Here is a 288358-nt window from a genome sequence, read left to right on the forward strand (position 1 = left end):
CGAAGTCAAGTGGGCCTTAGGAAGCATCATTTCGAACAAAGCTAGTGAAGGTGATGGAATTCCAGCTGAGCTATTTCAAATGCTAGGAGATGATGCTGTGAAAGTGCTGCACTCAATATGTCAGCAAATTTGGAAAACTCAGCAGTGGCCACAGGACTGGAAAAGGTCAGTTTTCATTCCAATCCAAAAGAAGGGCAATGCCAAAGAATATTCAAACTACTGAACAATTGCACTCATTTCACATGCTAGAAAAGGTCATTCTCAAAAAAAAAATTAATTAATTTAAAAAATAAAAAATAAATAAAAAAAGAAAAGGTCATTCTCAAAATTACCCAAGCTAGGCTTTAACAGTACATGACTGAGAGCTTCCAGATGTTCAAGCAGGATTTAGAAAAGGCAGAGGAATGAGAGCAAATTGCCAACATCCATTGGATCATACAAAAAGCTAGAGAATTCCACAAAAACATCTACTTCTGCTTCATTGACTACACTAAAGCCTTTGACTGTGTGTATCACAACAAACTGTGGAAAATTCTTACTTAAAGAGATGAAAATACCAGACCACCTTACCTGCCTCCTGAGAAACCTGTATGCAAGTCAAGAAGCAACAGTTAGAACCAGACATGGAACAACGGACTGGAGAATGTCAAGGCTGTATATTGTCACCCTGCTTATTTAACTTATATGAAGAATACATCATGCAAAATGCCAGGCTGGATGAAGCACAACCTGGAATCAAGATTGCCAGGAGAAGTATCAATAACCTCAAATATAGAAATGACACCACCCTTATGAAGAAGTGAAGAGGAACTAAAGATCCTCTTGATGAAGGTGAAAGAGAAGAGTGAAAAAGCTGGCTTAAAACTCAACACTCAAAAAACTAAGATCATGGCATCTGGTCCCATCACTTCATGGCAGGTAGATGGGGAAACAATGGAAACAGAGACAGACTTTATTTTCTTTTTTTTTTTTTTTTAATCTTAAATTTTTATATATTTCAAACTTACAGAAAAGTTGCAAAAGCAGAACAAAAATATTCCTATACACCTTTACTCAAATTGACTACTTATTAACATTTTGCCCCTTGCTTCACTATCAATGTAATTTTATAAACAGGATGATGAGAACAAAATGATTTCATAGCAATTATAATTAATCAGTGTTTTTTAAAATGGTTCAATCTCAAGTTAAAGGCAATACCACTTTGCTGCCAGGCTCATCACATGCAAATCAAACCATAGCCTTGAACTGGAAAGTTCACTGGACTTAACCAAATCTGAAGCCCATACTTAATACAGGTGACCACTTATGTCAGGGCACCCAAAAGTTTCCAACATGATCAAGGTGATGTCCATTCCAATGTGAGTTTTTTTTTTCCCAAAGAAGAATCACTAATTGCCTTTGAAAAAATAAATTATTATTGTTACAACAAATATTTTATTTAAAAAAAACCCTCACAAATGAAAAAAGACTCCTACTCAAAAAGTAATCGAATGGCAATAATCAATCCCACCAAACTTTCCAGCATCAACAACCAATATGGCTACCACCCAGACATCTCTTTCTGTTGCAACATCTGAATCTCTATTTCCTCTGGAAATAATGACAAAGCAGTTTCATTTCAATCGTTTGGTATTTCTCAAAGCTATCCTGAGGGGCCTACATGCCCTCACAATCTTCCACATTTGATTCCACAGATACCACAATGGTCATTACTGTGATTCCCTTAAGGGCTACCTGGGAGTGTGCCTGTAATTCTCTTAAAGGGCTACTTGGTCATGTTCCTGTGATTCCCTTAAAGGACTGCGTGTGGACAGGACCTCCTTTGGGGGTAGGAGAGACAGTTGGGTTAGAACTGATTCACGTGGTGCAAAAGGTGCAAAAGGAAGAGCTAAAGACACAGCCCTGGTGCAGACGGAACAGCACCCAGGCACCGCTTTGTTGAGAACATCACCTGAATATACACAGCCTTCCCTGGGAGAACCAAGTGGCTAACCAGACACCTGACAGCAAGCAGATGCATTTCCTGGCTTCTTCAACTTGTTTCTAGTTGCCTTCAGCTCTCGAAAATACAACCTGATTCCCTCAGTAAGTATCAGCCAATGAAGTCACATGAAAAGATTGCTCCAATTCACTCTTGCTGGTGGGTTTCCAAGGGTAAAAGAATACAGTCCGTGTCTTCTCAGTCATGAGGAAACCATTGTCACTGAATCTCCCTGGGATGCTTCCTACATCCAACCAAACAAAGGGAGCGACAGCTGAGGTTTTCAGATCAAAAACAAATGTGTCCCCTTGCTGCGAGATGGTGGCAGTGATATTTGCCTTGTGGAGCCCCTTGGCATTCTTCAGTGAGGACAGGAAGTGATAGTTGATTGGGCTCAAGAGTTCCCCGTCAGTTGACAGGTAAAAGGAAACCACACAGCTTTGTCGTGTACATCCGGGACATCCTTTTAACAACTCAGGCACTGGCTTAGTATAGAGGAGAACAGACTCCCCAGCTTTTATCACGAAAGGGTTAGTCGACTCAGAGCATACGAGCTCCAGGGAACTCCAAGTGTGGACTCTCACAGTGAGCATCATCTGCTGGTCTGAGTGAAGGTCTGACGCACCATAGATGAAAAGCATATCTTTATCCTCAAAACCCACCAGTAACAGGGGGGCGAAGAAATGCCGAGCAAAGTAATGAAGCATTTTCCACTTTCCTCCATACTCAGGCTCCTCTGTCCGTGGGATTTTCCAAGCAAGAGCACTGGAGTGGAGTGCCATTGCCCTCTCCGATCTACCCCGATTCAGACTTTATTTTCTTGAACTCCAAAATCACTGTAGATAGTGACTGCAGCCATGAAATTAAAAGATGCTTGCTCCTTGGAAGAAAAGCTATTACAAACCTAGACAGCATACTGAAAAGCAGAGATATCACTTTACCTACAAAGGTCCACAGAGTCAAAGCTATAGTTTTTCCAGTAGTCATATACAGATTTGAGAACTGGACAATAATATATGCTGAGCACTGAAGAAATGATGCCTTTGAACTGTGGTATTGGAGAAGACTCTTGAGAGTCCTTGGACTGCAAGGAGATCAAACCAGTTAATCCTAAAGGAAATCAATCCTGAATATTCATTAGAAGGACTGATGCTGAAGCAGAAGCTCCAATACTTTGACTACCTGATATAAAGAACTAACTCACTGGAAAAGACCCTGATGCTGAGAAAGATTGAAAGCAGGAGGAGAAGGGGATGACAGAGGATGAGATGGTTGGATGGTATCACTGACTCAATGGACATGAGTTTAAGATGGTGAAGGACAGGGAAGCCTAGCATGCTACAGTCCATGGGGTCACAAAGAATCAGACACTACTGAGCAACTGACCAACAACAGCAACTGTGTTTGATTCCACATACTGCAGAGCAACTAAGCCCATGCACCACAACTACTGAAGCCCAGCATCCTAAAGCCCATGCTCTGCAACAAAAGAAGCCACCGCAATGAGAAGTCCAAATGCCACAACTAGAGTAGTCCCCTTGCACTGCAACTAGAAAAAGCTCTCTTGCAGCAAGAAAGATCCAGTACAGCCAAAAATAAGTATTTTTTAATTAAAAAAACAACAACTAGGTGGAGCAAAGTGTTTCATGAAAGAATAATTGGTCAATTCTGAAACATCAGGATAGAATTTCAAAAGTGCTTATATATTTGGGACGAAGAGATTGTTATTGACTCTGGAGAAAAATGATTCAGTAATAGAGATGGACACCAGATCAAAGTGGGGTTAGAAGCAAGTGTGGGAGGAAGGAGGTGGAGATAAGCACTTTTCAAGAAATTCTGATGCAAAGGAGAGAGAACACAACATTTCAGAATGGGTTTTTCCTTCCTTTCTTTCTTTTTAAGATAAGAGAGACTTACCTTGGTATATTAGTTTCCTATTGCTGCTGTAACAAGTTACTACAAACTTCATGCCTTAAAAGTACACAAATTGCAGACTGCAGTGAGGCAGGGTGTGGCGGGGGGAGTACCCAAATTTAGTATCTTAACTTCTGGAGATCAGCAGTCTTAAAATGTTTGGCAAGACTGTTTTACTTTTGAAGGTTCTAGGAAAAAATCTATTCCTTTGCCTTTTCTAACTTCTAGAGGTTGCCTGTATTCTTTGGTTTGTGGCCCCTTCCTCCATATTCAAAGCCAGCAAAGTAGCGTCTTCCAATCTCTGTCTCTGTCTCTTTCTCCCCCCGGCCTCTGCTTCTCTCTCTGCCTCTCTTGTCACATTGCCCTTCTGTCTGACTCCTAAAAGGATACTGCTGACTACATCTGGCCTGCTCAGATAATTCAGGATAATTTCTCCATTTCAAAATCTTTAACTTAATCATATCTTCAAAAACCCCCTTTTACCATGTATGAGAACATATCAACATGTTCCTGAGGATTAGGATGGAATATCTTTGAAGAGACATTTCACAGCTCATCACTTCTGGCACACAGTAGTTGCTCAAAATATTATTACAGATAATAATATTTAAATGTATACGTTGAAGAGATAGAGCTATCAGAAAGACATTACAAACATAGGAGAAAGAGAGAGACTCAGAGAGAGAGAGAGAGGGAAAGCAAGAACCCCTAGTCCTAAAGGGTTGTATCCAGAACACAGATAGAGGAAGGAACGTTGTGGGTCCTGGACATTAAGTGAGATAATGACAAAAAATTTTAATATATCACTCAATTCATATTTGTGTTTCTCCTTTATTCCTTTAAGTGTGCCTACACCAGTGAAGGACCATTGTTTTGTCACCGCTTCAGCCTGACAAGCCCCCCGACATGCAGTCATGTAAGCTCCCCAAAATTTCACTTCTGACTGATCATTGTTTCTCCCAGAGCTTCTGGCTTAGCCTCTTTTGCAAAACAGATGCTCAATAAATATTGGGGAATGAGAAAATAAATGAACTGATGAAAAAAGAAATTAACAAACTTAAAGGACCGGGAGAATATTGATTTAAGGTGATCAAGATGGTTGGTAAGGCTTCGCAACTCCCAACAATGAAGACTTCTGCACAAAGGCCTGAAAGGAGTGAGCTTAAAGAACAGAAGGGGGGCGGGGATCCACACACCACAACTAAGACCCAGGGCAGCCAAATAAACCAAAATAAACATTAAAAAAAAAAAAAAAAAAAAAAAGAACAGAATAGGAGGTGTTGCAGGTGGAAAGAAGGATTCTTCACAGGTAGAAAAGAATATGGGAGTGCAAGGTGGCATGTTGGGATCAAGTTTCCCTCCTTAAATACTGGCTGAGCTGATTGAGCAGGTAATCAGCAGAGGATATTACAAGTCCCAAGTTAGCACCCATACAAGATAAAGTAAGAATTTCCCTAGGATTCTAAAAGATGTAATAACAGCACTACAATAGAAAGAGACTTGGAATTTTAAAAAAAGAAACACTATGTTGGGGTTTTGTTTTGTTTTGTTTTGTTTAAATGCCTGGTTCTGGAATTAATTTCTGCATGACCTTGAGCAAATTACACAATCTCTTTGTGCTTCAGTTGCCTGAGAGGATGAAGCCAGCTCATACAGGTAAAGCACTTAGCCCAGAAGCTATGTAAAGAAATAATACAATAAATTATTGCTATTACTGTCTCTCAGAGTTATTGTTTTAAATAAAATAACACATCAAAGCACCAAGGATAGTGTCTTAACAGAGGCTCAGTGAACTTTAATTTCCTGTCCTTCATATTAGAAATTTAAGCTAAATGCTCTGCATAAAAAATTTAAACTAAATGCTCTCTGTAAACAGGGCAGGAGAGGCTCTGGAAGCTGGGAAGCTCTTGAGATTCTGTTACCATCATCTAGGTGAAAAGATTCATATAGTAGTCAGGGGTGTCCAGAGAAACAGAACCAGCAGGAGTGTGTGTGTCTGTGTGTGTGTGAGTGCATGTGCTATAGGAATTGGTTCACTGGATGACAGAAGCCAAGAAGTCTGTTGATCTGCCATCTGCAAGCTGGATGGGTTTAATCCAGGGAAGCTGGCAGTTTCATGCAGCCCAAGTCCAAAAACCTGAGAACTAGAAGCACTGATGACCACAGACAGGTGAAGATTGATGCCCCAACTTAAACTGAGTAAATTCTCTCTCCCTTCACCTTTTTGTTCTTTCCAGACCGTCAGTGGCTTGGATGCGTCCACCTGCATTGGTGACAGCAATCTTCTTTATTTAGTCTACCCATTCAAATCTTAATCTTTTCTGGAAACACCCTCACAGACTTCCTCAGAAAAATTGTTTACTTTTATCTAGGCATCCTAAGAGGCTTCCCTGATAGCTCAGTTGGTAAAGAATCTGCCTGCAATGCAGGAGACCCCAGTTCGATTCCTGAGTCGGGAAGATTCCCTGGAGAAGGGATAGGCTACCCACTTCAGTGTTCATGGGCTTCCAGGATGGCTCAGCTGATAAAAAATCTGCCCACAATGCAAGAGACCTGGGTTTGATCCCTGAGTTGGGAAGATCCCCTGGAGAAGGGAAAGGCTACCCACTCCAGTATTCTAGCCTGGAAAATTCCAGTCCATGGGGTCACAAAGAGTCGGACACAACTGAATGACTTCCAGTTTTAGGCATCCTAAAGATTCCTCCAGCCGACTGCAAGTGCCACAGGGGACACGGTTTCATCCCTGGGTTGGGAAGATCCCTTGGAATAGAAAATGGCGACTTGTTCCAGTATTCTTGTCTGAAAAATTCCATGGACAGAGGCCTGGTGGGCTACAGTCCATGGGGCCTCCAAGAGTTAAACATGACTGAGCCACTGAGATGCACACACACATACAGGCATCCCTTAGCCTAGTCAAGCTGACACAGAAAATTCACCATCACAGCTCAGGACCTCCAGAATTCATGGAAGACACATGTGTTAGGATCTAAGTGGTCAGTGCATAACACCTCCCTTTTCCCCACCTGTATACATAAAAGGGTCTCTCTTCTCCACCCAAGTTCTGGACCAGTGAGACAGAAAAATGAGGCAGATGGCAACGCTCACCTTTAAAACAGATAAAGACCATACTGGAAGATATGGCTTAGGTGTGCAGCCACCGTGGGCTTCCTAACATGAAGCTGTTTTTTTTTTTTTACTTGTGCTGCATGGCTTTTCAGATCTCAGTTCCCTGACGGGAGACTGAACCTGGGCAACAGCATTGAAAACACGGAGTTCTAACCAGCAGGCCTCCAGGAAACTCCTTTATTAGTAAAATTAGATGACTCACCACCCCATCATAATTATCCATGGAAAACTGTAGATTTCTGACTTGTGGGGGTGTGCCTCTCTGAAATGTATGGAAAGGAGCAGATCCAGGTGGCTGCTCCCTGCACCTGGAGAAACGGAGTGAAAGCTGAGTAGAGAGATGCCAGGAGTGTCAGTAAAAGGCTTCTGTCCTAGGAGAGAAAACATCAGGAATGTGGAGAAAGTGTTTCCCCAATACCACACTCTGCTTCTTTTTTCCCCTTAGGCTTCCACACGTCACCATTCAGGTCATCAGATGGTGGCCCGGCCAGTCTTCCTCAACACTGTAGTGGGTGACACAGTGGAATTTCCCCTGGAAATCCTGGAAGGAGCTCAAACTGTCTGGCTTTTGTGACTCATTTCTGGGCCCTACCTCTCCAAAAATACATGAAGGACAATTCAACCTGCTTATCTTTGGCTGTCGGTTCAGAGAATGATGAATTGATCGGTCATTTCCTACAAGTCAGCAACATAACCGGGGAACATAAAAGAAACTGCCAGGTCCAGAGCTTCGACAAAGACTCCTCAGCACCTCATCTGAAGTGAGTTAGTGTCAGCAATCAAACCACAACCCCAAAAAAGCATCAGCCTAGAGAAGGAGAAAAGAGTATAAAAGATAAGAGACGGAGAAATCTAGTCTGATTGGGGAGATAAGACCAATATACCTGAATCAAGGAAGGATAACAGACATGGGCAAGAATGCTAATGGATACAGAATTTCTTTCAGGAGGGATGAAAATATTCTCAAATCAAATTGTGATGATGTTTGAACAATCCCATGAATCTACAAAAAAAAAAAAATTGAACCGTATGTTTATTTTTTTTGGCTGTGCCACACGACTTGTGGTATCTCAGTTCCCCAACCAGGGGTTGAACCCAGGCCAGAGCAGTGAAATCCCAGAATCCTAACCACTAGGCCACCAGGGAACACCCATGAACTATATACTTTAAATGGGTAAATTGTATGGTATGTGAATTATACCTCAATAAAGAAGATTAACTTCTTTTAAAAAAGACACAAGCCACTAGCTGTGGTGGACTAGGAGAAGAGAAACCAGAATTCCAGTCCTTATTGTGCCAATAACTGTGTGACCTTGTTTATAGTTGCTCAGTCGCTCAGTCCCGTCCGACTCTCTGCAGCCCCATGGACTATTTCCTCTGGAGTTACTGAAAGGAGCTCAAACTGGCCTCCAGGCTCCTCTGTCTATGGAATTTTCCAGGCAAGAATACGAGTGGGGTGTTATTTTCTACTCCAGGATATCTTTCTGACCCAGGGATCCAACCCACTGTCTTGCATCTCCTACATCCGCAGGCAGATTCTGTGTGACTTTGGTCACTTTCCTTTATCATGCCTCATTTTCCTCACCTATTAGATGAAGGCATTGGAGTAGATGACCTGTAAAGTTCCTGTCTTAATTTCCTGGAGTTGTTGTAACAAATTACCACAAACTTAAAACAACAGAAAGTTATTCTCTCACAGTTCTGGAGGCTATAAGGCTGAAATCAAGGTATTGTCAATACCGTGCTCCCTCCAGAGGCCCTAGATGAGAACGCATCCCTTGTCTTTTCTCGGTTTGTTCCTAGGCTTGTGTCTGCATCTTTCTCTGCTCTGTCTTTCCACTTGGATAATCCAGTATAAATTCTTCTCAGTATCCTTAATTAAATCACATCTTTTGCCATATACAGTAGCATTCACATGTTCCAAGTGATCAACATAGATATCTTGGGGGAAGGGGGATAATTCATATATAGATCTTTGCAAGTTTATACGAGTTGAGAGAATGAACTTGAGAAAATTTTAACTGCCTTACATTCTCTAAACACCTCCTTCCTCACTTCCCTTCCTTCCTAGTTCATATTTAAAATAACTTCCATCTGTATGGAATTTTATGGTTTGAAAAGTTATTATGCATTTGTCAGCTCATTGCAATCCCATAAAAACCTGTAAATTTGTTATTATCACTATAATTTCATTTCCAGTGAGAAAATGGAGGGTGAGAAAGAGTAAGTGCTCTAACCAAGGTCACCCATGCTGGAAGGTGCCAGGGTTGGACTCCAGCCTTTGTCTTTGCCCTCCACATCCTTTGGTACCCATTCTACCATCACCTGCCTGAATCTTGGTATAGCATCAAGAGGTTCTAGACCAGGATAGGGTAGATGCACTAGGAGTAAATTCAGTTCTCCCTATTCTTCCTGCTAAGCACAGCTGGAAATCCTGGACACTTTACATAAAACCAACGTAGGAAGATCTGAAAGGTGGGAAGAAGGTGGCAGACTGGAGAGGGCTCTTGGAACCCAAAGATTGACATAACAAGAGTTCCTGGGTTTTCTTGCCTCGTATATATCCTGGACTGGATGCTAGAAAACAACCTGGAAATGTCAACAGGCACTGTAAAAATGAAGTCCCAAGCAAAGCCTGCTTGCCAAAGGACAAGGAAAGACGCAATTCAGCAAGACAGAAAACCTTTGGACACTCACTGCCTTACTCCAGCCAAACACCATGGAAAAAAATCATGGTCCCATCTCCAACCCTACAGGGAGGTGGAGACCCTAGGCTCCGGCCATAATGAGGTACCCTTCCCCACACCCCATCCCTCCTCAGAGCAGTATCAGAGGAGAATGGGGAGCCTGGGCTTTCATTCCTGCCCAGAGGTAGTGAGCTCCCCCTTAGGAAGTAATAAGACACCCCTCCCCCTCTCTGCCAGGGTGTCAGAGGAGGCCGCCTGGCCAGTGTGAAATCCCACATCCACCCTGCAATAAGGAGTGACCTCTCCCCTCTCCTCTGGGTGAACAAACGGGTCTGAGTGGAGAACCTGGACATTCATTCCTGCCCGGTGTTCGTGAGGTGATGCCCCTTACCCACAACTAGCATGATGTCAGAGGAACCCTGCTAAAACAGAAGATTTAAACACAATCCGGAGTCTCATTACACCAAAAATGTCCAGCAGGCAACCAAGATCATAAATCATACCAAGAACCAAGAAAATCTCATCTTAAATTTTAAAAGACAATTGGCAGAGGCCCAAACCAACATGATGCAGATATTGAAATAATCTGACAAGGATTTTGAAGAATCACAAAAATATCTCAACAAACAATTTTAAAATAGAAAATCTCAGTGAAATAACTAAAGATATAAAGAAGAACCAAATGGAGATTTTAGAACTAGAAAATATAATCGCCAAAATTAAAAACTCAATGGATAAGCTTAACAGCAGAATGGAAGGGAAGGAGGAAAAGAATCAATGAACAAATGAACTTGAAGACCAAACAATATAAATTACCCAAGTTGAGTCAATTATCCAAAAGGAGTAATTTGGGTTAAAATAATAGTTTCCTTTTCCTCTTGTGTTTTCTAAATTACATTTGAAAATTAAAGTGAAAAGTATAACACTATCTAAATGTTAATTTCAAAGAATGTAGAAGAAATATTTAATAAAATTATATTGTAAATGGAGGTGGTAAAGGGACTTAAAGGGAGGTGAGTTTTCTACACTTATCTCCAACTGACAATGTGAACACCAATGGATCTCCATGATGATGGAATCATTCTGTATCTTGATTTCAGGGTTGAATCTACTTGCATGGTAAAATGCCTATACATATATTATATGCACACATATACTATAGGCACACATTGGTTTCTAAGTCCATTTACTGGTTTTGATTTTGTACAATAGTTATGAAAGATTAGCCACTGGGGGACCCTGGGGAACACTGGGTGAAAGACACATGGAACCTCTCTGTATTATCTTCGTAAATCCCTATGTATCTAAAATAATTTCAAAATGAAAACTTTTTAGATAAAAGAGGATTGAAGGGGCAACTTCACAGGCACTTAGGGAGCTCCCATTTCACTCTGGAGGTCAGACATGAAGGGAGGTGGTGCCCAGAGAACAAAGCATTCTGGACAGGAACCTTCAGTCAGACCCTCACCTTATCCTCAAGTGACATCACAAAGCCTCAGAAGCCCCGCCTACCACTCAGAAGTCTTGCCAGCTGAACTACATGTCAGTTCTGTGCTTGCTTTGAAAGCAGTTGTTCAACCTTGCTGAGCAAACTGATCTGCCTGTTCAGTTACATCGGAAGGAAAATGGCCCCATGTGAGCAACAAGTTCAACCGTTTGACACTCGTTCCTAAGCTCTTACAAAGGGCAAGACCAATTCTCCTCATGTTTTCTTGGTCGTGTGGGCAGTCTGTTTCTACCACATATCTCAGCTGTCTTTGAGAAACCTATGTCTTCCCCACAGCTTCCAGCATTCTTATGGGACAAGCATACACTAACCACAACCTTATCTGATCCTGCTTACCTGGTCAAAGTCCTCTTCTTCTTTGCACTCCTGATGACTCTGGTGACATTACTTATCCTAGTCTGGAAGGTAACCAGAGACAAAGGCAACAAAAACAGAGAACCAGACCAAAGAAAGGAGGCGACACTGCTGGCTTGAAGACCTATGGTTCTTGGTGGAGACTCCATTGAGGTGAAGACCTGGAGGCCAAGAGGCGGACCACTTAGAAGCTGTCTTAAAGGTAGAGCATGGAAAAGAAGAACTGCTTCGGGCACTGCATCCCCCCTGCCAGATGCTCCCCTTGGCCGCCTCCTCTATGACCCACTTCTGCTATAATTCACATTCATTCTGCTGCTCTTTGTCTTCTCCAACTCCTGAGTTTAAATGTCTTCTCTCCGTGGATCTTTCCAGACTGAAATTATAAATGGCTTTTGATTTTTGCATTAACAGATGAAAAGGAAAAATGGAGGATTAACAATCACTTACAAAGCCCAAATTTTTAAAATTGGATATGTGTTGACTCTTGGATATTGAAATTATTGGAAACTCATAGCATCTCAAACTCTACAATAAAGCCATAGTGGAAGCTCAGTTCCAGAAGATCCTTGAAAGGCTCACCTACCCTGAATTCTAGGTAAAATTCTCCCTCCTCCTCACCTAATTGTTGGAATAAAGAGTATTTCCTCTCAAAAAAAAACAGTTTGAAGCACCAAGTGCTTTATCTCTTTTCTTCCCCATCCTCCAACTTTGTGGGTTGGCAAATTTTTAAAATAGCATATTCTAAAGCCATACTTTTGTTTGATTTTTAAGAATCTTTTCTGAATTTGGAACACATTAACTTCCTTTGCAAATGAAATATAAATTAAAGCACAATGTTTTAAAAATCCATACCCTCAGAAAATTAGGCTTGAGTACACAACCCCCGCTTTCTGGGTTGTGTACTTTGGATCTCAAACCATGGGTCATTCATTCCCTTTCACTTTAACCCATAGAAATGAAGGAGCTTGCTCACTCGTTGCTGAGGAGAGGTCACTATGCTATCAGACCCAAGGGGAGCCCACATGCGCCTCCCTCACACCTGCTTCCTCCAGTGCCTGGCAGTGGTGGTGTGTGTTTTGGGGGTTGACCAGCTTCAGCAGAGACTGATTACAGGTGGCCCACAAGAGGACCTAAGGCCTCATGGCCAAGGAAGCCGTATCCCTCTCCCCTCTGGTAAAGCGGACCCTATATGGAGGCGGCGAACCTTCCCTTCAAGACGACTGTCAAACTTTTTCTTAGTCCACCTTGCCTGCTTGGGAAGTAGGTGGGGGGTGAGGTAGGATGGAGTGGAGTGGGAAATGAGGTGCGTGGGGTTCTTACGCACCTCTTTTTGGGGCAGGGACGGTCCGCGAAAGGTCAGTCATGCCTCAGAGTTGGCAGAAAGATCCTCACCACTCCTCACTGCCTCCAGATCTTTCTCTCCTATCCCGCAATGCCTTTATTCATCCAGCAGAGGGTTACTAAGCTCTTGACGTGTATCAGGCTCCAGACCTGGGAGCTCGGGATAGGAGAGCCTACACAGCAGTGCCGGATGGATGTTAACCAACTACTCACAGGGATGAATGCTTCATTATCAACTGAGAACAGTGCTCCGAAGAGAAATGGCTTTGTGAGAGTGTGTATCAAAGGAAACTGACGTGGCCTGGGGAAGGTTTACCCGAGGAAGTCACTCCCAGCTGAGCTAAGAACTGAGGAGCTAGCGAAAGTTAGACGCTGACGGATGTGGGCGGAGGGGCACAGCCTTCTAGACAGAGGTCAGCGCATGCAAAGGCCTGTATCAGCAGGCCTGTTGTAAGAATGGGCTAGAAAGACGGTGATTCTGGAGCACGACCACGGAACCGTATGGAGCTGGAGAAGTTTGTGGGACGGGATCTCACCACACATCTGTGGGCAATACTAGTCAGGATGATGGTGAGGGGGATGGCTCAGTCCTCTAAAGTTCCTTGAATTAACAGCGCTGTGCCTGATTACGAGACTCCTGGGCCAGGTCACTCCATGCTCCCCAGAGACTCGAAGTCACCTTTCTCCCATTTTCTTCTGCCCTCCAGGATCTCCTCTCCAAACTTCTCACGCACCCAAATCTCTTCCGCTTTATCCGAATTTGGATACATGCAGACAAATCAATCGGACTGCATTGTGAGCTTATGGCCACCTGATGGCAGCAGAGAGTCAGCAAACCTGGCCCCTGTGGCAACCCCTAGGCTGGGCGAGCCTCGCTCCTTTACCCTATAAGAGTTGGAAAGTTAGTGCCTAAGAGACGATAATCAGGTTATTTATGACAATGGGAATCTCTTATCCAGATCTTCTGGGCTAGAGATTTCATAATTTTTTTGGCATCAATTATGTGCTGGCTCTTAGCAGTTTCTCTCTTCTGCTTAACTACACTATGAAAAGGACGTTATGGCCACAGGTGGGAAGTTGAGTAAGGCTCAACTCCTAAACAGGCTAATTCTCTATCCAGTGTCTCACAGCAGGGCCAGATTATCTTTCCTCTCCCTGCTGCCTTCTGCATTCATTGAGGAATAAGACATCTCCTGCTCGGAGGCATCTCTTCTTTCCCTATCAGAAGTCTCTTTGCTCCAAATTGCCACTGGCATGAGTTGATATTGTGCCCTGCATCTTCCTCTGTTGTCACCTCCTCTGGCTTCTCCCCAGCACCTTCAGAGAGGTCTGTCTGCAACTCCAGATCCTGCACGTGTAGGGATGAAGTCAACAAATACCAACCACCATAGTGCATAGTGTAGGAGGTCGTGGTGTTCTGTAGCTCAGTCATGTCCAACTCTTTGCGACCCCATGGACTGCAGCACGCCAGGGTTCCCTGTCATTCACTGTCTCCCAGAATTTGCTCAAACTCATGTCTATTGTCGATGATGCCATCCAACTATCTCATTCTCTGTCACCCCCTTATTCTCCTGCCATCAATCTTTCCTTGTGGGTAATAGGAACCAGAGGGGAAAGGTAGTGGAAAAAGATAAGACACTGCTCCCTTCTGCAGGGAGTTTCTGAGCCAGTTGTGACTGAGGGCTTCCTCAATCACAGTGCCAGGCGGGTTCTGAGAAAGGCCAGGGATAGGGTACTAATGGAATGCTTTAAGCATTCTGAAGTCTGGGGAACCCCTGTGGGCTAAATCAATCGGGGGCGAGGGGCTCCCTGAAGCAAGAGAATTGTTAGGAAAATATATGGCTTGGATTTAGGAGTGGGAAGGAGCATGTGATAGACATAAGGAACAGTGAGTCAACCAAACAATGCATGTAGGGAAGCAACGGGAAATCAGGTCTAGAATAGAGTACCAGTCAGTGGGAAAGGGCCTTGAATGCCAGATGAGAGTGCTGGATTTCAACTAAAGGGGACCCAGTGAAGATGTTTGACAAGGGGAGTGACAAGTGAAATAAGCATTAAACAAGATTACTCTGACATAGTCAATGCATCAGGCAAATGGGAGGAGAGACTGAGTGGGAAGACCAGTAAAAATGCCAGCTGAGGGACAAAACTCTATGAAATTTCTGGTACTTTCCTGTTTTTGTGACTTTGCTCATTCTATTCCTTCCACCTGAAATGCCCTTTTGTAAACCTTTCTCTGCTCAATAGTTTTTAAGGGAGAGTGGAATCCAGAGAGGTACATCCTAGGACTTGGTCTAAAAGCAGGCCATAGAGGTGAGGACCTCTGCCTCTCCCCATTCTCCTGGCCCTGAGAGCTGAGTGACTGTGTCAGGGCCTGACACAGATGATGCTACAAGCTGGGGGTGGGGTGAGACGTCTGTTTCCTTGGAAAAGTTTAAACTCTCGGAGCTGTCTTTTCAGGAGGATGTGTGGGTGGGAGTAGGCCTCCCCTCCCCTCCCACTGCTCTTTCTCCAGTCCATTAGGTGCTCTAACTGTTCCAGCTGACTGAAGCTCAAACACTGGGGATTCCTAAACCAGCTGCAGCCTGGGAATCAGAGTTGCCACCGTCTGGACTGAACCATCAAGCGTCAGCGTCAGAAGGGCCTTAGGCCATCCAGAACCCCACTGTCATTTTACAGAAGAGGCCCCTGATGCCCAGAGGGGAAATGAGGGAAAGAGTGAGTGTGGAAGAGAAGCCAGAGCAGGTAAGATCAGACAAGTGTAGGGTGAAATCTTAGTTTCACCACTTCACACTAGCTATGCATCCACAGGCAAATTATTTAAGCCAGTGGCTCTCAAAGTATGATCCTGGGATCCCTGGGGCTCCCCCAAGACCTTTTCAGGAAATTGAAAGATTGAAACTATTTTCATAGAAACAGTAAATTCTTATTTTTTTTCATTCTCATTCCCTCATGAGTTTTTGAAAGGGTACATGACATGTCTTCTAGTAAGTCAAGAGTTAGAGAGATTTGCAAAACTGTGAAACAGTACTCTTCTTCCTCCTTTCTAGAATTTATCTGTGTTAACATAAGTTTGTTGTTATTTTATATGAATCAATAAGTTCTTGTTAAAGTTCAGTGTTAATTTCTAATATTGCAAACATGGATAAATATAACCTACATAAAGAAAAGTTCCTTGGGGTTCTCCATACTTCTTAAAAGTGTAAGAGGATAATGAAACTAAAAAGTTTGAGAAGTAGGAATTTAAACTCTCTAGGTCTTCATTTCCTTATCTGCAAAATGGGCATATTATCTCACAGCATAGTTTGAAACTTAAAAAAGTTATTCCAGATAAAATGCAAAACAACTGCTCAAGGTCTCCTGGTATTGTGTTTCTTGAACAATGGCCTCTCCAACCTCCCCTCAGATCTGTTCTTGGCTTTCCCTGGGAAGGTAAAGAAGCTGCCTGCGATGTGGGAGACCCACATTCGATCCCTGGGTCAGGAAGATCCCCTGAAGAAGAAAATAGCTACCCACTCCAATATTCTTGCTAGGAGAATTCCATGGACAGTGGAGCCTGGTGGGCTCCAGGGGCTCGCAAAGAGTCGGACATGACTAACACTTCCACAGTTTCACTTCAGAGACCCTAGAGTCTGGGGGATGAAGCATAGTGGAGTATGAAGATGCTATGCTACTGGAAGCCAGTGTCTGCAGGCACAAAGTCCCTTTGCATGCCTGAGGCAGATCCCCATACCAAGGTCAGCAAACAGTGACAAGTCTACCAGATTGCCTTGTGCCACAGCGAGGGCCCAGAAACCTCTGTGCATCTGCAGTTCACCGCTGTCACCACCTGAGGGCAGCATGCCCCCACAAGTAGAACAGCAGAGCCCACTCAGGAAGAAAAATAAGCTTGGTGCTTTCAGAGCAGAAAAAGTTACTTCAGAGAATGCCTCCCTTCAGAGAGTATCTCCCTGAAACCTCTGTGACATTCCTCCAACAACTAGTAAGGGGAGCTGACCTGCCAGAAAAGTCATAGTTGCTCAGTCATGCCCAACCCTGGGACCCCATGGACTATACAGTCCATGCATGGAATTCTCCAAGTTAGAATACTGGAGTGGGTAGCCTTTCCCTTCTCCAGGGGATCTTCCCAACCCAGAGGTCAAACCCAGGTCTCTCGCATTGCATGCAGATTCTTTATCTGCTGAGCCACAAGGGAAGCCCCTGAAACATCTGTGACATTCTCCAACAACCAGTAATGGCAGCTGACTTGGCAACAGGGATGATAAACCCTGTGGATGATATTTGAAACAACCCTGAAGAGTCCCAGTGATCTGTTTTCAAGTAAAGGTTTCAAAAGTCGTATTACCTCCCCAGTCCCCATCCTCTTTTTTTTTTTTTTTTAGCGTTTTATTTATTTATCTAACATGCAAAACATGTTGTTGGGGTATACCCGATTAACAATGTTGAGACAGTTTCAGGTGAACAGCGAAGGGACTGAGCCACACATATTCATGTATCCATTCTCCCCCAAGTTCCCCTCCCATCCAGGCTGGTACCTAACATTAAGCAGAGTTCCATGTTCTATACAGTAGCTCTTTGTTGGTTATAGATTATAAATATAGCAATGTGTACATGACCTTCCCAAAGTCCCCAACTTGTCACTGCTGGCTCCATAAGCCTGTCTTAATGTCAATGAAAACAAATGCTAGGAGTCATAAAATGGATTGCTAGACTCACCTGGCCACTAATTCCCTGTATAAGTGAGCCCGTTTCCTCATCAGTAAAGAAGAAAAAAGCATAACCATCTCATAGGATTATGAGGCTCGAAGGAGAATGATGTAAAGAATCTTTGTGAAGTCTGAGGTGCTATAAACTCTTTAATAATTTTATATCTTAGGAAAAGCCAAATAGGTAAATCCAGGTGACGCTAGTGGTAAATAACCCGCCTGCCAATGCAGGTGACATAAGAGGCACGGGTTCCATCCCTGGTTTGCGAATATCCCCTGGAGAAGGGCATGGCAACCCACTCCAGTATTCTTTCCTGGAGAATCCCATGGACAGAGAAGCCTGACAGGCTATATAGTCCATGGGGTTGTAAAGAGTCAAACACAACTGAAGTGACTTAACACACATGCATGATATATATAGATAGATAGATCTATGTATATATAGAGAGAGAGATATATATACATATGTATATATATAGATATATATAGATCTATGTATATAGATATGTAAGTCTTTTTGACTGTGTGCCAAATATATATATGCTTGACTTGGATCAGAAAGGGCCGGTGACTGAGCAAGATCAAGTTCCTTAGAGTTTTCTGGGTCTCCTGATTTAATTAAAGCTCAGTCCAAATAAGATGGATCTAGAAGACAACCATACAAATGTGACCTGAGGAGAACCGCACTTTCCTGTTAATAAGAATTAACACCTAAGTAACACCCACTACAGTGTTCTTGCCCGGAGAATCCCAGGGACGGGGAGCCTGATGGGCTGCTGTCTATGGGGTCACACGGAGTCGGACACGACTGAAGCAACTTAGCAGCAGCAGCAGCAACACTTTATAGCTTACAAAGTGGTTTTGGTCACATTCCCCCAACTCCTCCTGAGAAGAGAGGAAGACATTCTCATTCATCTTCTTTCATAGTTAGAAAACAGGCCCAAAGAAGTGAAGTCACTTGCTCAAGATTTCAAAGTAAGGCAGGGGTACAGCCGGACCCTCTGAGTCCAAGGTTTGCATTCTCTCCACTGTGAAGCCTCAGAAGACTGGGGTGGTGAAGGAATCACCACCTCCATCTCACATCTCAGACATGGCATGTGGGCAGCTCCATCACCAACCTCTTTGCAAGGCCAACTTTATCCAGCCTGAGGGCTCCTGGCTCCCACTTCCTCAACCTCCAGTAAATACAGGTGGCTTTTTCTTAAAATGTAAAATGGCCTTACTCTTCAGTTTTAAGGACCTGCCACCACTGTTCTGAGCCCGACTCCCTCCTAGCACCCAGCCCAAACTCTCCAGGGCAGTTTCCTCACAGCCCACGGCTGTGCAGCACTGAGCCATGTGGAGCCACACAAGCCATGTGGCAGCTGAGGGCACAGGGCAGTGTGGAGGCGAGGTGGCAGCAGAGCCCAACAGAAGGCAGATGGGAAAGGGGCCACAGTGAGGTGGAGACCACCTAGGACCAGAATCTGGGACACTGAAGACTTTAAGCTAACTTCTATTTATTCCTCAGGGCACTCAAGCAGATCCCTGAACCACCCTACTCCTTGGTTGCTTCATTCATAGATACACCTTGTATATTCCCAAGTATACCTTTATTCCGTGTATAAACATAAGGCAAAGGAAGGCCCAAGTGCTGCCAGACCTCTCTGTCTGAAGGAAGGCTTCATTTGATCTCCCCCATTGTAAAGTGAAAGTTGTTCAGTCGTGCCCAACTCTTTGAGACCTCAAGGACTGTAACCTGCCAAGTTCCTCTGTCCATGGAATTGTCCAGGCCAGAATACTGGAGTGGGTAGCCATTCCCTTCTCCAGGGGATCTTCCCAACCCAAGGATTGAAGCCAGGTCTCCCACATTGCAGGCAGATTCTTTACCATCTGAGCCACCAGGGAAGGCCTGTCTCCCCAATTGTCTACCCTTAAATTGTACTTTGTAATTCACACTAACATGTATTTCAGCCAGTCACTTCTACTCTTAACCTGGATCCATGGATAGATTTTAGGGGGCGATGGGTTCTGGGAACAAACTGGAGAGGGTGATACATCTCACTAACCTCTAAGTGAATTTAGTATTTCTCCACTACGAGCCCCAGTAGGATTAGCAGTGCCTGTGCTTCTGTCATAACTGAAATCAAGATGCCTTCACATTCTCTCAGTTGCTGCAGGTCTCTTGAAATATTATTTGCACTCATCACAACTTGGAAATTATGGTAGTTATTAGATCTGCTGCTAGATCTGGTTATTGAATGCCTTGTTAAAGAAAGTGGTAGATTACTCTGTCAGAAATTTGGTGTGGTTTTTTTTTTTTTTTAACTCTTTCGATAACAGTATTTCAGTACAATTGGCTTCCTTCATAATCTTAGGTGTTTCAGTGTATGCATTTGGGAACATCGGCTTCACCAGACTGCCAGTGGAGTCCTGCACACAGAAAGGATCAGGCCCCCTGACCCCAAATGCTCCTCTGAGTCCTCAAGGATGTCTGTGTCCAACCAGGCTCATAGCACCAAGCTCCCTGCATAGAGAAAGACAGTGGAGAGAGGGCAGAAGAGTGTGGTATCTCCTTTCTCCTACACTGACTTGCTATCTTGTTTAACCGTTACAAGAATTCAGAGAAGATGACCGTATTGTGCATATTTTAAAGAGGAAGAAACAGAAGCTCACACAAGAAATGCACAACAGCCCATCTCCTGCCCTCTGCCTTCAAGGGCTAAAGCTCCGCGGAGCCCCACCCCATAATAGTGAAGAGCTTGGCCTCAAGTCAGGCACAACCAGCTGTGTGACTGAGGGCTGGTCACTCAACTTCTCTGAGTCTCCGAGTCCTCATCTCCGCAGGGGGAACAAAAAACACCCATCCCACAGGGTTTCCTGGTGGTGCTCCATGAAACAACGTGTGTAAAGAGCTCAGCATGGGCCCCAGATCCACTGACTGTACACTGGCCACCATCACTGGTCACAGAGAAGAGACTCAGTCATTGCATCGCGGTTGCCTTACAGTCTATTCTAGAAATTATAGGCAACTTTCAGGCCATTCTCTCATCTCCAACTCCTCTTATCAGAAACGGCTAAGAATTTGTTTTCCTTCTCTCTCAGCATCCATGACTTCTTAGCAGCCAAATGGCTCTTCCCCTTCTCTCCAGGCGAAGCACTCGGGCTGAAAAAGATGAAAGCAGACGTGTCAGGGCTGGGAGGACGGAGGATGGGTGTCCGGCCGCAGTGCAGGTATCAGCAGTCCTGGGCTCGCCTGAGCAGCGCGTTGCTCCCAGAGATGAGCCCGCTGCGGGGTGCAGGGCAGCATGTGCCATCCGTGTCTCCAAGTGCATGCGTGTAATTTATTTTCTTGCAGGGTTGGGGGGAGGTGGCCGAGGCTTCACAAGCTGTACCTGACAGATAATTACACAGAGACAAATTGTGCTCGGCCTTACCCTTCTCCGAGTATGGCAACCTCCAGACGCTGCGTGTGGTGGAGGGAAGGAGGAGACGGGGCGGGGACAGGGGGCGTGGAAGAGCGGGAGGGGGCGATGCTGAGCGCGGCTGACCCATTACTCATCCACAGCTGGGCGGACAGTGGAGCCGGGAGGGACTGGGGCGAGCCCTGGCTGAAGCGCAAAGGCTTCTCTGGACTGTGTCGTGGCTCTCTTAGGCGATGACAGACGCAGAGACAGTGCGCTCCCCGCGCCTCGTCCAAAGCTAGTTGCTCTATGAGAGGCCACATGCCAGACCCCCAGGGGCCGTGCGGACCCGACACAAGGTGCTCTGCTGCGCCCTCTAGAGGAGAAGCCGCCCAGAGCCTGGAGGGGTCCCAACTGGCGCCCCTGGTTCTGCTCTGGGAGCTGGTGGGAATTGCAGTTTCTCACCGATAGGGGGAGGGTCTCCCCGTCTCCCAGACTCCTGCCTGCATTCTCCCCACACCCACTATCCTCCCCCTTTTCCTTCCCCTATCTTCCCCTTTTTCCTTCCTCTTTCGATTAAAACTTTTTCTGTTGCATGACAGGATTTTATTTTTTAATGTTCCCAGGAGAAAACGTGGAAGATAATGTATATAGCCTATGAACTTTCTAAACTTTAAATAAATAAATAAAATGGTGGTGATTTCACTGTATTCTTATAATTATTTTACGTTGACCAGCATGAAAGCTAATAAAAATAAATCAAACCTATGAACATACTTTTTTTTTCTTTTTTAAGAAAGAGAAAAACGGACTGTTTAAGCCCAGGGAATCTACAAAGAATTTAGTTTTCAGTTCTTCCAAAGCTGAGGGACAGCTTTGACTCCCTCATCAATGAAACTAAAAACAAAATATTGTCCCTTGTTCGGTCATTTATTCGTGAGGCATCTATTGAGCATCAATGGAATGTCTGGCACCGAGTGTGACATAGACTGGTCTGTATCACCAAAGAGCAGAGCAGAATATGTGCGGCATATTGGGCAGCCCACCAAGACAGAGTGATTGATGTCCTTCATCGAGGGGCAGGGAGAGCTCCAATGAAGAGGCTTCTGTGATCGATAGTTCTCTCTTAGACCACGTTCTTCAGCACAGAGCCTGCCACACTCTTCCTTTTGCTGTATCTATATATTGTATCTCAGTGTGTTGCTCGTTCTTCCCTAGAGCCTCCTCTGAAATCCCAGGTGAGGTTAGCAGCTTCCCCCACCCCATGTCATAGTGGAATTACCTGTGGTTGCATCTTCCATCACCTGAAAGGCTGGAACCGCCTTTTCCCTGCCCAGCCTCACAGTGCCCAGGGCAGGTACACGAGTATTACTGAGCTGAATGGGCCTCGCCTTCTCGGATCAGTCTCCAACAAGCTTTGTCATTCTCCCCCCCCCCCCACCGTCCTCCTCCTCCATTTGGCTCCTCTCTGTCTCTGTGCTGTGCCCCCTCCCTGTTCCTTTGTTCTCTTTCATAAGATCGGTAACTGAGGAAAGGTTCCTCCTCCTTGTCAGGCCCATTCATTCTCCTTCCGCCATGCAGCCTGGGCCTGCTCCATTTATATCACTCCTCTCGGGTTCTCAACCTTCCCTTGGCCCCTCCCTCTTTTCCTAGAGCTGTGGCTGGGCTCTGGCAGGTGCTCTTAAGCCCCACACAGCCCCAGCAGCATGCCCATTCCTGTGGGCGCGTGTGGACACACACACACATCTACGCCCTAATCCAGGCACACCCCAGTCCATACGTGCATCCCCATTCCCTACACAGACCTTGCGGTACATATACCTGCCCCACACAAACACACACACCCAGGGTCTTCCTGCCTTTCCACAAGAAACCATTTATCTTTTCCTGAGAAGGAGGAGGAGACCCCTTGGGCATAAACCCACAAGTTCTTTGGAATAAGAAAGTCCAGTAAACCTCAGGGGACAGGGTCTTCAGATGACAGCGGGCTTGGAAGGTATTCAGCAGGAAGGTTCAGATCCCCCACAACACAGCTCCTCCTCACTCTCCAAGTCACATGTCCTTGAAGCTCATAAACCACTGTCCCTGCTCAACCCCTGGTCCGGGCCCTCTCTTGTTCTCTTCCTCCAGGCCTGCTGGGGCCCTTCTGGCTCCTCCTGCCACTCCCTCCTCACTCCCTGAGAGCCTTTTAACTTCCTCCACACTGAAGACATCACCTGATGTGTCCTCAAGCTCCGGGCTTCAACCCCCACCCCTTCACTTTCCAACCTTCCCAGTCCCCACACTCTCTTCCTGAGGCTACACTTGCATCCCAGCCCAGCTCCTCATTCCCTGCTTCCTTCAGACACATCTGCCCCAAATGACTCCTGCTCCTTCTTCCCTGCCCCTGCCTACCCTGACACTCCCTTCCATTCACAGGCTCCCCTTGTACAGAGAACCTTCCTGAATCTATGACCGTAGAAGACAGTCTCCTGCCTGGGATATTAGGGACAGTCTCTACCTCTAACACAGAGTCATGGATTAGCACAGTTTGTGGATTTCCGAGCCCATCCAATGCAACCTTTTTACTTTTACAGATGAGAGAACTGAGGTTCAGAGAGGAGGAAAGGATCAGGAGCACACAGCTCATCCACCTGAATTAAACAGCAAGCACTCGATGCTCACTCAGCGCTCATATCCTGCTATGCAGATGCCTCCGTGGACACAAGTTCCATTGCCTGAACTGGTGGTATTGACGGCGCAGTAAAGAGGTTGGGGGTGATGAAATCTCGGGGAATAATTCTTAAAGAGACACACAACTTCCACCTTCTTTCTGAGACTTGTGAATGAAACTTACAGTTGAGAAGATGGTCAAGTGGCTGATTTAGTCAACCCTCACTGGGAGAAGATAATCCCAAGAGATACCAGCCTGGCAGTCTCTAAATTTCAATCTCTCCTTACTCTCTGTCTCTCTCTCTCTGTCCTAGAAGGCTTTTGGCTTCAGGAAGGAAACACTTCAGGTGAATGAGAAGGAAATGCTCATTCTTGGAATCAGTCCTTTTTTTTTTTTTGGCTGCATGGGGTCTTAGTTTGGGGCACTCCAGATCTTTGCTCTGGCATTCGGAATCTTTAGTTGCAGCACACAAATTTAGTTGCACTATGTGGGATCTAGTTCTCTGACCAAGGATTGAACCTGGGACTCCTGCATTGGGAGCCCCAGTCTTAGTCACTGGAACACCAGGGGAGTTCCTTGGGATCAATCTTGATTTTTCACCCCCTGGAAATGATAGGCAAGGTACTGAGGGTGTCTTCCTGTGGGCATAGGGACAGAGAATAGAATTGGCTAAGAAACTGAAAAGGAATATGCCAAAGGGGAAAAGAGAGGCAGAGGTGGCCGAGACCAGGAAAGGAGTGAGCCAAATTTCCCTGCGAGCCTGAATTCCACGCGGGGAGAGATGACTGTTTTAATTATCCCTGTATTCCTCTTACCCCTCTCGTCTCTGGTGATAGGGAGGAATCGACGGAGAGGGAAGGAAACACTAAGTGAGGCTCAAAGAATATGAAGCCGAAAGACAGAGGGAAATGGAAGAAACAAAGGAAACCGCTTAAGAGGCAAAAAAGGCAGCAGAAAGAAGGGTAGAGAAAACGAGTTGGCTTCCTCCGCTCTGGCTTCGGGCTCCGAGTGGCCGCTGGGAGGCGCCCTGCGCACCGCGCTCTCCTCTCCCCGTTCCCTGCTCCCTACTCCCGGCTCCCCGCCCGCCCGAACTCCCTGCTCCCGCCTCGCGCCTCGGCCCCGCCACACTCCAGCAGAAGCCATTACAGAGAACAAACTACCTTCTTGTCTCCGAGATGGGTCCCCGGGGCGGAAGGCAAATTGCCTGCCTCGTGCATAATAAACCAGGCGTGGAGAGGCGCACGGAGGAGGCCCCGGCTGCCGGCGAGCAGAGGCAGCCCCGCGGTGCCCGCCGGGTCCGCAGCGCCGCCCGCCCCCACCGCTCCGGGAGCCTAGAGTCCCTATCCCGGCGTGGGTGGCTGCACCGGGTGTCCGAGAGGTCAAGGGCGCGTGGGGATAGGTCTGGGAGAATCTCCAAACACCGGTTTGCACCCGTATGCCCATCTGCATCCAGTCCACAGACAAGTTTTGACTGTTGGCTGATCCCAGGAAAAACGATACCAAGAGCTTCTATCTTTGTCGGGTCACTTGCTTCTGCCTGGAATGCCTTTCTGCTTTTGAAAAAGCAGCCTTTCTCATACTTCCAGTCCCTGTCAGAGGGCAGCAGTTCTCACTCTGAACTCCCAACAGCTACAAGCAATGGCTGTCTTCTTTCTGCTAAGGTGGCACTGTGTTCAGATTCCTGGTATCTAGCAGTTACGTCACAAATTACATTTGCATGCATACAGGTCTCTGCTATTTGACTGCACATTTCTGAAGGGCAGAAAGCTTTACTTACTTACCTTTACCTTACTTACCCAGAGACTTAGCACTGAGGCACTGAATGAAACAATGAATGGGTGTAAAAAATGAAACTAGAGATCCAAATCAATTCATCACAGGTTCTTTTCTGCCACTTACTATTGGCTTCCTGCAATTCTTGTTCTGCCTTGAGATTCTATATAGGGCAGAGGAACTATACATAGATGTTACATATTGGCTGAATTTGAGACAGGAGGGAAGGGGGCAGGGCACAATTTTTGGGAGAATGACATAGTCACAAAACAATGACAAAAACAGGTTGGAACCAACTAGGTCCAAGATGGTAGAAGATTTGACTTCCAATGGACCTAGAGCCTCATTACATGCTCATTGTAATACATTAGCATGCTAAGTGATACACCCACAAGCACCGTGACAATCACCAGGAGGACCATCAAAGATCAAAACATGAGCAGTGGCCCAATTCCTGGAAATCTCTGCCCCTTCCTTGAAATAGTTGGAATAATCCTCCTACCTATTATTAGCCTATGAAATTGTGTGTGTGCTAAGTCATTTCAGTCATGTCTGACTCTTTGCGACCCTATGGACTGTTGCCCACCAGGCTTTTCCGTCCATGGGATTCTCCAGGCAAGAACATTGGAGTGAGTTGCCATGCCCTCCTCCAGGGGATCTTTCCAACACAGGGATCAAATCCGTAGCTCTTATGTCTCCTGCATTTAGGGGCCTCTCACCTTTTGAAATGACTCTCTCTACACAGATTGACTTCTTACCTATCACTTGTCTCTCAATGAACTCTTTCTGGGATGAGACATCAAGAACCTGAGTTTCAACAGGTCCTGAGATGAGGTGTGTGATCTCAGTTAAAAGACTATGGATTCAAGTCCCAGTGTGAGTTACATGATTTCAAAACCTCCTCAGAGGAGATTAGCCATCCTCAGAAACTGTGTAGGAAGAAGACGTTGAGTGGGGAAAGGGGTGCATATGGAGCCTAGTCCTTGCCTGCAAGGAGCTCCCGGTCTCATGAGGAAGCCACTCAAATAAACAGTGACAAGCCAATGTGCCAAGTGCATAGAAAGAAAAAAGCAGGGGAGCCAGAGTTTTTCCTGAGATAGGCCAACAATCACAAACCTGTCTGTGGCTCTGGGTCCAGAGATAGGGGCAGGAAAAGAGCACTCATGAGGAACCCACATCAAGACAGTGCAGGAGGTGAGAAAATCTCCAGGCAGGAGGCAAAGCCCAGGGCTTAGCTTAGAAAAGGCGAAGGGGGATGAACAAGAGAGTTCTCTCTCTCTCTTTCAAGGAGAGAACCCATTTAAAGGAGGCAGGAAATGACATGGCCCACATGATGGGGAACTCTAAGTAGACTCACAAGTGTTCTTCTAAAACCCTAGAAATGGACTGAACCAGACATGAGGCTCAACAGAGAGGGCCAGTTCATGGAGCCCTCGACTGACTTGTTAATGGGCTTAATTTTGTTCTGACCTTAACAGGGAGCTGTGCATGGGATGACTTCAGGGACAAGAGTATCACATCAGATTTGCATTTTAGACGATTCTTTAGCAACCAAGTCAAATATGGATTAGATGGAATCAGGCTGGAGACAGAAAGATCAGATGGAAGTCTCCCATATTAATTCAGACAAGTGAAGAAAGCCTGAACCAAGGCAAGCATAATGGGAATGGGGAGCAAGACTCAGAATCAGCAAGGAAGCAGGATCTGCAGGTCTTGGTGACTGATTGGATATGAGGCAGAAGGAAGGGGGAAAAATAAGCTTGCTTCCCAAGGTTTTAGATTAAGTAAGTGGATAAAAATGGCAACCCACTCCAGTACTCTTGCCTAGAAAATTCCATGGATGGAGGAGCCTGGTGGACTACAGTCCATGGGGTCACAAAGAGTCGGACACGACTGAGTGACTTCACGACTTCACGACACGAAGCGGATAAAAGGTGACTTTATCCAAGGAAGAAAAGGTGGATTTATAGGTAAAGCATGTTGTATTTGAGGTTCTGGGAAACTATTTTTACAATGTAGGGCCTGCAACTCTGAAGGAAGCTATGCTGGAGATAGAAAGTTGAGAGTCATCAGTGTAACTCTAGTGACTTAAAGACAAAAGAATAGATGAGATTAACTTCAAAAGCCTGAGTAGAGGGAGAAGAGTGTCCAAGACAATACACTGGATACTACCTGCATTTAAGGGACAGATAGAGGAAGAGCCTACTTCTGCTGAGAAAGAGTAGTCAGGTGTAGGAGAATTTGAGGTAACACCGCAGAGCAAAAGGGAGAGTTTTAGGCATGGTCGTTAGTAGACAGGCCAAGGAGGTACTGGGAAAGGCTTTAAAAGGGAGAAAAAAAGACAGATGGATGTCCTGCCTAACTTCCCTATCAAGGTTATCTCTGTTCTTCACTGTCTATTTGCTGTTTTATACCCTCTAAGTTGTGGAAAGCTAATAATTCAAATGATTCTTGTCCATCGAAATGCAAACAAGTTGTGTATGGTAGAGTGCAACTGATTAGTGCCTCGTGGACAAAAATTCATTTCAGAAGTCCTGGTTGACCTATCTAAGTGTGATATTTTGAATTTTCCTTTAAAGCAGTTGAAACATCTAACTGTATCTCTCATTAATGATTAAATACAGTTTTGGACACATTTAATTTTGTATTTGTATGAAAATCATGATTAATTTTTGTTTAAAAAAAATGATTCTAGTGGGATTTCCCTGGTAGTCCAGTAGTTAAGGATCCACCTTGCTATGCAGGAGTGGATTCAATCCCTGGTTGGGGAACTAAGATCCCACATGCCTTGAAGCAACTGAGCCCAAGTGCTGCGACCACTGAGTCTGTAAGCCACAACTGGAGAGTGGCATGAAAAAATCCCACATGACACAAGGAAGAACTCAGGAGCTGCAACTAAGATCCAAGGCAGCCACGTAGAAAAAAATGATCCTAGGGACTGCCCTGATGGCCCAGTTGCTAAGACTGTGCATTCTCAATGCAATGCGCTGGGGTTTGATCCCTGGTCAGGGCACTAGATCCCAAATGCTGCAGATAAGACCCAGGGTAGCCAAATAAACAAAACTTTTAAAGTGACACTATAACAGAAGAAAATAACTGAAAAGTGACCATTGGATCTGATGACTAGAGCAAGATCCATTTGGCAGGATCAGAAGATAGACTGTAGTGTGTTCAGAGGGTCAAGTGATAAAAGCAGGAAAGTACCAGCCTTGGATTTCCAGAAACTTAGCTGAGAATGGAAGGAAAGAGTTTGGCTATTAGCTGGAGGGCACCATATTATGGAAAGTAAGAAGTTTTTTTTTTTTTTTTTTAATGGCTGGCACCACAATTCCTTTTTCAAGTGTTGATACTTTGGTAAGCTGTGCTGGGTGTAATAAAAATGGCAGAGGCACAAATGGAGGGGAGTGTATTAGGGGGGTGCTTCGGGATGACAAGCAAGGATCACTTATTTGTCATAGGAGTGGAGGTCTTCCCAGAAGAGATAACTCCTGATTTGAGTCTTTAAATAGGAGTGAGTTGACTTTTTGCTTTTTCTTTTTCTTCCCTGTGATTATGGAGGCCCAGGCGTCAGAGATGTTGCACTAAGTCCATGCCAAGTATGAAGGAAACAAGTTCTGGTGGGAAAGACTTAGGGTCAAAAAACTTCCATTCTTCCTCTTGCTACCGGTTTGCCATAAATATTACACAGAAGCCAAGTGTTCTGAATGGAAAATTGGTGAGGAGCATTTGGAAATGTACTGTCCTAAAAATCCAGGTTGCTTCATTGCCACTAGGTTGGTATCCCTAGAAGACATCAGAATCATGGAATCCTAGTTGTTCGTGCTTAGAAGCAAACTCACAATTCAGTGGTCCAAATTCCCCCTGATTTTTGACAGATAAAAAGTGTAAAGATGTTTCCCTATCCTCAGGGAGTTCACCATCATTGACAGATCCCAGTTCCCTGATTCAGAGCACAACCAGCCCACATGGTTGAACTCAAATATTAGACTTTTTGTCCTCAACCTACCAGAATTCCCAAAGTATCTACATTTGCCCTAAGGTTTTTCTACCTCCATGGAATTTTCTTTTTTCTTTCTCTCTCCCTCTCTCTTTTTTTTTTTTTTTTTTGGCCCCATGGCTTGTGAGATTTTAGTTTCCTGACCAGGGATTGAACCCTGGGCCCTTGGCAGTGACAATGAAGAGTCCTAACCACTGGACCACCAGGGAATTCTCCTCCTCCACATAGAGTTTCTAATCCAAACCTGTGCCCAGTACTGGGGGACTATGCCCTCCCATAAGAAAGGGACAATTCTTGGGAATTCCCTGGTGGTCCAGTGGCCAAGACTGCGGTCCCAATGCAGGAGGCGCAGGTCAGGGAATAATACCCCACACATCGCAACTAGGAGTTCAATTGCTTCAACTAAAAATTCAGCAAGCAACAGTGAAGATCAAAGATCCCTCATGCTGCAGCTAAGACCTGGTACAGCCAAATAAATAAATATTTTTTTAAAAGAGAAAGAAAGGGGTGGTTTTGAACAATGAGGTCTGTCTCTCTTTTCCTACCCTAGGGAGGAGCTGCCCTTTTAAAGGATGATCTGGCATTCCAGCTTCATTCTGTGACATGTGGTCAGACCAAAGGGACAGGCATCCAAAAAAAAAAAAAATATTGCTTTAATAAATGAAGAGATTGTTAATAGCCCTTTAGGTTATTAGAAGGAGAGAGCTGGAGGCCTGGGGGCTCTGAGGCTGGAAGTTTCTTGGGTTTATTTGCTGAGCTTTTCTGAGTTGGCCCCATGGAACCTGGGATGGAGAATGGGGAATTCCCTTTAAGGCTTGGCTTCCAAGGCCCATTCTTCTGAACGTTGCACGTAATCACATTTGTGAAAGTGCTTGGCACATTTACTTAATATATGTTAGCTTCTTCCCTACCCTGGTGGCTGAGACAATGAAGAATCTGCCTACAATGCAGGAGACTAGGGTTCGATCCCTTGGTCAGGAAGATCCCTTGGAGAAAGGAATGACTACACACTCCAGTATTCTTGCCTGGAGAAAGCCATGGAATCCCTGGTGAGCTACAGTCCATGCGGTCACAAAAAGTCGTACACAATTGAGCAACACTTCCTTTCCTTATACTAAAAGCACCCCAGGTAGTTTCTGGTCCCCCAGAAGTACCCCACCGCAGTTCAGGTAGTTTCACTGAAGAAAGGGATCCAGGGATCAAGAGAGCAAGGCTGGTGGAACTAGAGTGCTCAGCGACCAGTTGAGGATGGAGGTCGGCAGGAGCCAGGTAAGGTAGGGCCTGTTGGAGGTGAGAGTGGATTCTATTCTAGGTGGAATGAGAAGTGAGAGGCCCAGAGCAAAGCAGTGAAGTGATATGATTTACATTTTAAAATGATTACTCAGGTTGCATAATTGTAGTTAAAGTCTAATTTTTTAGTACTGATGGTGAAACTAAGAAGAGATTCTTTTTCTCCCCAAGTAGGGTAACAATGGCTTCCCTGGTAGTAAAGAATCCACCTGCAATGCAGGAGACCTGGGTTTGATCCCTGGGCCAGGAAGATATCCTAGAGAAGGAAATGGCAACCCACTTCAGTATTCTTCCCTGGGAAATCCTATGGACAGAGGAGCCTGGCAAGCTACACTCCATGGGGTTGCAAAGAGTAGGACATGACTGACCACACATACATGCACCCAGGGTAACAATCCCCTAGGGAATCACTATCAATGCCCTGCTGTGGAGAACAGAATCTAGGGACACAAAGAATGGAAACAGAGAAAACATCTAGGCACTGCAGAGGTCTGGGCAGAGCTGAAGGACCGATTAGGGGATAGTAGTGAAGGCCAGGCCTCATGGTGGGTTTGGGGAAACATGCTCACTTAATATCCCATTGTGCTAGCTCTTCCCTCAGCTGATGACATAGGATCATTATTCCCATTTTATGGATAAGAAAACTGAGACTCAGAAAGCTTCCATAACTAGACTTGAACCCATATCTCCTGATTCTCAAACTGAACACAGAAAGGAAGGGGACAGAGCACAACCTTTAAAAAAAAAAGACATAGCCCAAGGACATGACATAAACTGACTAGCACCAGCTAGGTCTAAGATGGCAGATGAGTCAATTTCCACTAGACCTTAAGCCTCAGTGCATACTCATTTTAACACATCAGCAAGCTGATGCACCGCAGGTGCCAGGACAGTTCCAAGACTGACCATAAAGGTCAAAAAGTGGGTGGTAGCCCAATTCCTGGAAATCCCCACCCCTTCCCCCAAATAGCTCAAACACTCCTCCCACTCATTAGCCTATGAAATTACCCACCCCTATGAAAACACAACCCCATGCCCTGGCGCTGCTCTCGCCTTCTGGTCTGGCCCACACGCTGTCTGCAGAGTGTTTCTAAATAAACCCACTTCTTACCTATCACTTTGCCTCTGAATTCTTTCTGTAAGGAGACATCAAGAATCTGTGCTTCATTAATTCCTGAGACCAGGTGTGTGATCTCAGTTAAGAGGCCATGGGTTCAAGTCCCAATCTGAGTTGCACGGTTTCGAAACCAGACAGCTAACAGATCTTAAATCCTAGAAGCCAAGTCTGAAACATTGTGATGCTAGCCCTTAAAAAATTCCAAGTAGGCCATTCCACACAGAGCATTCCAAGTCTTGGGGGACCCTGAAGAATCTAGGTTGAGGTGCCAGGCCTGGGAACCCCTCTTATTCCATCTTCTAGGGATTATTGTCTGAGAATCTGGTATTCTCACTGCAGTGGAGGGGGTAGTATTCAGGGTCACTGAAGATTAAGGGACCTCCACTCTCTTTTGGGGAAGAGTCAGAAGATACTGTCTGTACTTACTGACTGTAAGAAGGTGAAGGAACATAGAGAACCTTACTGGGTTGAGGTTGGGAATGATCCTTCAGACTAGTGGGATGAAGTGGGTGAGGTTGTTTTCTAGCAGTTGTTCAAAACTCACTCAAAAGGGCAGATGTGGAAGAGTCAGGAAACCATATCATAAGAGAAAATGAAGAATCAGAAATATTATTTAACTTGGAAAAGAGGTATCTGGGAAGAAGCATGACATCTTGACAACTGTATTTCAATATCAAAAGAGTTGTTTGGGAAAAGGGGGTGGTGACTACAGACAGCAGTGCCCTGAAGGCAGAATTACAGCGCTGGGGAAAACTGCACGGAGGCAGATTCGTGCTCAGTGGAAGGAAGAAATGTCTTTTAATTAATCCTGCTGAAATAATAGAAAAACTTGGTTTCTTAAAAAAGTAGTAATAATAAATTAACAATACTGCATAAGGAGCCTGGCGGGCTACAGTTCACGGGGTTGAAAAGAGTTGGACGTGGCTTAGCGACTAAACAGCAACAGCAATGTTTTACATCTATTAGGTTGAACCATATAAAATCGCTGATGTTCGATCATTTTTGATCTATGAAAACAGCAATCATATATGGCTTGATTTAATTCATTTTCCCATCTCAGAATAATTTCCAAAGTCCTTTCAATGGCCTACAAGTTCTCATGGATCTGTTTGACTCCATCTTTCTCTCTAATAGGATCTCCTACCACCTCTTTCTACTCTTTCTGGACAGATTCCTTATTTCTTGCCTCAGGATCTTCACAGCTGCTGTTCCCTCTGCCTGGAATATTCTTTTTCCAAGTTTACCTGTCCTCTTACAGAGGCTTTCTCTGACCACCCAACACAGTCCATCCCTCATGATCCCCTGTACTCAGCTCTGTGTCTCTCCCGAGTACTAACCATCATCTGACACACACTTATCTGTTTATTGTCCCTCTCACATCATTATAACATAAGTGCCACAAGAGCAGGGACTTTGCAATGTTCCATGCTGTAGCCCCCAGGGCTTGAAATAATGCCAGACATATGGGGAATGTTCGATAAATATTTTTTGCATGAATGAAGGAATAATTTTTATCAGCGAGAAAACCGAGGCCCAAAGAGGTCAAATGAGTTTCCCAAAGGCATCAAGCTGGTGCCTGGGAAAGCTGGAGGGAAGCCCAAACATTCAGATTCCAAAGCCCAGACTCCATAAAAAGCCACCCTGTTTTCCAGTCCCCTGACGGCCCTGACGCAAAGCCTTGTCTCTGAGGCAGAATAGCGGCTCCTCCTTTGGGTCCGTAGTTGGCTCCAGAGATGCCTTCAATTTTTGAGATTCTCTTCTCCACAGGTAAGCATCTATTTTTGTGAGGGCTCTGAGAAGAGCAAGGTTTTGGTCATCCCTCAGGCTACAATATCACTGAGCAGCCAGACTAGGAGGATTGACATGAGACTATTTGCAAAGAAGTCCCAACCTGTGTCTCTTCTGGGGACATGGAACATTTATCTGAGTCTCAAAATATGAAATATTCCCCAGTTTGCAAATGAATGCAGGATGTGTTTGCATAGCGACCACCAAGAGAGCAGTATTATGTGGAGAGGAACAAAAAGACAAAGCTCTTGGTTCAGTTCTGGGAGCTGATGGCTCTGCTCTCCCCAGGAGGTCGCCTCTGTGTAGTTAATTACAATGAGTAAAGGAAATGGGAAAGTGAGTGCCATGAAGTGATCTCTCTCCTCCCCCAGGTTTCTGCTTTGCAGAGTGGGTCTTTTGGTTTTAGAACCTTGGGGACCATAAAGACATTCTCTGTCATCCCAGCTGGATGGGAACATTCTATCAATACCAGGCCACTGTTAGAGCTGCCAGTATCTTGTGTGCAAGGGTAGGAGTGGGGGTATGGTTGTAGGAGCAAGGTGTGTGGCATGCATGCTGCAAAGAGTGGCGATGTGTGGGAGTGGGATGCTAGAGTGTTAATAGACCCAAGTAATCAACTCACATTTGAATACCTTTTAGCAATTTACAAAGGGTTTTTGTGTACCTCATCTCATTGAGTGTTCACAACATTGTACAGATAAAGAAAAGGCAGTTCAGAAAGATGTGCTGACCTGCCCTGAATCAGAGTTTCAGGAGGCACTGCTGGGATGTTAACCTAAATCTTCTCATTCCAGAGGCCATGGTCTTTTCATAACCTTTGGCAATTGTTGACATCTTTTGTGATGTCTCTAAGGAAAAGGGGCAGAGGGGAAAGAGGTATATGCTCACTGCTCCCCTTTCTCCAGGCTAATACAAGCTAACATTTACTGAATACTCACTTGCTGGGAACTCTGCTAAGTACTTTATATGGGAAAAGGAACTACTAGTCCATTTCACAGGGAGGAGAGTGAGATGCAGAGAGATAAAGTAACTTAATGTAGGGGAACAGAATTTGTCACCCTAAAATATGTTTTTGGCATATTGTTTTAATCTGGGTATTTTCTGTGAAACAGGAGACTTGGGACGGGCTCTAAAGGAAGTAGGAATTGCCCTATTGTAAGAAACAGTCCATGGGGTCGCAAAGAGTCAGACAGGATTGGGCAACTGAACAAGAAACATTTACACCTCTAAGGGAAACCTCCATTTATCAGAGAGTCTCCCTCCCTGTACTGGGAAGAGTAGGATGACCAAATCTCTAGAAGTTCTTACCAAGGAAGAAGACAAAAACTTAAACGTGTATCATAATCACCCTTGTTTACTGGGTGACTATAACTTCCCATAACTGACTCTCCCCACCCTCAACCTCCTCTTTTGTCTTTAGCTGAGGATGGTATTTAAGGAAAGGGCTTTGATCAAGTAAGCTACTCAGTTTTCCTGGATCTTTACCCTGTATACATGCTACTAATTTCTGGGTGATTTGCTCTTATTAATCTGCCTCATGTCAATTTAATTCTTAAACAAGTTTGAAGAACCTAGAAGGGTAGAAGAAAACTTCTTCATCCCCAACATTATTCAAGATGAAGCAGGAGCAAACAATGAAGTTGTGTATCAATCAGGATAGGGCACAGCAATGTCGCAGTAACAAACAGCTCCAAAACGTCAGTATCTTAACAAAACAAAGATTCACTTCTCCTTCAAACTGCATGTTCATCGTGGGTTGGCAAAAGGGTTCTGCTTCACATTACCACTCAGGGACCCAGGCCGAGAGGGACTTCCACTGAAGTTATACCATCTGGAATAAATGAGCTCCCGTTGCTATGGCAGGCAAAGAAAGAGCTGGAGAGTCTCACTAGCAATTAAATGCTTTGGTCTGGAAGTGACATGTCACTTCTGTTTACAGAACACTGGCCAAAACTAGTCAGGCTGGCCTTGCCCAATAGCCAGGGGACTCAAATAGAGGACTCAATATTAGTGAGTACTGGTAATGTCTGTCAGCCTGGCAGACTGACTTGAGAGCCCATGTTTTAATCACCATGCTGTCCCACTTCATCAGGGATGGACTCCTCCAGGGTAAATCTCCTTTATGCATTATGTTGGTGTGCTTGATTCCCTTCTCTCCATCCCTGTATTCCTTTAGCACATATTGAGCAGCTATGTGCCAGGGAGTCTGTTGGGTGATGAGCATACTAAACAAACAAAAAGATACAGGATCCCTGCCTTCAAATGCCCTTATTTTAAGAGGAAAATACTGATGTGTTATACACAAAATCCTGTGATCAAAGCATCAGTCACAAATGAAATCAGTGAGATGTAGCCACCTGTCCTAAGACTTCACAGGAGGGAGAGAAGAGCTCACAACAAGAGCTCCTGTTGTGAGTTCGTGATAAATCAGGCAGGGCTTCCTGGGAGAGATGGCCTTTGAGCTGACCCATAAGTATGGGTAAAATTTGCAATAAGAAAGTCAAAGGACATGGGCATTCCAGGCAAAAAAAAGGAGCCTGGATAAAAGCATAGAGGCAGCAAAGTGCAGGGGTTACTCAAAACAAGGCATGATTCCGTTAGACTGTGTTGAAATGTTGGGCGAGTGAAAGGGAGGGCTGAGTGATCTAAGGTGATCTTGGAGGACTTTGAAGTTCACACTTTCGGTGTGAAAGTACAGACAGGAGCAGGTTTGTACCAAGGGCAAGAGCTCCTGTTGTGAGGCAGGAGCACTCTCAAGGAGAGAGTAGCTTGTTAAACTCTGCAGACAGTGGTGGTAAAGCGGCTGTTGGTGTCATTACTACTTGCCCTCAGGCTGGAAGTGACTTGAAGAAGGGCCTGGGCCCCTGCACAGGAATAGGTCTAATACAGGAGACAGGCTCCTGTGGCCTAGATATGAATGGATTCCCCCTAAAACCGAGTCCCCGTGCCAAGCTTATGATTAATCTCACCATCTAAAACCTTATTCCATTTCTTGTCCCACCCACCCCTGTTCCCTTAAGGATTGAAGAATATCAAAGAAAAGGGGGACTTGAAACTGAAGAGGACCCTGCAGGACCCTCCTAGGGCCCTGTGTCCCCCATTTCTTATTTGTCCTAGGCCTTCTCTGAGTTCCGAAGGGCAGACTCTAGCAGTTACTAATGAGGAAGTGAGGGGATCTACAAACACAGGGAAAGCAGTCAAGAAACAACAGTTCAGTGATGAAACAGAGTCCTAGTTCCTCTTGAGGGACACAGCTAATAATCGGACACACTTCTTTGAGTTGTTCTGTGGGAACTAAGACTCCCCACCCAGGTGGAGGATGATGACTACACGTTGACCACAAATCCATAGACCCCAGACTGGTTGGAACCAGGAGGCTGATGATTAAGATTCCTGAAACACCACACTGTCATCTACCACCAACCAAAAAGGAGGTCATGCCCCCTACCACCCTCATTCCCCCCAAATCTTACACCTCAGCTGGCTTGGAAGATGAACCTGAGACAAACCTACGTCTCCCATCTTCTTGGTTGGTCTTCTTTCTCTGCTCCAAACTCCAGTGTTTCAGTTTGGACCTAGGGCACACGAACTTTGGAGTGACAAGCAGCATGTGGCACCCTATACAGCTCACAGACTTGCCCCCAGGTGCCTGCTGACCCTGGGGTTGGGCTCTGGGGATGCAGAGACAAAGTGCATCCCAAGCACACGCACAGCACAGGAGATACCCTGCCTAATGCTACTTGGCCTAACAGAATGCACTTGGGCCTCCATGATTGCATAAACTTGCTTCTTCTCTTGTTTTTTTTTTTTTTTTCAATTCTTCTGTTCACTTCTGGATCTCAACTATCATGCCATACTTTACCTGTGCCAGTTCAACTTACCTGGCTGAAGACTTTAGAGTCACACTGCATGGGCCTCTCATCCTCGTCCAGGTGGTCATCACTGAACGCCTCATGGACTACCTACAGGCTCATGGTCCAGAACGCACTTAAACTGCAGTCCCCACTGCATCCTGCCCCTCCCTCCGTAGAAGCTCTTGGTCGTGCTCTAGTCTTCTTGAAAATGGGCTGCATTATCTCTCAAATATTTTTTTCAGCTCCTACGTCCTATCTGTCTATGACTGTGTCTCATGTCCCTTGAGTACAAATAGGCTGCTGTGGACCAGCTTTGGTTTGCCGGATTCTTAACCGGATGAGGGAAATGTGTATGTTAGCTGCTCAGTCATATCCAACTCTTTGCGACCCTATGGACTGCAACCTGCCAGACTCCTCTGTCCATGGGATTCTCTAGGCAAGAAGATTGGAGTGGGTTGCCATGTCCTCCTCCTGGGGATCTTCCCGACCCAGGGATTGAACCCAGGTCTCCCGCATTGGAGGCAGAGTCTGTACCGTCTAGGCCACTAGGGAAGCCTGGCTGAAGGAAATAAACCCTTGTATTTCTTTTGTGATTTATAGTTTTCAAAAACATTATCTGAAAGCAGCTTCTTTTTTTTTTTTCCTTTTTTTGCCAGTTATCCTCTAACACTGCTGTGAAAAGAGCAAAGCAAAATCTCTGCAAATTCTACTAAACTTGGGGATCCAGACTTTCTCAGCAGGATGGCCCGTGTGTGTGTGTACTGCTGACCATCTGTTTTTTCATTCTGTTTCACTTCAAGTTCAAAGGGCTGGTGACCCGGCAATTTTGAATTTTTACCCAAACCACTGCATTTTAAAATAAATGAAATCAGTCCTGTTCACCCTCACACTCCCAAATCCTTTGGGATTTGGATCCCAGATTCAGTCTCCCCTTCCTATCCCCATAATCAAATTTGGCACTGAACATTTGGATGCTGTGTTCCAAAAGCAGGGAGCCTCTGGCTGTTTGTCCCTGAACTGCCACGATTGGCCTCAGGCTTTTGCGACACAAACTGGTGAATAAAACGTGTTTGCCCCACGGCCTGGAGGTGACACAAATAGATAGTCTCTGCCATCTCAATCCCAAAATCAATCTTCTCCTCCAATTCAGGTCATTTCACCCCAAATCAGCCAAGCTTTTAAGTAACTAGAGCTGCTTGTACATTAAACACCACAAAACATGGTACTTTTTAAAACATTTATATTTATATATATAAAAAAATTAAATATATATAATATATAGTGTGTTTGAGACTAAAAATATAGTACATAATATTTAAAAAAAAGGAAAATGAAAAAAGGCAGAATAGGAAAAGTGTGAGGGACACAGATACACATTGCTAAAAATCTACGATGGTCTGTTCTAACAAAAATAATATTTTTTTCCTCTTAATTATCTTCATGGACCCATTTATTATTGGGGCTTGAGTGGAGAAAATTTAACTGGAGCCAGAAATGGTGGTTGTAATCCCAAGAAGAGTGGGGTTAGAAAACGTGACCACAGGGAGCCCTGGACCTCATTCTGGTGTGACTGGAGGCAGCCAAATCTCCTGGGTCACTATTGCTAGCAAGATTGTGTCAGAGTTTGATTGTATTGGCAACCTGGCTGCTCTCTTCCCAGAGTCAGGGGTACTCCCAGGAGACAGCATCTAAAAATCTCCAGATGAAGAAGACCCCTACTGGCCCACCAACACTTGCAAAGGCCAGTTGTTGGGGACAGCAAAAAGCCAGGATTAGGGGACAGGAGATGGTAGGAATGAGTGACAGACAGCTCTATGCAAACAGAGTTATTATCATTACTGTTATTATTTTTAAGGGCAAGCTTGTACCAGAATCGCCCAGTATGGCCTGTGACTTCTGCGCAGCAATTATTCTTCCAGGGACAGGGCCTGGAACTCACTCACAGTGATGCAAGAAAATGTGATCCTCCCACCCCCCACCCCCCCCAAACCCATCTTCCGAATTCTGAAACATCCCAAGCCACACATCCTTCCATCCTCTCCAGAAGCCCAGAGGTGGAGTGTCAGGACCCAGCTGATAAGTGAGGCCAATGCCTTTCAGAAAGAGGCTGGTCTCCAGAAAGGGAGCAACAGTGGTAAGGGGAAGGCCAGGAGAAGGGGATGGGATATTTAAATGCTAATTTTATAGCCTCGTCACAAAAATAAATGCCTTTCCAATTACATCCCTTGGTCTGCGCACTTCAGTGGTCTGTTACCACATCCTCACTGGTCCCGCCAGAGTCAGAAGCTTCACTGATGCCTTTCAAGTGATTCCCCGCCATGCAGAAGGGCCTGGAGAGGCACAGAGCGGGTGACCTGGCTCATGGCACGCAGCACCAAACTGGCAGAGAAGCCAGGGTTTCTGCAGCCTGGGTGCTTTGCATACAGCAGTGGGGACAGAATCACCCTCTCAGCAAAGACTGAGGAAGTGATGTCACTGAGCCAGTTCAGTACAGCTGGGGTAGGCCTCGGCTTTAACACGGCTTTCTCCAAACCCGAGTGACCCATGTACAATGGCAGCGCACATGAGCCAAATACACTGAGACGCCATCTGATTCCATCTGAGAAAGCCCGGGACGTGTGGCTCCTGACAGACAGCCACCCATTTAATGAGAGGGTACCAGGGCAAAAGAGACTCCAGGGCAGTGTGCTCCATCTTGTCAAGCAGAAAAGACTGCCCTCAAAATTACCAGAAAGGCAGCACCTGGACTAGGGTGTGCAGTGCTTGGAGACAAGAAAGGTTGGGGTGAGATCAAACTAATCTCTTTCATCCCAAGAAGGCAAGGTATCTGTGAGAGCATAGACCTCCCTTCCTTTCTAACTTACGTTGGACTTTGCTTCATGCAAATATTGTGGCTAGACTTTGGTGGGGGATCCCAATTTAGGATGCAAGCTGGACCCTCCACAAGGAGACTGTGGGTCATCCAGAATCACAAGAACCTCCTGAAGACGCAGAACTGAAGTCAATAACTGCTGGACTCCCTCCTCACTACCACCTGCCCTTCTGAACTGCTCCTGAACAGACAGGTCAGCTGTTCTCACACCTTGCCCTCTAGCTCAAGACGCCTTAGTCTGCAGGCTTCCCCTTGCTCAGTGAGACCAGCTTTCTGGGCCATGGGAGTGCTCCAGAGGACGTGGGCGGAGTGTGGCTGCTTCCATTTTTCCCCACAGAGGTTACCTGCAACCTGGGGGCACAGTGAAGGAAACACCATGCCCTGCTTTGGCCAGAGACACCTTTGCAAACCTGTCAGCCTTCTGAGTGGGGAGCAGCACAATGTCCAAAGGATAATCCCACATCAATTTCACTAAGGTTTAGGATATTCTTTCTGCTGCTGTTTGAGATCAAGGGGTTTTTAGTGGAAACTCATTCACAACACTTCTGACAAGAGGATGAAGTCCACAGTGAAAGCTTCTTTCAAGAGAAGAACCTTTCAACTTCCCCCCACCCATCCACCCGCTGTTACCAAATCCTTGCCAGGAATGGCAGGCCCTTCCACCTCACCAAATGAAAATACGCAAAAGTCGGACAATCTGAGGTTTGTACAATTCTCCCTCCTCATCTTAAAGACTAGAAAATAGTGGGCAATGAACCTAGAGGTTAGGCCAAGGTCACTCAGTAAATGGCAGCTTCAGAACTGGGTCCCACGTCTCCGGATGCCTTGCTCTTCTCACCAGCACTAGAACGTCGAAGGCAGAATCACCAAAGTGACCACATCAAGGGCCGAGGCCCCGTGCTGGGGGATTCCAGCCTTAGGTAACAACCGCCCAAACTCAAGGGCAACTGCCACGCCCCAGAAAGGCAATTCCATTGGCTTAACAGGTCGGTCCCCACTCAGACTCTGATCAGCCTAGAGTAAACACTGCAGAGGGTAGAGGCAGTCCTGAATGCTGACACCTCCCTGTGCCTTGCACGGTGTTCACAGGGAAGTAAGTCTATCTGGCTTCCAATAGACTTCTCATGCTCCCTGCAGTGTCAGCTGAGTTACCGTGACCTCAGGGCCTCCTCCTCTCCACCAACAGAATGGACCCAGTACTAAAACCAAAAAGGAGGAACAAGAGAACGCGGCCAAACAGAAGTCATTTGGAATGTTCCTGTTTAAAAAGCCACCATCTTTAGATTTTAACTGTTTAGATTACCCCGTGGCTTCTGTGAAAATCATCAAAAATGCCTGAATTTGCACAGGGACCTGCATCCTTATTGGACCACGTCACCAAACTCACAGAAAAGGCTTGAGCAGGAAGGAGTCAGCTTCCAGGGGTAAGGCTGGAATAACGCTGTGAACCTGTATGAGGCCTCTGAAAGGGCCGGTCCATGGGACTTGCCCGTGCTGAAGTGGAGGAGGATGCAGACGCAGCCTGAAGAGGCCAGAACTGGAGCTACAGGGTATGCGCTGTCCTTACTGCCAGGGGATGGCAAGGAATGTCACCCCACAGACCCATTTGCAAAGGTGGCGATGGCCCGTGGCTGATGAGCATGTAACTCATTAAAGCGAACATGACTAATGAATGGCGACCACGAGAAAGGGCAAAACGCATTCTGGGAATTGTAACAGAGGACCCTCCCGTTAGGGCTGAGCTAAGGGAAGAGCAGACCACGCTTCTTGGCAAGGGAAGGTCGGGGCAGAGGAGTGAGTTCTCTTTGGAGCGCCCGTTCTCTTTGGTCAGGAGGTGGCGGCTGAGAATGTGGAATGCGTATGTGGGCGTGAGTGCAGGAGTGTGTATGGAGGTGAGGCTGGGCGTGGGAGACTTCGTGGGCCGCGGCTGCCTGCAGTGCCTTTCCGCGTGACCTTACTGGGTCAGCCCTTTCTCTTACTAGGTCCCCTCGCCCGTCTATCCCCTAAACTCTGCAACACTTGGCAGTGAGTTTGCGCTGACCGTACCGGATTCCTGTGCAGCCACCCACACAGGGCCGGTCAACCAAAGCAGGACACTCAAGGCACTGAAAGTGGAAGAAAGAATCTGATTGGTCCAGGGGGGAAAAAAAAAAAAAAGATACGTAACAAACGAAAACCCGTCTAAAGAGAACATCTCCCACAGATGTCCCCCAGAAAGTGGCCTCTCTAACCAGCTGGTCAGCTCTGGGGTAGGACAGCAGAGCCTGACAGCCAGGCCCTCTTCTGGTCCTATAGAGCCCATCGGGTGACAGGTCTCACCACCTGAATGTTTAAAAATGGATTCAAAGTGCTTCGAGATTGAAAGAGTAATGGAAGGTACTGGAAATCTGATAGAGAACAGGTTCCCCCTTTCCCAGTACACTGGGACTTGTACTTGGGTGGGGAGCTCCCTACAGCTTCTTTTTATATTTTTACCCCGTGAGGTTTTTTTTTTTGTTTGTTTTTAAATTGTGTTTTGTTGTCTTTGAAAAAGCCTATATAGCATGCCCACTTTCACCACCACTCCGCAGGCAGGCTCATTAAACCAGAAGTGGGGCCTCCTGGGGAGAGGGGGCTTGGATGGGCTCCCTCTAGCGTGGGTTCTGGAAACTGCTATGTAGCACGCTGATGTCTTGCTGGTGACTCAGGACGTGGTTGGTTCCTGACCTATCCTTCTCCATCACGACCCCCCTGACCTATCCGGCTGGCCCAGCACAGAGGAGGAGGAGGAGGAAAGGGCAGCGTTAGGAGAGATACCTGGATCCCTCTGCAGGCAGAGCGACAGGGGTCCACAGTGGGCAGCCAAGATGACTTGGCATTTTAATCCCAGCTGAACGAGGGCTGGATCTGAACTCGGTGCCAGGGCTAAAAAAATAAATCCAAGGTCCCTTCTGCAGTCCCGAGGCGGGAGAGATGCACCCAAGGTGTGTTGCGGAGAACAGACGGGACGGGCCAGGCAATCTATCTGTACCAGAGCCACCCACCCCGACACTCGGTGTACCCTGGGCCAACGCTTGCTCCTCCCCACAGGACGCCCCCATCACGCTCATGTGAGACCAGAGGGACGGCATAGAAAGGGAATGCTAAAAAGTGGCCCCTCTGCTCTCCGCAACCTTCACTTTCCCAGTCCCCAGACTAGGGCCAGGCAAGAGTGCAGGTCAGAAGAGACACATCCTCCCGAAGAAGAGGGAAGGGCAGGCCCAGGAGGCTGGGGCATGCGCAGAGCACCATCCTCGGGACGGGGTGTTTCCGGGAGACCTGCTCCCTGCCTGCCGCGGTGGGAGGAGGAAGGCCGGTCCAGGACGGGAGCAACAACGGGCAATGTCCCTGAATATCAGGGAACAGCTGTGAGAGCCTTCTCCTCTGCCCCGCAGAGATGCCCCGGCCAGGCGCCGGCCCTACACATGCGTCTGCATGCGCTGCTGGAATCTCTGGCCGTAGTCCGAGTGCTGGGAGGTGTAGGAGAATCGCGTGGCGGTGGCGTACTTGCCGATGGGGTCGTATGCCTCGTATGGGGTCCGCTCCAGGCCGGACGGTGGGGCCTGGGGGTAGCCCAGTCGGTAGGTGGGGTACCCTGCTGCCCCGGGGAAGGGATGGGAATTGAACTTCTCATAGTTCTCGTAGGATAGCTGGCTGGCAGTATCGTTGCCAGCGGGGGCAGCAGGACCAGGGGGCGTGGGCTCAGGGCCGTAGTCGGGGGCCGGGGCTCGGCTGTAGGTGTTGAGCTGGGCGTAGCCGCTGGAGTGGGAGAGGCGGGAGGAGGGGCGGCCGTCGAAGCGGGCAGGGCCGGGGGCACGGTAGTCAGCATAGAGCACTGCCCTGGAAGACGGGCGGTCTTCGTGGGCACGGACGTTGTAGTAGCCATTGGTGGGGTCCTGGGTGGCAATGAGAGAAGAGAATGAGGTGGGTTCCTCTTGGGGAGGGGTGTGGAGTCTCATCATGGCCCTCTGGGCCTCCTCTGGCTCTGCCCGGGTTCTCTTCATCTCTTCTGTTCCCTCAGTAATCTCCTGACCCTTCCTCCGCACACCTGCCCTCACCTCCGCTCTGCCCACCCCTGGGGCCCGCGATCCATGTCCCGTGCCCCTCCAGGGGGCCCTTCCCCAGTCCGCACCTTCATCTCATACTCCTCCCGGGTATCGATGGTGTCACAGCGCAGATCCTGCTTTAGGTCCACGTCATCCTTGAAGGACTGCAGAGGAGCAAGAGCTGGGCATCAGGAGATGGACGCCTGCTCTCGCCCGCCTTGCCCACCCATCCCCACACCCAGAGGCTGCCTGTTAAGAGGAAGGGTCTGGGGCAGGGGCAGAGGTCCCGTCCTCTCCCCGCAGAGACTCTGGAGTGTAGTGGGAAGAGGCCAGAGATATGGGTTCTAGCACCAATTCTGTGATAATGTGCAGTGCTTGAGTATGTCCTTGCCCCTCTCTGGGGCTGTTCTTCATCTGAGCACTGAGGCAGTTGGGCCAGAGAACTTACAATTGGGTCAAAAAAACTCTTGACACGCTGTTGCGGGGAGAATGGGGTGAAGGAAGCCTGTGTAGGTCCCACCTGCCTGTCCTCTGCTGGAAGAAAATTAGCCTGGGGAGCGTGTGCATTTTCTGTGTCTGTATGTATGAGAGTGTGTGGCGGGGAGGGGATGGGACCAAAGTAGGTCAACTGAGGGAGCAGACAGTGGCAGTTTCAGTGACCTGGGGTGGGGCTGGTCCCAAGACTGTGAAGAAGAGGGTAGGCCAGGGAGGAGCGGACTCTCACCGAGTAGATGGCCTTCATGACACGGGTCGCCGTGGAGACGCTGGCAGTATCATCCTCCCGGTCAGAATGCATCGTGAGTGGCTCCCGGTTCACGGTCTCCACTTTGATGTCCAGCTTCCTCAGGGTCACGTCTTTGCGACCTGGGGACAAGGGCCGCAGCCTGGACCTACCTGGCCTGGAGAGCGCAGCTGCCAATCCCTCCTTGCCCCTCCCAAGCCCTGCCTGTCAGAGACCCTCAGGAGGGCTGTGGCCCCAGCAGGGCCCATACTCACTGCCTTTGCGGCGCCGGTAGAGAAAGAACACCAAGGCGATGAAGAAGAAGATGAGCAGGATGCCTGCACCAATGGTGGCCCCGGCGATGATGCCCACGGGTAACACCTCTTCAGATGTGGGAAGGAAGGGAGGAGGGTGAGGATGAGGTCACACAGGGGATCTGAACTCAGTGATGGCTGAAGTTCACAACCGCCGAGCTCCAGGTCCCCTGGGCTTCGCACAGGGTTATGTTTCAGTTGAGTTCAGTTAAAGTCAAGGTGGGATTTGAGAGGAAGTCTGCATTGTGTTTGGATTTAGACCTTCACTTTAACTTCATCAGAGTTGGGATCGACTTGACCCTGGCCGTGGTGGTCTGTCTGTCCCTCTCTTGCAGCCCACCTGCCTGGGAGACTTTTCTTGTCTGAGGTTGGCTGTCCCCAGACTTTCCCACTGGCACCTGTGTTTCCACCTATTTCACTGCCTTCCTCATCCACACCATTGTGACTGTTCCATCTGCACCTATCCTCCCAGGGCTCAGGCAGTTCTGGTTGGATCCCCCTGCTCCTTGGAGATGAGAAGGACCCAGGAATCCTGCCTCCAGTCTTCTCTCCCTTCCTGTCTGTCCTGGATAGATCAGATCCACGTAGGGCTCTTCCCTTTCAGAAGTGTTTCCTGCAGAGTCCTCCTTATTCATCTGCTCTCTTCTTTCCCACCAACTCCTTGCTCTTGCTGGTGCCCTTAGCTAAGACAGACCCCCCTCCCCCACCCCCCACGGTTACTTCTCCCCATCTCCCACATCAAATAGCTAGTTCTTACAAAAAAAAAAATTTTTTTCCTCATCAGAGTTGGGAGCTTCCAAGAAACTCAAAAGTATTATGTCTCTTTTATCAGGCTAGAAATGCCTTAAGGGAGAGAATATGTGTCTCCTATCACACTAAGGATTTATGAAAAGGTGTGTGTGTGTGTGCGCGTGTGGGTGCACTCAGTCATGTCCAACTTTTGCAACCCCATGGCTACAGCCTTCCAGGTTCTTCTGTCCGTGGAGTTTTCCAGGCAAGAATACTGGAGTGGGTTGCCATTTCCTTCTCCAGGGGATCTGCCCAACGCAAGGATCAAACCTGTGTCTCCTGCATTGGCGGGCAGATTCTTTACCACTAGGGAAGAGGCGGGGGAACCAAAGCTTCCTCTTCTATGCCAAGTACTCCATGAATATCGTCTCATTTAATCCTCATACCAACCTAGTGAAGTATGGAGTGTTACTGCCTTTACAGATCATTTCATTTTTCTGCATTTGAAGTCATTTCCTGCCACTCTCTAGGTCCTCCACTAAACTGAAAGTTCCCAGATGGCAAGGACTGTGTTCATGTACATCTGTCCCTGCGGCTTCTAGTGCGGGGCCTGGCACACAGCAGATGCTCAATGAATGTTTAAAAAAGTGAGTGGGTTTCCCAGCTGAGCACAAGACCAGGCTGTGGTGGGCCCAGGAGAGAGCAGTGTCTCTGAGCCATGCCCCTGGAGAGAAGAGGGAGCGGAGTCCCCAGGCTGCCCTGTGCCCTGGCGACACAGCCAGTGCCGCGGTTACCTCGCTCTTCCAGCTGGATGATGGCTGTGCCTGGGCCGAAGCTGTTCCAGGCGGTGCAGTTGTAGTGGGTCTGAAAGTCGGCCTCCATGACGTTGTTGATGGTGAGCGTGGACAGGACCCCACTGCCTGAGTTGGTCCTCTCCACCGTGTAGCGTTCCAGGGTCCCCACCTCTAGGAAGTTCTCCTTCCATGCCCAGGCCTGGGGTGGGGAGGGCAGGATGGGATGAGGAAGAGGCAGGTGGTGGAAACACCTGACCCACCACAAGGCACAGTCATAGCCTCACCCCGTGTGCCCTTCAGCCCAGATCCATGCTCACCCTACAACAAGCCCAAGCCACACCTGCTGCCTCCAACCCTGGCATCAAACCTCCCGTCTAAGAGGAGCAGCGGCTCCCAGACTTGCTCGAGACACATGCTGTGACCATTCAGATAAGCGTAGGGACACTCTTTAACATGAGGATTCCTGGGGCTTAGCTCCTAAATATGACTCTCTAGGGCACAAGCCCAGGAATCTCTATTTGGTAGTGGTGGTTTTTGAGGCAAGGGAGAGCAATTTTATTCGGGAAGCCAGTAGACCTGGAAGATGGTAGACCAGTGTCCCAAAGACACATCATTCCCAAGTTAGAATTCAGGCTTCTCTTATTGGGAATCTCTATTTTCGTAACAACCCCAGCTGATCCAATGAACCAACATATGGGAACAAGTCCTGGACGGACAGCCAAGAACCCTGGGCTCTCGGCCTGATCCTCCTTTGAGCCCTGGGTGGCCGCCCCCTCCCATCTCTGGGCCTCAGTTTCCTTCACCTGTAAAAGGAGAGGACCAAGCTAGATAGATAGTGCTCCAGCTTCCCTCCAGCTCTGATAGTCTGAGGCTCTTAACTAAACATAACTTTGGCCTTGCCTTTAACCACCCCACAGCCAGCCCCACAGGAACCCACCCACCGGCTCTGGAGACCCATCCACAGACCCTTATAAATGATGGGAACTGTCACCAGGAGGAGTCTCTCCCGGGCTCCTCCATCCCCCGTACCCCAGGCTGGGGCATGCCCCCTCCATTGTGTCCCCTCCCTCAGAGTGGAGCCCCAGGGAGAGGGAGCCGCCAAGAACTGGCTCTTTTCCAGGGATCAGTCCTCCTAGCTCTAAAAGCGAGGCCCCCCGGGAGCCGAGCCGCCTGCTGCCCAGGCGGCCGTGGTAATGAAGTGTCCCTGGGCAGCCCTGGAGTTAGCCAAATGGTCATTAAATGTGATGAGGGGTTTGACGGTTAATGGTCACGGAAGGAATTAATGGCTCGTGGTGTGAGGGAGAGGGAGGGGGTGGAGAACAGCGGGCGGGGTGCTGGTAGGAGGAGGAAGGCAGGAGAAGGGAGGGGAGTGGGCGGCTGGGTGGGGTGGAACTGATGGGGCAGGGTTGGGGCGGAGGGCACAGCAGTGGGCAAGGAAGAGATGGGGAGGCTGAGGAAGGAGGAGGAGGTGAGGGACAGGTGCGAGCAGGAGTGAAAGCCCAGGGGAGCGGGCAGCGCATCCAAGGAGACTTCACCAGGCCTCTCACACTAAGGCAACAGCAACCCTGTTCAGTAGGGATCACTGCCCCCGTTTTATGGATGAGGAAACTGAGGTTCCAAAGACCAAGTAACTGGCTCAGGGTCACACAACAAGGAAGAGACGAGGTGGCGTGTGAGCAGGGAGAGGGACAGAGTCGGGATGAGAGGCGCAGGGTATAGGAAGGGCCTGGGGAAAGCCGGAGGGGAGGCTGAGGTGGGTAGGGAAATAAGCGGCTGGCCCGAGGCCTGGCCCACTCACAATGCGGTCTGGCGGTGGCGTACTCCCGATGAAACACTCCACCTTGCCGCCATCGCCCCTGACGGCGTACTGCACGGCCTCGCTGGAGATGATGGGGGGCCCTGCAAGCAAGAGGACAGGGTCAGGGCCAGCTGGAACCTCCAGCAGCCCGCCCCCAGGCCCCCCCACCCGCCTTCCTCAGGCCCCTCACCGTTCACGTAAAGTGGCACCTCGCGCTCGGCCACTCCGATCCGAGGCACAATGGCCCGGCAGGTGTAGGTGCCGGCATCGGCCTGGGTCACCGACTTCAGCAGCAGTTGGTTGCTGTTACTCAGGACCTGGGCAGAGAGAGCAGCCTCGGGTGGGGAGCCAGGAGGCCTGGGCCCCTAGATCCATGTGGGCCCCCACATTGGAGGCGTTGGAAAGAAAGCAGGAAGGGCCACAAGTGAATTCCCAGAAGGGAAGCAGAGTCCCGAATCTTATCTGGTCCATCCCTTGACTCTAAAGAGGTTAGCATTTAGACACAGCATCTCTGTGAGAGTGGGCAGACCTGGGTGGAGGTGCATGAGGGCAGGTGAAGCTGCCCTGATTTTTAAAGAGGATGCAGCCACTGCTGGTGGTCTCTCCTAGTGCTTCTCTTGCCAAATGAGGAAGTTTTGCTCTAAAATCCCTTTCTGCAACTTTGGCCCAAACTGTCCCATATAGATCTCTGCTGCTGCTGCTGCTGCTGCGTTAACCGTGTCTGACTCTTTGCAACCTCATGGACTATAGCCTATCAGGCTCCTCTGTCCATGGGATTTTCCAGGCAAGAGTACTAGAGTGGGGTGCCAGTGCCTTCTCCGATAGGTCTCTGCAGAGCTGTAGAATTCAGCCTTCTCTAGTGCATCACCCCAGCCACTCCACCCTCCTGTGCAGCATTCACTGACCAGGTATCTTGCCACAGCAGCGGCTCCACTCCGGCCCCCTTTCCCCCTCCCACCCACAGGTCACTGTCCCTCTCACTGCCACTGAAGCAGCCAGCTGTCTGCCAAGGAGGGGTGGGGTTGACTGCAAGCACCATCCTTCCAAATCCAGAGAACTTGGGAATATCTCAGGTTCAACTTGAAAAAGAATGCTGTGCCCCCTGCGCCCCCCTCTTCCCAACCAGTGGCCAGGCTCCTACCGCCCAGTGTCCAGGAGAGGCGGAGAGCTTCTTACCATGTTTGAGTCCTTTTTAGTCCAGGTGAGGGTGAGGGGGGGATTCCCAACCCAGACACAGGTGAGGGTCACATCAGAGCCAATGTCTGTGGTCGTGGGTTTAGGGTCAACTACAATCCGAGGGGCAACTGAGGTAGAAAGGGAGAAACAGATCATCAGGGTCCTGATCTCATCGGGGCGGGGAGGGGAGGGGCAATTCCAATCTTCCTCCTGCCTTGTCTCCTCAGCCCCACAGCCTTCCCCATCCCACCCCAGGTCCCTTAAAGCCCTTGCCCCTGCAGCTACTCACAGTGGACATTGACTAAAGTGCTGACATTGGTGCTCCCCACTTTGTTGTGAACCTCACAGGACACGGGCTCCGTGAAGAAGGAATAATCGACATTGGTTTCATAGCGACTCTCATGGGCATCTTCAATCAGGAAGCCCCCCTTGGCCCACCTGGAGGAGGCAACACAGAGCAGGGTCAGGCCTTGGAGCTCTCTCCCCCACATCCAGAGGCCTGTCTTCCCCAGTCCCCCACTCCGGATCTCAAGGGCCTCCCAGTATCCCTCCCCAGGGTGTGCCCCCGCCCCGCCCCTCCCCTCCTACCTGTAGCCCAAGATCTCCGGGTTGGCCGTGGCCTGACACGTAAAGATGACGCGCTCACCCTCCTGCACCGTCTGGGGCTCAATAGACAGGGTCACTGTAGGAGGGTCTGCAAAGCAGAGGACGGCACGTCAGGGTCTTTTCTGTCCCTCAAATTTCTTTTTCTCTGTCTAGCACATACACTGAGACCTCACCCATGTGGTGATCTGGGAATTTGAGTTTGCAGTGTACCAGCTCCAGTAAATAAGCTTTCCTCACCTTTATTCCAGGAGCCTCTAGGGGCCGGCTAGGGTGAGGACCAAGGATGATACCAAAGGGACAAATTAATCAGACGGTGTAGTGACCAACTGTGACCACTAGGCGTCAGTGTGGGTTCGCTAGGCTCACTAGCCAGGATGGGGGTGGGGCGTTTCTCCAGTTGCTGCCCACACTTCCACTCTTCTGGGCAGTGGGAATTTATTGAGCACTTACCCAGTAGCATACTCCATGTGAGATGCTCTTACACTATATCTCACTTAACGCTCACAACCCTGAGAAGCAGGTATAGGTCATCACAATCCCTTATCTGAAACCCCTGGAATGAGATGTGTTTCAGAATTTGGAATTTTTCAAATGTTAGAAAGGTTATGGTGACCACAGACCATTTATTGTGTAAGACCCCCAGAAGAATCTGGGCAACATCCCATAGAAACACATTAATATATCTGCTGTGAAATATATGGCTATTCCAACTGAGTTATTAAATAAAAGACTACAAAAAGCTTCCGTTCAGGTTTTGCCACCCAATCACTTTTGGTTTGGAATTTCCGATAAGGAGCTGTAGGCCTGCATTTTATTTTCTGCACATATTCAGAATTAGAAACTACGGCTCAGAGAGATTACGTCATTGCCCAAAGTCACACGGTTTAAACCCGGGAACTGCCTGGCTCACAGCTGATGCCTCTTGTGCCAGCTCTCAAAGCCTACGGTTCAAAGCAGGGAATCGAAGAGGACAAAGAAATGGAGCATCTGTCCCAGGGCCCCTGGGGGATTCTTCTGTGCTTTCCAAAGGGTGCCGCCCCCCAGGGTGCACGTTGCCCCCCCACGCCCCCCACCGCCCTCCCCGGGACCCTGCTCACGGTGCACGTCGAGCTCAATGGACGTCTCCTTGCCACTCGGGATGGCCTCGTTCACGCTACGGCAGGTGAAGACACGCCCAATGTCCAGGTCTGTAGGGTTGATGAGCAGCTGGCTAATGGTGGTCTCCCTCTTCCCATCCTTCAGCAGTTCCTGGGGTGGGAGGATGAGGTGGGGAATAACGGTGGGAGACACGGTCAAGCTAAAAGCCCCTTCCTCTGCTCTTGGGGTGACCCACACAGAGCTAGGTTTGCTGGAGGGGCATTCAACCTGAAGCTCTGCCCTTCCTCCAGCCCCTACCTCCTCCTCAGGTTTAGGTTTTTTTTTTTTTTTTTAAACTAATAAACTTTATTTTTTAAGAGAAGTTTTAATTTTACAGAAAAATTGAATAGAAAATACAGAGTTCCCATATATCCTCCTCCCCAACCCCAGTTTCCTCTATTATTAACATGATGCGCTAGTGTGATACATGTTACACCTGATACATAAAACAAGTAATGAACCAACATTGATACCCTATTACTAACCCCATGGTTTTAAGTCTCGTTCCTGGAATTCCCTGAGTCCAACCCAAGCCTGTCCTTTTCTGGAAAGTCTTCCTTTGCTAATCCCAGCTCTCAGGACTCTCTCCAAGACTGAACGTGTGGCCCTCACAGGCAATCTGTCCTCCACACTGCTCTGGTCACATCCGCCTTGCCTCTTAGGCACTGTGCTGTGCATGGGTCTCTCCAGCTAGAACATAAACTCCTTGAGGTCAGGCAAGGGACACACAGGCTCAAAGTCTCATAATGGTTCCATGATACCCAACATGAGACATGATCATAGGACCCTTGGGCTGTTTTCCAAGGCTGTTTGCACACTGCCTAGGGGAAACCATAATATTAGGCAAAGTGGCGGCCCACAGTTTGACAGCAGTACAAGCGTCTTACTAGGCCTGACGCGGTACTGGAGCGGTACCGGCCCAGTGCAGTAACACTGGCTTCCTCCTGCTGCTTCAAAGCTCCATCTTCAATAAATATAAAAAAAAAAGAAGGGGCAGTAGATGACAAACAGCCATTGACCAATCGGCTTGTATGGTTGCCAAAATATTTCAAAACATGTAACCATAGAGGGGAAAAATGACAGGGTTCTTGGTGGTGAGAAAGTTAAGCACCACCGAAGCCAAACTGTTTGTCAAATGGTGAACTGAAGGCCAGAGAGATGTGAACTGTCCGAGGCAGAGCAGGCAGTCCCTGGGGCCGCACAGGTGGAAGGTCTCTCCCCTCAATGAGAAGTGCCTCCTGCAGCATCTAGCAAGTGGCTGGGTACACCTGTGCCTGTCCCCAGCTGGCAAGAGGAGCTCCAAATAGGAGATCTGGATTCTAACTCCAGCTCCACCGCAACTTTGCCACGTGATCCTGGGCAAGTCATTTGATGTCCTTCTCACAACAGGTTACTTATCTATAAAACGTCCATATAATCGCTGCTTCCCCAAGCTCTTAGTTGTGCCTACTGGGAACATGCACCAACTAGAAGCTGGGAGAAGAAAGTTGAGAGGATCGTTAGCAAGAGACTACAGTCTGATCCAGGTATAAACCCCAGCTCTGCTGCGTGTCAGCTGTGTGTTACCCTGGGCAAGTCACCCAACCTCTCTAAACATCAGTTCACTCTTTTTGAATTGGAAGTTAACAGCTAACTTATGAAACCCCTGTGAGGATTAAGAGAGACTGTCCATAGACCTTAGCATGCACAGTGCCTGCTACACTATAGGTGCTTAATTAATGTAGCTATTCTCAATGTTATTCTTAGTCTCTGCTAACTACTGAATGGGCCTGAGAATTCTCTTGTCTGGACCTCAATTTGCCCAGCTATTTAATGAGAGGATCGGACCACATGACTTCTAAGGCCGCTTTCCACATCTGTGTTCTCCACTAGTCTGTGGTCAGATTCATGTGGGAAAGGGAAGGTGACCTAGAGGGCGGCCTTGGAGGAGCTGGGGGAGCAGGCAGGGTCTCACCGTGCTGGCTACAGCACCCTCCTGCTGTGTCCCGTCCCGGAACCAGAGGATGGTGGCAGCAGGCTTGGCGTTGAAGGCGCGACATGTGAGGTTGTGGGGGATGCCTGCCTGCAGCAGGATCACAGGACCGCCATCAATCCTGGTGTCCTCTGGGGGGACTGTGGGGAAGAGCAGAGCAGAGTCAGTCCAGGATGTGGCCAACAGTGCCCTGAGGACAGAAAGCCCTGCCCCTGGAGGCATCTCTCCTACCGAACATCCACCCCTTGGTGGGACAGTGCCATCCTTACCCCCTAACTCACGATCACTGAATCTGCTGCTCCTGTGGTCTGGGAGACCTGGCACAGAAAGGTGGCTGCTTCCAACGTAGCTTCTTACATCCATTCCCTCCTGTCTGCTCCTCCGCCCTGGTGCAGCTGGATGAGTGGGTCTATCATAGCAACCTCCCAAACGGACTCCCTGCCTCCAGCCCCTGCTGGCCTCAACCCATCCATCATGGCTGGCAGGTTATTTTCTCTACAGATCAGCCAAGTCTGTACTACTTCCCTGTTCAACCACTTCCCATGTCTACCAGCTGCCACGGGCATGAGTTGCAAGCCTTTTGACCTGCGACCAATGTTCCCCAGGTCAAGTCCTGCACTTTCCCACCTCCTCTTCTTGTTTCTGCTCCCTTCCCTCACAGGTTCTCTTGAACTGCTGTCCATACTGTTCACATCCCAGCTGCTGCACAGGGCCTTCCCCGCCACATCCCCCTCCTCAACCACCGCCTCTGTGCTTCCCAGGCAGTCACTCGAAGCTCCGAGCACCATCTATCAATAGCTTGTCTTTGGGTTACTTATGAGGGTTATCCATGTCCCCTCTCCAACAAAACCATTATCCCTGGAAAAGCAGGAACTCCATCACATTAATATTTATACAGTCTCCGGTGCCTAGAACATGACCAAAGCAGGCTCTGGCTAAATGCTTAAGGAATCGAATCAGTCAGATGTTTGAATTAACAGGAAATAGTTCCCTGTCCTATACCCACAGGCTTTGGAACACTCAGGTGAACCAGGCTGCAAGTTCCCTGGGAGCAGGGGCTACTTTTTTCTCTTAAAGCCCTAAGATCTAGTGCAGAGGCTGGTTGATAACGCATCCTTGGGGCTATTAGCGGAATAAGTAGTTGATGGGATAAAGATGGAAGGATTTTTATTATAATTTTGGTATTTGGTATACCTCGTGTTCACCAGCCAGCAATGTGAAAGGGTATCGTTTGCTTTTTTGCCAGGAAGACCAGAGAAACGCAGAAGGCTCTTTCCAAGGGAGCCCTTGAGAGGAGACCCTGGGGTACCCATGAGGCCAGTCCTGGGCAGGGCTGTTCTGGAATTTATGAGATGACGGTCTCCATTTTTGGGGTTTCCGGGGAGAGGAACCTCTTGTAGCCCATCCCAGCACTTTGCTCAACTGGTGCACGCAGAGTGGGAGGGTGGGGCCAGCCCAGGATCTAGAAGCAGGCTGCCCTGGTTTCAAGTCCTGGAGCCTTTATTCATCCGTCAAGCGACCGCGGGTGACGCTGCCAGGTCAGTTTCTTTGACAGGGACATACGATGCCCATCCCCAGGATTCTCACGCAGGCCAGACGAGGGCGGAAGAGAGGCCGTCACGTGTGACGTGCGCGATGTGTTCACTTAGTGCCTCACGCAGGCCAGACGAGGGCGGAAGAAGGGCCGTCACGTGTGACGTGCGCGATGTGTTCACGTTAGTGCCTCACGCAGGCCAGACGAGGGCGGAAGAAGGGCCGTCACGTGTGACGTGCGCGATGTGTTCACGTTAGTGCCTCACGCAGGCCAGACGAGGGCGAAAAGAAGGGCCGTCACGTGTGACGTGCGCGATGTGTTCACGTTAGTGCCTCACGCAGGCCAGACGAGGGCGAAAGAAGGACCGTCACGTGTGACGTGCGCAATGTGTTCACTTAGTGCCTCACGCAGGCCAGACGAGGGCGGAAGAGGGGCCGTCACGTGTGACATGCGCAACGTGTTCACGTTAGTGCCTCACGCAGGCCAGACGAGGGCGAAAGAAGGGCCGTCACGTGTGACGTGCGCGATGTGTTCACGTTAGTGCCTCACGCAGGCCAGACGAGGGCGGAAGAAGGACCGTCACGTGTGACGTGCGCAATGTGTTCACTTAGTGCCTCACGCAGGCCAGACGAGGGCGGAAGAGGGGCCGTCACGTGTGACATGCGCAACGTGTTCACGTTAGTGCTCGGACAAGAGCCAGCAGTGCCTCCAGCTCCTGGCTGGCCAGTGATCTGCTTGCTGTATCCCGGGCTCTTCCTCTTTGCTCGCTAGTGTACATGGGTCCAATGGCAGATGGATGCAGATTGGCAAACGGGGTGGGAAGGAGAGAAAGGCAGAGAGAAATGGAGCTGCCACTCAGGCTCTCTTGGTCTGTGGGGGGCCCCTCTGAGGTCACACAGCGCTATCATACCCCAGGAGGACAGTCCTAGTTGGGCAGAAGAGGGGAAAGCTTCTTCTCCCATCAGCTTTCCCTTCCCTTGGAACATTGGTCCTCACCCTTTATTTAGGGAAAGACCGCCCACCTTTGTCACTAGCGCACCTTAGTATCTGAGGAGAAGAAAATATGGCCGTTGAGGTGTCTACTAAGCTTAGTTAGACAGCATGTGTCCAGGTGGTTATTTATTTATTTTTTTTATTTGGCTGTTGTTTTTCAGTCTCTATGTCATGTCCAACTCTTTTCGATCCCATGGACTGCAGCACACCAGGCTCCCCCGTCCTTCACTATCTCCCGGAGTTTGCTCCGATTCATGTCCACTGACTTGGTGATGCCATTCAGCTATCTGATCTCTGCCACCCCCTTCTCCTTTTGCCTTCCATCTTTTCCAGTGAGTGAGGCCTTAGTTGTGGCATGCAGGATCTAGTTCCCTGACCAGGGCTGGGACCCTGGCCCCCTGCATTGGGAGTTTGGAGTCTTAACCACTGATCCACCAGGGAAGTTCCCATGAGTGTGTTTATGAGCACATTTTTAGGATTTGAAACTTAAATTTGTATATCAATATTTACGTGTCTGAGGCCTCAGTTTCCTTGTCTGTAAAATTTCAAAAAGCACATTGACATCTGTTCCCCACAGTTCCTATTGGGAGAATGAAAGGAGATCAAGGGTGTGAAACCGACTGTAAATTGTAACATGATCGACAACATCTCCACCACTCACTGACCGCTCACCAGGTGTCAGCTCAAGCACTTCGTGCATAGGATTTCTTTGCGTCTTCACCACAGAATATATTTCATTAATCCTTTCATGGTAAATACCATTGACTGCCCCCCCAACCCCCATTTATAGACAAGGCACTGAGGTTCAGACAGGTCAGGCCAGTGTGCTCAGAGCTCAGCGGCAGGGCTGGGACGAGTTCTAGGCCTGCCGACCCAGAGCTGTGCTCATCACCACTGCACTCGAGGTTATTGCTGTGAATAATGAGGGAGCCGTGGGTCTGTAGATCTGTATTATGTCTGTGTCTGTCTGCCAGGGAGTGGAAGGCAGCTGCTCAGAGTTCTGCAAGGCCATTCTGTGGCCTGGGCTGGTCTGGGGTGGGGGGCTGACCACCGAGGGTTATAGCTGCAGGAGAGGGGAGGTGACGAGGCTGGCCATGTGCAGGGAGGCCGATTCCACACACCGAACACAGCACGCTCTCCACTCGGTCCTGCCCAGTCTCTGAGCCCCGAATGAACAAAAGCTGTGTCTAGGCAGGTGAGCAGAGGAAGCTGCACAAACTGTCCTGCCTTCTCATTGCCTCCATGTGGCTGCAGGAGGCAGGGGGTGTGAGAGTTCCAGAGAGACGAGGAAGGGACAGAGTGAGGGGAAAGGAGTAGACGGATGCATCTTCCATCTCTTTTACTCTTGGGGCCTCATCCACCTGAAACACCCAGATAGGCTACAGAGATCCACATTCTCAACACCCTCCAGATAAGCCAGCCAGCTCCCTGCTCGTGTAGACCTCCCTCACTGACTCGAAAGCTTTTAGACAAGATACTTCTCCACCAACGGTTCCCATTGATATTCTCCTCTGCCAGGAAGCCTTCCTTGATTGAACCAAGTTGCAGGATGTCATTACTAAGTTCCTGTTATATATCTAGGGTCTTGGCTGGCCTTTACCCATCTTTCGATATTTCTCCCTCTCTATGCTGGGGCAGGAGGGGGAAGGAACAGTATCAGGACCCCTTCATTCAAATGGCAGTCTCCAGTCTGGAAGTAGCACCTTCCAGGACTTAAGCCGAGGCAGTTAGGAAGTAGCATCTTCCAGGACTTAAGCCGAGGCAGTTAGGGAGGAGAAAAGAAGAGATAAGGTTTCGTAAGTATCTCGTGTTCCCTTGGAATGCCTGGCCCAGCATGGGGGCTCATACCCTCTCCGGTGAGGAGGGGAAGTTGTGCCTTAGCACTCCACACCTACCCTTGGTGGTCAGCTAACTCCTGCCCCCTAACCTCCATCCTGCTCGATGCTAATTCTCCCCGTGTGTCTTCACCAGAGAGGAAAAGTGAGTCATCTACCCGCCTGGAGTCCTAGTCCTTCAGGGCCTTTACATCCAGAGAAACAGACTGCTGGGTCCCTCTGGTGCTCACTTATTCTGACACCTCACATCTGCCCAGACCTTCACAGTTTACGACTCCCCACTCAGGGAGCAGCAAAGCGGCAGTTGCTAAGAAAAGGCCGGCATCATCATGCCATGTTACTGATGAGAAAACAGATGACCGGAGGTCACGACCTCTTCAGGGTCATGGTGCCAGAATGGCCTGGGTCTCCTGCCTCCCATCCTACCTCTTCCCGCCATGCTCGGATGACTTGTCTCGTCCTCACCCTTCTCCCCCAGCTAAGAATCTTCCTTGTGTCCAGACTCACTTAGCTCAGCTCCCCGCTCCTTCCTCCCATCCCTTCTGGGGGGATTCCCCCACTTCAACGATTTCGGGGATAGGGAGAGAAAAGAGAGGGGGCAGGACAGATCAGATGGGAGCAGCAAAGAGAAAGGGATGGAGCAGATGACAAAAGGGAAGGAAGAGGGTCACAGGCAGACGGAGCCAAGCCGGAGACAAGTGGAGCAGAGTCAGAGGCCCAGGCAGAGCACCAGAGCTTGAGGGAGACAGAAAGATGGATGGAGCTAGAGGTGCCGCCAGGGAGGTGGGGGGCGGGGGGGTGAGGGCGTGTCAGAGCTGGCCTCATTCCGGTACTGGGTCCTGCCTGCCTGGTGCGTGCAGGAGAGGATCCCCTCATTATGCAAATAGCCCCTGGTGTTACCATAGAGGGACATCTGCTCTGTGCCCTGTGGGCGGCAGCCAGCAGGCTTCTTCAGAGACAAGCCCCCCTCCAGTGACTCCTGCAGACTCAGCCAGGACCCCTGCCCCACCCCCTCCCCGTTTCTCAGCCCTCAAGGCCCGATCCTTCCAGTTCTGCTCCCCAGTTCCCTGAGGAGGCCTGGAGGTGAAGTGGAGAAGGTAGGGTGAGTGCTGAGGACGGGAACAGAGGCCGAGAAGGGAAGAGGGGCTGAATGGAGGGAAAGGAGTGAAGGGAGCAGTTTCTGGGGCAGCTGCAAGGGAGAGAAATGGAGAAGCTTCCAACAAGCCCATCTGCCAGGAGAGGCCTGGTCTCCATTGCCCCGCCATGCCCCCAGTCTGGCAGGGGCAATTTATGTCCTGAAGGCGGAGCCCAGTCCCCGCAAGGCCTGGGCACAGGCAGGGCAGAGAGGATGCCAGAGCTCACACAGCCCACGTGTCCAGAATGGGTGCCCACGTGCCCATTTTTTTTTCTCTTCTATCTGAACTTGGCTTTGGAAGGAGTTTAAAGGATTGGGGGAGGGAAAGCAAGGGAGATAGTCAGGACAGTACATGAGGCCAGGATCAGAGACAGAGAACTGGGAAATGCAAGAGGACATTGGGGAAGCGGGGGACAGCCAGGACACCAAGAGAAAGAGACAGTAGGAGGTGACGGGGCGGTGAGGGTGGAGGGGGGGTGCATGCGGGATGTTGGGGGTTATTACTGAGCACGGTGAGTTTCGCTCGCCGGGAGCGCAGGGCAGCCTCCGTGGCCTGGCACTCGTAAGAGGCATCATCAGAGAGCTCGGCGTCTGTGATCTCCAGGTTGTACTGCCCGGCCTCTGCAGAGCCCACGACGCGGTACCGTGGCCAGGCTGCAGGAAGAGAAAGGGCTAGCCCAGGTGAGCCGAGCCCAAGCCTGGGGCTCGCCTGGACCGCCCTGCCCCCAAGGGTGCATCCTCTCCCCACATCAGGGCCCAGGGGTCTCACTGGGAGCCAGCACCCCTCCCTCCACCCTCTCCTGGGGCCCAGGGGGCCCTCGACAGGGATGAGGTCCCTGTGCAGACACTGCGATGTCACAGCCTCCTCCGCTGAGGCGGGGAGCCACAAAGCAGGACGAGATGAGGGAGAGCAGAAGGGGGAGCTGAGCAGGAGCAGATGAAATCTCCGAAGCTGTTTGCAGACAAATGTCTCTCATAATAATAGGAAAGAAAAGGCAAAAAAAAAAAAAAAAAAAAGGCAGACAGCAGGGAGAAAAGGAGAGGAAGAGGGGAGGGTGTGTGGGCACTAGGAAATATAGGCCATTGCAGCTCAGACATGAGCTCACTGGGGCCAGAGGGAAGCCCAAGGCGGGCGAAGGTCTCACCCTCACTCATCAAGGGAGGGATGCGAGAAGCAGGGTCCTGCCCGCACCCCAAGGAGCCCCTCACCTGCAGGAGCCTCGCCCGGCTGTGGGCAGGCATACCTCTGTGCTTCTCCAGTCCAGCCTTCTTCTCCCTCCTGCCTCCAGGCTCTTGTCCACCCCTCACATTCTGTCAGCTCTCATGGTCCCGGCCCTCAACTCCCTCCCACTGCCTCCCTCTGTTCAGAGGTTATCGATTCTTCTCACTCCATATCTATTGATCTCTCTCTCTCTCCCAGTTTCTTTCTCTTTCCATCATCAATAGATCCGCCAGCCCCTCTCCTTCCTTCATAGAGATTGCTCCATACAGACAAATTTCTCCTACCTGCTCTAATGCACGGAACCCGCAGCAAATAGTCTCAAGCCCTGGATAACAATAAGAATAAAAATGCATAATCCCTCCCATGCTTTTACTGTTACACTGCTTGACAGCGAGCAGTGTGTTTTCACATATTTTCTCATTTGGTTCCAAACTCACAAACACTTTTATAAAGCTGGCAGACTGCAACTACTATGCCTATTTTACACAGTGGTAAACTAAGGCCCAGAGAGGTGAAGTGGCTTTCCTGAGGTCACCTAGCTGGAAGGCAGCAGAGGCGGGTTCTGACTCCCCCATTCACTCTGCCAGGCGGCCTTTCCATAAGTATCTTTACTTGCTTTGGAATAAAGGAGGCTTCCCCCTGTCCCCACCTTGGCACATTATGTTTGTTTCCGAAGTGGCTCCATAGTGCTTGTTAAATGAATAAATAAGCGCTTAGGCTGAAATTACAATGAATTTGTGGCCACAGAACAGACACTGCCTGGGCAGGGGGCAAGAGAGAGGCTGGAGCAAAGCCAAGCTGGCAGGAAACACTTGCAGGACCTAGAAGCTGCTATGTGCTCCCTTGGCTCTTGCAGGGGGCTCTGGAGCCTCCCAGCCCCTCCTGCTTGGCCTGGCTGCCTGCGGCTCCTCTCGTGGTGTCTGTCTGTCTAAAGCTGTCCTACGTAAAGGTCTATTGGTTTCCCTTGATTCCTTGGGCTTCCCGTTGGCCCTTTGTGAGCCAGTCTGCAACCCAGGAGGACAGGCAGAGCTGTGGAGCTTGGACATCAACAGAGAGAGAGCTTGGGACAGGCAGAGAGACCGACTCACACAGAAATGGGAGAGGGGAGGCTACAGCCCAGAGAAGGAATGTGGTGGGGAACGAAAGGATGTTGAGTCCAGTACTCTTTGTTGGTGGGAGGATGGAGGCCAAGATGGGTAGGCTAGGTGCTGGGCTGCCCCACTCACCTTTGAGGCCCTGCCCCATGCCCAGTGCCAGCCCATCCTTGGTCCACTGCACGATCCCCGAGTAGTTGAGCAACACGCAGGGGAGCACGGCCCGCTGTCCGGCCACCACGGTCTGGTCGGCTGGCTCCTGGCTGAAGCGGGTCTGGGTCCCTGTCAAAGCCAAAGTTGGCACGGGGTCAGGAGATGAGTGAGGAGAGGGCTGCACAAGAGGCCGTGCCTCCCAGGCTTCCGCTCCCACCCCGCGGTGGCCCGAGAGAGAGACGCAGGCCAGGAAGCTGGACCCTCTGGCCCCTACCCCACGTCAGCCCCAAACCCTTCCCTCCAAGAAGCCATGTGCTGGCCCTTGATTCTTCCTTCCTTCCATGGCCCATGGGACTGGGTTTCAGAAGCTGAGGTGCTCAGTAAGCATAGAAAGTGGTGCAGTGTTATGTAAAGGCCTCAGAGACCAAGCTAGTCCAAGCCTCTCCTTGTTCAGACGAGGACACTGAGGAGAGAGAGTCACTTTCCCAAGGGCACCCAGCGAGTTAAGGACAGAGCAGGACGCAAACCTGAGCCTAAGCACTTCAGGTCCTGGGCTCCTCCTCAGCTACCGCGACCAGGGCTCACCCGTCCCCACACCCACATCACTGGGTGACAAATCCAGAACACAGGCTGCTGCTGATAGCACGGTTGCCCGAAACCCCTGAGAGGTGACTATCCTCCCATATCCCCGCTTGGACCTGTGTACACGAGCCAAAGTAAGGTGACACACGAGTGCAACTACGCCAACTGCAATCCCCCCTGGGACGCACCCAGTGAGGACATAACGACATATTCTGTGGGACAGTCACATTCACCTGTATGTGTATAAATAAGCTTCCTGGGTGGCTGGTGGCAGATCCCAAACAAAGTAGCTCTGAACCCACTTCCTGTACGCTTGTCCGGTCCCGTGTTCACCCCTTGCCCCTGAGCTCTGGAGGCATGAGTGCATGCACATGATGGACACACCAGCACACGCCCAGCCTCCCACCCCGTGGGAGCTGACAGGGCCACGTGACTTCGTTCCACTCTCCCTCTGGCTGCCGGAGCTACACATGGCTGCCCGGCTGGCAGCTCGGCCGGGAGCATTTGATTAGAGAACTGCAGAGTAATTGCCTTTAATTGCAGAGCCTAAATGGAGCAGGGAATTGGATTTCAGGTTTCTTCTCCCCCTTGCCCGCCCCCCCACTCCAGCCACCGCTGGTCGGCCTGGCGGTGGGCAGTCCTGGGCACTGCACTGTGACTGTCAGCTTCCCGCGCTGGGCCCCAGGAGATGGAAGGGCTGCGGGACAGCACAGGGAGAGGTCTGGGGCTTCCCACGCACGTCCCCAATCTGTCACACTCGGTAACCCAAATCAGTTTTCTCCCGGAACTCTGGGGACTCCTCCCTCTCTTTCCCTCCCCAGTTTCCAAGTTTTTAGAGACCACAGTCCTCAGATCCAACTCTTTCCTAACCCAGCTTTCCAAAATCTCTCTGATCCTCCATCACTCCTACGAGTATGCAAATGAATGGTCCCCTGCCCATTCCAAGACCTCCCTCTTATTCACCAGGAACAGGACTCTTCTCATCCCTCCCTTCTTCTTTTTCCTCCTCCAGCTCCATTTCTCACCTTCCCGAAACTGCCTCACCTTCCTGCTTCTTCCAGGAAGTCCTCCTAGATTGATCTTTTAGTTCCCTAGGCAAACACAGCTTGTCCCACCTTTCAGCCCTGCTGTCACAGCTCTATCCATGGAATTTCCTCTCCCAAGCTATCAGAGGCTACTTCCATGCTTTTGTTTGTGGGTAGAGGGCGGCTGTGGGTGGCAGTCTTTGCCCCCCTCACCTGTTCCATTAGAATGGGAACCTCTCCGCAAGGCCAAGGCCCACACTGTCTCTTCTCTCTGAATCTCCCTGGACATTTGGCATCCACATTGGTCGTTGCATATCAAGGAGACCAAGTGAGAAAGGGGCAGAGCTAGGAGTGGACTGATGGCCAGCATATGATTTACTACGACAAGGCAGCCTCTCTTGGTTAAGTGTGTAAATCCAGTTTTTTGGGTCTCCAGGGTGTCAGGAAGTTAAAAACAGCAGCTCCCCAACTCTCCTGATCTGACAGCCCATCTATGTCTTCTAAGGGGAAAGGAAAAGGCTCACCCATATTTCCTGGGATTAGGGTGGCAGGTGCTGATATCCTGGGGGAGAGGTGGGTCAGGTGAGCAGCCGGTATTATTAATTCAGTCATTGCCCTCATTATTATTCAAATTTATTCATATCATTGCGCATTTCTCTAGTGCAGCTACAGGCTGCAAATTCTCCACACGCACGTTTCTCCTTCCCACGGCCCCCGGAGCCCAAGTCAAGGGCTCCCGGGTAGAGTGGCCTGTGCACCCTGGCTCAGAGATGGAATTTATATTCACAGCTTTCCTGCATGGGGCCTGGACACCCTGGTCTCCTGTTGAAGTCTCCTGAGGACAGTGAGAAGCTGGTTCCTTGTCCACTGGTAGGTCAAGGAAGCAGCAGGATGGAGGCGGGAGGCCCTGGGAGTTCGAGTCAGAGATGGGTGGGCGTCTCACCAGAGGGAGTGGTGTGACCTTGGCCTTGTCACTGCCCCTTCTCGGTCTCCTCCGTGTGCTCACCTATACAGTGACAAGTCTGGGCCAAGGACTGCAAAGTCCCTTTGAAGAGTAGAGGTTTAGGAAACACTTTGGTTTGCGTAGTGCCTCTGCCACGCACTTCCTACCAGTGTGACTGTGGCCAAGTTATTCTGAGCCTCATACTCTTTACTGGTGAACTGGGGGACAATGACATCTACCTTGGACTGCTGGAGAGTTAAATGGGAAGAGGTGGATGATTTGCCTGGTACCTTCCCTGGAGTGTGCTCTCTGAATGGTAGCTATGAGCTTATTTATCCTGGGCAGTTAGATAATCAGAGGGACGGATGGAAACCTGAGCAGTGACATGACAGACGACATTTGTCATTCTGGGGTTTTTGAAATACAGTTCCCTCTTGGCGTAGGCTTGGTTGAAGCAATTTAGTCTGGAGACAGGGGGATGGAAGCAATGACTCCCAAGAGAGTCCAGAGAGGAGTAGAAACAAAGGGTCTGAGGAGTTTAACTCAATGGAAAGGACCTGTGGATCCTGAGCCTGCAAAAGTGACAGGCAGTGTTTGCTGACCCCCAAACAGCCTCTGCAGCCAAGAAGTATCTGAGCCACAGTCCAGATGCCCGTGGGTTGTCCTGACCTGGATCACGATTAGGAGAAAGCCCTAAGCCTACTGTGCCACGGCCAAGGCCTACTCACTCTTCTTTGCACACCCTAGGCTTCTGTCCTTGTCTCCAGGTCCTTATACAGGCCTTTCCTGAGCAGAACACTGCTCCCTCCCCTTCCCTTGGAATTCAAACAATCACCTCCCCTGTGAAGTCCTCCCTGCTTGTCAGAGCCCTCTGTACCCACTTCCCACTTCTGCTAGTGGGCGAGACCTTGCTGCACTACCCACCCCTGTCCTGCCCAGGGAGAACTCCTTGCGTCTGGACTGTGTCACTCAGAGCGTCTGCCCCATCACCCAGCACAGGGCCTGACTGCCAGGCACACAAAGGAGTTGTGAATAAGTCTGTTGATTGATGGAGTGAGAATGAGCAAATGCCTGAATAAACAGTCCTGCCCGTGCAACCCCATCAGGGAAGGAGGCAGATACCCCGTTCTCCTGGTCAGGCTCATGGACTGCGGCAAAGGCAGGCAGGGCAGGAGAGTGAGAGGGCAGGACAGGGTTCTCCCTGCAGGCAGAGGAGTAAGAATGCCGGGGGCAGGCCTGGGGGGCTCCCTGAAGCAGGGAATGTGGGGCAGAGCTGGGATAGGGAGGGGAACAGAACTCTGGAAGGTTCTGGTGCAATGATGAGGGTGAGTGAAAAGGGGATATGGGGACTGCTGAGAAAAAAAGCCTAGAAAGTGAGCAGAGAGATATAGGCATCAACAGGCACAACAGGAAGGGCAGAGGTCGCTTTACAACTGAAAAGGAGGTACTGGGTGTCAAGAAGGCACCAGAAACTGGTACCAGCGGCCTCACAAGCACACACACAAATCAGAGAACACACACATGCCTCGGAAGTCCTGGTGGCCTGGGTCTTCCACTGGCTGTGACATATGTGACACAGAACGGAGTCTGCATGGCATGGGGGTGAAATGTCAGCCCCATTGCCACATCTACACGCTACTTCCAGGAAATACTAAAAATGCAGGGGAATGGTCTTATGTGGGATGGGGAGCCAGGTGGGAGGGGAATCAAGAAGGGCCTGAGCACAAACAGAATGCTGACAACAGACCAGCCTCGGAAGCAAAAGCAGGGCCCTCGAATAAGCAGCCTCTCCTGTCTGGCAGCTCCAGTCTGGGGCAAGTGCAAAGCCCCATGTGTGTGTCTAAGTGAATTCCCTTCTGCTTTCAGCCTGCTGCTTCCCTGTCTTCAGACACTGGCAGATGTTGGTGAGCGCTCAAGCAGCCATTGTGAAGGCAGGCAGAGAGGAAGTGTGCTGCACACGGGTGCACGGGAGCTTGCACACTCACAGACCAACAGGGAGCCTGGCAGGGGCGCTGGTGACGCTGGGAAGCAGAGGGAGAGAGGAGAGAGAATGGAGGAGAAGCAGGAAGGGAAGAGGAAGAGAAGATCTTGGTTGGAAAGAGCCCAGGAAAAAAGAAGACATGTGCCCAGGGCAGAGACACAGAGAGACAAGCACCAGCAAAGATCTAGTGATACAAAAACCCAGCGAGCCACAGAAACCCAGGCCAAGGCAGGCTGAGGATGGCAGGCAGATGGGGACGCAGAGAAAGACAAGGACAGCAGGGCAGGGAGGTGATGGTGAGTGTGGTCACAGGGCGCCAGGGCCTCATCTCCAGATTGTTTCCATCCTTTAGACATGTTGCCAGGAGGCTGGGGCATCTCAGACACCAGGTGCCCCCGCCCCAGTATTGTCACTAGGACAGGAGATTCCAAGGAGGCTCAGGCAGGGATTGCAGGCAGGTGAAGAGCTGAACAGGGTGGGGAGGGCAAGGGGAGCACAGAGGGACCTTGGGGAGAAATGAGAAGAGCAAACCAGGGGTGCCATAGGGCAGAGGCCTCTGGGCTCCTCCCTGATGCCCCCCCAGCCCTCCTTCCTTCTGAGTTAACCCTGGGCCTCACCACCCTACCCCACAGCTCAAAGCACCTCTGGCCCTCATCTTGGGATGCTTCCTCCCTATTCTTCCTCCCCATTGTTTGAGCTTCTCGTCTTAGCACTTATCACAGCCTGCTTTGGATTAAAAGTTACTCATGTGTGTGCGTTTCTGCCTCTCCCTGTCTCCTGGGAGCCCCTGGAGAACAGAAATGCTTGAATTTTCCTTTCCTTCAGAGCTAGCCATGTTCCTTAGTAATGCTAACTCCCGATTAGAAGACGCTGACTATGTACTGGGCGCTGCTGCCCATGCCTCAGAGACACTGTTCCCGGCACAGTGGTGGTTATGGTCTCCATGTTAGAGTAAAGGGAAATAAGGAAGCGGCAGAGATGGGGATGAACTCAGGACTTTTAGGCAGTATACTCCCTGGGGCTTCCCTGGTGGTTCAGACGGTAAAGAATCTGCCTGCAATGCGGCAGACCCTGGTTTGAGCCCAGGGTCAGGAAGATCCCCTGGAGAAGAGAATGGCAACCTACTCCAGTACTCTTGACCTGGAGAATTCCATGGACAGAGGAGCCTGGTGGGCTACAGTCCATGGGATTGCAAAGAGTCGGACAAGACTGAATGACTAACACACACACACCCTGCTCTTGGTACCATGCTGTGCCGTAACAATATCCAAGAAGCATTTCCTGAATGTATGGGACTCATGCCACTCCCCCGCCTCCGCTCCCACCCACCACAACCACCCCAGAGAAATTCTGGTGCCCCCGACCCCTGCACTCATGTACTATTCTGATCTCCACTCTACACTCAGACCTGCATCTTAACTGTGTTTACCTCCCAGAAGGGCAATGTCCCCTTCTCAGATCTGGCCTGTACTCTGTAACCGCTCAGGCTTTGCTTCACATGCAGCCACCATCCATCAGAGAAGGCTTGGGTAAATGTTCCTACATGAACGGAGAGCGGGTCCAAAGCCTGGCAGGTCCGTTACCAGCACCTAGAGGTTTCAGTCAATCACAGAACGCCATCTATTAAGCCACCAACACCCTAGTAGGAGTCGTGGGGCTCGTACAGCCCCTGCTTATGGCGTGCCAGTCACTGTACCGGGCACCGCACTGAGACTAGTTTACTCAGTGCACCCGACAACTTGATATGGTAGGTACCATTATTAGCCCTGACAAGGGCACAAGATTCAAAGAGATAAGCAGCTTCCTTCCAGGCACACAGCTGGGAAGAGTCTGGGCCAGCAAGCACAGTGAGGGGCCAGGACACCCGGCTCCCCTGGAATGCCATCTCTCCATCCTGGTCTCTCACCATACCCCGGGCCTCTCAGCTCAGACTCTGGCCACTGTGCAGACTGGGGCCTCTCTGTCTCCCCTTGGCAGGGTCCCCTTTCTAGGACACTCTCTCCTGTCTCTCAGCACCACGTCACCCCTCCTTCCCCACCCTGAGTGTCCTGGGGCGACACTGCTATCCAGCCCAGCTAGCTCTCCACCTTCCTCCTCCTCCGCACAGCACAGAAGAGGCCACCTGTCCCTACCTCTGCGTGTGAACACATGTGCTCCCAGGGGTGTGTTCCCGGGACTGGGGACCAGGCTTCCACAAAAGCCTGGTGAAGACAGTGAGATTTCCATCCCTTAAAAAAAAAATTTTCTTTTTGGCCAACCCATGTGGCCTGTGAGATCTCGGTTGCCTGACCAAGGATCTAACTCTGTGCCCCCTGCTTTGGGAGCGAGGAGTCTGAACCACTGGGAGAAGTCCTTGAATCCCATTTTTCAAAAAAAATATTTACCTGTCTGCACTGGTGAGATCTAGTTCCCTGACCAGGGGTTGAGCCCAGGCCCCCTGCCCTGGGAGCTCGGAGTCTTAGCCACTGGATCACAGGGAAGTCCCTGAATCCCATTTTGGACTGAAAACTAGGAAGTGACCTCTACATCTACCGTACAGAGGCTGGAAATGCTGACAGATCCTCAGACACAGTTGTGTACTTCTTGTGCACACATGTACATATAAGCACATATGTTCACTGGTGCCCACACACACACAAACACACACACCCTCTTGCACCTCTGCATTCAAATACACTGCACAGGCGCCTTTCGGCACTCGTGTCTTGGCACATGGACCTTGGTGGTCATGTTCCCGGAGCCTTGCCCGCCAGGCCAGCTGGGAACCAGAGAGGGAGTGGGGCCAAGCACAGGAGCCTCCAAGGAAGCCGGGCTGCAGGAGATGGGGGTGGCGGAGGCCAAGCCCTGTCTCCCCGGATTTATCAAACGAGCAGTAATGAACCCCCTGGGCCGGAGCAGTCCCCATGCTCACCACTCCAGATCGCTGCTGGTTCAAAGGGAAGCCTTTGATTCGCACCGACAGCTTTCAGATGGAACTAAATCTCTGCACACTCTACTCTTCCTCCTGCCACCCTCCCTCTCTCTCTCTCTCTGCCCTCACATCTTTGCTCTCCCACCCTCCCTCAGGCTCTCTCCCCCTCCCCAGCCATCCCCTCTCCCTCTCTATGAAAAATACAACAGCCAGAGAGGGCCCCTCCCCTGGGTTGGATTCTCTCATGGAGAAAAGAGGATTGAGATTCTCTGGGCTAGGCCAGCAAAAGGGAGAGGAGAGAAGAAAGAGAGATTTGCACTTTTGATAGAGGCGAGAAGGCAGGGGGGAGAAGGGAGGAAGGGGGGTTGCAGAGAGAGAAAATGAAAGCAAGAGCAAGCGCTGGTGGGGCAAAGACATGGAACCTAGGAGGAAAGACAGAGATCCTGGCTGCCCCACAGTGGAGACATGGAGGCAGAGAGAGAAGCAGGTTCAGGACCCTTGGGAGAGAAGCTGCCAGGAGGAAAGTACCACTCCATCTAGCTGACTGGCATGAGGGCTGTGGTTCTGTAGACTCTGCTTTATACAGGGCCCAGCCTAGAATCCAAGTGTCCAAATGTGATGTGACCCAGTGACTATAAGGCCTCTTCTTGGACGAGTCAGGGGTCAGGAGTCAGAAAGCTGCACTGACTTGCTTCTAGCAGGTAATCTCGGGTTTGGCTGTGAGTAGAGGTCTGGTGATATAGATATCAGATGGATGCCCCCATGACAAGTTAGTAAGCATTCAAAGACTATTATTTCCCCGACCCTGCTACCCACCAGCATTTACCATACCAAAGTACTTCGCCTGCACATCACAGTTTGAAGTGGAAAAGACCCAGTGGGCAGCACGGGCCTGAGGAACAGACGCCTCAACTCCAACTTCACCCTCTTCCCATGTTTGGTCCTTTCTCACCCAACAAGGTCAAAGCCAGAGGCAGAAGAACCAGTTTCCCGTCCCTCCCTTCAACCAGCTTGGCCAAGCCACCCTGATGTCTATCTCCAAGGCTGGGGTTTGGTAGGGACAGCTGAAGGGGAATCTTTCCAGGGACCAGATGGGCTTTTATAAGTGGCCACAATCTGGCCTGGTTTCCTTGCATTGAACAGACCAGAGCGACTGGCCGCAGGGCTGGTATTCATGGTGACAGGACACAGGAGTTTAGGGTCTGGGCCAGCGTGTTAGTCACTGCAAGAGGCCAGAACAGAACCTTGAAAGAGGCCAGGGGAACTGGCCCATCACTGCCTGCCGGGAGGGACAGAGTGCAATGGGCCAGAAGTCAGGAGGCAGGGGCTTTCCGGTCTTGATTCCACCCCACCCAGCAGCAGGACTTTGCGGGGTGGGGAGGAGGGGTCACTTCACTTCTCTGGGTCTCAGCTCTTTGTAACGAGCAGTGGGTAAAGTGCTAGGCTCTGAAGGACCTCTCTGGCTCTGAGGTTCTAAGATTCTACTGCATCTGCTGCTCTTCCGGGGCCTCAGGTGGACCTTGCTGACATTTCTAAGGACTCAGCCCAGTGCTCCAGACTGTGAGAGAGTTGGCACACCCGGGGCCATCCTGGCCTTTCCTTCCAGCAGGCATGTGGAAGGAAGGCTGCAAGTTTATGACATTAAGACAGTAGCTGAGAAAGGCCAGTCTTTGGTTCCCTTCCAGTAGGTTCATGGTGGAAAAAAAAAGAGAGGATAAGAGGGCAGGCAATCCTGGGTCTCCAAAGTGACCTGCCAGCCCAGACCAACTCACAAGGATGTCCGAGCTCCTGAATTAAAAAAGATGGGCAGGTGCAGCTGGGAACACTCCCCCCACCCTGCTGTATTTGGCTGTCTAGCCCCCTCTGCCCTGCCAGCCTGAGGCACCTGGGCCAGACCTGATTTGACAACTTTATGCAAATGCGCCCTGGCAGGGGACCCTGAGAATGTTCTATGGGAAGGACAACAGCGTTGCAAGCCCAAGTGGGGTTGGCTGGAGCAGGTATGACAGGTGGGAGGAGAAAGTGGGGAGGGTGGCAGGGGTGGTGGATGGTCTACTGAAAAAATTGAATTTCAACCTGGCTTCAGTGGGCGAGGGAAGGGCAGTGCAGGAGAGAGGAGGCAGGTGGCCGGCAAGGACTTCGCTCAGAGAGAAGACAGAGGGTAAGACGGAGAAAGACAGCAAAAGGCAGGGAGAGAGAGGGAAGCAGAAGAGACAGCCGAGGAGGACAGTCGCAAAGTCAGAGAAGGGACAGAGGACAAGACAAAGAGACAGAACAGAGAAAGAGAATGTTAACTTAGAGAGAGAATCTAAAGGCTGGTGCTGGAAAGGACCTTAATCACCAGTTCAGAACCTTTATTTTGAAGAACCCTGGGGTCGGTAAAAGGGAAAAGGTATTTGGGGGAAGCATGCCCCCCCCCCACAATTCTGGTGGCAGCCTCCAAGTTACAGAAGGCTTCTCTCCCCCAGGGTCAGGGTGCAGCCCCAGATCTCCTCATCCTGCGATGATGATGGGGGCAAGATGGGGGGGGTGGTCAGGAGTCTTTACCTGGGCACCCTGCCTTCCCTAAAAGAAGTTGGGGAAGCAGCAAGGGAGAAGCTGGGAAGACGTCATTTGTAAATGGGGAGTGAGAGTCAGGAAAGGTGTAACGGACCATCTGGGAGAGGGAACCGGACCATCTGGGATAGGGAACCGAGGAGGAGAAGGGGTGGGGCCAGCAGAGGCCCTTGGGGGCTGTGCAGGCAGATGGGCGGGGAGATCTGGGGCGGATTACCACCCTCTGGCCTCAACTGAAGGTCTTGAGCATTTAGGTCAAAGTAAAGGAGTGAAATCCTTGAGAAATGGAAGGGATTTTGGAAAGGATTAGCCAAGGTGGGGGAGGAGGAGAGGATGAGGTGGGCTGGATCTGAGGTAATTCCTAAGGCAGCCCATGGAAGGCCCTGGTGTCTACCCACAAATGAAAGGGGGCCCGAGTCATTGCTCCCCCTCCCATAGGAGCCCACAGCGGGCTAGTGCATTCTTGTCCTGGGCAGCAGTGTGCCCACCAGGAGGGAAGCCAGCGTGTCACCTGTCAGCCACCTACCAACCCCGAGGAAACAAGAAGTCCATCCTCGGGTCTGACCCCATTCCCTCTTCCCACCGTGAACCACTTCCCTCTGGCTCCCCCTTCAGGCAGGGAGGCACAGGGGCCCCTACAAGTTCCACTCTGAAAGCTCCCTCGCTTGCTTTAACATTCTTAGTTACCATGTTATGAATACGGCTTCAGAATACAATCTGAAAGTAGCGAGCACTGTACCCCTGAAGCCCCCTGGCAGGCTCGAAGCCCAGGAAGAAATGCAGGCTGGTCCCCAGACCGTCTCCATAGACGTCTTCTGGCACTTTTCAGTGAAAGTGCTAGTCACTCAGTTGTGTCCGACTCTTTGCGACCACCATGGACTGTGACCACCATGGACTGTAGTGTCCCAGGTTCCTCTGTCCATGGGATTCTTCAGACGAGAATACTAGAATGAGCTGCCATGCCATTCTTTAGGGGATCTTCCTGACCCAGGGATCAAACCCAGGTCTCCCTGCATTGCAGGCAGATTCTTTACCATCTGAGCCAACAAGTTGCCAGAATAAATAGCCTTAACTCTGAGAAATCCAGAAACATGAGGGCTGGGGCAGCAGAAAGGAGGGCATTCTCCTCTTTAACCGGAAACCAAAAGATCCAGAAGGAAATATGGGTCTTCTGAGCCCCGGTTCAATTCCTGGGTTGGGAAGATCTCCTGGAGAAGGGATAGGCTACCCACTCCAGTATTCATGGGTTCCCTTGTGGCTTGGATGGTAAAGAATCTGCCTGCAATGTGGGAGACCTGGGTTTGATCCCTGGGTAGGGAAGATCCCCTGGAGGAAGGCATGGCAACCCACTCCAGCATTCTTGCCTGGAGAATCCCTATGGACAGAGGAGCCTGGCGGGCTACCGGGGGTCGCCAAGAATCGGACATGACTGAGTGACTAAGCACAGCACAGAGACCAGACAGGACCTCTTGCGGACACTTCTCCATTGCTAAGTTTAATAAGCTTTGTTATATTTTTGCATCAACTCATACTCCACCCACCTCAAAGTTAAAGAATAAGAAAGAAAGAAAGAAATAGCAGCAGGTCAGATCCAGGTGTTAGACCTTAATCGCCTCCTAGAGTCAGGAACCCTTCAGCACAGGGGACTCTGCAGATTCTCCAGCACTTCCAGACGGACTACCTGACTCTGAGAGCCAGGCGAGCAACTAACCTGGGAGGGCATGGGGCTCTGACGAGTGGCCTTGACCTTGGCTCTGGCTCCGCACTAGTGCCTCTGAGAAAGGCTGCCTTGGCAGACATGCATCACGCCCATAACAAAGGCGAATCCCCAGGCTCCATCGCTGAGCCTTCCTTACAAACCCCTAGAATGGACATTAATGACTGTGGCTCCCAGGGGAGCAGATTTTTTTAGTTCACATAAGAACTTTCTAGTAGCACTTGGCAGTGAGCTCCTTGTCACTAGAAGTATTCAAGATAAGGGTGGATGACCACCAGACAGCAATGTTCCAGAGGGCTCTGGATAATATTTAAGATCCCTTTCAATTCTGGCTCTTTATGATTCTATTCACACACCTCATATCTTACTTTGGACACACACCTATCAAATAATCAATTTGTAACAGTTCGATCAAGGTGGACTGAAATGATTTGCAGAACTGAAGTTTAAAAGAAGGAATTCTGAACAGAGCCATCTGCAGAGGGGAAAAAAAAACAGTTCAAAAAACCATCTAGGCTGGCAGTCAAGGCTTAAGTAAGACTTTGGTCCCATGGCAAATAACCATGAAACTTCAATGTTTCGTGTAGTTTGAGACCTGCAGTTTATTCTGTAACTAACTATATTGTATTTTATTCTCGCTCCTTATTCACATGAAGAGACTGCAAACTCCTTGAGGTGACAGATATGATGTTGGTTGTGTTTGTCCCAGAATGTGCTTTGCACACAATAGGTGCTCAATAAATGTTTATCACACGATGATCTGAATGAATGGATAAAGCACCCGCACCCAGAGGACGTCAACTCAATTCGACATTCATTCATTCATGTAACAAGCATTTTAGGAGTGTCTACTACCAACCGGCCCTGGGCTCCGGGATGCAAAGTGAATAAGACGACAGACCTGTTCCTGCCACCACCTAGCTTCTACTCGAATATCTGGGCAAGATGGCACGATGAGGGTCCCGATGGAGTGATGTCAAGGAAAGAGCGTTACATCGATGAATTTTTCCCAAGTCTGACTTCCACCCCGGTCTGCCCTTGGGCTGAGACCCCTGTCTTGTTGCCCTTTATTTGTCGTCAGTCCTTTCTACATCGTACTGGTTAAACATTGTAGACCTTGCTTGGCGCACAGTAGGTATCCAGTAAACACTCATTTACTGATTAGAACTGCCTTGAGTCTTGAGGACAGGATGGATTTCAACAGCCAGAGTGCTGGGGGAAGGGCATTCCAGACAAAAGGAACAGCGTGAGCCAAGTCATGGAGACATAAAAGACCAGCAAGCAGTTGGAAGTGGCGGGAATTTAAGCAGATAAAGAAATTAGAACCAAGGTCATATCTCTTTAAAAATTAAACAGTTTCTCCTGGGCATTCCTGTCTCTGCCCTCCAGAAACTTCTAGGCTGTTGAGAAAGACTGGGGGCATGACATAGAAAGAGGTCCAGATTCAGGAAGACAGAAGTAGAAGTTGGGGCTGATCCAGGCTGCAGACTCACCCTGTGTCCACCTGGTAAGATCTGGGGATGGGCTTAGAAGGATCAAAAGGACCAAGGTGGCTATTTGAAGGTGGATGGTGTGTGTGAGACTGGGTGCTCGGTGTGTGCTTGTTCACGTGCCTAGTGAGCTTGTGTGTGTTAGTGCACATCTACGTACCAGCGTTGGTACGTAGCCACCCAAACAGAGAATGGGGCACTTTCTGCCTATAACTAGGACATTCGGGGCTTTTCCAATTAATCTCCATTAAAAAGATTTCCCACAAAGGCGCTTCTAGAGGCCCCAAGTTGGGGTCATCTGGATCAATCCAGCATAAAGTAAAAGCAGCTCCGACCGGCGGCTCAATCGATCCATCTAACTTGGTTCATCCTACATGTGCAAGGGGCACGGAATGTTAATTTGCTGCGGGGAGCTGAGGGAGCCCAGCAGTGGAGGCTCTGTAATTAACAGCTGGAGGAGCAGGGTCTCAATATGGTGGTATTCAATTGCAGCAGCCAGCACAGGGGAGGGAGCACCCACAGGTAGGTCTTCAGTGTTGATGAACACTGGTCTCTCTGTCTGCTCCTGATCTTTCTTGTTCTGCCTGACTCAGTTTGCCTGCCAAATGAAACACAAATGCCCCAAGAACAGAGAAACCCAGGAAAACCAAATCATTCATCTAACTACTGTTGGAAGTTTACAGAATATCGATGGGAAGACCTGGTGCTGATGACCAAGGCAAGAGTCCATGGAGAGATCTTCTCTTCTAGGCCATGAACACCGGGGACTGTTCCCCAAAGTATGTGAAAGCCAAAGCAGCTCTTTGGTCTTATTTCCAACAAGGAGGCAGGAATTTAGCAGAAAGGGGAGAGCACTCTACAGGTACAGCCACCCCAACATCTAGCAGGTCAACATCTGCTCCCATTCAGTGTCTGCTATGAATCTTTAAGATTCCTATTCTCCAGGTAGTCTTCCCAGAGGGGTTATGAAGAAAGTATTGATCTTCCTCTCTCATCCCTTCCAAACCAGCCCCTCTGGCCTGGACCCTCATCAGCTTCTCCCATGTGCTCGTGCCCTTTTCAACTTTTCTGCTACAAAATTTTTGTAAGAATTTCACTGACCTGGAGACACCTAGCCCTGCTCACTTGTCTCTCTGTCCTGTGTTCTGTGTCAGCCTCAGGACAGCCCAGATGCCAGAGGAGAAGCCAGGAACATGCCTGATGGATGCACAGACATCCATTCAGATACAGGAGAAACCCTGGAGAAAGCAGCCTGCCTCTCCCTTCATGCTTTCTCTCTGCATCTCTGATTCTTTCTTTCCCTTTTTGATCTCCCTGTGTTGCCCCCCAGGGAAATGGAGAGTTGGAAGTGGGGGGAGTCCTCTCCTTCCTCCACCTCTGTTGTCCCCGGTCTCTGCAATAACCTAATGATTTCTCATTTAGCTGCCTAGCCCTCGATGGGGAGAGGCGCCCTTTGATTGCTTGTGACACCAATCTCACAACAAATTTAGCACCTCGTTTCCTGGACGAGCCAATATTCCTCCTCGATTATCTCCCTGTGAGGGGAACAGGGTGCCGTGCATTCCAACGAGTAGCTTATGCCTTGCCTGGGTATCAGAGTCAATCAAGCTCACAGCTCTGGGAAGGAAGGATGGAAGGGTGGGGTGGGAGAAGGTTCTCATGGGAGCACAGGAGAGCTCCAAGAGCAAGAAAAAGACAAGGAGGATGATGGGGAATAAATAGAAGCCTCTGGAAACCTGGCTCTCAGCAGCTTATGTGCAGCTTTTCTGAGATGGGATGGGAGTGGTGTGACCTTGACTCAGATAATTCTGGAACTTCCTTCCTAAGCCACACCTGAGACCCTGGCATTTCATCCAGCTACCCTCTAGATCTTGGTGTGGGGCTAACGGAGGGAGGAAAAGGATGCCCTGGAGTCACTCTATTTCACCTTGGAATAAAACAAGGGAGGAAGAGTCACTTCCGGACCCCAGGCCCCCCACTCCAGCATTCCTCAACCCCTTGTGTCCCATGGAAATGACTTTCCTGAACAAAAACCATTTGCTCCCGGTTGGGATCCGCCCCACATGACTGATGAGGGGAGATGAAAAGAAATTTCTCCAGCCCAAGAGGCAGTGAGTTGGAAGGATGGGGTGGGAGATTCTCTGAAAGGAATCTACAGAGAAGGAAGGGCAGGCTGAGATCAGAGCTGCAGGGGTCTTCTGACAGGACCCTAGAAAATAGATCAAAAGGGAAGCAGGGAGGGGAGTCATGAGGAAATATTGCTTCAGGGTAAGAGGGGAAACAAGGGGAGGCCAGAGAACCAGAAGAACCCCACTGGAGAGAGAGGGTCCCAAACTTGTGCCCACAGAAGTGAGAGAGAGAGCCTGAGCTAGGTGGGCAGTGTGCAGGGGAAAGGAGTGGAGTGGGCGCATATGGCGGGGAGATGGAGAAGGAGGGGCAAAGGACGAAGATGCCCAGGACATGAGCCGCGAGGGGACAGGAGTATCAGGCCCACCGCCCCCAGAAAGGCAGCATGCAGGACACCTGCCAGGAGAGGCGGAAGGAGGTGGCGAAGAGGAAGGAGGAAGGGGCTGATCGCCAGGAGGGAGAGCAGATGGTTGCTGTCATTAAACGGATTCCAGTAAGTCTAGGATGCCTTAGACAGCAGAGACAGGCTCGGGTAAGCAGTGGGAGGGGGGAATCAAGGAGCAGAGCCTTGGAGGAAGCCCCACACCGACCTGTACGATTACACATCTACCCACATCAACCCTCCTGATTCCTCCTTCCACACTAACCTCAAGCAAGAACCCCTAACCCAGCATCAACCCAAACATTCATACCAATCTGAACCTGTCCTAACAATCATTCTAACACCAAATCTGAACTAGAACATGAGCTTTTAGAAGCCAACGCGTCTCAGATTCCCTCAGGGTCTGGTCAGCAGAAGTGATCAACAGATGTTTCTTGAATATAGGAACACAGAAACCAAATCTTTACCCCCGCCCTTAACAGTCACCCCTGTTCCAAGCCTGACCCCTCCTGCCTACCCCAGTGCCCTGCTGTGCACTGGTCAACTCTAGGCCCCAGCTCTCACTCTCTTCCTACCACAATCCTAAAGGCCATGTTCTTAACTACAGTTTCACTTCATTAACTATAATCTGCTTTCTTTTTTTTTTTCTCCCTCCACACCTCTGGGTAGGTGGTTCAAATTCATCTGGGCAATCAAGGGTAGAGACAAATAAAAGACAACAACTCCACCTGGAGGCCAAAGCAAGGTGGGAAGCTAGCCCTGAATTCTCAGGCTAACCGTGCATGTTTTCTTCTCTGCCTGGAACTTTCTGCCCCAGGGTCCTACAAAGTGGGATGGAACACAACTGTGAGGTTCAGGGCAAAGGAGCCTAATGCTTGAGACCCCAGGAGGAGTGAGTCAGATCTGAAGAGGCAGCGTGAGCAGAGAGAAATATGACAGAGAATAAGTGAATGGGCTCCAGGTCAGGAAGCAGAGACCCAACATCTATCTCCTGCTCACAGCTCCAACCCTGGGGTCACCTGCCTGGACACAGGGCACAGGAAGCCTTCATGGGGTGCCCATCGGAAGCCCTGCAGCAGGGAAGGTGCTGGGAGGGCACCAGGACACTCCAGAGATTTTGCCAATTGGCCCCCTGACTCTGGAACAGGGAACAATTCTCTCTGGGCTATCCTTCCTCCAAGGAGCAAGGCTTTCTCCATCTCTCAGGACCCGTGGCCGCAGTGCCTGGGAGAGGAGCTGAGTACTCTGCTCCTGTTGCAGCCAAATCTGATTATCGGGACGTGTGACGGATGAGCTGGGTTTGGACCCCCCAGCTCAGGGGGAGGATGGAGTTAGCCTGTCACTCTCCCCAAGGGATGAAGCATCAGTCCCTGACATCGTCTGGGATGCGCACACCTCTGAGATGTCTCCCTAACCAAGATTCCTGGAAGATCCGTCTCCAACTACTTCTTGACAGAAAGACCTCTGAAATACCTGCACCAGCTCCCTGGGCTCTGCCGAAAGCCGGGTCGGGAACGCCGGTGCGAGAATCCCCGGCCCTGGGTGAGACCCAGTGCCTCCGGCCAGCTGCCGCCTCTGCGGGGGCCACTTTGAGGGAGGGAGTGGAAAAGCCTGCCTCTGTGCGGCTGGGGCCTCCAGGCATTTCTCAGTGACAGCCATGGGCCTTGGAAGCCTGGGGCAGGGCAGGCAGGGAGGAGGGAGAGCGATGGTACAGAATAATAATGAAGGATTTTTAATAACTCGTCAGCTATGGTGTCAGCTCAACAGCAGCGGCAGCAGAACCCGTTGGGAAAACTTTGTGAAGAATTGTCTTCCTGGGAAGTGAGAGGAGTCACAAGGGCTGAGGGCGAGGAGAAGCGTCCTCCTCATCCCTGGCTGCACAGAGCTTTGAGTTAGCATCCAGCCAGTGGTGCCGGGTGAAGTGCAAACAGAGTCACAGAGCCCCAGGCCTGGCCCTCTGGGAGCTTCCACTCCAGGCCAGAACCATGGGTCACGGCCAGGGCTGAGGACAGGAGCAGTCTATGAAGTCACTGCAGAGCACAGGCAAGCCACCTTCCAGGAAAACACAGCCCCCTGCTTAATTTCTGAAGTCAATCAGCTGGAAGGCAATTATACACTTATCAAAGGGCTCCTTCTCTTTACCTAATAATTCACTAAGGAATTGTTTGAAGTAGGACTGTCATCAAAGACACTGTTAGAGAAAGCCCTGGTGACCATCTTCCCCTCATTTTTCAGATGAGGACACTGAGGTCCAAAGAGGTTGCAAAGACAGTTGGTGGCTGGGCAGGACTCCTTGAAATGAGAGATCCGGGTCTCCAAAAAATAAATATGATTTTATAAAAATAGAATTTCCATATATTTTTCCAGGGCCAACTGCTACAGAGAGGGTAGTACCCTAGGACTCCAGTGTGCCAAGGCAGCTACCTTTTAGGCGGGAGCCATGGGGGAACTTGGGGTAACCCATCATAATGATTATATGCCTTCTCTTTTGCTCAGATCATTCTAGGAAGTCTTCCTGGAATCAGTGGCTATGGATGTGGGCTGGGAAATGGAGAGATTTCTCAAGCCCTTGCAGTGATAGGTACAAAAGGGTTTAGTGACATAGATAGAGGGGAATATTCGAGGTCTATAAAATGCCTTGGAAAGGAATGAAAAGATGAGCATACTTAAACACGTGTGAAAGGCACAGGGGCTGATGTGTGAGAGCTCAGAACGGTTCCAGTCCTTAGGAGTTCAAGGACCCTAAAGTTTATTGGCTCTGAGCAGACCACCAAAGACAAGGCAGGGTTTCCCCTCCAAGTCCACAGTGGTGAGCTAGCTGGGCTCCCTTGGGAGCTGGAAGCCCTGGCAGTCTGCAGAGAGCACCCCACACTTCCCTCAACCCTAAAATCCAGCAGAAGGGTGGGTGGGTGTCAAACCCTCAGTTGCCTTCACTTTAGGCCACAGTGCTGGGGGTGGGGGACTCACATGTCTATCCCATCCAATCCCAAGAGCCCTGGGGACTATAACATCTCTTCATCCCCAGACCAGGCACACGACACTCATTTAACCAGGGTTTGATGAATGAAGAAAGAAGTGCTGGGGGCTTTTGATGAGATGATAAATAAAGGTCTGGAAGCAGGGGGTAGGATGTGGCAAAGGGAGGGCACTTCTACACCCTTGAAGAAGGCCAAGACTCTTTTAGAAAGAGAAACTAAGGCACCCAAGGAGTAGACATGCATTCCAGATGAGAAGTCCTGAAATGAAAGCCGGCAGCCAGCCCCACAGCCCCAAGCCCAGGCTGCCAGCCCCCCTGCCCAGCCAGCCGTTCTGCAAGATGTAAAGTGCTATCTAAACGTGATGCATTATTAACACTTTAGAAATCATATTTCACAGTCGCCTGGCTGAAGCTGGGAAATGAATTCTTCCTCCTGGTCTCTGGCAGGGGAATGATCGTTGGAGCCAAATGTGACAGCAGTGACATGTGACTAGGGGCCAAGAGAGGGCAGTGGGGGGTCGAGGCCATGGGCGCCCATGCCCGACAAGTCCTGGGGGCTCTTCTTCCACCTGGAGCCTCGAACCAAACACTCTACCCATGCCCAGGCAAGGCAATCAAGCTGACCCCTCCCTCTCCCACTTGATCAACCTTTCAGATCAACCACTCTGACGGGAGTCCCTAGCAGAAGGCAGAGCCTGTGACCCAGCCCCTCACCCCAGGACATGCTGAGCACCTCGTCAGGTGCAGGAGAGGTTACAGAGGGTGGAGGATGCTCCAGTCCAATGGATGAGGCAAGTACTCAGGATGGACACACAGGGGCAGATCTAGAAGGACGACAGGCCCTAAGTCATCACTACAGGGGCTTCATGGAACAAGAGGGCCCAGGGCAGGTGGGGGAAGGAGTGCAATGAGGAGTTTGAGACGAGTGTCCTGGGTAGGGTGAGAGGCCTCCCAGCAGTCCCAGAGGTGAAAAAGAGAGCCATGATGACAAACAGGGAGGTGTTTCGCCCAATTGGGCTGGGAAGAAAGGAGTGGGCAGGATGGGGGGTGGGAGGAGCGTGTCCCGGGCAGAAGGGAGGAAGCAGGCAGTGAGCTGCATCCTGTCCTTATTGGAGATTCACGGGCCATGAAATGAGGGGGGGGGAGGAGGGGGATGAGAGGAATCCTGCCTGCAAAGACCAGCACCTACTCATCAGTAAGAAACCAGAGGACCTCCCAAAGTGAGTGTGGGAGGGGAGAAGATGTCAAAGTGACTGCCATTCCCCCATCCCAGGACCCACCCTGGTCTTCCATGAGGGTGCTGGGCTCCTGCCGGTGTGCTCTATTAGCCATGCACGCGGCTTGTCATTAGGCACGGGGAACAGACAAACCGATTTTCAATTAAAACCTTATCTACAGGGTGCAAAGATATAAAGGTGGGTGGGTTTGATTCTTTTCTAAGGCAGCCTTCAATATTTGCAGTGCCTGGAAGGAGATGAAGGGAGGGTGCCCAGGCAGCCCTGGCAACATATAAATTCTGCTCATAATTACATGACTTTCAACACCATGAGATGCTAATAAAGTATTTGCAAGGCACACAAATTAATGGCATGTTGGCATTCCCAAGACGGTGCTTGGATGGCCAGGGCACCAGGAGGGGCTGCCGCTCCTGCCTAGGAGGTTGGAGGAGCCGAGGTTGCTGACACAGACCCCCTCCTCGGTCCTTCATCAAAGCTGCCCACTCTTCAGGTCCCCCAGACTGACCAGTTTCTCTCTCTTGGGACTCCCCCCAGCTCTGTTAGGGCTGCAAACGTAAAGAATTTAAGTTGTGTTTCTTCCAGAAGGAAGTGGACAAGCGCCTGGTGGGGTGAGGCGAGAGGAGCTGCAGTGCTGTGAACAGCTGCTGGGGATGACAGCAAATGTCAGGTTCTCACAGTTCAGGAACGGTTCCCTCCTCTCCCTGAGTGTGGTCTGTTCCTCAGCTCCCTGCTTCTTCAGGTGGGGCAGCAATAGACTCCCAGCCCCTCCCCGCTCCCTCCTTCTCATTCATCAGAGGGAAAGGCAGATGGCACAGTGGCAAGTCCTTGCGGCTTTGGTTGCACTGAGTGCCAGCTAAGAGCCCCTGTTTCATCAGCGGTCAAACAGGGATAGTGGATGGACCAGGAAAGGGGCAGCAGGAAGCTCCCCCTGTATATCCGCCTCCTTTGCACCCCACCTCCACCCACCATTTAGGCAGTAAACTTGTCAGCACGAGGAACTTCATCTTCCCCATCTCTCCCTCTCTCTCTCTCGTTTCAATATTCCCTGGCACGACCTGCTCTGCAGGAGTGGAAATTCAATAAAATAAATATTTGTTGAATTGAACAGAATGGAGGAAGATAGATGAACGAGGAACTCTCACAGCAGTTTGGTGGGAGCAGGTTTTAGTAGAGGGAGTAGCAAAGAGTGCATCAGCTGGAAATCAGAAGAACTGGCTTGAACTCCAGCTCTGCCATTTACAACCAGGGAGATGGTGGTGGAGCCAGCACTCCTGTCCAGGCCCCCGAATCCTCATCTACAAAGAGCAGGTGTTGGACAGAAGATCTGTAAGAACACCTCCAACCCCAAGATGGTAGGAGGATGGGGAGTGGGCTCGAGAACCACCGTAAGGAAATGTCATGAGGAGTTCCTGGCATGGGCCTGGGTTGGCCATTGGCACATTGCTCAGCACTCAGCATGCAGTTTGGAATAATCAAAAATTAAATAATAGCGATAAGGATGCTTCCATAGGCATCCACAGGCAACTTGTTGGTGAGAAATCCTGTTGATAACTTCTTGGAAGAATTTCTGGCAAGTTGAAGCTGTCTACCCTCATTCACCCTCAGCTCCAACCCATTCCCAACACTTTGACAGTCCATGGGGTCACAAAGAGTTGGACATGACTGGATGAGGAGGGGTAGGGGTTGGTTATCAGGAGTACTATCAGAGATGATATCACTTAGATATCACTTAGATTTGAAAAATGGGAGGTGTTTACAAGCAGATCCTGAAGATCCGCTGGAGAAGGGATAGGCTACCCACTCCAGTATTCATGGGTTCCCTTGTGGCTCAGCTGGTAAAGAATCCACCTGCAATGTGAGAGACCTGGGTTCGATCCCTGGGTTGGGAAGATCCCTTGTAGAAGGGAAAGGCTACTCATTCCAGTATTCTGGGCCTGGAGATTTCCATGGACTGTATAGTGCACGGGGTCACAAAGAGTCAGACACAACTGAGTGACATTCACTTAAAAGCAGATAAGAGGGGCACTAGGGTGAGGGTGGAGGAATTCCTCCAGGCAGAATGTAGAGGTTAGCAGGGGCTCAGAGACAAGGATTTTTGGTGAACTCTGATCTGCAAGTGGTCCTTTTTTTTCTTTTTGACCACACTGCGTGACTGAGGGATCTTAGTTCCCTGATGAGGGATCGAACCCATGCCCCCCTGCAGTGGACATAGAGTCTTAACCACTGGACCACCAGGGAAGTCCCTCTGCAAGTGGTTCTGATGAGGAAGGGAAACAAAGAGAGAAAGAGAAATGGGGCAAGGGAGGCAGGCTGGGGCCAGATCATAAAGAGATTTACCTGCGAGACCAAGACTTTGGATTTTAACACAGTGGTTGAGAGGAGTAAATGAAGAGTTAGATAAAATACTCCGCCAGTCATTGGGGAGGGTAGCACAGCAGGGAGCTGCAGCCCTGTTCCTGGAGAGAAATTATAAGGATGTAAAACCAAGACAGTGGATAAAGAGAAATGGAATAGATTGGAAATACATTTGAAATACATGAAATACATGAAGGAGGTAGCATCAACAGGACTTAATGGTTGGAAAATGTGGTAACTAAGGAAGGGGAAGGGAAACCATGTTCAGCTTGGGGAACCAGACAGCAGGTGAAGGCAATTATGGGAATCCTGGTGGAGGCGGGGGGTGGTGAGGATGGCCTGGCAGCCCTCCAAGGTCATTCTAAGGAGAATGAACCTGACACTGTTGATGATGGGGAGCCACTGAAGGGTAGATTTTAGGGAAATGACTCTTGCATCCACTCCATGGGAGGAGTAAGCAAGAGAGGAGAATGAGTTAGGAGAAGGGAGGGAGAAGACAGTCGGCCTCCACTCTGTATGTCCCTCCAAAGAGGAGATGAGCAGAAGTCAAGTGGGGTGACAGGCACCCTAGTTGTTGGCATTATTGTGGCTATGATTTGTTTATTGGTAGTATCAATAATTGGAGAAGGCAATGGCACCCCACTCCAGTACTTTTGCCTAGAAAACCCCATGGACAGAGGAGCCTGGTAGGCTGCAGTCCATGGGGTCGCTAAGAGTCGGACACGACTGAGCGACTTCACTTTCACTTTTCACTTTCATGCATTGGAGAAGGAAATGGCAACCCACTCCAGTGTTCTTGCCTGGAGAATCCCTGGGACGGGGAAGCCTGGTGGGCTGCCGTCTCTGAGGTCGCACAGAGTCGGACACAACTGAAGCGACTTAGCAGCAGCAGTGTCAATAATTGTGAGGATTATATGAGGTATGCGTGCATGCTCAGTCGCTTCAGTCATGTCTGACTCTTTATGACCCTTTGGACTGAAGCCCTCCAGGCTTTTCTGTCCTTGGGATTCTCTAGGCAAGAATACTGGAGTGGGTTGCGATACCCTCCTCCAGGGGACCTTCCTGACCCAGATCAAACCTGCATCTTCTGCACTGCAGGCAGATTCTTTACTGCTGATCCACCAGGGAAGCCCCTGTATGAAATATACACACAGTAAATCCTTTAAAATATTAGTCATTGTTATTATTTCGTTAACATCAACTCTGTCATCCATGGATATTTGTTGAGTGGCCATGAACGAAAAACAGTAGAAGCTCATCACCTGTGATTGTAGACGACCAGAGCTGAAAAGAGGAGCTGAGAGCCAGGTTCTCACACCTCCCCTGGCTTCAGGAAAGGCCGCGGGAAGGGGAGAAAACAGAATAAGCACAGGCACAGGGTGGAAGGATCGAGAAGGCACTTAGTGTGTGAGTGAATTTTACAGCTGCCAGGGGCTGCCCACATGCTCCTTGCTCTCCACTCGCCAGGGCCTTCCATCAGCAGAATAGATGAGGACACTCTTCAGCCAACACTGAAGGCTGAGAGGAGGGAGCCTTGGTTCTGAGCAACAGTGAGAAGATGTTCATTCTCCCCAACAAGCTTTGTGCTGAAGCAGAAGAAACGGAGGGCAGATGTGAAGGACTTCCTGCTCTTGAGTTTTCAAGAGTCAAGAAAAGGCAAGATTTCAGAAAAAGTGTAGATAGTGAGACCAGGGAAGGATCAAATGGGCAGCAGTTATCTGACTGCATTCTTCAGAATCACAGAATTTTAGAGCTGGGAAAAAACCATATGAGCTGATCTAATCCAATCCTCTTATTTCACAGATGAAAAACCTAAGACCCGAAGAGGTGAAGTGAATCCTCCAAAGTCAACAGCAAAGCCAGGACATAAACTCCGGTCTCTCTAGACTCCTAATCAGGTGCCATCTCCACCTCTCCCCTCCCCAGTTCCCTGTCACCATAAAGATTCCTTGAGCACTGAACACTCTGTACTGCAGTGCTGAGTGGCCTCTCAAGATTAAGTGATTCCTTGCTTTCATAAGCAATATTCTCCTGTATTTCTGTGGGCCTCCAAGTCCTCTATCTGATATTCCTGACCTCTGGCAGAAGCCTGGGATGGAAGGAGCTGGGACTGACCCTCTGTTCTCACTAGGAGGCTGCCAGTGCCTTGGAGGGCAGTGCTACTGCCTGAGATGCAGAAGTCCTTAAAACTCAGGAATCACTGGTCAAATGTTCTAGAAACGCTCTCCAACCATTCACACACACAGACAATCCCCCCACCCAATATCCACCTCCAGAAACTGATTTGTGGCTTTAAACCTGAAAACCGCCAAGCCCTTGGTCTTCATCCAGGGATTTCTAGGAATTATTCACCAGCACTTGACACCAGTTCAGTCCACATAAGCCGTGGACTCTGACCCTGGGTCACAAGCGAGCCTTGACTCTGTGATCTCGGCATCATCAATCTCATTTCCTCAGGCCTTCTGGTCACCAACCTGCAATTTCCCCATCCTCATCTAAACCAGGCACTCATCCCAGGCATTTTCTTGTCTCTTAGCTCATAACAGGTACCGCGAACACTCCTCCTACATAGGTCTCAATCCTATCCCTCCCTCTCCATGCCGACTCCCTTGGTTGAAGTCTTTGTCTTTGCTCCCCAGGACTATTGCAATAACTTCCTAATTGGCTCCTCTGCTTCCAGCTTGCTCCCCTTAAATCCGTTCTCCACACAGTTGCTAGAATGATCTTTCCAGAAGACAAATCTGGTATCATCATCCCGTGTAAAACCCTTCAGTGACTCCCCAGTGAGTTCAGATGAAGTTTAAATTAGGTTAGGTCCTGCCTGACCTAGCTGCTATTTACTTTAGCCTCACCTTCTGCTCTCTCCAATGTGCACTTTACCATCTAGAAATCTCAGGTGTCAGAGGTTTCTGCACACTGAGCTGCTTCCAGCTCTCCACCTTTGCACACTCCCCTTCTACCACTTGCCTCACTCTTCAGCAACCTTCAGGAGGCGGTTCAGGGTTCATGCCCCCAGGAACTTACCCTAACTCCTCAACCGGGCCTAGACCCCACCCCGAGCTCCCATATTGCTTGTGCACCATATGACTCCATGAAGCACTGAACTATAAGCTCCTTGAGGATACTATATTTTTATTTATTTTAATGAACTTTTATTCTTCAGTTATTAGGTGTACTGTTTCATAACTGTCAGTTTCTTGGGTGGTTGATGTTATCTTTCAGATCTTCTCTGCTCTATTTATTTATTTATTTTTGACTGTGCTGAGTCTTCGTTGCTGTGTGTGGGCTTTTTCTACTTGCGGAGAGTGGGGGCTCCTTTCTAATTGTGGTGCATGGGCTTCTCATTGGGATGGCTTCTCTTCTTGCGGAGCAGAGCCCTAGCACCTGTGGGCTTGCTCCGCAGCATGTGAGATCTTCCCGGACCAGGGATCGAACCCATATCCCTGCATCGGCAAGTGGATTCTTAACCACTTAACCACCAGGGAAGTCCAAGGATGCTTTGTTTTTAGTTCATCCTAATTACGATCATGGAAGTCTGGCTCTTAGATGCTCAACTAACAGCTGTTGAATTCAAAAGGCAAGTTTCTCCTCCCTTTCCACTTCCCACACCACCTTGTCCTACAAATATTTTATTCATTCTTCCCCATCCCTTGCTAATCCAAGTGTTTCTTCCTCTCAAATGCAACCCAAAGGTCCCCTCCTCTAGGAAGCCTTTCTGGAGGAGTCCCACCTGACTGCTTCTCTTGGTATCTCGGGGCTCAGCTTGGGCCACATCCTTTAGCATCTTTCCCTTACCTTCTACTTCTCCCTTACAAGTAAGCTCTACCCCTTCCAAACTGGACCGCTTGTTCTTTCTCACAGTTTAACACTTTACATGCTCTTGGCCAACATCATACTATTTCTTACCCTTGCAACTCCCCTCCAGCTGAGGGTGACAAGGACATTGAGCCCTGCCTGTGGCAGCACCCAGCCACAAATTTCCTACAACAGGTGCTTGGCTGCAGTTGTCAAGGGCCTGTGTTGAACTGCCAACTTGTATGCTTTATGTTATTTTTGTATGTGGGCAAAGGTGCATGCTCCCTGTTCCTTCGGAGTGTTTTGCTTCACCTCCCCGTGTCCCAGTTTGGACAGCATCTCTGAGATCCTCCGCACTCTGATGCTCTGTGAGGCTGGAGCTGTGAGTTGACTGAGGGACGGAACTAGATCTATTTCTTCCCCCGTAGCTTCAGCACCACCACGAAGCCTCAAAAAAATCCTGCTGAATGAAAGCGTCCTTGAGTCTTTATTTCTCTCCTCCTTTTTCCTGTTAAGGGAGGCAGTAGGGCACATCTGCTCAACTAGTTGACTCAGTAACGGACTCTGCTGCTCAACCTGGGGCAGCGGGCTTGCCTTCTCTGTGCCTCAGTTTCCCCACTTGCAAAACGGAGATAATATTAATATTAGTATTTCCTCATAGGTAGTAAGCCCGAGGTAAGCTGTTGTTATTATCATCATCACCACCATTATTACTATTATCCTTACCCTAACTTTCTTCCTTCCATCCTAACATTTTTTGGATATCTCACCCTCTTTAATTGTTTGGATGCTATTGTTACTGTTGTTCATTTGCTAAGTCATGTCCAGCTCTTTGTGACCCTATGGACTGCAGCACAACAGTCCCTCATTATCTCCTTGAATTTACCCAAGTTCAAGTCCATTGAGTTGGATGCTATAGTTCTCCTCAACACCAGAGAACCCAAGGACACTGATCCAGGAAGTCAAAAGAATCTGGCTTTAAGCCAAACTCTTGCATTCCAGAGATCTCCTGGAAGTAAGAGAATGATGATGCAAGAACAAGAAAAGGGGACGGGTCAGTGCCAGGGGGGAGCCACAGGAGACAAAGTCCTGGGCAGAGGCCAGGAAACTGGTGTAATCAGAGCAGATTATTTTCTGTGGGAAGCAGACTGCCGAAAGCTCCAAGAAATCACGGGAGGGGGCACGGGTTATGAGACATTTCACAAGAGACCCAAACTCTGGCACCAAAGCCCTTCCCTGCGTGGGTCAGAGCAGGTTATAATCAGCATGGCTGAGCCTTTGGCAGCCCCGGGAAGGCTGTGCACATTGGACTGGGGACTTGTGAACTTGGTTCTGGCCCCAACTTCATCCTTAGAATAATTATGCAACCTGAGGCAAAGCTCACATCTCTGAGCCTCAGTTAGCCTGACGATAAAACAGGGATAACAGAACGATGTTGGCAGAGCTGTTTTGAGGATTAAATGTGCTCTGTAAATGATAAAGCACCACCCACCTATCAGCCATCATTTTTATTAAGGCTGTATCTACATGGCCTAGTCATCCAGAAAATGTACCTGATAACTGAGGCTCAAGTACCTTTTTAAGCCTCATTTATTTAGGCCAAATAGGTTCTCAGTTATCAGGAGACAGAAGATCCTCCGCGATCATTTATGACTCCCCTGCCCAGCCTGACCTTTCCCTGAACCCCCATTCCCTACCCCGGACCCCTCCCCAGTCAGATACAGGGGCCCTTGTCAGCACTTTCCACACATATTATTACAACTGTCAGCCTGTGTTGTTCTCATCCACTGGCCAAAGGAGTCTTCCTCATACCCTCCCTGGTGCCTATGCCAGTGCCTGTCACAAAGCAGGCATTCAACACTGATTTTTTTTTTTCATATTTTTTAATTTTTAAAATTTGTATTGGAGTATAGTTGCTTTACAGTGTTGCAAAGTAAAATGTTTACTTTGCTCTACAGCAAAGTAAATCAGCTATAGCTATATCAGATATATGTATATCCTCTCTTTTTTGAATTTCCTTCCCTTATAGGCTCAACATTGATTTCTTGAATGAGTAAATAAATGGGGACACAGAATTCTTATTGAGGCTATGGTACAATCCTCTTTGCAGCTTCTAACCCTCAGCTCTTCTCTCTGGAGTCACATAAAATGAATCTAATTCTCTTCCATATGACAGTCCTTTAAGCACGTGAAGAGTTATGACATGCCCCCAGAGTCTCCTCTTCTCATGACCAAACATCCCCAGTTTCTTAAACTGCTATTTTCTCTCCATGGGCATCAGGATAAAAATGGGCTACATTTTCTCCCCTTTTAAAACTCTCTGGATCCCATACCCAGTTCCCTTTTTCTGCTCTCCTTTAGAGCACCTGTAATGCATACTTTTCCCACTCTGTCATGAACTCACACCAGAACTTTTCTGGTCAAGGTCACCAGCAACCTCCAAGTTGCTACATCCAACATTTATCTTCCTCTTAGCCCTCATCTTGCTTGATTGATCAGCAGCAATTATTACAGTCAGTAATCCCTCCCTTAGCTTGCAGGACCCCACACTCTCTTGGTTCCCTTCCTGTTCCCCGGTCCCATCCATAGCCTCCTTGGCTAGTAACTCCTCATCTTTCACTGGGAGTCACCAAAAGTCCCACAGGCCTGTCCTTGGCTGTCTTCCCGCTCCATTCACCCCTGTCAGTGAATTCATCCAGTTATATAATTTAAAATACCATCTCTACACTGGTATTCTAGCAGTTCTGCCCAGCTCTGATCTCTCCTTCACACTCCAGCCACACCTGTCAAATCTGCTTATTTAACATCTCCAACTGGATGTGTAATTGGCATCTCAGACTTAACATGTCCAAGACTGAGCTCCTGATCTTCCACTCCCAAACCCGATCCTCTCAGTAAATGACAACTTCATTCCTCTGGGTTCTCAAGACAAACTTCAGAGTCACCCTGCACTCTGTTCTCTCTCTCTCCCCCTGCACCCAATCCAGCCACGAATCCTGCTAATTCCAGAGAAGGACCACTCCACGAGGCCTCCATTGGTACCATTGTTGCCCAAGCCATCATCTTGTGTCTGGATTACTGCAATAGCCTCCTGAAGAGTCTCCTGTCTCCACCCTTTCCTCACATAGTTTACTCTTAACATAGCAGTCAGAGTGACCCTGTTGAAACAGAAATTATATCATGTCACTTCAGCCCGAAACCTGCCAATGACTTTCCATCTTATTCAAAGTAAAAACCCAAGTCCTTGGGATTCTTTCAAGGTTCTTGTCCTGTAATAATCTGTCTGGCCTTTGTCTTGGGTTCCTGGGACAGGGATTCTAACTTCTTGGGATTTCCCCAAATAATAGGAGAGTCTTTGTTATTCATAGTGGGCATTTGGACCCTACCTTGCCAACAAAGGTCTGTCTAGTCAAGGCTATGGTTTTTCCTGTGGTCATGTATGGATGTGAGAGTTGGACTGTGAAGAAGGCTGACCGCCGAAGAATTGATGCTTTTGAAATGTGGTGTAGGAGAAGACTCTTGAGAGTCCCTTGGACTACAAGGAGATCCAACCAGTCCATTCTGAAGGAGATCAGCCCTGGGATTTCTTTGGAAGGAATGATGCTAAAGCTGAAACTCCGGTACTTTGGCCACCTCATGCAAAGAGTTGACTCATTGGAAAAGACTCTGATGCTGGGAGGGATTGGGGGCAGGAGGAGAAGGGGATGACAGAGGGTGAGATGGCTGGATGGCATCACTGACTCAGTGGACGTGAGTCTGAGTGAACTCCGGGAGTTGGTGATGAACAGGGAGGCCTGGTGTGCTGCGATTCATGGGCTCGCAAAGAGTCGGACATGACTGAGTGACTGTACTGAACTGAACTGGCTTTATGCTGATGAAGTGACTGATTCTGGATGGGGCTGGTTTTGCTGGAAGGACCAACCATGTGGGGCTTTGGGCCACTGATATCAGCCAGACCTGACCTGCTCACCTCCAAGGAGAGGATGAGGCTGAAGACTGGAGCAATAGTAAACAAACAAACAAACAAAAACTCTGGGCACTGGGGAGCTTCCTGGTTGGGGAATACCTTGATGGGAGGGTGTCCTATCCTCTGCCAGGAGGGTGAGGGCCTCATTCCACAAGTGGAAGACACAAGTCTGCACCTGGGACCCTCTCAGGCCTTGCCCCATGTGTCTCTTCATTTGGTTGGCCCTGATTTGTATACTTTAAAAACTGGGCACTTCCCTGATGGTCCAGTAGTTAAGACTCCACACTTCCACTGCAGGGGGTGCAGGTTTGATCCCTTGTCTGGGAACTAAGAGCCTTCCTGCTGTGGCCAATAAGTAAATAAAACCCCAAACTCTAAGTAAGTATGGCACTTTCTTGAATTCTGTGAGCTCTATCAAATTATTGAAACTGAAGGAGCTGTGGGAACCCCTGAATTTGTAGGCAGTTGGTCAAAAGTATGGGCGTTCTACTGCTTCTTTTAGATCTTTCTCAATTATCACCTTCTGAGTAAGTTCTTCCCTTAAAATTCTACTTAAAATTGCACCACTACCCCGGCACATTCTGGATTCCCTTTCTCTTGCTTTATTATCCCCATGGCACATATCAATATCTAACTTGCAATGTATTTTACCTACTAACTTATTTATTGTCTCTCTTCCTGTATGAACCTTATAAAGGCCATGAGGACAGGAATTTTTGCCTCTGTTTTGTTCATTGCTGTATCCTCACCCTTTAGAAAAAGTGCTTGGTACTTTAAAAATACTGAATGGATAAATGAATCTGTTATGACTTCTAGAAGCTTTACCACTGTCCCTTAGGGAAGCCCAGTATGTCCACTTCCTACTAAGTGGGTGTCCAGAAAGGATGGAAGCTCTTCTGGCATGGACTTCCCAGTGCGTGCAGAGGACTGTCCCCTCCTCCATGGAAGATGTGACAGTAAGCCCTGAAGCAGTAGGCTGGGGTATTACCTCCCTGCCTTTCAAGGCAGGCAGAAGTGGGTTTACCTCCTGTTCTGCCACTTTTTTTTATACCTGCCTTTTACATCATGCTTCCTATATATGGCACTTATCAGGCCTTGCAGACTTTACTTGTTTCCAAAAAGGCAGGGTCCATGGCCACTTTGCTCAGTTTTGTAAATCGAGCATGTAGCACATCCCTGGCATCAAACTGGCACCCAGTTCACATCTGCTAAATGAATGAATGAATATTCAAGACATCAAGCTTGTCATTTTGTGTGGATTGTCTCACTGAATCCTCAACAGCTACCATTACGAAACATATCATTAACCCCATTTTACAGAAAGAAATGTGGAGTCTAAGAGAAATTAAGTAACTTGTCTAATTCCTAACTTGTCTAGGAATCTGCAGTGCTAGAATGGAAAAATAAAATTAAACACTGGCTCTCTTTGGCATCAAAGAGCAAGGAGCCCAACCTCAGTGCTCTACTGCCTCAATGGCAGTGTAACTGGAGACGAATGAAGCCACCCTCTGAATCTCAGTTTCTTTTATTTGCAAAATACGACTGCAAAGATTAGAGGAACTGAAAGCATAGAAAGTGCTTAACCATACAACTGCTATGTAGATGGTAGCTATTAGGAACAGTTATGACTCTACAGTGACATGAAGTTGCCTTAGCCCTTTTGTCATCCACACCGTGGCTTTCCATTCACCTTAAGCTAGTTAGTCATGGGCACCTTCCCTTATCTGGGAGTGAATACAAGGGGTCCTCACAGGAAGCCCCCACTGGCCAACAAGCATGGGCTGCCAGAAGCCCCAGACCCCTAGGTGCCCCCAGAGCTGGTACTGGCAGAAGTAAGGGGGTGGTGCAGGGGAAGACGCCTCCCCTCCGTACTGTGGCTCCCAGCCCCAGCTCCTCAGTGCTCTCCAGAAGGCACATTTTCTGCTCTGTTTCCTCCTCTCCCCCCTCCCTAAGCAGGGACCCAGGAAAGCAGAAGCCTCCTCCACAGCTTTGGGAACAGCACTGCCATGGGGTATCCAGGCCAGGGGAAGAGCATGAGGAGAAGGGGCAGTGGGTGGAGAGGGGAGGTGTGTATTTGGGGAGCCCCGTCTGACTTCCCAAAGCTGCCCCTCGAGCTCCCCTGAACTATCGGTGTTCCCAGATCCCAGACACAGAGGCCTTTATGCCCTGAAAGGGAGCAGCCAGGCAGAAAGACAAAGGCCATATCTGATCCCGGCTGGGGTGGAGGCCACAGGTTGGGGGAAGGGAGGAGTGCAGCAGGGGCCAAGCAAAGGGTGGAGGTAAACAGGAGCATGGAGTCGGGGAGTGCTGGCCTGGAGATAGTATTCCTCTTCCTCCTGCTATGAGAGGGTAGATGAGATGCCAGTTGGTTACCAGGATACCTTGCAATTGTGTTCCCATGTTTATTTTATTTATTTATTTAGAAATCCTTTTGGAGTATAGTATGATTGATTTACAATGCTGTTAGTTTCAGGTGTACAGCAAAATGAGTCAGTTATACATATATCTGCTCTTTTTTAAGATTCTTTTCTCATATAGTCCATTACAGAGTACTGAGTACAGTTCCCTGTGCTATTCAGTAGGTCCTTATTAGTTATCAGTTTTATATAGAGGGTATATGTCAATCCTAATCTCCCAATTTATCCCTCCCTTCTCACTATTTTTATTTTTTCATGTTCACACACACACACACTTGTCCCTTGGGGAAGGGCCACACCATCACACATCCGCTAGCAGCCCTGGGCTTGCCTCTGGTCTCGGGTTTCTGAAGAGCTTTCTTCCTCTTCCTGGTCCTCACCCCACACCTTCCTGCTGGCAGCCGGAGCTCTGGGAGTGCTGGGTAGTATGGCAAATTCTCTGAGCTTCTGTGAAGGCCCTTGAACTTTGTTCTCACCTTCCTTCCCCCGAAAGAAGCTCTGAAACTGACTGACTGCCTAAACCATCCCATCTCCAGCTCTCCAAACCCATTCCCTCCAACCATCCATTCAGTCTACTACCCACAAGGATGACGGCCAAAATCCTAACAGCAGCCTAGGGCTTCATAGGAGGTTGACTTGTTTGCTGTCCTGCACATGGTTAGGTGATCTGGTTCTTCTGGGACAGGATTAACATGAGGAATCTGAAGAGGAAGGAGAGGGAGGTAGAGAGAAATCAGCCCACATTCCCCGGGGTTAGGTTCCAAGATGAAGAGAAGACACGTCAGCCCCCACATTGCAGTTGCTGCCCAAGGGGAGTCTTTTCTAGCCACTCCCACCAGGGGCTCTACCACCCTTCCTGCCCCTTAGATTGGAGCCTCGGGATCTTCCTGAGGGACTGGTCCCTAGAGAGGCTGGGTTCCTCCCTCTCCCTCAATCCTTACCTCAATTTGATGGTCAATTCCAACTCCAGAATACTGTTTTGGAAGTAAACGCCTCCTTTCCTGAGCTGTTATTCCCTTGGTTCTAACTCTTATTCTCGCTCTCGTGGACAAGCTCAATACCAGGACCACCTGGTGTGGTTGTCTGTGTACATGATGGCCCTGGGCACTGTGCCACATGCACATCCGTGCAGGTGAATGAGGGGCCTTGTCCACAGCCTTTAGGATTAGCTGCCCCTCCTTCAGGCCTCCACAGGGCCAGGGCTGCTCTCCAGCAAAACCCTCACCACAACTTACAACACCACACAACACAAGGTGTGTTACCATCTACCTGTCACCTTCAGGAATCTCTCCATCTTTGTATCCCAGTGCACACAGAGTGCCTGGCACGTAATAGCTGCTCAGTAAATGTTTATTGAATGACTATTAATATATTCTCTCCCAGGCCCACACTCACCCCACTTCCATACTGCCCCCTAAAGTTTATTACCCTAGACATGAATGCAATTCATACCACGTATTGCTTAAATGCCTCCATCATGTCCCTGCTCTTTGCAATATCATCCAAAATCTTTTGCTGGACACCCAGGGCCATCCAAATCCAGATCCCTCCTCTCCTCCCCATCTTATCTCTGCTATGATCCCACAGCACACTCTGGCCCTCCTTCTTTGAAGACGCCAGGCCTTTATTTGTTTTGGGGGCAGGGGAAGAAGGGGGGAATGCCACACAGCTTGCGGGATCTTAGTTCTCAGACCAGGGCCTGAACGTGGGCCCTTGGCAGTAAAAGTGCAGAATCCTAACCACTGGATGGCCAGGGAATTCCCCAGGCCTTTTCCTTACTAGGGTCGAGTTAAGGAAATGGCAGTTCCCACTTTCTGGAATGTTCTTCCCCTCCATCTCCACCTGGGCAACTGCTCTCTGTGCTGTAAGATGAAGCTCAATAACCACCTCCTCTGTGAAGCTCTCCTAACTTCCCAGGCAAAGTGAGACACTCCTTTTATATTCTCCCCAGACATGGAAAAGAGGGATCCATAATGACAGGGTTCTGACTACATATTTGTTTGTTGTTTAGTCACTCAGCCATGCCCAGCTCTTGTGCCACCCCATGGATTGTAGTCCACCGGGCTCATCCTGGATGAGATTCTCCAGGCAGGAATACTGGAGTGGGTTGCTGAGGCTCGATCCCGCCTTTACGTATGCCGAGCCTCCTTCCTTCCTCATGACCTTTGTCATGAGTGGAGTGCCTCTCACCGGCTCCTGGCAGGTTGCCGTTCCCTTCTCTAGGAGAGCTTCCCTTCCTTCTCCAGAAGATCGAACCCATGTCTCCTGCATTGGCAGGCAGATTCTTTATTCAGCTTAATTCTCCCTCACAACAATCTTAGAAAGTAGACGTTATCACTTCACTGAACATGGGCTCAAGAAGGTCACAAAACCAGTAAAAGCTGGAGCCAAGATCTGAGTCCCAGTCTCTGGTCTTCTCCATCTCACCACCTCTTACTTCTGCTGTGGGGGTCTCCGTCCTATGCTTTATAGCATACACTGTCTACAATTCTGTTTCTCCCTTTAGACGCGCAGTTAGAGGTTGGATCTTATATTTACATTCACTCTCTGCAAGCCCCGGAGTGGTTTCCTAGAAGGTCTCCATTACCATGGCTAACTGAAGAAGTAAATAAGTGAATGAATGAATGAACTGAGGATTACATCACTCCCCCAGGCAGAAGCAGCAATGGAGGAACTGTCCAGGGTACAAGAAACACGAGGGACACCCAGTCTCATGCTCTGATCAGGAGAACCCCTTGTGCATCACCTGCCTCCTCTCTTCGGAGTTCTGCTCTATGAGCGAGTCATCAGCTCTCAAGGAGATGGCATGGTTGCCAAAAAACAAAGCACCAAACACATCAAAACAAACCAAAAAACATAACAACAACACCCAGAGGTGACAAGCACGGCTCCCTATAAAGGATAAAGACAGACACATCCATTGCCTTCTGGGACCTCCCTCTGAGACAGACACATCAACACAGGTAGCAACATCTAGGCCATTTGGAAAGGAGGCCTAGAAATAGAAAATCAATACAGAGCCAGACTGTATTTACATCACTGGCCCATTAGGAGACGTGAAGGAGTGGGGAGGCAGGGGAACACGGCACTCAGGCACAAGCGCAAAGACAGCGGGTTCAGGAACAATCGGAGTGGTCGGAGGAAAAACAGCTTGATGACTTGGTGTGGGCATGGGATGGAAGGCTGTAGGCATATGGCGATGTGAGTGCACGCTCGTCCCACCCTCACCACCCCAGCCTGGCTGGCTCCCACAGCCCGCTCAGCACTGGCTGCTCTCCTGTCCTCCAGCCCGTGTCTCGGGCCAATGCCACTAATTGTTTTCTCCACTGGCCAACTGGTGGGAATGAGAGGCCATAAAGGAAGCAAACAGCACATGCCGTGCGTCCAGCAATTTTACTGCTGGCAGTTTGATGCAGAAAAAATAAAACAGGGACAGAGCTGCAGGGTCAGGGAAGGGAAGTCTATTTTCAGGTGATTTTCCCTTGTCATGTGGAGCAGTCAGGACTCCTCTTTGTGGGCAAATCTACTGAAGCAAGGCACAGGCATTGTCACCATAGTCCAAACATTTATGATGCAAGACAGGGCAGGCTGGGCCTGGAGAGAGGTAGTGACAGCATGGCAGAGTCTCAGCGTTGGAAGGGACAGTGAAGGTCGCTCTGCCCACCGTTTCTCAATCAGAAGTTCCCAGTCTGGTATGCCCAGTGTGTGGTCAGCCTGGCTCATCCTGAACCCTCCTGGGTTGCGGGGCTCTCTGCCTCCTGAAGCAGCCTTTTTTTGTTTGCTGGACAGCTCTGGCCATAAACTTTTTTTTTTTTTTTTAAACAGTCTATGAGGCTCTTTCTAACTGTGGTGCTGGAGAAGACTCTTGAGAAGTTCTTGAGAGTTCTTTGGACAGCAAGATCAAGCCAGTCAATCCTAAAGGAAGTCAACCCTGAATATTCATTGGAAGGACTGATGCTGAAGCTCCAACACTTTGGCCACCTGATGCAAAGAACTGACTCATTGGAAAAGCCCCTGATGCTGGGAAAGATTGAGGGCAGGAGGACAAGGGGATGACAGAGGACGAGATGGTTGGATGGCGTCACTGACTCAATGGACATGAGTTTGAGCAAACTCTGGGAGACAGTGAAGTGAAGCCTGGCTGCAGCTTACGGGGTTGCAGAGTCAGACATGACATAGCGACTGAACAACAACATGAAGCTCTTCCTCCCCGTAATGTCCACTTCCATTAATCCCGGCTCAGCCCCCCTGAAGCCAGACAGTATTTCCTGAGAACCTACTGCATCCCACTTCTCTAGATTGTGAAGTTAAAGCGATGAAGGAGACAAAGTCCCCTGGAGTATTTAAATCAAGTGGGCCAGTTAACTTTTGCTCCACACGACACAGGATTTTTCCCTTCTCCCCAGACCCTGTGGAACCCTATTTGTGTTCAGTTTTCAGTTTGTGAGTTCTCTGAGACTAAGAGCAGTTTCTCCTGGGAATTCCTTGGAATTCTGGCAGTTAGGACTCCATGCTTCCACCAAAGGGCATGCAGTTCAATCCCTGGTCAGGGAACTAAGATCCTACAAGCCACTTGTGGCCCAAAAAAAAAAAAAAAGAGAGAGAGAACAGTGTCTCCTATTACACAAGAAGAAGCACTCCTTGAATGAGGAATGTCAGAAAAGGACTGGAAGATGTCAGCCTTTTTCATGTCACCCTATTAATTTTCTTCATCATGATGTTTATTATTAGTTGATATGTTCTTGTTAATTTACTTATTGGACTCACTCTCACAGCCATGAACCAGCTCATTCCAGACACACCAGGGCAGAGCCTCACTCACCTCATCAACAGCGCCAGGCATGCAACAGAGACTCATGCCCAGACCTCTACCTCCTCAGGCAGCATCACCTTCCTGAGGAAGAAACAGCAGCCTCCCACCCAGCCAGCCAGGCAGAGGGGAGGCCAGCCCCAGGAGAGCCTCCCAGGAAGGTCTGCAGCCACAGAGTCAGCCCCCAATTCAAGCAGAGCTGCCAGCAGCTGGCTTGCTGGTCTGACCTGGTGTCTAGCTGACACAGAGCTTGGGATGATTTCCTGGAGAGGAAATGGGAGTGAGTCACAGGGGGCCAATCAGTCAGGCACCCCCAGGCTCAGCCCTGCATCCCACAGGTAGGCGGGAATCTGCTCTGGGCCTTGAGGAGAGAGGTGGGGAGAAGAGGAGCTAGGCCCTTGCTCTGGAGACCATGTTTCTAGGACACTTAGGACAACAAGCTAACAGCTACCTGGGAACCCAAAGTTGCCAGGTTCAGCCTGCAAGAGCACATGAGTCTCATGCAACTAGTCAGAGAGCCTTTCCTGGAGGAGGAATACTGCAAACAAGGCTTGGAAGGAGCAAAGTGGCTTGACAGCTAACAATTTAAACTAATGTCCGTTTTAACACTGATGTATGCTGGGCACTCTGCTAGCCACTTTATAGGCACCGATTCATTTAATGCTCACACCACCCTGAGAAGGAGATATGATTAACTCCTTTCACAAGTGGAGAAACAGAGCTTAGAGAGATGAAGTAACTTGGCTAAGGGCCAACCAGAATTTGAACCCAGGTGCCAGGGACTTCAAAAGTGAATTCACTGCTTCTTGTCATCAGAAGACCTCACGTCACCAGAAGGCCCCATGTCATTAGCAGGCTTCACGGCCCCAGTGGGTCTCTTATGCTTCAGTGGCCCCATGGAATCTTTTGGGACTTTTCTATCATAGGAAAGCCAACTCTCAAGGGCAGAACTGAGACTGTACCTCCCCAGGACCCATTAATGTCCAGTGCTCACAGAGGTCCCCTGCAGACCTGCCAAGGCTCCTCAGACACATGACAGATCAAAGCCAAACCATTTAGCCTGGGGGCCTTCACCACCCTCACCCCCGGCTCCTTGCGCTCATTTGACTGTCTTCATGGGTCTGCTCTTCCAGTCTTTTTCGTCCAGTCAGCCTGCTCTCCACCTCAAATTGCCTTCTCTCCTCCCCTTCCAGCCTCAGACCAGGGCACATGAAAGCCATCAGGAGTCCTCGGCATCATGAGGCAAAGCCCTCACTGGACCTGGAGGACATCAGCCCTTGCAGTCACACCAGGCTCCATGAACTCATCTCCTTCACACAAGCTGCACTTCCTGTGGGAGAACTTACCATTTTCTGCTCCATGCACCCTCTTACTCTCTTTCTTGCAAGTTTCCATTCTCTGTGCCCCTGTTACCGGCTGAATTGTATCCCCCGAATTTCCCCACCTGATGGGAAGAGCTGACTCACTGGAAAAGGCCCTGATGCTGGAAGAGATTGAGGGCAAGAAGAGAAGAAGGCGATAGACGAGATGGTTGGATAGCACCACTGACTCAATGGACATGAGTTTGAGCAAACCCCAGCAGATGGTGAAGAACAGGGAAGCCCGGGCTGCTGCAGTCCACGGGGTCGCAAAGAATCAGACACGACTGAGCGACTGAACAACAACAACAAAATTTCCTGTTGAAGCCCTAACAGGACCTCAGAATGTGACTGCTGTTGAAGACAGGGCCTTTAAAAGGGTAATTAAGTTAAAATGAGACCATGAGGGTGGGCTTTAATCCAGTTTGACTGGTGTCCCCATGAGAAGAGGGAATTTGGATATGCAAAAGCTATGCCAGGGATGTGCCTGCAAAGGAAGGACCATGTGAGGACATAGCAAGGAGGCAGCCTTCGGCAAGCCAGGCAGAGAAACCCACCCTGCTGACACCTTGACCTTGGACTCCCAGCCTCCACAACTGTGAGAAAATGAATTTCTCTTGTGAAAGCCACCCAGTCTGAGGTATTTTGTTACGGCATCTCTAGCACACTATTATACCCCTTCACTGTTTGTAAGTACGGGTTACCCAACAGATGACCTTGTTACCTAAGCATGAAGCATGTTTCATCGTGCCCAGGTCTGCAAGGGAGCTGTGCGTTCTTCATCCTAACGCGGCTCCCCAAACCGCCTAAACTATCTGCCACTGCCCCTCAACACCCCCAGCTGATATGTACACTCAGCACTACAAGTTCAACGCTGCATCCGCCTCAATGAGTCAAACCAGAAAATAAGTCTGGAACAATGATTCATAAGCGAATGAACACATATTTTGACATTCTGCACTCCAATTCTGTGCTCCAGGGGGAGCCCTCTGCATTGCAGTCTATGTTATTGGTGCCCCTTGTCTTGCAGTGTAAGGCCCAAGACTTCTTCTCTATCAAAAAAAAAAGAAACCAACAAACTTGGAATCTAAAAAAGAATATATAAATATATCTGAATTACTTTGCTATAAACCTGAAACTAACACACTATAAATCACCTATACTTCAATAAAAACAAAGAAACCACAACATTTTTGGATTATCCCAGTATCCCTTGGTTATACTTGGTTATACAGAGAAGGGGCTTCCCTATTGGCTCAGGAGGTAAAGAATCCGCCTGAAATGTAGAACTGGGTTTGATCCCTGGGTCAGAAAGATCCCTTAGAAAAGAGGAATGCCTACCCACTCCAGTATTCTTGGCCATTCCATGGACAGAGGAGCCTGGCAGGTTACAGTCCATGGGGTTGCAAAGAGTCAGACATGACTGAGCAACTAACACTTTCAGGGAAGTATCTCCTGACACCTTGGGTCTCTGAAATTTTTGCACAGGCTGGCAGTGGGTGTGTATGTATGTGTGTGTGTATGTGTACAGTCTGTAAAAGCATAAATCTATCCCTGGAAACCAGATCTCCTTGGCGGTGTGTGGTTCTGTAGGGCTCTGTAGATTTCTGGGACACTGGGGTAGTAAAATGTCTTTTTGAAGGCTAGGTCTACGGCCATACCACCCTGAACGCACCCAATCTCGTCTGAAGGCTAGAAGTGTGTTCTTACCAAATTATTAGCACTATTGCTTCAGGATACAGATTGTGGCTAAAGCATCCAAACACCCCATTCCAGTTATCAGCCAGTCTCCATCTAGTAGGGACAGGACCTGTCTCCTTCATCAGAGAAGCCCTGAGAGAGGATGGACCGGTTCAAAAGAACTAGGAACCCTGGGCTCAGATAGGTCTGGGTTTGAATTCCAGCTCCACTCTCACCTAATTGGGCCTTACCACTTCACCCAGAAAATAAAGTTACTTAACAGGGCTCCATGAGAATTACATGAAATGGGTAAGTAGAATATTTAGCAGATTGTCTAGTGCAGAGTAGGTACTCATTATGCCTTAATTCTCTCTTCCTGATTTCCTTCCTTCCTCTGTATCTACCCACCTAGTGTGAAGGGCAGGGTCTTCTGGTCTCCCTCCTGATATCCTTGGCCCTCCACTGATGGACAAGGGATGTCAGAGATGGGGCAAACCCTCTGTAGTCCTTGCTGTCAGCATGTGTGCATGAAGTCACACAACGGGACATCAGCCACACAGACCTCCCTTCTCTGTGACACACGCTGCCCGGGGCCCCTGTCTCAAGGGAGCTGTTCTAAACAGATTTCCTTCCATAAGAAAAAAGAAACTGCTGGATGGTAAGTAATTGATCCCTTACAAGAGGTAAGGAGGGCGCCTGAATAGCTACCTAGCCAGGAGGCAGGGGCGATGGCTACAGTTTGTAGATTCTAAGAGGTAATACATAAAGGGATAGAAGGAAAGGATGCAAGAAAAACAATACAAAGGCAAAATTAAATTCAAAACACACACAGTTCAATATAGATGTTCGCTAGGTAGAAAACACAGAATCTAATGTTGACTTACCCTAACGTGCCTCAATTTCTTCAGTGAAAAACTATACTCATTTATATCTGGTAGCATGAGAAACAAAGGGGTGATCTGCAGTAATAACTAAGCAGCCCCACATTATCTAAAACATGTTTGCTCTTTAACTATCCAACTTGTGGATGATCCATAAAGGCCTCTGGTCTCTTGACCCCTATGGACTGGATAAGGGACAACAGGACTAACGTAAAGTTACCAAGAAATAAAAATCCCTTCCATTGGATGAACAGCTTTATAATCCACAAATCACTTTCTTTTTGCTTTTGAATCACAAAAACTCAACCCTGGAAAGCTGATGCTCAAGAGGGTGATGCCCCGAGGTCTTACAGTTAGTAAGAGGAGACTATGAATTTGAACCCACATGTCCTGACCCCCAAGACATGCACTCATAACACTTACATGCTTACACACATGCGTACCACAAAGTAAAATACCCAGGTAGCTAGATAACAGAGATCTGACAACCACTCTTCTATTTTAGGCATTGCTCAGGATCCTATTAGAGCCTGGGGGTTCATGGACATGAAGAATGCCAACCACTTGGCTATGAAATAGAATGGAAATTGCGAGAGGAAAAATCTATGGGAATCTGAGGCTCCGAGAAGCAGAGAAGAGAAGGATGAAGAAAAACTTCATATTCTGTTCCTGGAGCATCAGCTCCACAGTCCTAGTGACCATTTTTCAAGGGCCAAACAAGAGAAAATGGATTCTTCCTGCAACAGCAGGCTTTGAGACAACGATCAAACAACTTGCTGATTGGGGTGGTGGTAGGGATCAGCAATAAAATGAGCTGCAAAGCAAGAAAGAGAAGGTACGGCAGAATAATGAGACCAAAAAAGCTCACCATCTGGCCTGGAATCGGGGGGTGGTGTGAGAGCAGAAGGCAGGTGACCATTCAGAAAGAACCATGATGCTTCCTGTAAAGCGGAGTTATAGGAACAGGGATGAGGTACTCCAAAAAGGGAGCAGAGCACCCCCCCTCCCCCAACTTCCTATCCTTGGCGGGGATGATTTGTAAAGATTGTGGACAACCAGTGAAAGGGCGCTTGGTCGGGGCTGGGGGGCCCTTGCACTTGGTAGAGCAGATGGATCTGGAGTTAAAGAAAGAGATATCCAGGGACTTCCCTGGCGGTCCAGTGACTAGGACTGTGCTCCCAATGCAGGGGGCCTGGGTTCGACCTCTGGTCAGGGAACTAGATCTCATATGCCAATTAAGAATTTGCATGCTGGAGTTCCCTGGTGGCTCAGACAGTAAAGAATCTGCCTGTAATACAGGAAACCTGGGTTCAATCCCTGGGTCGGAAAGATCCCCCCTAAGAAGGGAATGGCAACCCACTCCAGTATTCTTGCCTGGAGAATTCCATGGACAGAGGAGCCTGGTGGGCTACAGTCCATGAGCTGCAAAGAATCGGACAGGGCTAAGCAACTAACACTTTCACTTTCTTACTTCATGCTGCAACTACAGATCCCACACTAATACCCAGAGGAGCCAAATAAATAAATAAATATTGGGGGGGGGGGGAGAGCAAGGGATAGCCAGAGTTCATCTCTCCTCAGACTTTATGGGAAGGCTCTGAATGGACTTCCTTTTCCACACTATACCCTTTGCACCCCATTCCTAAGGAAAGCAATATAAAAATTCTGTCTTCAGTACCCTTCTGACTCCTACTGATCCCAGAGATAATGGGTGGGGTCCTAATTCCCTAACAGTTCATCACACCAAATCCAACTTCATACACTCATTCGAGTACCTACTATTCATCAGGCACTGGGGTGCTGGGAGAAAGTCAGTGGTGCCCTCAGAGAGCCTCCACTACACAACCAGCCCCCTGGCTATACCAACCTCATCTCCCTGTTCCTGGTCCCCACTTCCTGCTTCAGCCACACAGACCCAGCCTCCACCCCAATCCTCTCCAGGCTTGTGTAAGCGGCTTTCTTCCCATGGTGAAAAAAACCTGCCCCCTCCCCTGACTTCTCCTTCCTACTCTAGTTCCCCAGCTGCCACTACAAGCCAAGTATTTAATACTTACTTTTACCCTGTCTTGTTCTCATTTGCATGTTCTTAAGACTTTTCAGGCTTCTCTAATCGTTCCTCCAATCAGTGTTAAGTCATTCAGTCATATTCGATTGTTTGTGACCCTGTGGACTGTAGCCTGCCAGGCTCCTCTGTCCATGGAATTCTCCAGGCAAGAATACTGGAGTGGGTTGCCATTCCCTTCTCCAGGGGATCTTCCCAGCCAAGGGCTTGAACCCAGATCTCCCGAATTTCAGGCAGATTCTTTACTATCTGAGATACCAGGGAGGCCCAATCAAATGGGAATGCTCAAAATGGGACTCTCCCTTCCGGTTCTTTACTCTCTGCCCACAGGGAGTGACCAGTAACCAGGAATTCACTGCGAGGCCACAAAATGCTTCCAGGCGCTGAGTCCTTTCAACTCAGCAGACTATCAACTCAGCAGACTATCTACTGAGTACCTACTGCACACCCATGGGACTCAAAAATTCTGTACTCTATCTTCTGATAAGAAAACTAATGGCTGTAAAAGATTTATCAACGAATCCACATTGAAACATGATGAGTGACAGAAAGGATTAGGATTGGGGTCAGGTAGAGTCTCTTCTTGGAGAAGGAAATGGCAACCCACTCCAGTGTTCTTGCCTGGAGAATCCAGGGGACAGCGGAGCCTCGTGGGCTGCCATCTATGGGGTCGCACAGAGACGGACACGACTAAAGCGCCTTAGCAGCAGCAGAGTCTCTTCTCATCCCCACCCTGGCCCCAAGCCTAAAGATTAGGCTACCTGAGAAGTACCACAGTCCACTGGGCAGTCCAGGACGGTGTGTGTGCATATGCACATGGAGTGGAGGAGAAAGAAAGGAATAAGGAAGAAGGAATATGAAGGCAAAGGAAGCAGGAGGAAAAGTATCTGCTGTCAAAGGCATGGCGCTGGAAGCCAAGGGAACCTTCCTGCATATTATTTTGTATTACGGGAGACACCCTACTGTTTGTTTCCCATCACCGTCTTCAATTCCCTCCACAGTCAGGAGACCTGAAGCACAGAACTGGCTTGTTGATTGGTTTGAGTTTAATCCATTTGTGTAATATCCCTGTTCAGAATGATATCTAATTAACACTTTTGTTGGGGGGAATAAAAGCTCCCATAATCATTAGTGAACGGGGGAGGGGAGGGGAAGCTTTCCCAGGCAGCAGCCTTGCGTCTACCAGGCTGTTTGCGGCTCCATCTTACAGATGTCTTAACTGAGACATGTCTTAAGAGTGGGATTATCACTCATTCTGGACCAGGACAAGCAGATGGAGCTGAAATTTGATGATGGGATGCTGAGAGCTACATGAGTCAGCACTCACACCTAGTTCTAAGGACCTCGATTCTGAGTGCCAACTCCACAGGGGGCAGTACAGCTAGACAGCCTCCACCAAGCAGAACGGGCACTTTCCAAGTCAGTGGGTGAGGTTCCAAGTATGACTCTACTTTCTGGTTGTGGCAGTTCCTCCAGGCCTTGCAAGGAGAAATAATACTTAGATTTGTGTATAATTTCAGTTTGCACAATGACTTTATAAGTGTCAGTAGCCAACTCACTGGGAGCAGAGAATACCAACCTCATTTAATAGTTGAGGAGAGTGAAGCTCAGAGAAATTAACAGACTTGTCTAAGGTCACTAAGGCATACATAGCCAGGAGTTGAACCCAGATCTTCTGACTCCAGAACCCTGGGCTTCGTGGGGAGCAGTTTCTGTTTGCAGGTTTCTGGGCATGTGCCATTGCTCTCCAGAGAAGTCCCATGAAGCTAACACCTTGTTGAGGATATAAGGAAGGCATTATGGGGAGGGCTTCTACAGAAATCACATAAAATTACATGGGAGAATCTGAATGGCACTGCAGGGGAGGTCAACAATTTTCATAAGATTTTTGAAAGAGTCTTTGACCTCAAATCACAAGAGTCAGCACCCTGCGGGGGCATCTCTGACCAAGCCTTCTGGTGTAACATATAGAGAACAACGAGCTGGGTTATTAACAGGAGGACCTGGGTTCTAATTCCACCGTTTTCAAACTGTTTAACCTCTCTGGGCTTCAGTTTCCATTCCTAAAAAATACAGATAAAAAACCCTGTCTTGCCAACTATACAGAAATTTTGAGGATCAAACTACACAAGGAAGAGGGAAATGGTGGCTAGAAGGCAACAAGGGGAAAGAGATTTTCAGTTTACCTTCTCACATTAAAAAAAATGTTGTGCCATGTGCATTATCTGCTAAAAACGTATTAAAAAATTTAACAAAAATACGTTTGGCCTTCAGGTTATAGAGTGCTTTATACACACAATGTCACTTATTTCTCTCCACAGCCCTGCAAGGCAGAGATAATTTTCCCAATTGCACACGAGGCAACTGAGGCTCAGCCAGCTCAGATAAATTGCCCAGTGTCATGAATGTGACTAAATATTAGCAGGTTGAGGATTAAAATTCCTATCTTTCTGATTTCAGTTTCCCTCCTTCCCTCCCTCCCTCTCTCTCTCTCTGTTCCCTACATTACAGGTGCTCACTCCATCTCATAAAAGCGCCCATGTGAAGAGATAAACTTGATGTATATTGAAGGAGAGTAAATTTTACTATATTGCTACAGGAGGGCTAAAAGTTTCCCCATCATTATCTAAATATAGGACTCCCATAACTACTTGCCTTACAACCAACCCAAATTGTGCACTGGCAGCCTGAAGAATTATACATGTGCAGACACACACACACACACACACACACTTTGTTATAGCAAGAGGAGAGAGAATTAGGATGGGGATTGAAAAGGCACTCCCATGGTCTGGCACTGTGGAGTACTGCCCAGGCAGCTTGGCAAGAGTTGTTCATCCTGTCCCACCCCTAAAACGTACTCATCCTTGCCTCGCACAGCCTTTAAATACTTTGCTGTCGATTCATGTTAGGTTATTGTTTTCATTCTCCTGCCTGCATGCCCTGTACAGGCTTATCCATGTCAGTGCCTTGGCTTAGACTGCAGGCCCCAGAGGGCAGGGGCTGGGCCATACGTACCCCTTTGTACTGCATCCACTCTGAGCCAGACACAATTATGTGCTTAATAAAGATTTGAGCAGATGACCACAGAGATAAAGGTCATTTATTCTAACTTACAGAGAAATGAAGCCTCCAGGTAGGGTAATTTTTATGAGACGGTGCTGTGCAGGGGAACACGCACTAGTACCTGGAGAGAGAGCACCATCTGCATCCCGGCTCTACCTGGCCTCGGAGAAGGTAAATATCCTCTCTTGGTAAGTTTCTCCACCTATAAAATGGAGATGATACCTACTTCATGGGTCTGTAATGAGAACTGAAAGAAGGGTTTGTGAAACAGTAAACCGAAAGGTGTTATATATCTGCTACTTAGAAAGAAAGAGAGAAAAATTAATGAAAAAAATGTCATCTGAGCTGACCCTGAGGTTTCTCAGGAGAAAACGCCTCCCGTGCTTTCTGCCCCCCAGCGATGGAAACCCTCTTGTTCACTGGCTTCCCTGTGCTGGCTGAAGGCCTGGCACATTACTGGCAAATGGAATACACCAGAGATCTTTGCGATAGCCAGTTGCTACAGTGATAAGTTGGACTTTTATCCACCTTTGCAACAGCTAAAAGAAATAGCCCAAATTAACCCTCAATTCATTTAAGCTGCATTGGGCTACAGTCCATGGGGTGGGTTGCAAAAGCTGGACATGACTTAGAGACAAAACCACCACCAACAACCCATTTCTACTCATTCTGGATGGGACATACATACACACAGTTAACTACACATTCCCCAGTGTTAGGGAGGGATTGTTCAAGCAATAGGCCAACTAGCGGACTTCCCTGGATGCTGGTTCAATCCCTGGTCGGGGAACTAAGATCCCACATGCCTGAGAGCAACTGAGCCCACGCACCCCAAGGAGACAATCTGTTCACCACATGAAAGGTCTCACATGATGCAATGAAGGTCTGACACAGCCAAATAAATGAATAAATACAAAAAAAAAAAAATAAAATAAACCAACTAGTGCAGATGATCATGCAGGACACTCTGAGGGGCCCAGGCGGGAGAGACTCCGATCAGCAGACAAATCAAGTCACAGTTCTTCCTAGAGTGCTGTGGCTGGTTTTGCAGGCAGTGAAAGTCAAGGGTAGGCAGTAGAGTGAGAGAGGGCATTCCAGGTAGTGACAATGGTGGCTTGTTCCAAGCCTAGAGGCAAGAGTGAGCTGGCCTTCTGTTACGGACTTGGCAATAGTTGGGGGTGGGGTTGTGCAGGGGAGTAGGAAGAAATTGAATTAGTAAAACCAGCAAGGGGGTGGAGTGAGAAGGCAGGAGTATTGGTCCTTTTTGAAGTGGTCTCCGGATTATCATTCCTTCCCGGGGGGGTACCCCTACCCTGCCACTACGGTTGAACTCCTATTAATTCTCTTTGATGGTCAAGCTTTCCCAGAGCACCCTAAAATGAAGTCAGTTGTCCTTGCTCTGAGCTTTCTGGCTCTGCTACTCACAGGGCAATACAGCATCTACTGCCTTGCTCCAGTAGGACACAAAGGTATCAAGGACCTAGTGTGTGCTAGATGCTTCCGACTGATCCACTCCTCCCCGCAGCCCTGCACTCAGTTCATTATCTCCATCTCAGAGAAAGGCCTTAGAGCAGGGTAGGTAGTGGGCAGCACGATCTCTAGGCCAGATGGATTGCAATCACAGCTACTCTGTCATGTCTTAGCTGCGAGACTTTGGACAAGTCACTTAACTTCTCTGTGCCTCAGATTCCTCTTCAGTCCAAAAGTGAAAGTGAAAGTGAAGTCGCTCAGTCGTGTCCAACTCTTTGCGATCCCATGGACTGTAGTCTACCAGGCTTCTCTGTCCATGGGATTTTCCAGGCAAGAGTACTGGAGTGGGGTGCCATTTCCTTCTCCAGGGGATCTTCCTGACCCAGGGATCGAATCCAGGTCTCCTGCATTGCAGGCAGAAGCTGTACGCTCTGAGCCACTAGGGAAGCCCCTTCAGTCCAATGGGGATGCCAAAATACCTGGACAACCGAAGATCATTAATGCATAGATGTACTAATGTTGCTCAGAAAGGTGCCTGGCACATGGTTCATGCACAAGGGAATGGATGCTCAGAAATTTGCTCAAGACCTTAAAAGCTACACAGCTGGAATTCCATAGAGTGCTTCACTCCCTTGGATTTCCCTAAGTATACTGTCCCCATCTCTCCCTGGTTTAGGTTATAAACCACTCAGGGGACATTGGTAGGCTCCCATTTGCCCCTCGTCCTCCACGGCACCTAGAGGGCGTATAATACACGAGTGCAGATAAGTGAGTCCAGGTGTTAGTATATGAAACTTGGCTCCTCTGATACCCAGCAGAACAGAAGTAGGGGGTACACTGGGGCAGCCTGAGGCTAGAGTTTCACCTGCCTCTGATTCACTTTAGTGCCTTTGAGATTTGAGGCAGAGCATCAGTACCAGCAGTGATCCTGGGCAGGGGAAAATATCCCATGCCGGGGAGAAGAAACCCCTGTCTGCAGTTCCTTCCTCCCCTCTTCTCACGAGCTCTTTGGCTTTCTTAGCACATCCCCAAGAGGACAGCAGTCCACAAGGCCAATTGAGATAGGTGTGCCTCCTCCTACCACACCACCCGCGTCTGGCAGTGTGCCCGCCCACCACCAGTCCGGGGGAAGCCTGATTAATCCGGGGCAGGGGCACCAGCTGCCATCCTGCCCCTGACCCCAGCCTGGCCACCTCCCACCCTTCACTCCACCGGCCATTCAGCTGGGTGAGGGCATTTCTTGAGCCCTCCCAACTTCCTCCTGTCTGGGAGGATGGAGGCATAATTAGTGCACTTCTCCTGGGGAGTGGGAGAGGCAGAGCGGCTCATTAACCCAGCCAGGCGTGCCTCTTCTGCGACTCCCTCCCTGCCCTCTCCTCTCTGCTCCTGGGTCCCTCTTCGGTCCCCTCACCCCTCTGGCCTCCCCTCCTCATTAACCTTTTTGCTCCTTTTTCTCTTCTGTACCATTCTTGGCTGTACCTCTCCCTCCTCATCTCACTGTTTCTGCTCTTCTTTCTTTGGCTATTTTGCCCCCTGACCTTTCCTTCCTCCCATCCCCCAAGACCCTCTTCTCTTGATTCTGGCCTCCCAGCTTCCAGTCTCAGCCGATTTCTCTGGGCCACCTGCCCTTCCTGCTACATGCTCAACCTCAGAAGCCTTATTTCCTTGCTCCCTGGTGGCTCAGCTGGTAAAGAATTCTCCTGTAATGAGGGAGACCTGGGTTCGATCCCTGGGTTGGGAAGATCCCCTAGAGGAGGGTATAGCAACCCACTCTAGTATTCTGGCCTGGAGAATTCTATGGACTGTGTAGTCCATGGGGTCACAAAGAGTTGGACACAACTGAGCGACTTTAACGTCACTTCACTTGTTCTTTTGCTCCATTTCCTTCTTCTGCTTTCTTTCTTTTCTTTTCTTTATTTATCTGGCTGCATCGGGTCTTAGCTGGGGTACTCAGAATCTTTGATCTTCATTGCAGCATGCGGGATCTAGTTCCCTGACCAGGGACCAAACCTGGGACCCCTGCTTTGGGAGTGCAGAGTCTTAGCCACTGAACCACCAAGGAAGCCCACGTTTTCTTTATTTTCTCACTCACCTTTCTTGGTCTACTTCTCCTGTTTCTCTCTTTCCCCTTTTCTTACTGGGCCCTTCCATTCTGGCTCACTCTCTCCCCTTTCCCACTCAGTGCACCCAGCACACTGAAAGAAAGGTGCGTTTTGAGGAATTTGTATACGTTCTGTCCTTTTTCTGGTGGGCAGGAGAGAATGGGGGGATTCTTGGTGGAGGACACTCATGACCTGTCTCATCCTAAGTGCTCTTTTCCATTCACAACCCACTAGGGAGTTCCCAACATGAAACACAGTTGGGAAGAGCTTGTGGAGGCAGGACCACTGAGAAGAAACTCCACGATGTCTTCTCCACTCAGAGGAGGCAGATACAAAGGGGCTTTCTGGAGGAGTTGCCATGGCCGCCTTGGTGACAGGGTATCGGCCATCCACACCTGGGCTGCCCACAGCTGCTGGGAGGACCGCTTTTTTTGGTCTTGTTTCCTCAGCTGAGGGCAAGTCATTCCAGCCTTTGAGGAATCACTGTCTTAGTTTTCACCACACCGCCCTCTCTCCTAAAAATACAGCTGGTGGTGAGCTGCCTTTATTCTGGGGTCAGGGCGGACCCTGCAGCGCCTTGGAGGGGATACTTGCTTAAGGAAAACATCCGGATTTCGTCTGCTAGGTCTGTTTCAAGTTTCTCTCTACAAACCCTTATGATCTAAGCACTGGGTCCAAAAGCCTTTCCACACTCATCCTCCAGATCTGCCAGTTCCCTTGCTACTTATTCACAGTATCTGTTCAAAACATGTTGTCACAGGACTTCCCTGATGGTCCAGTGGCTAAGATTCTGCACTCCCAATGCAGGGGGCCCAGGTTCAATCCCTGGCCAGGGAACTAGATCCCACATGCCTCAACTGAAGATCTTGCATGCCACAACTAAGTCTCTTGTGCAGCCAAATACATAAATATTTTTAAAAGATATATTAAAAAAAAAATCTGTTGTCTCCATTCTCTCCCTCCCTCCATCCTTTCCCACCTTTTTTTTCCAGATGATACTACACAACAGGGATACCTTTTCCAGAACAGTAACTTAATATTCCTCCCCGCTCCCCCTTTTTCAAACAGAGAAATTGCACTTCTTCCAGGAAGTTTTCCTGGATTGACTCTTAAAGATGGAAGCGATCTAAGAAATTATTTAATTTCCCTTCAGTTTAGAATTGGTAAAGAACTCACCTGCCAATGCAGGAGACAAGAGAATCGGTTTGATCCCTGGAGGAGGAAATGGCAACCCACCCCAGTATTCTTGCCTGGAGAATCCAATGGACAGAGGAGCCTGGCAGGCTACAGCCCATAGGGTCAAAAAGAATCTGATATGACTGAAGAGACTTAATACACACACACCATTTAGAATGAGGACACAGTGCCAGAGCAATTAAGGACTTGCCTGGTGCATACAGTATGGCGATGCAAGGAGAAGACACCCACGTTTCCTAACTCCTCCTCTTGTGCTCTTCCTCTGTCCTGAAGCTGCCGGCTCCTCAGAGAAGGCAGAATAGCTGGCCTGGTCTGCTAGTAGGGGATTTCCATAACTGTCCCTTGTTCTCTATCCCCAAATACCTTTCCCTGTAGTCAGTCTCTGCTCTGTCTGAGATATGTGTTGTTGGTCTTAAATAAAAATTTACTCAACTGTGTGCCTTGAAGGCAAGCAACTATACTGTATTTATCTCTGTTTCCTCAGCACCAAACAGGGCCTGGCACTCAATAATTGCTTGACGAACTGAAACTAACTGAAATGAAAACACACTATTGACCCTCTGAAGCAGCGGTGCCCTCACCCTCAGTAAGATGACCGAGGTTTCTGTTGACAAAGATGATAAAGCGCAGCCATGTCCATTTGGGGTCAGCCCCCTCCTGTCACTCCCTATCACTCACAAAAGACAATGGGGATGTAAAACAATCACTTAGGGGTACAACTTGCTCCTTCTACTGTTTTCCAAGGCCAGAAGAGAAAGGCATGGACTTCCAGGCCAGGAACTTAGCAATTGCTTGGCCCACTTCATGGCTGCAGGCCAAACCTGTGGAGAGGAAATTGTGGGAGCCACACAGGGCTCCAAAAAAGAACTCCAGAAGACATCTGTGGACCCTAACATCATCTAGGGCGGTCACTCCTGGCTCCACCTGGACCAAGTCCTAGGTCTCCCCTCACTTGCACCCCCACCGGGTACAGCCGGACTAGAATCCACAGGAGGAAGAAGCAGCCTGGAAACAGGGCCCATGGCACTTCAGCAGAAGGCTTGCAGATGTTCTCACATTCTTCAAAGGGATACAGATGTGGACAGGCAGGAGAGGAGCCCAGCAGAGCAGTACTTGCCTGAACACTTGGATCCCCTTCCTCCCTTCCGATCAAGTTATTGGGCAATCGGTGCTGGAAGCTGTGTGGGGAGTTTAAATCTCAGAGCCTGGGATTCTGGCAGCTGGCAGAGCATCTGGGGCAAGTCCTGACTTTTGACTGTTGGGGACAGCCCATCGTTTGCAGAGCTCCTGGGGTGTGTTAAGGTCACATAGTCTAAATTCAGAGGAACTTCTCAGAAGCTATGTCAAAGTTAATAGGGAAACTGAGTTCAAGGAATTTGGGTGGTACTTAGCTGTCATAGAAAGAGCACTGGAATGGGAATCAGCATTTGAGATTTCCAGCCCTGGTTTCAGCAGAATCAGCTTTGTGGCACTGGACTAGTTCCATCCCTTATCCGATCTTCAGTATCCTGGTTCATGGACTAGGCACCTCCAGAACTGACATGCCAGAACACAGGAGGTGTTTAGCACAAGCTAAATGACTGAACTGATATAATTCTGAGACTGCCTTCCTCCAGATACTTACAAAGTTTTCCACACTGCAGGCATCCCACTGATCTCATTTGGATGATAATGGCCCCTTCAGCATCCTCCCTGCTTCTGACTTTCCCCACTTCCATTTGCCCAGAGATCTGACTGCAGCCTTTCCAACTTCATTATCTTGACCCACTTCTCAAGAACCCACAATAGCTGCCTATGAGAATCCAGGTGCACAAGGCTTTAATAGCTGCCCACCGAGCCCCACCCCCAAGGCACCCGCCCACACACCTGGACTGGATTTCTTTATCCCCTTGCAATCCAAGCCTGTCTCTTCCTTCTGTGCCCTGCTCTAGACTTACCTTTTTAAGGAAGGCTGGCCAAACGACACCATCTATAACCACAGCCAGTATTATGTCCAGTCCCTTCAGTATTTAACGCCTCAGGTTACATTATATTTATCTGTAGTTTCTTTTATATATATATCTCCTGGTGAGTATAGGTATAATTTACCCCTGAAATGCACAGAAAGGACTAAAGAAAACTCCTTCATAAAGACCCCTCTCTCAGTCTTCCCACAAGTAAGGGAAGAAAGTTCAAAACATAATAACTTTATATATAGACACGAAAGCAACAGCTAAAAAGAGCCTCTGCTTTCCCCTTTCTTCTTCACATTAGGGGAGACTGAGACCCAGGGAGGTTAAGCAACTTGTTCAAAGTCACACAGCTCATTCAGCAATCAGGAAGGAGGCCAAGACAATGCGTTGTGCAGTGCGATCCTTTCACCAGTGACACAAGTATCCAAACCAAGGGGTCATTTTGACACCGTGCAGCCAGCTGAACTGTTTGGTGGAGAATCCACATTCAAGGGCAGTGAAAACCCTGCACTTGCTACCCAGGAAAGAGATCTGATAACAAAAGGGGACATGAGGGTCTGAAGAAGCACCAAAAAGGCTCCCTATTTCTGTCCCAAGAAAGAATGTAACAGCCCTAGAATGAAATCCAGGGTACACCACTTTGGACTGAATTTTTGAGGTTTTGGTGGAGCCACTTCCTTGACGCCAGCCCACTTTGGCCATTTTTAGGTTGCTGCAGAGGGCGAGAGCACCAACCCTAAGCGCCCTGGACAGATCCCGGAACACACAGCCACTGAGAAGCCAGGCGTACAGCGGCCCAGGGCCACGCCCCGGCCTCCGCCACCCCAGTGAGCGCCACTGCCCTCCGCTGGGGGCCCACCATCAGCGCTGGTGTAAACACTCGCATCTGTTATTGGTACCACTGAGGAAGACCGGTGGTGTGGATAATGAAAGTCATTTCTTTTTGGCTTTGGAAAGCATGATAATGAATTTTTAGTGGCACCTAATTATGTTCTACTGAAGATAATATTAAAAAAGTGTTTGCATTCTCTGAGCACATATTAAGTGATAGGGAGGAACAGAAGTGGCTAGCTGGAAGAGGAACCAGATTTTGAATTAAAATTTCATTATGGGGACCTGCCAATGACCAGAATATTCATTCAACAGCTGTGTGTGTGTGTGTGTGTGTGTGTACTTGTGCAGGAGGCACTCTGTTTGGTGCTGGGGAGAAGAGGGAAATTACAAACAGCAATAAGACACACTCTATCCTCCAGTCTGGTGAGACAGGCGGAGGTAAACAACTCACTATGATTAAGACAGAATATAACTGCCACATCAAGAAATTCAAGCAATTTGCTTTAGAAGCTCAAAGGAAAGAACAGATTTTTGGAGAGAGCAGAGAAGACTACTTAAGAGAGAGGCACTAAAAGTATATCTTGGAGGCAAATCCAGATTTCAGAGGGCATAGGATGGGAAGAGGGGTCACTGGTTTGAATGAGCACGCAGGCTCAGAAGATGTATGAGCAGTGCAGGGAACAGTGTGAGGAACAGCACTGATTCTCCCCTCCCCACCCAGTGCTGTGGGAGGAGACCTGACTGACCTCCTCCTTTGAGCAAAACGAAATTCTGTAAATCCCCAAGATCTCTTTCAATGTTCTCCCTGCTCCACCATCATTTATTTCAACAAGATAGTTCTTGCTCATGCCCTACTAAAGCAAGTTCCTTTCCACTAGTTACTCCTTAGAGCTTTAAAAAGAAAAAAAAAAAAAATCACCCTGGGAAAAATTCCTGTCCCAGTCCACAGCAATCTATTTTCAACCTCAGACTTACTCAATCCAGGTCTAGCTTCTCTGGGATTCCCAGACCTGGAACTTTCCTTACAGGAGACTGTTATGTTTAGGACCTCTCTCTTAGCTATCAGCCCCGCTAAACCCTTCTAATTTGCTGCTGCTTTAAAACTGGGGAGGAAAAAAGATGGAGAGGACGCCCTCTCTGCCTCTCTGCCTCTTTCCCTTGCTCTGCGGTTACGCTCAGCAATGATCCTACAAGCCTGGAATTTGAGGAATTTCCTGCCCTGTGCTCCCTGGAAGAGCTGAGAGAGACCTAGCAATTAGGCCTGGAGTTTCCACTCCTGCCTTCCTCCACCCAGATGAAGTACCCTGAGTGAAGAGCTCGCTCTAAGGGGGCCACGTGGAGCTCAGTCTAGGACGTCTCCGTACCACAGGAACGTCACCCCGAGAGTCATCCCCATTGCCATCGACTCCCTCAGTCCCTCCCAATCACCTAAAGAATCCCTTCCAAAATGCTCCGCCTCCTTTCCTTGGCCCACCTTAAATTGTAGCCATAATAACACAGGACATATAGAGTTAATTCCTTCCTAAATCCATCCTGTTCTTCTGCAACTGTCCCAGAGTAACTCTGCTCCTTCTTTTTTTTTTTTTGTTTTCCCCCATCACAGGAGAGGAGTCAGGAGCCACACTTTGCCTCAGCAATTTTTCCTTCCCCTTCCAATCTGCCCCTCCCTGCCCTCCTCTCCCCCTTTTCCCCTTTGCCTGTATGTCATTATGTACTGACTTATTTGATCTGTGCCCTTGTTCAATGTCCTTTTATAGGCTGAAGGTCTTAGCTCTGCTCCCAGGCAGCATGTCTGTCTCTGGAACTTTCAGAAGGCAAGGGTGGAGGCTCTGGGCCTCTACTTCTTTGTTCAAGTCAGAGACCTGGGAATGGGAATGGGGAAGATGGTCTCAAGTCATTTATGTAAACCTTATGTAACTTCTCTGCTGCAGCAGCCAGAACTGCTGAAGCAAATTTCTCTTCCTAATCATGTTTTGTTCAGGCTAATATTAAAATGGGCTCATATTCCCTTGTCACACATCCATCGATGGCTGGATACCAGGTGCTGAGGCAAAAGCAGCCTGGGATTTAAACACTGGCCACAAATAGTTCTCAAGCTGCCCCGTCTACCAGCATCAGCGTAGAGAAGGTAGGCATTTATATGGGTTCCTGTGTTTTTTGCACTTCTTTTTTGTCTAGGTGTCCAGCTTTGTGGTGGTTTCTTCCTCATTCTAGTCTTCTCATTCGTGACACTCCTTCAGTAATGCCCCATGTCACCCTCCTTTCACTGTTCCTCAATTCAGAGGACATTTCTGAATCTTTAATGCCTGTAGGTCCTGGAGAAGTTATGATCAGTTGGAACGTTGCTTCCCCACCTCCATCTCTTTCCATATAGCACACGCCCTCTCAGGTTTCATTCCCAGGTGGGCAGCCGTCTCTCTCCATCCTCCCTGTGGCCGCCCACCTGCCCACAGATCTCTCCTAGGCTTTCACGGTGTAAGTTCCCCTGGTCCTCCCCAATGCCTATACCCTGCTTACTCTCTTCCTGTTCTCGCTCTCAGAAAGTATTAAGTCCAGGAACAGCAGTGCAGCCCTTTGGGGCCTGAGATTTCAAGGCCTGGATTTTCTTTCCACTCATCCCGACTCTGACTCTTGACAGTTCTCAACCAGATGACATTAAAACGGTAGTTTCCAGCTTCTCTTTCTTTCCCGCCACCTTAGTTCTTCTCAGCATATTCTAGTAGCCTCAGAAGGAGAAGCCTCTCTGGTTAAAAAGGAAATCAAAGCTATTCCAATACTTCAGTGGGAATGCTCACTATCTCCAGATTCCCTCCAACCCTCAAGATATTTGCCTTTTGAGGTTGAGAGTTGCTAGTTGCCAATTCCCTCCTCCCCCCGCTTCACATTCCCTTCAAACAAAGCTTTTCAGTCAGGTTTTTGACCCTGATGAAGATTTTTAACTGGAATCTTTTTTTTTTGCTTTCCCCCCTTCCTCTCTAATTCTGAAGGATCTTTTGTCTTTTGAGCAAAAGAACTGAGAGACTGGGAGGGCTGCTGGGTTTTTTTTTTTTTCCTCTTGCAAGTAATTGGGAAAGAGTTTTTTTTTTTTTTTTAAAAAAAGAAGAGAAGGTAGGGGGGGGAAAACAATATAAAGCTATTTTCTTTCTTAAAATAAATTATTTTAATAGAAACAAAAGAGAAAGATCTTGAAAAGTGTGAAAAGAACTTTGAAGAGAAAAAGACCCTGGAACGGTAACAGAGAAAAGGAGGGAGGGCTGGAGAGAAACATGAGAAAGAAGAGCTTAAAAGGGACTTAAGCAATGCATGCGCAGAAGGGGGGAAGGAGGATATGACGAGTGATTGGAGGTGCTCATTTCAGGACTGTGTACTCGCTGGACAGTTTCTCCAACTCACAGGAAACAGAAAGAGCCAGAAGCCCACTCTGAGGCCATAAAGAGAACTCTCCTCTCCTTGCATACTGCTCACTTAGCAGTGCCTAGCATGTAGTAAATGCTCAATAAATGCAGGGCTGAACAAAACAAGTTGGTTATGGGTGACCATTTTTTGTTGCTTGTGTCTGTGCTTTCTTCTTCCTCCAGGACTCAATGAAAGGTTGACTGGGGAAAAAAAGGGCCCGCCTCACATGACAGAGATCAGGTTGCGCCAAGCTCATAAGCAGACGTCACGTTTTGTCAACCTCTCCTTGTCTCACCCTACTACCTTCCCTGGGCTTAGTCCTCACCCTCTTCTGGCTGGGCGTCAGGCATCCAATGAAACGCTATCAGGTCTCCATTACTCGCATATAGGCTTCTCACTCTGGGGATTATCCATGGAAAAATCTTAATCCCAGGCAGGTTGATTCCTTTTGCCACCCAGAATGTCTCGGTCGCCAGTCTTGGTGTGAGCAGGGAATTAGAAACTCATTTAAATAGCCATCCAAGTCAACTCTAATAAGCAAAGTAAATCTGATTATTATCATCATGAGCACCACCATGATGCATCCCAAAGTTAAAAAAAAAAAAAAAAGACCAAAAAGAAACGGTGGCTGAGTGTTATCTCTGTCAAGGCTCTCCCTCTACTGGGTCAATTGGGAGTTAACTGTATTTACAGACAGACTTTAATCTGGGGGACTCAGCTCTCCACAGCCTCTGCTCCACCATCATAGCACCTCTAAAAGGAAGATTACAGACAACTTATATTATTTGTTACTTAAAATAGTAGCTGACATTTCAGTAGCTGCTAGCTTATTGTGTGCCAGGCACTATGTTATACGTTTTATATATTTTAACTCATTTCATTTATTCATTACAAAAAAGACCTGAGGCAGCACACACAGGGTCAATTGTGTAAGCAATAAATTGGAACTTCCCTGGTGGTCCAGTGGCTAAGACTCAGCATTCCCAATGCAGGGGGCCCAGGTTTGATCCCTGGTCAGGGAACTAGATCCCACATGCTGCAACTAAGAGTTCCTACACTACAACTAAGATCCGGTACAGCCAAATAATAAATAAATATTAAAAAAAAAAAACAGTAAATGAAGAGGTGACATGAGACACTGGGCATAGACGGTGGTACTTAGGCAAACAGGGAAAGAGAGTAAGCACTGGAGAAATAAACTGAGGGGCAGGTAGAGTTATATATGAAATATTTGCCACAAGATCCTCAGCCCCTCATCAGAGATGAACTGCAAGATTAGCCTTGAGCTTCCAAGCAGCATGTGCAGAGGAAAAAATTCAAAATTAGTGATGCAATGTACAGCACCCATAAAATAAACACTAACCGGTACCTTAGCAAAGTGCCACTACAGAACTCTCTTCTGTGGATCCCCACACAAGGCTCACTGTGATGTGCAGAACCAAGTTCTGGGTAACGTCCCTACCATGAATAAAATAAGGAATTGCACAGGGCTGCCCCTTAGAACGTTCCTCAGTGCGGGCTGATGGCACAGTGCCAGAGGCTCAGCTCAGTAAAAGCAGTTCTTCGAGGAGCCCAAACCGTTCAGTCTCGGTTTGCCACTCTCTGACGGGCTGGCTTGGTCTAAGGATAAAATTGAGAGTATCTGGAGGAATGGACTGGAGGTGGGTGATAACAGTGGGTGGCAGGCTGGGGGAAGGCTGTCGATATAAAACAGGACTCTTGCAACTTAGCTATTTTGGCCTTCAGTTCAGAACTGCATTCCGAGATGAGAGGAAGGAAAGAACATCACAGTCTTCTCTGATATCCAGGATTTCTTGGGAGGCATCTGAAGGTAGGGGGAGGCAGAACTCAAAAGATTATTTCCCTGAGGAGACGGGGTAAAGGGACAGCCAGTTGTTGTGATGTCTAGGGTGGGAGTGAGGTGAATGAGTGAGACTCCTTTAAAATACAAAAAAAGTACTTTGGCATTTTCTTTCTTTTTTATTTCTGCCGAGTATACCTAACCCTCAAAATATCAGCTTAGCTTTTGGCCATCTTGATGCTTGGGAAGATTAAGCCTGCTGGGAAAAAAAATCCTAAGGAGCATTCAAAGAGGAATTAGAGGTAGAATTAAACACAGTTAAACAGCCCCAGCAAAGCTCCCAGACTTCCCCCTCTGAAGGAAGAGCCCAGGCACTCCAGCATTTCAGAGACCCACAGGGTGACAGTCAGCACAGAGGTCAGCCTGCCGGTGACATCTGCATCCCTTAACCTCGAAGTCCTCCAAGGGAATAAAGTCTGCAACTTAATTGTCCATCTAGCAATTTAGCGTCCACAAGTTCTTCTATCTGACCAAAGCGTTTTTTTGGCTGTTTCCCCTACAAAGACTGTATTTTTCCTAATAGTGGAGGACAGAAATCTTGTCCAGCCTTGGTCCAGGGAGCTGGCACTGGAGTGAGAGGGGCAGTCCCCAGTTAAAGGGAATAAGGTTGGAAGGAGGGTCGGGGCTCCCTAGCTGCTGCTTGGACATCCTCTTGGTGAGTGAGGACAAGGATAAAGGCAGGGGAGGAGAGGTAGAGCAAGCTGGCATCTCAGGCCAAGTCCCCTGACAATGGGCAGGAGTCTGGAACCTGCAGCCTGTTACTTAATTATCTCTGAATGGTTTTTGTTCCTGGCTTTAAACATTTACCCCTATTGGGTTTTCACGGCTTCACAAGCTCTCTATCTCCTTTTCTTTGCCGTTGCCATGGCAACGACTCCAGGCGTACAACTGCTCTCTGATTTTAAATAAAAGTTGAGGTTTCTCTCTCTCTCTTCCCTCCCCGCCCCTCCCTCCTTCTCTCTTAGGATGGATGAGGTTTCTCTCATCCCCTCCCTTCCTTTCACCTTCCTCTCTGCCCTGCTCTCCCCCCACCAGACTCGGTTTCCTTATCATCACCTCATTCTCTCATTTCCTCCTTCCACCTGACTCTCCTCTAAGCCCTCTCCCCTGTCATTGGGCTTCCTAGATGGCCCTAATCCCCTGGTTGCCATGACAGCAAGACAAGGCCCTTTAGGAGGGATGGGGGCAGAGGTTGAAGGATAAGGGAAGTTGGCTGGGGAGGGGGTGGTGTGTGGTGGGGAGGTGATTTATTGGTAGTCCCAGAAGCAGTGTTACCCAAGATTCTCTGGGGACCACCACCTTCCTCTCTGGACCTCAACTCTTCTAGCAATTAATGGGCAATAGATTCCTTATCTATTCCCCACCCCACCCCCAGGCACCAAGAAAGGACTTTTTGATCTGTGCAATTGGGAATGGTGGGGGAGGAGACAGGGAGGTCTGTGGAGATAAAGCAGTAGTTTTCCAAACTGCTGGGTGGCCTCTGTGTGTGTGTGTGTGTGTGTGTGTGTGTGTGTGTGTGTTGGATGGGGGGCAGGGCAGGTGAAGGCGGAACTTCTCCTATCTGCTCTGGGGCAGTGAATCACTTATACTCCTGAGTCTTGGTTTTCATTGGCAACTTTCAAGGGCTGGATTAAATCTTTGATTTTTCTGTACTTTAAGGTGCCCAAGGACATCAGAGAAGTCTCAGCAGCTATAGCTGGTGGGGGTAGGGGCCAGGGTGAGGAGGAGGGGATTTGAGGGAAGTGGGAGGTGAATCAGGTGCCTGAGACCCAAAAGAGCTAGTCCTACGGTCTGGCACCACAGGGGCCTCCTTTTATCTGCTCAAGGCAGAGGTGAGGTAGACCTCCCAGAAATCCTCATCACATGTTTCTAAAGAAAGTCCGGGCCTCCACTCACTTCCCACCAATGGACTGTCCAAGTGGCTGTCTTTGCCAGCTACCCAGTCATTCCCTGGCCCCTCTGTTGGTAAGTCATGGTTTAAGTGGAGACTTAATCATTCCTAAAATGGTCTAGAGATTGAAATATTCTACTTACTCCTCAACAACATAAACCATTCTCTCTTAATTGTATGATACGGGTCAAGGTTAAATACTTGGGTAAAGGGAGAAATAAACAACAATCTGGCATTTTAGAGAAAACTATGGATTGGGGGTCAGAAGACTTGATTTCCAGGGCTTCCCTGGTAGCTGAGCTGGCAAAGAATCTACCTGCAATGCAGGAGACCCCGGTTCAATTTCTGGGTTAGGAAGATCCCTTGGAGAAGAGATAGGCTACCCACTCCAGTATTCTTGGGTTTCCCCGGTGGCTGAGATGGTAAAGAGTCTGCCTGCAATTCAGGAGACATGGGTTCGATCCCTGGGTTGGGAAGATCCCCTGGAGAAGGGAATGGCTACCCATTCCAGTATTCTGGCCTGGAGAATTTCATGGACAGGGGAGCCTGGCAGGCTACAGTCCACGGGGTCGCAGAGTCGGATACGACTGAGCGGCTTTCACTTTCACTTTTTCTAAGGGCGATTTTATCCCAGGCGATTTTATCACTTGGAAATGTCCAGAGACATCTTTTATTGTCACACCAGTGAATGGAAGGTGTGTTGCTACTGGCTCTAGTGAGTAGAAGCCAGGGATGCTGCTAGACATCCTACAGTACACAACAGCACCCCCTCTCCCTGCATGCACGCACACACAAACACACCCACACATGCAAACACACCAAACATTAGCTGTATCTATCTCAATCAATTCATTTTCCCATTCAGAGCCTCAATGTCCTCGTTCATAGATTAGTACCTTATACTCAATGATTTAGGTCACACACATTTCCTGAGTGCCCATGTCAGACATCTTTCTAGGCACAGAAGGTGGAGCAGGTGCAAGATCAAGAGAGAAGGTCCCCTTGTCCCCAAAGACTTTTCATTAACTTATCTTCACAACTTGAAATGAAATTGCACAAGGTCACACAGAAAATCGGGAAGGAAGCTGGAATCTGAACCCAGGTCTTCAGACTACAAATCCAAGGGCCCTTTTCTCATCACTCCACACCACAAAATATTAGGATTCAATTCAGCAATAAGAGCTATCATATACCACTTAAAGCATCTCAGATACCTCTTCGAAGCATTCTACACAGATTATTTAATTCAATCTTTATGATCACTCTACGAAGCAGATGCTGCTATTCTTCTATACCAAAGTGAAGGGACTTGCACAGGGTCATGATGGCAGCAGGTTCTGGATCTGAACCCAAGCAGTCTGAACTCCAGATCCTGCCCTTTTGCTCAGAAGCTCAAGAGTACTTCCGGGGCAGCATCATCTGCATCATCTGTGAGTGCCAAGTCACTTCAGTCATGTCCAACTCTTTGCAACACTATGGGCTGTAACCTGCCAGGCTCCTCTGTCCATAGGGATTCTCCAGGCAAGAATACTGGAGTGGGTTGCCATGCCCTCCTCCAGGAGATCTTCCTGACCCAGGTATTGAACCTGGGTCTCTTATGTCTCCTGCATTGGCAGGCGGGTTCTTTACCACTAGTACCACCTGGGAAGCTAGTGACTCCTTGTTTTACAGTTGAATAAACCAAGGCTCCAAAATAGCATATCACTTGCCCAAGAAGAATCAGGATGAAAATCCAGGTCACCCAATCTAAGATCAGCTCAAATATACCCTCGAGCTCTCAATGTCTATAGTCCTGTTGGGGGAAGGCAGTGGGAGGTGCATTATAAGAAACAAAGTCAGAAAGGGAAAGGGAAAGGGAAAGAGGACGTGGAAAAGTGGGAGAAACACCTAGTGAGTGGTCAGGAGAAAGGAAAGAGCTGCCTCCAGATGGTGAAGGAGATAGCGGAGGATGAGAGGAGAGGGAGGGCGCTCAGAAAGGAGCAAGATGCTGAGCACACAGGGAGGGGCCAGCCTAGGAGACGAGGAGGCCTCGGTGGCTCAGAGGGTGAAGAATCTGCCTGCAGTGCAGGAGACCTGGGTTCAATCCCTGGGTCAGGAAAACCCCCTGGAGAAGGGAATGGGTACCCACTCCGGTACTCTTGCTTGGAAAATCCTATGGCCAGGGAAGCCTGGCAGGCTACAATCCATGGGGTCACAAAGAATCAAACACGAATGAGCAACTAACACTTTTCTGAAACCTCGGGTGGGCTTCTCTCTGTGCCTCGCCACCTATCAGCTGGCTAGGCTGTCAAGATATCCAGACCTTTTCAAAAACCCTGTCCCTCTGGCCAGGGAACAAGAAGAACTTAGAATCTGTGACCTGCCCCCAAAATCCCCAACCCCGGTGTCCAGGGGCTTCACTTGCTGCTTTTCCTAACACCCAGCCCCAGCCTTGAGGGAGGGGGCAAGAAGAAAGGACAGACCTCGAGACCAAAGCACCCAACACAGCGGGCACCGGGACCTGCCAGGCTCCCTCCCAGCTTCCCAGTTCCTCCTGGAGATTCTTCCAGGCTCAGCGCCTCTCTTCAAATCCATTTTGCAAATGAGGAAAGCAGGCCCAGAAGCTTCTCTGGGGGCCCTGACCCTCCCCGAGAAGGCCCGGGCATGACTTATGAAAGAGGCTGGGGTTTGTTGTTTGTTATTTTTTGTTTTGTTTTGAACAAAACAGAATCCAGGGCCTTGGGGAACTTGCAATCTGGTAGAAAACTGAAAGGTCAGTGCTTTAAAACTGAGTATAAACTGAGCCTGTGAACTGAGATAAAGGGAGGGTTCGTCAGAAAAGGCCCTTGGAGGAGGTAACCCTTTTGAGAATCAGATGCGGGAGGTGGAGGGTGAGGATGGAGAAGCTTACATAGCGCAGGCTTTAGGTCTTTACAGACCGAAATTCCTGGGCTCTGGCTCCTAGGAGAGGGCCCTGGTTTTCATTTTTTCCCTTCCCCCCACAGCTCAGCTCTGGTCGGCCTCTGAGATGATTAAAACCAAAAGAATTTTAAATGCCTGGAATTCACTTTTCACCACTGATGCCGTTTGCTTATTTTCTCTCTCTCCCCTCCCTTCTTATAATTTCTCCTCTTGGGAGAGCTATCTGTTTGCCTCACTCTTTTCTTCTGGCTGAGTTTGCTCTGCGATGATCCCCAGTACCCACCAGATGACTTTGTTTTCATTGCGGGGAGGAGGAGAGAGGGGGTAGGGTGTCTCAGGCAGAGGGGAGGGAGGAGGGGAGGGTGGAGGGGCCTTGATCTTGCTGGCGAAAGTTCCCAGAAAAAGAAAGAAGAAATAGCTTTCAGGGAAAGAAATCCGCCAAATGTTTATGTTCCCACAAGACTCTGCGAAACCTTTTCACAGACCAAAGCTCAAGTTGAGGGTGAGATCAGAGCTCGTTTCTTAAGGAACAAACTCTTATCAACAGGCACACACAAGCACCCACATCCTTGATCCAGGGTCCCCAACCTTCCCAGAGCAGGCTGGATCATCTCCATTCCCAGGACGGCAGACTCTGTGCGTGTGTGTGTGTGTGTGTGTTTGCAGGGAGAAGAGTACTTCTGTCCTTACCCAGAGTCCAGACCAGATCTGAAAAATGTATAAAAAGTTTGCTTCCACCCTGGTTCCTAATCAAGCAATGCTTCTCCGAGGGCACCCCAACGCTGGCTCTCTGAAATCAATACATCTGGTTTTGGCTCAAAAACCAAATCAGAGAGAGTCAGGGCCTCATTCAGGAAGAAGCAGTCCTTTATGTGAACTCCCCCCGGATGGCAAAGAGTCAGAAAACGGTGCAGCCAGAATCTTGGAGATTATTACCCTTCTCTTTTTATGATAAGAAAACAGGCTCAGGTCACCGCATAAGGCACACTTCCCGACAACCACAATGGAGCTAAAATTCACAGCTAGACTCGCAATCCAGTGCCCCTTCCATATTGCCTCCTGAATGTCGACTTTCCTACCATAGTCCCTGGGAAACCAAGAGCCGAGACAGAAGCTACAAACTATCTGAGTGAGACTGGACACATTTAACACTTTGGCACAGGGGCTCTGCTGCAGGTGCAGTGGGCAGTCTGAGGCATGGAGGTCAGCAAAGGGGGAATGTCAACCCTACCTGGAGCTGGATGCCAATAAGCTCTGAGCTGGAAGTAGCCCTGGCCCAAACAGACAACTTCTTTGTGAAAAGAAAAACTGCACCGGGAATAGAGTGACCTGGGTTGTCACAGCTCAACAGTACATCCCAGAAGTGGCACAGTGTAGAAATTTTGTGCCGTCTCTTCCTGAGGAAGGTGAACAAAAGCACTCTCCCTCCTTCATCCGCTTTTTAAAAAATTAACTTGTTTGATGTGGCTTCTAAGGTCATGGGCTAGGTGCTTCCATGTGTAGTGGTAATAACAATAGGAATAGCAATAGCAGTCACAGCTCCCATTTGTTAAGCACCTGTTATATGCCAGGAACTCTGTTTACATACACCATCTGCAGTTTTTCCAAGATTCCCATTGACCAACGAAGAAACTGAGACTCAGATTATATGACAATTCCGAGGTCTCATGGCTAGTTAATGGCAAAAAAGTCCATAGGATCCAATTCTTTTCTTTCTCAAGACCAAGCATTGTACTAGAGTGAAGAAAGAAAATTCAATACAGAGAGCGAAAGAATGGATGTCCCCCATTCTCCACCACGTCCTGCAGACCAGCAGCCCTGCCCTCAAAGACAAGATGAACAGCAGTGGGAAACAGTGGTGAGTTGCCAGAACTTTAGGTTCCAGTCCTGCTCTGTGTCTAACCCTCTGAGTAAACTCTACTGTCTCTCAGTCTTCTCAAATGCATCATCTGGACATCCTCCTCGCTATTTATCTTCAGGTTGGAAGCCCAAGGAAAGCCCCAAGGTTTGTGGTTATGCCGGGGCTGAGGGCCCATCAGGAACAGTGCTCTCTCCCTCCCTTACCTCTTCTTCCTGGGTCACAGTTTTCCTCATCTGTGAAATGGAGCATATTGTCAACTCCTGGCACAGTGCCTGAAAGGTGTAAGTCTAAGTGCTAGGCCTTCCCCCTCTTCACCCAATCACCATTATGGAGTGGTTATTCCCTGAGTGGGCTTCCCAGGTGGCGCTATTGGTAAAGAACCCACCTGCCAGCCGGGGAGACTTAAGTGAGGCAGGTTCGATCCCTGGGTCAGGAAGATGCCCTGGAGGAGGGCATAGGCACCCACTCCAGTCTCTTGCCTGGAGAATCCCATGGACAGAGGAGCCTCATGGGCTACGGTCCATAGCATTGCAAAGAGTTGGACACAACTGAAGTGACTTAGGGATTCAGCCCCAGAGTCTGTGTCCCGCTCTCCTCAGAAAATGTTCCCAGACCAAGTCCTGGGTCCTAACTGGGTGGTGGCCCTGCCCTTTCTTTCCCTGTCATCCTTTCTCACCCCTGCAGACTTCACTTCCCAGCATAGGATTGATGAACTTCACTGGGACCATCTCTTGCTCCTCATCAAGTGTTCTGGTCACCAGCCTACGCGCACCTCCTGCTGTATCCCACCCTGCCTCACCCCACCCCACAACCAGGGAGGCTAAGGGAGCCAGCGATGTGCAGCTCTGGCTGTGCTAGCTCTGATAGACCAGGTGGAGCCTCCCCCAGGAAGCATGACCATACTTCCTGACTACCACCAGCAGAGCCTCCACCAGCCTGCTGGGCTGACCAGGGGTTCTGGGCCCGTGCTCCGCTCAGCATTCCACGCACCCGCTCAGGTCCCTTTCTTCCCCTCCCTTGGTCTCAGCACCCGCAGCCAGCTGCCCCCACCTCCCTCCAGCATCTCTCTTCCCACTCTCCCCTTCTCTCCCGCTTCCTCCCCTCCCCCCTCTGCTGCGGGCTTGGAGCAGGAGGTTATGAAAATGAGCTGCGTGCCCAGGAGACTGTAATTATCTGCTAAGTGTGAAAGCCAGAGTGATTAATTAAGAGATAATAAAAAGAAAAGGAGGGCGAGAGGGGGGCCTCACGGCTTTGCTTTGATGATAGAACCTGAGGTGAGCCAAGCAATTAGGGGAATCTTTATCGAGAGTTAGCTATAATCCACAAATTATCAAGCACCAAATGCTCCAGGAGCAGGGCACATTTCACTCCTGCCGAGTGACAGACCGACAGACAGGGAAGGACAGCGGGAGGAAGGGGCCCAGGGAGCATCCAGCTGGGGGCAGGGAGAGGCCCTGCGCAGTGGAGCGCGCGTCTGTGCTGCTGGACAGATTGTCCCGTGCCAGGCCGCCAGGCAGCACTTCCAGGCCCTCGGGCCGTGGCTACCCTTGAAACAGGGGTAGCCTGACAAAGACAGGCTGCCCCCCAGGCAGGCTCCACAGCAGAGCCAACTCGGAACACCCCCACTGTCTCCTGCAGAAGGACCAGAGGGCCAGGCGCCTGTCTCCCCCCAGACATGTCAGCTCCTCCTCTTCGAGGACTCACATTCTCCCCTGTCCTCAAGGGACCAGGAGCTGCTGTAACACCATTCCTCTCCCCGCCTTGGCCATGTGGGAGTATGTCACGCGGCCGGTGCGAATGCTACAGGGGCCACAGTTTGACAAGGCGACACCACAGCTCATAGCTCCCGGAGCCAGCAGCCCACGGGGCCCTAGCTGGATAGCCCTCCCCCACCCGGCTCCCACTCTTATCCCACCCAACCCTCCTGTAAGAACAGTCTCTTCTTTCCCACTGGGTCCTGCCCTACCAGTCCTTCCCACTGGGGTCCATTTTCCTTTTCTTGTCCCCTCCTGGAAACCTTCCCTAACTGATCCCACAGCTCCAGTATCTCTTTCCATCTTCTCCTGTGCAAATGTACAACAGGGTTCAAAATGCCCCGCTTATTTAGATGATCTTTGTGTGTTTAGACCCTGAGGAAGATGGCAACCTGTCTCCTCTATTACAGTGAGCTGCAGAAACCAAGCCTCCGCCCTCAAGTTCAAGCTTAGGGCTACAAGTTTGCACTGATCTAATACAGTCTGGTATCCTAGTCCACACTCCATCAGATTAGTAGATCTCCAAAGGCAGACACCCTATCCCTTTCTTTCTCTGCCCACACTGATGTCACTTGGGATCCACTCTGTCCACCCAGGCATGGATAGCTCAGTTGAGGACATCCCTGTGTGGCTTTCCTGGTAGCTCAGTGGTAAAGAATCCGCCTGCAATACAGGAGACACGGGTTTGATCCCTGAGTCGGGAAATGCCCTGGAGGAGGGCATGGCAACCCATTCCAGTGTTCTTGCCTAGAGAATCCCATGGATAGGAGAGCCTCATGGTTACAGTCCATAGCGTCATAAAGAGTCAGACACGACTGAAGCAACTTAGCGTGCACACACACACAATATGTAATTCCAAGAGGAAGATGTTCCTGCTCTGAAGCTAGATCAGGTCCTGACTGTGGCCTAGGCTCACCTCTGCCATCTCCCCTGCAGGCCCCACTCTCCTCCAGGTACCCAGTGCTGCCCCAGATGCCAGAGCTTCTCTCAGCCTGGCCCCCAAGGAGGGGGTAGGAGGGGCCCTCAAACCATCCACCAGAGACAATGGCCTGGTGAAGGACACCAGAGCCCGACAGCCTCCAGCTGCTCTGAGCCACCGAGAAGGGGAAACTGGACAAGGAAGGGCATGGTGGCTCAGCCAGGTTCCTGGGAACACTACAGTTCTGGCCCTGACTGGGGACACTGGGAAGATAGACAGCCTTGGCGGTTTGTTGGAAAGTAGACCTGCTCCCTAAAGAGACAACCTGCTCAACCTCAACTGAGGCCTCAAAGACAGTGTCACCTCTGACCTCTCTAGGCTTGCACTGAGAGAAAAATGAACCTATTAGGGGAAATGTTATTCTTACAGGCATAAAGAATTCTGGACTCTTACTCAGTTATAGTCTCCAATAAGACAGCTTTTTTCTTTTTTTTTCCAGAAAGAGCAGGAAGGATTGGGGTTAGACACAAAGAAGAACTTTCTGCTTGCCAGGGATTAACTGACTTGAAGGTGAGCAGGCAGAGAGAGCAAATGAAATTCCCTTCTCTTCAGAAAAAGGACAAACATGGATGCATCCAGGTTGATTCAAGTTGGTCCTGCCTAAAGAGAGAGATCTTGAGAGTCCAAAGGTGTTCAGATTCTTCCAGAATTGTCTCTCCACCTTCACTCCTGACCCTAGGATCTGTGTTCTAGGAAGCCCGGTCTGACTGACCCTACCTCCTTCTTTGTTTACTCTGAAACTCCTCAGGATGGATGTGTGTAGTTTGCACTTGAAGATGGCTGAAAGTGTAGTCAGTTTTCTGGGGGTTCTTCTTTCCCCTAGTGGACAGGATTCCCTAGATATACGGAGCAACCCATTTTATCAGAAAACTCTGAGGGCAGAGGTGCTCTTCTCTGGCCTGTGGACCTGCCTCGACAGCCTGAGGCTCTGCACCCAGATCACGAAGGGAGGGAGAGAGTGAGTTAGCTCATCACGTTGCCTGAACAACCATTAGGTCTACATGAGTGTGAGAAAATGATCTGCCCAGGGGTGGTCCTCCATTCCTCCCTGAAAACCATGACCCCAAGTAGGTCTACAATCCACCTTCCTTCCCAGATCTCACTTTGCTCATGATCAAACCTTCAAGCCAAAGCCAACAAAGCCTAGGCCCTGGCTAGCAGCTCAGTCAACATGTTTTTCCCCCCAAAACCCCACCAATTGAGAGCTGGGTTATGAGGAGTTACTCTTTTCATTTAAAAAAAGAAAGGAGAGGACTGATTGGCTCGGGCATGGAGGCATGTCTCCACCAACATACTGGCTAGTTGCTTTTCAACTCTGCAGCCGGCAGCTGTTGGCATGAGTGAACACTTGGTGGGGTACAGAAGAGGTGGCTGGGAGCGTGGGAGGTGCTGGGGATAAGGCTGGGCAGGTTAGTCTTGGGGCCGAAGATGGGCAGGCCAGCATGCACTGCCCCTTCTCCTGTCACACAACCTGCTTCTCTAAAACAAACACATCGATGGTCCTGAATCAATGACCCATCCAGGCTCCGTTACACAATCAAGCCAGCTGAAAAGTGAATTCAGGTAAATGAATTCTATTTTTTCTTGCTTCCCATTAGAACGCTGAAGCTCTATTTCCCTAGAGGAAACACATCCTCTAACACTTCAGAGTGTGGTCCAAGGACAAGCAGCATTGGCACCACCTGGGAGCCTGGTGCCAACACAGAAATCCCGTCTGACCCCAGATCTTCTGAATCAGAATCTGCACTTTTTAACCAGATTCCCCAGGTGCTTCACAAGCATGTTCAAGTTTGAGAATCACTGTTCTAACATCCTGAGTTGAAACCTTGTGGAGAGAGAGGGATTTAAGCCTAAACCTTCTGGTCCTGCTTACTGTGCATTGCCCAAGGAGTGCTTTCCCAGGGCTTAAAGTAGAGGTAAATGGTTGCTATCACTCCATTTAACAGATGAGGAAACTAAGGCTCACAAAGATGAAGAGCCTGCTGAATCTTCAGAGCCAGGATTAGACCTAATTCTAAAGCAGGGTGCTTTCTATTTGCTGCCATCTCAAAGCTCCCGCCACACGGCACTCCAGAGACCATAAATTCAGGGATTACCAACATCACTGGCATGGTTCACATAGACTTATCTGTATTTGCACCATTATTTGTTCTTCACTCATCCTACTGATCTGCCTTGGACTATGAGCTGTAAAAAAAAACAGCAGGCACTGTGCAATATGATTTACTGAAAACCGACTGTGTTCCAAATACTGTTCCTTAACATCGATTCCTTCATTCAGTCCTCACAGCAACCTTCTAACGTAGGTCTTATTGTCTCCATTTTATAGATGAGAAAACTGAGGCTCCAGTGACATGACCTGGTCCTGCTCACGCGGGTGGCAGCCTCTCTGGCTTTCCCATTGGCCCTCTGGTCAGGAGGTCCCAGGGCACTTGAGGGGTTATCCAGTTCCAAGGGTGTGTTGAAAGAGACCAGGCTTAGGACACGACCCTGGTATGAAACCAAAGGCAACATGCACAAACCAAATCCCTTAGATATGGGCTCCTCTCTCAATTTTCTGCACAAATGGAGAGCAGCAGCAGTGCAGATAATCCAGAAGTCATTTCAACTTGCTTTGCAATGCATTTTTTTTTTTTTTTTTGCCAAGTCAGATTTCCCCTTCTAATTATATTTGGCTCAAACTGACATTAAAATGAATTTGTATTCTCACTTCACCGACGGCCTGGTAAGGGAAGAAGTCCTAGATGTGTGCAGGGTGATAGGCACATCAGTGTAGACTCAAACATCATCCAGGCAGTAGCCGACTGGGGATGGAGGCTGGAGAGCTGTCAGCGCTGGCAGCAGGAGAGCGTGGGAGAGGTGGTGGACAAAGATGGAGCGGGCTTCAGGGGCTTCTGGGAGTCCCCTCAAATCATCCCCAAAGTGCGGTCAAGCGGATAGCTTTCCAAGGAGGTGGGGGCTGAGGCTCAGAGCAGCACACAGGGTTTGAGATCAATTGCTCAGGGTCTGGGATTAAAACCCAGGAGTCCACTGGACGACCAGGGAATCCCAATGAAGAAAACCCCAACTTCTCTCTGGGGCTTCACCTAACCCGTCTGCCTGCTCGCGCTCCCTTGTCTCTCTGTCTCTCTCTCTCTCTTTGCCCCCATCTGCCCATCTCAGCTTCTTTCCTTTTAATAACCTCCCAGTTAAGTGAATCGAATGGGAAGAAGCAGTTAAAAGCACCTCATGGCTTGACAATGCTGGGTAATGGAGCGAGCAGGGCCCCAGGCTGTTCCTGGGAGAATTTAGGAAGGGGGGGGGGGGAAGAAGAAAAAAAAACTCAACCAAGGACAAAGTTAATTTAGAAATCAGCTCAATAGGGTGGGAGTACAGATAGGGGAGAGGGAACTGGACACAAGAGGTTGGGAGATCTGGGGAAAGCACGCTTTATATAAACTGCCTTTGTTCCTGGAAATCATAATCCTTGGGAGGGACCTCACTCACTCCTTCGGATTCCTCAGCTCCTTCCATCCGGAGCAGGGGGCACAATCAGGGATTGTCCGAGCCCGGGATATCTTGAACAGCGCTGCATTCCAGAGGCTCCAGCCGCAGCCCCGGCCTCACATCTGTGGCTGTGCCCTCCCCCTGCCAGGCGGCCTCTTCCACTCCCCCCTCTCCGATAGCCAGACTTCAGCATTTTTCACATACCTCTCTTCCAGCGTTTATCTTACAGTATTGTCAATATGTGTTTATACATCCATCTCCCACACCCGCCCCAGAGTGGCTCAAGGACAAGGACCAAATCTCACTTACCTTTGGATCTCTGGTGCCTACATGCATGCCCAGCCCAGCCCAGCCATTAAAAACACACCAGTTTAGTGGGACACTGGCATGCACCCCTATGGCTCACTCCCATGGTGGGAATCTCCTTCAAAGGTTTCCATTTGAAAAGCCAGAGCCGGCTTCCTTGAAGACGTTTGAAGAATCTCCTAGGCTCAGCTCCCAAATGCACACACATCTCTGGCCACTGACCAGAGGAAATGGCCCAGGATTGACCCTGCAGGGACTAAATAAACCCAGATTGGCCCTCTGATGAAACCAGGTGGATCCCCTAGATTCTGGGAATGCAGACCCAGCCCAGGTTCCCAGAGAACATAGGACAAAGAACCTAGGTATCCACCAAGCTGCAGCGCTTACCACTGAACTCTGCCTCCGGGCATCTTTATCTTATTAGACCTGAGGATCCTGAGAGAAAAAAGGTCTCATCATTTCAAGCCTCCCCAACTCTGGTCACAGATCTGAGACTTCCCAAGGCGAACTGATTTTCTCTTAAGTTTTTCTGCTCACTTCTACCCAGTCAAGCCCGACCATCTGCCCATTTCATTTTTTTTTTTTTTTTTTTTGCCAACTTAAGGGGCTGTAAACCTCAACAGTGGGTAAACCCCAACAGTGGGCTTCCCAGGTGGCACTAGAATCCACCTGCCCTTGCAGGAGACGCAAGAGATGGGTGTTTGAGCCCTGGATCGGGAAGAACCCCTGAAGGAGGGCATGGCAACTCACTCCAGTATTCTTGCCTGGAGAATTCCACGGACAGAGGAGCCTGGCGGGCTACAGTCCATGGGGGTCACAAAGAGTTGGACGTGACTGAGGGACTGAGCACACACGCACACAAACCTCTATAGTGGCTCCAACAGATGAGGAGTTTAAGACAAGAGGAGGGTTTGGTGAAGAATGAAGTAGGGATCACAACGTTTTTAACACTTCCTTTGCTTTAAAAACAGAAATCCCTGTTTCTTCCTTCTTACAGGAGGTCTCAGGCCTGGCATTTCCAGGCTTTTTTTGGGTCAGGCCCCAGACTACTGTTCTGGATCACCTCCATTATTTCTCCCTAACCCAAATCCTCAGCTGCTACCAGCCTCCATGGGCCTTGCGCATTCCAGCAGCCACACCTTGACTCGGGAAGTTCAGGCGGCCTGGTAATGCTCTCCCTCTTCCTGCCACATCCACATCCTGTCCATCCTTAGACCCGCTTCCTCCATGGAGCCTTTCCTGGCCTCTTCAGCCCACAGCAAGCTCCCCAGCTCTGACTGCGCTCACTGCTCTCCTGGCGCCAAATACACCCAAGCCTAGCATTACCTGGAACCTTTGCATATATTTGTACATCTTAGTTTCTGAAAGGGAAGGGACCATATGATATCGTGGGGTTTTTTTATTCCCCATAATGCCTACACAGGGCTTCCCTGGTAGCTCATAATGTATGTTTCATACATAGTAATATACATTTGCTGACTTGAAAAAAACTAACTCTCCCCATTTTATGGAAGAGTAAACTGACACCTTCAGAAGCTAAGTTATTTGCATCTAAATCACAAAGCGAGACCCTTAAAGGCAAAGGTAGTATTTTATTCTTTTGGCAACACTGGTGCCTGGAACATAGTGAAGCACATAACACATTTCTGTGGGATAAAGGAACCAAGTCCGGATTCTCTTCCCACACAGTGAGGATGGACTCCCTCAACTGCTTTAGAAGGAAAAAAGAGGCAGAGAAGAAAAGCATCACATGGCCAGTTGGGAAGAGGGATGTATGACTCTAATCTGGCCTGGAGTAGGGCAGGCTACGGGGAGAGCCCTGCCAGCGCAGAGCACTGATACCTGCTGTCCCTTGCTGCCTCAAACCCAGTCCCCATGGCCTTCTGGGAGATTCTTCCATCACCTTCCCAGAGTCAGGCCCCTGGAGGAATGAAGCAGCAGCAGCATCTCCTGGGAAACTAATGGAATTTGCTAGGGAGTACTACAGAGTTCCACCCTGGATTTAAGACCCTGAATCCTGAGGAAGCTGGCTGGCTACAAGGCCCATTTATTTCAATATGATCCCAATTTTGTTAAATGGACTCAAGGAGGGCAGAGAGGAATGAGGCTTCAGCTCCCTGAGACTACAGAGGTTAATAAAAGTTGCTGGAGAAATTAAATGTGGAGGGGGAGAAATTGGGAGCTTGGAGAAAGTTGATGCAGGGTGGGGGAGAGCAGGATGGAGAAAGAAAAATGCGATCTTCAGCAAAAAAGAAAGTCAGCTTTCATCCCAAGAGCTCAAAGAACTCGGTCAGGTTGCACTGTCTGTGAATCAGTGGGTGGGAAGGTGTACGAGCGGGGGCTGCAGGACGGAGAGAGACCAGAATCACACAATGGGGAACCTGAGGGTTCCAACTTTCACAACCTTGTAGTGTGTGCGTCTTCAGAGCAAGACAAGACAAAAACTCGTGCCTTCAAAGACTCTTCAGAGGATGGCTGCCATGGCTGGCAGGGGAATGGGACACAGAACACGGCTGTATTCTCTGGTGAATGGGTGGACCGGGGGAAAGGGAGAGAGATCTATTCATAGGTGTATGGGGGTGAGAAGCGGCTGTGTATGCAAGTGCACAGGCGACCACGAGGGAATCTACACGTGTGCACGTGGACACACACACTGCACAGTGAGACTTGCATGCGGCGGCAATGTGGAACGGGTGGGTGTGCCCATCCATCTTCAGGGGCTTCCCTCTGGAATCATTCCTGCCTCCCACTCCCACTTCCCTGCTTAGGATCTGGTCCTGGCTCTGTACTACTTAAATATATCATGTTGGCCAATCTGCTTAACTTCTTTGTTTTTCTTTGTCCACTCACAAAATGGGGATAACTCCTAACAGGTTACTGTTGGTACTTAAAAAAAATTTTTTTTAATTTATTTTTATTTTTGGCTGCACTGGGAGGCATGTGGGATCCCAGTTCCCCAATCAGGGATTGAACTCATGGCCCCTGTATTGGGAGCACAGGGTCTTAACCACTAGACTGCCTGGCAAGTCCTTACTGTTGGTATTAAATGAGTTACTAATGCAAGCAAAACACAAAGCAAGCTCTCCACAGAAGAGAACCGCCTTCTCTCTCACTTAGAATGGACTCATTTTCTTTCCTGACTCCTGAGACAGCCTCTCTTTGACATAACATTTCAGAATTGAGGACATGGCAGCCTCTTTGTTCTTTCCTGCTGACCACTGCCTGCCGCTCCCCCGCTCCCAATCCCAGCCCTTTCCAGGTCAAAGCATCTTCCAGGACAGGGCCAAGTAAAGTGGCCTGGAGGCCTTGAGAAGAAACCAGGCAGGAGCTGGTAGGTGGGGAAGGGACATAGCCTTCCCAGCTCTGGATGCATGGACAGGGATGTCCCTATCCTTGGTTGGAAACCATCCCCAAAATTGGGATGATGGAGGCATTTGCCCCTATCCCCTCCCTCCAGTCCAACCTCCCCTTAGCAAGTCATTTCAGCTCTCTAAGACTATTATATTATGTATTAAATGGGGGAAATAATAACTACACTGCTCGTATCATAGGACAGTTGTAATATATCTACCAAATGAGATTGTACATGTGAAAAAGTTGCTAAAATTGGAACGCACTATATAAATACAGGACTTCCCTGGTGGCTCAGTGGCTGAAAAAAAAAAATCCACCTGCCAATGCAGTAGATGCAGCTTTGAACCCTGGATGGGGAAGATCCCCTGGAGAAGGAAATGGCTACCCACTCCAGTATTCTTGATTGGGAAATCTCACGGACAAAGGAGCCTGGCAGCTTACAGTCCATGGAGTCACAAAAGTATCCGATGCAACTTACTTAGTGACTAAACAACACAAAGTTAAAAAGACTCTACAAGTGGGAAGACGAGATCTGCGGCATTACAAACCTCCTGCTCCTGACAGACAAGGAGTTCCCATCCCCACTAAATAAAACAGATGGTCATCCAAGCAAGACACCAAGATGCTGGTGGTCTAGGCATCTCGGCTGAGCCCTGGGGGAGCAGGCTGAGCCAGGCACCAGGAGGAGCACGGTGTCACTGTGGGGAAGAAGAGCAGGAAGGCGCCCTCTTTTGCCCTCCAAAGCCACCTCAACCGAAGGGAGGCCACCACACAGGTGCCTCTGCGGTGAAGGGTGCCCAGGAGACCATGGGCTTTGTAGTAAAGCAAAGAGTTTGAATCTGTTGGGATCTAATACTCCCAGGATGGCCCTGAGCAAGTTAATTAAAATTGGCTTTGGTTTCCTCATCCTTAAAATGGGGGTAACACTTCCTTCACAAGGGCATTGTTAAAAGGAATAAACATTGAGTGTGAAGAGCGCACAGTAGGGATTTGACAAGAAGTCATTTTGATGCTTTGGTTGGGAGACCACCTCTTCTACAGTCACTTTTCCCTACCCTAGGGCAGGCAGGGCCTCCCAAAGCAGATGAGAACACCAGACCCCAGCCTCTGTGTCTGCCAGGGACGGGGCTGAGTTAGAAGCTCATGGTCTTGGTTTTCTCCCCAGGCCCCCACTCAGTGGGGCCCCCACCCCCTGACTCTCCACAAGTCAGTCTTGCACGTTGCAGGGGTAGTTTCCAAGTTTGCGGCTCACAGACCTATAAAGGCTGTGTGTAATTTTAGAAACAAACACAAAGCTGCAAACCTTTCCATTCGCCAAGTAAAGCGCTTTTTACGGGACTTCCCTGGAGGTCCGGTGACTAAGGCTTCATGCTCCCAATGAAAGGGACCCAAGTTCAATCCCAGATCAGGGAACTAGATCCTACTTGTTGTAACTAAAACCCGCAGCAGTCAAATAAATACAAAATATAAATAAACAAGCAAAAAATTAAAAGTCATTTATGGTCACTGTTATATTACCAAAGAAAAACCCGTTGAACACCCAAAAATGTAGGACAGAATCTCAGAATAAAAGATGGTTTTAGGAATTTGAATGAATTTCCATTTATGAGCACTCTCTCCTTTTTCCTCTGAGTTTTCCTTCAGCTCTGGATCAGGAAGGACCCAGTCCTGGCTCAGCATCTATCCCTGCTGGCATGTGGGATCCCAATCAAAGGAAGGTGGGGGAAGTATTTGAGAGGAGCTGATTCCCCAGCCATTAACACCATCAAGATACCCAACCTGTCTAAACCTCGATTTCTCAGCCATGAAATGGGGATAATTACAGAGCCAATCTCAGGGGGCTGTTGTACAGATTAAATTAGATAATGCAAATAAAGTAGTTAGCACAAGGGCTCCATAAATGATCCGTATGATTTCCAGACTCTGAAACGCTGCCACCTCGGGGCTAGCGTTCCTCATTTCTCATAAGAGCTTTGGCTCCTTCTCACTAGAATGCCACCCTCTTCCACTTGGTCCTCTTCTTCCCCAAACCCTTCCTGAGGTCTCCAACCAAGGCTGGTTAGCCTCCCCTTCTGGGTCCTCCACAACCCAGTTCTCTCCACAAAAGATACAAGGCAGAGGTGCTGGAGCCCAGGACCAAGAATCTGGGCCGCTGGAGTGAGAAAACAAAAAGAGAAGGAGGAGCTGGAAAGGAAGCAAGCAACTGGGCTGCCCGTGTCCAGCCACGAAGTCCTAATAGAAGCACTGGCAGGGCATGTCTTTCCAGACATTGCTCCATGCACCTTATGTGGATTAACACGCCATTGCCACCGTATGAAATGTTATTTCTATCCTGACTGTACAGACGAGCAAACTGAGTCACAGAGAAAGCACACAGCTTGTTCAAGCTGACACAACTATCCAGTGGCCTGGGGGGAAAGGGGTTTAGCCAGGGAGCTGGACAGGAGTCTGTGATTTAAGACCATTTAATACTGCCTCCTTCCAACACCGTAGCGCTCTCATCGAGTCAATCAATTGATCAGATATTTAAGGGCACTCATCGCACTTAGCACTGTGTCAGAAAGTGAAAGGATAAAAGAGAAATGAAGACTTAGTCCCAGAGGATATAAAGCTCTAAAGGAGTTTTCATCAGAGCACTTGGTTCTCAGGTCAACATGGGGTGAGAGCCAAGGACAAGGCTGGGCTGCTTCATCCCTACCCCACCAGAGAGCCACGGGCAGAGGAGACAGCAGGGACAAGGCTGGGCTGCCTCATCCCTACCCCACCAGAGAGCCACGGGCAGAGGAGACAACAGGGACAAGGCTGGGCTGCCTCATCCCTACCCCACCAGAGAGCCACGGGCAGAGGAGACAACAGGGACAAGGCTGGGCTGCCTCATCCCTACCCCACCAGAGAGCCACGGGCAGAGGAGACAACAGGGACAAGGCTGGGCTGCCTCATCCCTACCCCACCAGAGAGCCACGGGCAGAGGAGACAACCAACCATGCAACCATGGGAGCCAGCGGAAGGTGGGAGGCCTAGACAGCTTCTCCTCCTCTTCCTGATCCAGGAGCTTCTGGGGTCCAGAGCAATAGCTGGAGGTAGTGCTAGGCCCTGAAAACTGGGTCTACACCCTTCTCTTGGGGTCTGAGCAGAAGTCCAATCAAGGTCAAGGAGAGGGACCAGGTATCCTGATTTCTGCCGTGTCTCCCGCTGCTCTTCCCCAATCTCAAGATCCTGCTTTGGGTCAGAAATGTGGGCCATCTGAAGTGTGTGTGTGTGTGTGTGGGGTTGGGGGGCACGGTGAGAAGGGAGTCCATTCCCAGCTACTCTTTTTTCCAGACTCTTGTTCTCTGTCTGGATGTAGCTGTACTCAGGCAGTTGAATACTGGGAATTTAGGAGGCCCTGGGGCCTCTTCCCATTACTCCTCGCCACCCTGCCAAGTGGTGGCAGGGATGCCCAGGGGACGTCTAGGGGCTGGAGGGACACATTTTTCCCCTACCCCAACCTCCACCCTCCCCTGGAGGCAGCTCCCGCCCCGAGCCGGCCTGTCATCCCACATTGCTCTGATTAGCTATAATCTTTCTTTTTCAATTTCTCCTCCCTGAGACTGGGGAGCGAGAAAATCTCCCAGAAAATGAATAAATATTTCAATTTTCGGCGCAATCAGTCTGAGGAGCCAGCGCATGATGGAAACGGGGGGAAGGATAATGGTTTTCATTTAGATAAGATACAGAAAATTATTTAGTGAAAAATGAAGATTGATGAAGCCCATTGAAATTCTTTAAAACGCGATTTTTATTTCTCTGCCTAGGCTGAACGTTCCCTTCCTCTCTCCTCTCCGCTCCCCTCAATTCAACTGCCTTCTCCTACCACCTTCTCCGCACTTGCCCATCACCCTCCCTCAAAAGCCTGGCGACCCCCCTCAGTTTCTCCTCTCACTGCCCCAGTCCCTGCCTACAACTCCTTCTTTCTAAGGATGGAGGCTGAGGAGAGAGGTCCTGCCACCGCCCCCCTCCTCTCCTGCCCAGTCCCGTGAGCATCCCCGTCTTCCCAGGTCCCTACTCCTTCCAACCCTGCCTGCTCTCCAGTCCCTGTTCAGCCTCCCAGGAACACTCAGGAGTGACTTCCTCTCCCCTCTGCTCTATCCTCTCCCTTTTGCTCCCTTTGGTATCCCCCCTCCCACCCCCAAATACTTGTGTACACTTTCATCAGGTCTTGCTTTCACCCTTGCAGGATGATGGGCGACGGAAGCTCAGCTAACCCCTGACCCCTCCCCCGCCAAGACAGAAAGGCACCCAACACTCTTCTTCTCTTGGAGCCTTCCATCCTGCCTCAGTCCACATGCCTCTCCTGTTTGCGAACTGCAGCTTTTGTTCCTTGAAGCTTGTTCGTATCCATGTTGCTGACACATTAAGGCTGCAGGAAAGGGGCAGACAGACGCTGGCCCCCAGCACATACCAGTACTGACCCAGCTGACCCCTCCCCCACCGCGGTGGGCCCTCCTCCCCTCCCCCTCCTCCAGCAGCCTGGCTGAACAAAGTCAGAACTTAAGTCATCCTCCCAACTTTCTGCCAAGTGGCTGGCTTGGCCTGCCAACCTCAGGACCAGGCCTCCTTTCCCCCAGCACCACTTCCACCCCACTCACACTATGAACGTGGGCCCTACCCAAATGCTAAGTATGCATGTGTGTGACCCAGGGGGGTGGGAGCCTTAGGGGACATGATGGGAGGCCCGCCCCCACCAACTCTGCCAGGCTTTGCCTTCAGAGGCAGGAGGGCCCCGCCGGGAGGAGAGGGGAGGGGTCCAATACAACATCCCACCCCTAAACACACACCCACTAGGCCAGGAAGGGAACCGGTAGCAGGGCCTCGCCTGAGGGTGCTCGGTGCCCAGTAACTTTCCTTTTCCCAGATCCACCCTCCCACCACCACCCAAGAGGAGCCCACCTCCTCCATTTTGTTGCCTGAACATCTCCATAGGTATCTGCCTATAGGAATGCCAGTTCAAGTTTCTTTGTTTGCTGGAGGGTTGGGATTCACAGAAGGGTTTCTGTGTGTGGGTCCGTATTGTGTCCTCGCAAACGCCCAACTGCATACATGTACTGTGTCTGTGAGTTATGGTGTGTTTGGGTGCTCGAATACGCTGCTATGGAGGAGGAATCTGTCTTCCTCGGATGTGTCAGTGTCTTTGTGTATATGTGTCTGTCTCCGTGTGGGGAATGCTCGCGGGTATGTCTGTCTCAGTAGGTGAATAGTCTGTCTCGGTGTCTAGGACTGGATTTTGGTGTTTGTATGTCAATCTCTCTGTGTCAGCTCCATCTTGGGGGCGGGGGTAGAGTGGGGGGCGGGGGGCGGCTAGCTCAGCAGGGTTAAGTCTTCCTTAGAGTCAGATCCAAGAGACAAGAATCCACTCAAACAGAGCCCAGTAGGGGCTGAAGTCTGGGCCCTCGGTTTCTTCAGTTCCCCTGCCGCCCCGCCAGCCCAGCCTTGGGATACACTAACATCCTCATCTCTTTCAACCTCTCCCGCATCTCTCAACCTCTCCTCCATCTCCCAGGCTCTTCCCAGCCGATCCCAAATAAAGCTACATCGGTACTTTTCTGACCCGAAGGTGTTAGCCGCCCCCGACTCCCGCCGCCCCAGCGAATGGCCACTTCCATACCCAGCGGGCCCGAAGCTGCCTTTGGAACTCCACGCCAGACAGGGAGCCTCCGCGGGCAAGGGTTCAAATCCCCACCAGAGGCCCCGAGGCACCCCTCCCTTCCTCTGGAGGGGGCAGCCCCAGGCAGTCTGGAGCCGCGGCTCAGACTCAGCCCCGCCAGGGGCTAGGCTGAAGGAGGGCCGGGATTCCCTCAGCTACATCTTCGGCAGCCTGGGTCCCCCGCTTTCCGCGCACCTCCGTCCCCCGAATCTGAGATCCCACCCTCTTCCCAGCCTTCCCTCCCGCCGGGACCCAGGCGTCCGGACTCCGGGTCTCAGAGGGTGGAGGTGAGTAGAGCTGCCAGAGGCTCCGGAAAAGACTTTGAGCGGTCGGATCCCTTTTTCACCCCGACCCCCGGCCCTCGCGGCCCCGATTCTCGGTTCTCCCGCGCAGCCAGAGGAAACAACTTGGGCAAATCAACGGAAAACTCCTCCCCGCAGCCCCCGTTACTCCGCGCGGGGACCCAGCCCCCACCTCGTGGCGTCCCGACCCCCGGGGACCGGCCGCTGGCTGCCGAGCCCCTCGGCGTTCCCCGGGTCGGGGCGCACACTCCGGCCCCCGGGGGAAGCGTGAAGGGGAGCAAGGGCAGGAGCGGGCGGAGCGGGGGGGTAGGGGAGCTTACCTTGGGAGAAAGTGTCGGAGAGAGTGAGGATCCAGACGAGGAGGCTCAGCATGCTGTCCTTCCGCCGTGCGCCCGCCCGCGGCTGGGGCCCGGAGTTGGCGAGGGAGCGAGAGGAGCGGGCTGGGGAGGAGGGGAGCCCGGGAGCCCGCCCCCCGCCCGCCCGCGCCCGCCCCTGCACACTCACACGCACACTCACTCGCGCGCACAAACTCACTTCCCTTCCCTCCGCTTCTCTTTTATCTCTCCTTCCTCGCGGTCCCGTCTCTCTCTCCCTCTCTCCCTCTCTCTCGCCCCCCTTTCCTTCCCCCTCGCCCTTTTATTATTTCTCGCCTGGAGCTTTATCTCTCCGGGTCTCTTTCGCTCTCTGCTCTCCCTTTCTCCCCCCTTGTCTTCCTTCCCTCTCTCCCTCCGTCCCTCCTCCTGACGTCTACTCTCCCTCCGACGGCGCCTCCCTCCACAGCCCTCCCCTTGCCCCCCCCAGTGCGCGCGCACACACACACTCACACCCCTCGCTGCAACTGAGATGGACGGAGCGCCAAGAGAGAAAGCGGTGGAGGGCAAAGCGGGTAACAACGTGAGAGTCGCAGGCGCTGGGGCAGAGACGGCGGGACCCCTGCCCACCCGCACCTCCCTCCCATCTATATACACAGCCCTGGTCCCAGGCTACCGAACTAGGCAGTGGATTGGGGAGGCGGGGCATGGGCTGAGGATCAGCTTCTAGCCCAGGGGATGACTGTGGTGGGGAAGGGTGTGTGAGTGTTTGTGTGTGTTTGGGTGTGTGTAAGCGTGTTTGGGAGAGGAGGGGGTGGGCAGGCGGTGGTTCATGGAATCAAAATGCTTAAAATCCTTTTTTTTCTTTCTCTCTCTCTTGTTAATTCCACACCCAGAATCTAACCTCTGGATTCTCAAATTGGGAATTCTCAATTGACTTAGGAATGCTGGGGGTGGGGAAGGAATCACTCCTCTTCCCACCTTCTAAAGGCAAAGCTGGAGAATTCCAGCTGCTTCCTGGATTGGTCTGAGGCCCCCGCCAGGGGGCCTCACCCAGCACACAGTGGGGCCAGGCTGTGTTGGAGTCCTCAGCTGGTGGAGGGCAGGAGTAAATGACTCCGTCCTTTGTTCATCTTATCTTCCCCTCCGGAAAGAGAAGTACTCAACTGGAGGGCTTCAAATAGCGAAGAGGAGGACAGCCACAGGAGGCACAGAGTTTGAGATCCTTTGGGGTTGAGGGTTCTGGGTACTGGGGAGAAGGAATTCCTGGTGAGATTGATGAAGGCATTCAATAGGGGTCTCCTCTTTCTTAACAGCCAGCCTCTCTCCCAACCCCTAACTAGATGCTTCTGCTCACAGGACCGGGGGTGCCTGAACCTCTGGGTCCTAGGCAATGAGTTGAGGATACATAACAGAAATCGCACAGGAATTGCACAACTTTACAAAATTGGTCTAGAGAGGTCTCCACTTCTTTCCTCCCAGATCTTAAGTCTCCTGGGTCCCTCATTACCCGCCAAGATTCTGGATTTCAGCCCCCGGAGCCAAGGTTCATGGCTCTTTGGTGCCCTCTGCTGGTTTGAGGCAGTTATGATGCCTCTTTCTTCCACAGATAACTGACTCTAGGCTGAATGGTCCAGGTCCATCCACATAGGAGGACACAGAAACACAAACTCACATTCAGAAGCATTCTATGCACAGACCAGAGGGTCCTTCATATGTTCTAAAACACATGTGTACGGTCAAACACACAGTTTAAAAATAAAGAGTATACCTAACCCAGAGAAATAGGAATAAATATAATCACAAATACATACAAACAGCCGCGCATCAGCATGCAGACACAAGGGCTTTTAATTTACTCATCATTAATCTTGCATTTTGCAGATATTCTTGCATCTTGCATTCTTCAATGTTTGTTTATGTTCCAGTCATAATTTTAGGCCCTGGAGCTATAGCAATGAAAAAACAAACAAAAAAAAAATTTTTTTTTTTTACAAAGTCCCTCCCTCAGAATATTCTATACTGGAGACCAGGAAGAGGCAATAGAAAAATAATAGAAAACACAAGGTTGTAGTAAATGCTATGAGAGACAAATAAAGCAGGATACAATGAATAGGGAGTGGAAGGAAAGGAGCAATTGCTACTCTTTCCAGAGTCAGGGAAAGCTGCTCTGCTAAAATAACATCTAAGCAGATACCTGAAGAAACTGAGAGATACAGGTGGTCAGGCAGGCATCTAAGTGGAGATTGTAGCAGGTAGGTAGAAACAGCAAGTATAATAGAAGGGCCCTGAGGAAGGGATGCTCTTGGAATATCATCTGTGAGACAGCCTTTTCTCCTTTTTATTCTGCATGGAAAGGAGGCCCGCGGCAATACTATTTAGGAAAATTTTCGAAGAAAAAAATCCAGAGCCAAGGAAGAGAATATTCTTCGCTTAGTGAGTGCTTCCTGTCTACCTTCTGCTATTCAGGTTTGATGGTGATTCTCAATGTGACGAGGGACTGGGTTATCAGAGCTTTACCCTTCCCTTGGCCTTTTATCTCACTTCGAAACCCCAGCAACAGAGAAGCTAAATTTCTCTAGATCCTTAACAGCCAAATAGTAATCTCACTCCCCTCTCCTGGTCCCTTAACTTCCCACCCTGCCTGCTCCCTTTAATCTCTGATTCTTACCAGCTCTGTTCACAGCAAACACAATTCTCCAGACTCCCCTCCACAAAAGCCAGTCAACATTCCAGATGCCAAAGTTTAAGACCCCATCTCCAGCCAAGGGTCTTCAACATCAGCTGTGTATTAGATCTCCTGAGGGACCTTTAAAAAACACCAGTGCTTTGGCCTCACTCCCAAAGATTAATTGTTCTGTAGTGAATCCCAAGCATCAGGATTTAACCTCCCCAGGGAATTCTGATGGGCAGCCAGGGTTGAGAACCAGGAAGCAAGCCCCTGCTTTCCAGGCATTGACCTCAGCAAGGCCACACACCATGGGGTGCTGTACCCTCTTCCCTCCACCAGCAGTTTTGCTTCCTGCTAATCCTGTTTCTTCCTCCCCTCCTTGTAGGGAGGACCCCAGTCAAGCTCTCACAACTTTCTTCCATTCTAATCTCTCTCACGGTAATATTCACAATTCTAATTGGATTAACTGAGTCTACTGGAATTTAATCACATAACTTTCATCAAACCGGGGACATCGTGGGGTTGAGTCTCCAGTATCTGATGGATGGTCCTGGAAGCAAAGCCTGTGTCTTTTCCATCAGACTAGACATAACCTCCCCAGGTCAGGATATCTGCCTCCCCATCAAACTTCGGGCCTTTGGGGCAAGACCTAAGCATGTCCTCTCAGTCTGGAGCTCCCCAGGGGCAAGGAAGAAGCTGGGAACCCCTCTCCCCAGCAGAGATGCAGCAGAATATTTGAAAGCAAGACACATGAGCATAGAAACCACCCAAGGCGATCCTAATCCAGGTTCTGCCCCTTACTTTCCGTGTTACCTTGGGTAGCTTATTTACCCCCCCCCCCTTTCTAATCCTTGATTTCTTCATCTGAAAGCAGAGATAATAATAGTACTTACTTTATGGAGTGGTTGGGAGGATTAAATGGGTCAATATCCACATAGCTGTTACAACAGTGCAGAGCACCGAGTGAGAAGTAAATGCTAGCTGTGATTAATTTCAATTTGGGAGGTCCCCAAAGCAGGGACCTTTCCAGTCTTCCTCCTGCTGGATTAGTCTTTATCCCCATGCCCAGGGGCCCTGCCCACAGAGAAGTGTGCAGGTGTGGAGGTGGAGGAAGTAATCCCTAAGGATGCAACTTCACCCTGAAAAAAAGGAGAGAAGCAGCCAGAGGTTGTATATGGAGTGAAGAGAAATATTAATAATTTTTTGAGCACAAAAGCAAAGAGATCAAGAGGTCATGGAGTGAGAGGAAGGCAAATTATGACCATCAGCAGCAGAAGCCACCCTGAGAGACGGAAATGAATTCTTTGTTTCAATGAGGGCTAAGAACAGCAGAACAATTCTATAAATTGTCCTCTTTCCCCCCAGAGGGGGTGGAGGATTGTGTTCCTGCTGCTTATCAGAAACTCAAAAGGGAAAGGCCAAGATCCTGATTTTCAGCCTGGAAAGTAATCCTGACTGTAAGGGAAACCCTGAGTCCCTAAGAGTGAGGAGCTGCTGGAGGTCTCCGTGTCTCTCCCGCTGCTATAGAGACTACAGCCCAGAGCAGTGAGAGAAGCACCTCTTCTTCCAAAGTACCCCCCAGCAAAGGGGCTTGCTTTCACTCCTGCTCCTGTTTTGTGTCTTAGAACCTAGGTAATAGTGTAAGTTCTTCCAGATTCCAGGCCTTGGGCTTTCCTGCTGCTATACCAGTCTGTTTTCTCTTGTTCTCCTTTTCGTTATGATGCCCAGCCTTGTTCAGTTCAGTCGCTCGGTTGTGTCCGACTCTGTGACCCCATGGACTGGAGCACACCAGGCTTCCCTGTCCATCACCATCTCCCAGAGCTTGCTCAAAATCATGTCCATCGAGTTGATGATGCCATCCAATGATCTCATGTTCTGTCATCCCCTTCTCCTCCTGCCTTCAATCTTTCCCAGCATCAGGGTCTTTTCCAATGAGTTGGCTCTTTGAATCAGGTGGCCAAAGTATTAGAGCTTCAGCTTCAGCATCAGGCCTTCCAGTGAACATTTAGGACTTATTTCCTTTAGGATTGACTGGTTGGATCTCCTTGCAGTCCAAGGAACTCTCAAGAGTCTTCTCCAACACCACAGTTCAAAAGCATCAATTTTTTGGTGCTCAGTTTTCTTTATGGTCCAACTCTCACATCCATCCATGACCACTGGAGAAACCATAGCTTTGACTAGATGGACTTTTGCTAGCAAAGTAATGTGTCTTCTTTTTAATATACTGTCTAGGTTGGTCATAGCTTTCCTTCCAAGGAGTAAGGGTCTTTTAATTTCACGGCTACAGTCACCCTGCTTTGAGATGTATGAAAATCGGAGCAGAGACAGAGGACAGGCTTAATGGTGATGGGGAGAGATTCAGATCTGCACTGTGAGGAATGTGGGAGGGGGCTGGGGGCGTGAGGAAGAGCAACAGCAGCTGAAGTGTTCTGACCAACTCTTAGTGGTCCCTTGGGGGAGGGTGCACCAAGGAATCGGGCTACTTAGATAAGGCATGGGTGTCAGAGGTTATCTGAGGGGGCACTGCTGCTACGGAAGCAAAGGGCTAAAGACTAGACTTCAGAAGGGACCATCTACTAAGGAGGAGTGTCTAAAATATTGAGGGGTGATTTGGATAGGCTGAAGCTGCTCTGAGGCAGGGACATAGAAAGAATGACCTTGGCAAAGACAGGCTCCCAGGGTGTGTTTACCAGGCACCAGCCTTGCCTGTGAGCGACTGTGATCCATTCCTTCCCACCCACTTCAGCCCCCTCTTTCTCACTGCATCACATCCCAGCTCCAACATGGGGAGACAATTTGTGCTAAATGGACCAGTTATCTCTTATTAGGTTTAATGAGGATTTCATTGCCTCAGCTCACAGGGATTGGAAGATTCCTGCTTCAAATGAGCAGCCCAGTTGAGGAGATCAGCTCAGAGAAAGAGGAGAGAGCCAGGGCTCAGGGGCCCTGGGCAGGGGCACAGAAGGAGGGGAGTGGGTGGGGGTGTGGGTATTGAGGAGGGGAGAGTGGGAAATAGATTTAATTAGGAAAAAATGGAAAGAAATGTCAACTAATGACTCAAATGTCAAGCTCCAGAACTATATGAAGCCTCAAAAAACATGAGGCCCATTCTCCCTTGAAATGGTGAAATGACAAAGCAAATTATAGTAGAGGAAGATAAGACTGGGATCAGAAGCCAGGTCTCTTGCCTCTTAGGCCAGGATTGACTTGCATGCATATCTTGTTAACTTCAGCTCCCCATCCCTGCACCCCAGATCCATTCCAGTGCTTTTATCAGTAAAGTCAACCCATAAGTCCAAACAGCTCTGATCATAGCTCCGTAGCTCTGGTCTCCTGTCGGTATCTGAAAATCAGAGACTCAACTAAGCAGAAGGGGGAGTTATGAAGGAGAAAGGAAGTGTCTCTCTCATCTACCTTTGGCCCTTGCTTTTAGTTCCTTGGATCCTATCCCCAAGTTCACAGTCTCCCCATTTTTAGCATTCCTTGGTGCTTCTTCAAAGACCTAAAACTTCCCATCATTAGATCTATTTAGCATCAGGATTGGCTGTGAGAGTTATGGTTTATGTTTACATTCAAGCTAGACATGAGATCAAGCTGGCAGCTAAGATTATGGTCAGAAGTTATATTAAGGTCACTGAACAACATAGTAGGTTTAAGAGTGACGTTGAATAAGGTTCACACGAGCGGAAATATACAGTTAGGCTTACTTAACCCTCATTATGTGCTTAGTCACTTAGTCATATCCAACTCTTTGTGACCCCATGGACTGTAGCCCACAGGAATCTAACCCAGGTCTCCCGCATTGTAGGTGGATTCTTTACCATCTGAGCCACCAGGGAAGCCCCAACCCTTATTATGTGTGTGTGAAAGTCACTCAGTCATGTCCAACTATTTGCAACCCCAGGGACTATACAGTCCATGGAATTCTTCAGGCCAGAATACCAGAGTGGGTAGCTGTTCCCTTCTCCAGGGAATCTTCCCAAACCAGGGATAGAACCCAAGTCTCCAGCATTGCAGGCAGAGTCTTTACCAACTGAGCTATCAAGGAAGCCCTACCCTTATTATAAGAGGACTCATTACTTTAAAGCACAACCCTTAACTATGTTGGGCTTCCCTGGTGGCTCCGAGGGTAAAGCGTCTGCCTGCAATGCGGGAGACCTGGGTTCGGGAAGATCCCCTGGAGAAGGAAAAGGCAAGTCACTCTGGGACTCTTGTCTGGAAAATCCCATGGACGGAGAAGCCTGGTAGGCTACAGTCCATAGGGTCACAAAGAGTCGGACACGACAGAGCGACTTCACTTTCACTTTTTTAACTATGTCACTCCAGGAAGGAAGGATTAGGAGTTGGAGATTAGCTGACACAAACTATTATATATAGAATGGATAAATAACAAGATCCTACCATATAGCACAGGGAACTATATTCAATACCCTGTAATAAACCAGAATGGAAAAGAATATGAAAAAGAGTGCATATATATATATATATAATATGTATAACTGAATCACTTTGCTGTATAGCAGAAATTAACATTGTGTATAAACTATACTTCAATTAAAAAAGAAAACAAAGTTGGACTTCCCTGGTAGCACAGTGGGTAAGAATCCATCTGGTAATGTAGGGGACATCCCTGGTCAGGGAAGATTTCACGTGCCTTGGAGCAGCTAAGCCCATGCACCACAACTACTGAGCCCGAGCTTGCTGAGACTAGTGACCCTGTGTGCCACAACTACTGAAGCCCAAGTGCCCTAGAACCTGCGCTCCATAACAAGAGAAACCACCACAGTGACAAGCCCGCTCACTGCAGTGAAGAGTAACCTCCACTTGCAACTAGAGAAAGCCCAAGCAAAGCAACAAAGACCAAACACAGCCAAAAAACCCCAAAAACTGACAGGATGTAGCCAAAGCTGTGCTTGAAGGGAAAATTAATAGCGCTAAACAATTTAATCTTAACTAATAAAAATTTTAAAATACTAAAAAAAAGTCACTCCAGCCCTCATAACCCCAATAGATGCTTGCAAAGGGTTTGGGTTAAGATTAATTAATTAGTAATTAGTTTGTTCACCCATTCATCCATCTCTTCATCTCATAAACATGTATTAAAAGCTTACTCTATGCCCAGGTACTAGGCTAAACACTTAGGACACAAAGATGAATAAAACGCACCCCTTGTTGAAGCCACAGTCTAGTGGGAAAGACCAACAGATAACCACAACTGAGTTGGGAGATGCAGAGATAGAAACATGCCCATTTCCTTAAGAGTACAAAGCATAAATCATTGAACTTAACTTGGAGATGCCAAGTAAAGTTTCCTAGAGTTGAGAATTAGGATCTTCAAAGTCTGAAATAGGGCCTTAAATAAGATAGTTTCCCTCTCTGGGCCTCTGGGCCTGTAGCTCTGACAGCCCTGCAGTACAGTTAAATGTTTGTTTATACTAAGGAGGCAAAGGCTGTTCCCTAGAGATGCCTGCTGAGAGGTTCCATCGGGACATCTATAAAGTTGTTCTAGAAATGCTCCCTGTTTGAGAACTGCTTCTATTCCTCCTGAGATCCAGGGTCAGGGACCCATCTCCTAACTCCCTGCATACAACACAGTGGGCCTTCCTATGTGAGACAGCCATGCTCCAGGCCAAAGTATTCCTCCCTGATCCCACTAGCTTCCCAGCTTCTGCCAATGAACAGGCCTAGCAGTGGCTGCCAGGGAGGGTCTGGCTGCTGGTTTTGGTGGTATTTCCTAAATGGACAGATGGAGAATGTTGATTTAATGTCCCTCCAGTGCCTCTATTCCAGCTTCCCAGACACAGCCAGCAATAAGGCCCTGGCACCTAGTCTTCCTCTGGCAGGCATGGCAGTGCCCCTCCTCCAACAGCCTTCATCCCTGAGCCTCCAGCTTCCTCCAGCCCCATCCCCAAGTCCTCTCAACACAGAGCCTGAGTCCAGGCTCTGGGAATAGGTCTTTTGTTGTTGCTGTTGAGTTGCTAAATTGTGGCTGACTCTTTTGTGATTCCTTGCACTGAAGCCTGCAAGGCTCCTCTGTCCATGGGATTTCCCAGGCAAGAATACTGGAATGGGTTGCTATTTCTACCTCCAGGGGATGTTCCCGACCTAGGGATCAAACCTGAGTCACCTGCATTGCAGGCAGATTCTTTACCACTGACCCACCTGGGAAGCCCCACGGTCTAGGGGAAAGCAAATCCCTATGAAAAGTTTGCCACCGATGAAAAAGAACAAAACAATGGAAACCTGGCTCCTCCGTTAGTGGTGTTTCAAGAGGTACCACCTGAGAGCAGGATGCTGTCGTCAGGGGATGAGAATGGGGAAAGGAGAGGCATTAGTCAAAAGGTACAGTTTCAGATACAAAAGGAGGTGATCCTAGAGAGCTGCTGTACAGCTTAGTACCTAGAGTTAACAATGCTATATTGTACTCAAGCATTTGCTAGGACAGTAAATCTTACGTTAAGTGTTCTTATCTCAAAATAATAATAATACATAAAAAGAGGCAGAAGGGAACTTCCTTCTGGTGGTCCAGTGGCTAAGACTCTGCACTCCCAATGCAGGCAGCCTGGGTTCAAACCATGGTCAGGGAACTAGATCCCGTAGCCACAACTAAGGGTTCACATGCCATGACTAAAGATCCTGAATGTTGCTATGAAGATCGAAGATCCCCATACCACAGCTAAGACCTGGCAGAGACAAATTAATTAATTAAAGGTTTTTAAAAAAAGAGGCAGAAGGAAATTTTGGAGGTGGTAGATATGTTTATGGCACCGATACGGTGATGGTTTCCTGGGTGTATACTTATTTGCAAACTCAACAAGTTGTATCCATTAAATGTGTGCAGCTTTTTGTATGTTAATCATCCTCCATAATGTGATTAAAAAAGAAAAAGGATGGGTACCAGCTTCCATCCTGTTGTTTAAACCAAAGACCTGCTGCACTTGACTGTTTCTTCTTTCTCTCCATCCACCCCCAGTCAGTCTCCAATTCCTCTCGGCTGCTATAAGTTATATCCACTTCCTTCCACCTCCACTGTCACTGCCTTGGTCCACTCCTGCCTGGACGGCTAGCAACAGCCTCTCGGTGTCCGCTCAGTTCTGTTCTCTGCAGTTCTGTATGTCTGCATCCCCAGTGGTCTTACTCAAGCTTAAACTGGATCACCTCATTCTCCTGCTTAAAACTCACTGGTAACTCTACAGCCCCATGGATCAGACCCAGAATCTTCCCATCAGCTACCAGACCCTGCCTGGGATGGCTCTGCCTTGCCTCCCAGCCTCTCTGCTCTGACACTCCCTCTTCCCCCTTTAAAGACAGGCTTCTCCGAGTTTTTGGAACTGGCCACATATGGGTCATCATCGGGGCCTCCACGTGTCCTGTTCCCTTGCCTGCAATATTTTTTCCTCCCTGGCCCTTGCCCCTACCTCTCCCCTAGACTAAGTCCTGCTCATCTCTCAGACCTCACACTGAATGTCACTTCTGCATGGAAGCCTCTCTAATTCCTCCAAACAGGTTAGATCAGCTCATTATTGCCGTCAAGCACCCTCTATTTTCACTGGCAGCATTAATCACATTTGTAATTAGGTATTCAGTGTCTGTTTCCCTCGTTGGATCCTAAGCCCTGTACAGGTAGAGCCTGCCAGTACTGTTCACTGCTGCCACCATAGTGCCTGGCACATAGTAGGCTGTTAGGACTGAGAAAGAGATATGTTCCCTATTTTGAATTCTGGAAAGGATTTCTTGGAGTAGAGACGAGGCTAGTTTCCATGTAACAAAGTAGAGCCAGAGGGCTAGCAGTTAGACTCCAGGAGGAACTTCCCCACTAAGTAGGCATTTAGCAAGTTCCAGGAAATCATCTATGCAAGGTACCAGAAGAAAAGCAAAAATGGCATGTTAGTTTATCTTCTCTTGTTCAGAGTGAGTGTGTGTGTGGGAGACACATATTACCTCGGATGTGCAAAAAAAAAAAAACCAAACCCAGGGAGCAGTGAACAAAGCTATAAATACAGCTGAGCGTCGAGTGACATCACCTGAGCACAGTGCGGCGATTTATGGGCAAGTCACACGGCCCTAAAGTGTATTTATAACGGTGTAACTCACTAGTACTTCTCCCTGCCTGCCTGTCCTCCCTCGTCCTCCTGTTCGATGGTGGCCAAAGTCCTGCTCTTCTCATGAAACAGCATGGCTGGGCCAGGCCCCTGTTTTGGGGGTACCAGGGGCACTGAGGCGTGGGGAGTTCTCTCCAAAACCATGCATTCAAAAATCTGCCGCGGTTCCCCATTTACTGATGAACTGTGGACACTTAAGACATGCAAAGCCGCCTTGGCCTTTGCTTATCTTTGGGCTCCATGTATGGCCCTGGGTGGGGAAGAACCCTTGGAGGAGCGCATGGCAACCCACTCCAGTATTCTTGCCTGGAGAATCCCATGGACAGAGGAGCCTGGAGGACTATAGTCCATGGGGTCACAAAGAGTTGAACGCGACTGAGCACAGCACAGCTTTATCCACATTCGCCATGTGGTCCCCAGTCTTCATTGAGTTTCCCCAAATAGCTCCTAGGTGTTCATCCCTCCAAGTATTTGTTCACGCTTTCCCCTCCATGTGTTGTGTTTTTTGACTATAAATCTCCAGTCAAAACTGCGCCTTTATTAGGCCCAACGCAGATGCAGCATTTTCACTGAGATGTCCAGTGCAAGATTCTTTCCATTCGGTTCTCTCCTCCCAACACCACTGACTCTGCATTCTCTGCTCCTTGAGGTCACCTGTTCACCATGATAAATGTGCACCCAGACATGACTTGTTTCCAACTCAAATGGTGAGTCCCTGCCCTACACATCTTAGTTCCTTTCTCAAGGTCTGCTCCAGATCCTGCCACATGGCAGAAACAGAGAATGTTTGTTCTATCAAATATCTGTTCCTTCTGTGAACCTAGTCCCCCTTGAACATCTGCAGCCATGTCCAGTTAGAAGCTCTACTGGCACAATTTTCAATCCTCACATGACTAGGAAGGTGTCAACATCCCCTCTTCTGTGTAAGATGGTTGGGGCAGAGAGAGGTGAAGTAGCTTACCCAAGGTATACAGCAAGTAGCGTGACCATAGGATTCTCAATCAGTTTGTCAAAATCTACCACTTTTTTCCTATTCCTGGAGACCTTGGGCTGTCTGGTCTATAGTCTGGTTTCTATCTAATATCCCAGGATATGCATTCTCTTCTTAAAAGCACTGCACACAGCCAGCTAATAACCTGCCTCTTCACAACTGGTTCCAGGGTCACTTACTCAGGTGCTGGAGTCATCAGAATGAAGTTTATTTTTGGGGGGGCTGCATTGAGTCTTCATTTCCGCACACAGGCTTTCTCTAGTTGAGACTTGCTGCTTATGGCCTCTCTGGTTGCTGCCCTGGGGCTTAGTTGCCCCTTGGCATGTGGGATCTTAGTTCCTGTACAGGGAATCGAAGCTGTGTCCCCTGTGTTGGGAGGCAGATTCTTAACCACTGGACCACCAAATGAAGTGTTCTTTTGAAGGGGCTTGTCAGGAAATCACTGCTTTGAAAGAAGAAGCCCCAGGGCCTTTTTGTGTCCTGGGGACCTACCCCTCCCCTACCTCATTTACGTGGGGGGAAGGAAAACTAAGAGGGAGAGAGAATGTGAGAAAAACAGTCACCTGGCAGCCAAACCACCCACTGCCCAGGACCCTGGCTTTCCTCTGCATCTCCCCTCCTCTGCTTCTGGATCTTCTTGGATGATTTTACCACAACCTCTATTCAGAGTCTAAATGGAAACAGGGACTTTCCTGGGGGTCCAGCGGTTAAGACTGTGCTTCCAATGCAGAGGGCATGGGCTTGATTTCAGGGTGGGGAATTAAGATCCCACATTCTTAGCAGAAGGGCCAAAAAAAAGGAAAGAAAAGCAATGGTGAACTGAGATTCTCTTTCTCCCAAATAAACCATCAAATGTTTACCTCAGGGAAAGTGGGAACTAGAAATTACCCAAGGTGGGTGGGGAGTAGGGTGTTGGTGGTGTAGTTCAGATAGGCTGGGATCTGAGTCATGACCTTAGACAAGCGAAGGTTGGGAAGAAGAGACTGGGAAGTCTGGGCAGGTGATTGTGGGGGAAGCAAGCCAGAGCAAATCAGAAAAAGTATGTGTCTTCCCAACTCATGCTCAGCTAGGTCACCAGCATGTGGCTTAAGGCACTGAATAAAATAAAAAATATTTACCGAGCAATGTGATTTTGCTAAAAAATTTCTATTAATATTACAAATAATTCTTATCTTTTCTATTATTGCTCAGAATCCAAAAGTGATTACAAATGATGCTGAGTTCCTATAAGTGTTTCCCCCAGCTCCACTTTCTCACATAGGCTATTTGCAACCCCATATTTGGCTGCAGAATCCAGCACATTCATTCCTCACACAAAGTGTGAAGTGAAAGAAGTTTGTCTTTGATGATCAGGTATCTTTCTTGAAGCATTATTCCACAATCTTGAGAGCTCTCTTTCTGCTCTAAACTTTCCCTGGCGAATGAGCTTATGCTAAAATGTGAAGGACTCCATATCCTCCCCCTGACACCCCAGATATTATATAATATATATAAATTGTAACCACTGGACCACCAGGGCAGTTCCTGGGGCAATGTTTTAACCAAGGAAACGTATGTCTGACAGTGTATACTTGGTAAGGAGGCATTTTGGGGGTACTATAGAGAAACCCTCTAGAGCCTATGAAATGACAACTCACCCAATAGTCTACAAGCAGAGGGAGAATTCCCATGAAGTTAATGAAGCTCGGTTGCTCAGGACCTTCTAAGGCCCCGGGTGGCACCCCGTCTATGCTCCAGTACTTTCATGTGGTTCTGCATAAAAAATGCAAGAGTAAGATACTGTAATCACAGTTGATTACGTCTGCTGTTTTCTTTTCATTATTACTTTCCTCCACCCCACTTTCCCTCAGGTCAGGAGGTCATGGACATTCTGTGGGCCTGGCTAAGGGGAGATTGAGTAGGAAGTCCATTTAGGTTGGATGAAAGTATTTACGCAATACAGCTCATAATCACTTGCATGTATGGTTATGTTAACCCTCTGGTATAAGGGTAGATTCCAGGAATGCTCCTGTGGTCACCAAGCTGACTCAGGCAGCATCGGGACATGTAGATGCAGAACAAGAGGGTCGTGGTGGCGAGAACGTGTCCTCTAGTACCCAGACCTGGAGGCGTGGAAAGCTAGTCCACAGAAAGTTTTTCTAATCACCTGACGTGTAACGTGGCAAGTGAGGGGTTTGGTTCTCATTGATGCTCTGTCAAAATGGAAGTTCTTTCCTGTCAGGAATGTGCCTAATGATGTAGCATACAAATTATAAATAAGCCATACAAAAATGCTTCCTGTGTATTTTATATGAAATGATTAGATAGAAATTATTCTGACATTAGGAAGAGAATTGTAACACAAAACTCAGTTTATCCCCAAAGAGATATTGTGCTAAGAGGAAGAGAATAGTTTTCTAAAGGCTCTGGGATTCTTCAATATCCCAATTAATAAAGAGAGTAACACATACGATTACAGTGGAGAAATTTTCAATTTCTTGGTGATTTGATAAAGATAACATAATAGATTGCTACAATAAGGACAAGCTGGTTAATAATGACTGGTGTCCTTTATAACAAATATTTAAGATTAGTTACAATACTTTGGCCACTTGATGTGAAGAGCTGACTTACCGGAAAAGATCCTGATGCTAGGAAAGATTGAGGGCAGGAGGAGAAGGGTGAGACAGAGGGTGACATGAGATGGTTGGATGGCATCGTTGACTCAGTGGTCACTTGTTTGTGCAAATCGCTATCCCGGAGATAGTGAAGGACCGAAAAGCCTGGCGTGCTGCAGTCCATAGGTTGCAAAGCATTGGACAAGAGTTAGTGACTGAACAACAACAACATAAAGAAACTCAAACTGTCCTGATATCTTACAGCTCAATTATTATTTTTTTTAATGTACAGATTTTTTTGTCTTCCAAAAATAACAACTCTAAAATTATAAATGGTATTATCAATATAATGGTCTTCCCAGGTGCTGCTAGTGGTAAAGAACCCACCTGCCAATGCAGGAGACATAAGAGATGTGGGTTCAATCCCTGGGTGGGGAAGATCTTCTGGAGCAGGGCATGGAAACCCACTCCAGCATTCCTGTCTGGAGAATCCCATGGACAGAGGAGCCTAGTAGGTACAATTCATGAAGTGGAAAAGAGTTGGACATGACTGAAGCAACTTAGAATGCATGCATGCATACCTTAATATAGCAATTTTAAAGTTGAAAGACATTTTTAAAGACTATTGATAATAAAAAGATAAATTTTGATCAACCATGCCAGAAGAAAACCGAATTATCCTTTTGCTCTCTCTATAAAAAACATTACAGAATCATTATGGGGAATCAATCAAAGGGTATGCAGCCAAAAAAGTAGCAAAAAATATTAATGGGTGTGTCAGGCAGTTAATGAATAAAAATGATTATGTTTTTTCCTGGATTTTAATGATTTTGATTTGCCAACTTTTTAAATGTTGTAACTTTATGAATCCTTTATTCATTTTTAAAACAAATGTTCACTTCTTACCTACTTTTGCATTTATAATTTTGTATTCTTTTCCTTTATTAATGAAGCCCCCCCCCAAAAAAAGCAAAATAGCATCAACCTCCTGACCCCATAAAATAGGATTCATCTATGTCTATAGCATTGGTATTTTATTAAGATAATGCTGAATGGTGACACTTTTCCTAAAGTTTATTATGTGCCCGAATTATTATAAGTGCTTTACTGTGAAATTATCTCATTTACTCCTCTCAATAACGACTTGTTTCCCCCATTGGAAACTACTTGTTTTCTCCATTTTACAGATGAAGGAACTAAAGTCCCAGAGATGTAAGGCAACCTGCCCCAGGTTGCTCAGCTGGCAGGCTGCAAAGCCTGGATACAACGCAGAAACTTATTTCCTGTATTCGCTGATCTAAACCCTGGTTCCCTCACCTCCCCTGACCCCAGAGTGGAGAGTTAAGTTCCCAGACTCCACCGCTCGTCTTACACTCAGAGCGGCTGAGTGTAAAGCTGGAAGACACACAGCCGACCGACGGCAGGAGAGTTCAACTTTGGCCGCAGGCTTTTCCCTACGCTCCCACAGCCCCCGACGCCGGCCTTGGCCTTGGCCTTGGCCCCGGGTGGGCGGGGTGAGGCCGCGGGCGGCGGACGCTCGGCAGGTGGGACCCGCAGGCCGCCTGGGGCGGGGGCGGGCGCGAAAGGGGTGGGGGCGCAGGCTGCAGTCTCGGGGAGGAGATGCCTTCAGAACTCCGGCGTCTCCAGGGGCAGCAGCCAGCACGCAGCCTCCTCCCCACTTCATTAACTGGAAAATAAACTGGAGCCACAAAGACCTGGAGAAAGGAGAGGGCGCGCGCCCAGCTGCCGCGGGGCGAGGGGCGGAGGTGGCGGGAGGGGACCGCGCCAGCTGAGGCTGCAATCAATCCTGGCTGCCCAGCCCCCACCCGCCGTCCCCTCCCCATCCCGGCAGCCGGTCCCCTCTGCTCCCAGCCGCACCGGGGGAGCCCTGGGAGCCATAGACCTTCCCGGGCTGGGGGAGAGTGCCCCTCAGAGTCACCTCTCCAAGCTGCGTGGGCACAATGGGCTGTCAGATGGCGGGGAGGGGCGGGCGGCTCTGCACTGGGCCCTCCTCGGAGCCAAACCTTCTGCTCCCCGAGCAGAACAGAGGGACATTGAGAGTGTGGCCCTGGGGAAGGGCTGGTCTGGGGAAAATGGGATTTTAAGAGAGAGAAATGAGAGACTTTGTACCTTCCGCTCACTGCCCACCACCCCGCAAACACACACAGGCTCGCAGGACTTCTCCTTCCTCTCTTCCGTGCTCTGCCCCTCTTCCTTTTCTTCCAGGACCCCCCAAAGTTGTGCCGCCCTCAGCACCATCCCCTCTCACCCCCTTGCCCCTGCTTCTCTTCTGAGCTCACCCCTTAGCAAAGCTATCCTCCCTGCCCGCAGGCCAGTTCCCTTTTGTATCTATTTGCTGTGGCTGCCGCAGACCGGGTGGTGTAAACATTTTCTCCCAGCTCTGGAGGCTAGAAGTCCCAAAGCAGTGTGTCAGCAAGACTGGTTTCTTCTGAGGCAGCTCTCCTTTTTTCTCCCGGGCCATCCCACGGTTTCCCTTAGTGCTTGTGTGTGTCCTAATCTCTTCAAATAAGGACACCGGCCATGTTGGATTAAGGCCAACCATACCGATGTTTCCTGATGGCTCAGACGGTAAAGCATCTGCCTACGATGCGGGAGCCCCGGGTTCAATCCCTGGGTTGGAAAGATCTCCTGGAGAAAGCAATGGCAACCCACTCCAGTATTCTTGCCTGGAAAATCCCATGGACAGAAGAGCCTGGTAGGCTACAGTCCATGGGGTCGCAGAGTCGGACACGACTGAGCAACTTCACTTTCACGTAAAGATCTTATTTTAATTTAATTACATCTTTAAAATATTTATTTTTGGCCACACAGGGTCTTCCTGGCTTTCTCTGGTTACATCCAGGACCACTCTCTAGTTGCAGTGCTCTGGCTTCTCATTGCAGTGACTAATCTTGTTGCATAGCATGGGCGGTAGGGCGCAGGCTTAAGTAGTTGCCCTGAAGCATGTGGAATCTTCCTGGACTAGGGATTGAACCTGTGTCCCCTGCATTGGCAGGTGGACTCTTAACCACTGGACAACCAGGGAAGTCCTATTTGCTTCTTCAAAGGCCTAATTTCCATATATAGTCTCATTCTGAGGACCCTCAAACATGGATTTTGGGAAACACAATCTAGCTCTTACCACCCTCCTTGTCCAGACCAGTCTACCACCAAATTTTGCAGATATCAGGATTGTCTAGGTTGCCCTAGACTGACTGGACCCTGTAACATTCCCACACACAGCCCCACAAACACATCCTAACACCTCCCTCACTTTACTCTAACACATTCAGGACCTCACAGAAGTACCTGGTCACACAGATCCTAGTTAATATAATCTAGCACACAGGAATATCACCTTCCTGGTTGCAAAATCATATCTGGCTAGTCTTCTTTCTGTTCAATTTGGAGGCTGCCTGTCACAGAATCACAGCTCTTCAGTTTGTTTGGTCCTCTAGGAATCTCTTCCCCTCAAAATGTTTCAGTACCTTAATTTATTCATTTATTTCACAGTTTTGTTGAGATATAACTGACATACAGCACTGTATAAGTTTAAGGTGTACAACATAATGATTTGACTTACGTACATCGTGAAATGATTACCACAAGAGTTCTAGTGAACATCCATCGTCTCATATAGATACAGCATTAAGGAAGTAGAAAAAAATATTTTTTCCTTGTCAGTACCTTTAAATAATTTATTTTGAATAAGTTCAAAGGTTTAAAGAATGATATAAAAAGGAATGTATTGAGAAGTCTCATTTTTACCATCTTCATCATCCCTGCTCTCCAACCGCACCACCCCCCCCCCACCCCCCCGCATTCCATCTCTTATAGGGAACTGGATTAATTTGCTTTCCAGTGCCTTCACAAGCCCATACAAATGCATGAGTTTAGAGTCTTCTTAGACAGCTTCCCTTGTGGCTCAGCTGGTAAAGAATCCGCCTGTAATGTGGAAGGCCTGGGTTCGATCCCTGCGTTGGGAAGATCCCCTGGAGAAGGAAAAGGCTACCCACTCCAGTATTCTGGCCTGGAGAATTCCATGGACTATATAGTCCATGGGGTCTCAAAGTCGGACACGACTGAGCGACTTTCACTTTTTCTTAGACACTGGTGTTCAGTGTTCTGCCCCTCTCTTTTTTCACCTAACAATATAGCCGGGAGATTCTCCTCATATCTCTAAAGGTGGCTTCCTTTCCCCCCCACTTTAATAGTACTTCCTTATGTGGATATAACATGATTTATTCAACAAATCCTCTAAAGAGACACCCTTGGGTTGTTTCCAGTGCCTGTTCTCTGGAGAGGAGAGCCTTGAAAACCTTAACCAATTTACAGTTTTGTAATACCTGAGAAATGTAGGGGCCTGGAGGTAAGGCAGTGGGGTGGGCAGAAAGGATCCGCAGGTGGCAGGAGATGTGGTCTCTGCCTTTGGGGATGTTTTGAACTAGGAGAGCTGTAGTTGTTCTTCTCTGTGGAGTCTTCTTTATGAAAAAGACTCTCAGAAGCTCACCCTGCACACATTTCTCTGATGCTACATTGCTGACTCAAGATCCCTTAGATTAGTGATATATTGCTGTGTAATCAAATACCACAGACTTAGCAGTTCTAAACAACATGAATTTATTTGCTTACAGTTCTGTAGGTCAGAAGTCTGGGCAGAAAGAAAGGGATGAAGCTGGAATAGGGTAATGTGAAGTCGCTCAGTCGTGTCTGACTCTTTGCGACCCCATGGACACCAGGCTCCTCCGTCCATGGGATTTTCTAGGCAAGAGTACTGGAATGGGTTGCCATATCCTTCTCTAGGGAACTTCTCAACCCAGGGATAGAACCCAGGTCTCCCACATTGTAGACAGATACTTTATCATCTGAGCCCCCAGGGAAGTCGGAATAGGGTAATAGGAGTAGGTAATTACTAGCCCAGGAGGTCTAGAGTCCAGGATGTAGGGAAAGTGTCTTGGGAAGTCTGTGAAAGTGAAAGCTGACTCTTTGCCACTGCATGGACTATACAGTCCATGGAATTCTCTAGGCCAGAATACTGGAGTGGGTAGCCTTTCCCTTCTTCCAGGGGATCTTCCTCACCCAGGAATCGAACCAGGGTCTCCTGCATTGTAGGAGGATTCTTTACCAACTGTAGGGAAGTCTGTAGGGCTTTGTCATGGAGACTGTGAAGAGGTTCTCTGCTCAATTCCTTGTGGTTGTGGGACTGAGGCAGTCAGCTCCTAGAAGCCAGCTCTCTCTATAGGCCACTCACACTATGAATGTCCTCTTCTTTAAGGCCAGCAGGAGATTGTTTCTGCTGCTTTGAATCTCTTTTTCCAGTGAGGGCCCGGTTCCTTTATTAAGGGTTTTTTTCTGATTAAGTAGGCTCAGAATAATCTGCCTTTTAATTAACTCAAAGTCAACTGATCTGGGACCTTAATTATATCCACAAAATCTCTTCACCAAGTTTGTGTCTGACCTGCCCTCATCACTGCCAAATCTGGTACCAACCAAGTCTTTTTTCCAGATACCTTTCTTGCACACAGGCCAGGCACCCAGGTCCCATCCCTTCTCTCCTTAAATGTCTCAGAATACTGCTGCCTTGGGGCTTCCCTGGTGAGTACCAGTGGCTTAAGAATCCACCTTGCAATGCAAGGGACATTGGTTCAATCCCAAGAAGATCCCACATGCCTCGGAGCAACTAAGCCCAACTACCGAAGCCCAAGCACCTAAAGCCCGTGCCCTGCAGCCAGAGAGCCCACCGCAATGAGGAGCCCACATACCTCAACGAAGAGTAGCCCCCACTCACTGCAACTAGAGAAAGCCTGTGTGCAGCAACAAAGGCTCAGCAGAACTATAATAAATAAATAAAATTTATTTACTTATATTTATTTATAAAAATAAATAAATTTTTAAAAAAGTATAGCGTGCATCAGTTTGCCTTACCAAAAAAAAAAAAAAAAAAAGAGTAGTTCTGCCTTGTCAGGCCCACGTTATATCCTCTGGGATCGGGTTCAGCATTCACAGCGTCGGTGACCAGCACTCTCATGCCTCCCAGTCTTATTTCCTAATCATCCCTTAGAGCAGAGGCTCCGGATCCATTTGCCTGCCTATTACTCTTCCACCTCACCCCATCACCCCATTCCAGCTTGCACATCTTTATTTCTCCTGACTGCACTGCCTGGATGGAATACCTTTTTCATGTCTCTCCACTGATTCTGCTCTTTTCCATTGCTAATATTTTCACTTAGTAAAATTTTTTTTTTTTCAAGAGACTTCTGAGTGCTCTGGGGATTCAGAGGTGCAAGTCATCTTCCAGGTCCTCAAGAAGTTTGCAGACTGAAGGAACAGATGAGCAAGCAATAACAAATCACCATGGTAAGTGCTGAGCTACAAGCAGATGTCAGCCTAGGGCACAGTGGGATAACAGAAGTGGAGTGCAGAACTCAACGTGGGGGTCAGGAAAGGCTTTCTGGAGGAGGTGGCTCTTGAGCCATGTCTTGAAAGTTGGCTAGATGTGAGATGTGTGAAGAGAGAAGTTGGCTGGGCTTCATCTAGAGAGGAGCATGGGCTGACCTAGGTCTGTGAGCAAGGGGCATCTTGAGAAAGGCAGAATGCAGATACAAGGACAGCTTTGGCAGGAGCTGAGATTGGAGAGGATTTCCCAGCATCACAGAAGTCATTGGAGGTGTTTGGATTTTCTTGACGGTGAGGGGGAGTTAAAAGGCTGGAAGTAGGAGAGTGATCTGTGTTGTAATAAGGATATTTAAAAAATTAAATAATTTATTTATATTTGGCTGCTCTGGATCTTTGTTGTTGCCCACAGGCTTTCCCTAGTTGCAACAAGTGGGAACTATTCTCTAGTTTCAGTACACAGGCATATCACTGCAGTGGCTTCTCTTGTTGTGGGGGACGGGCTCTAGGGCACATGGGCTTCAGAAGTTGTGGCTCACTGGCTTAGTGGTGTCTTCCCCAACCAGGGATCAAACCATGTCCCAGCATTGGCAGGCGGATTCTTAACCACTGGACCACCAGGGAAGTACATAATAAGGATATTAAACAGCAGACTTGTGGTTAGAGAGCTTACTGCCTGCAGTGGGGAGAGGTCAGTTTGTAGATAAGAATGGTTAAGCTGAGATGGCAACAGACCAGGTTCCAAGTTCTACCTCCCCCAGGAAGCCTTCCTAGGGAACCCTTCCCAGAATAATGACTGTGTCTGGTAGCAACAGCAGTTGTACTAGAAGCAATAGCAATTTAAATAATGACACATCCATCCTTGTAAATGATAGCCCTGTGAAGTAGGCAGTAGAGTTATTATTATTTCTATTTTGCAGATGAGGAAAACAAGGAAACTTATCCATAGCATAGAAACAGCAGTGATGGACCATGAACCCAGATTGTTAGAATCCCAATGACATGTTATTGCCATTACAGCAAACTGCCTCTTGGCTTGTTTTGCATTTAAAGCCTTTTCTTAGTATCCAATCTGTTTAATAAATATATACATTGTGTCTGCTGACTTGTACACAGTTCTTGGCTCTGTGGCTGCAATCAATCAGTGTGAGTTAATGAAGAATATGGTGGTTCTTGAAGGATCCTATGATATAGCTTCTCCAACCTTAATTCATGAAATGATGGAACATTCATTCTGTCTTCACACCTTCTCCCAATACCTAGTACAGTGCAAGGTGAAAAACAGACATTAGTAAATTTGTGTGGAATTTAAATGGGTGATGAGGAATATCAACCACTTAAAAGAGAAATCAGGACTGTAGTGATTCTGGGAGGGAGGAGGGTCTGGGAGCCAGACTGGGTCTATGGGGATGGGTTAGTGGGACCGAGAGCCACCCACCAATGGTCCCCCAGCCTGAGCAGACTTGGCAGCCAAGTTGAGTCTAAGTAGCACTTTTCCGTTAAGTGCTCTGTGGGGAGGTGTAATGTGTCTCTATTTAAAATTAATTTTTCAGAATTGGAAGCCCCATTCTGAAAGGCAGTGCTCCCTTGGTGGCTTCTGGCAGGATTGGAAAGCCATAACTTTGGAGAGAAACACAATAAACCAGAAATTTCCTCCCAGGTGAGCGAGAAACTGCCTCTCTCCTTTTGAAGAGAGCATTTTCCAGAACTTTACTCATCAAGTAGCTAGTTTTCAAGTCATTTCTTCTCTGTGTAAGTGAACTACATTCCAGTCAACTGTCTGTTCTCCTCTCTGATAGATGGGACCGAGGCATAGGCAATCCACACATACAGGGGAACACAAAAGTAATTTCTCTTTGGCTTGAGGCTGTGTTTCTGTATTTACATGTGAATGGAGTGGCAGCTGATGCTTTGAAAATGTGCAGTGCTTGCTGCCAATGGAGAAGCACCACTATAATAGCGGTCCCACAAATGTTTGTCTAGGTGCTAGAGTTACAAAGATTTGTTCATTTAGTCATCCAATATTTATTGAGTACCTACTATGTGCTAAGTATTGTACTAGCATTGGAGAAACAACAGCGATTAAAACAAAAGTGAAAGAAAGTGAAAGTTGCTTAGTCGTGTCCAACTCTTTGTGACCCCATGGACTATACAGCCCATGGAATTCTCTAGGCCAGAATACTGGAGTGGGCACCCTTTCCCTTCTCCAGGGGATCTTCCCAACCCAGGAATCGAACTGGGGTCTCCTGCATTGCAGGTGGATTCTTTACCAACTGAGCTATCAGGGAAGCAAACCAGCTAACTAGCCAATCAACCCCCCACCCCGGCCCCCCCACAAAGCCTCTGCATTTATCTTGGGGTAAATAGACAATATTACAAATAAGTTATAGATAGGGACTTCCCTGGTAGTCTAGTGGTTGAAAATCTGCCTTCCAATGCGGGGGACGTGGTTTGATCCCAGGCTGGTGAACTAATATCCCACAGGCTGTGTTGCGCCGTGTGTGTGCTTGGTTGTGTCCAATTCTTGGCGGCCCCACGGACTGTAGCCCACCAGTCTCTTCTGTCTATGGGATTTTTCAGGTGACAATAGTGGAGCGGGTTGCCATTTCCTTCTCTAGGGGATGTTCCAAACCCTGGGATTGAACCCACATGCCATGAGGCAACTAAGCAACAGCTAGAGAGAAGCCCAGAAGATCCCGAGTGCTGCAACTAAGACTGGGCACAGCCCAAAATAAATAAGCAAATAAACATCATATTTAACAAAATAAATTACAGACAAATAATTAAATGTAACTAAGAACTGATGCTTTTGAACTGTGGTGTTGGAGAAGACTCTTGAGAGTCCCTTGGACTGCAAGGAGATCCAACCAGTCCATTCTGAAGGAGATCAGCCCTGGGATTTCTTTGAAAGGACTAAGCTAAAGCTGAAACTCCAGTACTTTAGCCACCTCATGCGAAGAGCTGACTCATTGGAAAAGACTCTGATGCTGGGAGGGATTGGGGGCAGGAGGAGAAGGAGATGACAGAGGATGACCGACTCGATGGACATGAGTCTGAGTGAACTCCAGGAGATGGTGATGGACAGAGAGGCCTGGTGTGCTGCGATTCATGGGGTCACAAAGAGTCGGACATGACTGAGCGACTGAACCGAACTGAACTGAAGGAGATAAATGGGCTTCCCGGGTGGTGCTAGTGGTAAAGAACCCTCCTGCCAGTGCCGGAGATGCAGATTCAATCCCAGGGTCTGGATGATTCCCTGGAGGAGGGCATGGCAACCCACTCCAGTATTCTTGCCTGGAGAATCCCATGGACAGAGGAGATTGGCAGTCTACAGCCCATAGGGTTGCAAAGAGTCAGACATGACTGAAGTGACTTAGCATGCACGCAAGGAGATAAAGTAAAAAGAGGGAACAGAAAATGTTAGGGGAGGTTGCCCTGGCAAAGATGCATAGAAAAGATGACACATAATGAAGAACTATAGGAGGTAAGGGAGTTAGATGTGCAGAAATCTGGGGAGAACATTCTAGGGAGGGTATAGCAAGTGCTAAGGCCATAAGGTGGGCACATGTCTAATGTGTCTGAGAGAGTGTAGAGAGAAGAGTATCACTTGAGCCCAGAGGGTGAGGAGACCCATCAAGGAACAGAAAGGAAAAGGTCAGAAAGCCCTCAGCGATCATTGCAAAGACTCCCAAGTGTTAATATTGATATGATATTGATATTTCACATTGATATGATGTGTTGTGCTGCCAATGGAAGGTAGTGAGCAGAGGAATGATGACGATTCTGCCTGACATATTTTCACAGGAGCATTTTGGCAGCTACGGGGAAACAGGCAGAAGCAGGCAGGCCAGGTGGCAGGCGGGGTGCGGCTCAACAATCACGGAAGAGTGACTTGGACCAAGGTGAGAGCTGGTGAGCAGGTGAGAGTAGTCTAGATTTCCTTTGATGGTAGAATGGACGTGATTCATCGACAGATTACAAGTGAGGTGTGGGAGAAGCAGCAGCGTCAAGGATGACTCTCAGGATCTGGTGGCTGCAAGGAGGAGGCACTGTCATTTCCTGAGACAGGGGAGAAGGCAGAAGGGGCAGGTCTCCACGGGGGAGCTGGAAGGGCACGAGGGACGATCAGGAGCTTGGTTTTAAACAGGCTAAGTTTGAGGTGTGTTTTAGACACCCAAGTAGAGCTAGCCAGTAAATAGTTGGCTAATGGAATCTAGAATTCAGGAGAGAATATTCTGAGCAGAAGATATAAATTTGGGAGTCATTAGCATATAGATGGTATTTAAAGTCATGAGACCGGATGAGATCACCTAAGATGTGAGTGAGTGTAGATAAGAGAAGAGATCCAAAGATAGAACCAGAGGACACTCCAATGTTTAGAGGTCAAGGAGAGAAAAGGGAACGAGCAGAGGAGACTTGGAAGGAGAGTGGAGAGAAACACAAGGCAGGGAGGTGTGCTGGAAGTAAGGGAAGACGGAATTTCTAGCAGGAGGCTGCTGGTAGATCAAGCTAACAGTGAAAATAAGGAAGTCCTAGGTGACCTTGATTTCAGTCTTTTTTGGTGGAGTCAGGAGGGCTGAGGCCTGGCTGAAGTAGGTTCCAGAAAGAAGGTGAAGAGAGACCTATAAGAAACAGTGAGTCCAGACAACTGTTTGAGAAGTTTCACTGTAAAGAAAAGGAAGAATTCAGTGGTATGTGGAAGGGGAAGTAGGGTCAAGCTTTTTCCTTCAGACTGGGGAAATAAAGATGGATATGGTAGAGTCTGTCCTCAAGTTGCTTTAATTCTAAAAGGGGAGATAGACATATCAGCAGAAGTCAGCAGGTACAGATGCTCAGCTGGTTCCATAGCAATACTCTCTAGAAAAATCTAAAAGCTCTAACCTAATGTAGAGGGAAAAATTACTTTAAAAAGAAGTTCTACATCCGGACCTGCATGATAAGTGATCTTTATCGAGGGAAGAAAGAAGAAAATGATATTTTAGATAAAAAAAGGAAGAAAGAATATAAGTCAAACCATGGAAACCTGAATTGGCTGTGGGGATCACAAAGAGATCCGCATTTCTGTCCTAGAAGTGAACTGCCTGGGTGTGACTCCCAGACTCTGCAAGATATGTGACCTTGGGCAAATTACTAAGCCATTCTATGAATCTGTTTCCTTACCCATAAAGTGCGGCTGCAGTGGTATTTGCCTCAGGGGGTTGTCAGGAGGATGAAACAACAGTATATGTGAAATGTTTGTTAAGTGTCTGGTACATCATGTGAATCTGTGTGTGTGCTCAGTCTTGTCTGACTCTGCAGTCCCAGGCTCCTCGGTCCATGGGATTTCCCAACCTAGGGGTCAAACCTGCATCCCCTGTGTCTCCTGCACTGCAGGCAGATTCTTTACCACTGAGCCATGGAAGAAGCACTTGGTTTGTAGCAGATGCTCCATAAATACTAGCTCTTCCAATACGGGTGCAGACAACGATAACTGAGATTGAAGCGATAGAAGACTGAAGACATCCCTAGCCAGACGTGGAGGGACTTGCATGTCATACTAAAGGTTTTGACTATATTCTGGGGATGGCTGCCATTGAAGGCTTTTAGGCTGAGGAACAACACAATCTGATGAGTGTTTTAAGAGGTTCACTGGGGCTCCGGAAGACGGGTGTAAGGGGAATAGCAAAACCCTGGAGGCAGGATTCCCACGACCAGATGGTGTATCCTGGCTCCACGCTCATCCGTGTGTGAGCCAGTTCTTTCCTTGAGCCTCATTTTGTTCATCTGGGAAGCAAACTCTACAAAATGCAAGCAAAGGGCTGCTTTGAGGAGTAAATAAATCATAGAATGAAAGTATCTAACCCTGGTTCATGAAACATAGTAGATACACAGCAAAAATTTGTTTTGATTTTGCTATGAGATGTATTACGTGTGAGGAGCAAAAGCTCGTCAGTGTCCTCGTCCTTATGGCCCTGTCCCACCAGGCCTAGTCTCTTTTGCTTCTGGAAACACAGCATCTTTCTCACACTCTCCTGTCCCACTCTTCCCACCTCTGTAGCTCTCTGCTTCCCTTCTGCTCAATGATCAGACCCTGATGGCCCTAAAGTGCCTGCCAAGTCCAAGGCCAAGGCCGTGTCTTCAGGGCTGGAAGGTGGGTAAGGAGAACCTCCGAGGTACAGCTTTTCCTTTACCTGTTTCAGAGGACTGTTCTTCTTCCACTGACCCTCGACGCCTGTAGCACATTTTGTCATCATTTCCCAGCATCCATGTCTCATCTCCCCCAGTAGCTGGCATGTTTCCAGGAGGCCCAGAAGGTACTGGTAGAGATGTCTGAGGTCCCACCTCTCCCAGCACAGCCCCTCACTCAGGGTAGGGACTTAGTGTGGGATGAACTGAGTAAAGAGTTGGCTGATGCTCCTCTGCAGCCTGCCAGGCTGTGAGTAAGTGTGAGCTGGTTGGATTATGAAAGATGGGAAATCATGTCTTCAGTTTTAGAGTGGAGGTAAAACTCGAGGCGGCCCTGGACTTACTCAGGCAGGGTGGACAGGGCTATGACCTGTGGGCCCAGAGTGATTGCCTTGATAAGCTAAACAAAGGCGGCTCGTTAGCCTCATGATCCCCATGAAAGTTGAAGAAGGTGCGGAGCCTTGGTAGTCAATGGCCCTCCTTCCAGCAATGGGTTCGGGTCTCTACCAGTCAGCCTGAAACATTCAGAGAAAACAAGCTGATTTACAGGATCTTTTCTTCCTGTTCGCTTGGCAGCCACTTGGGCTGCTGTGAAAGCCACAGGAGCAGATACTTCTCCAGCCTCTGGGAAGGCAGAGGAAGCCCGCACCACACCTGACGCTCCTCCCCTTCTTCCCAGGCCACTGGGAACCCATTCACTCTTCAGTATTCAGCTTCTACTAGGATGTTACTGATGCTGAAGCTGATGCGCCAATACTTTGGCCACCTGATGCAAAGAGCTGACTCACTGGAAAAGATCCTGATGCTGGGAAAGGTTGAGGGCAGGAGGAGAAGCGGGTGGCAGAGAATGAGATGGTTGGATGGCATCACTGACTCGATAGACATGAATTTGAGCAAACTCTGGGAGATGATGAAGGACAGGGAAGCCCAGCGTGCTGCAGTCCATGGGGTCGCAAAGTCGCACACAATTTATCGAGTGAACAGCAGGATATTACTACTACTTCTACTGATAATGGAAGCTACAATAACATTAGCCAACCAAGCTTCTGAGCGCTCACCATGTGGCAGGCACAGTGCTAAGTGTATAACATGGATGATCTCACTCAATCCTCCAAAAACTAGTAGTTATCACTATTTTTGGTTACACTGTGCAGCATATGGGATCTAATTCCCTGACCAGGGGTTGAACCTGGGCCCCCTGCAGTCAAAGTGTGGAGTCTTCACCACTGAACCAGCCGTGGTGTCCCCAGTAGTTATTATTAATATCCCCATTTTTACAGTTGAAGAAATTAAAAGATAAAAAAGTTCAGGAACTTGCCCATGGCTGCACAGCTAATTAAGTTCATAGAGTCAGAATTTGCACTTAGGGTAAGCCTTAGGGCTGTTCACAAACATTTCTGTCTCTCAATCTGTCCCCGTCTCTTTCTTTTTCTCCAGATTGTCTCTGTCACACTCGAGCATGACTACATGACTTCTCTGGCCAGTGAAATGGGAGGAGAAGTGACCCTCCTGGTCAGCAGCTCTAGGGGCCAGGGTGTGCTGTGCTCCATTCTCTTCTTCCTCGGCCACAGCGTCCCGGGGGTGGCAGCGTCCCCTGGGGTGCTGTCCCACCAGCCTGAGTCCTGGCAGGAGGGTGGGGTGGGGCGGTGGAGTAGAGCCCTCAGCTGAGCCGCAGTAAGTCTTCGGATTGACACTGAGACTGCAGGGCTGTTTGTTATCACAGCAACACTGTGCAGCCCATCTTGATTGAGTTGGAGCCAGGCCTCTGTAAACAGTGAACACTCTTAGACCCCACGCTCAGGAGTCGTCCCCAGTTTCTCCAGCTGAGACAGCTATCTCTCCAATGAAATCAAGTAGCCCTCTAGCATGACTTTGATCACATCGTGTGTCCAGTCTTGTCTCCACCATTAGATTGAGCTTGCAGGGCACACTTCTACATTTTTGGTTTCCTGGCACAGAGCCTGGGACATGGTGGGTGTTAAGGACATTCTCGCTGGGCGAATGTTTGTAGGAAAAGAACCCTGGGCACTGCAGTTCTCCTGAAACTCCAGGTAGCCAAGAAGTCTAGCCTACCTCTGACCCCACATTCCTGTGAGGTAACACCGGAAGATGTCCTCATCTCTGGGGACTCTGCCAGGTGGCCTGGCACCTGGGGATCTACCCAGCTGGCTAGCAGAATTTGTCCCATCCTATCCAGACTGAAGCAGTAAATCAGTACGTGTGAGGAATTTACCCCACAGAGTGATCCCGAAATGGCATGAATGAGTAATTTACAAAGCCCATTAAAGCGGCACAGAATTACTTATTTATGAGAACTTTTTGACAGATCTGCGGCTTAATCATTTATCCCTCTGAACATTTAGCCAGGGTCATTGGTAAATAATTCACTTATTACACACTCTGGAGTGGTTTATGGTACTGTGACTTATGATCTCACGCGAGTACACAGATGGGGAAGCTGGGATGGGAAAGCTGGGGAAGCGAAGGGCAGCTGAGGGCCCTCCCCCCACATTCATGCTGGACCTTCTGGATCCAAGAGGAAGGCCTGCAGTTTCTCTAGCTGAGATAACTATCCCTCTAGCATGGGTTCGGTCACATCATATGTTCATTGTTGTCCCCATCATTAGACTGAATTTGCAGGGCCGCGTTTTTGATTTCCTGGCACAGACGCTGGGACATAGAGGGCTTGAAATTTGCTCTAAGTCACACTGATGTTACATGCAAAAGGATGTGAGTCCCTGGTCTAATCTTTGGGGAGACAGAGAGGGAGGAAATACATGTGTAGAGACTGGTCTAAAAATGTTAGGTCTTAGCTCCAGGCAGAGAGCGGAGCTCTCCAGGGCCTCATGAGGGAAATGTAAATGCCCACTTGACATTCAAGACCCTCCAAGAACTGTTCCCAAAGAAATCACTCATTTCTCCTCTTGTCTCAGCACTAGCTGCTGGGGCTCCTGGACAAGGCAAGTTTTGTGCTTCCCCTATGCATTTGCTCACAGCGTCCCTCCTGCCTGCATTGTCCTTCTATTCTCTTCTCTAATGGTTACTTCTTGTTCAGTTTTCAGCTCAAAGCCACCTCCTGAGTGAAACCTTCCCAGACTACCTGAGCCATGCTTACCACCTCTGTGAAGTTTTCAAAAACCTACAAAGTGCCAGGCATACATTGAGTACCTTGCATGTGACACTGATTGGCCTATTTCCCTGGCTATGCTGGGTGTCCCCACAGGGCCAGGACTACTCAGCATTAACTGGACAGGGTCCCCTCTCTCGCTGGCCCAGACCCTGCCGCTTCCTCCCGACCCCGGGGGAGTTAAACAATGTGGGCTGTTGTTGATGATGATAATAACGAGGATGATAATACAAATACTGTGATGTTGATTTCCTAGCATTCCCGCTCTGCTCCCCTTCTCTCTCTCACACCTCCCACAGTCCCTGACAACAGTGGAAGCACGCGGCCAATCTTTAAGATTCTTCGTTTCCAGCTGGCGCCGTAAGTGGAGATCGAAGTGCCTGTTGGGCTGGAGAAGTGTGTTTGGATGGAGTCACTGGAAAGGAAGCAAGTGGAGAAAGATCCAAGTGCGAGTGTCATGCTGTACACTTTTTTGGTTTGGTTTTTTTGGCTATCCCGCCTGGCATGCAGGATCTTAGTTCCCCTCCCAGGGATGGGACCCAGGCCCCCCTGCAGTGGAAATGTGGAGTCTTAACCACTGGGACGCTGCAGAACTCCCCATGCTATACACTTTTATTGAAGATCCTTCCCAAGTCACACCTATCCCAACTATCACCTTCCAGCAATACCCCACAGGTTCCAAATAGGTTTCCCATGGTCCTGACCTTGAGGGGGTTAGCTGTCTTCCCAGGTTGAGGCCGCCTGAATGAGGTCTGCTCCCTTTACATCAATACTATCTTGCCCAGATAGATGACAAAGACTTCAGCAAGACACTTTCCCCTAGTCATCGATCTCCAGTGGGAAGAGAAAGGAAAGAATTTACTCTGCCTAATACCTCTTGGGTACCAGGAAGTCCTTCCTAAAGTCTTGTCTTAGGCAGTCTTGCTATGAAGCTCAAGAAGTGTATAATATTAAACAGCTCATCTTTCAGGGAGGGAAACCTGGGCCTGCCTGAGATGAGTTAAAAGGATACCATCATTCCTGAACACAGAGTTCTCCTTCCTTCCTGAAACCTCTCTGGGCTTAGGGAATTATAAATTGGTCTCTAGTCACTCCCGCATTGTAGGCAGACACTTTACTGTCTGAGCTACCAGGGAAACCAGTCACTGACTAGAGTGGACAGAATCATATAGTTTGTCTTCTATTTATTTTTATGGATTCCCATAACACTCATGTCCAACAGGTATTGTTGTTATTAATAGCTTCTGTTAGGGACCGAATTGTGTTCTCCCCAGATCTATATGTTGGAACCCTAACTCCCAATGTGACTGTATTTGGAGATAGGGCCTATAAGCAGGAAAGTAAGATTAAATGAAGTCTTAAGGATGGGGTCCTAATCTGGTAAGACAAGAGACATGAGAGTTTTCCTCTCTCCTTCACCAGCGACTCCCCACACCTGCCCCCATCCCAGAGGACATGTGAGGACAAAGCAAAAAGCCAGGAAAGGAGGTCTCATGAGAAACCAGCTCTGAGGCACTTCAGTCTTCGATTTCCCGCCTTCAGGACTGTGAGAAAATAAATGTCTGCTGTTTAAGACACCCAGTCCGTGTTCTGTTGTTATGGCCAGCCTGAGGGAACTGCAGCAGCTTCCTTTTATAGGCTGAGAGAAGTGAAATGACTTGCTGAAAATCATCCAAAGCCTAGGTGACAGTGAAGTCTTGAAATTAGGATCGGGTCCAGTGGATGTACTGGATCCTGCTGAATCCATCCCAGGAGTGAAACTCCAGAGCTCAGGCTCTGTGTCTAGCAGTCTCCCTACGGACCCTCCAGTCACAGCGTATTCCTCTCTGCTCCCTGCTCCAAACCCATCCCATGCTTCCTGTTGTTCCTCCTGTCTTCCAGTTCTGGACCCTTTGGTGTCCACGTAGAAGGCTCGCATCAGATTCTGTGGTGCAATCTTGCCATCTGCTGGCCAGAGCCAGCAGTCACTCCAGCCGCCAGGGCAGTAGTTTTCTCTTTTGTTTTTGTTGTAGGAGAGCACTTAACATGAGATCTGCTGTCTTAAAAAAAAAAAAAATTCAAGTGCACAATACAATATTGCTAACTCTAGGTATTATGTTCTAGATATCTAGAACTTATCTTGCGTAACTGAAGCATTCTTTACTACTCTGTATCTCTCTTGCCCCATGATCCCACCCAGCTCTCTCTCCTAATTCCAATCCCTCTAATTTTCTCCTGAAGGCAAGTAACTAAAATGATAGGAGCCTGTTCAAAAAAGGAAAACAAAAAGGCAGACACAGAAAACTGTCCTCTTGGGTCTGAGGAGAAAACTGACTGCAAAAGGAAAAAGACAGCTAATTCCCAAAGGTGAGGTCCCCACAGTGTCCAGAAGCCCCCCAAGTCCAGGCTGGGAAGCTGGGGGGAGTCTTGGTGCTGTGCGTGTGGTGCCCCTTGACAGGAGCACTGAAGACCTCGCATGTGTCCAGAGGAAGTGTGTGTGTGTGGGGGGGGGGGGGGCGGCGAGCTTCTGAAAAGGTTACAGGAAGAGGCTGCTGCTGCTGCTGCAAAGTCGCTTCAGTCGTGTCCGACTCTGTGCGACCCCATAGACGGCAGCCCACCAGGCTCCCCCGTCCCTGGCTATCAGGAACTGAACACCATCCTTTTCTTCCACGGAATGAGAGCATCCTGTTTGCTTGTTTCTCTTAGGCAGGCTTTCATAACAACCTGTAGGGTGAGTAATCCCACACTCATTTGACAAACGAGGAAACCAAGGCTCAGAGAGTTTGTAACCCAGAGAACTGTGTGCATGAATGATATCAAACTATTTATCGTAATGTGAGCGCTGGGCCTGGGATGTAGTTCCGGGTATCTGACAGCTCTGATCCATCCATCCATGAGTGTGAAGTGTTAACGTCTGTGTTTACGGGGATCGCACAGTTTCTGCTTCACAGAACCCCAGCCTGAGCATCTCTCTGTGTGGTCACCCAGAGTCTACTTTACATGCACAAGAGGGGCGTGCTACAGCTGGTTGCTGCTCTTCTGTGTCCCCCGAGAATCAAGAGGGGTAAGTGTGAGCCTAGAGAAGGGTGCAGAGAGGAGAAATGATCAGGAGAGCCAGAGGAGAAAGGAGAGGGAGGGCGGAGCAGGTATAGAAGGAACACAACCTTGAGGCAAAATACAGAGACTTTGAGTCTGAAGTCACCAAGCAAGCTGGGTCTTTGGGAAAATGTCTTCATCTATGATGTGGAGATAATACCATTGTACCTATCTCACAGGACTGTTTTTGAAAGTTTAGTGAAATAACAGAGTGAAACCTCTAGCTCCCGTATTCCACTCAAGCAGAGTGAACCACAAGCCCCCATGCTCCACGCATAGTCAGGCCCTAGTAAGTGTTTGTTGAATGTGGAGCCACAAGGAGTAGAGGGCTGGCAGTGCCGCGAGTCTCCTGTGACTGTTGACTTAACATGAAGCCACTCATCACCAAGAAGCATGACGTCTGACGAGCAGGGGCTCTGGACCTGTCCCAGCCCATTTCAGGAGCCAAGAGGTGGTCTTGCTCCCTCCAGCTTTGCAGATGTAGGTTTTGCCTCACCCCCCTAGACTTATCAGCATTCACAGAAGCTATGGCTTATACACCAGACTGAAGCAGGTCCTAATTAGTAGTTCCAGGAAATCACATGTTTTCCAGTGAAAAGAAAGTGAAAATGAAGTCACTCAGTCGTGTCCGACTCTCTTCGACCCTATGAATTTTAGCCCACCAGGCTCCTCCATCTATGGGATTCTCCAGGCAAGAGTACTGGAGTGGGGTGCCATGTCCTTCTCCAGGGAATCTTCCCGACCCAGGGATTGAACCCAGGTCTCCCACGTTGTAGGCAGACTCTTTACCATCTGGGCCACCAGGGAAGTCCTGTTTTACCTCCTCCCACCAGGGAAGTCCAGTGGGAGGAGGTAATTTTGGTAGTTTTGGATTCTAGAGAAGGACAGCATGTCTTTGTGGATGTGCAACATGACGGAAGAGCCCTCAATGTGGAGTTAGGAAAGTCTAGGATTGGCTACAACCTGTGTTATCCTGGGCACACCTCTTTCTTCCTTAGGGCTTAGCACTTTTGTCTATGAACTGATGGTATGTCTAAGTAGGATGATCAGCTATTCTTGTTTACCTGATGTCGAGTTCCAGGGTGTGGGACTTTCAATGCCCAAACCAAGAAGATCCAAGGCAAATCAAGACAAGTTGGTCACGCTGTTTATTAGCCCTGTCTTCTCTAATATTTTATGTCTGAACTGCTGGCTTACTTGATTCTACCTGTTTGCTCTTGTTTCTGTTTCCGAGAAAATGCTCTTGTTTACAGGAAATAGAATACTCAACTAACATTGGCTTTTGATCTGAGGGTGCTTATGGTTTACAAACAAGCATTCTGGGCATAGGCAGCTCAGTAGCATCATTAAGGATCTGGGCTCGTTCACTATCTTTAGCATCTTAGCTTTTCATTCGCATGTCTGTCATCCTGAGGTCACAGGAGAGCTACCCCAACTTTGAGTATGACACAACTACTCAAGAGAGAAAGGAGGAAAATCAGTGGCACCAACTGCCTCTGTTACTTGAGGAAGCGAAAGATTTTCCAGAAAACTCCTAGCAGATGTCTCCTTAGATTTTGCCAGCCACTTCTAGCTGCGGGAGAAGCTTTCCAACCTCCATAAGTGGAAGGCAGCAAGGAAGAAGTCGTGGAGTGCGCCACCCTGATGGACATATGTTCCTTAGTGTTGCTTTTCTTTCTTTCTTTAAAAAAAATTTTTTTTGGCCCCACCATGAAGCATGTGGGGTGTTATTTCTATGGCCAGGGATTGAACCCATGCCCCCTACATTGAAAGCATGAAGTCTTAACCACTAGAGCACTGGGAAAGTCCCTAGTGTTGCTTTTCGGAGAGCAGGAATGAGGTACCAATGAGTAACTTGATATATTTATGGAGAGAGAGAAAGAGCTCTGAAAAGCAATAGACTTTCCCTTGGAGTTTAGATAGAGGGGGGAATAACATGAACGTTGTGAAGTTCAGAGGTCTGGGGTCAAGGGTGCAGAACAGAGGTGTGGGAAGGCCCTGAAATCAGCAATATATTTTGCTGGATTTGCTATCCTCAAAGCTTGGAGGTATATCAAGGGGAGATTCCCCAGTTGGCCAAAGCTGCAGAATCAGGGGCTGTCATCTCTACGAAGCTCAAGGAAACGTGGCAATGGTATCCTCTTCTTTCTTCATCCTCCCCAGAGGCTCTGGACCTTCGGGCACCCAGATCTATTGTGGCACATAGATATTGCTGAGTCATGAAAAGTAATACCTCTGTGCCTCCTCTTAGAGGCTCAACTACTTCCTTACTCAGCCGAAATAGTCTTGTGGGTTCTGCCCATTCCTGAACAACTGTGCCTGTGGGATCCCAGTAAAGTACTGTTTCTATATCATCAGTGCGCTGCTTGTGCTGATGTTCAGCTGTGTCTGACTCTTTGCAACCCCATGGACTATAGCCCGCCAGGCTCCTCTGTCCATGGGATTGTTCAGGCAAGAATACTAGAATGGGTTGCCATTTCCTTCTCCAGGGAATCTTCCCGACCCGGGTATCGAACCCATGTCTCCTGTGTCTCTTGCATTGCAGGCGGATTCCTTACCTGCTGAGCCATCAAGGAAGCCTCTATCATCAGTATAGCTATCATTTATTGAGGGTCCACTCATGCTTGAGTCTGCACTAAGTTCTCGACCTAAGAGGATCTCAGTCTTATTCAGGGAAGGGAATTTGCCACTATCCCTGAATTAAAGAGCTTCCCTGGTGGCTCAGATGGTAAAGAATCTGCCCACAACATGGGAGACCTGGGTTTGATCCCTGGGTCACGAAGATCCTCTGGAGAAGGGCATGGCAACCCACTCCAGTATTCTTGCCTGGAGAATCCCATGGACAGAGCAGCCTGGCGTGCTACCGTCCGTGGGGCTGCAAAGAGTTGGATATGACTGAGTGAGTAACACACACTGAATTAAAGATAAGAACAGCAGTTTGGAGATGCCCCAGGCCATATAATTCCACAGGTCAGCCTGACTCCACTGGCCTTCCCTTTCTTGTTGTAATAATCTGACCTTTAATTGGGTTCCCCAGACCTTGTGAAATGTCCAGCACTCAGTACATGTATGAGTGAAATCGCTAATCTCCTTGACCAGTTCATCTCTCTTTTCTGATTTCTGAAGACCTCAACTTTTTCTTGGAAAAGAGCATATCCTCAGTGTCTTTCAGAATGATGCCTGACCCATACTGACACGTATTTGTGGAATGACTGTTACATAAAGTAGATACTAATTTCCCCAGGCTTCCTGGTATTTGCACTGATAGAGAAAATGGATATATCAACAAGGATCTTTCATTCTTAGAGATTATTCGATTCAATTCTCTACTTTTACAAGGACAGACTGAGACCAGGAGAGGTGAGACGACATGCCCAAAGTCCCTTCTTGCTTGTGTGAGTGCTAAGTCACTTCAGTCATGTCTGACTCGTTGTGACCCTATGGACTGTTGCCCACCAGGCTCCTCTGTCCATGGGATTCTCCAGGCAAGAATACCTGAGTGGGTTGCCATGCCCTCCTCCAGGGAATCTTCTCAACCGGGGGACTGAACCCACATCTCTTATGTCTCCTGCATTGGCAGGCTGTTTCTTTACCACTAGGGCCACCTGGGAAGCCCCAAAGCTCCCATAGCAATGTTAGAAAGCACCTGGATTAGACTCTATTCCCAAGCAGCAGCAGTAGCCAGATCTAGAAATCCTGTCCTGGGGGGAGACAAGAAGGGGGACCTGGACTTGGACACTTTCAGATCAGATATTAGCATCTGCTACTGGCTCCTGGCTTACTGTGGGGAACTCTGCTTCACTCTGAGATGCTTAATGCAGCTGTGCAGAAATCTAGCTTTGCTTTGGACTAAAAGGTTGGTTTGAATCTCAGTTTTACCAGGAATGAACTTGAAGGTCTTGAGTAAGTTGTTTAATCTAAGTCTCAGTTTCCTGCCCTGGAAGCTGGACATGATAACAGCTATTTTAAAAAAATTAATTATTTATTTGGCTGTGCCAGGTCTTAGTTCAGTATGCAGGATCTTTAGTTGCTGCATGTGGGATCTAGTTCCCTGACCAGGAATCACACCTGGGCTCCCTGCATTGGGAGCAGAGAGTCTTAGCCACTGGACCACCAGGGAAGCCCCAGCTCTCCGTCTTCTGACACGGCCGTCTGCCTATCGCCCTCCCAACTCTCCTAGAATCTTCCACTTGGCTCAAATGTTTTAGAGGGCAGTAGGCTGACCCACTGAAATGCCCTGACATTTTGCTCTCGAAACTGGTGACCCTTTATCACTCCTGGGCAGAAGCTGGCCTGCTAATCTGATGGTAATTAACGGAGCCTAGAGATAAACTAGGAGAAGGCAATGGCACCCAACTCCAGTACTCTTGCCTGGAAAATCCCATGGATGGAGGAGCCTGGTAGGCTGCAGTCCATGGGGTCTCGAAGGGTCGGACACGACTGAGCGACTTCACTTTCACTTTTCACTTTCATGCATTGGAGGAGGAAATGGCAACCCACTCCAGTATTCTTGCCTGGACAATCCCAGGGACGGCGGGGCCTGGTGGGCTGCCGTCTGTGGGGTCGCACAGGGTCGGACACGACTGAAGGAACTTAGCAGCAGCAGCAGCAGAGATAAACTGCCAGGGGCCAGGGAAAAGACGTTGGCTACTGCCTCCCATGCAGTGCTCTTCTGGTGTGCTGGAGCTGGATTAAGTTGATGGTTAAATAGCCAGGGATTTTGTATCAGTTATGGTTAAACTGTTGGTAGTTTGAAATCAACTGTTGCTGCCATGTTTACACCATGCATGCTAAGCTGCTTCAGTCTTGTCTGACTCTTGGCGACACTGTAGACTGCAAGGCTCCTCCATGGATTCTGGGATTCTCCAGACAAGAATACTGGAGCCGGCTCCATTTCCTCCTCCAGGGGCTCTTCCTGATCTAGGGATCAAACCCGCATCTCTTATGTCTCCTGTATAGGCAGGCAGGTTCTTTACCTTTAGCCCCACCTGGGAAGCCTGTTTACACCATGGGAATCAGCAAATACTACAAATGAAGAGGTTATTTTCTCCTGTGGCCATTGGGCTACCATTGCATCACCAAACAAACCTTTCTCCTCCTAAAACTCACCAGCTGGCAGAGGGACTACAGGATTCTGGGCTAGACACCTTGGTTACTACACTCACATTTTAGACAATTAATTCTTTAAATTATAGAGGTAATACAAAGTTGTTATGAAGCATCTGAATAGCATGGGACAAGTACAACTGAAAAGTCAAGGCCTCACTCCATTTATCTCTTCTGTTTGCAGAGGTATCCACTTTCATTTTCTTTTGAGTTTCTCTAGAATTCTTTTGTGGTTGTAGAAGAAAAGCTATATATAGAGTTTTATTGAATGGGCTGAACTTGAAACAAGAAACAGCTTCATTTTTCTTTTAGCTCTGCTGCTGCTATCCATCACATTATATAGAAGCTCTCTGACTTGCCCCTGGAGCTGACACAATAGCTTTCTGACCACTTTCAGGCATGAAAAAATAGTCTAGTTTAGCTCAATTTAAAACTTAAGTGTCACATCCAGTTCAAAGCTTCTCCTTTCCCCAATCATTGACTTGACCTGTGGCTTGGAAACCTGCAGTGAAAAAGAGGGCATTCATTCTCCTTCCGTCTCCTCCTCCTCCTAGGGCCAGAGGAAGAGCGATAAAGTTCTTTTCACCCAGTGACTACTCTTTGTAGTCCTTTCTTGGCTGTTACGGTTGCTGTACCTTCTCCACTATGGCAGAAAGTTGCTGGGAGGCCTGTCCCAGGGGCCTCCTCACTGTCCAGTCTCCTGCTGGCTGACTCCTTGTGAGCCTCACTCAGGTCATGCTCCTACAGGTATAAAGCAGAGCCTCTTACTGGTGGACTCCCTTCACCCCAGTGGGCAATCTTCTTGGATGGAATCGCATCAAAGTGGTTCTACTATGGTTACTGTTCACAGCTTCCACTAGGGTCATTGGAAATTCATCAAAACCAGCCTTGACTCATTGAATGGCGGAAGTGCAGCTTGCCAAACCACTGACCCCCTCTCCTCTTCCTTCTGTCATGTCCAGCTCCAGCCAGTGGTTCTTAGGCAGCAGTCATTTGCCCAGAACTCTCACACGACCTAGGTAACTCTCTTACCTTGGTCCTGCTGTGGTGCACCTAGGTAAGCATATGAGAAGCTGCAATTCAGTAGGTTTTCAGTGAGGCAGTGAGCAACCAGCCTCCCTTTCCTGTAGGCACTTCTGATCTTGTGAATTATTCTTCCACGGTTTCACCTATTGGCTTGTTTGAGAGGAAAAGAAAAGCACCATAAAACTCTACTCATATGAGCAACCTAAACTTCCCTTTACGTTTCTAGTCCTTTCTCTGGCTGGGGTGGGGAGGTGGGGGAGAAGGGGAAGGCGGGTGGTCAGCAGCTGGGTGAAGGTTGAAGGACAAGTTTTGCCATGCTTCCACAAGTTCAGCAAGTTGGGTTTGGCACTTCCCTTTAGAATGTAGTCTTCAGCTTTGGGACTTGAGATGAAATTTGAAAGCAGTCCATATAATCTAATTAATCAGAGGGGATTATTCTACATATATTATTCTACTGTTTGCTTTTCCTGCTAAGCAGTATACAGTATCCTGAGCATATTTTCAGTCATTACATGTAGATCTACTTCTTTTTTCTTTTCATTGCACTTTATTTTTCCTCACACATTTCTCTTCTTTTCTTCTGTCGTGTGTGCAACCATTTCATAAACCAGTATTTTTAGAACTGCCTAGTGTAGCAAGCAATATTTCTTCATTTTTAATAAAGGTTTTGCATTTTTCAACTGTTGTGGAGGGGCTTAAGAAAAGTTGGAGAATTTGAATATGCCTGTATTCCTTAGGGATATTTGATTTTATCCAAAGTAGCACAGATCTTTAGAAACAGTTTAATATGTCATTGTCATGATGTACAATGATATATTTAATCGGTTCTCTGCTGGTGCACATTTAACTGTTTCTAGTTCTTCCCTAATGTAGACGATGTTAAACTGAACTTGTCTGTCTTACAGTCTCATGCACTAACTCATTGGCTTTAAGTAAGACATCATAATCCTTTTCCACAGAACACTTTTTAAGAAGCTACTTTGTAGCCAGAAGGCAGAGAGAAAGGGTAGAATCAGGACATATGGGTTCCTGGAAAACGACCCTTAAATGATGTTAATCCTGTTAACTTTCCTTTTCAGCAAGAATTCTGCAAGAATGGGCTCTGAATCCAGGCCAAGGACCACTCACTGATCTGAAGTCCAAATGAGAAAGTGCCATTGAGCACTCAGTGCCTGGCATTCAGCAGGAGCTCACTAAATGTCTGTTTACCCTGGAGCATATGAATTGTGCATGCATGCTAAGTCGCTTTAGTCATGTCTGACTGTTTGCAACCCCATGGACTGTAGCCTACCAGGCTCCTCTGTCCATGGGATTCTCCAGGCAAGAATACTGGAGTGGGTTGCCATTTCCTTCTCCAGGGGATCTTCCTGACCCAGGGATCGAACCTGAGTCTCCTGCAGCTCCTGAATTGCAGGTGGATTCTTTGCCACTGACCCATTGGGGAAACCCAGCATATGAACCATCCCTGTATAATGACAGGCAGCTCAGAAACAGCTGTGCACATAAACACAATTCAGACAGATTAACTTAATTGTACCTTGTAAATCAGGCTTAGTTTCAGCATCATACTGGTCCCTTAGTCAGGTCTTCACAGCTCAGCACCTCTGGATCATGGGTCAGGGTCATGCTGGTCTGGGTCAGCACCACAGCTCAGCATGAGGGTCATGGGACCTCATGAAGAACCATCGGCCCAGAGTGTAAATCCTTAGGGCACAAGGGAGGAGGTGCCCACACAAAATGTGACCAGACTATTACTTTTGGGGGCAAGCCCTAGACTAAGTCACATTTAAAGAAATAGCATTTGGTAGAAAAATGCAATTGAAAGTATCTCAAATGTTTCATCAGAAGACACATGTTCATACAACGTGGTCTTCTTTACACATTCCTCTTAGCTTCAGCACCTCTCCTTCACCAGGCAGTGGGTCTAGAATCAACTCTTTCCTCTCTTTTCCACTCTCCGTATCCCAGAGTTCCTCGAGCACTTCTCTGCCCTTCTAGGCATCTCCCTATTACGGAGTTCTCCCTTCCTGACCACACACACACACACACCCCTCCAGACTTGCAGACATTTTTACTACACCCTATTCCCTGGGAAATATAACTCACTCTGCCTGTACAGACAATTGCGGCTTTTCTCCCAGCCATCAGCACCTTTGGGGATCCCAGGGAATACAATTTTCCACTGCTTTACACGATGAAGTGTGCATAGTAAAGGTGCTCCCCCTGGCTGTCTGGACCCTCACATCCTCACCTCATCTTCCTCTGTCTATGTGGCACTCTCATTCGACCTTTCCTCCAAATCCTATTGAGAAAGAAGCAGAGACACATCCAGGGAAATATTTCTGAGCATGTTGAAATCAGAGCACAAGTGCTCTGATTTGTGGAGGCTTGGGAACGTGCATTAGTGTCTCTGTCTCAGGATCAATAGCACCCCTGCAGTGCTCATGGCTGGAGCCACCTGGGGAGAGTGTAGCACTGGTTCAAAAGTGGTTCAATTCAGTTCATTTGCTCAGTCGTGTCCGACTCTTTTCGACCCCATGAATTGCAGCACGCCAGGCCTCCCTGTCTATCACCAACTCCCAGAGTTCACCCAGATTCACATCCATTCAGTCGGTGATGCCATCCAGCCATCTCATGCTCTGTCATCCCCTTCTCCTCCTGCCCCCAATCCTTCCCAGCATCAGGGTCTTTTCCAATGAGTCAACTCTTTGCTTGAGGTGGCCAAAGCATTGGAGATTCAGCTTTAGCATCAGTCCTTCCAATGAACACCCAAGACTGATCTCCTTTAGGATGGACTGGTTGGACCTCCTTGCAGTCAAAGGAACTCTCAAGAGTCTTCTCCAACACCACAGTTCAAAAGCATCAATTCTTCGGTGCTCAGCTTTCTTCACAGTCCAACTTTCACATCTATACATGACCACAGGAAAAACCATAGCCTTGACTAGACGGACCTTTGTTGGCAAAGTAATGTCTCTGCTTTTGAATATGCTACCTAGGTTGGTCATGGGTAGTGGATCCTAAAGGTGTACACTTTGGGGCAGGCTCTCTCTTAAAGGGAGATCTAAGCAGTGTATCTTTGAGGCTGTCACAGGGCTCCTGTCAATATTTTCCAGGAGGGCCAGGAATACTGCCCATCCTAGGAGTGCACGATGTACAAAAGAGCATAGCTCCTGAGGCTGGCAGCAGACTGAGCAGGTCCATTCACAGGAGATCCCGGAAGCTTTTCTTTGGCAGAACTGAGTGGGCAAGCATGAGCAGGTCCTCTCCAGGGACAGTGATATCCAACTTCATGTGTGCTTGGGTGGGCTCTCATGGTAGCCCAGAGAAGAGGCAACTTATTATAATTATTATTTTTTTCTAAAATTATGTATTTAGAGCTGGCTGGGGTCTCTGTTGCTGCATGTGGACTTTCTCTATTGCAGCGAGCAGGGGCCACTCTTCCTTGTGGTGCTCAGGCTGCTTCTTGCGGGGGCTTCTCTTGTCGCAAAGCATGGGCTCCAGGGCGTGGGGGCTCAGTAGTTGCGGCACATGCACTTGGTTGCCCTGCAGCATGTGGAGTCTCCCCGTGTCCCCTGCACTGGCAGGTGGATTCCTGACCAGTTCTGACCATGCATATTGGAGGACTGTGGGAAAGTAATTCAGTAACTTCATGACACATAAGAGTTGAGTGGATGATATCTAATGTTTTCCATAAATCTCTCAGTTGATTTCATTTCCTTCTACTGAATCCCTATCCAGGATAGAGTAAAAAAAAAAAAAAAAAAAAACCCAGATGCTGGAAATCCAAGGGGCAACTTATCTTTTGAGCAAATGTTTCATCTCTTCCATCATTAGTTACTGAATAGCAATGAAGCAACCTTTATGTTAGTTACAGGTAATGGAGCAGAGAATAATTTGCCTACAGTTTAACGAGGCAAAAATAACTAATTAATTATTTTTTACTTGGGGTATTAACTACAGTTAAAGATCTTGATAAGCACAACCAGGATTTGTGAACAGTATATGGATCAGATACTACAGGGAAGTGGAAAGAAGAGAGATGTTTTCTCATACGGGCTTCATTTGCTCCCTCCTTGGAAATGAAGTCAGGAAAGTGGAAGTTGTAGAGTCTTGGAGGGCTCCAGAGGAGAGACTTCCAGGACACAACCTCTGGTCTGGCCCACTGATGCCCATAAGTGTGGAATTTGGGAAGGCAGCATTGTGATGGGCAGATGGAGTTGGGGTGCCAGAGGCATTTGGCTCTTTTTTTACTCTATGCTGGATAGGGATTCAGTAGAAGGAAATGAAATCACCTGAGAGATTTATGGAAAACATTAGATATCATCCACCCATCTCTTCTGTGTCATGAAATCACTGAACTACTTTCCCACAGTTCTCCAATATGGATGGTCAGAACTGGATCACTCAAAGGCCATGCATCCAATGCTTTTTCAGGGAGTCTACCCCTCTGGTATCCAAAAGTCTCCCTCACCTGCTCTTATCCTGTATGGCCAATGCTGTATCCGGACCATGGCTGTTGGGTAGATGCTTATCTATGTTTGTCAATTTCTCTCCCGTTGTCCCTTGGATTCCTTTTTTATATGATTTAAAAAAAATTGACAAAGGAAAAATATAAAATGAATGACAACAATATCACTTGTCATTCTTCTTGTCCTTAGGACCTCAGCAGGGGCTGGAGTGGCTAGGAAATTCCTCCAATCCTCACCCAGTGGTGACACTTCACCACATCTCTCCTCCCCGTTAGGTTCAGTTCTGGAATTTAGGCCCAGAGGAGATCATCCTCATTGCCACACGCTGGATGTAGCCCCACTGGAGCAGGGGGCTTGAAATAGGCAAGGCTCCCCAGGGAGCCATTCCAGGCTGGATGCGGGTCTCTGTGGCAGCAAGTAAAGCACAGGATTCACTGAGACCGTATGTGAAAACAGGAGAGGAGCTGGTAAGAAAACAGGGCTCAGAGAGAGAATCTCAGAAAACCAACCGTTAGGAAAATCAGAGGCCCTACGTTAATAACAAAGTGATGCAATCTGTGTGGGATTTTTCAACGAGGACTCCATAGTCGGGGAGGAGCAGGAAGGGACAGAAGATGGCCAAGGGGAGCCTCAGCAGGAGGAGCGGACAGGCAACCAGATGCAGGGCTAAAGAACGCTCATTATTCAGTAACCTCAATTCTCCATCTGGCTTAGTTTTAAGATTAATCTGAATGTAGCAGCAGGGGGTGATGTGTCCGGGGGCTAGGTCTGGAACCGGCTTAATCTTTATCACAGCTCACAGCAACACCGAAGGGACAGACGCAGCAAGAGCTCGTCCGTGTCAGCAGAGGGCGCTCTTTCCTAACAGACGGGCCTGACTCTGGAAGCTCGCCCTGAAGGAGGAAGGCTCAGCCAGAGGAAGAAGCCAATTAGCCATTTCTCTCAGCCAGAGGGGGATCCCGGGTCCCTTATTCAGAGCTGGGACAGTGGCCACCTATGTGGTGCAACCGGCGGGACTACCCGATGCGGGAGTAGTCATAGACTTGGACTCTTGTCTGTTGCTGAAGCATTTATTTTATAAATAGGTATTGAGTGTCATCCATGTGTTAGCTGTGAATACAGAAGAGATGGATGAAGAGGTGATATTTTATGGTGAATAAAAGAGTGGGGTCTGAAATACGGTGCCTGGGTTAGAGACACAGGTCTGCCACTTCCTGTGTGATCCTGGGTAACGTACTTAATCTCTCTGGGCTGAGTTGTCTTCTCTAAAATGGCAAAGCCGAGAAGAGTGCTGACTCAGGGCTATTCTGGGGGTTAAATAAACTAACACAGATAAATTCTTTGAACACTGCCTGGCACACATAAGCTCCTGTTAAATGCTGGCTATTAGTCTTGTTCTCGTGAGGCTCACACTCTAGTGAGTCTGTCAAAAAATATTTATAGAGCACTCTACCATATTTCAGGGACTCTGTCAGGTGCTGGGGATGGTGTGGAGAAGACAAATTTGATAGTACCTATACAGAACTTATAATCTAAATGGTAAAAAAAAAAGACCTCTTATACACAAAACGTTTGAAATAGTTAGAAGGCTTCTAAATGCTAGAAAGAAGTATGGGGTGTTACAGAGCTGCTGCCACTCGTGAGCTTGGGCAGGTCACCTCCTCTCTCTAGCCCTCAGTTTTCTTCATCTAGAAAGGGAAGGGATCAGCTGGATCAAAGGGCCTGGCTGGTGGCAGACTGGCTGCCATCGTGGTGATAGTGTCCTCAAGTCCACCTGGCAGCTCAAAGCGTCCATCGTGGGGAGGCTCCACTGCCTCCTTGCACATACCAGCAGCCGCTGTGGTCTCCCATGATGCTTTTAGGGTGAGCATTGTCCTTCCACCCACATAGATGAGAATCTGTGATCAAGTTGATCTCTAAGATTTGTTCTTTTCTTTAAAAAAATAATTTTTTATTGGAGTATAGTTGCTTTACAGTATTGTGGGTTGCTACTGTACAGGAAAGGGAATCAGCTATATGTACACACGTGTATCCTCTCTTATCTGAATTTCCTTCCCATTTTAGCACAACACAGAACACTGAGTGGGCCCTGTTCTGTACATACAGTAGGGTCTCATTAGTTCTCTCTCTTATACATAGCACCGATCGTGTGTATATGTCAATCCCAATCTCCCAATTCACCCCCCACCACCCCGCCCCCTTGGTATCCATGTTTGTTCCCTAGCTCTGTGTCTCTATTTCTGCTTTGTATGGAAAGATTCTTTCTAACTTCAATATTCAGATTCTATGAAAACGTCTTCCCTTTTGACTTTGCTAGCAGGTCTGGAATCCCTTTGTTCTTTCTCTGTCAAAATGCAGTTGTTACTCATGCAGGGTGTTATCTTTTGCTGTGATTTCAGTTGTGATGTGAGTTGCCTGTAGCCACAGGTTTTGTGGACATATGCACCGTGAGTAGTGATGTCCTGGAGGACATCATAATAGAGGGCCTCTGGGTCCTGGCTCTTAGAGCTCAGCTGAAAGTGATGCTGGCTGTCTGCTTCTGAGTGACAGCTGAACGATCAGCTGGGGTAGAAAGCCTTGAATGGACAAGGGCAGCTCTGGTTGTGATTTTCAGAGTTTCTGGTTGATCTGTCCCTTGTCTTGAAAATCACAGTGTTGTCTGTATTGTCTGAACCGTCCTCATGAAGCAGCACAAAGCTCTGCAATGACATTTGTGTGAACAGAAGTTGGGCAGGATGATGGCCTTTTTGGAGTGCTGGCAGTTACAGAGGACATCTAGTGTCCCCCTTTCACTCACGCAGGTTATGTATGAGCTTCTTGGAGGGGCCAGTTCTCTCCAAGATGTTTCATACATCTGATAGATTAATTGTTTTGATCAAGTACAGGATACACGGGTAAAATCTGCTGGGGTTGCTGGTTGTTGTCAGTTATGAAAAGGAGACCATGGTGCCCACTTTTTGTTGACCCATCTCAAAGCAGCCTTGATGTTCAGATTAGATGCCCAACTGCCTAGCAAATCAGCAAATCTTCTGTTTTTTAAAAATTGAAGTATAGTTGCTTTACAGTGTTGTGCCAGCGTAAATCAATGAACCTTCTGAGAGTGCACTGTGCTGGTGCCTTCTGCCCATGGTGGAAGGTGGGTTAAGGTATAACGACAGCGATCAGGGCCAATGGACTCTACGGTTCTGGCCTGAGCTTGGGAAAAGTGTGTCTTCCGTGTTCTCAGGAGCCTCATCAGCCTATCTGCTCTTTGGACTCTCCATATACCTACCAATGGGGTAATGGTAAAATAGGACTCACAGGGCTTCTTCCTTTTTTAAAAGATACTTTAGTTTTCATTTTTAATTAATTTTTATTGGAGTGTAATTGCTTTACAATGGTGTGTTAGTTTCTACTGTACAGCAAAATGAATCAGCTATATATATATACATATATATATATATATATGTATATATATATATCCCCTCCCTTGTGGACTTCTGTAATAATGCAGGGAATTCTGCTTAATGAACTGTGGTAACCTGAATGGGAACAAACAGTGTTTTCTATCATCTTACCAACCTTCAGAGGTTTCACCAACAAACAGTCCCTTACTGGAGCATTCGTTGCCTTTTATAAAGTCAAATTCAAACTTGCCTGTCCAACGTCTCTGTGTCATTTTGCTGACTGACCTCTGTGTTTGTCAGCTCAGGATGTCATGTAGAATACCACAGACTGGGTAGCTTAAACAATAGAAATTAATTTTGTCACAGTTCTGGAGGCTGGAAGTCCAGCAGGGTTGGTTTCTTCTGAGGTCTTTCTTCCTGACTTGCAGGTGTCACCTTCTCACGCATCCTCACAAGGCCTTTCGTCTGTGCAAACACACTCCTGGGGCCTATTCTAAGGACACCAGTCATATTGGACTCAGGTCTCACACTTATGACCTCATTTAACTTCAGTTACCTCTTTAAAAGAGACCCAGTCTCCAAATACAATCACACTGGGATTAGGGCTTCAATATATGAATGGGGAGGGACACACAATTCCGTCCATAACAACCATAAGCTCTCTGGGACTTTTTATATTTCCTTTTTTTTTTTTCTCTTGCTAATCCAAAGTGGTACTATCCTTTTCCTCATTTCCCATCTATTGAACTTTTACTTGCCCAATTTATTTTTAGAGATAAAACATTTTTAATTTTTATTCTTTATTTATTTTATTTTTTGACTATACCACATAGCATTCGAGATCTTAGTTCCCTGACCAGAAATCGAACCCACACCCGCTGCCATGACACACTGAGTCTTAACCACTGGGCCACCAGGGAAGTCCCTTATTGACTCAGTTTAAAGCTCCTCTACCAGCTGGGGAGACAGATCTTAGTGTGAACCCTAGCCCACCATCTCTAACTAAAAGATTTTGAACAGTATATCTATGTCTTGCTTTATAAAATAGAAAGAACATAATCTTCTTTACAGGGCTGTTCTGATGGTTAAAAGTGATAATGCTAGTAAAGTTACTCAACTCAGCAGGAGCATTCAATAGGCCTCTATGAGAACTAGTCTTAGTAATTTTATACAACTTTAATAAAATTCACCATCTGTAATGAAAGATTCTACTTATGTCAGAATACTGGCATTAAGGAGGCATCTTTACATGTATGTGTCTGATGGTAGATTGTGAAATTCCCTCAGACTGAAGAACTGTGTCTGACTCATCTTTCTCTCTCTATACCTTGCTGCTGCTGCTAAGTCGCTTCAGTCATGTCCGACTCTGTGCGACCCCATAGACGGCAGCCCACCAGGCTCCCCCGTCCCTGGGATTCTCCAGGCAAGAACACTGGAGTGGGTTGCCATTGCCTTCTCCAATGCATGAAAGTGAAAAGTGAAAGAGAAGTCGCTCAGTCGTGTCCGACTCTTAGCGACCCCATGGACTGCAGCCTACCAGGCTCTTCCATCCATGGGATTTTCCAGGCAAGAGTACTGGAGTGGGGTGCCATTGCCTTCTCCGCTCTAGGCCATGCATATCATAGTATTAATACTATGATAGAAATTTCATGACAACAGCTCCAAAGAGTTTGCAGTTGGTAAGTCAGTTCTGAACACTACAGTAGAAGTTTAGCACTGAAAACCTTGCTTTCCCTTTGAGTGTCTATTCAGCTCAATTTGCTTGCAAAGTCATAAGGAACAGGAATCTGTTGAAGAATGTCTTTCGCATTCTCTCCTTTTGATAGGGAGAGGGTAGGTCTGTTCAGGGCAGCTCCAGCATCTGAGAACAGAAGCCACTGGTAGTTATGGCCAGCCTGACACACACACGGGCAGCTTAAGTTAATATGACCTCTGCAAAAACTGAGAAACAAGGTGCCTTTGCAGGAGAAGTTTCCTCTACTCAGCCTCTGGTTGCTTATTTTGTCATCCATGCTAGGAAAAAGAAAGAGAGAGAGGTGTTTTGAGATTGGCTTTTCTAGGCTTGCTCACTGAAACCAACTCTGTGAGAGAGTAGAAGTTCTTGGGGAGATTGAGGGGTGTGGGTTAGATATCTGATCACTTGGAAGGCAGAGTTTCAATCAGCTTCCACCTCAACACACCAAAGTGTCCTTTTGTGCAGAGTGGAAGTGTCAGTGATCAGTTATGTGAGTCAAGGGTGGAAGTCCATGTCCCCCACAGGGACTGTGTCCTGTGGGTTGGAGGGGTTCAATAGCCCACTCTGAAGTTTCCATGGGGCTTGGAGCTCACAGGTCTGAGCTAGTAGGGACTACACACAGACTCCCTGATCTAAGAGGGAACCTCAGACTCTGTGCTGGTGGGAACACTTTTCTAGGAGTGACAATGATACAGGAAATAGGGGATAACTGTGATGAAGAGAAACTGACAAGAGTCTAGTCTCAAAGATAATGACAAATGTTGTCCTTATTGATTGGAGGTAAGGAACAGGGAAGGAAAGGAATGCAGAGAAGGCCACCAGAGCAAGTGAGAGAACGTTGAAATCTATGACAGAAATAGGACATGAGGAAGGGAACTAATTCTGCAGAAGAGACTTTTGATTCTAGATGTCTTAAGTTGGTGGTGCTAAGTGGTAAAGAGGGCTTCCCTGGTGGCTCAGATGGTAAACAATCTGCCCACAGTGAGGGAGACCTGGGTTCGATCCCTGGGTTGGGAAGATCCCCTGGAGGAGGGTATGGCAACCCACTCTAGTATTCTTGCCTAGAGAATCTCCATGGACAGAAGAGCCTGGTGGGCTACAGTCCATGGGGTCACAGAGTCAGACATGACTGAGTGAGTAAGCACAGCACAGCACAGTATAGTGGTAAAGAACCCTCCTGCCAATGCAGGAGACTTAAGAGATGTGGGTTCTATCCCTGGGTTGGGAAGATCTCCTGGAGTGGGGCAACCCACTCCAGTATTCATGCCTGGAGAATACCACGGACAGAAGAGTCTGGTGGGCTACAGTCCATAGAGTAGCACAGAGTTGGACACGACTGAGAAGGAAATGGCAACCCACTACAGTGTTCTTGCCTGGAGAATCCCAGGGACGGTGGGCTGCCGTCTATGGGGTCACACAGAGTTGGACACAACTGAAGCGACTTAGCAGCAGCAGCAGCAGAAGTGACTTAACACGCCTTAGGTTGAGATAACGGAAATGCCTGAACAAAATTTCTGGTGGTGGAACAGTCCTGTAAACATGGAGCTCAGCAGAGAAGTTAAGGGATATAGATTTTTTAAATTCTTTGCATAGAAGCTGTAGTTAAAGCTCTGATAGTGATGGGATTCTTGAGAGCAGAAAGGCTAGAGGGAAGAAGCAGCCCCTAAGAAACAACCTGACAAAAGGACAAAGAAATCCACAAAAGAGACAGAAAACTCGAGGCTGGGGTAAGACTAAGCCCTGAGAGACTTTAAGGGAGCTGGGGAGAGATTTGCTAGAAAGATGAGGTCACAAACTAAGTCAGTCACTGCAGAGAAGGAAAGAAAGGGGAGTACTTTCAGCCTATTGTGGGCTTTCCTGGTATCTCAGCTGGTAAAGAATCTGCCTGCAATGCAGGAGACTCTGGTTTGATTCCAGGGTTGGGAAGATCCCCTGGAGAAGGGATAGGCTACCCACTCCAGTATTCTTGGGCTTCCCTGGTGGTTCTGATGGCAAAGAATCTGCCTGCAAAGCGGGAGACCTGGGTTCAGTCCCTGGGTTGGGAAGATCCCTTGGAGGAGGGCATGGCAGTCCACTCCAGTATTCTTGCCTGGAGAATCCCCATGGACAGAGGAGTCTGGCAGGCACGTCCATGGGGTTGCATGGGGTCGCAAAGAGTCAGACATGACTGAGAGACTAACACAGCACAGCACATCAGCCTACTGTGGTTAGATATGAAGTGGTTATGAGTAAGCTTTAAATTGAATGAATAGGAAATTAAGTTGAGAGGAGACTTTTCATAGGTTGAGTCTTACACTCCAGAAATTCATGTGTTGAAGGCCTAGCCCCTATATCTCAGAATGTGACTGTATTTAGAGATAGGACCTTTACAGAGGCAATTAAGTTAAAATGAGATTAGTAGGGTGGGCTGCAATCCCAATGTGACTGGTGTCATTAGCGGACACTTGGACACAGACACAAACAGAGAGAAGACCAGATGAAGACACCTGAGGACCATGGCCATCTGCAAACTGAGGAGAGGAGCCGCAGAAGAAATCAACCCTGCCAACACTTTGATCTTGGACTTGCAGCCTCCAGAATTGTGAGAAAGTACTTTCCTATTGTTTAAGCCACCCGATCTGTGGTACTTTGTTATGGCAGTTGTAGTAAATGAGTACAAAACCAAATATAATTTACCCATCACTATCTTTTCTGGATCCAAAGAAAATCAGAATATCAGCAGCATGGAAGTTGATCACAGTGAATGCAGGCACAGTCCCTCTCGGGGCCAGCAATTAATGTGGGGACCTAAAAGATCTCAAAGGAGTAGTTTTCAGTTTGTCTGAATATTAGAATCACCTGGAGAATAAAGTGAATTAAAAAAATCTTAATTCCCAGACATCATGTCAGACTCTTAAAGAATTTGGATGGGGGATCCAGGCATCCATTCCTTTTAAAGCTCCTTAGAGACTCCAATGTGCAGTCAAGATGGCACCAATGATCTTGTGAGATATGCATCCACCACAGGTCAGGGAAACAGACAGCGTCTGAAACTCCCTCAGGCAGAGGAGGCCCAGCCATGCTGGGAAGTCCACAGGGCCCGGGAACTCTGTGAGACACAGAAGACTCTTGGGTTGGCCTGAGGACTGTACATGGAAGACCCAAGGTGTGAGTAACACTTTTAGGTGATACAGGACACACTCCTTCTTTGTTCCCCAGAATGTAGTGAACCGTTTTTTTTTTCAAAGAAATGTTTATTTATTTGGTTGCACCAGGTCTTAGTTGCAGCATCCGAGATCTATTTTTTTTCTGGACTTGGGATTGCTGATTTTTGTTGTGGTATGCAAGACTTTTAGTTGCAGCCTGATGTGGGATCTAGTTCCCTGACCAGAGATCGAACCAAGGGCCCCTACCTTGGGAGCTCAGAGTCTTGGCCACTGGACCACCAATGAAGTCCCAGTGAAGCCTTGAGAAGTTATCAGGAGGAAAAGCTGACAGGTGTGGATTGAGCAATAAATATATTATTTAATCTTTCCTCCGGCCTCTAGGAGAATCAATAATTGGTGGAAAAGAAGGAGAACCAATGCTTAGTTAGGTCAGTTTGCATCTTCACATTCATGTTCAACTCATTTAACAAAATAGGAATTGACATGCCTATGTTACAGAAGAGGAAGTTGAAAGGCTCAGCAGATACTTTTCCTAAAACACACATAACTGGTAGAGTTGGATTTTGACTGCAAGTCTATCTGACTAAAAATTTTTATGATATTGCCATCATATTATGCTTCCTCCCTAGTTAGGAGGAGTGGGCTAGGATGGGAAGTGTGGTATAGACTTGTATTGTGTTCTTAAGCAGGAATTACATTTCCCAGAATTGCCCTCCCCGTGGGGACCATATGAGATATTTTGCAAGGTTTGCAAGGTGGAAAGAAAACAGTAGCTCTATTTTTTTTTTCTTTAAAAAGTTTTTAAAATAAATAAATTTTTAAAATTAACTTTATTGGAGTATAGCTGCTTTGCAATTTCATGTTAGTGGTAGCTGTATTCTTTGTTCACTTGGCAGGACATAGCAGCATATGAGGCCCTACTGTGGTTCTCTCTTTAGTAGCTCACTTTGCTGGTGTGGGGTAGCTGCCTGCAGCACAGCTCCTACCAGATCTTCTCCTTCTGTCCTCTGACTCCTGGGCCTAGTTCATGTTTAGCTTAGCAATGAAGGGTACGGACTTCTCCTGAAGGGTCCCCTCATCATCAAAGTGAGTGGCTTTCGATTCTGAGAGACTAATGCACGTCCCAGCTCATCCTCATAGGTTTCACTCACTGTGCAGGTTCAAGATTGTCCTTACTCCTCCTAAAATGCCTGCTCTGTGGACTTCAGGCTGCCACACCAGACACAGAAGGCTGTTTAACCAAACCATAGATAGTTTCACCAGATCCCCAAATTTGTGTAATCCCAAGTCCCTACAATAAAATTCTTTTTTAAAATTAAACTTTTCATTGTGAAAAATTTAAAACATACAGGATATACAGTTAACACTTATATTTTCATCACTTTGATTTAATTAATTAAATTTTTTTATTCTGTGTAGTGTCTAGTGGTTCTGTTTCTTTACTGAGGCCAAATGATGCAGGAACCATGCTGCCTAGAGCTTTTTGAGAGCTCAAAGTAGAATCACTATACTGAGAAATCTTGTCCTGGGATACCCCTTGCCTGGGCAACCTGTCAGAGGTACTGCCACACGCTCTCAAATCAGACAGTAGCTTTGGGCCACAAGGGTAGAAATTATATGTCGGATCAGTGGCCTGTGGCTCATGGCCCAGGAACAGCCAACCAGTGGCAAAGAGTGTCTCTGCCTCACTGCACTGGGTCCTTCAGGCCTTTGTCAGCCCCACAGCTATATTCCCTGATGCTGTGGGTCAGAGAGAGGTTGAAGGACAGTCCTTCTCCAAAATGGGCTGAGATGTTCCCCAGGGTGACATCGTCATGATAAAACTGATACAAGATTGTGGGAGAACCTCTTCCCTTAGGCCTGGCAGTGAAGCTCCAGTGTGTCTCCTGTGTTATCCTGAATCCCAGGAGCTCTGATGGTTATGGCAGAGTGAGACTCTGGAGATGACAGAGACAAAGGAGAGAAAAGAGAAAAGGCCTCGCTGTTTCCACAAATACCTGCTCCAATCTCTCTGTCTACTTGAGGGGGTTAGAGTAGGTAAACAGTTCATTCTTTTTTTTTTTTTCCCTTCAATATTTATTTGTCTTGGCTGTACCCAGTCTTAGTTGCAGCATGTGGGCATGTGGGATCTAGTTCTCTGACCAGAGATCGAACCATGGCCCCCTGCTTTGGGAATGAGGAGTCTTAGCCACTGGACCACCAGGGAAGTCATAACAATTCATTCTTAATATTCCACAACCCCAGAGTCCTGATCTTACATTCAGAGGAATCACCCCTAGAGCTCTTATCGGACAGCATTCTTCTGTGCAACCATTCTAATGTCGCATTTCTTTGAATTCCACATGGTGATCTTCCCAGCGCCCTTCAATACTTTATCACCATCACCACAAGTAACATCAGTAGCACCTAGGAGCTAGCTAGATATCTCATAGGCTCTGCCATGTAAACTAGCTACATGTGTCTCTGGTTCCTCCTTGAAATGTTCTCATGACCCCTCTAGTTACAATAACTTTAGTTTGGAAAGCATCGATTGACATGAATGGAAATGTACTTCTCATACTGACATTTACCCACCCCTTAAAAACATGGTCATGACCATTCCCAGCTGCACAGAATCACTGTCTCTCACAACAATTCACTCCCTGGAAATACAGAGTGCTCCTTCTCAGACCATCTCTCTGCCTGCTGGGCACCAGGAGAATTCAGTGTTCTTTTACACTGAGAAGATATGAACAAGCATCTCTCAAGCTCTTATGCCTGCTCTGGGTAGAGGATGGAATGGGACTCAGTGATCACTCTAGACTTGGGGCTCAGTAGGTGAACACAAGGTATCACAGATTGATTTTCCGGGGAAGCAGACCCAGATATGGAAATTAACATATAGGAAATTTATAAGGAAGTGATCTCAGGATCAAAAATTGCCAGAGGGAGCAAGCTTGTATAAAGGGAGAAGCTGAAGCTGGCTCCCCTTTTAAAAAAATCGGGGATATAGTTGCTTTACAATATTGTGTTAGTTTCTGCTGTACAACGAAGTGAATCAGCTATTTATATACACTTATCTCCTCCCTCTCCACCTCGCATTCCACTGATTTAGGTTATCACCTGAGCTCTCTGTGCTAAACCACAGCTTTCCACTAGCTATCTATTTTTTTAAAAAATATATTTTTAATTGAAGGATAATTGCTTTACAACGTTGTGTTGGTTTCTGCCGTATAACAACACAAATAAGTCATAACTATATATATCACCTCCCTTTTGAACCTCCCCACATCCCACCCCTATGAATCATCAGAGTGCCAGGCTGGGCTCCCTGTGTTATATAGCAGCTTCCCACTAGCTATCTATTTTCCACATGGTAGTGTATATATGTCAATCCCAATCTCTCAGTTCATCTCACCCCTTCCTTTTAAAGCAACCTCCATAGAGGTCTCTGCCAACTCCCTTAAATAGCTTGGACTAGTACATCATGAGAAACACTGGGCTGGAAGAAGCACAAGCTGGAATCAAGATTGCTGGGAGAAATATCAATAACCTCAGATATGCAGATGACACACCACCTTTATGGCAGAAAGTGAAGAGGAACTAAAAAGCCTCTTGATGAAAGTGAAAGAGGACAGTGAAAAAGTTGGCTTAAAGTTCAATATTCAGAAACTAAGATCATAGCATCTGGTCCCATCACTTCATGGGAAATAGATGGGGAAACAGTGCAAACAGTGTCAGACTATTTTTTTGGGCTCCAAAATCACTGCAGATGGTGATTGCAGCCATGAAATTAAAAGACGCTTACTCCTTGGAAGGAAAGTTATGACCAACCTAGATGGCATATTCAAAAGCAGAGACATTACTTTGCCAACAAAGGTCTGTCTAGTCAAGGCTATGGTTTTTCCAGTGGTCATGTATGGATGTGAGAGTTGGACTGTGAAGAAGGCTGAGCGCCGAAGAATGGATGCTTTTGAACTGTGGTGTTGGAGAAGACTCTTGAGAGTCCCTTGGACTGCAAGGAGATCCAACCAGTCCATTCTGAAGGAGATCAGCCCTGGGATTTCTTTGGAGGGAATGGTGCTGAAGCTGAAACTCCAGTACTCTGGCCACCTCATGCGACGAGTTGACTCATTGGAAAAGACTCTGATGCTGGGAGGGATTGGGGGCAGGAGGAGAAGGGGACAACAGAGGATGAGATGGCTGGATGGCATCACCAACTCGACAGACGTGAGTTTGAGTGAACTCTGGGAGTTGGTGATGGACAGGGAGGCCTGGCGTGCTGCGATTCATGGGGTCGCAGAGTCGGACACGACTGAGCGACTGAACTGAGGGTGTTCTCTCAAAGTGGCCTTAAGCTGGAGTGAAGGGGCCTTGCTTCTACACCCCAGTGTTGATTGGCCATTGGATACGTTACTATGGCAAAGAAAAGTGATCTTGAATACAGCGACCGAGGCACTTTCCCAAGAGGGCTGATGACTGCAGGCTATCTTCCAGTGGCATTCTCAGCAACTGAGGGAGTGAGTCTTCTATTCCTGATAGAGGATCTAGGTAGCACATCACAGCATCCGTCACACAAAATCAGAGTCGATTTTAAACATGTGTCTATTACCTCCTTGCTTAGGAACACGTGATCTCCTGATACAAGAATTCATTTCAGGAACTCTGATTTCCCTAGGAAGTCAGAGTGGGCAGTGACAGTGACATTGCTGGGTATGTGTCTGGGGGCTTATTGGGTAGACCTGAGGGGGGAGGGTACTGAAGGACATTGATCTTCATTTGAAGGACTTTCCCAAAGATCATAAAACCCTCTTTCTTCTCACATTTCCACACTTCTCTCAAGCCCAAGTGTCTCATGATCTCACTTTCCCTCTGCTCCAGTCTACACTCTCTCTTCTGTAATGTTCCAGTTTTGTGAGTGATAGCTCTCAGTTGTTTTCCAGCTTAGTGCTGAAAGGGCTCACTCCTTGTTACCCCCACAGCCTTTGTGGCCAGCTGATGGGTACCCCAACCTCATAATTACAGTAAACACGTGGTGCTTTGATTGGAAGGAGCAAGGATACAGGGATACAGAGGAATTATACTTTAAGATTATTGGAATATCATGATAACTTTCCCAACTTTATGCACCAATGGGAAACAGAGGACACCAAGATGGCTGACAGGAGCTATCTGCTTTCTGTTTTTAAAATTTTATTTATTTATTTTTGGCTGTGCTGGCTTTGGTTGCTGCACATGATTTTCTCTAGTTGTCGTGAGTAGGGGCTACTCGTCATTGCCATGCATGGGCTTCTAGGGGATATATACATATCCTCTCCCTTTTAGGCCTCCCTCCCACACATCCCTCCCACCCTTCTGGGTCATCACAGAGTGCCAGGTTGGCACTTTCATCAAGAGGCTCTTTAGTTCCTCTTTGCTTTCTGCCATAAGGGCGGTATCATCTGCATATCTGAAGTTATTGATATTTCTCCTGGCAATCTTGATTATAGCTTGTACTTCATCCAGCCCAGCATTTCTCATGATGTAATCCGCATATAAGTTAAATAAGCAGAGTGACAATATACAGCCTTGACATATTCCTTTCCCAATTTGGAACCAGTCCATTGCTCCATGTCCGGTTCTAACTGTTGCTTCTTGACCTGCATACAGATTTCTCAGGAGGCAAATCAGGTGGTCTAGTATCCCCATCTCTTAAAGAATTTTCCACAGTTTGTTGTGATCCACACAGTCAAAGGCTTTGGTGTAGTCAATGAAGTAGATGTTTTTCTGGAATTCTCTTGTTTTTTTCTATGATTCAGGGGATGTTGGCAATTTGATCTCTGGTTATTCTGGCTTTTCTAAACCTAGCTTGAACATCTGAAAGTTCTCAGTTCATGTACTGCTGAAGCCTTGCTTAGAGAATTTTGAGCATTACTTTGCTAGCGTGTGAGATGAGTGCAATTGTGCAGTAGTTTGAGCATTCTTTGGCATTGCCTTTATTTGGGATTGGAATGAAAACTGACCTTTTCCCGTCCTGTGGCCACTGCTGAGTTTCCAAATTTGCTGGGATATTGAGTGCAGCACTTTAACAGCATCTTTAGGACTTGAAGTAGCTCAACTGGAATTTCATCACTCCCACTAGCTTTGCTCGTAGTGATGCTTCCTAAGGCTCACTTTACTTAGGACTCCAGGATGTCTGGCTCTAGGTGAGTGATCACACTATTGTGGTTATCTGGGTCATGAAGATCTTTTTTTGTATAGTTCTTCTGTGTATTCTTGCCACCTCTTCATATATATATATATATACATATATATGTATATATATGTGTGTCAGTCCTCACATATGTGTCTGTGTATTCTTGCCACCTCTTCATATATATATATATATATGTATATATATATATATGTGTCAGTCCTCATCTCCCAGTTTATCTCACCTCCTCCTTTAGAAGCAATCTCCACAGAGGTCTCAGCCAACTCCCCTAGATAACTTGGACTGGGGTGTTCTCTCAAAGTGGTCCTGAGGTGGAGTGAAGGGGCCCTGCTTCTATACCCCAGTGGTGATCAGCCACTGGATACATTACTATGGGAAAGGAAAGCGATCTTGAATACAATGGAGCACGGGCTCTAGAGTCCGCAGATGGGCTCTAGGGTGCATGGGCTTCAGTAGTTGCAGCACTCAGGCTCTAGAGCATAGGCTCAAGTTGCTCTGTGGCATGTGGGATCTTCCTGGATCAGGGGCGTCTCCTGCACTGTCAGGCAAATTCTTTACCACTGAGCCGCCAGGGAAGCCCAGGACCTATCTGCTTTCAAGCAGAATCCTATTTCCAAGATTAAAACAGAAAAAGAATAAACAGATATATTAGCCCCCCTCTTCTCAGCTCCAGTCTGGCAGACTGGTCCCTCTGACACTGATTACACGAGTCTGGAATTATTGGTGTTCTTCCTGTAGCCTGTGACATTCTCATTCTCTCTCTGACATCACTACACCAGAGTCTTTTTTCCCCTCTATCCCCAGAATGTGAAGCTCCTGGGTCTTGCTTCAGCCTTTTACCCGAGCTCTGCCATTTTTTCAGAAGCTGGAGTGAAGTTGGGTTTCTTACAGCTAGAAGAATCTGGTGCTTTAACTACTCCATAGACTGTGTGTGTATGTGTGTGGTGCACATGTGCACGCTCAGTTGTATCCAACTCTTTGGGACCCCATGGACTGTAGTCTGTCAGGCTCCTTTGTCCATGGAATTTTCCGGGCAAGAATACTGGAGTGAGTTGCCATTTCCTTCTCCAAGGGATCTTCCTGACCCAGGGATCAAACACACGTCTCTTGTGTCTCCTGCATTGGCAGGCAGTTTCTTTACCACTGAGCCACCCGGGAAGCCGATAGATAACTAGTATCTGAATATATATATATAACTGCACCACTTTGCTGTACACCTGAAACTAACACATCATAAATCTACTATACTTCAAGTAAAAAATGGGCAAGCAGTTATTTCTTAGAAGAAGTCTAAAAGGCTAACAAGAGCATGATAATTAGAAAAATGGAAACAAAAGTGCCAGTAAGATCTCTCTTTATACCCACTTAGTTGGCAAAATTTAAAGGGTTAATTAATTGGCTAATTAATTAACTCATGCCAAAGACTGCTTAGTTTCAGGGTGGCTCAGTTAATAAAGCAACTGCCTGCAATGCAGGAGACCCAGTTTCAATCCCTGGGTCATGAAAATACCCTGGAAAAGGGAAAGGCAACCCACTCTAGTATTCTTGCCTGGAGAATTCCAAGGACAGAGAAGCCTGGCAGGATACAGTCCATGGGGTTGCAAGGAGTTGGACATGACTGAGCAACTAACACTTTCACTTTTCAAAGGTTGCTTGGGATGTCAGATTAGGGAATGGTCTTGCACTTCTGGGGGCAGTAGCAATTTGGGGGACCACCTGGCATTACTTGTTGCATTAATCTCACTCTCAGATATATATTCAGAGAAATTCTCACACATGTCCTTGGTAGAACATGACAAAGGAAGTTAGTCAGTGTCTGCAGTTAGTGACAAGATGGGGATAATCTAGGTGTCCGTCACTGGGGGATTAGATACAGACAGTGTTGTGGAATAATGTGCAGAAGTTAGGAGCAATGAACTAGATGTACACACAGTAACATGCATAAATTAAAAAAAATAGCACCAAGAGAAAAATGGAGAAACAGCATAGGCAAACAAAAAAATTAGGCTCACCACAAATAATGCACGTAAGTGAAGGTAACACATCAAATGCATTAGAATGGTTGGAGACCAAGAAATGAGAAGAGCACCTAAAGATACAGGCCTATGAGTAAAGAAAGCTAGAGAAAATAGGTATAGTCCCACTATGGGAGTGAGCCATGAGCTGAGGAGTGTGATCAACTCAGCATCCGAGGTTACAAAACAAAGAGGAAGGAAAGCAAAAGGAAACAAAAAAATGAAGAAAGTGATAAGAGAAAATGTAGAGTGAAAAGGCAAACAGTTAATAAAATAAATTTTGTATCCAGTACAAAACCAAAACTCAACTATATGTTACATTAACACAACATTATAAATCAACTATACTTGAATAAGATTAAGTTAAAGCAAAAAACAAACAAACAAAAACCAAACAAAAAGCCCTATATGTTATATATAAGGGATATATCTAAAGGAAAGTCACTCAGAAAGTTAGAAGTGCAAGATTGGACAAAGACATATCAAGGCAGACAACATTGAAAGAAAGTGGAAAAGGCTAAGATATATGAGAAAGCTCTAAGCCTCATAAATCTTTGGAAGTAAATATCATGTCATCAAAATATCAATACTTGACACATGGACTGCAGGAAATGGAAGGAGAAATAAATTTAATGACAATGACAACAACAAATGACACCTGTAGACCCACAGTAGATCAAGCAGATTAAAAAGTAAGGGTGCATATGAATCAAATAATATGATTAATAAGGAATTCATAATAAATATACATTGACTCCAGTAACAGGGAATTCACTTTCTTTTAAGTACTCACAGATGATCTACCAAAATTGACCATATTTTAGGTCACAAAGAAAACCTTAAAAAATTATAAATGCAATCAATTATTTTTATTTCTTTTTTTTTAATTTAAATTATTTCTATCTAACTGTCCATATCTAATCCTATATCTGAAACCAAGAATAAATCTTGTTGATTCTACTTCTAAAGCACCTATTAAACCTGGTCTCTCCTTTCCGTCTCAACTATCACTGTCTTTGTCTTCTCTTATATAAATTATTTTTATTTATTATTCCAACTGATTTTCCTGCAATCAATCTTTCTCCTTTAGCTTCATTTATTTATTTATTTTTTTTTTTAATTTTTTTTTTTTTAAATTTCAGGTATACACAGGCAATCAATTATTTTTAAAAATCACAAAATTAAGGGAAAATCCTTTCACCAGGCAAGTAAAAAATTTCCTATTTTAAAACATTTTTGAGGTCAAGGAGAAAATAAAACTGATATTACAGACTTGATAACAATTATGACCAAAACACTACCTATCAAAACTTAATAGACATGATTAAAACAGGTCTTTAAACAATTGGAAAAAGTACCAACAAGGAAAAATAAAAATAAATTAACTAGGCATAAATTAACTAAGGACTTAGAAAAATATCACCCAAACCAATGAAGATAAAAGCAGACATTAATGAATAAATCAAACAGAAAACCCAAGCAGAATATATGAATACACTCAAAAGCTTTTCTATTAAAAAATAGATAAACCACTGAATAGGCTAATCAAGAAAGAAGGGACAATGAACTAAACATACATCTTTTGAAAACCTATATTAAATGGATGACTTTCTAGGAAAATATAAATTACCATTTTTTTTTCAAGAAGAGAAGGTTAAATAAACAGAAAAATAATAGTGAAAAAAATTGAGAACATTATTGGAGAGCCACATCTCCAAACATATCAAGCCAGATGGTTTCACTCACTAATATTTTTTAGTCTTCAAGAAGATAGATTTAGTAGTATTTACATTTTTTTTTTAGCAATCACAGAGAAAGAAATCTTTCAAAATAATAAGAAACCAACACAGCATTTATCCAAGCTTTTCAAAGTGTAAAAAACTACAGACATATCCTCATTATGAATACGTATGCAAAAATCTTACATAAGATAAAATAATCTTACAAAAATCTTACATTTGATAAGATATCAAATGTAATTCAGCAGGATATTAATATACATCACAACCAGGTAAGGCTGTGATAATTATTCATTATAAGGAGAACTGTTGACAAATATATCTTTTCAGTTTTCTTCTTCCCATATCTACTCAGATTCAAATTTTAGTTATTAATTTCTAAAAGAAATCACTCAAATATTTTTTGAGATCTAGGCAACCAACTCTAGTATTCTTGCCTGGAGAATCCCATGGATAGAGGAGCCTGCCAGGCTACAGTCCATGCAGTCGCAAAGAGTCAGACAAGACTGAGTGACTAACACTTTCACTTTCAGGCATTACTGAATTTTGGGGGACTCATAGGATGGGTTACATCATGGAGCATGTGGTTTTTTCCTTTTCTTCAGTTTTCACACCCAAATCTTTTTTTTTTAATTTTAAATTTTATTTTATTTTTAAACTTTACAAATTGTATGTTTTGCCAAATATCAAAATGAATCTGCCACAGGTATACATGTGTTCCCCATCCTGAACTCTCCTCCCTCCTCCCTCCCCATACCATCCCTCTGGGTTGTCCCAGTGCACTAGCCCCAAGCATCCAGTATCGTGCATCGAACCTGGACTGGCAACTTGTTTCATACATGATATTATACATGTTTCAATGCCATTCTCCCAAATCTTCCCACCCTCTCCCTCTCCAACAGAGTCCATAAGACTGTTCTATATATCAGTGTCTCTTTTGCTGTCTCGTACACAGGGTTATTGTTACCATCTTTCTAAATTCCATATATATGCGTTAGTATACTGTATTGGTGTTTTTCTTTCTGGCTTACTTCACTCTGTATAATAGGCTCCAGTTTCATTCATCTCATTAGAACTGATTCAAATGAATTCTTTTTAATGGCTGAATAATACTCCATTGTGTATATGTACCACAGCTTTCTTATCCATTCATCTGCTGATGGACATCTAGGTTGCTTCCATGTCCTGGCTATTATAAACAGTGCTGCGATGAACATTGGGGTACACGTGTCTCTTTCCCTTCTGGTTTCCTCAGTGTTCACACCCAAATCTAATCAAGATACTCAGCAGAACAAAAGACCTCATGAATCAAGATTTTCCTGAGGACAGATCAAGATGGCGGAAATAGTCAAACATGAAGCTCACCTTCTCCCACATTACATCAAAAATATGAAGCTCACCTTCTCCCACATTACATCAAAAATGTATCTACCTGTGGAATGATTCTCACAGAATATATACTGAATGCTGGCAGAAAACCTCAGACTTTCAAAAGGTCAAGAACATCTCTAAGTAACCCGGTAGGACAATATTCTCCTGAGAGATTAGCTTTTGTGAACACACACACACACACACACACAAACACATGTATAGTTGTTGTAAAAACACACACACAGGAAATTAGTGTTAATGGAATGTTACTATTGCATTTTTAAATTTAGTGAATAGTATAAAATAATATGTAGCTTGCAGTAAAATAAACTAAAATATACATATTCATTCATATATATTTATAAAACATTTTAGAATTATCAGAATATTAGAATATTAACAGGAGTTACTTCTGAGTGTTAAAATGTTGGCTGATTTTTCTTTTTTGTATACTATTCTTTTTATAATGGTTTTTTTTTTAATTAAAAAATATTTAAAAAAGAAATTAGAGCTACTTTCTTCCCAAGTCACTTGGAAACAAAATCAAATACCCACATTTTCTTTTGTCTGTTTTACATGCACATATTTTGTAGCAGATGTAGGGCCCACTTCAATCAGTTCCTTGCTTGTTTCATCCCAGGAGCTGCTATATCTGCTTAAGGAGACAGTATTGGGATCCCCAGGCAGTTCTGGAAGAGACTGGAAAAGCCAGGACCAGGCCAAGGTGTCAGTATAGAGGGAGACATTCTCTGAGCTTGACTTCTTGGGAGCTGGGTTTTGCCCCAGATGTAGGCACAGTTGATGCTTTGGCTCAGAAGAACAATTTAGAATCCTGCTGAGGGGTCAAGCAAACCACAAGTAAAGCATTAAGGTCTGTCCAGAGCCACTGGGTCACCCAGGGCTGGGAGGTAAAAAAAGTAGAGATTTTGAGGTCTGCGGGCCTCCACTCTCCATATCTTCAAAAAGAACTAGGCTTGAATGCTGTAGAGAAAAGGGAATAGGTGGTAAGGAGAAGAAGAGCCAAAAAGGGCTCTGGACAAAAAGGCCCCGGACAAACTCATGGGGTCTTCCTGGAGAGGTGAGGTCCAGGATATGGAGGAGGGCCAACTCAGTTTCAGACCTCTCCTTTCATGGAGACCATCCAAAATCAGCAAGTGGTAGAAGGCCCTGGAGACTTCTTCCCAGATTTTGCTCTTCACCACAGATCTTTATGAATGCTGAGTGTTTGATCTCTTCCCAGCTCTGTAACTGGACCAGGTATTATTCCATTTTCCTGACAGAGACCATGAGCTTCAGAGAAGTTTGATGCTTATAGGGCTGATAAGTGCGGGAGGCAGGACTCAAGCTCTGTATTAGTTGACACCAAATCCTGGATCCTTTACAGTTTCCAAAGCTGATTCCATTTCCCTGAATGAGCCACAGGCCTTTAGATATTCCTAAAACTGGACATTGGCTCAATAGTTCTAAAAGCTTCTTCTCACCACCTCTGGAAGGATGCCCCAGAAGTTGGGGTGCTCCACCAGAGACACGATCTGGGGCTGGGCCTGAGGTAGCAGTCCCACTGGCTTCTGCTCTAGTCACAGGCTCGACAGAATCTTTGGGAAATGCAGTGGACTTTATTTTACTTCTACCATCAATTTGTGGCCTGGTTTCCTTGAAGACCCAGAGTCTTTCTGACATGCCTCGCATTCCCCACTCCCTGTCTCATTAGAATCCAGGGAAGGAAAAAGCACTTGCATCTTCCCTACCAAGCACTCCTCTTATTTGGGGATTTGTTTTGATGAGTAGAGGCATTTCAGGGAGAGAGTACAGTAGAGCTGATGGGATTAGATTAGAACACAGAACAATCTAATCCCATCAGCTCTAATCAATCTATATTGCTTAGAACAATATAAGCAGTGTGACCTCGATTAAAATCACTCAAACTGTAATTTTATGGTTTCATAATTATTCTCCTGGCATTATAGCCAAACTCATGGCCATGAAAATGCCAATATCTTGTCTTTCAAAGTGGCAGATACAGGCTACTAACAGAATGTATAGGAGAGTCCTTTATAATTCTTGACTGCCTAATATGAACTAATGGTGTTCTCCTGACCACATGCTAATGTAGAATGAGTGAGTGGTTCTGAAGGCAGCAGGAGCAACAGTGACTAGCAAGATGAGCTGGAGGCAGCATAGAGAAGGGCCTTGAAGTAGAGTAAGACGGTTCCCATTCACCACGCCCCGCCATCACCTACCTTCACACACTGCGCCTGCATCTTCATCGTGCCCACAGTCAAAGGTCTCAACCTGCTCACATTCAGCCAGTGCTTCTTCTGTCCCATTGCACAGGGCTACCTGAATAAATATAGGCTGGTCCTCTTCTGCCACTGGCAGATACAACATGCCTGCAGGTGTGTGCTTTGCTGCTCCACAGCCCAGCTCCCGGCACACCACAGCCACATCCTTCATGTCCCAGCCGTCATCACACACAGTGCCCCAGCGACCTTCCTTTTCCACCTCCACTCGCCCTTCACAATGGTGGGGACCATTCATTAAGCGTATTTTAGGTGGAAATTCTGCGAACAGAAGGCGTCAGAGCACACTCAGAAATGTCCTCTTAGGGCAGCTTCCAGTGTTAAGAGAGGTTGTTTGATAGTGGTGGTGGTATGTGGTATGAGGCAGAGGACTTGGTAAATCAGGAATCACCAAGCTTTGCTCTATCCCATGCCATTACCATCTCCTAAAACATCCCACCCCACCTAAGGCCCCCACTCAAAGTCATCTGGGAAAAGGCCTTTCTTTCTGAAAACAAGGGAATACAGGCAGATAGAAACTTATGGCTTGATTTTTATGAGCTCAAAAAGATCTTAGAAAAAGAGGAGTCCAGAATCAGGTCTTTCCTAAAAATGGACATTGAGACTTGGAATAAAGAAAGGCCTAGAATAGGTCAATTGAGTTACTCAGTTTTCTTTTGCTCCACTCGGTTGCTGACTTCACCAGTCACAGGCCCATAATATCTGTAGAGGAAAAGGATGAAGACATCACATGCACTGGTTAATCTCTATTTATTTGTTTTTTTTGTTGTTGTTGTTGTTTTATTTTTTGCTTCTTAAACTGGAGTAATTGTTTTTAATTTATTTATTTAAATTGAAGGATAATTACAATATTGTGTTGGTTTCTGCTATACATCAATATGGATCAACTGTAGGTATACAAATGTCCCCTCCCTCTTAAGTCTGCCTCCTACCTCTCACCCTGTCCCACCCCTCTAGGTTGTCACAGAACCCCGGTTTGTGTTCCCTGAGTCATATAGCAAATTCCCATCAGCCATTTATTTCACATACATTAGTGTATATGTTTCCATGCTACTCTCTCCATTCGTCCCACCTTCTCCTTCTTACCTGCCCCTGCCCCGTGTCTAGTCTGTGTCTAAACTGGAGTAATGATTAAAGAGACTCTTTTCTCAGGTACATGAACACCAATGTTCACTGCAGCATTATTTACAAAAGCCAAGACATGGAAGCAACCTAAATGTCCATTGACAGATGAATGGATAAAGAAGATGTGGTTACATACATACAATGGAATATCACTCAGCCATAACAAAGGTTGGAATAATGTCATTTGTAGCAACATGGATGGACTTAGAGATTATCATACTAAGAAAGACAGATATCATATAGTGTCACTTATACATGGAATTTCAAAAAAAAAAAGCTACAAATGAACTTATCTACAAAACAGAAATAGAATCACAGACATAGTAAACAAACTTATGGTTACCAAATGGGAAAGTGGTGGAGGCATGAATTAGGGGGTGGGAATTAACATATTCACACTGCTATACATGAAATAGATAACCAACAAGGGCCTACAGTAAAGCACAGAGAACTCTACTCAATATTTTGTAATAACGTGTAAGGGAAAAGAATCTTAAAAGGAATATAAACAGAATCACTGTGTTGTATGCCTGAAACTAAAATGACCTTGTAAATCAACTATACTTCAATTAAAAAAAATTTAGGGACTTCCCTTACAGTACAGTGGTTAAGACTCTGTGCTTCCACTGCCGGGGATGTGGGTTCAATCTCTGGTCAGGTAACTAAGATCCTGCACATCACGTGACTCAGCCAAATTTCTTTTTTTAATTAAAAATTTTTTAAAATAATTAAAAAGAAACTCTTTTATTTGGGATATGTAGCAGAAAGGAGGGATATAAGACTGAAGATGTCAGTGGTCAGCTCTGCCTGTCTGAGAAGTTAGTGGAGAAATGCAGAGGAAAGAGGGGAGGCAGAGACAGAACCCTTTGCTAGACACACATTAAGCCATGTCCATTCCTGACCCCTTCCACCAACTTTACTATTTTTTTCTGGCCCAAGCCTGTTTGTATGGGATTCCTGTCATTTGAAACAAAAATGCCCCATTTTACACAGTCAATTACCAAGTTCATGACAAAGCCCCTATAAAAAGCTAAGTTTCTAAGAATTATAAGTAATAATGTGAATATGATTCTCAAAAATTAATGGCTTGAAAAGAGCAAACATATGTAAGACTCTATAGAAACTGAATACATCAAACAACTTGCTTAATTTAATAGAAAAATAAAAACTGAACTTTGCGTATCCTAAATAGAAAATTCACATTCTTTTCAAATTCCATTTATAGCATTTAGAAAAAATGTTAACTGCATGTTATTTCAAAAGACATTATTAGTAAATCCCCAAGTGATACAGGCCATATTCTTTGATAAAATTTAATACAGAGATAAAAAAAAGTTTTCAGAAAAGAAATTTATAAGAATCTTAAAAAGTGTATAAATGAACTTATCTACAAAACAGAAAGAGAGTTACAGATGTAGAAAATAAGTTTATGGTTACCATGGGGTAAGTGAGGGAGGGATAAATTAGAAGATTGGGATTGACATATACACACTATTATATATAAAATAGATAACTAATAAGATCTACTGTTTAGCACAAGGAATTTGACTCAATACTTTGTAATAACCTATATGTGAAAATAATCTAAAAAACAGTGGATACATGTACATGTATAACTGGTTGGGGCTTCCCAGGTGGCAAAGTGGTAAAGAACCTGCCTGCCAATGCAGGAGATGCAAGGGACGCAGGTTTGATCCCTCGGTCAGGAAGATGCCCTGGAGGAGGTAATAGGAACCCATTCTGGTATTCTTGCCTGGAGAATCCCCATGGACAGAGGAGCCTGGTGAGCTACAGTCCATAGGGTGGCAAAGAGTAGGACACAACTGAAATGACTTAGCACGCATGCATGCACAAGTGGTTCACTTTGCCTTATACCTGAAACTAACATGACATTGCATATCAATTATACTCCAATACAAATTAAAAAAAGAAACTAATAAAAGAGGATAAAAATATATTCATAAGAAATTATTAAGTTTCAGGCTATAAAATTAAGTGAAACACAAATTTTACATACTTTGGAAATTAAATGAAAATATTATACATCAAAATCTGTAGGATGAGATGAAAGTGGTACTTACAAGAAACTATATAGTTTTAAATTCACTTATTAGGAAATAAAGATGAAAAATGAATAAGCATTTGCTTAAGAAATTAAAGAACCACATAAAATAAACGGAAAAGAAAGAAAGATATATTGAAGATAAAGGAGAAACAAATGAATCAGAAAACCAAAACTCAAATATATTTGAATAAAAAAACTAAGCCTGGTTCTTTAAAAAGAGCAATAAAATCGACAAGCATATGGCAAATATGATTAAGAAAAAGAGATCACACAAACTAGAAATGAGAAGAGAGCATAAATGAATATATAAAGGCTGTTTCAAAATTAGATGAGAATACTATAGACAACATTCTGTGATAAATTTAGGTATAATCGTCCAGATTATTTTAACAAGGAATAGAAAATTTGAAGACTAATAAAAAGGATTTAAGAAGCTCAGAATGTTGTTTGGGCTAGTTCCAAAGACTTTGCAAATAGATAATTCCAATACTGTTTCAAACTGCTGCAGAGCATAGGAAATATGGAAAACATCTGAAAACATTCTTATGTGGCAAACCTATCCCTGAAACCAAAATTAGTGCAAAAAAGAAAACTCATAAATAAAGATGCAACATTTGAAATAAATATAATGACTGAGAAGGGTTTATAGCAGGAATTCAATGATTATTTCATATTAAGAAACTTATTAAGGCACTTCTCCACAATAATAAATTAAAGGGAAAAATATTATATATACAGCCATCATTTTTAAATAGTGGCAAGGAGCAGTTTTTCAATTCTGTAATTCTTGCCTAAAGTTTCATCTTTGCACCTACTCTCTGTGTGACGGTGGGTAAGTTACTTATTCCAAATATCATTTCCTCATTTGTAAAATGAGAGTTGTCAATGGACATTAAATGAGATAATCCTAGTAAAGTTTTGAATCCTGCTGCTGCTGCTGCTAAGTCGCTTCAGTCGTGTCCGACTCTGTGCGACCCCATAGACGGCAGCCCAGTAGAATCTGGTTTGTTCATGGGGATTTCACTGTTTCCTTAAGTATTGACAAGGTTTGGTTGTAGCTCCTTGCTCGCCGAGAGCTCTGAATATGCAATCATCTTTGTCTCCTCTCTCCATGCTTCACTTACCCCACTCCCAGGGCTGACTTGATCCTAGTGCAGCATCTATTTCATACCTATCTGATGATGTAAGTGAAAGGGAAATCGGAAGGCCAGCGATGCTGCTGTTCAGACCAGCGAGAAGGAGAGACAGGGAGAGCTGACAGCTTCTTTTGTCGAACTCCGATTCCTCGAGGGAGAGGAAAACCCATGGAAAGGACACACAAGCCACCCTTTGGCATAACGGCAATCAGTGTTCTGGAAGGAGGCTTTGGACTTGTCCTACCTGCCACGTGGAGTACCGCCACGTTACTGCGCTGGGCCCCCAGGCCGTTGTTGGCCTCACAAGCATAGGTCCCAGAATGCCTTGCGGTCACAGCTAGGTTGAAGGAAGCTCCGCCTCCAAAAGGCGCCGAGGTGTGCCCCAGGGGAACATTTTCATGATAAAACCGGTACAGAATGGGGGGAGATGCTCTCTTGTCCTCACAGCGAAGCTCCACCACATCCCCAGTCAAGGCCTGGGCCCCAGGAACACTGAAGGTGAGGACAGGACGTGACACTGGAACTGATAAAGGGCGGTTCATCAGAGAAGGTCTCTTGTGCGGGCCCAGACTTATAACCCACTCTCTCTATTCTCACGGTATCCACACAGTACCTCTCAAGCCCTGGGGTTTCTTCCCACTATGGCACCTTCTGATCTAACGCTGCAGAGACGGTTCCCTATGGCGCTTTGACAATTTCCGGGGAGGAATTCTGGAGACCATACGTCTGACCGAGCCTCATAGCCTTCTTCCTGTCTCCCCTTGCCATCGTCCTTCGGCTCTTCTGCCCCTGTTGTCACTGCTACCGCTGCCACCATCGTTGCAATAACAATCCTAGCATGTTAATGGTTTCCTAACCTCTTCACGGCCCTGATTCTTATCCTTGGAACATCCTCACTGTCACAGAAGGAAACCAATTGCAGTTGGGACTCTCCGGCTAATTAGGAGAACTAGCTACTTACTTCTCACAGTGACGTTCACTGCCTCGCTCTGGATGAGGCCGTAGCCGTTGTCAGCTGTGCAGTAGTAGCGCCCGGCATGGCTCTCCCGGATAACGGGGATCTCCAGCTCTGCTCTCTGGGAGCGCTGACTTTTCTGCCCCAGACTCTCTCTTGTGCCTTCTCTGTGCCAAGAGAACCTGGTTTTCCCGGTGCCTTTGGCCACAGAGCAGACAAGGACGAGCGTCTCCCCTTTAACCACCTGGTCCCTCTGGGGCTGTGTCTCCAGAAGCACTCCAGACACCGGGATTCCTGTGTGAACACAGGACGACAGGTGAGGGCATGATGGGAGGAGGATGGGGCTGGGATGTTGGACAGGGGCACTTTTTATGGGACTTGAAGATACACTCTTCTGCAGGTGCAGAAGGATGAGGGCCTGGAGGGGAGGCTGGTACCACCTGCTGAGCATTATGGCAGGCGGAGCTGGTGGGATGTTTAGGCAGAGAAGTATTTTTTTTATCAGGGAGGGTACATGCTGAAGGCCCTCAGGTAGGATCACCCTGCTCCTGAATGCTGTAAAAATTCCAACTTGCACTTCCTCTGCACTCATTAGCCTTTGCTAATGACCACAGCCCTTAGTGATCTTCCTCCTTCCTCATTTCCAGATAAACTCAGGACAGCAGGAGTGATGGGAAGGGGACTGACAGGGGAATCCCCACCCACTTCCACCACTTATTCATTGCATGATCTTCATAGATTAGTTAATCTCTCTGATCCTCAGTTTTCTCAAAAGTAAAGTGTGGATAATCATACTAACTTCATAGTGTTCTCATGAAGATGAAACAGCATGCATGTACAAAGAACCTGTTACACTGAAGATGTCCAGCAAATGGTGGCTCTTACTGGTACTACTCTCCACTGATGTGGTTGAGATACCAGGGTGCCTGGGTTCAGATTCCAGCTGTGCCGCTTATTTGCTGGGTTCCCTTGGGGCAGGCCACCAAACAGCTCTGTGCTTTCAGTTCCTCATGTGTAAAGTGAGGATGACATAATATCCACTTTATAATTTTCACCTACTTCACAGGGTTACTCTGAGGACTAAATATAAAACTGCTCTGATCAGTGCCTTCCTAGTACTTGATAAACTTTCTACAAGTCTTTCCCTCTGCAAATATTTCTGAGCATCAGAGGGGTTCTGAATTGAATATAACAGCTTGGTTTCAGGTTAATATTTATTAAACTTTTAATAAATGCTGAGGATTCTTATTGATATTTCTCACATCATCATTATCATCATCATCATATATATATATATATATATATATATATATATATATGTTTTTTCTGGTAGGGAGAGCAGAACTGTTGGGAGATGATGCCATGGTAGCAGTTAATAAAGCAGAGCCTGATTGAGTCATTGTAGTCCCCCAACCACAGGCATAGAGGCAGCACAGTTGAAATGAAGAACACAGATCTGAATGGGAACTACAGTTCTTGTCTGCCCACCCAACCTAGCAGCCCAGTACCAATGCTCACTTTGCACTTGTATATAGGACTGCTGACTCTGCTTTGAGACACTGTGAGATACTGTCCTTGCCTCACACCAGTAATATCCTGAGTCTTCTTTCCATATTTCTGAGATCCAAAACTCTGGTGAGTCCCAGTCTGACCTCAGGGTGTAGCCACCCCTGTAGAAGGAGTAGCGAAGTTGGGTCTCTGATCTGTCAGCAGGGAGCTGGGTACCACAGGACAGGGTTACTGAGGCTCCCTCAGTGGGTTGCAAGGGTCTGGTTGTCAGTTGAGGTGCTGGAAACAGCTCTGGAGGGAAGAATTAAACAGAGGCCACCAGTCAGTGAGGTATAGAGTTCCTGTGGAGAAGTGCCTTTTCAGCCCCAGTGAGCAGGAAACAGGCCCAGACTCCAGGACACAGAGCCACCCACCATTTCTCCCTTCCTGGGTGGTCTTCTCTGCTCTGCACCTTGCTCCTTCCACACAGGCCCTACTCCTTCCCAGTCTCGTCCACTTAAACAGTGAGACCCTCACCTCGGACAGTGAGCCACGCAGATCTTGTTTGTTCTGTGTCATCTATAAATAAGAACACTTTCCTTTTTGCCTTACAGTAATAGGAGCCGCTGTCACTGGGTCTTGCATTTGAAATGATATAGGTGTTATAATAAGCGGGTAGCCAAGCTCCATCTTTGTAGAACGTCAGTCTCTTTATTTTATTATTGTCTCTGCCAGAGCACCTCACCACCACCTGGTCTCCTTCATAGGCATAGTATGGCATATCGATACTCAGCCAGTCTGCAAAAGATGCAAAAATTTCTATGATTCCAAGGCTCCCCACTCCCATCCCAGCCCTCTAACTTCTGTTCATAAGGTGGAGGGATAGTGCAAACTCATGTACAAGAAGCTGGGCAGCCATAGGTCCCTTGGGACCTACTGGGTCTCTTGGCTTTTGTGCTCAGCAAAGGTGAGCTGTGTTTCACTTAGTGACATATTTTGTCTTCCAAACATCCTAATAGCTTTATGTCTATTAAAAATATTTTGATCCCTTTTTTTTTCCCCTGGGTGCCAATACTTTTCTGGAATAAATATGGATTTAAAACAGTTCCACTTAACATCCCCTAATATCCATTCAAGGTGACCTCATATCCCTGTGGCAGCCATAATTAACCTTTGCTTTTGTCATTCCTTAGAGGCTCAGCCCAGGAGTACAATTCAAAAAGCTTCCCTTTGTCATTCTCCTTGGATGAAACAATCTGAGCCACTGAGATATCAGCCCTGGGATCTACAGCTTCAATATTCATAATTCCCCACTTGGATGCTTTTTTCAGAGGCATCTGGATGATCCCTAAGAGAAGAGAAGTGGGCTCCTCTACTTGTTCAGATCATTGCATCCCCACGAAAGAGAGTGGTCACTAGAGAGCGCACGAACAGCCTGGTGTTTTGGATCTGCCCCAGGAGGGAAAACAAACCATACAGTGGAGAGGAGCAAGAAACTATTGCCTGAAAGTTTGTGCAGAAAGAAGGGGGAGTCAACCACCACAGTGCTCTGTGATTCAACCCTGAAGCCTTAGGCTTCTTTGGGGGAAAATTTTTTGGTTGACAGTGGAACTAGAAATTCAGGTTTAAAAATCAATTTGGGATTGTAGTTCATTTCAGTTGCTCAGTCGTATCCAACTCTTTGAGCCCTTGGATTGCAGGACTCCAGGCCTCCCTGTCCATCACCAGCTGGAGTTTATTCAAACTCATGTCCATTGAGTTGGTGATGCCATCCAACCATCTCATCCTCTGTCATCCCTTTCTCCTCCTGCCTTCAATCTTTCCCAGCATCAGGGTCTTTTCAAATGAGTCAGTTCTTCACATCAGGTGGCCAAAGTATTGGAGTTTCAGCTTCAACATCAGCCCTTCTAATGAATATTCAGGACCGATTTCCTTTAGGATGGACTGGTTGGATCTCCTTTCAGTCCAAGGGATTCTCAAAAGTCTTCTCCAACACCACAGTTCAAAAGCATCAATTCTTTGGCATAGTACATTGGGATATTGTAGTACATTGGGATAAATTGCAGGGAAAATATTTGTTGTTCTGATGTAAAATCTAATCCCCGGTCTGAACTTTGGATCATTCCCCTTCAGTGTAAAGACAGGCAGTGCCATACATGAAGGAACAGAGTGGGAAAAGAGACTGCCCTTGAGAGGGTTTTCTTAGGCTGTCTGCCAGCTCACCCCTTCAGCCATGAGTTGATGGTGGAGGGAAGGAGTGCTAGGTCTCAGTGTCTTGTCTCGTGATGTCAAGATCGACACTTGATCGTGATGTCAAAGTGGGATTAATGAAAACTCCAATTCAAAAAGATGCTTGCACCCCAATGTTCACAGTAGCACTGTTTGCAATGGAAGCAGCCTAAATGTTCATTGACAGATGAATGGATAAAGAACATGTATATGCATATTAATATGGATGTACACGCACAATGAATACTGTAGCTGTTGTTGTTCAGTCGCTAAGTTGCGTCTGACTCTTTGGAACACCATGGAATGTAGCACACCAGACTTCCCTGTCCTCCACTATAAGTGGAATACTACTCAGTCATAAAAGAGTGAAATAATGCCACTTGCAGCAATGTGGATGGACCCAGAGATTATCATACTAAGTGAAATAAGTCAGACAGAGAAAGGCAAATACTATAGAGCACCTATATGTGGAATCTAAAATATGATACAAATGGACTTATTTATAAAACAGAAACAGACACAGACATAGAAAGCAAATTTATGGTTATCAAAGGCGAAAGGGGGAAAAGGATAACTTAGGAGTTTGGGATTAGTAGATACAAACCATTATATATAAAATAAACAACATGTGTTTACTGTATAGCACAGGGAAACATATTCAATATCTTGTAATAACTTATCATGAAAAAGAATGTATATGTATAACTGAATCACTCTTCTGAAAACCAGAATCTAACAAATTTGTAAGCCAACTATACTTCAATTAAAAAAAAAATGCAAAGTGGGATTCATAAGGAGGTGGAGAGAAAGCTTTCATATTATGATAAACATTTTCTCATCTTTTAAATTTTCTGTTTTTGTTTTTTTTACAACATTCACAGTCAGTATAGGGATCTCTATTTATATAATTGGAGAAGTAAAAGGTGACCTATCCCAGTGTTCTTGCCTGGGAAATCCCTTGGACAGAGGAGCCTGGTGGACTAGTCCACAGGGTTGCAAGAGTAGGACACAACTTAGGGACTAAACCACCACCACCACCATATATATAATACATTAAAGGTACATGCTTAAAATTTTTTCTTGATAGAACAAAATGATCAAATAAGTTCAGAGATGATTACTCCATATTTTTTTAGCTACTTCAAAAGCCCCACCATTAGGCTAGGAGGTTGGAGTGGATGGTGGGAGTCATAAGTATTGATAAAGAGAAAGAAGTCTTAATGCCTTCTGGAGACCAAAAGTTTTCTTCCTCAACACTGGGCAAGGTTTTGCTTCTCTGATAGCTCAGTTGCTAAAGAATCCACCTGCAACACAGGAGACTTCGGTTTGATTCCTGGGTCAGGAAGATCCACTGGAGAAGGGATAGGCTACCCACTCCAGTATTCTTGGGCTTTTCTTGTGGCTCAGCTGGTAAAGAATCCACCTGCAATGCAGGAGACTTCGGTTCGATCCCTGGGTTGGAAAGATCCCCTGGAGAAGGGAAAGGTTACCCACTCCAGTATTCTGGCCTGGAGAATTCCATGGACTGTATAGTCAATGGGGTTGCAAAGAGTCAGACATGACTGAGTGACTTTCACTTTCACTTCACTTTCAGTGAAGATTACAGAAATTAAAACTTAATTAAAGAAATATTTGAAAAATAAGATTTATGTGACCAACTTGGTAATATTGACAACAGCTGGAGTTAGATAAGAAATGTGACTACAGGTTACACAGAGTCTGGGACAAAGATTGGACCCTTTTCCCTGTTTACTTACAGACCCATTCCTTTGAGGCCTTCCCAGATGGCGCTAGTGGTAAAGAACCTGCCTGCCAGTGCAAGAGACATAAGCAACTTGGGTTCAGTCCCTGGGTCAGGAAGATCCCCTGGAGGAGGGCATGGCAACCCTCTCCAATATTCTTGCCTGGAGAATCCCATGGACAAAGGAGCTTGGTGGGCTACAGTCCATAGGGTCACACAGAGTCAGACACAACTGCAGTGACTTAGCATGCATGCATGCCATTCCTTTGAGGAAGGTACAATTGTACATATGTGCACATTATACTATAATTTCACGGAGTTCCGTGGATCCTATGAAGCTGATTCAGAGACCCTCTAATGTGTTAAGAACACTTTTGCTTAAAATAACAAAATATAATGTATATCATCAGATATAAAAGTACTAGATTTATAAGTATCACTTTCCATCCCTATAGCAGGATAAATACTCTCTCAAAGGAATCATTAAAGAAGGAAGTGTAACTTTCCAGGTTAATATAAAGGCAAACTTTCTTTTTCATTACATTAGAATTTTAATTTAAAAAAAGAAAGAAAAACAAGTTAGACATGGGTAGTTTGCAATCCAAATATAAGATTGAGGGAAGTTCTTGTTTTTTTGCACAGCATCTCCCTAGCCCACTGGTTTTCTATTATAAATATTTTCCATCACTGTCTCTAGTGCTTCTGTTGGAGGCGACTGAACTCCTGTGGATGAAACCAGGAGAACATTTTCCCAATACTACATTGCATGATTTGCTTTCCCTTCATAAATTAAATTCTTTCCTGTCCCAGGGCTTAATAGTAAAGGGAGAGGAATTCATTGCCTTGGAGTGTCAGGGTAGGGTCTTTTGCCCATCAAGCAGGCAGGTAGCAAAGATGAATGTGACATCGGAGCATTCCTGCCCCGGCTGGGACCAGGGTGAGACACTGGCCTTGTGTTCTCTTCACCCCAGTCCAAGCCCTGATCTCCAAAACCCTCACCTAAGAGGCTGGGGGAAGTGGTATCTTCCTTGCATAGCAGAGTAACTATGGTTCCTAGAGATCTAAAAGAACAACACCACCAAAAGAGTAACTCACCTGACTGCACGCTGATAGGAGCTGTGGGGGAATAGAGTCAGAGAGGTTACTATAAGACCAGAATCACGATCTTTTTAAAAAAAGGTTATAACTCTCTAAAAATATTTCCAACAATTCTCTTTTCCCCTTTCCTCTATCCCTTCTTCCCTCTACCCCTACTCTCCCTTCCCTTCCATCCTCCTTCCCTCAGTTCCTCTATTTTCCCTTCTATCTCCCCTTCCTACCTTCACAACATTCCTATAGAACTGAATGTTTGTTTTGTAACAAAAAACACTCTGTAAACACAAACCATCTCCTTTACCAGAAGTTGGTTATTTTGCAAGTAAATTCTCAGTTTCATGACTTACTATCTCCTCTCCCACCTTCTCTTTTTAAGACTGATTTTTGTTTGTTTTGTTTTATTTTGAGATACATTGCCTGCCTGGTGGCAACACACAAACCAGGAAGGGTCGGGAAGGAAATGGTGGTGTCCTCTTGACACTGTTTCCCTTTTCCCCTATTTGGATCTAGTACTGTATTTGCATCCATATACAAGAGTCATGGCTTCGGTGGCTCAGAGGTAAAGAGTGCCTGCAATGCAAGAGACACAGGAAATGGTGGTTTAGTCCCTGGGTGGGGAAGATTCCCTGGAGGAGGGCATGGCAATCCACTCCCAGTATTCTTTCCTGGAGAATCCCATGGACAGAGGAGCCCGTGGGCTACAGTCCATGGGTTCTCAAAGAGTCGGACATGAAGCGACTGAGCATGCATGCATACACACGAGTCATATTAATCAGCAAAAAACACAATTTCATCTCTGGGTAGCAAGTATTGAAGCCTCTCCAAAACCTAAGTCTAGGAAAGTTGGAGTTTAACCAAAAATGTGGTAATTTGAAGTAGAAGTGGGGTTGGCGGCAGAGGAGGATTGAAATGGGCTAGAAATAAAATTTATCCTAACAGAAAATTCCTTTGATGTCCTTTTAAGAAGCTTTCCAATTTTGTTAGAGATCAAAGTAGAAATGGTTATTAAACAAAGGGAGAAGGCATTAGTATTTGGAAAAGAAACTCACAGTCCTTTGTTTTTCCTGGGAACCCTGCTCATCAGTACTCATTTGCATATTACCTATTATTGGTCCTGAGTTAGAAACTGAAGCCCATTGCTACTAATTCTAGCAGCAGAAGAAGAGATTCTGGGTGCCCAGGTACAGGTGATTCTGCCGTGTGTATGTGTTAGTCACTCAGTGGGGTCCAACTCTTTGCTACCCCATGAACTGTAGCCCATAGACTCCTCTGTCCATGGGATTCTCTAGGCAAGAATACTGGAGTGGGTAGCCATTCCCTTCTCCAGGGAATCTTCCTGACCCAGGGATCGAACCCAGGTCTCCTGCATTGGCAGGCAGATTCTTTACCCTCTGAGCCATGAGGGAAGCCCGGTTCTTCCCCAGCTGTCCCCAAATCCTGCTGCAGCATCCTACCCACCAAGGACCAGAAGCAAAGGCCACAGGAACATGAGGCTGGAGGTGAGAAGTTCTCCCAGTGACTGGTGCAGCTCAGGTCCCAGAGCAGAATCCACAGTCTATCCCCATGGACTGTGAAGCCAGGATTGGGCACTGTGGTTCAGGTTTTATTTTATAGAAATAAAAAAAAAAAGGAAGTAGGAAATCTCTCTGTTTGACAATCAGCATTGTCCTCACCCCCGACCCCACATATGCTGAGAAAGTAAATGTTGTTCTTCTGGTTTTTTTTTTTTTTTTTTTTTGAGGAGTGGAGGCTGTGCTGGGTCTTGGTTGTGGTGTGTGGGCTCTAGAACACTCGGACTCAGTAGTTTCTGTGTGTGGGCTGAGTCACCCTGCAGTATGCGGGATCTTAGTTCCCTGACCAGGTATCAAACCCATGTCTCCTGCATTGAAAGGCAGATTCTTAACCACTGGACTACGAGGGAAGTTTCTAAATATTCTTCTTTACAGACTTGCTCAGATATGTGTGTTTTGATTAGAAATGCTCCTTAAAATGTAAGATGCCTTCACCATGTAGCTAAGGTCCCTCTAGAGAAGCTGTCTAACTTGTTTTGACTCTGCAGTGACTGTTGATTTAATTCTGGGACTGCTAAAATTCATATTACCTGCATGGTCTTTTTGAAAGAGAAATCCCTTTTACCACTCAGAATGCATGGTCTGTTATTCAATTCCTAATACTGTGATACCATGCTAACACCACATGGATGCTGCTCTTTGGAGATCTGCTTTACCACATGAAGAAATAATAAGCATTTGTTAAAAATGATGGTGGATTAGAATGGTATTAAATGGTATTATACAGTCCAGGAACTCAGGAAGATACAAATTCTGCCCAACCCAAGTCATCTCTGCCCATGAGATGTTCCAGACAGATACAAGCAGAACTGAAAAAGTAATACACTCTGTGGCATTAACCTTGAGGTGTTAGCCCCAAATTACTTTACAGTAATTTGGGCTTTAACACCCACAGGACAGGTCACATCTGTCTCCTCACATTCCAAAGGTCAAGTATCAATTTTGGAAGAGAGCTCTTGTATCAGGCTGGAAATAGACTCAAACTAGTCTTAAAAGAAGAGGCTTTAATGAAAGGACTGACTTATAGAGATGTGGACAGGGTTGAAATAACAAACTAAAGATGATGAGTCACCCCAAGGCCAATCACAGTGGGACACTGTTACAGCCCTTGTACTGAAGATGCAAGGGGAGGAAGGAGAGTTAAAAAAGCCCAATGCGAACTGGAATCACCAAGGAGGGGCCACCAGGCAGAGCTGTGACTGTGGAGGATGCAGCTACTGCTGGAGATGAGGCACTGAGGCTGAGGGGAGAGGGGATGCCCTGACCTCTCCCTGCTGCCCTGTCTTCACTTAGCATTCTCTCTTCTATTGATAGAGTCCAACTGTAAGTCAGTGGGGCTGACTGATGTAGTGTGCAGGGGTCAGCAAGCCAGGGTGCAGAGCAGCCAGGAAGGGCTGACAATGAATCCAGGGTGGGATGAAAGTGGTTCAAGTGGAGAATAATTTGTAGAGACCTAAATGGAAGTGGGGGTAGATTATACCAGCATTAGAAGCTCCTTCCCAGCAAAAACCTTTCTTTTTCCATGTTCCCCACTTGATGCTATCAGTGTATTGTTGAGTGTTTTGTTGAGATGAGACCAAAAAGACATTTAGGTGGGGACAAAACCTAAATATTATTATCTTGTAAGCCATACCAGGAAGGAATATTGACAATGGAATAAACAAGGCAAATGAACACTTCTTCACTAGGACTTTGTTGGTTCCTCCAAATGGCCCTCACACATAGAAGGCAAGGATAGATGAAGAAAGAGGCAGACCACTCCAGATTGGTAGGTGGCAGGTTTAATAAGCAAGGGAACTTATGAGGTTTGTTTTGAGTGGCCACAAGTAAGTGATTTTTGCACTCACCTATGACCTGCCTCTTGAGAAACCTGAAGGTCAGGAAGCAACAGTTAGAACTGGACATGAAACAACAGACTGGTTCCAAATAGGAAAAGGAGTACATCAAGGCTGTATACTGTCAGCCTGCTTATTTAACTTATATGCAGAGTACATCATGAGAAACGCTGGACTGGAAGAAGCACAAGCTGGAATTCAGATTGCCAGGAGAAATATCAATAACCTTAGATATGCAGATGACACCACTCTTATGGCAGAAAGTAAAGAGGAACTAAAAAGCCTCTTGATGAAAGTGAAAGAGGAGAGTGAAAAAGTTGGCTTAAAGCTCAACATTCAGAAAATGAAGATCATTCCATCTGGTCCCATCACTTCATGGCAAATAGATGGGGAAACAGTGGAAACAGTGTCAGGCTTTATTTTGGGGGGCTCCAAAATCACTGCAGATGGTGATTGCAGCCATGAAATTAAAGGACACTTACTCCTTGGAAAGAAAGTTATCTACCCACCTAGATAGCATATTAAAAAGCAGAGATATTACTTTGCCAACAAAGGTCCGTCTAGTCAAGGCTATGGTTTTTCCAGTAGTCATGTATGGATGTGAGAGTTAGACTGTGAAGAAAGCTAAGTGCCGAAGAACTGATGCTTTGGAACTGTGGTGTTGGAGAAGACTCTTGAGAGTCCCTTGGACTGCATGGAGATCCAACCAGTCCGTCCTAAAGGAGACCAGTCCTGGGTGTTCATTGGAAGGACTGATGCTGAAACTCCAGTACTTTGGCCACCTCATGCGAAGAGTTGACTCATTGGTAAAGACCCTGATGCTGGGAGGGATTGGGGGCAGGAAGAAAAGGGGATGACAGAAGATGAGATGGCTGGATGGCATCACCGACTCGATGCACATGAGTTTGGGTGAACTCTGGGAACTGGTGATGGACAGGGAGGCCTGGTGTGCTGCGATTCATGGGGTTGCAAAGAGTCGAACACGACTGAGTGACTGAACTGAACTGAACCACATTTTAAGAGTTTATTTAGAGGCTTTAGCTGGGTTCAGACATGTACGCTGTCCATATGATCTCAGTATTGCACGGCTATCTCAAGGCTGTGTCCTTGAAAATGGCTCCCACTGTGGGAACACAGAGAAGAGTGATGAGCCTACAATTGTCTGAGTCCAGTTCTTGGGTCACTGACAGTTGTGTGCTCTGATTACTTCCATTAACATTTTACCTTTGGAGATTGACTCTTACAATCTCATACAGCCTTTCTTGCACAGTGTGCCCTGAGTAGTCAGCAAGGGGTCTCACCAGCTTGGAGGTGGCTTGTTTGGCCATTATCTGGCTACACCAGAGTCAGATACCATGGCAGTAATAGAGAAAACACAAATCAGGATAATGATTACTAACACAAGTAACAGTTTTTTCCACTAACAGGGCTATGATCGAAGTCATGAATTTACTAATTCCCCCAGGGTAGGGTCAGATCACTCAGAGTGTTTACTTGTGTTTTTATATGGTTTAAAGATGATAACATTAGCATATCAGCTATGAACGTACAACATTGTGGATCATGGCACAAATTTCGCCTTGCGAGGCAATAATAATGTCCAAGACCATTTTATTTTGGAGGGCAGCTTTTCTCTTCTATTGAGAGCATTTCAGGGTTCAGTAAGGACAGGCTTTGCTGGCTGTCATTTAAGACTTGCTGGGTGAAGTTTGTAAGGACTTATATATATGCTATAATGTCCTCCAGACCAATGGAGGGAACAGACAGTGGCCACATGATTACAAAATGGAAAACAGAACCTGGCCATCTGACCTTGAGGAGAATGAAATTGGTATCTAGGAACTTGACTTGGTTGTGCGCTGGGGGAGGTGGTAGTCAGGCCTGAGGAGATGGTCTGAGGGCAAAATACGTGGGAACAGAACTCTTGCCTTCTCTCCTTTCTCAAAAGGGTGTATCCCATTCCAGGTATAATGTGTTTCAACAAGTCCTGTCTGTAGTGGGACAATAGGCTCCCAGTGGAGACTGAGTAGTTCCCCAAGGCTGTGAAGTAACTCATTCATCCTGGTGGGACTGAGACAGAAAGACAGGAGTACAGCCATTTTTCAAAAAGACCAGGGAATGCCTTGACCCAAACAGGCCTTAGAAACTAAAGAACAAAGGCTCTGGGGACCCAAGTCCTAGAGACAAAAAGCTAGGTTCGCAGGAATAAAAAAATTAGCTTTATTTCTGTTGCACTAATAAGTATACTTAGCTGCCATAAAACAGGAAGTTCAACTATAGATTTTAACCTTATCTGTTCCTGTACTTTCTTGCAGTAAAGTCTCATGTATTTCTTTCCTCTCATAGACGTGTTGCTCCCTATTCCTGAAAGCCACCCTGGCATCACCTGCTTCAGATCAAAGAAATCTGATGATTTCTGGAAAACGCCAGTGTTCATGAGACAGATTCTCCCTTTTGTTATAAAAGGAGCTTGCCCTTTTTACTGGGGGAGCTGGTTCTTTTATCTTTCTTCTGCCTTCTCTATTCTGCATAAGTTATCTCTTTTAAGAAAAAGCTTTGCATGCCTAGGAATCTTATGGAGACCATATTTATTTCTATGATATTGCTGTCCAAGATTTTGGAAAGGGCCCAGTAACAGATGTTCCATGGAAAATTCCAGTAGACAATTCCTTGCCCAGGTGTCATGGGGCTTGGTGTTCTCAGCAGCATAGCTCATTGATCTGGTGTCTGTTTCCCATGATTTCCATACCTTCAGAGTATTTGGTGCCTCAGCAGGGCTCCTCAGTCTAGTGTATGGGGCAGCAGGCCCTGCTGGTTGAGCATTCAAATGTATTAAAGCCTGGGACATGACTTTAGTCTTCCTGGCCGAGGTGGTTTTACCTGTTAGTAATTTAATCTGCTGTTTTAATATTCTCTCTCTCTCTTTTTAAATTAACCTGCAACTTGCAGGTGATAGGGGAGATGGAACCTCCATTAAATGTCAGGTTCTTTTTCTCAATCTTCCATATCATGACTTTTGAAATGTACCCTAAATGTCTGTTTGACAAGTGTACCTGTATATGGTGCTGTTTCTTCAGTCTTCTAATGGTAGTAGCCTGGTTTGCTTGGCAATAGAAAAGAGCTTGAGTTAAGCCAGACACAGTTTACCAAACAAACAAGGCATATTTAGAATCTTTGCTCAGAGGGAGGGGGGCAATATGACCAATTTGTCAGTCCCTCACCAGTTGGGAATTCTGGGGGATGGCTCCAGACTACTTTGGCAGTTGTCTTGGATATTTTTTAGAGCACACAAAACATGCTGTTACTGTATTAGCCAAGTTGCTGTATTTTAAAGGCAACCTGGCATCTTTGGCACGATGCCACCCTACCCAGACATTGTGGTGGGCACCCTTTTTTATGCACTCAATCTGCTGTATCTACAGAAGGGGCAGTTGCTAGGGCTTGTACCTAAGCTAGGGCATCAGCTTCCTAATCATCAGGGGGTGTCAGCCTCTTATGAGTTGGGATGTGGAAGACAGTGAGGATGGCCTAGGCTCTTGTGAACCCAAAAGTCTTTCCCTTTCCACATCCCCTGACCAACAAGGGCATATTCATGATCATCCATCCCTGGGCTTTCCGTTGTTCAAACCAAGGGTTAATCCCTATAGAAAAGCCTGCTGCTGCTGCTGCTGCTGCTGCTAAGTCGCTTCAGTCGTGTCTGACTCTGTGCAACCCCATAGACGGCAGCCCATCAGGCTCCACCATCCCTGGGATTCTCCAGGCAAGAACACTGGAGTGGGTTGCCATTTCCTTCTCCAATGCATGAAAGTGAAAAGTGAAAGTGAAGTCACTCAGTCGTGTCTGACTCTTAGCGACCCTATGGACTGCAGCCTACCAGGCTCCTCCATCCATGGGATTTTCCAGGCAAGAGTACTGGAGTGGGATGCCATTGCCTTCTCCAATAGAAAAGCCTAATGTCAGTAATAGGGGTTAATGGCCCGGGTTCATGAGTAATCACCAGCCAAATTGCTCAAGCCTAGCCCATTGGCTGCTGTGGTTTGTGTCTGTTTCCAGGCAGTTGAGTAACAGGCATGGTGGGATTTTTTTCATTCTCTCTTTATAGGCTGCAGGGGCTACCACAGACATAGACAGTGTGGTATTTGGAGACTCTATAGTGACTAGTTTTCCTTTCAGTCCCAAAGAAGGGCAATGCCAAAGAACGTTCAAACTACCACACAACTGTACTCATCTCACACGTGCAAAGTAATGTTCAAAATTCTCCAAGCCAGACTTCAACAGTATGTGAACTGTGAACTTCCAGATGTTCAAGCTGGGTTTAGAAAAGCTAGAGGAACCAGAGATCAAATTGCCAACATCCATTGGATCCTAGAAAAAGCAGGAGAATTCCAGAAAAGCATCTGCTTCTGCTTCATTGACTACACCAAAGCCTTTGACCATGTGAATCACAAAACTGGAAAATTCTTCAAGAGATGGGAATACCAGACCATCTCACCTGCCTTCTGAGAAATCTGTATACAGGTCAGGAAGCAACAGTTGGAACTGGACATGGAACAACAGATGGGTTTCTAATTGGGAAAGGAGTACATCAAGGATGTATATTGTCACCCTGCTTATTTAACTTCTATGCAGAGTACATTATGAGAAACGCTGGGCTGGAAGAAGCACAAGCTGGAATCAAGATTACTGGGAGAAATATCAATAACCTCAGATATGCAGGTGACACCACCCTTATGGCAGAAAGAAAAGAGGAACTAAAAATTCTCTTGATGAAGGTGAAAGAAGAGAGTGAAAAAGCTAATTTAAAACTCAACATTCAAAGAACAAAGATCATGGCATCTGGTCCCATCATTTTATGGTAAATAGATGGCGAAACAATGGAAATAGTGACAGACTTTATTTTCTTGGGTTCCCAAATCACTGCAGATGGTGACTGCAGTCATAAAATTAAAAGATGCTTGCTCCTTGGAAGAAAAGTTATGACAGACCTAGACCGCATATTAAAAAGCAGAGACATTACTTTGCCAACAAAAGTCCATCTAGTCAAGGCTATGGTTTTTCTAGTAGTCATGTATGGATGTGAGAGTTGGACCATAAAGAAAGCTGAGTGTCAAAGAATTGATGCTTTTGAACTGTGGTGTTGGAGAAGACTCTTGAGAGTCCCTTGGACTGCAAGGAGATCCAACCAGTCAATCTTAAAGGAAATCAGTCCTGAATATTCATTGGAAGGACTGATATTGAAGATGAAACTCCAATACTTTGGCCACCTAATGTGAAGAACTGACTCATTTGTAAAGACCCTGATGCTGGGAAAGATTGAGGGCAGGAGGAAAAGGGGATGACAGAGGATGAGATGGTTGGATGGCATCACTGACTCAATGGACATGAGTTTGGGTAGACTCTGGAAGTTGGTGATGGACAGGGAGGCCTGGCGTGCTGCAGTTCATGGGGTCGCAAAGAGTCAGACACGACTGAGAGACTGAAATGAACTGAACTGAATATCCACCACAAGGCCTGGTATCACCTGCATTTTTAGAGACAGTGGACTGGCAGGTAGGGTGCTCCTTGGCTGAAAATAAGCTCTGCATGTGTGTGTGCAAGCGCTTAGTTGTGTCCGACTCTGTGCTACCTCACCAGAGCTCTGTAGCCCACCAGGTTCCTCTGTCCATGGAATTTTCCAAGCAAGAGTACTGAAGAGTGTTGTTGTTTACTACTCCAGAGGATCTTCTTGAACCAGGGATTGAACTCATGTCTCTTGCGTCTCCTGCATTGGCAGGTGGATTCTTTACCATTGCACCACCCAGAAAATAGGCTGCTGCTTATCTGAAGTGCAGGTTTGAGTCATGGCAGAGGTGGGTTGATGAAACATATTTTTAATCCACCCCTTGATAGGAAGGGAAGTTCTTACTGTGTTCCTTTGTGAGCTGCTGTACCTTGAAGATTGGTATGTACACTGCTAGGAGCTGTTGCTCTGAGGGAGTCAGTCTGGTTCTTGCCCCTTCCAGAGTCCTAGGGTCACTGTTTCCTGTTGTCTCTGCCACAGCTTCCAGAGTCAGAGATACAATCTAACTGTTTCAGTAGCCTTGTTTGGGAGATGGCCAGAGCTTTAATTTGTTTCAATTAGTATTTTTGCCCGGAGAAGGCAATAGCACCCCACTCCAGTACTCTTGCCTGGAAAATCCCATGGGTGGAAGAGCCTGGTAGGCTGCAGTCCATGGGGTCATGAAGAGTAGGACATGACTGAGCGACTTGACTTTCACTTTTCACTTTCATGCATTGGAGAAAGAAATGGCAACCCACTCCAGTGTTCTTGCCTGGAGAATCCCAGGGACGGGGGAGCCTGGTGCGCTGCCGTCTAGGGGTCGCACAGAGTCGGACACGACTGAAGCGACTTAGCAGCAGCAACAGCAGCAGCAGCAGCAGCAGCAGCAGTAGTATTTTTGCCTTCTCAAAGATGGCTTGCTGGGACTTCCACGGTGGTCCAGTGGCTAGGACTCCAAGCTCCCAAAGCAGGGGGTCTGGGTTGGATCCCTGGTCAGAGAACTAGATCCCACATGCTGCAACTAAAGATCCCTTATGCCACAACTAAGACCCAGTGGAGCCAAACAAATAACTGAAAACTCTTTTTAGAAAGGTAGCTTTCTGTTCTGACCTCCAGCTCCCCATGTGCTTTCTCTTTACTCTGCAGTATAAGTGACAGAGACACCGGCCAGAGGGGAGTGAAAACTTTCCCCAAACCCCAAATCTCTGCAAAAATTTGCATTTCTTTTACATTCTTAGAGGTTTGATAGGGTTGCATCTTATCAATAATAGCTCCTGGACAGTATGCTTGTTAACAGAGCAAACAACTCCTCAGAACATTGTGATAGTGCCTGGGCATTGAATTTTTTGCAGCCTCTGTCTTGAAGATGTTCAGCAAAATTTTCAGGGTGTCCTGCAGCATATGTATGTCTTCACATGTGTTAACATTACATCATTAATATAATGGGCCCATTTTATTGACATGAGGAAGAAAAGGAGGGATGGATCTAGGGTTATCAGTCCATGACATGATGTGGGGAAGTGCAGGTAACCTTGGGGAAGTACTTGAAAAGTCCGTTGTTGTCCCTTCCACATGAAGGCAATTTGGTTGCATTGTACATGACATGTGGGGTTTAGCTCCCCTACCAGGGATCAAACTGGCACCCCCTGCCAGAGTGGAATCACTAGAAGTGCAGAATCTTAACCACTGGACCACCAGGGAAATCCTGTATAAAATAATTTTGGCATTATTCTTCAGAGATAGAAAAATATCACATATACGTAACATATAGTCATAGATAAATGTAACCATACACAGAAATTTAAACATAGACCCCACATTTTTTATTCAGAAACTTTAGCCATGAATCAGGTACCCACTTATATGACAAATGCTTTTTATTAGTACTTTGGGGAAAGACTTTTAAGATTGATGAATAATCTTATGGAGGCTGTGAATTATATTTTGGGCAAGGGAGCTTCTATAGCAGTCTGTATTTCAAAAATTCTGTCCACCTCTTTTTTTTGTCTTTGGATTGTGTTGGGCAGTGTTTTAGTTATCTCCTGAGGTATTTACATTAATGTTCAAAAGACAAGATAATATTTACAACTTCAAGTGGATAGAGAAAGAATGAAAGTTTTCCTCCTATATATTTTGGACTATATTTGTTTATTATCAGAAGTCTAGAATACTTGTTATTTAAAATTTTCCTTTGTATGAGGGCTCAGATGGCAAGAGGAGCTCCATCCATTTTATTGTCAATCATCATAATATCCTCCCCTTTGTTCTGATCACTTTCACAGAGATTTTTACCTCTTAGCATCCTAATCAGGCTTTGTCATGAGCACTCGGACCTTAATCTGTGGCAACGTGTGCCCTCCTAGCTTTGTAAAGCAGCATGCTAAGGTCTCTAGCTGATTATTCTCTTCTTCTGCCCTGTCTGCCAGCCCCAGGTTAGCAGGGCAGTGGTCAGTAGCACAACTTTTCCTAACTTCAGCTCGCATCCCAGCTTCCTAACTCAGGCTTTCTAACTCTAGTTGGGCATTGGTGGGCACAGAACTGCCCAAGTAGCGGCCATTCTACTGCAGCAGCCATTCATTTCTCTTCTTTGCCACAGTGTACTCACTACGTGTAGTTTCTCAAATGTGTTAAAGCAGCTGGCATTTTCTGGGGACCCCTCTACTCAGTTGGCAGTCCACACAACACCTAACACAGGAGCCACCCTTCCACACATAGAGGTCGTTGGCCAACTCAGGATTTCCCCCATGGATGTCTGTTTCCCAAGGCCACTTTGATGTCCTGGCTGGCTCATCAATTGCTGGTACACAAACTGGCCCCCATGCACAGAGGGCAAGGAGAGACAGAAGAAAGAGGCAGATCACTCCAGATTGCTAGGCAGCAGGTTTAACAAGCAAGAGAACTTACTCATAAGGCTTATCTTGGGTGGCTACAAGATGAGTAAACTTCCGCACCTTCCCCCAAATCTTTTTTTTTTTTTTAAATAAACACACCATAAATGGGTTCAGTCTGTATACTGTCCAGATGCTATCAACAGCACATTGTTCTGTCAAGGCTACGTCCTTGAAAAAACAGCTCTCATTCTAACGACAGTGGGAAGGAAGGAACTTCAAACACAGAGGAGGGCGTGAAGAGCTTCTGATTGCCCAGGGCCAGGTCTCGGCTCAACTGCTGGTCACGTTCTTTTGATTACTTCCTTCGATACAATTTCGGATCCAGATTCCCAAATGTAGCTCTTTTTAGCTTGAAGTCTTTGCGAATTTACAGCTCCTTTTCCACAAGTCAGTCAATCTTTGGAACACAGATGTGTGCATAAGAGTTGAAGCAAGCCAGAGCTTCTCTAAGCTACCGGGTACAGGCCTTTCTTTGCTAAATTTGTTTATGTTTGCAGCCTGTAGGTATAAGGAGGCTGGAGCAGGCAGCATCTGAGGGCACAGACTCCAGGCCTGCTTTGTTGAATATAGGGGAGAAGAGAGGGTAACAAAGAAATTCTGTCCATATAGATACATACACGTTCTACTTTATGATGTCTTTGACATTTCAGCCTCCAGGAGGCTGGCAAATAATTGTTCTGGGTAAGCTTTCATTCAGAAGTAGGTATATGAAGGTGGGTTAAGTCAAAGCAATGTTTGAGAAAGAACAAGATTATGTGACAAAGATAGGAATGAATGACAGAATCAGAGGCAGAGAAGAAACATGCCACCGGAATATTCCAACCATGAATCAAGGATTTAATAGTAAGACATGACAGTTAAGCAGCAGATGAACTACAAACTTGATGGATGTTCATTATTACATATACTTCTTTGAGATCTTGCTATAATATACATACAACTTATCCTCTCAAATGTACAAAGACACAAAGGTACAAGCCTTTTCAGACAATTTGGGAGCCTCAAAACTTTCATAAAAGATCCAGGAACATCAGATTAAGAGCCACTAGCCTACTGCTATGCAGCACAAAGGCTTGGCAAAAGAAAGATGGACTGTTATACAAAGGACTAGTTCCTGAAAAATACAGTTTTCTCAGTGGGTGGTAAAAGCTGCTCTTCTCTTTGTGAATTAGAATTTTGAGACATGAAAGGAAACCTGGTTTGCTTTTGCCAGGTTTGCTTTATCCAAATAAGAGAACATAGGACTTGTAAGGTTTCAGAGTTGCCATGGTTCCTGTTCTCCAGAGCATCCTTCATCCTTCCTGTTGAGGATGCCCAGATGGGAAAAAGAGATTTTGAAGCATCTCTTAGCTGCATATCCTCCAGCTCTACATGCATCCTTTTCTCTATAGATGTCTTGATCCTCCCAGGTTGGATGAAGAAAGCCTCACTTAAAACCAAGAGAATAGGCAAATGTCAGAGGCAGTGACTAGTATGTTCTCACAACAGTCATAATTAGAGAACAGGAAAGCTCATGTCTGTAACCTTTGGCAAAAGGTTCTGGACAGTCAATGGCCACGGAAAGAGGCATCTGACAGCTCTCTGTCTTATGGTACCACAGTACCCAGAGGTTTATAAGAACCAAGAGGAGGGGGAACTCATGAAAATGTATGAACCCTGGGAGTTGAAGCTTGTGCAATTGGTATGCAAGTGTTAGTATTTCAGTCATGTCTGACTCTGAGATCCCATGGACTGTAGCCCACCAGGCCCCTCTGTCTATGGGATTCTCAAGGCACAAAAACTGGAGTGGGTTGCCCTTTCCTTCTCCAGAGGATCGTCCCAATCCAGGGATCAAACCTAGGTCTCCTGCATTGTAGGCTGATTTGTTACCGCCTGAGCCACCAGGGCAATTAGTACAGGCAGAACTTTTCAAAAGTTAAATCTTGCAACACTCTGAGAAATTTTGTAAATGTTTACTTGTCTTGCCTCTATGTCTCTAGTATGGAGGAGATTGCCAGGAAAATGAAGAGTCATGAAGGCAGTAAGTCAATTCTCTTGACACTGAACCTTGTTCGGCCGGTCTGTCATACCTACTATAGCAGAGGGACTGTGGATCTTCAAGGAAAATATCCAGTTAAAAGTGAAGTAATCTGCTTTCATGTTCTAGGGAACTTTGAGAGGGAAGTAATCTTTCCCAGAATCTTTAGGAATACTGTAGGCAACAAACTTTATGTCTGATATGTGCAGTCTCTAATGGTGCATTCCCTACAATGGTCTCTTGTCTTCCACCTAACCCATATTCCTGATGCTAATATAGAAATATTTTCAAAGTCTTTCTTTTCCCTTTGGAGTGGTGTCTCAAGGTCTAGTCCAGCCTGTAAAGGGTCAGCCTGGAATCTGTGGTACATTTGACCGGTAGTTGAGTGCCATGATGTATTCTAGGTTATAGTCTAGATTTGACCATTAGCCTGAAATAAACATGGAGAGAGACATGTGCACTCAGTGACTATGACAGGGTCATATTTATAGTAATATTCAATTTCCTCAACATTCTGATGTTCTTGCACTAATAGAAATTGCTGTCTTTCTCCAGGGCTGAGGATGATCAGGAGAGGGTACAGGGACAAAGACAAATGCTCTGAGTCTGGTTCCAGAAGCAGGTGTCATATTCATATTGTCCAAGAAGATGAGACCATGTTGAACTACGGGCTATCAAAGCCCCAGTTCTAAGAGTAGAGATACCAAAATCAAATTTAAACTGATGTTCAGGTCCCAACTAGAAATCCAAAAATTATGAAAGAAAAAAATCTCATTGGTTAAGGCAAAATATATAGTAAAAATAGTAAATTAATCACATATAAAGCTAGTAGGAAGATGAAAAAAGTCATAAAATCATCTATATCCATAAGGAGTGGTTAAGAGATACACAAAATAAAAAGATGTAGAATATGATGTCAAAAACAGTAAATGTGTGTGTGGCAGGAAGTAAAAATGCAGGGTTGTTAAAATGCATTTGAACTTAAGAGACCAGCAACTTAAAATAATTATATTGCTATATATAAACTTCATGGTAACCACAAACCAAAGATCTATTATGATACTCAAATAAACAAGAGAAAGGAAGCCAAACATAACACTAAAGACAGTCATTAAACCACAAACAAACAAAAACCCACAAAAACAATCCCAAAACATTAACGGAGTAGCAATAGGTACATAGCATGTGTTTTAAATTTTTATTTCTACCTGTTTGCTGTCAGTATATAGAAATGCAGTTGGCTTTTCACATTGACCTTGTATCCATTGTACAGAACTCATTTATTGAATGTAGGAGGTTTTTTTGTTTGCTTGTTTTTGCTTTTTTTGTTTTGGTATATTCTTGGGGTTTTCCTTCCCAGATGGCTTCCCAGGCAGCTCAGTGGTAAAGAATCTTCCTGCCAAGTAGGAGACCTGGGTTTGATCCCTGGTTTTGGAATATCCCCTGGAGAAAGGAAAGGCTGTGCACTCCAGTATTCTGGCCTGGAGAATTCCATGGACTATATAGCCCATGGGTGGCAAAGAATCAGACACGACTGAGCAACTTTCACTTGGGGATTTTCTGTAGACAATCATGACATTCACAAATAGAGACAGTTTTTTTTTTCCTTTTCCAGTTTGCATGTTTTCCCACCTTGTCTTATTGCAGTGGTTAGGGCTTCCAGTATTCTTGAATGAGAGTGATGTTTTTGTTCCCAGTCTTGGGAGAGAAATACTGTCTTTTACTGGAGGGATTTGTAGATGCTCTTTATGATGCCAAGTCAAGTATGTTGTTTAATTTCAATTTGTTTACAAAGATTTTGTTCTTTCTTTTCTGTTATTGATTTCTAGTTTTATTCTATTATGGTTGGAAAACCTATCATGTGTGATTTAGTCATTTCTGATTTGTTATGGTTTAATAACCCAGGAAATAGGCTATATGGTGAATGTTACATGAGTGTTTGGGAAATCTGTGCATTCTGTTGTTGGATGGAGAATTCTATAAATGCTACTGAGATCCTGTTTATTGGTGGTGTCAACTAGTTCTTCTTTATCTTTGTTTTCTGTCTAATAGTTCCATCAGTTGCTGAGAGTGGATTGTTCAATTCTTCAAGTTATTGTGGATTAATTCTTATTTAAAAAAAAAAACAAATTTATTTACTTTTCACTGTGCTGGGTCTGCGTTGTTGTGTACAGGCTTTCTCTAGTTGCAGTGAGAAGAAGGTTTCTCATTGTGGTGGCTTCTCTTATCTCAGAGCACAGGCTCTAGGCTCAGTAATTGCTGTGCTTGGGCTTAGCTGCCCCACAGCATGTGGGATCTTCCCAGACCACGGATCAAACCTGTGTCCCCTGCATTGGCAGATGGATTCTTAACTAGACAACCAAGGAAGTCTCCCATGGTTTTAATATTTATTGATATTTATTTATTCATTTATTCATCTTGATGCTTTTAAAATGCTCTTTCACATGTCATAGGCTTATACCTTTTACTGCTCTTTTAAAATTTCTCTGACCATCCTTATAGGTTTATGTCTTCATATGAACTTTAGAATGAGATTGTCTAGTACAAAAGACAAAATAATTTTTTCATTTTTATTGGAATTACATTAAACTTACATATAAATTATAAATGAATAACTGCATAAATAATATATGAAAAGTATAAATAATTAAAATACATAAATAATTAAAATTACTATATTGAGACCCTGAGAATAGGGTTTGCATTATTATTTACATCTTATGTTACCTTACTCATTAGATTTGAAGATTTCTTTACATGTGTTCTGCTATTTTTTTGCTTGGCTTATTCCTAGGTATATTATTGTTACTTTTTCTATTTTTTTTTAAAGATTAAATTGAGGCTTTATTATATTTGCTTAGTTAATTGAATTAAAATTATGAAATATATATTTTGATTAGCAAAAGAGTATTACATTTTTGTATATTTTAATTTCTTATATTTCATTTGTTTTGAATTTTGTATTTTATGTCTGTTTAATATTTGATATCTAAGTTTTGAGCTCTTTTTTTCAACATTATGCAATAAACTCTATCAATTTTATACTCCTGTTTCCATTTTGGTCCATCATGCCTTTAAAATTTAATGTCAATTGAAACACATTTGAACATGAATTTTGACGTACACTTCCTCTTTCTGATTAATCATCAATTCTTTAGTGATTCAATAACAGCATCAACTCAGTCATCAAATGTGTACTGAGAACCTGCTCACATCTGGAGTCAACTTACAGAGCATGAAAAGATGTCCTCAACCTCCTCACAACGACTTTGGAGGGATACCATTTCTCTATGTAAGATTCTTTTTTTTTTTTTTAATTTATTTATTTTAATTAGAGGCTAATTACTTTACAATATTGTATTGGTTTTGCCATTCATCAACATGAATCCACCACGGGTGTACATGTGTTCCTAATCCTGAATTCCCCTCCCACCTCCCTCCCCATACTATCCCTCTGGGTCATCCCAGTGCACCAGCCCCAAGCATCCTGTATCCTGCATCAAACCTGGACTGGCGATTCGTTTCTTATATGGTATTATACATGTTTCAATGTCATTCTCCCAAATCATCTCCCCCCTCCCTCTCCCACAGAGTCCAAAAGACTGTTCTATACATCTGTGTCTCTTTTGCTGTCTCACATACAGGGTTATCATTACTATCTTTCTAAATTCCATATATATGCATTAGTATACTGTATTGGTATTTTTCTTTCTGGCTTACTTCACTCTGTATAATCGGCTCCAGTTTCAACCACCTTATGAGAACTGAGTCAAATGTATTCTTTTTAATGGCTGAGTAATACTCCATTGTGTATATGTACCACAGCTTTCTTATCCATTCGTCTGCTGATGGACATCTAGGTTTCTTCCATGTCCTGGCTATTATAAACAGTGTTCATCGTAGCACTGTTTATAATAGCCAGGACATGGAAGAAACCTAGGTGTACTTTTTCTATTTGTGAATGGGATCTTTCATTCCATTAAAAAAAAAATCCGGCTTCCCTGAGTCTTCATTGTGGCACACGGCTCTTCATTGTTGTGTGCAGTCTTTCTCTACTCATGGCACAGGGACTTCTCTTGTTGCAGAACATGGGCTCTAGAGCATAGGCTCTCTAGTTGTGGCACATGGGCTTAGTTGCCCTGTGGCATCTTAGTTCCCCAAATAGGGATTGAACCCACATCCCTTGCAGTGAAAGGTGAATAACCAATGGAACATCAGGGAAGTAATTCTATTTTTTCATTAATGGTAGGCCTGAACCATTTTAAGGCTCTTGAATCATAGTGTCAAATTACTTAATAGAACAAATATTTGTTTAATTACATGTTCATTATCAAACAACTGAACTTGGATTGAGAATGATTACATTAGTTTTCTTTTAAAATACTCTCAGTGATTTTTCATCTCAAATCAAAGAGTACAAAGGCTTTCGCAGTGTTCTTAGCCCCTACCAACATGATCTAGTGATCCAGATATACTTTTCTGACCTCATCTCCTAATGCTTTTCCCTCATGCTCTCAACTTTAGCCACAGGAGACTTCTTGTTATTCTGTGAAACTACTCAACACACTGTTGTCTCACGGTCTTTGCACTGGCTATTCCCTCTTCTTAGAACATTACCCCGTAGATAACCCATCCCTTAATTTTCTCACTTCTCTGCTTATAGGGCACCTTATCAGTGAGGCCTTGACTGATGAACTCACAAGGAATTGCAACTCTCTCCTCCATCTTGGTCTTTTAAAAATAAAATGTATCAATATATGAAATACTATATGTTATATTTGTTTACATTTTCTTTTCTGACTAGAATGTAAGCTCAACAAGGGCAAAGACTGTCTTTTGTTTCCTGTTGTATCACTCAGTTCAGTCCCTCAGTCATGTCCAACTCGTTGCGACCCCATGGACTGCAGTACACCAGGTTTCCCTGTCCATCACCAACTTCCGGAGCTTGCTCAAACTCATGTCCACTGAGTCGGTGATGCCATCCAACCATCTTATTCTCTGTCATCCCCTTCTCCTCCTGCCTTGTATCATACATGCTTAATAGTACTTCTTAAGTATAAATATTCAGCATCTGTGGAGAGAATGAATAATATCAATGTATGAAAGGGGCAGACTTTATTTTTTGGGGGCTCCAAAATCACTGCAGATGGTGACTACAGCCATGAAATTAAAAGACGCTTACTCCTTGGACGGCAAGTTATGATCAACCTAGACAGCATATTAAAAAGCAGAGACATTACTTTGCCAACAAAGGTCTGTCTAGTCAATGCTATGGTTTTCCCAGTAGTCATGTATGGATGTGACAGTTGGACTGTGAAGGAAGCTGAGCGCCGAAGAATTGAAGCTTTTGAACTGTGGTGTTGGAGAAGACTCCTGAGAGTCCCTTGGACTGCAAGCAAGCAGATCCAACCAGTCAATCCTAAAGGAAATCAGTGCTGGATATTCATTGGAAGGCCTGATGTTGAAGCTGAAACTCCAATACTTTGGCCACCTGATGTGTGAAGAACTGACTCATTTGAAAAGACCTTGATGCTGGGAAAGACTGAAGGCAGGAGGAGAAGGGGACGACAGAGGATGAGATGATTGGATGGCATCGCTGACTCAATGGACATGGGTTTGGGTGGACTCCAGGAGTTGGTGATGGACAGGGAGGCCTGGTGGGCTATGGTTCATGGGGTTGCAAAGAGTCAGACACCACTGAGTGACTGAACGGAACTGATGCTGGGAAAGATTGAAGGCAGGAGGAGAAGGGGACGACAGAGGATGAGATGGTTGGATGGCATCACTGACTCAATGGACATGAGTTTGGGTAGACTCTGGAAGTTGGTGATGGACAGGGAGGCCTGGCGTGCTGCAGTTCATGGGGTCGCAAAGAGTCGGACACGACTGAGCGACTGAACTGAGTGAAAGTTTAGTTTTATTGCACTCTCAGTTTACTGATTTGGAAAGGAATTACACTTCAGCTTATCTCAAACTCCATATGTTACTTCAGATGGCCTATACAGGGTGTCTGCTTTTTTCTTTTTACCAGGATGGTGTTCTGTGCCTAGAAAGGAGAAGAAAGTACAGTGCATATGAACTGCTGGCAGAGAACAGAGTAGCAAGGGCGGAGTAAATTGGACTGGAGCCACAGATGTCAGGAGGCACTGCTGAAATAACTTCCTTTTCTCTACCCCCCAGGAAGCAAATATCTTGATACAGAACGAGTGCACGACTTCTGTGTTTCTGAATAAAGCTGCTATAGCTTCCCAGAAGGAAGAAGGGCATTTCTCATTTGAGAGAGGCCACGTGTGAAGGGGTAAGCTCAGGGACCCTGCAACCCCTCCACTTGTTCCCTCTGTGAACTGGAACAGAAAGTAGTCATGGTGATGTTGGAGCCAGGGTTGTTGTTGGGTCAGGACTGATAAATTACCAAAGCTGTCATCTAGAGACAGAAACTGTGGTTGTACCTTAGGATATACTTTTCATCAGGCAATTATCACTGCTTTCCCTTCATGGAAAAATATGGATTAAAAATTTGATGTTGAATACAGTGTCTTTATGTTTGCAAATTTTTAACTTAAAACATCTAAACTACTGCACTCAATCCAAATTAAAATATCCAAAATATATCAAGCTTAGATGGTTGCAAAACAATGTTCATCGTTGAGGTATTAATTAAAATAAAAATAATGAAGCTAATTTTAGAGAATTGGTTAGTTTAATTATTTTACATTCAGAAAAATGAAATGTGTTGCTGTGTGTGAAGTAAAAGTATTTTTTTGATGTAAAGATACCTGTTTTTTTTGTAACTAAACAAACAAAACAAAAGTAGGTTATAAAGCAGCATTATAGTCTGATCCTATTACATGTCTTTGAAGAAATTACTGTTTAATTTCAACTATGTTAGTTAGTTTAGAGATTACAAACAAAATTTTTCTTAGGAAGAAAACAGCTCTTTTATTAGAGAAAAATCCTTTAGTGTGTTCCTTGATTATGTTAAGAAATGCATTGCATTAAAACATATACATTACCATATGTAAAATAGATAACCAGTGGGAATTTGCTGTGTGATGCAGGGAGCTCAAATCTGGTGCTCTGTGACAACCTAGAGAGGTGGAAGGGGTGGGAGATAGGAGGGAGGTTCAAGAGGGAGGAGACATATGTATACCCACGACTAATTCATGTTGGTGTATGGCAGAAACCAACACAATATTATAAAGCAATTAGCCTCTAATTAAAAATAGATTAAAAGAAGCCCCAAACAACAAAAACAACAAAAAAGAAATGTATCACCTCCCCCACTCCCACCCTTAGCACCTCATCCAGATCGTAGTAGGAAAGACAATGAATAGTTGAAATTCTTCTGAACGTTATAATACAGAGTTAAGCAGTATGGAAAATAATTTTCAATTTTCAAAAATATCCAGCTGTTTATTTCATTGTTGGGTTAGAGAGTCAGAGATTATTCTTTCAGACTGGAACTTCCTTATATAGTGGCCGTCCTCTGTAGTCATATGACAAACACAGTATATACCCAATATTTCACAGGCATTCACATCATTTGAAATTTTGGGTCCTCAAAACTGCCTATAAGATGGGGAGAAGAAAACACTATTACCATTTGGTAAATGAAAAGATCAGATTCAAGAGTTTCAATGACATACCCCAAACCTCAGAGCTGGTAACTATTACAGAATGTTTGTGCATGTTTTAGAGTTAGTAACTCAAATTTATAAGTATCAGAGCTGAGCACATATAGCTTAATTATTTCTCATTGGCTAATCTCACAGAAGACACATTTACAAATCCCCAAATCAATTTTTAAAAGTTTTGAGTATTGAATATATCATTTTGGATTTATAACACTTGGTTGAATTATTATAGCTTAGTCCCAAGATAACAGAAAGATAGAATTCATTCATTTATTAATTTATTCATTCAAAAATCTGAATATTTAATGACTGCCTACTTTATGCTGAATTTTGTGATGGATGCTGACTCTGTGGTTCAGATGGGAAGAAGAGCCACAAACTCAAGACCATTTGAATGTTAATATACAAAAATCAGTCAGTTCAGTTCGGTTGCTCAGTCATGTCTGACTCTTTGCAACCCCACGAATCGCAGCACGCCAGGCCTCCCTGTCCATCACCAACTCCCGGAGTTCACCCAAACTCATGTCCATCGAGTTGGTGATGCCATCCAGCCATCTCATCCTCTGCCGTCCCCTTCTCCTCCTGCCCCCAATCCCTCCCAGCATCAGGGTCTTTTCCAATGAGTCAACTCTGCATGAGGTGGCCAAAGTATTGGGGTTTCAGCTTTAGCATCAGTCCTTCAAATGAAAACCCAGGACTGATCTCCTTCAGAATGGACTGGTTGGATCTCCTTGCAGTCCAAGGGACTCTCAAGAGTCTTCTCCAATACCACAGTTCAAAAGCATCAATTCTTTGGTGCTCAGCTTTCTTCACAGTCCAACCCTCACATCCATACATGACCACAGGAAAAACCATAGCCTTGACTAGATGGACTTTTGTTGGCAAAGTAATGTCTATGCTTTTCAATATGCTATCTAGGTTGGTCATGACTTTCCTTCCAAGAGTAAGCATTGGAGCCCCCCCAAATAAAGTCTGACACTGTTTCCCCATCTATTTCCCATGAAGTGATGGGACCAGATGCCACGATCTTCGTTTTCTGAATGTTGAGCTTTGAGCCAACTTTTTCACTCTCCTCTTTCACTTTCATCAAGAAGCTTTTTAATTCCTCTTCACTTTCTGCCATAAGGGTGGTGTCATCTGCATATCTGAGGTTATTTATATTTCTCCTGGCAATCTTGATTCCAGCTTGTGCTTCTTCCAGCCCAGCATTTCTCATGATGTACTCTGCATATAAGTTAAATAAGCAGGGTGACAATATACAGCCTTGACGAACTCCTTTTCCTATTTGGAACCAGTCTGTTGTTCCATGTCCAGTTCTAACTGTTGCTTCCTGACCTGCACACAGATTTCTCAAGAGGCAGGTCAGGTGGTCTGGAATTCCCATCTCTTTCAGAATTTTCCACAGTTTCTTGTGATCCACACAGTCAAAGGCTTTGGCATAGTCAATAAAGCAGAAATAGATGTTTTTCTGGAACTCTCTTGCTTTTTCCATGATCCAGCGGATGTTGGCAATTTGATCTCTGGTTCCTCTGCCTTTTCTAAAACCAGCTTGAACATCTGGAATTTCACAGTTCATGTATTGCTGAAGCCTGGCTTGGAGAATTTTGAGCATTACTTTACTAGTGTACGAGATGAGTGCAACTGTGCAGTAGTTTGAGCATTCTTTGGCATTTCCTTTCTTTGGGATTGGAATGAAAACTGACCTTTTCCAGTCCTGTGGCCACTGCTGAGTTTTCCAAATTTGCTGGCATATTGAGTGCAGCACTTTCACAGCATCATCTTTCAGGATTTGAACTAGCTCAAGTGAAATTCCATCACCTCCACTAGCTTTGCTCATAGTGATGCTTTCTAAGGCCCACTTGACTTCACATTCCAGGATGTCTGGCTCTAGGTGAATGATCACACCATCATGATTATCTTGGTCATGAAGATCTTTTTGTATAGTTCTTCTGTGTATTCTTGCCACCTCTTTTTAATATCTTCTGCTTCTGTTAGGTCCATACCATCTCTGTCCTTTATTGAACCCATCTTTGCATGAAATGTTCCCCTGGTATCTCTAATTTTCTTGAAGAGATCTCTTGTCTTTCCCATTCTGTTGTTTTCCTCTATTTCTTTGCATTGATCTCTGAGGAAGGCATTCTTATCTCTCCTTGCTATTCTTTGGAACTCTGCATTCAGATGCTTATATCTTTTCTTTTCTCCTTTGCTTTTCGCTCTCTTCTTTTCACAGCTATTTGTAAGGTCCCCCCCCCCCCCAGACAGCCATTTTGCTTTTTTGCATTTGTTTTCCATGGGGGTGGTCTTGATTCCTGTCTCCTGTACAATGTCATGAACTTCCGTCCATAGTTCATCAGGTACTCTATCTATCAGATCTAGTCCCTTAAATCTATTTCTCACTTCCACTGTATAATCATAAGGGATTTGATTTAGGCAGAAAGTGAATAGGAATTAAAAAGCCTCTTGATGAAAGTGAAAGTGGAGAGTGAAAAAGATGGCTTAAAGCTCAACGTTCAGAAAACGAAGATCATGGCATATGGTCCCATCACTTCATGGGAAATAGATGGGGAAACAGTGGAAACAGTGTCAGACTTTATTTTTTGGGGGCTCCAAAATCACTGCAGATGGTGACTGCAGCCATGAAATTAAAAGATGCTTACTCCTTGGAAGGAAAGTTATGACCAACCTAGATAGCATATTCAAAAGCAGAGACATTACTTTGCCAACAAAGATTCGTCTAGTCAAGGCTATGTTTTTTCCAGTGGTCATGTATGGATGTGAGAGTTGGACTGTGAAGAAGGCTGAGTGCTGAAGAATTGATGCCTTTGAACTGTGGTGTTGGAGAAGACTCTTGAGAGTCCCTTGGACTGCAAGGAGATCCAACCAGTCCATTCTGAAGGAGATCAGCCCTGGGATTTCTTTGGAAGGAATGATGCTAAAGCTGAAACTCCAGTACTTTGGCCACCGCATGCAAAGAGTTGACTCATTGGAAAAGACTCTGATGCTGAGAGGGATTGGGGGAAGGAGTAGAAGGGGACGACAGAGGATGAGATGGCTGGATGGCATCACTGACTCGATGGATATGAGTCTCAGTGAACTCTGGGATTTGGTGATGGACAGGGAGGCCTGGCGTGCTGCGATTCATGGGGTCACAAAGAGTCGGACATGACTGAGTGACTGAACTGAACTGAACTGAATGGTCTAGTGGTTTTCCCTACTTTCTTCAATTTAAGTCTGAATTTGGCAATAAGGAGTTCATGATCTGAGCCGTAGTCAGCTTCCGGTCTTGTTGTTGCTGACTGTACAGAGCTTCTCCATCTTTGGCTGCAAAGAATATAACAATCTGATTTCAGTGTTGACCATCTGGTGATGTCTATGTGTAGAGTCTTCTCTTATGTTGTTGGAAGAGGGCATTTGCTATGACCAGTGTTCTCTTGGCAAAGCTCTTTTAGCCTTTGCCCTACTTCATTCCGTATTCCAAGGCCAAATTTGCCTGTTACCCCAGGTGTTTCTTGACTTCCTACCCTTGCATTCCAGTTCCCTATAATTAAAAGGGCATCTTTTTTGGGTGTTAGTTCTAAAAGGTCTTGTAGGTCTTCATAGAACAGTTCAACTTCAATTTCTTCAGCGTTACTGGTTGGGGCATAGGCTTGGATTACTGTGATATTGAATGGTTTGCCTTGGAAACGAACAGAGATCATTCTGTAGTTTTTGAGATTGCATCCAAGTACTGCATATAGGACTCTTTTGTTGACTATGATGGCCACTCCATTTCTTCTAAGGGATTCCTGCCCACAGTAGTAGGTGTAATGGTCATCTGAGTATACAAAAATTTATGACCTTATTCCTATGATGCTTAGAGTGTAAGGCAGGAAGACAGATATTGAAAATTGTGATAAAGTGATTAAAGAAACATTATAGGGTGTTAGGAACAAATCCGATAGTGTAAACATTTGTGCTGGGCTTACAGTTTTCAGGGTTCTTGATTGCAAGTGACAAAAATCCAACTCAAGTTGGCTAAGATAAAAAGAGAGAAAACATAAGAAAGGGTGTAATGGCTGTTTTAGCTTGAGTTTTCTAGAAAATGGAACTGGAGGAAAGGATTAAATTGTTGACACTATCTGGGCAGTGAGAACCGAAGTGGACAAGGGCTTGGAAGAAGGGCATGAGAGCAGTGGAGATCTGAGACCTGGCAGTGGTCTAGTTCTAGTGAGATTCTGTGTCTGATTGGAGCAAATGATATCCCCTAAATGTATTAAGGAGGTTCATCCACCTCTCTACAACTGACTCAGATTCATTCCTTTTTATGGCTGAGTGGTATTCCATTGTATGTATGTACTACATCTTCTTTATCCATTCATCTGTCAATGGACATTTAGGCTGCTTCCGTGTCTTGGCTATTGTAAATAGTGCTACAGTGAACACTGGGGGTACATGTGTCTTTTTGAATTGTAGTTTTCTCAGGGTATATATACCCAGTAGTGGAATTGCTGGGTCATATGGTAGTTCTGAGGTTTAAGAGAGAGGGGATATATGTATGTAATTATGACTGATTCACATTGTTGTATGGCAGAAACCAACACAACATTGTAAAGCAATTATCCTCAAATTTTAAAAAAATGGTTGAGAAGTATTGCTAGTTGATCCTGATATTTTACTTAATATTCGATATTGTGGTTTCCAATATTATAGCTCACTGACCGCCACCTTGTTATTCTTTAGGCTGCTTTTTGGGAACTGGAAACTGTCAAGTCTTATCAAAACAAATCTATAAATGATTCTTCTGGACTCCTGTTGAGAAGAACAAGGCCATGGCATATTCCTTCTATTATATGTTGAATCTTGTTTGCTTACATCTCACAGCATGGGAGCACTTTATTTTTATTCAAATTCTGGGCCTGGATCCTGTATAGGCAGCTCCTATTATTATTTCGATTGTGAATCAGGTAGAGTGTTTATGACACCCTCTGTTACCTCCCTTCACAGTGCATGGCTTCAAACATCTTTATACATTTTGATGTTTGCTTTCCTCTTGGGGGCATGTTTCTGAAATGGAATTACTGAATCAGAAAGAATTTGAATGGATCTTTTCACATATTGTAAAATGACTTTCCTGAAAAACTACAATTTTCCAATGCCACTCATAATATACTCATTTCCAAACAATCTACTATCACTGCAAAGTATCTTTATGTTGATTTCTGTTCATTTAACTGTATTGTGCCTGGAAAGATATTGAAATATAAATATCATGCCCTTCCTCTGGTTCCTATTTCTATGGAGAATTCATTGCTTACTTTGCTCAGTGTCCAGGCCTGATCAAGGTAACAGGAACTGGGAGAAGCTGAGAAGGGAGTGATTGATTTCCAGAGAAAGAAAACAGTAGGAAAAAAAAAAAAATTCTGAGCAAAAGAGAGCAGAAGGCTAAAGATAGGAGAAGAGGAGATGAAAGAGGAGAGCTAGGGAAAACAGAGTGTTGAAAGAGATTTTTGAAAAGTTTTGGAAGGAATAGCTGTTACGCTGAGTGCAATTTTGAGGAAGAAAGATACAGAAAAAAGATATGGAAGAAAAGTTTGCTTTGTGTTGTGCAGTGAAATTTCTTTTTAAATGCAGTTGGAAAAGAGATAACCTTCACCATGACACCCACACTCTTTGGCTTATGGCACAAATAAGTAGAAATATATCCCCATCAAGTTATAATGGTCTCCAGAATACACCCTCAAATCTAAAAGGATACTGTAGAGAAAATTGTAGTACCTTGATAATACTTATTGAGGAAGTAAAGCAGTCTAGATCTGGGTATATTAGAAGGCTCACCAGAATCTCAGTGTTCAGTGAGTTCTTTCATATGAAGTCTTTATGACCCATGGACTATTGCCTGCTAGGCTCCTTTGTCCATGGAGTTCTCCAGGCAAGAACACTGGAGTGGTAACTATTCCCTTCTCCAGGGGATCTTCCTGACCCAGGGATCAAACTGGGCTCTCCTTCTGTATAGATGGCAGATTCTTTACCATCTGAGCTACCAGGGAAGCCCTCATATGAAGTCTAAGCAACTTACATTACAGGTCAGACTTTTTTTTAACCCAACTTTCTTCTAAACACAATTTTCTAATAAATTAGGGTCTTTCCTAGAAGGAGAAGGGTTTTGGTAGCCCTTTGCCCTTCTCCGCCATGTAAGACAAAGCCTTCTGGGGACTGTATGGCTGTTGTGGGCACCATTAAGCAAATATTCAGTTCAGTTCAGTTGCTCAGTCATGTCTGACTAATTGTGACCCCATGAATCACAGCACGCCAGGCCTCCCTGTCCATCACCAACTCCCAGAGCTTGCTCAGACTCACGTCCATCGAGTCAGTGATGCCATCCAGCCATCTCATCTTCTGTCGTCCCCTTCTCCTCCTGCCCCCAATCCCTCCCAGCATCAGAGTAGAAACACGATTAAAGGATGTGTGCTACCATAAACAAGAGAAACTCATGGTGGAGGAATACATTATGTAGTGGTAAAAGCAAGACCCTGAAGTTTACAGGCTGACCAGTCTGCAATCTGCAATACTGCACACTGAGTGAGATTTCTGCAAGGCCCAGTAGATGCTTGCAATGCCTCCCATGAGTGGCACAAACTTGGTAACAAATCCAGGGCGGCCCAGGATTTGGGAAGCTAAAGGTACCTTGTTGTTATTTGGTTGCTAAGTTGTGTCCAACTCTTTGCGACCCCATGGACTGAAGCACCAGGCTTCCCTGCCCTTCACTATCTCCTGGAGTTTGCTCAGACTCATGTCTGTTGAGTCAGTGATGCTATCCAAACATCTTATTCTCTGTTACTCCCTTCTCTTGCCCTCAATCTTTCCCAGCATCAGGATCTTTCCAAAAGACACTGATGCTTTTCCATTTCCTACTTACTGTTTGTGGGGTCCTCAAGGCAAGCATACTGGAGCGGTTTGCCATTCCCTCCTCCCGTGGACCACGTTTTGTCAGAACTCTCCACTGTGACCTGTCTGTCTCGGGTGGCCCTGCACTACATGACTTAGAGCTTCATCGAGTTACTCTAAGCCCCTTCGCCACTGTAGGCTGTGATCCATGAAGAGGAAAGGTGCTTACCGGAGCACTGATCTAAGTTTTGGAGAACAGTGACACCTGGTGGCACTCATGAAGAAAAACAAGCACAACATTTCCTCACCAAGAGGCACAATGCTGTCGGACATTCCCGGTAACGTATTTTCTTCAAGACTGTTACAAATCTCCAAAATATAAAATTTTCTAAGATGGATTTTGACAGACAAATCTGGGCTGAGCCAGACAGAACCACCCCTAAAGACGGTTAGAAAAGAAGAAGGAGAAGCCATGAGAGCACAGTAAGAGCAGCATAATATTAAAGATGAGGATGAACTGTGAAATTGAAGGGACTGTTAAGAGACTCAGTGAGATTTTTAAAACCTCTTTAAAAAGATCACATTAATTCTCCAGAGTAGAAAATTTGTGGGGGCAAAAACTAAAATGTTGAGTTTTCAGCATTTCCCTCATCCTTGCCTTTTGTGAAAAATTCCTTGTTTGCACTGCTCTGTTGAGCTGGTCAATATAATCCAAGGAGGACTTACCTGCTAGTATAGTGGACAGGAATCTGCCTGCCAATGCAGGGAACATGGGTTCGATTCCTGGTCCAGGAAGATTTCGCATGCCACAGAGCAACTAATCCGTGTGCCACAACTGCTGGGGCCTGAGCGCCGCAACTACGGAGCCCGTGTGCTGCAACCACTGAAGCCCATGTGCCCAGAGCCCCTCTGCAGCAAGAGAAGCTGCCGGCTGAGAAGCCCATGCACCACGATGAAAAGTAGCCCCTGCATAGCAACAAAGACTGAGCGCAGCCAAAAAAATAAATAAATAATTTAAGAGAATAATCCAAGGACAGTGTTAATGTGAATTTTGGAATTTATTGAAAGTGGTTTGAGGACTCATAAAATACTTTGTATATATTTACAATTAGATATTTTTAATGCATTGAGTAACAGCAACAATAAAAGCCCTTACAACAGAAGAAAAATAACAGAAAGAAAAAAGTTACTTTATAATGTAACTTTATATTAATGAAAATTTAGCAAGTATTTTTAAGGGGATTTTTTATAGCTTAGTTAATTAAATTTCCTAGAAATTTTCCACCACATTTATAAATTTAATGTACTATTTTCTATTCTTTCCTAGTAAGTTGTCAGTCTAACAAAGCTTCTCATATATGTAAGTAATCACAAATCAAATAAATGGCTCTTAAAAGTACAGTGATTATAATGTTCTCCTCAATGATGTTTACAAACAGTAAAATTCTCTTATAACTTTCAACTTAAAGCATCAATTCTATGAGACAAATTTTCCCTTAATCATCTAGTGGCTTGGCTTATTTAATTGGTCTTCCAGAAGGTCTGACCAAGGAATTAGATGGTTGTGCTATGGTTTCTCTTAATCCAGAGCATTATCAAGCTGGGCTGGTCGGATCCCACGCTGCCACTTATCATGCTTGCCCTATGTTTACCCGAAGAAACTTTCTATTAGAGGTTTGGTGCTCTGACACACTTAGTTATGATACTTGTTTCTCTAACAGTTCCCTGGTTCCCCTGCATCGAGTCCATCTGGCAAGTTGGTTGCTGGATGTATTCCACTAGGTATTCTTATAAATTCAGACATAAGGTTTATGCTCTTGCTGAATTTGGCTGTTCTATGGATTCTGTTCTTTATGATATAAAACAGAAAAATGACAGCTTATATAGATTATTAAATGAGAAAAATTAGAACCACAATGAAAAAACACACGAGTCATCACTTTCAGATTATCAGATTAAACCCATAGAATATTAGAAAAAAGGTGCTGTCTTCAAGAAAATATGCCAGTTATTTGTAGTATTTGAAGCTGTTTCCTAAGATTATAATGAAAATATTTTCTTAAGTAGAAAATGTTTAGAGAATTAGGTGCTAAACACATATTAAAACTCAAGTAAATACTGATTTTTTTTCTCATTACCCCCAATTCAAAATCATTTACTTATTACACATTAAAAAAATTGAAACCTCATAGCTAAGTTATTAGGCATTCAATATCCATATTATCTTTTCACATATTATAAATATTTAAAACACAAAATATTTAAAGATCATTTTTCAACATAGTAGAGAAATATTAATAATATGTTTTTGAACTTTACCACGTCAATTCTTAGTTCTTTTTTTACTGGAATAAAGCCCTTTAAAGAAACAATTTAACATTTTGATATAATTTACAGTGACTAAATATTAGGGATTTGATTAATTGCCATCACAGAAACCTAAGTGATGATGGTTTAAAAATGTTAGAAATTTGTTTTTCTTTCATCTAAAAGCAAAAATTGAGTCTTTTCAAAGAGGTTCACAAAATTTAATTGAATCATGCAGAGTCCCTACCACTTCAAGTTCTACGCTTCACTCATGATATTATCTTCCTCCTGTTGAATTTGACATTAAATTTTTTCCAATGTTTTGGGTTCCTTCTGGCTTTCTTTTCTGTTATGCTTAGCACATAGATTCCACCCTAACAGTTGTCTCAAGGTTGTAGCAACAATGTTCCCATTTGAAGTGGGCAGAAAGAAGAACAGAAAGCCTTGCCTGTTGAGTCAGCCTCATCCTCTCTGAGTTTTCCCAGAAGCACCACCCAACAACTTCTGCCTGCATACCATTGCCCAAAATGCAGTCATATGACTACCTTTATCTGCAAAGGGAGTGGATGCAGAATCTGGATGATCACATGGTCACATTATTGCCTCCTGTTGTTACTCAATAAGGAGAGAGTGACTGGTGAGCATCCTGCAGTCTCTGCCACACCCTGTCAATCACCTTGGCTTTATGGTGCAGGTGAACTGATATTGCATATGGAACAAAGATTTTGTTTGAGGTGTGGGGTCTTGAGCTGCAGACCTCTAGGTTAAGTTTTCTCAAAACCATGAAAAATAAGTCAAACCTTGTTTTGCACATTCCATGCCAATAAATATTTCAAATCTATGCCTATAAATGGGATAGTCTTGTAGCTCACTGTCCTTGAATTTATCCCGACAAAATTTCAAGTCTAATTTGAGCTTATGCTCACCCCTCAGCCTCTGGTTCCCCATCAGATTTCTTTGCCATTAGATTTGATTCAACTAATTTCATTCCAAGTTCTCTTCATAGTTTTAACTAGCAGGAATATAATTTTAATTGATATTTTCATAGCACAGGATTATAATCAGCATATTTTACATGTCAGCTTCTGGACCTAAAGCCATAGTTACTAGGGTCTTTCTAAGGAAAAGAGGAGACTTGAAAACACACAAAGGTAAGATATAGAAAAAAGCTCAAGAAGGTAGGATGAGGGGCAAGAGAAGTAAGGAGATTGGAAAAGGCGGTTGGGAAAGAGATCAGGAAACTGGAGATCTAGGAAAAATAAAAAAATTTTGGGGTAGTCAGATGATGTGATTAATGCACTTGGTGGAGAGACATCTCTAAAGGGGAACTTTGGAAAGTTTTACTGTGTGCTGTTATGTTGCAATATCCATCATGCCTTATCACTCCCCATTCTTGCCACCTCCTTAAGAGACTGTCTATAAAGGTCTGTATTATTGTTTAATATTTTGGAGAGTTAAATTTCTGTATTTTTTGAAAGTGCCTAATTGCCAAAATGGATTTTGAGAGATATTAGGGACCCAGTTTATTGGGGTTCACTAGTGTCCTGACTTGTAGTACCCAACATCTGTTCTAGGAGTTTAGTGAGGACACAATTGTGGGGTAGATTCCATAAATCTCCAGATAAGTTGTGGGAAATCTAATACTCATGGCTGATTCATGGCCAGAGATATAGGCATTAGTAATATGATAGAAATTCTCTATTTTACCAAAACATGGAAGTAGGTTAAGGATGACTGGGTGGACATCAAGAAACAAAAAGTCCCTGTCAACAAACATTTATTGAACATGTATTTTATTTGAGATGTTATTCTATACACAGAACAAGAATGAACAAGATAGAGAGAGTTTCTTCTCCTAAAGAGCCTGAGGCAGAACACCAAGTCTCCTGCCAGGGCTGTACTTAAGACAAGGAAGTAAGGACATGGGACGTTTCTCTCAGACTTAGAGAAGTATGGATGCCTTAAGAGATGCCAACAAGGAGAGGGATGATCTTGCCTGTAGGCCAGATGCATGACCAGATGTCTGCTAGGATAGAAAGGAACTTCTGAGGACCAGATATCCAATATACGCCTTTCTGCAGTGTGTCCCCCACACAGCTGATCCTGAAATTACTCTCAGAGATAAGTGGAAAGGGAAAATATTGGATTGAGTGAGAAAATTCTGATACATCTGAAATTAATCTGAGTTGGCAAAATGAAGACTATTTATTTGGCTGGTAATAGGCAGAATGGAGATTAGGGATAGAAATGAAATTATTAAAAAATATGAGAAAACTACCATTGTTGTACATTTTAGTTTGTGGCTTATTCTAATTTTATTCCATACATCCAGTTACAATCTAACTGAACAGATTAGAAATCACTTTGGTGTTAGTATGTTTTAAGGTAATTAAGATTAGCATTTGGATTGTCATCAAAATATATTCTAAAAGATATTAATGACCAGGATCATTAGAAAGTTTTCCACATGATTTTGAATTAAGTAAGTCTAGTATTAAAATAAATTCACTTTTATGTTGCTGACAATTTAAGGATTACTGAAGTAAGAATGGAGTTTCAGTTATTCAGTGAGATTTGCATAAGCTCTAGTAATACAGTGAGGATTACATTTGGGGGAGTTTTAGAGATAGAGTTATAACCAAGTGTAGTGTGCTGCTGCTAAGTCGCTTCAGTCGTGTCCAACTCTGTGCGACCCCACAGATGGCAGCCCACCAGGCTTCCCTGTCCCTGGGATTCTTCAGGCAAGAACACTGGAGTGGGTTGCCATTTCCTTCTCCAATGCATGAAAGTGAAAAGTGAAAGTGAAGTCGCTCAGTCATGTCCGACTCTAGCGACCCCATGGTCTGCAGTCTACCAGGCTCCTCTATCCATGGGATTTTCCAGGCAAGAGTACTGGAGTGGGGTGCCATTGCCTTCTCCGAGAGTTATAACCAAGTGTAGTGTAGGAAGTGTCAATTATATCCTTGCTTTAGGACTGATATCTTGAGATTTGAGTATATATGAGATGGTTGGATAGCATCACTGACTCGATGAACGTGAGTTTGAGTAAGCTCCAGGAGTTGGTGATGGACAGGGAAGCCTGGTGTGCTGCAGTCCATGGGGTTGCAAAGAGTCGTACACAACTGAGCGACTGAACTGAACTGAATATATATGAAACACTTGCCTCCAATTTAAGGGTAGGAATGATGAGTGAGTGCCAGGTTTGAGCTCCATCAGGGTTTGAATCAAGAGAAAAAGAGTCTAGGACTTTCCTGGTAGCACAGTGGATAAGAATTCGCCTGCCAATGCAGGTGATAAGAGTTCAGTTCCTGGCCCAGGAAGATTCCACATGCCTTGGAGCAGCTAAATCCATGTGCCAAACTACTCAGGCCTGCACACTCTAGGGCCTGTGAGCCACAACTAATGAGCCGCTATGCCAGAACTACTGAAGTCCACAGACCTAGAGCCTGTGCTCCGCAATAAGAGAAGCCACCACAGTGAGAAGCCCATGCACTGTAACTAGAGAGTAGCCCCTGCTTGCTGCAACTAGAGAAAGACTGCATGCAGCAACAAAGACCCAGCACAGCCAAAAATAAGAAAATAAAATAAATACAAAATAAATATAGCAGTGTGTATATGAAAAAAAGTAAAAAAGTGCAGATGCAGATGTTTACTTTGTTGTCTTCTTGAGGATGTTAAAAGGCAGGATGTCACATAATTAAATACCCAATAAGTTGGAATCAAGTCAAGAGAGCAACTCAAGTTGCCTACTATGGGTTCAGGCTTAGAAGATCAGGAAATGGACTGATAAAAAATGGAAAAAGAAACAAGACATGGGATAAAGGACCTCAATAAGAAAGAGTTGGAGGAGAGGAAAGAGTTTCAGGAACTGGAAACTGTGTCAGAGGTTTGGGTGGTGGCATTTAATATTTTAGAGAAGAAGTAGTTCTGAGGAATGACAAGGTTCAAGGCATAAGACTGGAAGAGAGAAAAGGGGGAATTTCAGAAGATGAGTTTAGGGAACTGAGATGAGGTTATCAGTAAGAGGCTTATCCAGATGGGGAGAGGATGAGATTCAGGGGGTGGGGAAGCCAAAGCTGGGCAGAGATAGACAGTTGTCTGGAGAATATTGATATCTGACACATATCAGAGGCTGTAAGGTACTCTTTGGAGGAACTCCAATGAGGGATGAGCTTCAGTGTTTGTTTGGCATCAAAGTGGAGCTTCCTGCACTTGCCTCAGCCTCTTTGAGTACATCCCAAAGTTCCAGTCTACAAGGGCTCTCCCTGGCCCACACTTGGGATGAGATGATGTTATTTTCCCCTATTAACTATTTTTACGTACGTTATTTTATTGCTGTTCTGCCAGTAACCTAAAGGGGATGGGAGTCTTACAGTCTCCATAGAACCCTTCCTTTCACCAGAATTTCTATGGACTGTTACTAAGCTGTGGGCTTCATAAAAGTAGAGAACCATCTGGATTGCTCACCATTACATTCTCAGCGTTCCGGTGTGCAACTGGTTATTGTATCAGTAGTTAAATGAATATTTAAACATAAAGTATACAAACGATTGTATTGGCTGCCAAAACCCATCACTGAGCCTTTAGACTCACCAAAATTCCATCTTTTGACTCTACTCCTTGTTCACATTGTCTTGTGTGGCCTGAGGGATAGTGGCTGTAGGATTTCCAAGAGGGGTAACTAGCAGGAAATACATGCTCTGTCAATCTGGGCTTTGCATACATAGTCAAAGGGAGATCTAAAGAGCTAATAGGATAGCAGACCATTCAGGAGAATCATAGGCATAGTTATGGAATACAGGGATACCTCATTTCATAGTGCTTCCCTTTACTGCACTTTGTAGATACCACACTTATTACAAATTGCAGGTCTGTGGAAACCCTGAGTGGAGCAAGACTATTCATGCCGTTTTTCCAACAGCATTTGCTCACTTCATGTCTCTGTGTCACATTTTGGTAATTCTCATAATATTTCAAGATTTTCAACTGTTAGTATATTTGTTACGATCTGTGATCAGTGATTTTTGATGTTACTGTTAAAGTTGTTTTAGGGTTCCCATATAAGGCTGTGAACATTGTGTGAATGTTGTGTGTGTTCTGACTGCTCCATCGAATAATGTTGCCCCCTATCTCTTTTCCTCTTTTTGGGCCTCCTTATTCCTTGAGACGCACAACATTGAAATTAGGTCAATTAATAATCTTACAATGCTGTCAAGTGAAAGGAAGAGTCTTATATCTCTCAGTTGAATCTTAATCTTTAGTCTTACAGCTCTCAGAAATGAGGAAGGTATGTCTAAAGCCAAAGAAAGCATGTCTAAAATGAAGAAAGGCTGAAAACTAGGCCTTTTTGCAGAAGTTAGCAGGGTTGTGAATGCAGAAGAAAGCTTCTTAAGGAAAACAGTGTTACTCCAGTGAATACACAAATGATAAGAAAGTGAAACATATTCTCCACATTACTGCAGATACCGAGAGAGTTTCAGTGGTCTGGCAGAATGTTGAACCAGCTACAATATTCCCTTAAGCCAAAGCCTAATCCAGAGCAAGGCCCTAACTGTATTCAATTCTCTAAGGCTAAGAGAGGTGAGAAAGCTGCAGACACAGTCTGAAAGCTGGCAGAAGTTGGTTCATTAGGTTTAAGGCAAGAAGCCATCTCAATAACATAATGTATAAGGTGAAGTAGCAAATGCTATGATAGCAACTGCAGCAAGTTATCCAGAAGATCTAGCTAAAATAATTAATGAAGGTAGCTACATCAAATAACAGATTATTTTTTAATGTTAAAAGAATGACCATATTTTAAAAATTGAAGTTTAATTGATTTACAGCGTTGCAGGGAAAAAAGTTTTTGTTGTTTATCTGTTTCACATATAGTAGTGTGTATCTGTTAATCCCCAAATCCTAATTTATCCCTTCCCCTGCCCCACTATTCCCTTTGGTAACCATAGTTTGTTTTCTGTGAGCCTATGTCTGTTTTGTAAATAAGTTTATTTGTATCATTTTTTTAGGTTCCAAACATCATAATATATGATATCAATCATATATTTGTCTTTTTCTGTCCGACTTACTTCACTTAGTATGATAATCTCTAGATCCATCCATGTTGCTGCAAATAGCATTATTTCATTCTTTTTTTTGGTTGAGAAATATTCCATTTTATATATATATATATACACACACATATATATATACACATATACATACACACACACAGAGAAAGACAGAGATAGAGAGAGAGAAGACATATATACCATATCTTGTTTATCTTTTCATCTGCTGGTGGACATTTAGGTTGCTTCCATGTTTTAGCCTTTGTAAAGAGTGCTGCTATGAACTTTGGGGTGCAGGTTTCTTTTTGAATTAGTTTTATCCAGATACATGCCCAGAGTGGGATTGCTGGATCATATAGTCTTGAGGTTAGTTGCATCCAACTCTTTGTGACTCCCTGGACTGTTACACGGTAGGCTTCTCTGTTTATGGGATTTCCCAGGTAAGAATAGTAGGGTGAGTTGCCATTTCCTTCTCCAGGGGATATTCCTGACTCAGGGATCGAACCCAAATCTCCTGCTTGGTAGGCAGAAGATTCTTTACCACTGAGCCACCAGGGAAGCTCCTTCTCCCTCCTTTTTAAGCACAGTTAGTGGATCATATGGTAACTTTATTTTTAGTCAAACAACAGATTTTTGATGTAGATGAAACAGCCTTATATTAAAAGAAGATGCCATCAAGGAATTTCATAACTAGAGAGGAGAAGTCAGTGCCTGGCTTCAGAACGTCAAAGAACAGGCTGACTCTCTTGTTAGAGGCTAATGTAACAGGAGATTTTAAGTTGAAACCAATGCTCATTTACCATTCCAAAATCCTAGGGCCTTTCAGAGAATTGTGATGAATCTATTCTTCCTATGTTCAGTAAATAAAACAACAAAACCTGAATGACAGCATATCTGTTTACAACATGGTTTACTGACTGTTTTAAGTCCACTGTTGAGACTTATTGTTCAGAAAAAAAAGAGTTATTTCCAAACATTATTGCATATTGGCAATACACCTGGTCAATCAAGAGCTCTCATGGAAATGTACATTAAGATTAACATTGTTTTCATGCCTGCTAATACAACATCCATTCTGCATCCCATGGATTTAGGAGTAGTTTTTACTTTCAAGTCTTATTCTTTAAGAAATACATTTTGGAAGGCTATAACTGCCGTAGATAGTTATTTCTTTTATGGATCTTGGCAAAGTAAATTGAAAACATTCTGGAAAGAATTCATTCTAGATACTATTAAACATTCATGATTCAAAGGAGGAGGTCACAGTATCAACACTAGTAGGAGTCTGGAGGAAGCTGATTCCAACTTTCATGGATGACTTAGAGGAATACAAGACTTCTGCAGAGGAAGTAACGGTAGATATGAAAGAGCAAGGGAACTAGAATTGGAAGTGGAGCCTGAAGATATGACTGAACTGCCATAATCTCATGATAAAAGTTGAGGTGGCTGCTTATTGGTGAACAAAGAAAGTGGTGTCTTCAGATGATATCTACTCCTGATTCTGTGAAGATTATTGGAATGACAACACAGGATTTAGAATATTACAGAATATTTAGAATAGAATAACTGATAAAGCAGTAATAGTATCTCCAATTTTGAAAGAAGTGCTATTGTGAGTAAAATGCTATCGAACAGCATTGTGTGCTACAGAGAAGCCCTTTGTGAAGTCAGTCAATTGGGAGAACTTCACTGTTGTCTTATTTTAAGAAATTTCCACAACCACTGCAACCTTCAGCAATCACCATCCTGATCAGTCGGCACCATCATCGAAGGAAGATCCTCCACCAGCAAAAAGATTATGACTTGCTGAAGTCACAAATTAGGTATTTTAAATTAATGTCTGTACATTTGAAAGACATAATGCTGTTGTGCACTTAATAGAATAAATTGTAGTGTAAATATAACTTATATACACTAGAAAGCTAAAAATTCCTGTGACTTTGCTTTATTGCAATGTCCGTTTACAGCAGTGTCTAGAGCCAAACCAACAGTATCTCCGAGGTATGCCTGTAGATCATTCGGCCAGGAAGACTCCTTCCAGTCACTTTTTGCTGAGACAAGGATTTTCAATGTGCACCTGTGTTATACGGGATTGCCTTTAGAGCTGGGAGGTACTGAAGCCACAAGATAAGTCACTGGGGTGTGCTTCCTGGACGAGAGAAGGTGAAGACTGACATTCTGAGATAATTGTCAGAATGACTGGGGCTCTGTCAGGCTGCCTTTATATAGTAATTGATCTACAAATTAGGATCCTGGTGGGATTGGCTGTGTACGTCTGTGCTGCTGTGCTATGCTTAGTCGCTCAGTTGTATCCTATCCTTTGTGACCCCAGGCTCCTCTGTCCATGGAATTCTCCAGGCAAGAATACTGGAGTGGGTTGCCATGCCTTCCTGCAGGGTATCTTCCCAACCTGTAGGGTTGAACCCACGTCTCCTGCATTGCAGGCAGATTCTTTACCATTTGAGCCACCAAGGAAACCCAAGAATACTGGAGTGGGTAGCCTATCCCTTCTCCCTTCCTCCTGATCCAGGAATTGAACTGGAGTCTCCTGCATTGTAGGCAGACTCTTTGCCAGCTGAGCTATCAGGGAAGCCCATGTACATCTGTAAACACCTGTAAATATAATAACATGATTGATTCCTTCTGTTGCTCTCGTTTGTTTACCTGCCTCCCTTCGCCATAGTGACCAGGATGAAGAGGAGCTCAGAATAAGAAATAGATTCAGGACTTGGGATTCAGGGAACTTTAGCACAGTCTTCAGGTATTTAAAAAACTATTTTGTGGTATTCCTGAGGGGATAACAAGACTTATATATGGACACTTCTTGAAAGCATTTATTTTTAACTCATCATGAGAAAAATCTGAAGACAAAGTAAGTTGTTTCAGAGGACTTATAACTGCAGGTGTTTTTTCATGTGGTATCTTAATCAATTCCATTACTTATGGTTAGATGATTATTATTAATTATTTTCTTGTCACCAAGTCTCAAAATTGCAAAAACATTCTAAAAATGGTCAGGAAAAAGATCCTAAGGCTTAAAATATCAGCGTTGCCTCTGTCAGGCTGAGAGCCCTTGTGCATGCTAAGGGACAGGCAGGACACCTGGGCTGTGGCCTCCCTCAGGACATGACAAAGTCTTAATGGCCTCTCACTCCCCAGGTACCTGAAGTGAGAAATCCAAGAGAGAGGAGAATGGGTGATGGCAGCCAAAAGAGTAGAGTGCACAGGGAGGAAACCCAGTAAACTTGACTCTCCTGTGTGCATCTTTCCTGGCTGTCCATGTCCTGCTGGTAAAGACTGGCCCTGGCTGTCCTTATGGCCTTGGTGTGCTGTCTGCCCAGGGTACTTAAACCTGCTTTTCTGGGCTTTCCTGGAATTGTACTTACAAAAGGGAATCACAGTGCAGAGGCCAAGAAGGTGTGCTCTGGAGGCCAGTGGACTTTGTTACAATTCCAACTCAGTCACTTACTTAAAAGCCATATGACCTTGATTAAGATATTTTTGCCTTTTTGAAATAGTTGTTTTTCCTTCTTTCACTCAAGTATAGTTGCTGTACCATATAAGTTACAGGTGTACAATACAGTGCTTCACAATTTTTAAAGGTTATACTCCATTTATAGTTATTAGACAACATTTACTATATTCCCATGTTGTACAATATATTCTTGTAGCTTATTTTATACCTAAGGGTTTGTACCTCTTAATCCCCAGCTCCTATATTGTTCCTCTGCCCTCCCCTGTCCCCACTGGTAATCAATAATTTGTTCTATGTAATTGAGTCTGCTTCTTTTTTTGTTATGTTCACTAGTTTGTTGTACTTTTGGATTCCACATATAATTGATATTATACAGTGTTTGTCTTTCTCTGTCTGACTAGTTTCACTTAGCACAGTGCCCTCCAAATCTATTCATGTTGCTGCAAATGGCCACATGTTGTTCCTTTTCATGACTGAGTGATGTTCCATTGTACAGATATACCACATCTTTTTCAGCCATTCATTTGTTGATGGACACAGTTGTTTCCATGTCTTGGTAATTGTAAATAATGCTGTTATGAATATTGGGGTGTATGTATTTTTTCGAATTAGTGTTTTTGATTTTTTTTGTTTTTGGTATATACCCAGGAGTGGAATTGCTGAATCATATGATAATTCTATTTTTAGTTTTTTGAGGAAACTCCCTACTGTTTTCCACCGTGGTTGCACCAGTTTGCATTCTCACCAACAGTGTTTGAGGGTTCTCTTTTCTTCATATCCTTGCTAACATTTGTTATTTGTGTTCTTTTTGATGATAGTCGTTCTGATAGCTGTGAGGTGATATTTCATTGTGTTTTTGATTTATACTTCCCTCATGATTAGTGATATTGATTGTCTTTTAATATACTTGTTGGTTTTTTGCATGTCTTTGAAGAAATGTCTATTCAAGTCTTTAGCCTATATTTTGATTGGGTTATTAGGTTTTGTTTTTTACTGCTAAATTGTAGGACATTCTTATATATTTTGGAGATAACCCCTTATCAAATATATGGTTTGCAAATTTTCTCTGTCATTCCAGAGGTTGCTTTTGAATTTGGTTGATTGTTTTCTTTGCTGTACTGAAGTTTTCCAGTTCGAGGTAGTTCCATTTGTTTATTTTTTGATTTTGTTGCTTGTGCTTTTGGTGTCCTACCCATGAAATCATTACCAAGACAAATGTCATGAAGATTTTCCCCTGTGTTTTCCTTTAGGGGTTTTACAGTTTCGGGTGTTTAAATCTTTTAACTCATTTTGAATTTATAAGCATCCAATTCATCTCTCTCTTTTTCTTGCTTTCTTTTTTTTTTAATGTAGATATTCAATTTTCCCAAAATCATTTATTGAAAGGACTCTCCTTTCCCTATTGTGTATTCTTGGCATCCTCATTGAAATCAGTTGACTGTATATGTGAGAACTTACTTCTGGACTCTCTATGCTGTTCCATTGATCTACATGTCTGTCTTCATGGAAATACTATGCTGTTATACTTACTATAGCTTTGTAATATATTTTTCAATTAGGATGTGTGATGCCTCCAGTTTTATTCTTCTTTCTCAAAATTGCTTTGGCTATTTGTGTTTTTTTGTGTTCCCACATGAAATTCAGAATTGTTTTTTTTCTAATTCTATTTCTGAAAAATGCCATTGGAATTTTGCTAGTAATTGCATTGAATCTGTAGATCACCTTGAGTAGTAAGGACATTTTAACTCTATCGTCTTTCACTTCATGAACATGATGAGATATCTTTCCATTTGTTTACATCTTGTTTCACCAATACTTTTTGGCTTTCTGTAGACAAGTTTTTCATCTTTTAAAAGTTTAATTCCATGTTTTTTATTTCTTTTGTTGCTATTTTAAGTTGGATTGTTTTCCTAATTGCATTTTCAGATAGTTTATTCTTAGAGTACAGAAATGCAACTGATTTTTGTATGTTGACTTTGTATACTACAACTGTGCTGAATTGGTGTATTAGTTTTAACATGCATATTGATCACTGATATATCTTCAGTGTCCACAGCAGTACTTGTGGGCATTTAGTAGATAATAAACAAACATTTGCAGAATTAATTTATTATTTCAGATATAAATTATAAGTCTATCTGTAAAATGAATTTTCCTAAGAGAAATTGTTGGGGTAAATATATATCTTAAAATGAATATTAGCTCTTTCTGCCATCTTTCCATGACACCAGAATGGTGTGCATGAATGTCCTGGCTAATGCTCTCAAGAGTATCAGCAATGCCAAAAAGAGAGGCAAACACCAGGTCCTTTATTAGGTCATGCTCCAAAGTCATCAATCAGCTTTCTAACTGTGATGATGAAGCATGGTTACATTGGCAAATTTGAAATCATTGATGATCACAGGGCTGGGAAAACTGTTGTGAACCTCACAAGCAGGCTAAATAAGTGTGGAGTGATCAGTTCCAGATATGATGTGCAACTCAAAGGTCTAGAAAAATGGCAGAATAACCTGCTTGCATCCTGTCAGTTTGGTTTCATTGTACTGACAACCTTAGCTGGCATCATGGACCAGGAAGAAGCAAGACAAAAACACACAGGAGGGAAAATCCTTGGATTCTTTTTCTAGGGATGTAATACATGCAAATAAAATGCCTCAGAGGGCAAAATAAAAGGAATACTAGAATATCATCAATGGAGCTGTTACAATGTATGGAAATACGCTTTCCTCCCACAGCCTTAGCAAAAGATTATCTTTGCAAATCTGATAGTATTTCAGTGTATTTTAATTCACATTTTCCCTAATATGAGTAAAGCTGAGTGCCATAGATGTTTTTATTTTTTAAATTGTCTCTCAATATTTGTTGCTCCCCCTACCCTGTTTAGACCCGATTTTATTCTTTCCAGGTCTCCACAAAATTTTCCAATCTGATTAATTGAGCAATCCTTCTTTCCCCCATTAATATTACCTTGTTACCATGTACTAAATTCTCATGTATTTGATTATTTATCTTGTAATTAGTGACGTTTATAAATCAACAGAGTTCAGTTTTAGTGATGAGCACCTACAAAAACTTCTTTAGATTGAAGTCTTCTTAGAAAAGAATAAGATGAACAGGTTTTGAATGTTTAGTTTGATGTATTTTGACAACTGTATTTACTTAATTATTATCTCCCCTCCAACATAGAACATATCCATCACCCCAAGAAGTCCCCATAAATCACTTTCTGATCAGTGTGCAATGCCTACCTTAAACCAATCTCTTTCTGATTTACCACTTCTAATTACTTTTGCCTGATACTGGATATCATACAAACAGAATCATACATTATCTCCTCTTTTGTTCTTTTTTTTTTTTTTAATTGACACAATATTTTTGAGAATAAATGAATAAATTTTGCCTATATTACTACATTGTGTGTTTTAATTGCTTAGTATTTTACCACTATATGAACATATCATAATTTATTTCTTCATCCTATTGACAAACATTTGGGTTGTTTCTAGTTTTTGGCTATTATGAATAGGTCATTAAAAACATTCTTGTACAAGTCTTTTTGAGGACATGTATTTTTATGGAATATAGGAGAAATATCTAGGAATGTAAATTCTGGATCACCAGGTAGATGTGTTTTTAAATTTAGAAACTGCTGAACAGTCCTTTGAAGTAATTACACCAGTTTATACTATCACTAGCAATGTGTGCGAGTCTCAGTTGCTTCACATTCTTACCACCATTTAATGTTATCAGTTTTTAAAAACTATGAGCATTCTGATAAGCATTTCATTATGCACTTTACTGTGGTCTGAGTTTACTAGATGATTAACGAATAGTCTTAAGCATATTTTCATGTCTATATTGATCATTTGTATATTTTCTTTTGTCAAAGCATGCTTAACGATTTTGCTCAGTTTTTATTGGATTGCTCATTTTAATTTTTTTGTAAAAATTCTTCATAAGTCTAGGTACATTTTCCCCCTATTCTGCCCTCTCTAGTTTTTCTTAATTGTGTCTTTTTGCAAGCAAAAAATTAACTCTGACAAGGTCTTATTTATAAGATTTTTAAATAAGCAGAGCATTTTGTGTCCTAAGAAGTCTCTTAGCAGATCTTAGATCATGAAGATATTTTCCTGAGTTTTCTTTCAGAAGTTGGACAGACTGTATTTTCTGTTTAGAAGCGTGGCATATCTCATTTTTATTTCTTTATGGAGAATAGACATCTTAACAGTGTTAAGCCTACACTTCTACTTTCTAATTCTATTTCTTAGTCTTCAATTTCTCTTAGCAATACTCTGTAGCTTTCGGTATACAGGTATTGTATGTATGATGTATGTATTTCATTAGATCATTTACTAGGTACTTAATGTATTTTGATGTTATTGTAAACGGTGTTGTTAAAAAAATTTTCTTTTTCCTTTTAGTTGTGCTGAGCCACTTGTGGGATCTTAGTTCCATGACCAGGCATTGAACCTGGACCCACAGTGGTGAAAGTGCTGAGTTCTACCCACTGGACCTAACCACTCTGTGAAATTTTATTTTCTGTTTTTTGGTTCCCAGTATATTGAAGAGCAGCTGACTTTGTATTTTGACCTTGAATCCCCAGTATTGCTAAATTGTTAGTTCTAATAGGTTATATAGGTTTATTATGGACACAATCATATTGTTAAAAAGTAACAAGAGTTTTACTGATTTATTCTTTAAAATGTGCATGCCTTTTATCATTTTTGTCATATTGCACAAAGGCTAGGACAATGGTACAATGTAGAATATAAGTGGTGAGGGTAGACTGTTAGAACAGCCTTCTTTACTTCTTCAAAGTTATTGTTTATTGGCTTAAGGAACTTTTCTTTCATTTCTAGTTTACTGAGATTTTTGTATGATTTGAATCAGGTATTCAGATTAAATGGAGCTATTGAGAGGGTTCCACTCTCTTGGTCTTAGTCTCTTAGAATCTGTGGGAATAAAGAGTACTTGAATTATGTTCCCTGAACCCCATATGGGTCATTCATGTGAGAGATTTGACTGGAGGAGAGAAGTGAACAGATCTTGGCAGAGAGAAGTTTCAAAAGCTTTGCTGTTTGTATTAGTTATCTTTTTTTTTTTTTTTTTAATGAGAAAACTAAGGTCCAAAGAGATCCTCTAACTTGTTCAAGATCATACATGTTAGCATAATAGCTGTTAATACTTGATATGGCTTTAGAAGAAGCAGTGTAAAGGCAAGATTTTAATGCACAGAGAAAAGTCAAAAGTGGGCATTTGTGGTCGCTACCTGACAAATCTACACAAAAGTGCACCCTGACCCAGAACTTTCCCTCCATGTTAGGATCATTACTTTGGGCCAGTTCCTGCAAATCTGGGGAAGACCCACCTCAGTTATGTGCTGTAACAGGGTGTGTGGAACAGGTACCACAATGTGCTAGAAGAAATCAGGATCCAGTGTTCTACTGGCAGCTCTGCCATTGCTGCACTGTGTGACCCCTGCCACTGGTATTTCACGTCTATGGCTTTCAGTTTCCATTTGAATAGAAGGGGCTTGAATTAAACCAGGAAGGAGACCTTAATGGATGGTTTATTTATAGGTTCAAAGCCACCATATGGCCCCCCTCAAAGAAGTAAAACAATAATGTATAAGCCATGGGAAGAGCTCTCTGACTCAAAAATCTCTTCTATTCTTCCCTTCTTTCTTTGCCTACTTCAAAAATATCAACAGTGCTTTCTTACCTACAAGGCTAAACTTGGTCATTTTTGTACAGAAGGATAAAACCCCCGGACCTCTTGGTTTCTAAGTTTCCTTCCAGCTCCAATATTCAGATGATCTTCTCTTTGGTCCTTAGGTTTGAAATTCTTTCATCTAATTAAGGTCTGTTAGTCACTACACCAAGTTTGCTTATCAATGGGTAATAAAATGACCTATATGAGTTAATTCATATAGAACTCCTAGAAAAGTGTCTGGCATTTGTTAAGGGCTCTGCAACTGTTGCAGGAAGGGGGACCCCTTCCAGGACCCAAGAGTGGGCTCTTGTCTAACACTTGGAAATGAGATGTCCAATGAGACACATGAGCTGACAAAGCAAAAGACTTTGCTGGGAAGGGATGTCCAATGGGATCATATGATTAACTGCATAATAGAGGGTATAAAAAAGCAACTGCTGGGCCTTGAAGTCCAATGAATGATTTGCTCCAATTGGTGTATTTGGTTTTCAATAATAGGGATATGGCCCAAAAGGCTGAATGCAGAGAAATATGCAAAAGACCCAAATGATTGCAATGCCTTTGTCCCTCAAAGACCACCAATTAGGAGGCTGCCTTCTGGTCCTGGCAGACCACAAGGCCCATGGGTACCCGTACAAGGCCAGTGTATCTTGTATGGACAAAAGGGGCACTGGAGGAAGGATTGTGATTGATGTGTCCTTTGCAAACAGCCAGGGCATTGGCAGAGGGAATGCCCCAGATGCCAGGGAGCAATGGGGGCCCCTCAGCCATCGATAGTTTTGCAATCAAAAGAAGACTAATGGTGCCGAGGCTTAAAGTGGCTCTGCCTAGAAATATTATCTACAAAACTAATGTCTAGCTTCAAGCCATCATTGATGTGGCTGGCCATTTGGTAGAATTTCTTATAGACACTGGTGCAGCCTTCTCAGTCTTAACCCAAAGGATTGGAAACCTTAGCAATCATAAGGAATATGTAATAGGGTTGTCAGAAAGAAATGGGCAGTTTTCTGGAGCCCATTTTGTGCAATTCTAATGGTCAGTTTTTACATTTGCTTCTGTTTGTGCCTCATTGTCCCATCCCTTTAATGGGAAGAAATTTATTAACTAAGTTAGAGGCCACTGTTTCTCAAGGGGCAAAGGAACCACCCTCCTTTCCAAATAGTTCTTACAGGAAGCAGAAAGGGACAGATTGAATTTGAAGTTGAGATATACCTTAGTATACCCTGGAATATGTAATATCAAGGTTCCAGGCCTGGTCAAAGGTATCCAGCCAACGGTTACTAAACAAGATTCTAAAAAAAAAAAAAAAAAAAAAGCTGTAGTTCACCATGGGGAACATCAGTCTCAGATTCCCAGGTCTAAATTGAAAAAAATTGCTGAGCTGACCAAGAAGCAAAGAAAGCAGCTCAAATACCAACAGATAAAATACAGGCAGTTTTAATAGCCCCAGACTTGATAGAGGAAATGCCACAGCCTTGCTATACCAAGGAGATTGGGGTAAAAATAGGAGGTTAATGAGTCAAGAGAGAAGCCATAGGATTATTTGGTATGCTATGTTAAACATAATCATTTGTAATTCTGATTATTGTAACCAATCTTTATTGATTACATTAGCCATGTCTTTTAAGTCTTTTGTCATTTATAGATATTTTTGTACCCTGGTGCTAGTTCAAATAGTGCTTTATCATCAAGAAGATTCATAAGAAGGCTAAGGAAACAGTTACAACAGTTTCACATCAAGATGATGGCTCTGTGGGGATTCCAGCCCATATGGATTAAAACAAGGAGCTGCCCTGCCCTTGGGACCCCTGGATCAGGTATTAGAGATTTTTACTCCCTGACAGGCAGGGTTAACGCCCCTACTCAGCCTTGAAGCAATTACAGAAAATGAACCATCCTCCTTCTGCTTCTCATAAGAATGTGGGAGTAAAATCTCTCAGGTGGGGATTGAAACAGGAGGTAAGGGGGCAGGGTACAACTTTTCAAAGAATGACATAGCCCGGGGATACAACATAAAAGGATTAGAATCAAATGGGTCCAAGATGGCAGACAAATCAATTTAGACTAGACCTTGATCCTCAATCAGCAAGCTAAATGACACATGCAGAGGTGCCATGACAGTTCCAAGGCACAATCAAAAGACAAAAAGTGGGCAGTGGCCCAACTTCTGGAGATCTCCACCCCTTCCTCAAAATAGTTGGAATAATTCTCCCACTCATTAGCCTATGAAATTACCCAGCCCATAAAAGCTAACCACACCACATTTTGGGGCTGCCAGAGTTGCCTCTGAGATGGCCTAAATTCTGTCTTTGGAGTGTGTTTCTCTCTAAAAAATCCACTTAGTAGCTATCACTTTGTCTCTCACTGAATTCTTCCTGCAATGAGACATTAAGAACCTGAACTTCATTAGGTCCTCAAACTGGGTACTGTGGATTTTGGCTGGGTTTGAGTCCCAACCATGTGGATTAGAGTCCCAAGCAGGGTTTTAGCTAGTTTTGAGTCCCAGACACATGGGTTAGAGTCCCAAACTGGGTTTTGGCTGGGTTTGAATTCCAGCCATGTGGGTTCAAGTCCCAGTTGAAGGTAAACAGTTTCACAGCTGTAGGTTATTTCCATTAATATTTCTTTCACAGTGGCAGAAATTTATGGAGAGTTGTCCAAGTGTTACACAAATTTATAGAATTGCTCAAGTGTTGCACAACATCTGGGGAAAAGATCCAAGGGAAAGAAGTCTTGTGGTGTGGGTGGGGACATGGTCAGTTCTTAGAAACAGTCTTCTCAGGGTTCACAGTTGGATCCTGCCCTGGGTGTGGTTCTTATTAATACATTGATATTTTTCACTTTGAGTGAGACTTGAGCCTTAAATGGACTTTGGTAGTTCCAGTTGTTAATATCAGAGCCTCCAAGATTGGATAAAACTTTTCAGATCTGAACCCCCATTGTTTGCTGAATAACCCAAAGGCAGGCAGCAGGGAGGCTTTGTACAGTTTTCCATACAAATGAGGCAAAAACAACTACCCTTTGTTACCAGCTGCAAGCTGCAACAAAAACATCTCCATTATCTCCCTTGGATCTACAAGTCACATCAGGCCCTAACGGGGTGAAAATGTATTGAATTTCTTTGGGTAGAAATTTCTCCCAAGATATCCCTATTAGCCAGTTGCTTTGCTTAATTGCAGAAACATGTAAATCTTGTTGCTAATTTCTGTTATCCAATAGAGAAGACAGTGTTCACTGTAGGCTTATTCTCACCAAACCACACTGACTTTCAGATCAAGCACATTTTTTTCTTATGAATCAGCAAGGGTCAGAACTCAAAATTAAGATGTGATTGGTTATGAAGATAAAAAAGAAAGTTTAAATTCTTTCACATCTGAGTTGTGGCATGAAAGCTTAATCTATCCTTCACATATGTCTGATATTGAAATGTAAAGTACCCAATATCAGACCATTCGTGTTTTCAAAACAAACATTCATTGGCATAAACCAGAGTTTTCGTTGTGAATGGGAGTCACATTATGACCAGCATGCCCTTTGTACCCTGTCCTTTTCTCCCCTGTGACCCAGATAGTGTTTTGGTCACCAGTATTTTGGTCACCTGATGCAAATAGCCAACTCATTGGAAAAGCCCCCAATGCTGGGTAGGATTGAGGGCAGAAGGAGAAGAGGGCATCAGAGGATGAGATGGCTGGATGGCATCACCAATGCAATGGACATGAACTTGGGCAAGCTCCAGGAGATGGTGAGGGACAGCGAGGCCTGGCATGCTGCAGTCCATGGAGTTGCAAAGAGTTGGACATAACTGAGTGACTGAACAGCAACAACCTGGACAGTAGTCATCTCTGCCACAAACTTTTTTCTCCTAATGCCCAATTTTACAGTACTCATCTCTTATTTCCAAAGTGAACCTCTCTTCACAAAGCATTATTGAGTTGTTAAAGTTCAGTTTATTAGGTTTCTTCTTTTTCAGAAATTAATTTTATTATTTTTAGTAACTTATCCTTTATTGAATCTTTTTGCTTTTCACCATTAAAAGAAATCTGTAGGACGTCGTCTAAAATTTCCAATCATTTTTAGGTATCAATAAGTAGTCATCAACTCAAATAAAGAAAAGAAGAAATGAAAGAAAATGATGGGGAATTCCCTGGAAGTCCAGGGAATACAGAGTCTTAGACATTGTACCACCAGCGAAGTCCCTGTGTCATTTTGTTTCTGAGTTGTATCACATTTATTGATTTGTGTAATGCTGTGCTATCTTGCACCCCAAGAATAACTTCCACTTGATTGTGGTTTATGATCCTCTAATATGCTGTTGAATTCTGTTTGCTAGTATATATTGTTGAGGATTTTTGCATCTATGTTTTTCTGGGTTAAGTGTGTACTTGTGTACTCAGTCATGTCTGGGATATTGGCTGGTAATTTTCTTTACTTTTAGTTTCCTTGTCTGTCTTTAGTCCAAGGGTAAAGTGAAGTCACTCAGTTGTGTCAGACTCTTTGTGACCCCATGGACTGTAGCCTACCCGGCTCCTCTGTCCATGGGATTTTCCAGCAAGAGTACTGGAGTGAGTTACCTTTTCCTTCTCTAGGGGATCTTCCATGCTGGTATTATAAAATGAATTTGAAAGGGTTCCTTCCTCTTTGATCTTTTGGAAGAGTTTGGGGAGGATTGGTATTAATTCATCCTTAAATGTTTGGAAGCATTTTCCTATAAATCCATCTGGTCCTCAATTTCTCTACTTGTGGAGTTTTGATTACTGAGTCAATCTTTTCCACTGTTGAATTTTTAAAGTTTTCTGTTTCTTCATGATTCAGTCTTTATACCTTGTGTGTTTCAGGAATTTATCCATTTCTTCTGGGTTTCCTAAACCATGCATGCATACTAAGTCTCTTCAGTCGTGTCCAACTCTGTGCAATCCTATGGACTGCAGCCTGCCAGGCTCCTCTGTCCATGGGATTCGCCAGGCAAGAATCCTGGCGTGGGTTCCCAGGCCTTACTCTGGGGGATCTTCCTAACCCAGGGACCGAACCCACTTCTCTCACGTCTACCTGCACTGGCCGGCAGGTTCTTTACCACTAGCTCCAATCTATTGTCATGCTATTGTTCATAGTAGTTTCTTATGATCCTTAGTATTTCTGTGATATTAATTGTAATGTCTTCTCTTTCATTTGTGTTTTTATTTATTTGAATCCTCTCTTTTCCTAGTCTAGCTAAAGTTTTGTCAGGTTTTGTTAACCTTTTTATAAAGCTAGCTCTTAGTTTCATTGATCTTTTCTATTACCTCGCTAATCTCTATTTCATTGATTTTTTTTTTTTCCCGTGATCTTTGTTATTCACTTCCTTCTACTAACTTTGGGCTTAATTTGTTCTTTTTCCAGTTTTTTAAGTCCTAATATATGTTCTATCCTGGAGAACAATCTATATGCACTTGAGAAGAAAATATTTTTTTTTTTCCTCTTTTAGGTTTGGTTTATTTGGTCTAATGTGTAGCTTCATTCAATATTTCCATATTGTTTTTCTTTATTGATGATTATCTGCGGTTGAAAGTGGGGTATTGAAGTTTATTATTATTATTAATTATCATTGGCTGTGCTGTGCTGCATAGGGGATCTTAGTTCAGACCTGTGCCCCCTGCAGTGGAAGTGCAGAATGCTAACCACTGGACTCCTGGGGAATTCCTATTATTGTTTTTCTGTCTAATCCTCCCTTTGTATCTGTTGATATTTACACTATGTATTTAGGTGCTCTGATGTTGGCTGCATAGATATTTACAATTTCTATATACTTAAAAAATTTATTGTTTTATTGAAGCATCGTAATGAGGCAGCATAGTGCAGTGACATCCAGTAACCCCTGGGAAACTTCCCAATCTGGAGCTGGTTCATCAGACAGCTCCTCTTGCTCTCTTCTCATGGGTCACATCAGTTCAGTTCAGTTCAGTTGCTCAGTCGTGTCCGACTCTTTGCAACCCCATGAATCACAGCACATCAGGCCTCCCTGTCCATCACCAACTCCAGAAGTTCACTCAAACTCACATCCATCGAGTCTGTGATGCCATCCAGCCATCTCATCCTCTGTCGTCCCCTTCTCCTTCTGCCCCCAATCCCTCCCAGCATCAGGGTCTTTTCCAATGAGTCACATACTGACCTTTTATTCCTACATTACCAGAATAGGGGCTTTTTAAACATGGGAATATCTTTCAGAAGGACTAGGTTTAGGATCAGGGATGTCCAGCCAACTTTGGAGCACAGAAAAACTAATGAAGGCACTAAGAAATGAGCTGGCTTATCTGAGGAATCACTGTATAAGCTACTTGCTTTGCTGTCATTTTTGATTTCCCATTTTAAAAAGGAACATGAAAGTGGATTAAGCAAGATTAAACTAGTTAAATATTTATTCAATAAAAGGCAGAAATGAAAATTGATCATTCTAGCAAAAACAGTATAAATACTCTTTAACAGAACTACCCAAAAGGGTCAAAGTAACTTGTTTAAGGTCATATGGCTATTAAGTGACTGAGTTGGAATTGTAACAAGGTTAGCTTCCCTCCAAAGCACAAGCATTTAGCCTTCACAATGTAATGCCTGTTTGTAAGTAGAGCTGTAGGAAAGTCCAGAAAAGCAGGTTTAAGTACCCTGGGCAGACAGCACACCAAGGCCATAAGGACAGCCAGGGCCAGTCTTCTACCAGCAGGACATGGACAGCCAGGAAGGATGCACACAGGAGAGTCAAGTTTACTGGGTTTCCTCCCTGTGCACTCTACTCTTTTGGCTGCCATCACCCATTCTCCTCTCTCTTGGATTTCTCACTTCAGGTACCTGGGGAGTTAGAGGCCATTAAGACTTTGTCATGTCCTGAGGGAGGCCACAGCTCAGGTGCCCTGCCTGTCCCTTAGCATGCACAAGGGCTCTCAGCCTGACAGAGGCAATGCTGATATTTTAAGAAAGCCTTAGGATCTTTTTCCTGACCGTTTTTAGAATGTTTTTGCAATTTTGAGACTTGGTGACAAGATAATAATAATCATCTATGCTATGCTAAGTCACTTCAGTCGTGTCTGACTCTGTGCGACCCCATAGACAGCAGCCCACCAGGCTCCCCCATCCCTGGGATTCTCCAGGCAAGAACACTGGAGTGGGCTGCCATTTCCTTCTCCAATGCATGAAAGTGAAAAATGAAAGTGAAGTCGCTCAGTCATGTCTGACTCTTAGCGACCCCATGGATCGCAGCCTAACAGGCTCCTCCGTCCATGGGATTTTCCAAGCAAGAGTACTGGAGTGGGGTGCCATTGCCTTCTCCGAATAATCATCTAACCATAAGTAATGGAATCTATTAAGATACCACATGAAAAAACACCTGCAATTATACATCCTCTGAAACAACTTACTTTGTCTTCAGATTTTCTCATGATGAGTTGAAAATAAATGCTTTTAGGAAGTGTCCATATGTAAGTCTTTTTATCTCTTCAGGATACGTAAAATAATTTTCTTCTAAATACCTGAAGACTGTGCTAAAGTTCCCTGAATCCCAAGTCCTGGATCTTCCTTATTCTGAGCTCCTCTTCATCCTGGTCACTATGGGGAAGGGAGGCAGGTAAACAAATGAGAGCAACAGAAGGAATCAATGGTGTCATTATATTTGCAGGTGTTTACAGATTTACATATATTTACAGGAAAGAGCAGCCAATCCTACCAGGATCCTGTTTTCTAGATCCCCGTCCCCCCCGCCTCCAAAAAAAATATATGACCTGCCTTACTATAGAAAGGCAGCTTGAAAGAGCCCCAGTCATTCAGACAACCATCTCAGACTGTCAGTCTTCACCTTTTCTCACCCAGGAAGCAGACCACAGTGGCTCTCACTTGTGGGTTCAGTCCCACCCAGCTCTAAAGGTAATTCTGTGTAAGATCAGATCAGATCAGATCAGTTGCTCAGTCATGTCCGACTCTTTGAGACGCCATGAATCGCAGCACGCCAGGCCTCCCTGTCCATCACCAACTCCCGGAGTTCACTCAGACTCATGTCCATAGAGTCAGTGATGCCATCCAGCCATCTCATCTTCTGTCGTCCCCTTCTCCTCTTGCCCCCAATCCCTCCCAGCATCAGAGTCTTTTTCAATGAGTCAACTCTTTGCATGAGGTGGCCAAAGTACTGGAGTTTCAGCTTTAGCATCATTCCTTCCAAAGAAATCCCAGGGCTGATCTGATCTCCTTTAGAATGGACTGGTTGGATCTCCTTGCAGTCCAAGGGACTCTCAAGAGTCTTCTCCAACACCACAGTTCAAAAGCATCAGTTCTTTGGCACTCAGCCTTCTTCACAGTCCAACTCTCACATCCATACATGATAGGTGCATGTTAAAAACCTTGTCCCAGCAAAAGTGACGGGAATGAGTCTTTCTGGAAAAATAGCCTATCCCATTATTATGGTTGTGGGTGCCTGGTTGACTTAGTAGCCTATTAGCTGTTCAGATTGTCTTTTCATAATACAAACCCCAGATAGACAGAATACTTATTTCCTGCCAGGCTTTTCTCTTAGAGACCCTAAAGCCCCTGTCTCCCAGCCCATGTAAGACAGCGTGGACATGATGGACAAGAGATGATGTTTCTTATGATTCTAAAGGCTCACTGGTCTTCTTTGGTTGCCACTATAATCATTTATTCATTTAGAGTCAACAAGCATTTATTGCATGTCAAACATTGGGAATTCCTGGGCAACAGCTCAGGTGATTTCCTGTTCTCATAGAGACCACTAATAATTGACAGACTCAGTTATATTTCAGAGGGATTTCACCTTAATGCTGCTGCTGCTAAGTCGCTTCAGTAGTGTCCGACTCAGCCCACCAGGCTCCCCGTCCCTGGGATTCTCCAGGCAAGAACACTGGAGTGGGTTGCCATTTCCTTCTCCAGTGCATAAAAGTGAAAAGTGAAAGTGAAGTCACTCAGTCGTGTCTGACTCTTAGCGACCCCATGGACTGCGGCCCACCAGGGTCCTCGGTCCATGGGATTTTCCAGGCAAGAGTACTGGAGTGGGGTGCCATTGCCTTCTCCACACCTTGATGCTAAACCAGCTGAACTTGGAGCTTATCCTTCACTAGAGTACTCAGAGAGAGTCTTCTGTACTCTTATGTTGTATACTGATGTTCTCCAGATAATTATCTACTTCCACACAGGCTTACCACTCCCTGCATCCATCTCCCTCACCTGGGTAGACCTCACATTGATAATCCATTCTCAATTCGCTAAACTCCTCAGCTTCTGAAACTTCTACTTTCACTCTCTTTCAGTCTCCTGACTTGAAACTTGTCATTGTCCGGAACTATTTCTCCTCTAAAACCATAAATACCACTCTCCAAATCTCTGAAAACTTTCCATGCCTTGAACTTTCTAACATTTTCCTTTCCCCAGCCCTCCTTAGTGAAATCCTCTCTCCTACCACTTATTTTTGTTTTCACTTTTTATCAGCCCATTTCCTGATATCTAAGTCTTGCGGGCCACTTGAGTTGCTTCCTCATTTCAAACTCCCTGACTGTGTCAGACTCCCAACATACTTTTCTTATACAACTCCAACTCTGAATCAGGCAGGCTGATAATCTCTCATGGACCCTCTGATGGCTGCTTGAAAGGACCTTGCAGCAGGGCATATTGATGCTGCTTAACAAATGCAAGCTTTCAGTCCAATACTTGTCTTTACCAGGGCCCCCTTTCCTCTCAGGTGATTACATTAGACCCTTACCAACTTTCAGAAGCTTCCTGTCCAACCAACCTCTCTGGCTCCTGCTAAGCAACTCACCCTCCATTTCACCCCCAAAACACTAGCAGATGTAGTGTCTAGATTCTACCTACTATTGCTGATATTTATCTTTATTTTCACCTGTCACATTTTTTCCTTTCAGAAGTCTGAAAATCATCTTAAATGATCATTTACTCCTCAAAGAGCAAAGTCTTCTTGTAGATTTTATAATTAACTCTCTCTCATATCCATCCCCTCCCCTGGACTCCCCTTACCATCCTGTTGGTTTAGACTCTCTTCTGTACTTTCTGGACTGGTGCAGTGGTTTCTTCATGAATCTTCCTGGCTCCAGACATTCCCCATCCCAATTCCTCCTCCACATTGCAGTCAGAATGAATGTTCCAAAATGCATGCTGCTGTGTTGTGCTAAGTCACTTCAGGAGTGTCCAACTCTTTGGGACTCAATGGACTGTAGCCTGCCAGGTTCCTTTGCCCATGGGGTTTTCCAGGTAAGAGTACTGGAGTGGGTTGCCACTCCCTCCTTCAAGGGATCTTCCTAACCCAGGGACTGAACCTACATCTCTTATGTCTCTTGCATTGGCAGGTGAGTTCTTTACCACTAGCACAACCTGGGAAGCCCTCTAAAATGCATATGGTCCTTCATTTTCTGTGTGTGTGTGTCAGCATAGTGCTCTTTCTGGCCAAGGCCAAAAAAGCTTCCTTTTTCTTTCCTCATGTTCTTGACTCTGTTAATAAAATGCTAGAGTCTGGAGAAAACTTTCATCTTTATTTTTCTCTCCTTTTCCTTCACTTAATTTTCTGTGTGAGTTGGGGAGAAATATATCTCAGTCTTGAAGCTTGAGCTCTCGGGTGGATTTGTCTGCCCTCAGGATATATGAAGTCTTTTCTCCTTCATGTGTGATCAGTAGGGCACGTGTGACTCCTAAAGGATAAAGATAAATGCATAGGTTCTTGGATCCCAGTTGCAACCTAATGTAGATTCCTCAACAGTAAAGCTAATATTCTGAGCCTTTTCTGAATTCTATGTCTGTTACTGCATCATTTCAGAATCTGCAGAAGGTAGAATGTAAGTAATAAGCATTTACAAAGCTATTTATAACTTTTCATCATCCGGATCCTACTAATACTTTTATATCATCTAGTGTTTTTAAAATTCAACATCAGTGTCTCCTGACATCTGACCACCACACAGTCTGTGATTCAGTCATTCCATAGTAGTTCTTATTGCTTAAACAGGTAATGCTGTTTCATTTGTCTACATATGGACAACAAAGTCTTTTCTCATTCTGATTCTCCATTCTATTTATTCTTTAATTCCTGTTCAACTGTCATCATTTCTGTGAAGTCTATTATTAGCCCCAAGGAAAGGTGATCATTTCTTTAATTGTGTTCCCAAAGTTTCTTATACTTTCCTTTCTTATAGCTGTGTTTACATGCTATTACAATTAGTTCAGTTCAGTTCAGTTCAGTTGCTCAGTTGTGTCTGACCCTCTGGGCCCCGTGGATTGCAGTGCACCAGGTTTCCCTCTCCAACTTCCAGAGCTTGCTCAAACTCATGTCCATCGAGTCAGTGAAGACATCCAACCATCTCATCCTCTGTCATCCTCTTCTCCTGCCTTCAGTCTTTCCCAGCATCAGGGTCTTTCCAATAAGTCAGTTCTTCACATCAGGTGGCCAAAGTATTGGAGTTTCAGCTTCAGCATCAGTCCTTCCAATGAATATTCAGGACTGATTTCCTTTAGGATGCACCGGTTTGATCTTCTTGAAGTCCAAGGACTCTCTAGAGTCTTCTCTAGCACCACAGTTTTAAAGCATGAATTCTTTGGGACTCAGCCTTCTTTATGGTCCAACTCTCACATCTGTACATGTCTACTGGAAAAGCCATAGCTTTGACTATAAGAACCTTTGTTGGCAAAGTGATATCTCTGTTCTTCAATATGCAGTCTAGGTTTGTCACAGCTTTTCTTCCAAGGAGCAGTTCAGTTCAGTTCACCCGCTAAGTCATGTCTGACTCTTTGCAACCCCATGAGCTGCAGCATAGCAGGCCTCCCTGTACATCACCAATTCCCGGAGCCCACCCAAACTCATGTCCATTGAGTCGGTGGTGTCATCCAACCATCTCATCCTGTTCTCCTCCTGCCCTCAATCTTTCCCAGCATCAAGGTCTTTTCAAATGAGCCAGTTCTTCGCATCAGGTGGCCAAAATATTGGAGTTTCAGCTTCAACATCAGACCTTCAAATGAACACCCAGGACTGATCTCCTTTAGGATGGACTGGTTGGATCTCCTAACAGTCCAAGGGACTCTCAAGAGTCTTCTCCAACACCACAGTTCAAAAGCAATAATTCTTCAGTGCTCAGCTTTCTTTATAGTCCAACTCTCACATCCATACATGACTACTGGAAAAACCATAGCCTTGACCAGACAGACCTTTGTCGGCAAAGTAATGTCTCTGCTTTTAAATATGCTGTCTAGGTTGATCATAACCTTCCTTCCAAGGAGCATGCATCTTAATTTCATGGCTTCAGTTACCACCCACAGAGGGTGCCCAAGAAAATTAAGTCTGTCACTGTTTCCCCATCTATTTGTCATGAAGTGATGGGGCCAGATGCTATGATATTAGTTTTTTTAAAGTTGAATTTCAAGCCAGCTTTTTCACTCTCCTTGTTCACCCTCATCAAGAGGCTGTTTAGTTTTTTCTTTTCACTATTATAATTATTGAAGTGTAGTTGATTTAAAATGTTGTGTTAGTTTCAACTGTATAGCAAAGTGATTCATTTATACACACATATATATTTTCAGATTCTTTTCCCTTATAGATTATTACAAATATTGAATATACCTCCCTGTCCTATACTAACTGTTCCTCCTTGACCTGCATACAAGATTCTCAGGAGACAGGTAAGGTGGTCTGGGTCTCGCACTTCAGAATTTTCCAGTTTGTTGTGATCCACACAAAGGTTTTAGCGTAGTCAATGAAGCAGAAGTAAATGTTTTTCTGGAACTCCCTGTCCATCATATCTTAGACTTAAGAACAACCTGATTTCGTTATGACAAGAACCTGCTTCCATTCAGTTTCCAAAGATGGGCATAATTCAGGACAAGCACAGAAGAGCAGATCCGTGTACTAGGCCCTCTACTTAGCACTGGAGAAGCTGGTTTGAGAGAAATAAATTAAACCATATTTGCAAAGATTGGCATCTTGACTCTGGATTGCCATCCTGACTCTGGATTATGGTGGCTTCAAGGGCAACTTTGGAATTGTTCTATGATCTTTGGCCTCTATATTTTCCAGTCACTTCCATCTGGAAGGAAAGAATTGAAATTGGCTTATTAACCCCCACAAACCATACATGAGGATCAAGCATTGCTTGATCTTCTAATGTGAAATGGCCCTTATTCTTGGTACTTGCCTTTCCTTATGGGAGTTGTTTTCCTTGTTTACATAATGAGGGGACTAAAGCAGAGCTCCATGGAGCTGGGATTACAGCAGAACCAAAGCGTAGCAGCTTCGGATTTTTGTTTGTTTTCTTCATCTTTCTGCCAATTCCGGCCACCTCCCTTCCTCTGGGGCATGCTGAATTCAGCAAGTCCAGCTCTATCAGTCCTGACCTCTGAGCCCATTGGTTTCTAGTCATCTGATAAAGCCTCTGCTGCAGACAAGACTTGCCTCCTTCCCTCCTCACAGCACACTTGCAACCAAAGCTGCATATTCCTGTTGTGGGGCCTCCTTCCAGCCTTCTATTTCAGTTCACTATCTTCAGCCATTTGGGACATGGCTCTGTTTTTCTTCTTGATCTTTGGTGAGTATTTCTGCTCCTTTGGGTCCAGGCTTCAGAGTACTATGGAACTGCCCATCTGGTACAGATCTAGGTATCTTTCAGGGAAAGGCTCCTCCCTACACTCCTCCTTTCTCTATATCTGGTAATTATTCTAAATCCCCAAAGCCACTTAATCTATGCTGCTGCTACTGCTAAGTCGCTTCAGTCGTGTCCGACTCTGTGCGACCCCAGAGACGGCAGCCCACCAGGCTCCCCCGTCCCTGGGATTCTCCAGGCAAGAACACTGGAGTGGGTTGCCATTGCCTTCTCCAATGCATGAAAGTGAAAAGTAAAAGTGAAGTCTCTCAGTCGTGTCCAACTCCTAGCGACCCCATGGACTGCAGCCCACCAGGCTCCTCTGTCCATGGGATTTGCCAGGCAAGAGTACTGGAGTGGGTTGCCATTGCCTTCTTGGAATCTATACTCAATTTATAATCCATCTTGATTACTAGAAAACTTTATATTTCCCTATATTCACACTATTTATTCAGTAATAGTTTATACTATTGCTTTTTCACACAAATTTTCCTAAATGCACTATTTATAAAAAGACTAATAAATGGACCATGGGTAATAGCAAGAAAAGGAAGTAGAACTGCAGGACAAACACCTTTCATTGATCATATTGATTCCTCTCAAATGTATTTCATGTGTTTCCCTGGTTTTTCCCAGTTTCTTGTTGCTCAGATTAATTTAGAGTATTTTGGGATTTTGGAATCAAAGAGATCTGGATTTCAGTTTTTGCTCTTTGATTTCTTAGCTGTCTGAATTTTAAAGTTATCATAGCCCTCAGAAATCTCATTTTCATCTATGAAGTAATGTTATGTTCCTCAGAGGTTTGTTAGGAGCCTTTCCACAAGATAAAAGAGCCTGCTAGGTCCCTTCCCTAATCAGTCACATCCATTTTAATTTTCCTGATGATCCAGTATACCACTGAAACCTACCGGCCTCTCAGTTGGGCATTTGTGTGTTCTATGCACAGTGCTGGTCACAGTCCTAAATGCCCATACACCCCTTATGTTACCTAGCAGATAGTCCCCCACCTCCTGTTGTGAAGTTACTATTGAATCTCTTAGGCTTATCTTCAGTTGCACCTCCTTCATGAAGTCTTTCTGATCTGTGATACTCATGGTGATCAACCCCACTACAGAGTTCTCAAGTCACCTCTGGGCTCTGTCACTTTCACACCTATCAGGCTCCTCACATTCAGTTTCCTTTGCATATATACATGCTTTCTGTTCTTTATTAGACTTGTAGAGTGCTATGCATGATATAACCTTGAGTTTTAGGCAATTGCAGACAAAGTCTTTTTGAATCATGTTGTTATCAACCAATTATTTTTTTTTCTTTTTTTTGTTTTAATTTTATTTTATTTTTAAACTTTACAATATTGTATTAGTTTTGCCAAATATCGAAATGAATCCGCCACAGGTATACCCGCATTCTCCATCCTGAACCCTCCACCCTCCTCCCTCCCCTCCCCTCCCTCTGGGTCGTCCCAGTGCACCAGCCCCAAGCATCCAGTACCGTGCATCGAACCTGGACTGGCGACTCGTTTCATACATGATATTATACATGTTTCAATGCTATTCTCCCAAATCTCCCCACCCTCTCCCTCTCCCACAGAGTCCATAAGACTGATCTGTACATTGGTGTCTCTTTTGCTGTCTTGTACATAGGGTTATTGTTACCATCTTTCTAAATTCCATATATATGTGTTAGTATACTGTATTGGTGTTTTTCTTTCTGGCTTACTTCACTCTGTATAATAGGTTCCAGTTTCATCCATCTCATTAGAACTGATTCAAATGTATTCTTTTTAATGGCTGAGTAATACTCCATTGTGTATATGTAACACAGCTTTCTTATCCATTCATCTGCTGATGGGCATCTAGGTTGCTTCCATGTCCTGGCTATTATAAACAGTGCTGCGATGAACATTGGGGTACATGTGTCTCTTTCCCTTCTGGTTTCCTCAGTGTGTATGCCCAGCAGTGGATCATAAGGCAAAGCAAATATTTGGAAGAAAATATTCCAGGACAAGTCAATGAAATAGATGGATTTGCCTAAAAAGCTCTAGGCTGGAAGTCCAATGATACTAACTTCTTCAGAAAGATCCTATAAGATGGGGTGGTGTTGGGGGATGATGAGTTTTGAAGTTCAAAATACTGGGTTTCAGAGACCACTGATAGTCACAGCACTCTCTGTATAGCATTTGCTATTGTTCAGTAGCTAAGTCGTGTCTGTCTCTTTGCAACCCCCTGGACTGCAGCATGTCAGACTTCCCTGTCCTTCACCATCTCTCAAAGTTTGCATTGGGATGGAGCCTAATGAGTAGATGAGTCTGATTACAAAGAGATCTTGTAGGAAGAAACTCTGGTCATTCAAATATGTGCTGATACTTAAACCTGGAAGTTTGGGAATTAGCATAGAACTGCTTTCTGCATTCTTAACCAGGTTCAGCAAACTACAGCCTGCAAACTAAGAATGGATATTACATTTTTAAACTGTGGGAAAAGTCAAAAGAATAATATTTTGTGGCACATGAGAATGACACAAAATCTAAATTTAATTGTTCATAAATAAAGGTTTATTGGAACACAGCCAGGCTTATTCATTTACATGTATATGGTTGCATTGACAGAGCTGATTGGTTATAACAGAGACTGTATAGCCCATGAAGCCTAAAATATTTGCTATTTGGCCTTTCACACAAAAGTTTGCTGACCATTGTCTAAATGCAGTGTCAGTGAACACAGAAAAATACTGCCATTTTCCTTTATGTGAAAGGTTGCTGCTATGAACTGTGAATGATGCTGGGATTCTTGGCCTCTGGAGGAGAGGCATTCAACCTGGGGCCAGTGATGAGGCTGGGTTGCCAGAGCTTTTTGTGTAATCAAGTTTTATTAAAGTATAAAAGAGATAGAGAAAGCTTCTGACATAGACATCTGAAGGGGAACACTTCCATGAGTAAAATATACTGATGTTTTGAGCCATTATGGGTTCTGAGTCTTTGGTGAACAGACTTGAAGAAACATAAATAAGGTAAATACATTAACATAGCTTAAGAAAAACATTTCCATAAGAAAAATGCATTGGTTAGCTCAAGGTTTGAGAAAAGTTAAGTTCAGGTGGAACCAGGTGTTGTCATGGCAACACAGAATTTTAAAAGAACCCTCCTTTTAATTTTGTATAGAGAAGGAAAACAAACAAACAAACATTTGACATTTGTAGTTTATTTCTTCCACTTGGGGACCCCTAGCCTTCCTGCTTGTTACCCTCTCATATGCCTTTCAAGACATCTTTATCCTCCCCAACCGTGCATCTGTTGTGGAATCCGGAGTTGCAAAGCATACCTCAGAGGACACTCAAGAGAGTGGAGTACAGTTTATTATGCCAGCGGGTCCAAGGGGAATAGTTCCCAACAAGGACCCTGATGTTTCTGAGAGGCCCAGTTTTATACATCCCCCCACTTGACCCCTGCCACCGCTATGTGACTGGTTACATGTTAGCAACCTCTTTGTTGTATATGATTGAGTTTTACAACAAATAGGTGCTAGGAGAACAAACAATTAAGGTTGGGGGGGGGGCAATGATTATACATCAAGGTGGATATCTCCATGGTTAATCTAACCGGGGCAGTCTGACCTCAACTACAATCTCCGTTTGTCATGCGTAGGGAGGGAAGTCTCCAGCAGACCTGGTTTGCACTAGCAAAGGTTTTCTCACTCTTGGGCAGGGTTCAGTCCCAGTTCACATCCAGTCTTTAAGATGGATGACAGGCTTCCAGATGGAGTCTCTCTTGCTTCTCTCACACTGGCCCCAACACATCTTCCCAGAAACCTCCAACATGTTTTCCTGTTGGACTCAGATACTACATCACCACACTTCTAGTTTAGGTGGTCATCACCGATCAATCTAATAGATTAAAATCGAAAATCAAATCTATCCATGCCTGGGGTAGAGCCAACATCAGATGGAAAGGGAACACGATAAGTCTAATAAGCCATGGTAGAATGGATCTTTTTGGCTCTTAGTTTCCATGAGTTTTTTTAGCCTGGTCATTCTAGGAGAAGAAGAAGGAGAAGGAGAAGGTCTCAACAAGGTCTAACCTTGGAGGCTGTGTATTTACCTCTGTCTCACAAAGTTCAAGAAAACTTTCTAGAGAGTTGTGTTTTTGAACAAAGCTTTGGCAATTGACTACTTGATCTCATTCACTTCTTTCTCTCTTTCTTTCTTTTTTATTTGCTCAGCCTTTAGCACTGGACCTGGACTTCTAGGTAAGAATTTTGGGGTCCTAAGAGGGTGGACTTTCAGCTCTGGAGAGTGGAAATTTTGATTTCCTGTGGCCAGGGAGAGTGGCTGTGGTTCAAAAGAGCCCCAGTAGATTTTCTTTCTGGTTTCCCAACCCACCAGTCTTATATGGGTAGATTTCCACTTCCAAAACTTAGAGAAAATTTGAATGGTTTATACTGCAAAGGGATTCCTTTCCATTTGGCCTGTGTGACCCAAGATGTCAGCCCAGCTCTAGCTCCATTATGTAACAAAGCAGATGGTTTTCTTTCAGGCTCAGAAGACACCTCACCTCCTGGGAAATAAACTTTCTTCTGCCCTTCTATATTCTACTACTTCCTGGTCTCTCTGCCAACTTTAATGTTATCATTGAACTAGAAATGCACCAGCCTCTGTGCACCTCATGGTTTCATCAGCAGAGTGCAGGCTGGATTTCAGTGGCCACTGCCCACCTTTTCAAAGAGACTTTCAGCAGAGCACAAACAGTTCAACTGAGGAGAGAACGGGGAGGCACAAAGAGAATTAGTCTGTGGAAGAGGAAGCCTCTGGTGGTCCAAAAATCAAGGGGACTGGTTAAGGATTACGAGTTTCTTTGACATTGTCTCTTCAACCTATTCTTTCTCTTGATAGTAGAGGCTTTATGAAAGAGGGGCAGCTGCAAACTCTGCTATGAATGTAGAGGATCTTACACCCTGCTTGATCAATTTGCTTCCTTAAAGAAATGCTGCTTCTGGGTCCCAGTCCAATACTCCAGATGACCTGGTTTTTCTTCTCTGGCCTCCAGAGTTATGCCTTGCTGCAAGTGCCAGGAGACAGCTGCTCTCTTTATATCCAGGGAGGGAGGACCCACCCTGGGTCCTTGTCTCTCAAGCCCTCAGCTAATAAAGTAGGCTAAAACACTGTCTAGGACACAACTGCCCTGATGAGCTCCTTTGTTCTTCTCTCTAACTTTTAAATCTTCTCAGCCCTTCTTTTCCCTTTAGCTGCACTTCTTTGATGTATATTCTCTTTCTCTCTCTTAAACACATTTCTTCTCTCCTACAATGTGATCTAGTCCTCTACTCCGTGGAAAAGGAAAACTTATTTAAAACCAAAATTTGAGGGCTTCCCTGGTGGTCCAGCAGTTAAGATGCCACGCTTCCAACGCAGGGTGTTGGATTTGATCCCTGGTTGAGGAAGTAAGATCCCACATGCCATGTGGCATGGCCAAATAAAAAATAAACCCAGAATTTTATAACTCAGAATAAAATAAAATAGCCTGTGCATGATCCTGATATCAAATATTTGCTAGAGCAAACAGTAATGCCTATCCAAACTCTAATCATACTTACAATGATCCAGAAGTTATTTCTAGATGACTTTTCTTGAATTATATACACATGCCTTAAACTTCAGAGTGCAACAATGGTAACTTTTCTTAGTTTTTTATAGTTCAATTTTAATTTTTGTCTCTAACCTCCATTCCTCATGTAATTTCCCTCAAGAAATTATAGAAAAGAGGAGAGAAACAAGAACAAATTAATAAATCAAATAGAAATTTCTCAACGCAGCTTAAAATCAACCAGGTCAGATGTCTTTCACCCAACTACTTCTTCTGGGGTTGATGCCATGTTCTAGGGAGTTTGTGCAGAGTTGAGACAAAGTAGTAGAAATTTGGGTCCTAAGAAATTGTATTACATTCACAGAGGTGTCTGAGTTGTTCCACGTAGCCCATGTTGATATATACTGCTCATAGTCTGATAGACCACAGGCCACAAATACAGAGTCAAAGGTAGGGATATTAAACCTGTTTTTCCAAGTTTCACCAAGGGCCAAAAAAAAAAAAAAAAAAAAGTTTAAATAATAATAATAATAATAAAAGAGTGTAGTAGAACCAGAACTCAGAGATGGTGTCCTGGAGCTTCTGTTCCTTGTCTTCCCTTTTGACCACTACTTTCTCACCCTTCAATTCTCCACATCCTGAAAATGGTAGTAGAATTCCAAGAAGACTGCATACATACCTGAGTACTCCCTGGGCCACTCCTAATCTCCAGCCAATATCTCATTTCTTTGCAGAGTCTCCTCCCAAAGTGCGACTGGTGAGAGGTCCCCATCGCTGTGAAGGGCGGGTGGAAGTGGAACGGAATGGCGAGTGGGGCACTGTGTGTGATGATGGCTGGAACTTGAAAGATGTGGAAGTGGTGTGCCGGGAGCTGGGCTGTGGAGCAGCCAAGGGGACACCAAGTGGTAATTTGTATAAGCCACTGGCAAATGAAAAACAAAAAATCTTCATCCAAGACGTCAACTGCAATGGGACGGAAGATGAATTGATTGAATGTGACCGGGTGGAAGACGTTTTTGATTGCTCCCACAGCGAGGATGCAGGGGCAATATGTGAGAGTGAGTATGGCAGGACTCAAAGACTATATGCCAACTGCACATACCCCGCATGACCAGTCTTTGTCCTCTTTATCTTTATTCTCCACCATGAACTAATGGTTAACTGATTCCTGTCCTTCACTTCCCACTCTTTCTCAACTGTGGACCCTGGAGACAAACATATCCTCATCTAGAACTGTTACTCCTCCTTGGTTGAGCAGTGGCACTAGTGATAAAGAACCCACCTGCCAATGCAGAGACTTAGAGACGTGGGTTCAGTCCCTGGGTGGGGAAGATCCCCTGGAGGAGGGCACAGCAACCCATTCCACTATTCTTGCCTGGAGAATCCAATGGACAGAGGAGTCTGGTGGGCTACAGTCCATAGGGTCACACAGCGTTGGACACGACTGAAGCGACTTAGCATGCACACTTGGTTGACCTAATGATTTTGTCTTAGTTTCAATCTTAGTTTTTCTTTGTTTCAAGAAAACAAAGAACCTGAACCTGATTCCAAGAACCTGATATCCAAGAACCTGATTCTCTTTTTCACACACACAAACATGCACAGATCTAATAACCACTAAACATTTGTATCTAAAGCTCAGTTGGAATTATGGGGAAGAAATGAGCTCCCAAAATATAATGTAAGTTTTTCAGTTCTCAAGGAGACTATCATCTAGTTAGGTAGACAGGAGATGCTCAAAGGAAACCAACACACAACAACTGTGTATATATATATGTATGAATGAGTGCATGCTCAGTCGCTTCAGTTGTGTCTGACTCTTTGTGACTCTATGGACTGTAGTCTGCCAGTCTCCTCTGTCCATGGGATGCTCCAGGCAAGAATACTGGAGTGGGTTGCCATGCCCTCCTCCAGGAGATATTTTCCACCCAGGGATTGAACCCAGGTGGATTCTGAACTCACTGAGCCACCTGGGAATCCTATATATATATATATATATATATATATATATATATACATGTATTCATATACAACAATTATATATATAGTATATATTATATTAATATATATGTATATAATAGACTAGTCCCTTAGCCAAATCACAGTCTAATTGAAAAGGACATAGACACACAGAAAGTTATTAATGCATAGAAAGCAAATATATGAAAGGAATAAAGGAATACAACAACAATTACATATATATATATATAGGCATTAGAAATTTGGGCCCTGAGCAATTGTAGTTCATTCTTATAGGTATCTGAGTCATTCATTGTAGCCCATATTT

At 46.1% G+C, this 288358-nt stretch overlaps 3 protein-coding genes, 4 long non-coding RNA genes, 1 other non-coding gene and 1 pseudogene across 11 annotated transcripts in view; 6 read left to right on the forward strand and 3 right to left on the reverse strand.

Moving 5' to 3' along the window:
• Positions 1-11381: 11381 nt before the first annotated feature.
• Positions 11382-11788, forward strand: SMIM42 (small integral membrane protein 42). Its single transcript, XM_061413216.1, has one exon. The coding sequence runs from the start codon at positions 11480-11482 to the stop codon at positions 11690-11692; it is 213 nt and encodes a 70-aa protein (XP_061269200.1). The 5' UTR covers positions 11382-11479; the 3' UTR covers positions 11693-11788.
• Positions 11789-19588: 7800 nt separating this feature from the next.
• LOC133238913 (uncharacterized) lies at positions 19589-25554 on the reverse strand. The gene is made up of 2 exons (XR_009733673.1): positions 24816-25554; positions 19589-20764 (listed from the first exon to the last, which is right to left on the reverse strand). It is a non-coding gene; the product is annotated as an uncharacterized LOC133238913 (long non-coding RNA).
• A 13143-nt stretch (positions 25555-38697) lies between these two features.
• KIRREL1 (kirre like nephrin family adhesion molecule 1) lies at positions 38698-144014 on the reverse strand. Of its 3 annotated transcripts, none has more exons than XM_061402569.1 (15): positions 143593-144013; positions 61603-61752; positions 59659-59808; positions 53640-53797; positions 51646-51796; positions 50531-50636; positions 50232-50380; positions 49943-50070; positions 48957-49083; positions 48767-48867; positions 46969-47167; positions 45407-45514; positions 45135-45274; positions 44497-44574; positions 38698-44260 (listed from the first exon to the last, which is right to left on the reverse strand). In XM_061402569.1, the coding sequence occupies exons 1-15, from the start codon at positions 143642-143644 to the stop codon at positions 43784-43786; spliced, it is 2274 nt and encodes a 757-aa protein (XP_061258553.1). In that variant the 5' UTR covers positions 143645-144013; the 3' UTR covers positions 38698-43783. The 3 variants fall into 3 exon arrangements, with proteins under 3 accessions (XP_061258553.1, XP_061258543.1, XP_061258562.1); XM_061402559.1 differs by having other exon boundaries at positions 48957-49131; XM_061402578.1 differs by lacking the exon at positions 59659-59808 and having other exon boundaries at positions 48957-49131; positions 143593-144014.
• TRNAG-CCC (transfer RNA glycine (anticodon CCC)) lies at positions 112280-112352 on the forward strand. Its single transcript has one exon. It is a non-coding gene; the product is annotated as a tRNA-Gly (tRNA).
• On the forward strand, positions 141842-175580 carry LOC133238929 (uncharacterized). Its single transcript, XR_009733678.1, has 5 exons — positions 141842-143257; positions 164196-164301; positions 165891-165997; positions 171940-173989; positions 175052-175580. It is a non-coding gene; the product is annotated as an uncharacterized LOC133238929 (long non-coding RNA).
• Positions 175581-207274: 31694 nt separating this feature from the next.
• LOC133238937 (uncharacterized) lies at positions 207275-213778 on the reverse strand. 2 transcript variants are annotated; one of them, XR_009733686.1, is made up of 3 exons: positions 213531-213778; positions 209110-209430; positions 207275-207850 (listed from the first exon to the last, which is right to left on the reverse strand). It is a non-coding gene; the product is annotated as an uncharacterized LOC133238937 (long non-coding RNA). The 2 variants fall into 2 exon arrangements; XR_009733685.1 differs by having other exon boundaries at positions 213484-213778.
• Positions 213779-213810: 32 nt separating this feature from the next.
• LOC133238931 (uncharacterized) lies at positions 213811-241385 on the forward strand. Its single transcript, XR_009733684.1, has 3 exons — positions 213811-213993; positions 238015-238148; positions 240888-241385. It is a non-coding gene; the product is annotated as an uncharacterized LOC133238931 (long non-coding RNA).
• Positions 241386-263415: 22030 nt separating this feature from the next.
• On the forward strand, positions 263416-264265 carry LOC133245280 (small ribosomal subunit protein uS8-like; annotated as a pseudogene).
• Positions 264266-280248: 15983 nt separating this feature from the next.
• LOC133238976 (CD5 antigen-like) overlaps positions 280249-288358 on the forward strand; it is a 17633-nt gene continuing 9523 nt past the window's right edge. Inside the window, exons 1-3 of the mRNA XM_061402621.1 lie at positions 280249-280439; positions 284711-284737; positions 286806-287129. Coding sequence (XP_061258605.1) covers positions 280412-280439; positions 284711-284737; positions 286806-287129 — 379 coding nt within the window. The 5' untranslated portion in view covers positions 280249-280411. The remainder of the gene's footprint in view (positions 280440-284710; positions 284738-286805; positions 287130-288358) is intronic.

This window comes from Bos javanicus, chromosome 3 (assembly GCF_032452875.1).
Source record: "Bos javanicus breed banteng chromosome 3, ARS-OSU_banteng_1.0, whole genome shotgun sequence".
In the NCBI taxonomy this organism is placed as follows: Eukaryota; Metazoa; Chordata; class Mammalia; order Artiodactyla; family Bovidae; genus Bos; species Bos javanicus.

Coding starts and splice junctions, on each gene's coding strand:
- SMIM42 (XM_061413216.1), top strand. CDS start 11,480: ATGTCTTCCCCACAGCTTCCAGCATTCTTATGGGACAAGCATACACTA.
- KIRREL1 (XM_061402559.1), bottom strand. CDS start 143,644: ATGCTGAGCCTCCTCGTCTGGATCCTCACTCTCTCCGACACTTTCTCC. Junction 50,071..50,231: donor CACTTTAGTCAATGTCCACT/GTGAGTAGCTGC, acceptor TTTCTACCTCAG/TTGCCCCTCGGATTGTAGTT. Junction 45,515..46,968: donor CATCCAGCTGGAAGAGCGAG/GTAACCGCGGCA, acceptor CCACATCTGAAG/AGGTGTTACCCGTGGGCATC.